Source organism: Ictidomys tridecemlineatus, unplaced genomic scaffold, assembly GCF_052094955.1.
Source record: "Ictidomys tridecemlineatus isolate mIctTri1 unplaced genomic scaffold, mIctTri1.hap1 Scaffold_45, whole genome shotgun sequence".
Lineage (NCBI taxonomy): Eukaryota > Metazoa > Chordata > Mammalia > Rodentia > Sciuridae > Ictidomys > Ictidomys tridecemlineatus.
The window spans coordinates 1,248,366-1,536,723 of NW_027522913.1; the positions used below are offsets into that span (position 1 = coordinate 1,248,366).

Consider the following 288,358-nt stretch of genomic DNA (forward strand, 5'->3'; position numbering starts at 1 on the left):
ACTATTACAGGCTACAAACTTGTGCATACAATGAACAGAGTTCTCTTAGTCTGTAAGTTATTTCTTTAATAAAGAACTTTGTTTCCTAAAAGTGCATTCCTGAAAGTGGGAAAGTGTGCCGGCATTGAGGTAGCATTCATGATGTTGCTATGTGGACACACCTGGCACACACAGTCAAGCTGAGCAAGAATAAAGAGAGAACTGCCACAGAGCAAACTGGAGGGTTAGTGTGGGTGAGTGGCATGAAAGGCACAGCATTCAAAGTGCTGAGTGTGTTTTAGAAGCTCCTCAGGTGGTGTTGGGGAGGGAGGTGATGGGCAGATGTCTGGAGGCGGAAATGCAGGAAATGTGAGCCTGGATCGGCCAGGGATCCTCTGCTCCCAGCACCAATGTGACATCTCCTCACACAATCCCTGCTGAGGGTTGAAGGCAGCGCTGCTTTTACATTCTTAGCAGACCTAAGAAAAAGCTGCAAAGGAAATGCATATTTTCTACTTACCATAGACCAACTAATTACATTTGTCCCCTGTCATCTGCACCAGATATGTCCCAAGATCCCCTGAAACCTGGAAAGTACCTGACTCATTATGTATACTTTATGTATTTACTACACATTCTCCTAGACATACACATTTACCATACAGTTTAATTTATAAAGTAGACACAGAGATCAACAATTTTGAAAATTAGAATGACTATATAATTTTCTGTAATAAAAGTTATTTAAAACTTAGGAATTATGTATTTCTAGAGTATCCATTTAGCCTTTTGGGGGGCTGCAAGTAACTGAACTGCAGAAAGTGAGCCTGTAACAAAGGGAAGGCTATTGACTGTGCTTGAGGCAGTAACCAAACTCTGGCTTCTGCATTTCCACATGAACCTTCACTGGGAGGACTCCTTGGAGGAGCACTTTCAGAGCCACAGGAGCCACAGACTTCTACAGACCTGGCTTTTGGGTAGGAGCTCAGGGAAGTGTTCTTCCCATCTTAGCACAGGTGAGGCCATCCACAGGTGGGTCTTCTTGAGATCCAGGGGCTACTGCCCTTTTGGAATGTCCCTGAACATATGGGCTCACCAAAACTCACAGCCCAGGGGTCCCTCGGGGTTACAGATAGCACCATTTGCAAAGGCTGCCCAATCTGAGTTCTGAGGCCAGGCATTGTGGCATGCTGACTCCAATATGCTTGACACATGTCCACAGGTGCATGCATACTGTCATGAATGCTATAATAACAGCAGATCAATAAGTGAAAATGCAAGAGAAAGGAAAAATAACACAAGGAGCACACAAAGTTGGGGGAAATCATAACATGATAAACACTTATTACCATTAAAACGGGGCCATGTTTACCCTGAGGCTTCTAGAGGTCAAGTTCAAACAGGAAACTCCCAACCAGTGAATTGAGGAGGAGAATGGAGAACAGAAAAGCTGAACTTAAGTTGAGTGTTCAGGCCCCTCCCACTCAGTGTGGACCCCTCCTAGCCCAGGAGTTCAGGCATATAGATGCATAGTGCTGGGTTCAGGTGGAGTTCTTTATCCATTCACAGACGTCTCCTGTGCCACCCAGCTTTAGTGATTCCTATTGCCCTTGCTTAGTCGGACCATGGACTACTTTCTTACCACTCTGTAGAGCCAGGTGACCACTCAGTAGCTTACACCCACTCTGAGGTGCAGAGCAGTTAGGAGGTTTGTGGAGAGCAGGCTGTGCTGGCTCCAAGCCATTCCACACTATGCAGAAGAACACTGCCCATACCTGAGCTACCTTGTTTTATAAAGCAGCAGATTTTCCTGGGCTACACACTTCTGAGTGCAAGTGATGAGGCAGAATGACTCATGCCTTGACAGACCAAGTGGATAACCACCAGATGCTGGACATACAGAACTTACTGGAAAGAATTAACCCAACTGGGCACAATGGTGCATGTCTGTAATCCTAGCCTCACAGGAAGCTGAGATAGAAGGATCACTGATGTCAGACCAGCCTAGGCAACTTAGTGAGTTCCCATCTCAAAATAAAAAATAAAACTCTGACAGGTAGCTCAGTGGAAACATGCCATGCTATGAGGTTCAATCCCCATAACAACATCATGGGAAAAAGATGAGCAACTGAATAAGAAAAATATTTAGAAAGGTCATACCTGACATATGATTTGTATCTGGAATGTATAAATGCATATAGAGATGTATACACAATTAAAATTATTGAGGTGTACGTGTGGTGTGTGTGTGTGTGTGTGAGTTTATGGATAAAATTTTATTTTCAAAATTAACCTTTAAATTATGTTTTTTTTAATATTTATTTTTTAGTTGTAGTTGGACACAACACCTTTATTTTATTCATATATTTTTATGTGGTGCTGAGGACCGAACCCAGGGTCTCGCACATGCAAGGCGAGCACTCTACCGCTGAGCTACAACCCCAGCCCAACCTTTAAATTATGTTTAATTGCAGGTGAATATTTATATTGTTTGAAACTTTTTTATTGTTTTGTTGTCCTGGTAGTTGTACACAGGGACATGTGTGTTCTTGGCAAGAACAACAGCACTTACATCACATCCCAAGCCTTTTCATGTTTGAGACAGGATGTGTATATATTCCCTGGCTACATGGAAAATGACATCAGCCTGCCTCAGCATCTCAAAGATCTGCAAATACAAATGTGGCCCTCTTCAGCCAGGGCATATTGAGTCATTTAGGGAGTAATTGGACGGAACCAATACTCCAGAGACACTAGAAGTTATCATGGACAATGCATATGGAAATTTTTCTGCTGAATGAAATATTAAAATTACAATGGAAACAAGGAACTTCACACAGTGTACTATGTCATGTTGTAATAGTAATTTTCCAAGGAACACTGCACATCATTTTTTGTGTTCACACACACACACACACACACACACACACACAAACACACACACACACACAAGAAATCACACATATACTTTTACCAGTAAGCTCCACTCTCCTTTACTTTCCTTCCTCTTCATTTCTTGTATTGGGATGCACACTGTTTTTTTGAAGCCTCCTTCCTTGTGCCTATTATACCTGACATATATTGTCTTTGCTTCCCTGGTGCTACCTCAGATATTGATCTGCTTTTGTACTGGGTAGTAACTTCTTTCCCTGTAACTTATGCCTTTCCCTCTCTAGTCCCTTAGGGTATAGACTTCAGAGGGCTGCTTTTCCATCACAATGCTGTCAACAGTTTATATATTTCCACCCAAAATTGGGTGTGAGGTAAGAGTCTGATCCAGTATCAGGTGCCATGGAGGGTGACTGTTCTAGACGTAGGGATGTACAGAGACTTGATGAGTGATGGGATCAGCCAGAGGCAGGGAATGTTGAAAGTGCAAAAGGCTCAATCATAACACAGAGACAAGGATTAACTCTATGTATTTGTCTGATGGTAATACAGGTATGATGTTGCTCATGGCTGGCCTGTTGAACCATGTCACCAGCCTTCCTTACCATGTAAACATTCTTGCAAGGAAACATGGACCATTTGGGGTCAGCACCTCATCTATCTTATGATTCCTTTAATGTTTTCTGGAACCTAGTCTGAAGCTTAATGCAGCTTTGTCTGAGCAGATATTAACAGTGGTCAAAGGGATTAGGGAACAAAAAAATACAAAAAAAAAAACAAAACAAGAATGTCCACGAATCACCCCACACTGACCTGATCACACTGGGCCATTATTCAATAATACAAAGAATGTATTTGTTCTTTAAGTCATTGTACTATTGGATTCCCTGCTATAAGAGCTTTGTTCTTACCCTAAAACATGCACTCCATATTCTATTCATAAAAGGAAGCTGTGTTTATTAGCATTCTGCTGAAAAAAAATGAGAGCAATAATGAAGTTTAACTGCATAATAAAGAACTAGGATGGCATAAAACTTAAAACAGAATATGTGCATGTTTGTGTGACATACACATCAGTTAATTATTCTTTTAATAATATCCTTTAACCAGAACTTCCATGGGGTACTTTTCATTGATATTCTTTACTTAGTCCACAGTCCCCTTAATAAATGATAACCTCCTTCCCAAGTTCAATACTGCATTGCTCATATTCTGTGTCTCATTATAGTGTGTGACCCAGTGTCAAACTTTCCTTTATGAGAAATTTCATTCTCAACTATCAGTTTGCCTTTTAAGTACATAACAGTTACTTTTCTTGCCTTTCTAGCTAGCTACCTTTTCAAAGAGAATCTTTCTTAGAGTCATTTTTTTTAATTTATCCTTTTTGTGTTACATAATTTCCTCAGTGGTTCATGTTTATTTTCCCATTCCTCAGATTATGAGTCATATGAGGATGGTTCTCATTTCTATGTCTAACTTTTATGTCTTGCATTTCCAACTGTGTAACATATATTTTCAAGTAAGTGTTCAGCCAGAAAAGCAAACATAGATATTCATATATTGGAAAGATTTTTACGTCACTTAGTAGCAGACACTGTGCTAGGCATTATAATGACCAGTAAAAAGCATAAGACCCCTGCCCCAAGAAGCTTATATGCTATGGGTCAGGAATTACCTAAAGGCCCTATGGGAAGGGGAACAGAAAGTCCAAGGATGTAAAGATCAGGATCTTTCTAGCTGAAGGGGGAAGTAATGGAACACAGAAGAAGCAGGCACAGGATAGATTTGCATGTCTTGTAAGCCAGAAATGTTTAAGCAAGCTTGGTCATCTTTGCCTTGAAAAGATTACTGTGGATCTGGGAATGTATCACATGTTTGGAGAGCAAAGGTGAGTTAAAGATAAAGGTTATTTGCAATTTTTGTAGGCAAAATGGACAGGATTGGTTTATAAGTGAATATAGAGTGGCAGGTAAGAGATGACATGAATCATTTCAAAGCTTCTTGGCATGGACCACTGGAAGGATTGTGGTACCATTCACTGAGGTGGGGACTGTTGGACAAGGACAAGGGGTAAAAGCTAAGATAGGTGCTAAATAGGCAGCTGGATATCTTGACTGATACTTTATAGTATCTGGTGTGGAGATATGATTTTTAAGTTTTCTATGATGATGATAACAAGGCTTGGGTGTGATTTCCTAGGAAAAGAGTATATAGTGAAAAGGAGCAAAGTCAAGACAAAAATTCCAGAAACAAAGCCCTAAGTGTTAGAGATTGTGCCAGAAGATATGGCTGAGTAGAAGGGGCCAGAGTAGCAGGAGAAAAACCAGTGGTGGAAGACAATGTTTTCAGAAGGAGGAAATACTCAACATTGTACATGCAGCTCAATGAATTAAGGAAGAATTCCAAAATAATCAAAGGACCTAGTGGAGTAGAGGCCTTGAGACATTAATACTACAGATGGAATGATGGGTGGAAGCCAGTTCAGAGATACCTGAAAAGGGAGGGAGAGAGAATAAAAAGAGAGGGCCAGCATATGTAGCTCTGGAAGGAAGATGAGATAGGAAAGACTCGAGGAGGAGACATGGGATCCATGGTGGTGTGTCTTAATGGGAGCTTCTGGGAAATGTTTAAATGTGCATTGTAAGGGTCCAGTTAGGAGGAAAATGGAGATTCATAAATTTTCTGAGAAGACTTTGCTTCGAATTCCCAACTCTCCACTCTTCCATAGTCCTCTCAGATTACCCCAAATGGAGATTTCTATTCCAGTACAAGTGTGAATAGAGTTGTAATCAATATTTTAATTTAATTCTTTCAGATTTACCCAAATAGAAATTAAAGGTGTTTACTGAGAGTGATAAAAATTCTGTGAATGTTTATGTGTGAATATGTGCACATTCAGGCATGTTTGGGAAGGGGTGTTTGTAAAAGTTTCAAGACTCTAGGGAAGTAGTGTAGTCATATGTCACTAATTTGAAGTTTTGAAAACAATTCCAAAATCAGCTTTATCATTCATTTATCTTTCACATAAAAAGTGCACACTTTGAAAACCTTAAATTGTTATCACAACTTGAAGCAAAACAATTTGCAGGGAAAAAAGGAACTCTTTTTCATTTAAATCAGTCTTGTTATTTGCAGGAAAGACAGCAGATGTCATAAAACTCGAATATCTAAACTATTGTTTATCAAATGTAAATACAAATATACTTAAGGAAAGCAGCTTACATCAAAGAAGAAGTCTATAGCATACTGTCACCCATACTTAATAGTCCACATGGAACTCCTTCTTAACAGGGACTTGGAAGAAGGTATGTGAAAGAATGCTAAGGAAAGCCATCTACCCTCAGGGGTAGATGGGGTTTAGTCATGGTCCACCATTCTGTCCTGCCACACCGAATTTTGTTTCCACAATGCTGACAGGTTGCCTCTAGAGCAAGCCTGGCACAGAGTCAAACAAAGAATTGCTGAGAAGACTGGATCATGAAGAAATTTTACTGTGACCAGAATCTGAAAAATTATATACAGTACCACTGGGAGCCAAAGGATGACCTGCATGAGAAATAAAACGACATAAGTTAGACATTCTAGGTTCACAACATCAGAATGAAGTCCACCAAATACAAGCAACAAAGAAAGTAGCCATGGATTATCATCATTGAAGTAGGGTTTCATTAACAAAGTGAATACAACATTAAAGTAAGTGTTTAATCTGATGGAGCTAAATCATGTAATTAAATGTTAAAAAGGGACACATACATCTGTATTTGTGTGTATGTGTGTGTGTGTGTGTGTGTGTGTGTATGTATACTGCCCTGAGTGTATTTATACTGTCATAAAGCTATGAAATGATGCAGAAACCACAGCATAACTTGAGTATTTTTAGCTCCCTTGGCTTTGAGTTACACTACTATTATAACCCATAAAGGGACACTGGGTCTGGGGGCAATTACACACACCTGAAATCCCAGCAGCTCTGAAAGCTGAAGCATGAGGATCATGAGTTCAAAGCCAGCCCCAGCAAAAGTGATGTGCTAAACCACTCAGTGAATCTCTAAATAAAATAGCACATAGTACTGTGGATGTGACTCAGTGGTTGAAATCCCCTGAGTTCAATCCACATCACCCTCCCTAACAAAAGTAGAAATTGGGCTGGAGACAATTTACAGTAGTGCTTGCCTAGCATATAACCATGGCCTCGGTTTGAATTCCAATATTGGGAAAAAATTAAAACAATTGAGTAGACCTGAAAGTGAGATTTTTTCCAAACTTCAAAGTCATTAATCTTGTTTTTAATTTTTAGAGTGATAAGTGCAGCAGAGAAAAATTCAACTGAAGATTGTCTTCAAAAAACAATAATAAATAACACCTGAAGAGTGTCTCTTTGGAATTTTGCTACTTATTTTTCAACATTAAGAATGTATTAGCAGGATGGGGTTGTGGCTCAGTGGTAGAGTGCTCACCTAGCACATGTTAGTCCCTGGGTTCGAGGCTCAGCACAAATAAAAATAAATAAATAAAAGAAATGTATTGTTTCCAATCACAACTAAATAAAGAAATACATAAATAAGTGAAGAATGTGTTAGCTGAATCACATAAAAAGTTAATTGTTTAGGATACAATGTATACTTTCCCCAAGACCATCATTGTAAAATGCCTCAACACATCTCCATTTCCTGTCCTAAACAGATCATATAACATTAATGCAGAAGAGCGCTTTGAAAATATAAAACATGCTGATACTCCAGATTTATTTTTTTCATTATATTAATATGAGTCTTGATTATCTTTTTGTTGTATTTTTAAAGAGACTACATTTTAGGCAATCAGAATCTTTTCCTTCTATGGATTCATTCTTATATTAAAAATAGTTAATATTCTTCCACATAATTCTCCAGGTTCACCATATCCTTAAATTTCCTTTGTTACTAAGATATTTCTGAAAATATCAAGGAAGAGGCTTGTCTTGATATGTTTAATAGAAAAGAAAAGCAAACCTTCTCAGGATTTACTTTTTTCTTTTCTATAATGTATTAAGGACACCACAGTAGATATATATCCTAAATATATTATTTTATGTATAAATATTTAGAATATATATGTATTGTAAGGGCTCCTAACTGAAGTATGTTTCCAACTATATAATAGTCAGGTACTTACTCATTTAGAGTTTACACCTGGGTTTAAAGATTTAACATATTCTTATATGAAATATCTTTTATAAACAAAAACTACAAATTCTAATAAGAAAGATTTAAATCCCTCCCTGAAATTTTGCTAAAAAAGCCCAAACCCAAACCCAAACCAAAAGCAAAACAAAAAACAATAAGAAAGAAAACACTGCTTAGAAAAATCATCACTCAGATGGAGCACCTGACATTGGAGGAATTCTCCCATTTCCTTCATCTATTGAGATGAAGCAAAACTGGGGTGAGAAAGAGAGGAATCATCCCATGGGTTAGTGGTGCCTTGGTTTTCTAATTACTGTTTTCACTCTCAAGAGAAGTTGAGGTACTGGTTAATACCCAGAGCCAGAACATCTTAGCTGACTTCCACTACCACCTAACAACCAGATGAGAAATGAATTGAGACATATCCACCATTTAACAAGGGCCTAGAACAGACAACCACACAAAATGCACAGATGCCTGAAATGTATACAAAAAGAGCAGCCATTTGTTGAGTGAGTGAAATCTAATAATTGATTAACCTTTTAGATCTTCCTTGAAAGAAAACTAATTCTTAGCTCTTTTACTAATGATTGACACCCACCCTTTTAATTAAAGGGCAGGAGGAGGAAGGAACTTGGAGAGTTATGGGGAAGAGAATTATCATCTATTTTAACATAAGAAAGTATCCATATAAGGAGAATATTTACATTGCCTAAAACACAAGACCCATATTAACACAGTGGAAATATAAATCAGGAACATCAGTATTTTGTTGTTTCCAAAGAGCTTTTTTTCTGTATTAATGTTTTTTGATCAAAATAAGTTATAAGGAATTTTCACATAAACAGTATCTTTTATACACAGGGCCAATATAAACCTTAAATTTTAGAATGATTTTATATTTATTAATTTAATTCTATGAAGTATAATAATAATATTAAAAAGAAATAAAAAAATTCCAAGTCTATTCACAGAGGGCAAAAACTCCATTGAACATCATAAAAGAGATAATTAAAAATTATTATAATATTAAAATTCTATAATATGATACAATATAGTAATTCAAGAATTTTCTAAAACTGAAAAGTATAGATTTTGATAAAGGAAAAGAACAACTCATTTTGTTCTACCTTTCCTTGGAGAACTCTGTGGGGAATTTGGAAGAGGAGACAGCTGAGAAGATGCTTTTGTATTTTATCATCAGCTGGATTCTTGTGACATTCCAAAGTTCCTTCCTCAGTTAGGGAAAGAATTTTCTTTAAAGTTTCTGGAGAGCCAATGCTTATAAAATAAAAAAATAACTTAGGTATGCATTTTGAAGACAAAAATAAATAGTAATGACTAAATACATTTTTGTGTTAAGATTTACTTTTACAGTCTGATTCATCTTACCTACAATCTAAATGTTCTTTGTGTTACTACTCATGGCACAAACAAATCACCAAAGGCACAAATACCTGGATTTTTTTCATAAACATGTATTTTTAGTTGTATGTGTACACAATATCTTTATTTCATTTTCATGTGGTGCTGAGGATTGAACCCATTGCCTCACGCACACCAGGTGAGTGTTCTACCTTTGAACCACAACCCCAGTCCTGAGATTTTAGTTTTGACTGGTATCTACGAGGCTACTACAGATTGTTTTTGATATTTTACTTTGTATTTCAAACCTAAAAGTTGTCACTTTTATTCAACAATGAAGAATAAACATACAATTATAAAACATCTGAATTTAGGATGACAATGTCACAGCCAATTTCAACTCCAGTTGTTTCAGCTTTAGGATGGAAACACATTGTGGTGTGGCTGGAAATGTTAGCTGTGGAGAAGTGGGAATGATGGAGAAAAGCAAAGGGGCAAGGGTTAAGAGGAACTTTCTCAAACAGTGAAGGAAAGAGCTGAAGGAATTCTGTGCCCTGATACTTAAACAAGCACATTAAAGAGGAGCAGGAGACACCATGTAAAAACACTGTGTCAGAGAGACAATGACAGGAGACCTCAGCAGAGGGGTAGGCCACTGCAGGATCCAGTAGCATGAGGATTTAAAGTGGCTCAACATTATTTTTCAGAAATAAAGAAGTCAAATTTTACTTTGAAATAAAATTATTTTATTAATTAGAATGGGGGAAATCTCTCTTATTACCTTTAAGTTACTATTTTATATAACATTGCTTTAAATATATTATACTAAACATAATAAGATGTCAAGTAATATTTAAAGCACATGTAATTTCATAAATCCAAAATGAGCTAAAATATATTGAGATATTCTGTATAGAAAATGGGAGAGAGCTTCATATGTAGGCACACATGCATTATATAAAATATGGCTAAAAAGCTGTTTTTAGCTAAAAGGAAGACTGATCATCTTCCAAATAAAAATGTCAGCACAGGAGACAGAAGTCAGCCTGCAGGGAAGTTAGGAATACATATCTGTTGAGAGCAACAGCAATCAAGACACGTGTAGTTTGATTTTTTCAGATAGGAAGAATGACACAAAATATTTAAAAGAGGACTGATGTCAAGTAAAGGTGTTCTTTTCTCACATTCCAATAAAACTCAACAAGACACTTGCTGGTCAAGAGGAACAGGGCAAGGATAGAGTCCGTGAGTGCTCCAACACATTAATAATGTCCAACTCACAGAATGCAGGAACTCCATTACTGCCAAATAAATTTATCTAAACAAACTCTTTGCTATCCATCCCCCTTTTAAAATTTCTTTAGTTTTATTAGCATTGTTTCCTTCTACCTATATGTAGAAAAATAGAGCCCATCCATTTCATAAAACTTACTTGTTTTACATTCCTATAAAGGGCCTAAGTTAGTAGATAAGTTATTTTTTAACATTTTTTTAGTTTTAGGTGAACACAATATCTTTATTTTATTTATGTGGTGCTCAGGATTGAACCTAGCACCCAAACATGCTAGGTGAGTGCTCTACCCATGAGCCACAACCCCAGCCTTAGATGAGTTATTTTCAAAGGAAAAATTAAAAATGTTTTTTGCTGTTTAACATTCAGGCATTAGATGTATTCTCACTGCTCCCAAGTTTCAGAATCAGTGATTTAATAAAAAGAAGTCACCTTCATGCCTACCATGCACAAGGCCCAGAGTTCCATACCCAGTACCATAGTAGAATAAAAAAGAAACATAATCACTTCCACAAAGATCACATAGCTGAAAATATTGCGACTATATTTCTACAATTCATTGATTATAAGGCAAAACTAGTTGAAAAATCATATATGAACATAAACTCATTACTAGAAAAATTAAGTTACTAAATGTGTAACTTGTACATTTATTTTCTTATTTTGCCAAGACCAAAAAATGTTTTTTAATAATATATTATGTTTAGAAACTGTCTGATTACTGGTAAAAATAAAGTGTACCTTGCTGAGTATTTGTTTAGTTTGGAGATAATAGTCACAAAGAAATTCAAGCATGATAGACAAGTTAGTCCAGATAAACATTTTTTTTTAACTAATCTGAAAATCACAGCAAAACATAATACCAAAAAATAAAACAAAGTTGGAATGAACCCAACTACAGGGTGTAAGTATAAAAAAAACCCCAAATTTTCAGAAACAATAATAAAACTCACTTTAAAGAAAATAAAGGGGGGGAAATGAGTTTCATCACTTACCAAAAGGTGAGAGATCCTTGTCAGACACCTTGTTCCTTAAAGTATCGGGGACCACAGTGGGAACCTGCAGTCTGTGGTTGACCTTATGTGGTTGGGGATGTCCCTTCTGCTGTGACTATGTCCTAAGAGCCACTTGTGAGGTCTTGGATACCACAGGATTTTTGTTACCAGGATTCTTAGGCACTGGAAATTGTTTGTGTTTGAAATTATTACAAAAAATTTAAAATATTAGTAGCTATGTAGAAGATAATTGTAGAACTACAAGAGTCTTTTCTGATGTCAGAATACTAAAATACCCATCTTTCCCAGCTGTTACTCATAAAGGCCAGAAATTGAGAGAGGGGGCCCTAGTTACAGAAAATGCGAGAGCACTGGCAGGATAAAGGTATTCAATTAAGGAAATTAGTAATCTTGAGGAAGATGACATAGGAAAACACCAAGTAAAAAAATAGAAAGGTGTATGGTTTGTGTCCCCTGAATGGGGTAAAAACTGCAACAGGAAAATCACCAGGAATAATTTTGTAAAATGACATCCAAAACTATTGGACACATCTGACCTAACTTTTAATTTAATAAATTCTACAAACTATAACCTATTGACTATCAACTTCTTCTATAGAGAATCATATATGTAAGCAAATAATGAACAATTGCTTATGTATTACACTATGCAAAAAATTCCATGGTAGAAAAAAGGCAAACCAGTTTATTGGGACAATTAAATGTTGTGCATGTAGAATCTTAATATCTAAACAATTAAATGTCATGTTCTTCCCTCATGTGACACACTCAGAAGCTTGGGATAAGGAAAGAAAAGTAACTTTTCCAAGGTCACATTGTTAGTCAGTGTTGTAAGCAGGATTTGAAATCAGAGCGCTCTCCCTGAATAGAACAAGCTCTTCACCATGACATAAAGGTCCTAACTGTGAATCTTCTAAATTAATCTATTTAACATTTAAATTCTGTACAACATTATTTTTCACACGTTTACATACAAGGCACAAAATTGTTCTAAATGAAAAATGCCTTTGTTTAGTGTGAATTGATTGAGACTAGCCCAAGGAATTCTACATGCTAGTCAAGTGCTCTACCACTGAGCTATATTCTGAGGTCTTTCTTTTTTAAAAATATCTTTCTGAGGTCCTTATTTTTATTTTTAAGGAATGCATCTCTCTTTGTTATCCAGACTGGCTTAGAACTCCTGGGCTTATGATCTTCTCCCCTAGTCCTCCTGTGTAGCCAGGACTAACTACACATGTGATCTATCAAGCCTGGCTCATCATTAGGCCAACCTTTTAAAATGCTGAGACCTACACCTCAGGCTAAGTTGTGGCCCACTCGGTGGTAGAATTATTGTTTTAAATAACAGCTGAATATGTGTCTGGGAACCATATAGGCTGTGGATATACATGACAGTACAACATCCAGTCCTGTGCCCTCTGACCTGTGAGGCCCCAACCCCTCAGGTTGCACATTGCTTTGTGAGTATTTTGGTAAGAAAACAAGCAATGCAAATTTGAACTGCATCTGCCCATGTGTCCTGTAAATGAGTACTGGCTGCAGTGGAATGAAAAAAACAACATGAGTATGTCCATCGTCTTGTCCTCCATACACTAACTCAGCTGGACATAAAGGCTTCATCAAGGACAGGGGAAATGTTAGTGCACTTGAGAACTAGAAACCTACTTGTCTATACTGGGCCTTATCCTGTCACCATGCACGTCACTGCACAGGAAACAAACACACATGGCAGTCAGAGTCTGCAACCATTTCCAGAAAAACTCATGTGTGTTGGTTGCTGGCTCACACTGCAGAGACATCACGTGAAGACTCTCCTCATCCATCTCCAGCTCCAGATTGGACAGGTACTGCTTCACTTTTAGAACTATCTGCCTATCTTCATAAAGCATTTTGGTGTTGATTAAGGAACTTCAGCATGCCCACATTTTAGGACCACCTTCTGAGCCACCTCCAGCACTGTTGCATTTGTTCTACCCTGGCTGAGAGACCTGAAGGATGGAAAGGTCCTTATGCAACTCACTTGAGCATGGGGTGATTTTATCTATTTGAAACTTCCAGAAACTATATACGTATTCTACATTTGAAAGGTCACATGCCTCATTCCCTAAGCAAGCTGTTAAATGGATCAAAGAATACTGCAGATAATAAATCGTCTTTTTTGTTGTTTAAAAAGAATTACACACAATACATACAGAAAAATGTGTTTGGCACTCATTCTGATTCAATTAGGAAATTCTAATATTTTCCTCTACAGAGCATTCAAATGTTTATATAGAAGACAGTGAACAATTATATAATAAAGCTCATGCAAGAATTCAAGGCTATAATCATTAAGCCTTGTATTATCTTTACATCTCCTAAAAATGGTGTTTTAAAGATTCAAATAAAATTAGCTCCACTATTTTCAATTTTTTTCATATTCCTTGGGTTGAATGAGATGAGTTTTTATAATAATATAATAAATCAGTTAATATAACAATCATGCAAATGTGATAATCTACACACATAAACTGTTTAGCACATGAATTGTTAAAAATCATTTTTTAAAATATTGTTTTATATATAATGGAAACTGTATTTCATTAACCTGTAAACATATGATTTTAACTCTGTGGGCACCTGTTACTTTATTCATATGTACTAAAATATCTCTGCAGTAGTATTTAAATTGCACAATTTAAATATTTTCTAATATTCTTCTTCCCTTCCCCTCCTTTGGGCTCTCCTAATTTCAAGGCACAGATTATATTAGTTTTTTTTCTGAGAGCCTGGAAATATGTCTGGCCATAGTTCCCCAAATAATCATCAAACATTTCACAGATCTCATGGATCATGACTTCAAAAGCACAGGCCCCAACAGATTAAATTTGAAGTCAGTTTGACATCTAAAATTCTGTTAGGGAAAGAGATTTCAAACAATGCAAATTGTCAAAAAATATACCAGGTAGGAAAATAATGCAATGAACTGAGCAAGAATTATGTGTGGCTATGCAAGTCCTCCACCACTTATCCCAAACCCTTCTCCCATTTCTTCTTCCTTTATATGTGAGCCATGGAGATTGAAGCACAGGTTCAGAAATAGACAAGGAGATCACATGTTCAGAAATAAAGGTCTAAACTTCGGCATAAGCCCTTTTACAAGTCCACAAATATTAAACTGCATAATCGTCCCGCACACACCACCTTACTAGACACATTTTTTTCTGGTTGAAAAGACAAACATATATATTTTTGTTCTAGAAAAAGATTGACTTATTTTGTCTCCTAGTCATTTTTTACTAAGGTGACAACTAAATCTATCATGTGAATAAGGAGACAATACTGTTTGGGATATTTACATATTTACAAGAAAGTGTTCTAAAAATAAGGAATAAATATCTATGATTCATGTTCACTTAAAAATAGTTGAAAAACAAACTTTTTATGAATACTCAAAATTACACATGATGCCAAGTTAGACATCTACTCCAAATGAATTTTTGATGGTGATTCTTGGTACATCCTAATATAATGTCTGCAATTCTGCAGATATAAATATGTAAAATTTCTTCATTAGTATGAAAACTCTAAGCTTAAGCTCTCTAGTCCCATATGTGCCACTGGAGGTGAATCTCTCACTGAGTCCTGAACATGAGACCTGGGTCAACGTTAACTGAAGCCATTCAGCCAACTTGCCAGATCTCTTTTGCAATCATCCTTAGCTTCTCAAAGCTGACCAGCCTATTTAGGTTTGAATTGCTTCCTGTAATTGGCAAAGAAGAAAATGGAAATCACATGGCATCTATTATATACTGCTACAAGTGAAGGTGGAACTCCCCTACCTTGCATTTACCTTCAGGAAGAAATGTGAGATCCTTCTTGATAACTGGGAATAGGGAAATTATGGGAGGTTGCAGGATTTGACTTTTGAGGTCATCACATTATTTTGCCATGTTCCTGGAAGGGTCAAATAGGTCTTGGAGATCCTGAAATAGCTTTTCATATTTATTGGGAAGTTTTTCCCAGGTTGATCCCAGTCTTGCCAGTGGTTCAAGGTTTAGGCCACTGAGAGAGGAAGAAAAAAAAGAGAGATGCATGCAAATGTTCTCTTCTGAAATGGATGAAGTAAAACACTGCACTGCTTATTTACTGAAAAATACATCTGCATGGATGCTTTTCATGGCTGGCAATGTATAGAGTCATGCAGAGCAAACTTGGGTAATCCTGGGTGATGAGAATGCCAGATAGAAGCAGAGTCAGGGCCAAGACTGTGGGTTGGATTCTTCTTCCCTTTATACTCTCCTGATCTGTTTATTATCTGCTAGAGTGTAGGTCCCACAAGTCCTCAAAGGGCTGTGAGTATGAGCTCAGCCCCTCCTCCATAGTGCTATTGGAAGTTGATAGAGGGTGTCTTTAAGAGGAGGGATTAGAGAGATGTCTTAGGTCACTGAAATATATCTAAAAGTTGATGCTGGGACCCTGAATTATTTATCTCCTTTTCCTGTCTAAGGCATGAGGTAAGTAGCTTTATTCCACCACATGCACCTGTTTTCCCAACACAGGCTAAAAGGCAACAGAGGCAAATGACCACCACCTGAAACCTCCGAAACTGTGAGGCAATATAAACCTTTCCTCTGTATAAAAAGCTTCTTAGCAACATTGTTACAACAATGAAAGCTGAGTAGCAGACCATCAGCAAAACCTCTAGAATACAAGTTTTGTTGCTTTTCCTCCAATTAGAACAGTGTTTGGCTCACAGCAAGCACATTTAATAAAACAGAGTAGGAAAATGTTCTCCAGTAAGAAGTTAAAACAAAATACACAATAGTCATGACACCATGATCAAACTCCCATCAGATAAAAATGATTAACTTTACAGTCACATTTAATATTAAAATAACTATTTTTTTCATTTGAAATTTCTACTAGGTTTGATCTAAGCACTTAAAGGGGAGGAAAATTAACATTTATTGTCATGCAGCTCCATGCTCTCCAGTGGAATTTCACATATATCATATCAAATAATCTTGATAATTCCTTGTGTTATTATAATTTTAAAAGGAGGTTAATTGATGTTCCCAGCAGCTCAAATAGTTTTCACACAGTCCAAGATAAAAAAAATAAAATGTGATCGATTTCAAATGTTCAATCTCCAAATCAACATATGGGAGGTTCTTGAAGGTAAGGATTAAGAATCAGATAAAATAACTGTTCACTGAGAGTCAATGACAATCTAGCAAGATTACCAGAATGGTATTAAAAACCTCAGTCATTTATAAACTACCATGTCTTATAAAATCATATGATATCCCTAGAGGGAGATGATTTCTAAACTGTTACATAAACGGAATCTGAAGACTGATATGTGCTCTTACTTGATGATTGCAAACATTGAGTTAAAATTCTTGCATTTCCTAAAGTGCAATGCTATCTTGATAAAATTCTTAATGAGCTTCATCCTCTTCAGCTGGTTTGTCTCTCAAAGAATTTCAGATGCCACCCAAAATGTCTCCTGGTTAATGACTTCTACAAATTTCTTCAGGTTGTGACAGCTGGATTGTGACTTAAGTTTAAATAAGTCCTCTATATATTCAGTAGGCTCAATGTTGCAGAAGAGTTCAAAACTCCACATGGAGAGCTGGGTGGCAACTTCCACAGTACTGAGCTGAAGAAAGAAAACTTGACCCTCTAGGAACAATTCCTGAGCATCTTCATCTGAACAAAGCACTTCTGTCTCCATGTTGTTTTTCAGATAATACCTGTGAAAGCAGAGTGTGTTAGATGTTGTCCAGCCTAAGCAGAAGCCTCATGATATCTGTAAAATGTAATCCTACTTTCTAGGGGAAGCTTGACAGAATACAGAATTGAAACCTGGAAGAGCTCTGTTTACCCATGATGGATAGTGCAGTTGCTGAATCCATTGGTAGAAAACAGAACCCATAATTCAGAAAAGGAAAAGAACAAATTACTTGGGATTTCATTATTACTGACTGAGATACTTTTTCAACATTCCTTTTCTGCTTTCTAAACCATTACATCCTTTCTTCTATGGATGAGAGAAAATAGTTATTTCTAAGTTTAACAAAAAGTACAGGCTCTATGTGTGAGCAGAAAAAGTCATATCAGGGACATTACTCCATTTTGCAAGAATAAAAAGAAAATCTGACCATTGAGGGGCCCAAATTAGATCAGTTCAAGATCATTTAATTTAAAAAAATCCCCAAGAAACCTAACAGCTATTCCTTCATGTGATCTTGTGACAACAACCCTAAAGCAGAACTCAGAGCTAGTCCATCTCATTTTAAGCAACTTATTGAAAACAGCGTTTAGTTATTTGCTATTTCCTATTTTATCCCTTCATCCCAGCCTACTTCCTTCCTTCATTCTTGGGAGGGCAGATGTTTTCTCTAATTAAAATTCTATAAATGAAGAAAGAGTGGAAGTCCCATTAAGCTGGACTTGTGCAAATTTCACAGAATATCTATGGCAGATAACAATGCATACTGGGCTTTTGACATTCACAGATAGAATGCTCTCCATTTTGATTACACATTAAGCCCATGACAGAGATCCACACATATATTTTTTGAATAATGAATGTGAATCATGAACTTGCAGCTCGATAGTGATCTGAAGAATTCCACCATGATTACAAATATATTAGTGTACATTCAAATGATAATTGAGAAAAACCAACTTCCTAAAATAAAGCTATTTACTACTGTTGAGGTTGGAAATAAAACTGAAGGTTACGAACATTATAGTTGATAGTTATAAAACAAATTTTGGGCAACGTCAATGGTAGTTTAGATCTATAACAAGGAAAATTTGAGCACAACAGAACCCTCCAGAAGAAAAATGGAATAGTGTTATTTTTGTGAAAACTCAATTTTCAATCTGTATTGGATCTAGTAATTATTTGAGATCCAAAACCTAACTACTTCTTTCCAACTTCTAGTTAGTTGTGGTTTGAAAGTAAAATTACATATCCCCAATAACAGAAATGTCACTGAAAAGAATGACAAAATCAGCACTGCCTTCTTCCATGTACCATGGGGTACAGGCACTTATACAGCAAGCAACCAAGCTGTGTAGCAACTGGAATTTGGTTCCAGCATTCAGGGGTTTCTGTAGTGTAAAGCACAATGACTGACTGGACAGAGTTATTCTGCCAAATACACTGTCATAGGTATCTCAGCCTAAAATAACTAAGTTCCTTGAAAATCAGGTCTGGGGGAGCATGATGATTGAAAATGATTAGAAGCACTGTTTGTGAATGCACACATATAAATAGGAGGAAGCAGCGGGCTCTACTCTGCGACTGCACCTCAAGCTCCTTCTGTTTTATCAGCAGGTATTCTAGAGGGCAAGCCATGGGGGAGGTTACAAAATCACTCTCAGGAACAGACACCAGAGGCTCTGGGGCAGTTTTCCGAAGATGGAGGTGACACCTCAAGGAAGCCACTGCCACACATGTAGGGCCTCTGTGCTGCTGCTGCTGCTGCTGTTGCTGCTGGTGCTGCTGCTATGGCATCTGCTGCACCAGAGCTGCTCCCTGTGGGCCTCCCTAAATGTACCAGGGCACATACCAGGGCTGGTGGGCAGGCACAGAGGGTTTGCTTGCTGTGCCCTTGTTGGTTCTGCTCTTGGTGAAGGCACTGAGCTCTTGTCACTGTCTCATAGCGACCCTGATGTGGGCAAGGTGGGCTGCAGCAGAGAGAGTCCCCTCCCTGCCCACATCAAGCTGTGGGACTCCTCTGAAAGGCAGCGAGGACCAGCCCTGGGCCTTCCACCGCATGAGTCCATCCAGCATCCAAGCACCCTGTACACCCCGAACTCAGGCCATCCTTCCCACTTCACTTCATTCCCTGTTTGCCTAATTCCTTCCAGGAAGTTCACCACGCTGGATGATACTTCCTGTTAGAATTATAAACAAATAATTCTATTCCCAGAGAGACCACTCCAAGGTCCTACTCAGCCAACACCTGTCAGGGTGCCAGTGGGTTCTGAGAGTACAAGGCCAGAGGGCAGGGTTATTGAAGTTGCTCAATGACCAAAGTCCCCCAGCCAAGACAGTAAACATCACATATTATATCTGTCAATGTTACAAAGTTAACAATTTCCATAACTGTCACACAACTTTGTTTGTCAATGAGGATGATAGAATAAATAAGAAAAAAATATTTTTAGAGTCATTATATTGAACTCCTTATTCACCATTGGAGGTTCTCCTCATCTGCTCCTGTGGATGTGAGATTCGATCTGATGGGGTTTCTTACTCCTACAACAGCTTCGCTACTGCATGCTCCCTTTGTGCTGTCGAATAATTTTTTTCCTTCTTTTTTTTCTTTTTGGCATCCTGGGGATTGAACCCAGGGGTGCTCTACCACTGAGCAACATCTCAGACCTTTCTATTTTTTTTTTGAGAAAGGGTCTCCACTATGCTGCCAGGCCTGGCCTGGAATTTGCCATCCCACCTCAGTCTCCCAAATTGTTGTGATGATGGGCGTGCACAACCTCACCCTGCTAATTACATTTTCGTATGTTGTAGGTTCAACAATACAATTATATATTGTTCTATGCAATTGCTTTTTTAAATAAATTAAGAGAAGAAAGGAAAATACACTTTTAGAGTGTCTTTTCTAATTACATAATTGCCTTTGTCAGATTCTTTCTTTTTTTTGTGGACTTGAATTGCTGTGTGGGGTCACTTGCTTTCAGCTGGAGGGAATTTCTTTAGCAGCTCTTGTCAGGCAGGTCTGCCAGCCACACAACCTCTGGGTCTAGGATATTTGTGGACGGCCCACCTTCATTTGGCTGTGTCTCAGATGTAAAGCTGACCATGTTTCTCTTTGAGCATGTCATTCACTGCCTCCTGGGAGCGAGAGCTTCTAGTTCTGGTGAATATGAGCAGCTTTTCTCCTGTTGGTTTCTGCTCTCTTCTTTGTTTTTCAGTGGTTTAATTCTGATGGGTCTGCTGGGGCTCTCTTTGCACAGGTCCTACTGGGTGTCATTGAGATGAATGGTTTTCCTCAAATCTGGGAAGTTTTCTGCCATTATTTCTTCCAATATTTTTCCAGCTTCTTTCCCATTCTCCTTTCAGGCCCTCTCATCACGTAGTGCACTTAATGGTGTCCCCATTCTCTGACACTATTTCTTCTCTCTCTGGGAGATTATGTGAACTGTCAATTTGTGTTCAGACTCACAGATTCTTTCTTGTGCAAGTTCAAATCTACCATTGTGTCCCTACAATGATTTTTTTTTATTTTAGTTATTGTACTTCTTCCAAATTTTCATTGGATTCATTTTTCCCCTTCCTGTCTCTGTTGGTATTCTCTCTTCAATGACACATTTTCTTCATCCCTTCCCTTACTTCCTTAAGTGGAGTTTGCTTTAGTTACACATGTATAACACTGCTTCAGTCTTTGCTAATTTGACATCTGGGCCGTCTCATGAGCAGTTCTGTCACCTGCTTCTAATACTGCTATGCATGGATGACACTCTCCTGCTTCTTTGACCCTCTTCTATGGTAGTTTCTTGTTAAAAATTGATCATGTTTGTTTATGTATCACAGTAACTCTAGATGCTGAGTCCCTTCATTCATCCTTCTCTGGGCCTTGATTTCCTGTTTATTTATTTTATGATTTAGCTGGACCATGGTAGTGGAAACAGTTTCTCTTAGTGTGCGGCCTCTGATGTTGATGCTCAGTAATTACAGCCTGGGGCACACAAACCACGCCTAGGGAAGACAGCAGGGCAGATCTCCAAACCCTGGCTCAAGCAATCCCCTGGGCTGAGCTTCCTCTGGACTCTCCTTGCTGAGTCTCTCTGCAGTTCTCACTTCCAACTGTTAATTCCTACTAACGGCCAGATGACTGCTCATCTATTTTTGGCAATGCCCTGGAGCAATTAAATTCATGTGCCTTTGCAGGGTGGTTTTGAGACAAGTTTTTCAGGTGTGACACTGAGATGACCCTTTTGCTCTGGCTCTCCTGGTGAATACCTAGCTGGACTGTGGTCTAGCCTGTTCTTGTGAAGTGATGAGTGTCCTCTCAATTGCTGGACACCCAAATCTCCAAGCCTTCTCAGTGCCTGCAGACTTGACTCTCACCACACTCTGTCCTGATGAAGTCAGTTCCCTTGGGCAGAGCTTCAGAGACTTTGTTTTCCTGGCTGCTCTCCCCCTGGCCAGAATTCAGCATCACTACTGCCTGGGCTGGGCTGTGGTCCAGGTGGGGAGAAATGCTGTGGCCTGCCCCTACCCTGGGGAATGCAGCAGTCCTCAGCTGGAAGTCCAGGAAGGGATCTCTGTCTTGGCTGCACCCACCCAGAATGGAGCCCCTGTCACAATGCAGCAGGTGTCAGCAAGGAAGACAAAGGAGAATCAGACTGAGGATGAATGCCAGAGTCTCATTGTTCTTATTATGCCTTAGTAGATTTTCTTGATTCGATGGGTTTTTTCATTCATTGTACATCTGAGGACAATTTCCAGATATTTCAAGTGGTTGTTTTAAATAATTTGCCACAGTTGCAGTAGCTTCACTAGGGAGAGGGTCCACAGCCATCCTGGAGGCTATCTCAGGTACACATTGTTTTCAGAGTTGCATAATTTTACATCCTTCTTTTTTCACTTGGCTTAATGCTTTTCCACATTATTACAACCTCTACAAATGTCATTTCTGATTATCACACAAGAGTCTACCAATGTGGGATGGGCCATCCTTTCACAAACTTCAGTTTAGAAGAGTTTCATGTTTACAGCAAAGTTGAGGTAACAGTGCAGATTTTCAGTGTATCCTGCACCCAGTATTAGCTATTACTGACATCTTACATTAATCAACGGTTTGCTTTTACTTTTTTGCTTTGTTGGGTGATACTGTGATCATCTTGCTACATACATGGCTGTTTGTATTGTTGACTCTTGGACTAGATTTTTTTCAGAAATAAAATCACCCAATCAAAGCACTTTAGAATATATTTGACTATAACATCAAAGTCTCTTAACATAGGTCTATTGTCAAATTCTGCTAGTGTCTCAGTGGTCATTTAAGTTATAATTTCTAGCTGGATGCAGTACGCACACCTATGCATGGTCCCAGTTTCTCAGGAGGCTGAGTCTGGAGGAACATGGGTGAGAGGCCAGCCTGGACAACTTAGCAAGATCACCTCTCATAATAAAAAGATTTTTAAAGGGCTGTAAATGTAGTTCATTGGTAGTGTGCCCCTGGGCTCAATCCCAAGTACTTGAAAAACCAAAACAAAGCTGTGATTTCTAGATTTGCTCAGGTAAAAGGTGTGCCTCTTCAGAATGGCTTCTAGCAAAAGGACTGATTGTGGTCCTTGGTATGAGATGATCTTGACAGAACAGGCCAACCTGTTCATGCCTAATCATGCCAGTCACCCTCAGCAATGCAGCAATTCAGACTAAATATATTAAAGGGCATTTTCCAGTTCAACCACAGATAAAACATCAAACAATTTTTATTCCAGTTCAACTTTCTGTGGTAGAATGTTCATCTAAACCAATGAGTCTCAGGTATGATTCTCTGACCAGCAGAATTTCTGGCCTCAGGAGGTCAGAATGTCAGAGAGCAAGGGCTGATGCTAATGTGCAGGTGTGGAGGTCAAACCTCAAACCATAAAGCCTGACATGCTTAGGAGTCACATATAGCCCCAGAGCTTGTGTGTGTATGATGCCAACCTTTTACCTTTTCCCAATGGATAAGATAAAGAATGAAGAAAGGATGTGAGATTCACTTCATGATAATCATTTGGGAGTGATCTGATATAAGAAAAGGATGTAATACATCATTAATGTTACAAACCCACTTTTTGATATTCAGGTCCATATGCTTTTGACTGCAGGGGGATTGCTAGGGCTCAGAGCACAGAGCAGGCAAGCTCGATGTACTCTTTGAACTGGGATCTGAGAGCAAGGTCTTGGTACTGCCTCTTAATCTTCTGCCAGGACCAACTCCCATGAAGTAGAGACAGATATGCTGGAAAGTCCCTGCCATTCATGTCCTAAACTGGAGAGACCAGAGTAGCCACTGGCCACAGCCCACAGTGGGTGACACTGTGGTGACAGGGAACTGTGGTTACACATCTTTGAGATGGTGCCTTCCTCCACCCACCCCCAGCAGTGATAAGACTACAAGGGTAACAGCTTAGCTTGCAGGCCCTCTTATAAGTGCCTGGAGTGCAGTGTAACTCCATGTCTCTGTTACCTTCCATCTGGATGGCCAGTTCATTGCAGAAGGTAGGGTGTTGGAATCCACTGTTCTCATGTTGCCCTCTCTTTCCCTTTAGATGTGAGGGTTTGCTTTATATGTTTAGGTGCTCTGATGTTGGGTGCATGAGTACTTAAAATTTTCATATCTTGTGGCTGTACTGGCTCCTTTATGACTAGACAATGATGGTCTTTGTGTTTTTTTATAGCTGGTGAGTTAAAGTCTATTTTATCTGATGTGTGTTCCTCCCGCGCTTTCCTGGTTTTCATTTGCATGAAATATGCTTCAAAGTGTAAGGGACCAAGCCTAACCCTAGCACCTGGGAGCTTCCTTAGAGTTCAAAACCTCTGCCTTCTCCCTCAAAACAGTCCCTTGAGAGGAGGGATGATGGTTGACCTGGGGCAGGCAGAACACATAGGAGGCTGGGCCTGAGACCCCCAGGGAATCTTCCTCACCATCCTGAGCTAGAGGCTAAGGAGTGGGCAAGACAGGAGTTGGCCTGGATCTAAAGAGAGGAAATGGGAAGTGAGAAGGGACCATGACACTTGGAAGAGAAGCCTACAAGGCCAGAGAAGGACCAAGCACCCTTTCCTGAAATAAACTGGAGCCAAATTTCTGATCGGTGGCTAAGGTGAAAGAGGGAAGAATATAGATGTCTAGGAGAGCTTGTGCATGGGAACCCCACCTCTGAGTGAGGAGAAACCCCACTCCTGGGTTGGCAAAACGAACAGAATAGCTTTAACAGGTATAGCATCCACCCCTGCCCCAAAACTTAACAATTACTAGGAACCACCCAAAAAGGGCTTGAAATTCTTATTGTAATCCAAAGTGCCTTCTGGTGCTTGCCAATCTGGGATAAAAAGGGTGCTTCATCAGCAGGTGATCTAGTGCCAAATCCCCCCTGTGTAGCCATCAGACTCCTGACCCAACAGTGATCCTCTTCCCACTATGATTACCTGGAGGGATCAGAAAGTCTTCCAGAGTGCCCTTCAAGGGAGCCTGACGCACTACCTGAGCCCTCTTCCAAACTGAGTGCTCAGTCTTCCCTGCAAGCCAGAGAGAACAGTCTTCACAGAGGGCCATCCATAAGCAAAACTCTTCTGGGACACCCTGTGGCTCCGGTAGAAGAAGCCAGTAGCCCTCTGTCATTGTTTTGCTTGATCTGAAGACCAGAAGAAATTAAGATATTAAGGCAAAAGAGCACTCTGGAGTTCAGAGACCAGACAGGTCAGAATGTACTATGATCTTATAGACACAAATACGCACCATGCAAACTGGCATTCCTAATAATGGCCTTTGGTAAACAGCAGTGTGCTATGGTGCTCGAGCGGTTCATCGTGGCTTTAAAATTAAGACACATAATATAACTTGCACATGCAATTTTTCTATTTTTCCCCTTAGAGCTAATCTTCACAGATTGTCAGAAATGATAATGATTATTGTTCACTCTGGAAGCTTTTGCCTGGGAGAAGGAAACTGTGGAACATAACATTGGCCCAGCACATGGATTCAGGAAGTGCTACCTATGACCTAGCTGGATCATGGTGCAGTGAAGGAAGGGGCTGGTGAAGGAGAGGGTTAGTGAGAAATCATTATTGAAGGGTTATGAGCAGGGCTAGGGAGCTATTCACATTCCTGGAAGATCAAGATGGATAAAGTCCCATGATGACATCACTCTACATGGGTAGAGGAGGAGTCACTGGGAATTTAAACCAGGGGAGCTTTACTATATAGCTATATCCCAGCCCTTTTTATACATTTCTTTTTTTTTGGCGGGAATGGGTGCTACTGGGGATTGAACTCAGGGGCACTCTACCACTGAGCCATAACCTCAGCCCTATTTTGTATTTTATTTAGAGACGGGGTCTTACTGGGTTATTTAGTGCCTCATTGTTGCTGAGGCTGGCTTTGAACTTTCAATCCTCCTGCCTCAGCCTTATGAGCCGCTGAGATTACAGGTGTGCATCACTGTGCCAGGTTCCTTTTTTTACTTTTTATTTTGAGACAGGATCTCACTAAGTTGCTTATGGCCTTGTTGGGTTGCTGAGGCTGACCCTGAACTTGCAGTCCTTCTGTCTCAGCCTTTTGAGCCACTGGGATTACAGATGTGTACCACAGACACCTGAATTACTTTACATTTTTTAAACTTTATTGAAATTTATTTTTTGCTTAAAAAATAAATGTTTAACAGGGCATGGTTGTGCACTCCTGTAATCTCAGTGACTCTGGAGGCTGAGGCAGGAGGATCTCAAGTTCAAAGCCAACCTCAGCAACTTAGCAAGGCCTTAAGAAACTCAGCAAGACCCTGTCTCTAACAAAATATTTAAAAAGGGGCAGGGACTATGTCTCAGTGGTTAAGTGCCCCTGGATTCAATCTCTGGTACAAAAAATACATAAATAAATAAGTATTTAAGCAAGTCAAATAATGCAGGGGCATATCACAGTCATTCATTTTTTTCCTTCCATATTGTCAGTGTTCTCCAGAGAAACAGAACCATTAGGATGTATGTAGAGATGTATGGAAGAGGGCTGGGATGTAGCTCCAGGGTAGAGTGCTTGCCTGGCATGCTGGAGGCCTTGGGTTCAGTCCCTAGCACCTCAACAACAACAAAAACACATACATAAATAAAAGCTGCTATGGAAACTGACTGCACAAACACAGAGGCTGAAAAGTCCCACCATGCTCCAGCCACACTCGAGAGAACCAGAAGTGAGCAGTGTGATCCAGAGCCCAAATGCCTGTGAGTCAGAGCTGGGACCCAAGGCCTGAGGACCAGGATGTCTGAGACAAGAGCAGATGGACATCCCAGCTCAAGAAGCGAGAGTGAATTTGTCCTCCTCTGCTCTGTGGGGGTGGGGGTAGGGGCCCTCTGTGGATCATATGATGCCCAGCCACGTGGGTGAAGGCAGATCTACTGAGTGAGCTGCTAATCTCTTCTAGCAATATCCTCACAGACATACCCTAAAATAATGGTTTATCAACTATCTGGATATCTCTTGGCCTCATCAAGTACATGTACAATTAACCATTTTGAGTTGGCATTTTCTCTGTTTTTATTTAAACATACTGAATAATATTCAGATAAATTGGAGTTTGTCTAAAAGACAGTTATGATTACTGGATACTGATATTTGTATCTCCAGGGCCAGGAAAGCAAACATACACCAGTCCTCAGGGCTGTGGCCAATCACAAAAGCTCTCATGTCATGCAATCCACTGTTCTCAGCAGCTTAACTGTTGCCTCATCCTTTCTGTGAGCAAACCCATGAGACTGGCATTATTATCATTCCCACTTTACAAAAGAGAAGACTAAGGTTGATAGCAGTTTAGTGGTTTGCCCTTTAACCATGAGATCTGGGAGGACAGAAACCCCGATGTTTTGTTCATCACAATATCCTCAGTGCCCAACACAGTGTCAGGCACAAGTTGATCTCAATAGATAAATTTTGGTCCACATGGGGAGCAATCGTCAGGTCAGGCTGGAACCATGTTCTTCTGACCCTTTAGCTAACACACTGCATTGGCAGTGATAGAGATTTTTGCATTGTGGGGGCTCCCCTTAGCCCATGGGAACCACACTGAAGTTGCTCTCTCTGAGCTTGTTCAGACAGGAGGCTGGTGTCTCCTAGGCAAGGCAGGTAGCCTTAGACCCAGGGTAGAGCTCCATCCTGGCAGAACTGCCACAGTTTTGTTCCCTCTAACATCCTTGTGAAAATGACTTTGTATTCAGCAAGTTTACAACGGAAGACAGGCAGGAAGGCTTCCAGGAGCCTGGTCAAGGGTTGGTGCTTCATCTTGGCTGATTGAACAAATGGATGGAGGAGTGTTCCAAACACCCATGGCCAGGACATTCACTGCAGCTCTCAGTTTACTCCCTGAACAATGGCAGGGTGACTGTAGGAGAGGACACTGAGGTTCAGAGGCACAGAGACTGTCCAGGGCCAAGCCTGTGTAGTCTGAATGCCAGACCAGAGCCTCTCCCTAGTCATCACTCCATGAAATTCCTTCCCTCCTATTTGCCTACCCCAGCATGTGAGCCCACAGGGTCCCCAGGGCCATCTGTTTGCTGCTAATTTCAGCCCCCACCTCTTTACATCTCAACCTGAAGCAAAGGCAACCTAAAAAGATAGGAAAGATGCATGCAGGAGCTGGTTTCCCAGAATGAGGTTGCTAACAATGACCCCCAAGTACACATCTATCGGTATAATTTTTTGTAGCAAAAGTTTTGAGCAATATTGAAGTCACTGAGCTTAAAGGAGAAAAAAAGGCCTTGGCTGGGAGAAGGAGGAGCAGGTACACAGAAGAGCTCCGTGACTGAGAACAAGGAGTAGAGACAGCTGAACACTGAAGGAAGAAAAAAAAGCTGTGTTCAGATGGGCTGGGGGCATGGAGGAAGAGTCCTCCCTGGAGGAGAAACTTAGGCACCGGAGGCTGCTCCACATGCAGAAATCTGCAGAGGCTCAACAGGAAGAGTATCTCGCTGAAAATGCAGGCAGCTCAGAATGTAAGACGCAGGCAGTGCAGCCATGCAGGTGGCTCTCTGAGAAGTGGGTCAGGAGTGTAAGGTGGGCAGGTGACCATCTGAAACATTCTGAGTAGCAAGATCAGTTAGGAACTTCAGCAAGGGCAGTTATGGGGAAGGTGGCCTTTCCTGAGACAGGTTGGACAACAACAGTTTTACTATGTTCACATTGACTCATGCTCAGCTATTGCTGCAGGCAGAGGAGCCCAGCCAGGAGGGAAAAAAACACCTTGTGCTGTGGGGTTCTTTTGTTTGTGTGCTTGTGTTCATTGTAAGTGCTTCCTGAAACCCACTCATTAAAAACAACCAACTTCTTTATAGCTGGATTTAACTGAGGGGCCATATTCACTTCTGAGATGAGTGACTTTTTGAGACTTACTGAACTTTTGGAAGCCAGACCTCTGACAGCTTCCTTCTTGCCCTTCCCCCACGCCTGCCTGCCCCTCTGGAGTGCACACTGGAACAAGCCTGCACCTTCGCCCCAGGGTTGCATTGTCTCTTCAAGGCGCTTCTGTGGGCCCAGTCCACATCGAGGGAACCCAGCCAGTCCTGCAGATGCTCCTCTGCTGCTCCTCCTCAGCAGAAATTAGGCTGCTGATTCTCAGGAGGCTTGCCTCTGAAAGCATGTGTCACATCCCTGGTATTGTGATGCCATTCTACGATTCTCCTGCTGCTGCTCTGAATAATCAGTATTAAAAAAGAAAAACAAAATGGTTAACCTCTTCACTGGTCTTCTGTGCAGTGGCTCCAGTGAGCTGTCACAAATAGAGTCCCATAGCAAATGAGATTGTATCTCTCTTCATTATCCACCTTTTTCATCCACATACAGTAACAATATTGAGTCTTTCAGGGATCACACCAAGCAAATCCCAAGTTAGAGATGTTTAAATTCAAAAATCCACATTCAGTTGCACCTGTTCTTTTCCAGCTACCATGGTGAATTTGGGATTTGGATATAACTCCTGGAAAGTGCATTTTTAAAGTAATTGGGAGGCTTGTTTTGAGACTGAAAAGTTATTTCAACATGTATCCCAGACAGCATTGCTGTGGATGGAGTCTAAACACAACAGGGACCCAACTTGAGATCTGTGTCTCTGCGCCACGTTTTCAAAGCCATGATCTACGCTGAGCCTTGCCAAGTGGTGAGTCACTATGCTAGGAAGATTAAAGGATTATTTTTTAATCCACTGGAAATCAAGCCACAGCCCCTATATCAGTAACATTAATAACTATAATGGACTGAATTCTCCTACCTCTTTTCTTCAAGATTCTCCAAATGTTTTTGCCAAATGGAACGAACCAAATCACAGATTAATTTCTAGAGCTGGAAAAGGACTTAGAGATCAAACAGGCAAACTCCTTATTCAAATATGAATCTTGAAGACCAGAGAAGTTCAGTGATTTGGTCCAGGCCTCACAGCCACATACTGGCAAAGTAGAACTTGAACCCAGACCTCCACATTCTTAGCTTTGCACCCTCGTGCACAGCCGGGGAGCTTCCTGTCAAGGCACACCTGCAGCATCAGACCTTGAATTTGAACAGAACCCTCAGTGTCCTTGTGGCCCTGAAAGCCCAAGAGGCCCTGATTTTCCCCTTACCATTGTCTTACAGTTCTGTGACCCTTGCGCCCCACACAGTAGCATTTCTGAACATGCCCAAGAAAATCTCACAAAGTAGGTACAATGATGGTATAGGGGGCTGGGATGCAGCTTGGTAGCACACAATTTTCATAAAGAAAAGAATAAAAAAATAAGTAAATTAAACATTAATAGTGTGAAAAGAACACTCTCTTCTGAAAGAAAAATGCTATAGTACATCTGACTGTGGTTACCAAGGGCAAAGACACAAAGAGGGTACTATCTGCGGCTTTCATGATGAACGGACACCATACATTTGAAAAAACAGAGCCTTTCCCCTGATTAAGCTTATACTCAGGTAGGAAAGAGAAATCTGGTAATCAGGGAACAAAAATAAATCATAAATTATAGACTGGGCCAGTTGTGGTGACATGTGCCTGTCATCACAGCAGCTCCGAGGCTGAGGCAGGAGGATCATGAATTCAAAGCCAGCCTCAGCAACTTAGCAAGGCCCTAAGCAACTGGGTGAGCCCCTGTCTCAAAATAGAAAATAAAAAGAGCTGGATGTGGCTCAGTGGTCAAGCACCCTGGGGTCAATTTCCTGTTCCACATGCACATACATAAAAAGATTAGAACAGAGACACTTGCAGAGAGAAGGCCACAGGAAGGTGTGGGGAGAAGGCAGCCACCTCAAGCTAAGAAAGAGGCTCCTGAAGAAACAAACCCTATGACACTTGGATTTCTAGACTTCTCACGCTGAGAATTGTGAGAAAATACATTTCTGTTGTTCGAGGCACCAACCTAGCACCCTAATACACACACCATGAAAGCACCCTCCAGATCCAGGTTAAAAACACTTCCCTCCAGCACCCTGGCAGAGGGGAGTCTGACTGCAGTGAAAGCTGGAAGCCCTCTTGGCCCCCGAACAGGAGAGTGGGCAGGCAAGGCAGAGCCTGGAAAGACTGGCAAGGGGCCACATGGAGCAGCTGAGCAGGAGATGACAGCCTTGGAGTGTGTTGTGTGAACAGAGAAGCAACCTCATGGTTCAGAAGCTCTTGCCAAAATTGAGGTCAGGTAGTGGTGAGAGCATGGTGGTGAAGGGGGCTGAAAACGTATTTAGGAGGGAATAGAAAAGCAACAGGGTGAACAAAGTGAAGAAAAGCAAAGCTGACTCAAAGTTTTTATCCAGGGGATGGGTATCTTTGGAACATGGATTGCTCCTCCAAAACTCATGGTGAACTTCAATTCCCAGCATAAGGGTGCTGATGGGCAGTGGGGCCTCTGAGAGGGGATTTGGTCCTGAAGAAGGGTTGAATCGGGGAAGTTCTCAGGAGCAGGGTTAATTCCCTTGAGGGGAGGGAAGCTAACTCACTGAGTTTGGACTCACAAAGAGAGCAGGTGGTATAAAGCATGGCCACCTCACAAGCTTTCTCCTAGCTTACTCCTGCTTACATGTCCCCTTTCTGCCCTGTGCTGAAGGAGCACAAGGCCTTCACCAATCTGCAGCCACCCAATGTTAGACTTTCCCAAAATCATGAGCCAAAATAAAACTTATTTCTTTATAAATTACTTAGTCTCATGCATTCTGTTATAGCATCAGAAAATGGACAATGATAGGGACCAAACTGACTTAAGGGTTGATAATGAATATTGAGTTATCTGAGGAAAAGAGTCAGTAGGGGTGGGACATGGTGAATGCCATTTGAGACATGATAGGTTTGAGGGGATGACATCATGTTCAAGTGCATATGACATGACCAGAAGATGGGAATTGAGTCATGCACCACATAATAAATTTGGTCAAGGACAAACCACAGATACAACAGTGATTCTATAAAACTATATTTGCCTAGCAACAAAATCATCTTGGTTTTTGTATATACACTCTATGATGTTTACTCAATGACAAAATAGCCTAACATGGCAGAATTTATCCCTGTTGTTAAATGACGTATGACCAGCTAGTGTACTGTGGTGCACACCTATAATCCCAGCTACTCAAGAGGCTGGGACAGGAGGATCCCACCCTGGAGGCCAGCCTGGGCAGCTTAGTGAGATCCTGTCTCAAAAAAATAATGATAAAAATTTAAAAGGCTGGGGATGTACCTTGGTGGTAGTGTGCCCAGCATTTAACCCCTGTACCTCTCCACCAGACGTGCACAAAATAATGTGTAACCATTTGACTGGAGCCCAAGGCAAAAGAGGGCAGGATAGGTGGCAAAAAAGTGCATGTGGAGGGGAGGGAAGGAGCCAAGAATGGATGGAAACACAGTAACAAAACAGTAACAGCCGTCAACCTGCATCCAGTGCTCCCCACCTTGCATGGGCTCTCTCACCTGGTCCCCACAACAGTCCTGGATGGCACACTGAGTCATTATCATCTCTGCCTTACTGAAAAGGAAACAGGCTCACAGAGATTAAGTAGTTTTTCGAAGGATACACAGCCAATATGTGGTAGATAAGTTTCAAACCCTGACACTCAAGTTGGTGAGCTCAGAAGAAAGAGGAGTCAGTTTGACAGGAGACTGGTTCAAGTGATCAAGCCTGGCATAGTCTGCTGAGTTTTCAGTCCTCAAGCTCTGGGGCTGATGTTTTCAGAACAGAACGAGCCCTCACCAGCAGTAAGTTCCTCCAGTGCCTATTATTAACAGAATTGCAAACAGCCCATAATTATGTGTGCCACACTTCTCTCTGACCAACAGCGCAGTAGGTTTGCTTACCCCAGCCTCAGTAGAACACGTGAGTACCATGTACACCATGATCTGACCACATCAGCGAGGCCACTGGGCAATGGGAATTCTCCAGCTCCACTATAGTCTTATGGGACGCCCATCATGTGTGCAATCCGTAATTCAAATATTGCTGGATGCCCATGACTGGACTTCAACATTGAGAGTCTTAGGCTTTTCTTTCATTGCTGGCTTTCAATTCATGCTTCTCCTTCTCCAGGGTCACATTTCTGTCTGACAACTCAGGTTTCTTCGTGTTTCTGGCATGAGGAGCCCCAGCACAGTTCATGGCAGCCTCTGGTACTCCGTGTCCCACAGGTCAAGGGGAAGACAAAATAACTTTTCCATGAGTGTGCTTCCATGCATATTTTGCAATTTCAGAGCTATCTGTATGCCTGAAGAAATTTCTAACACTGAGACAAATAAAAGACATTGACAGATGCAAAACTGCACCACCAGAATTTAGCCACAGGGTCCAAGACCTTTCTCTCCAGCCTTTTTCTCCCCCTTGTGTGCTCCAGATTTAACTCTTATTATTTTTTTTATTTTTTCTCTAATTGTACATTTATAAAATAGCTCCTCATGCACACCAGAAAATGTGCCAACTGTTTCATAACTAAAAGATTCCTATTCTCCTATTCTCTAAAACTGGCATGTGTGGCTGAAACACATGATGCACTTAGTGTTTTAATGCAAGTGTGGCTAAAGGGCTGCGCCCTACTCTGAATCACCAGCTACAGCAATGCCCAGAGTGTATGCCCATGAGACTTTAAGTTCCCACTGCAACACCAACTTATTATGTTTGTTTGTGACCAAGAAACCCCATTCTATTGAGTGTACCGAAAGATTATTTGGAAAGTCAGAAAACAGACATTTGGAGAAAATAAAATACTAAATCCAGAAACATTCTGGGTTCCTGATGGTTGTCCCACCCCCACCCCATGTCATCTGAGAAACACTTCTTATTCCATAATAGCAGGTGTCTGGCCATGAACATCACAGCCTAATTAATCACCATGACTGTTTATAGGTCTGTCTTGCATGTAGAACACTAGTAATCATAACAATCACTATTAACAAGAAGGAACTGCCCATTTCTTGAGCTTTATGAGGAAAATTGAGTTTCCAAATAATCCATAGTTGGAAGGATAGAGCCATGCAGACCACATTTGCTTAAATATTGGCAGGAGAATGATATAATCTCAAGAGTTATGATTCATCTACAACTATCTACATGGCTGAAGTACTTAACACTGTCTATCTACTGTGAGTATTTACAAAGTCTAGTGGACCATCTCCAGGATTAACTCTTTCCTATCTTAAAGATGGACTCAATTGGGAAACTATCCATCACACATGCTACCTGAAGAATACAAACTGATCCATTCATTGATTAGAGACAACTTGTCTAGTAAGGTTCAATTCTGAAGCTAAAATCCTTCAACTTTCAGAACATAATAGCAAAATATTTTCTCCTGATTTAGTAATGGTTTAAAATGGTCTTAATATATTCCTTCTGTGATAAATGTGGATGACCCAGTGCCTTCATTAGTATCAGCAATTCACATTAACATTTGTACAGCACCTTAGTTTGTCAAAGCATATTCACTTATAATGTTTGATTCTGTCATAATCCCTCTGAGCCAAGTTAGGTGCATGGTAATATTACCATTTTTCAGATGAGGAAACCAAGGTATAGCTAATGAGAAAATATTCAAGGACTTACTGCATACCCAGTGGTAAGTAGCAGGTCCTATTCCAAGGGCTAAGGAATAGTAGTTTTCCAAAGTAGGACTATAATCTTCTTGGTCCATTTTTATTAATCAATGAAGTGCTCCTTTCTTAGACATTTTCTTGACAGGCAAATTTGAAATTTGCGTATACTTTGCCCATAACCAAATAAGGTGGAAATACTCAAAATAAAATTTTTATTTTTCTAGATAGTTTTTACGTTTCAAGTTTAGAAATTATGCAACACATAGAAGCTTAACATATTAAGCTATATTTCTTTAACTCCAAAAATTCCCACTATAATTTGAATCTTAAAATATACTCATCTCACTATAGTTTCAGGTTGATATAAAATGCTTAAACTTTGCATTGAAGAATTATGCACATAATTATGAACATAATTCTACTCAAAAGATGAAAATCAAATGAGATACTGAAAAATTCTAAGTGTGAATTACCAACACCATGTAGACCTTTACACCAGAGTTTCCACAATCTTCCATAAAAGACCACAGAGAAACGGGCCAAACAAAGTTCAGATAGAAACTTGTAAACTAGTAAGGAATTATACAACGCACTTAATTTTCCTTCCTGTTTCCCCTTCCCTTGCTAGATTCCATTTCTGAAGATTATGTACAATTTTCAGCACATGGTGAGCAAGTAAGTTAAAGAAATATGATAGTCCCCATGTTGGTGATCATCTTCCCCAATATCAGTTAACTCTGGCCTGAGAGTGATTCTTTACTCCTGCTCTGAGCCCCTTGGATACATAAGACTCTCTCTCTGGTCCAGTCCTCTTCTCCAGCTGCACTGCTGTGCTCTTGTTGGAGCCCTCATCTCTCTTTCACCTAGCTAATGTGACAGCCATCTAATGGCCACTCTGCTTTTAGCCTCCTTCAGTCTTTCTGCACACTGCTGTCTGAGTGAGCTTTCTAGAATGCTAATGATTCCATACTTCTGCTTAAACATCCTTTGATGGCTTCTCAGAGTTGAAGCTTTGGTAATAGTTGTACATCATCCCATAAGTCCCTGCTGTCATATGAGCCAATTATTTAGAATAAATTAATCTCAATCTCTCTCTCTCTCTCTCTCTCTCTCTCTCTCTCTCTCTCTCTCTCATATGTCTCTCTCTCTCATATGTCTCTCTCTCTCTCTCTCTCTCTCTCTCTCTCTCACACACACACACACACACATACATCCCCTATTAGCTGAACAACCGCCTTACCCCATACCATTTTTAAAAGCCTGATCCTGACTAGGTTAAGCAGGCATTTATTTTTTTTTTAATTTTTAATATTTATTTTTTAGTTTTCAGCAGACACAACATCTTTGTTGGTATGTGGTGCTGAGGATCGAACCCGGGCCGCACGCATGCCAGGCAAGCGCGCTACGGCTTGAGCCACATCCCCAGCCCTAAGCAGGCATTTATATCTCAATAGGAAGAATAAGCAATATGAGTGGGTCTATGTTTCCCCTCAAACCCTAGGTCAGGTCGCATAACTGTACCGATGCAACTAAATCTTTGCTTTCTTTTCAAAGTTATGTGAATCAGTCATCCCGTAGGCAGATTCTCAGGGGAAGGCAAAGTTTAGTTCATTCTCCTTAACATCTTGTCCTACCATCCCAGATGTGGAGCACCTTTAAAACCTTAAATATGGTATATAATATAATTATATAGAAATAGTAATAAGTTTTTTAAATAATTTTTAAAGTTTGTTTTAATTAGTTATACATGACAGTAGAATGCATTTATGCGCTTTGATATATCATAATAGGTGGGGCATAATTTCTCATTTTTCTGATTGTGCATGTTGTAGAATCACATTGATCACACAGTCATATATACACATAATGTAATAATGTCTGTTTTGTTCAATTATAATACAATATTAGCTATATGAATATGAATATGACAATATAAGCTCTAGATTCTGATTTTCAGTTTATTTTAATATCTGTGTCAATTTAGTTGTAATATTCTCAGAACTGAGAATTTGGGCCTTTATTGGTTAAAAAGGAATTTAGTAAGGATTTCAACAATGATTATTGAAAGAGATTTCTGATTAGTTAAATTGATCAGAATTTGTCATTCCAGACAATCTATCTCTAAATATATTTTGAGAAATATTCTTAAGAGATTTTGAAAATAGATTCTCCTTTTGGAAGCACAAGAGCTAAGTAACAAAGTAACAAACATGAGTTTTCCATTATGATCATGTTTAATGCAATCTTTTAAAATCCTGGCCAATTTCTTCTATTTCAGATTTGAATCTAAAGCACTTAATGTGTCCCATTTATTTTTGTTTTTTTTTATATTTAGTTTTTATATTATTTTTGGTACCAGGGATTGAACCCAGAGAGGCTTAACAACTGAGCCACATCTCCAGCCCTTCTTACTTTTTGTTTTGAGACAGGGTCTTGCTAAGTTGCTTAAGGGCTTCTCTAAATTGCCAAGGCTGGCTTTGAATTCACAATCCTCCTGCCTCGGCCTCCCATGCAACTGGGATTACAGTGTATCCCATGTGTGTGTGTGTGTGTGTGTGTGTGTGTGTGTGTTTTAAAGAGAGAGAGAATTTTTTAATATTTATTTTTTAGTTTTTGGTGGACGAAACATCTTTATTTATTTATTTATTTATTTATATTTTTATGTGGTGCTGTGGATTGAACCCAGCGCCCCGCATATGCCAGGCGAGCACACTACCGCTTGAGCCCCATCCCCAGCCCAATCCCTTGTGTTTAAGACTAATTTTCCAACTGACTTAAATGACATTGGAATGGCTTGCTTTTCACTGTGTGTGTAAAATTATTTAATATTTTATTCGGAGGCAACATTTGTGCTTGGTTTGGCTTGTTGCACTTTTACATGTTAATAATCCAGTACCCGTTTATTTGGGTCTCACACCGTGAACTTATGAGTTTCCCTAATGGGGGAGAAAACTTCCAGGGAGAGGAGAGAGGTTCCCAGTATATAAGATGGGAAGCTGTCAACATGCACAGGGTCTGTGCACAGCAGACTAGGGAGCCTCCCTACCCGAGACCCAGATAAACCTCCCATGGAATCTGGACTTGGGTGAGGCAGAGGAATGGCTCCAAACTCAGGTACTCAGCTAAACAATATTTTCATGCAGTCTTTTCAAAGTTCAAACTGAATGCCAAAAAGCTCTTGCTAAATAAAATAATCAACGTTTTAAAGTCGAAATCCATCTCTCTATTTGCATGACTCTCGCTCACTTATGTGATGCTGGTCCTGGTTCCAATAAAACTTTATTGAGGGCTGGGATTGTGGCTCTGTGGCAGAGCACTTGCCTCACAAGTATGGGGCACTGGGTTTGATCCTTAGCACCACATAAAAACAAATAAATAAAATACAGGTATTGTGTCCATGTACAACTAAAAAAATGTTTTAAAAAATTTATTGGCCAAAAAGAATGTTTCCATAGATCATCATGTTGATTTTATAAAAAAAAATACATTGCCCGAAAATATGATTTATCTGAATTTTTGAGTGTTTTTCTATTAAAATTCTTAATAATTTTTAATAATTTTAAAATAATTAAAATTTTGATTTAATAATGTATTTCAATTCATTTTAGACTTGTAGAACACAATTTTACATGTCTCTGATTGTACACCATTCATGACATGAGTCACACCATTCATATCTTGATCCATGTATGCATGTACTTAGGGTAGTGATGTCCATCTCATTCTACCATCTTTCCTACCCTCAGACCCCTTCCTTTCCCCTCGATCCCCTTTGCTCTATCTAAAGTTCATCTATTCCTCCCATGTTCCCCCTCACTCTATTAAATTTTAACCTTTTTTCAAAAAATCTCATCATAGTGCTTGCTCTAGTCCTAGTATTATCTCCATCTAACAGATGAAGAAGCTGAGACTGAGACACATGACACAGATTGCTGTAGATAACATGGTAACATGGTGACTCCACAGTGAGCACTGTCAACTACCAGTGCAGACCTGTCTCCCAGGTACTGGTCTTTGAGTGGCTTTGTCAAGAAAGTGTTTGTATTAGTCAGGGCTCTTCAGAGAAATAGAATCATTGGAGGGTCGGGGAAGAATCGGGGACTGTTATGGTTTAGAAATGGGGGTCCTCCCAAAAGCTTTTGTGTTCATGCAGGAATGTTCAGCCATGAAATGATTAGATTATGAGAGCTGTAACCGAATCAGTCCATCCTAATTGGAAATGACTGACTGGGTGGCAACTGTGATCAGGTGGCTGGAGGAAGTGGGTCACTGAGAGTGTACCTGGAAGGGTGCATCTTCTCTGTGATGCTTGATTTCTGTGAGCAAAGCAGCTTCCCTCTGCCATGCCTTTCCTCCATTATGGTCTGCCTCACACTGAGTTCAGAGTAATGGAGTTGGCTGGTCATGGACTGCATCTCTGAAACCATTAAACAAAAGAAACTTTTCCACCTCTGAGTTGTTCTCATCAGTTGTATATCGGTCATAGTAACAAAAAAACTGACTAACCTAGGCACTTATTAGGGGAATTGACTCACATGATAATGGAGACTGAGAGGTCCCACTCTATGACATATGGAAGCTAGAAAAGCAAGAATGATAGTGGACCGACTCAGTCCAAGTTCAAAAGCCTCAGAAACAGACCCAATGGTGTTATCTATGTCAGAGGCTGAAGGCCTGAGAAGCTGGGGGACCCTTGAAACTAGTTCCAGAGTCCAAAGGATCAAGAACTTGAGTTCTAGCCATGTACAGTGGTGTACGCTGTAATCCCAGCAGCTCTGGAGGCTGAGGAAAGAGGATCATGATTTGAAAGGCAGCTTCAGCAAAAAGGAGGCACTAAGCAACTCACTGCAACCCTGTCTCTGAATAAAAAAAAAATACAAAATAGGGCTGGGGATGTGGCTCAGTGGTTGAGTGCGCCTGAGTTCAGTCCCTGGGTACCATCACAACCACCACCACCACCACCTCAAAAAAAAAAAAAGAAGGAGAACCTGAGTTCTAAGGTCCAAGGGCAGGAGAGAAGAGGTGTCCCAGCTTGTACACAGGAGAGAGAAATCACAAATTTGGCTTTCCTCTTCTTTTGTGTTCTGATTATATGCTGCTTGTCCACATTGGGTAAGAGTGGATCTTCCTTACTCTGTTCACTACTTCAAATGTCAGTCTCTTCCAGAAAGATCCTCATAGGTATACACAGAAATAATGCTTCCCAGATATCTAGGTACCCCTTAAGCTAGTCAAGTTGATGCCTAAAATTAAACATCATAGAGTAGGAGTGCACAGTCCCTCACCTCTACCCATCCTCCTAAGCTTTCACCTACTTTGGGTAAACTTTTGAGTAGCAGGCATACATACAGCTTTGCTCAGAGAGTCAGGGCAGAACCGTAATGATAAAGAAGTTGAACCTGTGGCTGTCAAACTACACATAAATGTAACAAACTGAAAACTTGCCACTTAAACAGACATTTATTGACATATTGCGGCTGCATGTGTTTATTTTACACCTGTTGAGTAAAACCTGGGAGAATGGGTGTGTTATAAGAAGAAAAGTTCGACATTTTCTAATTTTTCAATATCTAATAATTGCACATGAATGTACCTGATTTTCCATTAGCTAAATGGAAGTTGCCCAAAAGAACTAATGAATATTGCATGGTTGAGCTCTGCCACTTTTTAAAGGAGGGACAGGACATGAAATCATTTCTTTTAATACAGAGACAAAGACAAGTGACTTTGGAATTTAATGCAAGGTACCAGATTAGAAAGCTTGCTACTGCACACTCGCCTCCCCTTCACATGGATTTGCAGAAGGCTCTCAATAAGGGTCTTATTGATTGATTGACAACCTAAATGACACAAAGGAACAATGCCTAAAAGGCTCAATACTTTAGGCTATAAAGTAGGTAAACTGCAGATTGGCACAAAGTGCTTCAGAGCACATCCAACTCTTTTGTTTTGGGTCCTCACAAGTGGTAAAAATTCTGACCAGGATTTTCCCTATAGAAAATGTCAATGATGTTGCTGTAAAATTTCAGCAGTCTTGGAAAGCACTTTTCCAGAATTTCTGTCTTGGCTGATTTCATGGCAACTTACTATGGCCTGTCTTCTTCATTATCAACCCTACCAGGTCTTTGCTTTCCTGAAAATATTTCATTTTTCCTATTCATGCAGTGATATTTCTATGCTGCTCATTTGGATAGACATTTATTTATCCCTTTACTTAAAATGATTCCGAAGTCTCCCACAACAGCTGCCGAAGATCCCAAGGTGTACAGATGTCCATCCGATGACTACAGGTTTGGTTTTAGATGCAGATACTTAGAAATGGGATAGATTACAGTCATTACTGAGTTTCTAAAATTAATTTGAAATGTTGGCCATTAAAGGGACAGAGTACAAATGAATCCTAATGCCTTTTAGGAACATAAAATTAGAATAGGGTGGCTTGATTGACAGCAGTCTAATGTTATTAGCAATTATCTGGTTACAAAAAGGGGGGGCATGTTTCTTCGAAGGCACAGTCTTCATTTTTGTACTTGGTAAATTATTAACCATTCTATTAGAAAAATAATGAGACACTGCAGATTAAATGGCAAAGGCATAATTAGTAAAAAAAATGCTTTTTGATAATTTTGACCTTGGGAATGTGATGGGTATGGATTAGAAATAGATTGGTTGGTCCCTCATCTCAGCTCTTGTCACAGCAACATAAGGTAGGCCTACCTCTAAACTTAACACAAGACCAGTAAGACTATACAGTACCCTAGAATTAAAGATATTATGAATGCATGGGAAGTATCAGAATGAATTTAATTAAATCCCAAGAGTTTCTGCTGAAAGACTACTGTAGGTAGAATGTTATGCTAGGACCTTGAGAACAAAGAGACTGTAAGAGCTGGTCATGGCCAATGGGGGGTTTCGTGTCAGGCAGGTTAAACAGAAGTATGTAGGAGGTGCATAATTCTCTATGGATGCAAATACAAGGGGAAAATGAAGTGCTAAATTGTATGTTAGAGATAAGTTGAGAATAATGGTTTTTTTTTAAAGGTGCAAATTGTGATGATCATTAACGAACGGTGTTTAAATGGAAAGAGTCATTGTAGCTAATCAAGAAAAATGGTGAGTGCTTACAACGAGTAGCCCACGTGCTGGTTATTACCAGAAGGATAGGAGGAGTGGGGAAAGGCTCCTGCCCCAGTTAATCTACAGCCTACTCCCTCCTACCAAGTCTTTCTTCATCCTCCTCTCCAATTTCTTTTCTCTGTCATTAATTAAGACTCAGTCCCAAGCCATCTCTTATCATCGTTTAGTTTTCTATCTGGAAAAATCTCAACCATTCCCATGGCTGCAATGGCCAGATGTTTCACAAGGTTACATTTTTCAGCTCAGATTGCTTCTCTAGCTCCAGATCCAAATGCCCATCTGCCTCATTGATTCCACTTCTTGGATATTTCAAAGTAATTTTTTAAAATGCGTGCACAAAACTGGAATTATCATTTAAGTTTCCTTTTATACTTTGTCTCCTTCCAAAGTTTCCTAGCCTGAGCTACTGCCCCAACTCTCATCTAATTCCAGGCTAGCCAGAAAATGGTGGTCACCTCTGATGCTGCCATTCTTTTCTCTGTGCCGTTCAATTCATCCTCCAGTCTTGGCCATCTCACTTCCTAAATGTCTCAGAAAGGGGTCAGCGTGTTGGAATGTGTGTGTGATTCTAGAGATTTCGGAGGCAGGGACAGGAGGATTGCAAGTTCAAGGGCAGCCTCAGCAACTTAATGAGATCCTCGGCAATTTAGCAAAACGCAATCTCACAATAAAAAAGTAAAAAGGATTGGGGATATATCTCAGTGGTAAAATGCCCCTGGGTTCAATCTCTAGTCCCCATCCCACACCCTACACACACACACAAAAAAAAAAAAGTCACAAATGGGACCACTCCTCTGCTGTCCTGCAGTCTCTGAACCATTCTTTTGTTATACTGTCATGGAATCAGGTTCTTCTCTCCCTAGCTTCCAAATGGTAGTTGCACCAGTCTCAGATGGTTGCCTATTTTTCACTTATTTATACCTTTTTCCTTAGTTACAAAAACTGAATTTTGTTTAGGTATCCTCCACTCTCTCTGTGGCTCAGAGGAAGATGACTTTATTTCCACCTTAAAGTAAATTCTCTTGCTAATGATTGGTTACAAGATGGCACATATTCAATTTGGGCCATTGAAATAAGGGATATGTGCTAGGTGCTTCTGGAGGTAGTTTTTTTTTGCTATTAAGATGATTTAGAAGGAAACAGTCCATTTTTTGCTGCTTTTGCTGACCAACATGAGCTATCAGGAGCAGCTGTAGTACCCTGGAGCCAGCCTGAGGATGGAGCCCACCGAAAGCAGAGGCCAGCTTGGAGATACCTCCAAGCAAGTAGAGCCACCTTACTGCCAAACTTCCTATAAAAGATGGCCCATATCCATACCAGTTTTGCCAATTTGGGGTAAACATTTCCTATTATTGAAACTAGAGATATCTTAGTGGACAAAATAACTTCACTCCTGACACAATGCTTACCAGAATAACAAACATCCACCTCCCGACCAAACTATATGTCCCTGATTTGCTCACTGTTGGACTCTGCACATAAGACCATGTGTGCGTATGGTAGGAAGTGAGAGGACATTTGATGGATGAATAAAGGCCCTAGCCAGCGACATGGTAGCTGAATATATAACAAGAAAAGTAACAACCCAAGATTATGTTTGATCAATAACTGGCACATATGTGAGTTTAGGAGGAGTTTGGAAGAGGAAAAATCCTGGGTGATTTTTGTAGAGGAAGGGTCTTTGTAGAGAAGATAAATACTGAGGGGACTTGTAAGTACTAACTAAGTTTGGACAGATGGACAGACAGTACTGGTAACAATGGGGAATTTTCACCAAGAAGGGATCCAAGGGCAAAGGAGTTAAGAGGATTGAGCATATTTTGTTCAAATTCAAATCTGAATGATGTTGTACATTGATGAGTGATGTCCTTGAAATCTCCATTAAAAGAGTGGACTTGTCCTGAGACAAATGGAGAATCCAGGAGACCCAAAGAGATCTTATGTCTCTAGTTGGTACTGAACTCCTGAGTGAGGGTATTCCTTACTTTACCATTCCCAATTACTGGGAAAAAAAGTAGAGCCCTATATCCATGATTGTACAATTATACATATAATGGGCATTGTAATAATAATAATAATAATAATAATAATAATAATAATAATAATAATAATAATAATCCCTTTCATTTTAAGCTTTTAAAAGCATGTTTCCCTAGTTGAAATTGAAAGAATAATTGCATACATGGTGTCTTACCTGTGGGCAGATTTCATAGTCATTCATTTTCAAATATCTGATGTCAGTAATTTAAGTGAGACTTCCAGAACATTATTCCTCTGTGTTATAACATTGGCCACTCAATAATTTCAAATTGATTCATTGCTGTACCTAATGGAAAAAATCATTTTAAGTACTCTACCCATTTTCCCTTGGGGAAAATGCTTGGGGAGCCTACCGTTCAATAGTTCTCTTGATGTCATGACTTGATTTTACGTGCCTCTTCAATTCGTTTTTAAGGGATTTTGGAGTGGAGTTTTTAAATCTTTCAATGCTAATTGGGGAAACTCAATATTTTTGGAATTAAATTGCTTTGTGTCTTAAAAACAGAAATTTCACAAATAGTTTTTTGAGTGGTTCATCTGAAGTAGTTATAAGTGCTTGCTAATTTTTTTTTTTGCCAATGTTAGGACTTCTAATATTTGTAATTCTGTACATATTATTTTAGAAAAAATATGAATCTGATTACCCCTAGCCATACTTATTAATCAAAAACTACTGTGATACATGGAAATTATGTCCTTCTTATTTTTACTTTGAGATCTAGTATGTACATATATTTTTTATTTTGTTTGAGTTTTTGTTTTGTCTGTTGCAGTGTGGGGAATTGAACCCAGGGCCTCATGCATGCCAGGCAAGCATTCTACCACTGAACTACATCCCTGGCCCCTGCCCTGCTTATTTTAACTCCTATTTCTCAGACCTTTATTAGTTTTTCTGTAGTTGCAAGTAACAGAATGGAAATTTGACTAAATCAGGCCAAAAGAAAGTGGAGGGGCGTTCTTAGACTCTAAGAAAGAAACTGAGGCCTCAGGAAGGACAAGAAGGGAGTTTAAAGGATGGAGGTGGCAGAAAACAGTGGTAAAGTGGCTCCATGATTTTACAATCTGCTTGTCCTTTGGCTCATGATTCAAATTCCAGGAAGAAAAGAAGCATGGTTAAGATTAGCCTGGCTTAGGTCTCCTGCCCATATCTTCCCACCAAGGATGCAGTCTGTGGAATCCATGTACTCTTTCCAAAGGAAGGGTTCTCTGTTTTTTTTTGCCTAGGCAAATATATCTGATGTCACTTACAGTACCCTGTTTCTTTTTTTAATACTAGGGATTGAGTCCTGGGGCACGTAACCACTGAGCCATATCCCCACCCTTTTTTATTTTTTATTTAGAAACAGGGTCTTATTAAGTTGCTTAGGTCCTCGCTAAATTGCTGAGCCTGGTTTTTGAACTCATGATATTCCTCAGCCTCCCAAATTGCTGGGATTACAGGCATGCGCCACCGCGCCTTGCGTAGCACCCTGTTTCTTATGTGCCATTTTTTCCAAATTTGTACACCTCAAATTCAGCCTCCACACTTGGCTGCTAGAGTGATTCTCATAATACTCCAAACTGACTCTTATCCTCCCTGCCTTAACACTCTTCAGTGACTCCTCAAGGACCTGGTGAGTGTGTGTGAGTGTGTGTGTGTGTGTGTGTGTGAGAGAGAGAGAGAGAGAGAGAGAGAGAGAGAGAGAGAGAGAGAGCTCTCACCTCTTTCAGTCTAGACCTCATGCTCTAGTTCACAAACTGCTTGGAGCACCTCTCACCTTAGCTTTGCATAGTCCTCCTTACTTAGGATTAGAGTTCTCATCCTCTTTCATTGGATTTGCTACTACACTAGGTCATAAGGATCAGCTGAAGGGTCAGTCTCCCAGGAGAATTATATCTTATTCATTTTTGTACCTCTAAACATTGCACAAGGATGCCTTATTATTATTCATATAATATAAATTCTCAATAAATACATATATAAAATATAACATATATAATATCATTTATCAATAAATTGTTGCTAAATCAGTTAATGAATCAATGCAGTGTTTTTATTTGATGTTCCTTTACAGATAACTACTGTCTATGATAACAGTGCCGTATTATTGTTCACTCCAATTCCTTAAAGGACAATTTTTATTTGGAAAGAGTCCTTTTGATTTCTATTCTCTCTGGCTCATTTCTTGTGTTCCTTGCTATTTCAGAAGTACAAATATGGAGGTGTCCTTTTTCATAGTGAGAGATATATTGCTAGATATTTTCCTGAAGCAGAAATTAGGAAATCATGTGGTGACTTGGAATAATTTAGATTACTACATGTATTAACTGGCTTTTGCAGTAGTGGTACTTTCACATTGCTTCTCTTTTAAAATATTTACCACTCTTGCTTTTTTTAAAAAATATTACTAACAACACATTGTAAGCTCTTGTGAATTTGTTGTCGACTATCACCCCCAAAACCTCTTTAGCCTTTTTGTTCCTCAGAAGAATTCTCAGTTTATGTCTATGCCTTCTAGTATTTTTCCCAAAGTGTATTGTTTTATGTTCTTGTAAATTGAACTCATCACACTTAAACTGGTGTGCCTCTCCAAGGTCTCTGGATTATTTGGTCCTCTTGATCTATTTTTCACTGTTTATGATTTTTTGCAAGTAAGAATAATGTACAATTCATTTGGTGCTTCAGATCATTAATAAAGATATTAAATAGCATGTGCTTCAGTTTTTGCCTTCTAGCATACTTCTTTTCCCAATTTGACTCTGACCTGTTAACAGTTATTTTTTATTCTGTCAGGTTTTTTTTTCCCCAGTCTTGTTAAAATATTGTTGTAATATTTTTTAACAGAAAGTAGCTTGTAACTTTTCTTCATTTCAGCCTGTGGAGCAGATAACAAAGATAAATTATGTCAAAAGACATCATTTTATTTTCCCCTGGAATATGCGTTTTGGGGGCAGTGTCAACTCATTATTATCATGTTTATTGGGAATATACTGTATTAATAATATTAACTAAGACATAATACTTGCTATGTTCTAAAACATATTCCTATGGAGAATCTCATTTAATATTCACAACAGCCGTATAAGGGAGGTATAATCCTTCATCTTCCAAAATTAAGAAACTGAGGCACAAGGGGATTTAGTAAAATGCCAAAGTGGCAGAGCTAGTCAGTGTCAGGACTGATTGGCTTTGGAATCCGGGCTCTTAACCACCACACAATGTTAAATTCAAACAAAGCCTCTTTAAGTAAGATACTGACATGAGCCAGATATGGGTCCTACCCCAAGATGTTTGCAACCTAACATGGTATTTGCAAATAGGTAGCCCATATCTCCTTCCCTCCTCTTGCTCATCTCCTGAGTAAACCAGCAATCACCTTCTACCTTTAGAACTGTTTTTTTTTTAATTCATTTATTGGTTCTTTTTAGTTATACATTTAGAATCCATCTTGATATAATTATATAAGCATGAAATATATCTTATTCTAGTTAGGATCTTATTCTTACGAATGGACATGATGGGATTCACTGTGATGTTTTCTTATATGTATATAGGAAAATTACGTCAGATTCATTCCACTATCTTTCCTTTTCCTATCCCTCCTCCTTTCTCTTCATTCCCCTTTGTCTAATCTAGTGAACTTTTATTCTTTCCCTTACTTCCCCACTTTTTGTGGGTTAGCTTCCACATATCAAAGAGAACCTTCAACCTTGGGTTTGGGGCGGGGGTGTTGGCTTATTTAATTTAGCATGATAGTCTCCAATTCCATCCATTTACTGACAAATATCATAAAGTCATTTTTCTTTATGGCTGAATAATACTCCATTGTGTATATATACCACATTGTCTATCCATTCATCTGTTGAAGGGCACCTAGGTTGATTTCATAGCTTAGCTATTATGAATTGAGCTGCTATAAACATTGATGTGTTTGCATCACTATAGTATGCTGATTTTAAATCCTTTGAATATGTACCAATACTATTTCCATACACTGATTCAGGAACAACTATTACATGTGGAGATTTCTACAACACTTTCCTCAACTGGTATCTCTGATTCCATCTTGGGCCCATCTTCAAACTCATTATTCACAATGCAAGCCGTGTTACCCTGAGAAAATGCAAAAATGCTCTCATATCTCTCCTACTTGAAGCCCACAGATGTCTCCCAGGGAAATTCCTCCAAAAGCATCCAAGGGTTTATATCTCTCACCTCTTTCCACTCTGTCTTCTGAATTCACATGCTATGGAATTCATTTTGTGTTCACCTATTCTTAGCTCTTTGAATAAACTATCTTTTATGGTTTCGATGTGAGGTGTCCCCCAAAGCTCACATGTGAGACAATGCAAGAAGGTCTGGAGGAGAAATGATTAGGCCACACCCTTAACCTAATCAATGAACTGATCTCTGATGGGATTAACTGATAACTGGAGGCAGGTGAGTGTGGCTGGAGAAAGTGGTTCATTGCAGGTGTGGCTTTGGGGTCTATATTTGTACCTGATGAATGGAGTCTCTCTCTGCTTTCTGATCATCATATGAGCCGCTTCCCTCTGCCACACACTCTGCCATGATGTTCAGCCTCACCTTGAGCTCCGAGGAATGTGGCCAGCCTTCTATGGATTGAGACCTCTGAAACTGTGAGTCCCTAAATAAACCTTTCCTCCTCCAGTTGTTCTGGTCAGGTCTTTTAGCACAGCTACAAAATCGTTGACTAAAACACCATTTATTCAAAACCAACCATTTATGGTTCCCTAATCCTGTTCCTTAAGTGATCCAATTGGTAAGACCTGGATCATATGCTCACACATGAAATGGGGAGGTGGGGGTGAGATCTACCCTACACAAAATGTTGGGTCCAAGGAGCCAGGTGTGGGGGCAGTGACTTTCAGAGACTGAAATAGAATTGCAAGTTCAAGGCCAGCTCAGAAATTTAGTGATATCCTAAGCAACTTACCAAGATTCTATCTCAAAGTAAAAATCAAGAAAAACTAGGAGTGAAGCTCAGTGGTGAAGTACCCCTGGGTTAAATCTTGGGTATACCACACATGCTCACACACACACACACACACACACACAAGAAAGGCCTGAGGATGAAAAGGGTCAACTGCCCAAAAGAAAATAAGAGTTTTATTTCCAGAATAAGTGCTAGGCAGGAAATTGCAGTAAATGACTATCTTATATTAACCATTCAGAGGTTATGGAGCATGTAACTGATATTACGTAGGACCCTTTATTTGAAAGTCTCCAATTATCAAAACCAATTTATAATTTTGACTAACTTCTTCTTTTGAATTATTTTGATGGAACTCATAACCAGCTACTTGAATTTCACTTGATATACAGAGAAAGTGATATAGGAAGAGGTTAGGTGATTGAGAATCATTAAAAAGTCTGTAAGGAAGAAATTTGAATTTTCTTTGCAACAGAACATCTTTGACGCAGTGCATTATTCATATAGAATATTACAACTCAGGGAAGATTCTGAAAATCACTCCTTAGCCAAAGTGCAGGCATGGTTCCCCTGCTTATCTGCCTGAGAATTTATCATTCTGATGAGACGAGTGTCATGACTGAAGTAGAAGTAGACTCAGAGCTGTGACATCCAGGCAGGCTGTTCTGCCTGAGTTCATCCTGACGCCATGTGGAGGTTATCTAAATGGATGTGGTTAAGGTTCTTTGTCATTTATCATTTGGAAATGCTCACCCATTTCAGGAAGTCCTTAGCTTCATTGGCAAATCAAGTGAGAACTGAAGCTCATTGAATTCCTCTAATCATCACACTTTGGGGCAGGATAGGAACTTCAAATGTCCTGCAATAGTCACTGATGTGGATGAATTGTAGACCGTTCACTAAGTTTTATCATAAACTCTGCCGTCTGCAGGTATGTCCTGTGTTGTTAGCCATGGCTGTGCTTAGGGACCAATATCAAAGGAAACACAAACCAAAAATACCTTTATTCTGACCTTGAATAATATAAATAAACAATGTTTATTTAGGAACAAGAGAAGGCATGAATATGTTTGTGCTCAGGTGAAGTATTTCTATGTAGTCAATATTCTCAGACTCTTAGCAGGTCCCAAGCACTGGCTTTCTCTGGCTGACTTCTAGCTTAAGTAGCATTTGTTCAGCTTTCAGGAATAATCCATTGTATTGGCTGGCAAATGAAACCCACATTTTTTTTCCCCTTGAAGTTATTGGCATTTCAGTCCCATCTTTTTTAGTCTGGTCTGCAGTCTAGATTTGAGTATCAGTGGAATATTGAGAAACCAGAAGTATCAGAACAGGTTGGAAAAATACCAAATACTTTTTAAGGCATGGAGGGTGTGGTGGGAGCTCACCCCCCCCCCCACACACACACATATCCAGGTTAGAGGGGTCTCCCTGGAGGAAGGTAGCTAATCCTATATTTTCAGACACAAAAAGGCTGAAGCATTATCTATTACCATGATTTGCATATAGAGATGTTTTGATTATTATTGCAATGTAAAATATTACCCCAAGCCTGAGTATCTTAAATTAACCAATTTATTTTGTTCACTCTATAATGAGTCAGGATTCAGGAGGGACTTAGTTGAGCAGCTCTCACTGGGGGTTTCTGACTGGTTGTGGTTGTGGGTCAGGCAAGGCTGAAGTCAACAGGAGGCTTGACTGGGCAGGAAGGATATCCAAGATGGCTCACTCACATTACCACAGTTCAGTCTGGCTCTGGGCTGGGAGCTCAGCCAGGGTGTCCACCAAGAGCCTACACATGGTGTCTCCAGCAGAGTGGTCTTAGACATCAGATTTTTCACATGTGAGCATGCCAAGGGTGTAAAGCAGAAGCTGACTGGCCTTTTCCGATCTAGTTTCAGGATTATGAGGCATCACCTCCAATGCCTTCTTTTGGTTACAAACAAGTCACTGTGGTCAGTCCAGATTAAGGGGAGGGCAGGAAACGAACCCCATCTCTCATCAGAGCCGTCTCATAGAAGTTATATATATACTTATTTAAAATCATCACCAGGAGTTTGCAGTGGGCTTTGGAGATATCTTTCTCTTATCACCCAAAATAATTTCTAGGAGTATTTATGGTCCTGTTACTTCAGTACTTTTTATAATGCTGGGCATTTTAGAGACATGATTTTGCCTCAGTGTTCCTCAGCGAATCCCAGTATAAAATACTCAGGTATTATTTGGCTCTTCTAAAGCAGAGCCAAGAATGTTATCCCAACTGCTATAGGCAGAGAAGAATGAGCACTGAGAAGCATTTGGATCCCAACTCAAAGAACTGGAATGTTAAATCCACCTGTAATGCAAAACCAATCTACGGCTCTGTAAATTCTCTGCTGAGTTTGACAAGATTTTATTTTTAACCTAGCAAATGAAAAACCCATTTGAACTACCTCGTACTTGAATAGCCACACATTAAAGATAAATATGAGGCTATGAATGATATGTTGTCTGCTTTGTAAAATCAAGAGAATACAAATTGTGCAGCCTTTTTTTTTAAATAAGCAATTTCTTTCTATAGACCTTTAATACTACCAAATCTGTGAAGGTCTATTGCTGACCTAGATTATCCTATGGAAAAAAATGAAATCTTTTCAAAGTCAACATTAAAATTCACATTATTCAGGGCTTTCTTTCTTCATGGTTTATCTTAGAGCATGCCTATGGGAACTGTGTTGCTTCATGTACAATGGTATCACTCCTGGCTCCAGCTCAGTTGGCCCTATGGTGTTATCCATTATACAGAGAAGTTTCTAGTTCACTAATGAACTGAAAAGGGCTCAAATACCTGCCCTCAATTTTATTTCTTCCCTCTGAGAGGCAGTCTTTCAGATATAATACAGTTTGTTAATGATATTCTACATAGAAAAGTTAGGCACCTGCTTCTTTACAATCATAATATGAACTATTACTAGCTCTGTGAGGACTGAATCTCAGAGTAGACACAGGCAGACTTTATTTTAGTGGCATTCCAATGAATAATTGATTTTATATTTCAAGCTAATGAATTGAAATAGGTTGTTGCATTTGTATCTGTTGAAAGAAAATAATTCTCCTTAACTTAGTACATGAAAGTTAAGATAACCATGAAAATTATTTAATATTGCTTTGAATGGAAGATTCTCTCTTACATCCTTCTATTAACATCCTTCTTGCCATGTAGGTTAGAAAGCAAAGCAAAAAATGAAACAATTCTTTCCTTTTTGTCTCTATATTTCTATTTTTAAAACATTTTTTTAAAATCCAGTGATTTTTCCAGTTGCAAGGGTAATACTTTAATCATAAAAGAGATAAGAATGAAAAATGACTTCTTTCACTGCCCTAAGATTTTGCTTATACCATTTCAATTAATTTCTATAATATATGTATACACATACACACCAATTAATTTTTGAATGAGGAATGCAGTCTCATGGTTCAAAATTCAAAAGGCAAAAAGGTTATAAAATGAACAAATTTTCCTCCTTCAGAACCTCAGCTGTCCAGTTCCTTTCCAAAGAGACCCCAAAGAGCTGTTTTTTACAGAGGTATTTTAAGTAGATTCAAATAAGATTAAGATTCATTTAAGTTTAACTATCTAAGTTGGATATGTTTCTATTATAATATCAAAAGATTCCTTTTAAAAAATATCTAGACCTACAAATCTTCCTAATCTCCTACCTTTATAAACTCAATCTATTTTTCACTGATATGATTATGAGGACTTGTCTTCATGGTTTTCAGAGACTGGCCAAAATATTAATTGCTTTTGTGCTAATTGTTTACAAAAAAAGTAATGCTTTGCTGTCTTGTTTATTGTTGTCTTAGCATGATCCCTGCCGTATGTATGTCCAGTCACCTGTCATGGACCTCTGGATTGCTCTGATGCTGAATGCTATTAACTGTCCATGCCCCACCTGATGGAGAACAAGGCTTCACCCCTTTCAACAGGAAGCAGCTTGGAGATTCATTGCCGATTTTTCCACGGAAATGGATTGTAGAAATTAACGGTGAGGAAATGTAACCGTGGTCCACTTTATGCTTTGAATATAGCCCTTGCCATTCTGCCACTGCAACCTAATTTTAGAACAGATATGTTTCTTTGTCTTCCTTTCTCTCTGCTCCTTCCTCATCTCTTCTCCTCCCTAATCTCAGGGGAAACAGGATTACTTTTTCCCCCCATTTTAGGCAAATTTATCTGTCCTTGAGTACACACTCACCATAAGAACAAAGTAATCCAGACTTCAGGGATGGTAACAGAAGATCTCAGAAATGACTATCTCCCAAATTAACAAGTGAATTACAACTCCAACAGAGAACATATGGAATGTAGCCTTTGAACCACCTCCTTAAAAGCTCCCTGTTCCTGCTGATGGGTAGAATCACAGCTTCTGGGACAGGATTCTCCTGTGTTTCTCCTTTGCTAGCAAAGCAATAAAGTATCTATTTCCTTTTTTCCCAACAACAACAACAACAAAATTAGAACCTGGAGTGATGGTGCACAGCTGTAATACTGCAGCAGGAGAATGGAAATCTGAGGCCCTCCCAGGCAACTTAGTGAGACCCTGACTTAAAAAAAGAAAAAAAAAAAGATGGGAATGCAGGGGTAGGTGCTGGGGATGTGGTTCAGTGGTGGAGCAGACTGGTTTCAATCCCCAGTGGGGGGGGGAAGATATCAATCTGCAGTATTCAAAATACAAACATATGTTGTTCTTATATACTATGTAAATTCATTATACCTTAATTTAATTAACTAGTTCTATACTGATGGTTGTTTCCAATCTTACTTCTGTGATGAGTAATCTTATTAGTTTTCTGTAACAAAGCACCACACATAAATTGTTTAAACAGCAAACATTTATTTTTTCAGTTCTGATGGGGGAAGTTAAAAGCAAGGTAGCAACAAAATTGATTCCTTCTGAAGACTGTGAGGAAGGATCTGTTCCAGGCCTCTCTCATTGACTCCTAGGTAATCATCTTTTTACTGTCTCCTCATGTCACCTCTCAATGACTCTATGTCTAATTTCCCCTTTTTGCAAGAATACCAGTCATATTGATGAGGGTACACCTGAATGATCTCATTCATCTCCATAACAACTTATTTCCAAATAAGGTCACATTCTGATGTATTGGGGACTAGGGTTTCAACATACAAATTTGGGGAAAGGCACAAACACTTTGTTTGATGTTATATTGCACATAATAAAGTGTATCTTGGAGGGCTGAGGCTGTAGCTCAGTGGTCAAGCACCTGCTTTGCATGTGTGAGGCACTGGGTTCGATCCTCAGCACCACATAGAAATAAATAAAGATACTGTATGTTCATCTACAACTAAAAAAAAAAAAATTAAAATAAATAAATAAAATATATCTTGGGATACAAGTCTAGAATCTGAGATTTAAAATTTCTAGAATTTGAATTTAGGATTGCTTAGTAAAAAAAGCATGTATGGAATTTCAATAAATGTTGCAAAATTATCATGCATACAAGTTATATTACAGCTCTCATGAGCAATGAGTAAGCATCTCTTCTCCCTCAACTCCTCAATACACAATATAATTGACCTTTGAGTCTTTGACAATCTCATAAAAGAAATAGTTCTTAATGTAGTTTTTCATATCATCAAGCATGTTTTTTCTTTTTAATAAAGAAATGGGGTCAAAATACAAAGACTATTTTATAACTCCCCCCCCATTCAAGCTACATCTAATGGGCATTGTTCCTTATTATGCAATATTTTTCTAGCTTCATTCTATCCCATCTGCATGAAAATTTATTTAATTAATCCCCTATTATACATTATGTTGTTTTCAATATTTTTGCTTCTAAATGCTGAGATAACTATAGCAATAATCTTTGTGCACAGCTGGGATACAAATGAACCCTGGAATTTGCAGATAGACATTTGAAGCTGAATTAATAATTAAATACAGTCATATTAACACTCTACCTTTTAACCTGCCAATTTCCCCTCAAAACATGCTTGCCTATGATTTCAAGAAATCTACTTCTGCTGGGCACAGTGGTTCCTGCCTATAATTTCAGGACACTGAGGCAGGAGAATTGCAGTTCAGGGCCAGCCTGGACAATTTAGTGAGACCCTGTCTCAAAATAAAGATAAAAAGGGATGGGAATGCAGTTCAGTAGTAGAGTACCCCCTGGGTTCAATCCCTAGTACAAAAAGAAAAAAGGAAAAGAAAGAAACCTAGTTCTTGTGATGAAGAGCAGAAATATAAGAGGCAGACCAAACTGTGCATTTAAGGCCTCCATTAACATTTTATTGGCCAAAGCAAGTTTGTCAGAGACCTAATCTGATATCAACAAGACAGAAGGATAACATTCACTTATAAAGAGAGAGAAGTGTAAAATTCCATATATAAATCTATCACAGGAGATAAAAAATTGGAATTAACAATCTAATATATCATAAATACCTTTGAAAAATTGATAAATGGCAAATTTCAAACAGAGACCAAAGCCAATTTTTTTTAACACTGTCTGATGTCCTAAAAGTTCCATAAGAGATATTTTTAATTGGAGAGATATTTTAATCTGAAAGATTCAGTTAGGACCTAAAGAAAATTCAAACACTTGAAAGAACAAGACTGCTTATACATTGATTATAATCTACTAGGGAAGAAAATAATGTATTTATACAAACAACTTCATAGAGAGATATAAGATAGTAAGTGTCCAAAAACCAATTGCAAATAATATGATAGAGTGATTAACTAATAACTGGGTTTTCTTGGTTTGGGCTCCCAGTTACTAAGTTCTTTGGTAATGAAAACTGCAGAAGAAATGTCCTCATAGCTAAATTGAGAAAAACTTTATTTCCCAGATATACTACAGATGTACTTTTTATTATTCAGATTTTAGGAGGAGACTATAGAATTGCCACAGTTTTGAAAAACAGATTAATGTGCTTCTTAAGCCTTCTGTCTTTCAACAAATTGAACAATCTGGAGTGTCAAATTGAAAATGTGAAAGAAAAAAATTCTACTTCAGTGAAGAATCATACCCATGAAAATTTCAGACAATGAAACCTGTTATTGAGAAATTTAAAAATTCATTTAGCCTTTGAATTAAGAAAATGTGAAGGTAGAGACACAAACATAATAATATAGCTTTTGAAAGTAATTTGTTTTGGGTCATTTATTTTATAAGGTGGAGAAAATCATTCACCTGTGAATGTAGGAAACCATTGCTAATTGTCACTTTTGATAAGGAAAAAAAAACTGCTTTAGAGAAAAAAAATGTTAACAATCATCTCACTGCTTATTGTATTATTTTGACCTAAATTATCTGCAAGATCATTTTGATGGTGAGAAAAAAAGTCTGTTGAGCCTGAAATTGAGCACATTTCCTCATAACTTATTTGAGACACAGAGACAGATTTTTATAGAAATATTATTTTACCTCTAATGATGTAGATGTTTGTATTAATTTTCCCCACAACTTGCTAAGATTTTTATAGCCTATGTGAGAGTAATAGAGAATGAAATGGGTAAGGAATGGTACCAGTAAGCTCATTATAATGTAAAAGAATTTTGCCACTGGAAGAAAATTCAAGGCACAGCTGAGATTAACAGTTTTCACATCAGTTTGATAGGTTCTAACGTGTTAATACTGATGCAAAAACAACCTAAATGGATTAAGACAATAATATAATAATTTAGGCTCTTGGTTAGTGTTATGAAAAGACTGCCAGACATCTTGTCCAACAAGATACATGTTTGGGGGCTGGGGTGGTAGCTCAGCAGTAGATGGCTCGCCTAGCACATGCAAGACACTGGGTTTGATCCTCAGCACCACATAAAAATAAATAAAAGTAAAGGTATTGTGTTCAACTACAACTAAAAAAATATTTTAAAAAAAGATGCATATTTGAAGTTCACATGGGTTTATTGGATCATTTTTTTTAGTGGGAAGTTTTTGAAAATGAATTTTTGTGGTCATGCCAAAAGAGTATAAAATTTAGTCTCCCAAGACATAGATTTTTTAACTTTGCTGTTTATTAATGAGTTGCTCAATTTCTCTGAGATTTACTTTTCTACTCTATGTGATACTAATATTAACAACAAAAGTTGTGGTAAGGATGAAATGAAATAGTTTGATGATATAGCATAATAAATATGATTATACAATATACAATATATAAATATAGTATAATTTATAACATGTAAGTTACAAATATATAAATGTAATATAATAATTTTCATACACAGGTATTCAACAAATAATAATATTATACCTATTTCCCATTCGAGAGATAACACTTTAAGAAATATTTTTCTTATTTGAAAAATGTATAGACATGGGCTAAGGGTATAGCCCAGCAGTTCTATTTATGTTTCATGATCAAACAGTAGTGCCCCAAACAAACAAACAAACAAACAAACAAAAAACAAAAGCAAAAAATGGAAAAGCACAAGATATTTTTGAGTTAGTTAAATGTTATACCATTTTACAAATGTTCTGTGCAATAATCAACTGTCACGATTACAGGGGCATACGGAAATTTAAGTGTAAGATATAGTGACCAATGGAAGATCAAACTGAGCAGAATGTAAAACATATGTGGAATAATGGGTGCATTAGTCATCTATTGCAGCATAACATAAAATGTATCAGTTTAGAACAACAAAGATTTATTATCTCAGTTTCTGTGGGAAAGAGATTAAAGAGCAACTTAACTAAGTGGATCTGGTTCAGGGTTTCTTATGATGCTATGATCAAGACATTGGCCAGGGCTGTAATCATTCAAAATCTTTACCAGGGCAGGAAGATCTACTTCCAAGATGGTTCATTTGCACGGTTGTCAGCAAGTGGTCTTAATTCCTGGTCCTGTGAAACTTTTCCAAAATCTACTTGAGTATTTTCATGATATGACTTCCTCCTATAGGGAAAAAAATAGCCCACATAGGTCCATAAATGGGACATATTACTGTTACAAAAGCAAAACACAACAAAACAAACCCCCCCAACACACACAAGAAAAACAAACAACTGTTTATTAAATAAACAGCTTATCAAACAAATAACAATTTATTAGCATGTACATTTTATATATACATGGGAGATACCCAGAAAATGAGTTGTTCTCAAAGAGATGGATTTGAATTTCAGCTTATATAGAATTTTCAACCAAGAACAGTAAATTTTTAGAGAATGACAAGACAAAGGGAAAGGACATTGAGTTTCTATGGGTTGCAACTTGGGAGGAACGCAAACCTGCGGCAGATAAAGGTTAGTTAGTGCTGGGGCTCAGAACTCAATACGCCAAGGTGTAGCACCTTGGCAGTTTGAGTACTTTGATCTAAAGGACACTGGGAGGCCTCAGAGGGAACGTGTTTCTGACCTTTTCCTGCCTTCTATTTCCTGCCTCCCTCTTTCTTCCCAAGGTGATTAGTAGAAACCAGAATTCTTCTCCTGCAAGGCAGATCATAGAAACCAGAACTCCTCTCCCCCAAAAGCAAGCAACAAAATCCAGAAAGGTCACTCTCTTTCTTTTCCCTTCACCTTTGATGACCCTCACTCTACAGGAGTCCTGCCCTTGAGTAGGTTCTTCATTTCTGCAGGCACCCATGTCATGTTAAACATTTTTTTACAAAAATTTGTTATGCTTTTCTCTTGTTAGCCTGTCTTTTGTTATAAGAGTGTCAGCCCTCATCCTTATGATGGGAATGGAAAGGTATCACACCTTTCCACCCTTACATTAGTAGAGCTTGTTAATATAAATTCCTCTGATATTATCCCCAGGTGGCTGAGTGTCTAAAGTTGTCTTCAGTAGTTAATGTTTATTAACGTGGTAGGGGGGTTGGGCAGGGTGCCTCTTGCCTTTGTAAATTTATGCCCTACTTTCAGGAATACAGAGAGGGGAGAGAGCACTCCTGCATCTGCTTCTTCTTGCTTGTCTTCAGCTGAGCAAACCTCCATATTTTAGGGAAGTATCTTCCAGTCTCATCTACCCCAGAAAAAGTATCCCAAGAGAGAGTGCAGCAGAAATAGCAGTGAATCTTCTGACTCGCTCCTGAAAGTCACAAACAGAAACTTCATATTTTATTTTTATTAACATGTAACCATTGTACATATTTATGGTGTACAATGTGATATATCTACACACATATACAGCATATACTGATCAAATCAGAGCAATTAGCACTTCCATCTGCATATTTTATTTGTTGGAACCGAGTCAGTAAGTCCAGTCTACACTCAAAGAAGGAACATAAAAAACTTGCAGACATTCTTTAAAACTACAACAGTCTGTGGAAAGCGTGATTTAATTTTGACTGTTTTCCCTTCCAGTTTACTATTATCTCGACATATGACTGAAAAGTAAAGTGATACTTAGGGCATAAAGGACAGTGAGAGTGTAGGAGATTTAAGTGTAAGTCCCTCTTAGGTAGCAGGAAAATAAAAAAAGAGGGAGAGATCTGGAGTTCCCAATCTGTTAAATCACCCACGTCTTCAGTCTCTGACATTAGAGAATCGACAAAAAAATCAGTGTGTTATTTATTCTATCACAAATATCAGATCAACCAGTTTTAATGAGACAAGGTGTTCCTTTCTTTATCAATGACCTAAAAATAAACCCCCAAATAGTTAAGTGAGGACTAGTCAAGCCCTAGAGAAAAGAGGTAGCCTGTCACATTCACAAGAGAAATTTTGAATCAGTTTCAGTCACACACAGAATGCTTTTACCCAAGTGGTGTTTGGGGGGAAAATCTATAGTTTAAATGTCTCAAAGAAATAGAGATCAAATATTGATTAGTTGTGCTAAACAAGGGTACTTGTGTTCTCCAATGTTTTTCCATTTGGCCCCCGATGTTATGATTTAGAAAATTCACAATTCACGGTTTCTTGCTGTAAGCGTGTACTGGAATAAATAGCAGGTGATTGCTTTCCCTGGTTTTCATTGAGTTAGGGAGCTCGGTGTGTTATGCATTGTAAAGGGAAGCCCACCTGTCCTTAGTATTCACTTCCGGTTTGCACTTGTCATCTCTATTCTCTTAGCTGGGTTTGGTGGGGAAGGGTAGTGATATGCAAAAGGTCTGTTATGGTTTGGATGTGAGGTGCCCCCCAAAAGCTCATGTGTGAGACAATTCGGAAAGGTTCAGAGAGGTGAGTGGATTGTGAGTATCAACCCAAGCTGTGGCTGAATCCCCTGGATGGGATTAACTGAATGGTACCTGGAGGCAGGTGGGTGTGGCTGGAGGAAGTGGGCATTGGGGGGCGTGGCTTTGGGGTACATATTTGTCTCTGGAGAGTGGAGTCTCTCTCTGCTTCCTGATCACCATGTGAGGTGCTTCCCTCCTCCACACTCTTCCTCCATGATGTTCAGCCTCACCTTGAGCCCCTGGAAATGGAGCTGACTGTGGACTGAGACTTCTGAAACCGTGAGCTCCCAAATAAACTTTTCCTCTTCTACAATTGTGCTGGTTGGGTCTCTTAGTCACAGCCATGAAAAACTGACTGAAACAAGGTCCATGTCACAAAATCATTTGATATTAAGAAAAAAAAACATTCCATGACTACATTGAATAATAAATAAATACTAAGGGGGAAACCTAGAAAGGGAAAAATAGACATTCCCAGGGGAAAGGATTAATTGTATGGGTTTGGAAACAAATGTAATTTCAAACCTTCTTTATCCCCCAACTTGAGTTAAATATGAAATATAAAGGGAAGGGGGAAAGAGTAAGAAAATGCCTGTTGGATCAATTGAGATTGGTTTTTTATGAAATTACATACATGTATACTTTATTATGTAAATGCAGGGAGCTTATGGTAGAATGAGGAAGAAAAGCAAATGGACCAAGGTTTCCAAGAATGAAAATGTAGGCCCATCCTACTCTGGTAGGGCTAATTCCCATCCATTGACTTTTCCTACAACCGTCTTCATTTGCAGGCAGGAGAACCCTGCCTGGGATTTTGTTAGTGGGTCTGTTAGCCACAAATTTCGTGCATAAAGGCATCCAGTGGGAGGTAAGATCTATTTCTGTGGTGGTAAAGCATTTATGTTGGCATGCCCTAATTGTGTTTGCAGTAAAATTGAACTCTATTATAAGAGTGGGAAATCAGCTAAACAATCATGAATAATTGGTCAAATGAGCGGCAGTACTGCCCAGTCAACAACATCATTTCTGTGGTCATTGGTGTTCAGGGAGTGTCCACTGGGTGCCTGGCAGAAATGAAGCAAAGACCACAATTCTGAGGGAATTACCCAGCCTGAGTGCCTCAGGGCTCCATTGTGCTTTGCTCTGGGAGTGCCTGATTCCTCTGTGCCACTGCGATTGCACAAATAACCTTCAAAAAGCTCCTGACCCAACCCCTGCTTCCTTCTTCTCTCTTCATCTGAGAAGCTTAATCGCCCCCCTGCTAGTTCAACTTCTGTATGTGGCACTACCTGGTTCTACCCTGGGTCTGTGAGGACTGGAGGAGTTCAAGGTCACTGCTGGGTGTGTCTCAAACTTTATGCTTTGACCCTGAGTTTCTTGGGGGAGAGTAAGAATCACTGCACTTCAGGGTCTCTAGCTTTGTGGTGCCTTGTGGTGCCGAGTAGTGCAAAACAGAGCCTCCAGCCTAAAAGTCATTCTCTGTAACCTTCTTTCTTTCACACCCCACATCTAATCCACATCAGGATTGGTTGGTCTTCCCAAAAAGAGTACAAATGTGACTACTTCTCCTCATGTCTAAGGTCACGCTTCTGCTTAGGCTATTGTCACCTTTTCCTGGATCCCTGTAGTAACTTATGCTCTCATTCTTATCCTCTTGTAATATTTGTTCTTCACACCAAGTCAAAAGGAGCTTTTAAATACTATCATTGACATATATATATATATATATAAAATGCTGTTTTAAAATACCTTGAATCAAATTCAGGTTCATGGGCTGGGAATCTGGCTCAGTGATTGAGTGCCCCTGAGTTCAATCCCTGGTACAAAAAACAACAACAACAACAAAAAAAATTCAGGTTCTTTTTCTTGACCTCCAATTTCTATTGGTGGGCTCTGACTGATCTTTATTCTCCAGCCACACGTGTTTATTGCTGTACTATGAGTAAGTCAAGCGTATTCCACTACAGATCTTTACTTGGGTAACTCCCTTTGCCTAGAATGCTCTTTTCTCAGCTCTTGCATAGCTGGATCATCTAAACACGGAGGTATCTGTTCCCATGTGCCTCCTCAGAAAAGAACACTATGTTAATAGCATCTGCATGCTGCATTTTTTTTATATCTTTATATTTTAATTTCTTCCCAGCATGTGTCACTACACAGTAGTATAGTATATTTGTTTTAGACTCTGTCTTCCCCATGAGAATACAATTATGATGAAGACAGGGACTTCGTTTTGTTCACTACTTTGTCCCTAGAAATTGGAATGGTGCATAGTATACACCCATAAAATATTTTTTGAAAGTACAATGGGCATTACTACTAACATAAAGTTGCTATAACGGTCACAGGCCAATGATCTCAGGTTGTATTTTCCAGAAATGACACCTACAATCTTCCATCCCATATGATTTTTCACACTGTGACTTTGACACTCCATCCATTGAGAGAGGGTTTACCAATCTTCTCTTGAATAGAGTTTGTGAGCAGCAGAGTGATGCTATTTGACTTCTGAGGGTAGGCCATTAAACAGCAATGCAGCCTTCATTTGGTTCTGTTTGGGTGACTCTCTCTTAGACTGTAGCCATCCAACAGAAAGCCCAAGTCGCCACATGGAGAGGCTCAGGTGTTCTGGCTAACAGCCTCAGCTGAGTGCCAATTTGAAGCCATCAATCTTCAGGCATGGAAGCCTAGTGATTCCTAGAGGCTAACCATGGATTAACTCCCAACCCTCAAGTCTTCCCAAATGAGGTCCCTTCACATTGTGAAGCAGAAACAAGCCATCTTAGTTGTGCCTTTTCCAAATGCCATTCCCACAGAAATCATTGGGAATGATTAATTGCTGTTTTATGTCACTACATTTTTTGTTATGCAAAAGTTTCCAGAAAAGTAAACAAATAACTACCTTCCCTCTTTCTGTCTTCCCATTGCTGTGTGTGGATAAGATGGCAGAAGTTGAAGCAGCCATCTTGGATTTGAAGATGGAAGCTTTCAGTTAATTATGTCAAAGCAATAAGATAAAAGAAACCTGAGCCCTTTAGAACCATCATATTGGTTCTGAGGGAGGAGAAATAAAATTGTGCTCTGTTGAAGTTTTTGTTATACTGACTATTCGTAGTTCACTGTAACGGCTGGAACCCGTCTGATACAAGAACCATCAACCACACTGGAAGTGCCTGCCTACTAGTGCTAGAAACTGTGTTTTACACATGAGATCTCATTTAATCCCTGTTATAACAAAGACTCTCATTATTTGTTGAAGGGTAAATTGGACTTGGAGGAGGTAAGGTAGCTATAGTTTCACAGATAGGAAGTAATAGGTTTTGGATTTGAAAGCAAATCCAAAAGCCTGAGCTCTGAATTCACTCTTCTACCTCCCATGAATTTAGCTCAAGCTTTCTTTCCAGGAAGTGGGAAGGAAGCCCATGAAAAGAAGAGGGAGAGTAATAACTGCTTTGGCAGGAGAAGGAGCAGCTCAGAGGTGCTGAGGTGTATCGTGTTTTTTTTTTTTTTCTAGTGAAGGTTGCATATATAAATTACCAGGTCTTCATCACAAAAGAACACTAAAACACACATATACAAGTAATAATGCCTCAACATAGATATCTCTGCCAATTTTCCTCCTTTTGTTTTTTTGTTTGTTTATTATTTATTTATTTATTTTTTTGTGGTACTGTGAGGTTGAACCCAGGGCCTTGTGGATGCTAGGCAAGTACTCCACCCCTTTTTATTTTTTGAGACTGGGTCTCATTAAATTGCCCAGGATGGCTTCAAACTTGAAATCTCTTGCCTCCCAAGTCACTGAGCTTACAGGTATGTGCCACCATGCCCATCCTCTGCAACTTTTAACACATATTTTATTAGAGTTTTCCATATATGCAAATGTAGATATATAAATACATAGGTACACATACACACATAGTCACACGTATCTACACATGTGTGTGCCTGCATACTACTTATCATAGCATTATATCTAAGGATACTGCAACTCAATAGCTAATTCTAATTCAAAATTTAAAACCAATGCAACAAAACCCTTTTATTATGCTTGTTTTAGATTATAAGGCACCAACTGAATAAGAAATACAAAACTTTTTGAAAATACTAAGTCCAGAGGTTTCTAGAAAATATTACAAATAATACCATCTGTCATGAGAGAGTCATATAACATAATGTGAGTTAATCCTAAATTAATTCCAGTTAATCCTAAAGGTAGGAACTCTTAGTCTAGTATAGAATAGGAAACTAAGGCACAGAAAGGTTCAATGTTTTTCTAAAGGTCACATAATAGGAAGTCCTTCTAATTGACTATAACATAAGGACAGGAAATACCCCATTATTCACTTTTCAGTATGAATAAATTTGTTATATTGATTCATATTTTATTTATTGTATTTCTACGGGAAAAATAGAAGGTTGAACATGTTCTTGACATTTCTTTTTTAAAGGAGGTAAAAGTTATCTGACTATGATTTAGTTAAATGAAATCTGCATGGCAAGGCTGTCTTCCAATATTTTAAAGTTGCAAATTATGTGGAAAAGGTACAAGGAGTATCAAAGTGAATTATCAAAAGAGATATTTTTAAAAAGAGGAAGAACCAGACACCTTTTGGTAGGGAAACTGTTATTTGCTGTACTTAATTAATTAGGAGTCTCTGAAGCAAGATATGTTAGAATTTGGTGGCTGAGAGAATGTCAGAGAACATTAGACTCTATGGTAAGTAAGAAAGAGAGTCCAGTCCTTCCTGGGAAGAGCGATGGAATAATGGATTAACTCCTTAGGCTTCCTGCCTCTTCTTTCTCAGTTTTTGTGAGTCTATTCCTAGATGTAAATATTTCATGTGAAGTTTGCTTACATTTGGCTAGCCTGTGAGATTTCCCTCTATTACTTTTTAATAAGAACTCTAAAGAGTACCACAGACTTTTCTGATTTCACTCTCAGCCAGCATACAGTGTTATTTCCAGACACTTGCAAATTCCCTCTATTTTTCATGTGCTCACTGTGATGAAAAGAGTTAGGAGTTGATTTTGTAAAACCTGGGGTGTGTGTCTCTGTGTTTATTTCGACAAGGAACTACTTAGAGACCAGGCATCTTTGCCAGTACATTCAGATTTAAATGAACTGAACCTCTTTATTTTATTTATTTATATTTTTTTAAAGAGAGAGTGAGAGAGGGAGAGAGAGAGAGAGAGAGAGAGAGAGAGAGAGAGAGAGAGAGAACTTTTCAATATTTATTTTTTAATTCTCGGCGGACACAACATCTTTGTTGGTATGTGGTGCTGAGGATCGAACCAGGGCCGCACGCATGCCAGGCGAGCGCACTACCGCTTGAGCCACATCCCCAGCCCGAACCTCTTTATTGTATGTTCTGTTCTTCTGGGTTCTAGAATGTGTCCACGGATTAATGAGATTCAATTGGTTGTTGATAGAACAACAAAGAACAGGTATGGATGAAATTCAAAAGATAGCATTTTTTTTGGATTGAGTACTGCATATAATTGGCAAAATGTCCTATAAAAATTTGAATTTCACCAACTCTAGTTTTTAAATCAAGGTCAATGAGAGTTCAGAGAATAAAAGGAAAGCTAGTAGGAAATTGCTATCTACAAATTATGTAAGGGACTGAAATGAATTTGGAGAAAAATCACTTGCTAAAGCTTTCTGTAGTTAAAAATGTTTAGGTACACACTTTTCCAAAGTTTGTTCTATAAAAGAAAATAAGTTGCAGCTTTAGAACTCTACAATTTGGAGTATTTGGGGATTTATGGGCTTCTAAAGCACAAAAGATTCTTAAAGTGCACTTACAAGCACTATACATCCCTAAAGTAGGAGCAAACACAAAAATCATTCACCACATTACTTTTCAAACAAAACTTTATCCTGAACAAGTTATACCTTGAGATCTTTTAATGGGTGCCCACCAGGGATTATCAACTACTTTCCCAGGTTTCCTAGTCTCTTTGCTACATTTTCAGCTTGCCATATATATTTATTGAATATAGATCATATGCCAAATACAGCAAGAGGCCTTACATATTAAGATATTACTTCTGCTTTCAAGGAATAGTCAATTCTTTAGAATAGCAAAGTAATCAAAACTGGTTGTATTAATTATACATTGCATCCAGTTACTCCCCAAATTAGCAGCATAAAACAAACATTTCTCTCACTGTTGTTGTAGAACAGGAACTGGGATACCACTGAGCTTCATGGTGTGGGAATCAGGTGACATTCAGTATCAGCTGGGGTTGTCCCATCCACGGAAAGCTTGACTGGGTCCTGAGGCTCTGTTTCTAGTCTCTCTTATAAGGTTGCGTTCAGACCTTTCTTCTTTGCTGGCTCTTGGATAATGTGTTAGCTTTATGTTGCCGTGACCAAAAGACATGGTGAGAACAACTTAGAGGAGGAAGACTTTATTTTGGCTCACAGTTTTAGAGGTTCAGTCCGTAGTCGGCTTACTCCATAATTCTGGGCCTGAGGTGAGGCAGAACATCATGACAGAAGGGTGTGGTGAAGGAAAGCTGCTGTATTCATTGGTATCAGAAAGCAGGGAGCTTGAGTGCAAAGAGCCAGGGATAATGTAAACCCAAGATTACATCCCCAGTGACGTTCTTCCTCTAGCCATGCCTTACCTGCCTACAATTACCACCAATTAATTAATCCATGAAATGGACTGATTGGGTTACAGCTCTCAAAATTTAATCAGTTCACCTCTGAACATTCCTGCATTGTCTCACACCTGAACTTTTGGGGGATACCTCATATCCAAACTATAATAGCTGGGCATCTTGGTTCCTCAACACATGGGCCTGTCCATGGGCTGAGTGTCCTTACAATGTAGTAGTGGTCATTGGCTTTCCCCAGAGAATGCTCATCTCTGAAGTAGTGCACTATCACTTCTGCAGTAGGAAGGTAGGGTACAGAAGTTCCTTGACTAATCATGGGGCTAAGTCCCAGGAAACCCATTATAAGCTGAAAGCATTGTTAACTTGAAAATGCATTTAATATACCAACCCTACCAAATAGTAGAGGTTAGACTAGTCTATCTTAAAAATACTCAGAACACTAACATTAACCTAGAGTTGGGAAGAATCACTTAACTCTAAGTCTATTTTATAGTGAATGTTTCTTATAATTTAATTAAATGTCATTTATACCCCAGAAATACAAGCAACACCGTATACTGTAGAGCATCAGTTGTTTATCTCCATGATCACCTGGCTAACTGGGAAATTTGGCTCACAGCCAAACCTAGAGATACTACATGTTAATAGCCTGAGAAAAGATCAAAATTCAAAATCTGAAGTATATTTTCTACTGAGTACTTATGATTTTTATATCATTGTAAAGTTGGAAAGTTAAAAAATCATAAAATCCTAAATTGAACAATGTCAGGGACCAATGTACTGATTCACTTGTACATGAGAAAAGGAAGTTGCCCAGGGTATGATGCCAGGAGGTGGGAATTATTAGAGGTCACCTTAGAGGCTAGCTACCAAACAGGTTTTTGTGAATATTCCTTGTCCTGAATATGTCCCCTTCCCCAATTTATGACTTTGAAAGTTTTGGACTTATTTTCTAGATGCCTTCTCTCTCTTCTTTTTCTTCTTTCAACTGGCATGTGTGAGGCACTGAGTTCGATCCTCAGCACCACATATAAATAAATAAATAATAAAGGTACATCAACAACTAAAATATATTTTAAAAAAATTTTAAGAATTTGTTTTAGATACAGATACCTGCTCTTAAGCACCAATACTACCATATCAATCCTACCTACTGTCAAGCTACATAATCTGCCATCTTAATAACCTTTGCATCTTTCTTTAAAAAATTATTTTTAGTTGTAGTTAGATGCCGCAGTCTGGCTGGGCACAAAATCACTAGCCACTCACAGCTTTGTAGATTCAAACAGCAATTCTTTATTCCTGAACTCACACCAGCCCTCTACAAACACGTTCTGGGGAAAATTCACGTTCTGGGCAAAATCCACGCTTCCCCCAGGCTCTAATCAGCAGGATATGCCCTATTCCCAGCAGGGTGTACTTTAAACCTGGAACCGCCCTAAAACCAAGGAGCGGGATATTCCCTAAAACCAGCAGGATACACCCTAAACCTGGATCTGCCCTAATCCAGTAGGATCCTCCCTAAACCCGGATCCACCCTGGTCCTTGAGCAGGGTCACCTTTCTTAAACATACATGCAATGTCACTGCGAGTGTCCAAGGCAAGTCCATTTCCACGAGTCCTTCCTCTAAGCAACATGGGGTATGCTGGCAAGGAAATTGTCATACCTACTTGCTAATGGCTCTCAGCAGTTAGACACAACAGTTTCATTTTATTTATTTATTTATTTTAAATGTGGTGCTGAAGATGGAACCCAGTGCCTCCCACATGCTAGGCAAGTGCTCTACTACTGAGCTACAACCCTAGCCCCTATCCTTTGCATCTTTGTTCTTATTATCTTACTGTTATTGCTTAGGATTAATTGCAAAAGAATTTTTGATGAATGTCTCTCATTTTATTTTATTTCTCTTATATATTGGATCATATGTAATTGCCATTTTTACAATCAATTTCAGTAGTGTCTTAGTTAGCTTTGGACCATTGTCCAATAAATACCATGGGATGGGCTAGCTTAGACAACAGAGGTTTATTTCCCCTTAATTCTGGAGGCTAGAAGACAATGATCAGAGTTCCAGCATGATTAGGTTCTGATGAAGAGGTGAAGAGTACTTTTCCTGGCTTGTGAATAGCCACCATCTCACCTTGTGCTCATGTGACCTCTTCTTCATGTGGAAAGAAAGAGAGAAACAGAAAGAAAGGGGGCGCTCTCCTGTTTCTTCTTCTTCTTACAAAAATACTAATCCCATCATGAGGGTCCTATCCTGGTGACCTCACTTAAACGTGATTATCTCTTAAAGGTTCATCTCCAAATCTAATCATATGAGGAGTTAAGACTTTCATGTATGCATAGGGGTGGAGAGTGCAGGAGATGTAATTCAGTCCATAGCAGGCAATTCAAAATGGTTCAGCCGAATGCTTGTCTGCAAAATTAGTACATATTTATACAATGAATAAAAAAAAACACAAAAAGATGAAAATGAAAATCACCCACAATTTCACCATCTGGAGATAAACAGCCATTACATTTTTATGTGTTTTTATGGGAATGTATATACCTTTCCGAAGACTGGGATCATACTGAATGTTTAATGTTGTATTCTGCTTTTTCATTTAACACTAATCCTGGGGCAATTTTCCATGTCACTGAATGTTTTGGAAATGTTTTAAATGACAGTGACATATTTCATTTGTTTAACCATTACTCTTTGAATTGGACATAAAAATGGTTTTTAATTTTTCAGGAAGAAGGAAGACTGGTGAGCACATGCTTTTGTCTTCATCTCTATTTTCTTACTACAGATTCCTAGAAATAGAATTCATAAGCCAAAGGTCATGAACTTCTTCAATTAGCATTTTAAAACTTCTGACTACATTTGGTTATCACAAACAGCTTTTAGGTATTTATGATTTATCTCTTACCACTGGGTTATTTTTATTTTTAGTAATTTGATAGGCAAAATAATTTGTCTAATTGCTAACAGTGACCTCCTCACTGATCTCCTTTCTGTAGCGACATCCCACTCCAATCAAGCCTCCACAGTGCTTCAGGAATTTTTTTTCTAAAATTTAAACTTGATCCTATTGCTTGCCTGCTAAAACCAAACATTTGCTCCCCACTGTTTATCACATCAAGCCCTAGGTCTGGAGAATGTTTCATCAGCTCTTTCATAGTCTGGCTTTTGCATATAGTTTCACTCTCATTTTTAATCTCTCTCCTCTCCAGTAACATTAAACCACTTACAGTTTCTAAACTGCCTGTTTGACACTTTTCCTTTTTGCATGCTGTTTCCTCTGTCTTGAAACGTTTCCCTAACTTGGTCTGCAGCACTCACAGAGTTGGCTTCCAGAGAAGGCAGGAGGTGGATGGGATGTTCAGCTCCTGGAAATCGGAGTGTTGTCATGATCAGCATCACCCCAGGTCTTCCTAACACTGTCCATGGAGATGTGTCTTACTACTTCACATGGCAACCACACTTTCACTCTCTTTAAAACCCCTTCAGTAATCACATCTCTGACAATAATTTCTTCTAAGTAGCATTCATACAATTTTTGTTTATTTTCCTTGGCTGCAGTGGTGTTTATGCTGCCCTTTATAATGCCAAGGGATATCTATCAGTCCCTAAGTGCCCAATTTTATCTTCTCAAACATTTCTTGAAGGCACCCTGAACCTCTGTAAAACTTGCATTTCAATGTCTAGCATGAGGTTGTCATGTTATTATGACAGATCTACTATGTGAATTTTATTTGCATACCTTTTGTTCAATATTGTAGGTCAAAAAGTGATTTTTGAGGACACAAAATATTTTGGCAGTACATAAAATAGTGGTAGAAAGTGTAGCCAAAACATGTATTATAGAACACTCCTAACTCTGGGTTAAATAGTAAAGTGTGATAGCTGGGGACCCGCATTCATTGACTGACAATATCTGGTAAACCCTGCTTTAAGACTTGGGAGAGTTTTTACTTATTTATAGCATACTTTAATAGGTTGTTATTCTGCATATGTACATATATTTTTAAAGAAAATATTACAGAGACAAATGCTTCTTTAAAAAATCAGAATTGAATGAAGTATGAATCAATATGGTATGTTTGATATAAGCCAAGACATTTTTGTAATCAAAACTGTTCAAATGCCTGGCATGATGGCACATGCTTGTAATCCCAGAGGCCTGGGAGGCTGAGACAGGAGGATTGCAAGTTCAAGGTCAGCCTTGGCAACTTATCGAAGTCCTAAGCAACTTTGTGAGACCCTGTCTCAAAATAAAAAATAAAAGTGGGGGAGGGGTTGGGGTTGTGGCTCAGCAGCAGAGCGTTCACCTAGCACGATCGAGGCCCTGGGTTCCATCCTCAGCACCACATAAAAACGAATAAATAAAATAAAGATATTTTAAAAAATGAAAAAATAAAAAGGGGTTCGGATGTGACTCAGTGGTTAAGCACCCATGGGTACAGTCCCCGGTACCAAAAAAACCCAAACAACAACAACAACAAACTATTCCTAGTATCATCCCACTTAGGAAACCTTTGCTAATACTTCCCTTCCTCTCTGTCTTCTTTTATATGATTGATTGATGATGTGCTGAAAGGTTGAGGTGACATTATGATACATTGCAAATGTAGTCAATATGACCAAACTTGGCTTGAATCAAGGAATCAGAATTGAATGGCATCTTAGAAGTTGTTTTGTCTAACTTCTCAATCAGCAGAGAAAGTGGTAGAAAGTTACCTAGAGGCTAGGATGGTTTCCATTGTTAGAAAAGTTATCCCTCATGTTGTATAGACTATTTCCTTCAAGGGTGAGTGTTCATCGTCTAAGTTTTACCTCCACAGAATGAATCCAACCTGTTTGCCACAAAACAGACAGACCCCCTACACAATTGAGCTCAGTGCACATCATGTCTTCTCTTTCTCAGGCTTATCATCTCTAGTTCCTTAGACAACTGCGGTGTGCCTCATGTATTATTTTGTGGCTAGTGGAGGAGAGGCTGGTGTGGTTCCAGGTCTGGAGAATTCCCAAATGACAATACAATGGGAGAGGATTATCCCTTTCATTTCACTTTTCTATTCTGGGCAGCTTGAGAGTTGAACTTGAGGATTAGTCAGAATTCCTTTGGCTCCAAGCAACAAAAACCTATTTCAAACCGACTGAAACAAGAAAAGACTCCTATAACTGGCAAATCAAAGGGGTAGCTTCAGGCGCAATTGGATTCTGGGATGCAGTGCCAGCTGGGCTGTATTCCTCTCTTCATCTCATCTCTCAGCTCTGCCCTGTTTGACTTAATTCCTGGGTGGGCAAGATAGCCAGCAGCCCCACACTTGTCCTTACAGCTCATAATTGCAGACAAAGGGCCACTGTCTTTTTTTTTTAATTTTTAAAAAATCTCTCAGACAAAACATTGGAGGAGGATTGGCTCAGCTTGGGTTATGTGCCCTCCCTGAACCAATCAATATGGCCAAGGAGTCCTTTGGTGAAGGTTGTTTTTTTGTGACCATCCCTCCCCGTGCCAGGAACAAATGTGGTCAGCCCCAAGCAGAGACACTTGGATTGGGAAGGATTATGGGTTGGAATGGGGTCAGGATTGGTTATTCAGCATGAGATGATCCTGGGAAGATGAGCATATGTCTACCAATATACTTAACGGGCTATTCTGGGAAGGACATGGCTTAAACACTCAAAGTCTAAAATGCAGATGATGAGACTGGATGAAAATAGAAACAATGGCCAGATGGAATAACTTTTTATAATATGCAGGGCCATTTTCAACTCAAAGTTGCCTTACCAACACATTACATGGTAGAGGACTCCAACGGTATTTTATTGAGAAGGCTGCCTACAATGTGCTTGGGTTAATATTTGCCTTTAATTCTTCTTTTTTTCCCCCTTGAGATGAGGTCTTGATGTATTACCCAGTTTGGCCTCAAACTCATAATACTCCCACCTCACTCTCTGAGTAGCTGGGATTATAGGTGTGCATCACCAGCAAGGTTAATATTTTTTAGAAGTCATTGTTTCTTCAGACATATAATATATTGGCTTATAGTCATAATGCTCACTGGCTTACATGTTTGAGCTATATATATACTTCATTGTTTGAAGCCAGGTCATACATTCTATAATATTTCTAAACCTATTCTGATTTGAAAGATTTCCTGTTGTAAGACTCTTCTTTATGATATTTTAAAAAAAATACATGGAGAGATGGAGGCTGAGCTAGATTAACGTTGTACAAATCTGATTAACATCATCTGCTCTGTTCCAAAGGTCAGGTGCACTCAACGAATTTACTTTGAAATTATTTTGTTTATTTTGTGGGCATATACATCATGAGCTTTTTAAAGGTCAAAAGTAGAGTTTGTTCTTGGATTCTAAACCAATCTGATTTCCATTTACAGTATGCTTTGGTGACCCTAAATGCAGAAGCAGGCCCAGTTAAGTCATACTTCCAGTTTGTGTTTAGTTTAATTTTCTCATGAAGAAAATCCCTGCTAGATGAAGGCAGTGCTGAAATATCATTTTCCCTAAATTACTTTTATTTTCAACTGGGTTCATAAGAGAATGCTACTCATAAATGACATCTGAGCTTTGGTTTCATGACCATTTTGTTTTTGAAGATATGGAAGCATCTTACCTGGAAACTGGAGCAAAGGTCAAAAGAGCTAGGAGTCCTGAGTTTTATTAATATTTACTTGGTAAGGGTCCTGAAGCTGTATCAGTCAATGCTTGCAAAATTACCATATGCTTCAGAGAGAAGAGGCTGTAATAAATTATACAGTCTTCTTTACTATTCAAACAAGTCAAGGGGCTACTTATATCCACGTAGTATTTTTTTCATTAATTATTTTAAATGTTTTTTCCCCTTACCATATGTACTTTACCAAGATAAAAAGAAAATCTCTTAGAGTATTTTGTATTCATGTTCATTAACATTCCAGTGGAATAATAAACCTCCAAACGATTCATGTATGAATCAGTGAAGCATGGCTAATTACAGTTTTCAGCCACACAGACAATAACATTCACCATGAAATGCAGCGTCTGTTAAATACATCTTTCTGAATTTTTGTTGAGGGAGAGTGCTAGGAAATAGTGAGGTTGTAAATTGCAATTTTAAAATGTCTAAATATTTTAGGGGTTTGTACATTATAAATATCTTTCAGGCAATTATTTATCACAAGCATGACATCCTGTTATCAAAACAGAAAAAACCCCACAGATTTGCCTTAAAAACAAAACAAAACAGAATCATCACAACTCCTGAGAATGGACCATGTTCTATCAGGAAAAGAAGGAAACTTCTTGGAACGTTAGGAAGCATGATCTATCATAAATTTTTAAAATATATTTTATTTTGAATTTAGAAATGAATTTCCTACCCCTTATAAACTCATTTTATTCTATGACTCCCTCCAGTCCACAGACATATTTATAATACAAAAAAAAAATCTGAAAAGTAAATGGAGAACCTGTTAAAAGTTGAATGTCATGACTAAAATACTTAAATTTAGAAGCAATTTTGTAATGCATATTCAAAATCTTTTCTATTGCTTCTTTTGTTGAACATATTTTTCCTTAATACCACCCATATTGTTGCATACCCAAAGACTACATTAATAAAAATGTTGATATCCACCTTAAATTTTTTTTTTAAGTTTGTATTATTGTAATAACATAAGTAATTCTTAGCTAAAAATGTTCAGAGCTTTGGAAGGTATTTTAAAGTAGAAGAAAAGACACTCCTGTCACCGCCACCATCTCACTCCTCCAAACACTGTTCACAATCACTTGGGATTTTCTGGAAAGTTTTCCATACAAGTGCAAGCACAGGTCCACAGTCCCTTAGCTACAGTTCCGAAATCCATAAAAAAAAAAATCTCTGAAAACTAAGGAGGCTACTTACACAAAGATCAAAAGTAGATTCTAACGCAAACTGATTTTCATTTATGGCATGCTTCAATGACTTGTTTATCCCATAGACTTTGTGGCAGACACAGAAATATGTTTGTTGACAGGGTGCTGTTCCAGGACTGCACGAGGGATGTTATGGACTAGGTAGAATAGGCATGTACCTTTCTAAAAATACAAAATAACTAATTTCCAAAACATATCTATCCCAAAAGTTTTAGATAGGCAATCATGTAATCCATGTTTACATACTGTTTGCCAACTACATTTATGGGGTAATTTAACATTTTCCTGAAAGATCCTACCAGGGCCTACGAAGCCTCTGTGTACCTTGGACCTCACCTTCCATTTTCTTCCCTTTCACTGGCTCTTCTCTGGTCACAGGGCCTCTTTCCTGTTTTCCCATCAAGCCAAGCTTCTTTTTTACTTAAGGATTTTGTACTTCCCATTCCCTGTGTCGGGAACATTTTTACATCAGTTTCCTCCTGGCTGGGTCCCTCAGTTCATTTTACCCTTTCAAAGAGGTCTTTGTTTAAATGGAGGGCTTCCCTGACCACCCTCTGTAAAAGAAGACCACCTATCACTTTCTAGTCCCTCACTCTGCTTCCTTTCTCTGGCATTTATATGTCAATATTTATCATATATTTATAAATGTATATATTAGTGTTTCTTTTCTCTATAATAAATCCCATGAAGGCTGAGAATTTTTTACAACTCATTTATTACCATATACCTAGCACCTAGCACCCAGAACAATGCTTGGCATATAGTAGGTGCTCAATAAATACTTTTTTTTTGGCTAACATTACATGTTTTATTTTTAACCAAGTAATTTTTTAGCCTCAAAATGTCCATGTTGAAAGAATAAGACATTAAGCATGAAATGAGAATATAAACCCATGTCTACAGAAAGACAAACAGTGCTTTAGTCCATTGAGGTGGTTGACTACGTGAGAAGTGCCATTCCAAATTTCAACTCCTTTTTTTTTTGTCCTTTAGAAACAGTTCAAGTGTTTTCTTTCTTATTTTCACTTGTAAACAACATGAGCCCAAATGGACAATGAGGTAACATTAATACTACACAGGAAAATTTCAAAACACTAGATAAAACACCTTATTAGAGACATACAGAAATCAGGGTTCACTTTGGTCTCTAGTAGAGTTAGAGTTGTTAATACCAAAAAAGCAACACACAGGGGCTGGGGTTGTAGCTCAGTGGCAGAGTGCTGGTCTTGCATGTGTGAGTCACTTTTTAAATTTAAAAAGTAAATTTAAAAATTTTAATAAAGCATCAGGTGTGGTGGCACATGTCTGTAATTCCAGTGACTCCAGAGGCTGAGATAGGAGGATTGTGAGTTCAAAGCCAGTCTCAGCAACTTAAGAGAGGCACTTACAACTCAGTGAGACCCTGTCTCTAAATAAAATATAAAAAAGGGCTGGGGATGTGACTCAGTGGTTAAGCACCTCTGAGTTCAATTCTCAGTACCAAAAAAAAAAAAAAAAAAAAGAAAAGAAAAAGCAACACACAATAATTAAAGCCAGCTTGGTGGCGGGTACCACTGTCTAAAAGCTGTAGGTGATTCAACAGGTAATCAGTAGGGGTTGGAGTTGTGACTCAGTGGTAGAGTGTCCACTTAGCATGTGAGAGGCACTGGGTTTGATCCTCAGCACCACATAAAAATAAATAAAGTTATATAAAAAAAGTCATCTTTAAAAAAAAGAGGTAGTCAACAATGTTATGTTCAATAAATACTTCTTGAATGACTTTTTACCTTTTTTGTCTTCAAATGAAGTGATTTATATTATGGTTATCAGACTCCCAAATTATTGTATAGCAAACTAAGGAATATACTAAGAAAAGACTCATGAACTGACCCTTGGGACTCTTCTGGTCTCTTTCGCTCCAACTCCACTTGCCCTCTTTGTTGCAGATGGATGAATCTATATTGAGCTCTGCAGCTTGCCTATTACCTGTAGCTGGAATACCCTTTCCCCTCCACCACTGGTAGCAAAATTGATTCATTCCGACATGGACTCCTAGACAGCATCACAATTATTTGTTCATCTGTTCACAACTTAGAACAGTGCTGCATTCACTATAGTACAATTCCAGATGTATACCTCATTTGTTGGTGAATCTCAAACTGTAGCACAGTGTCTGGCACAAAGGAACCTTTAATTACTGAATTAAAAATGCATGTCATTCTGTCCTATGTCCTCTACTAAAGAACTAGATTTTTTTTTTGTATTTTGAGGAAAGGCTTTTACTGTGTTTTATCTTTCAGAATGATGAAATGTCTTTAAAGCCGCCATGAAACCAGGGCAGTGTGTTTAGAGAAATAATTTCATGAAAGAGAAAGATGAAAAATCATGGCTTATCTGCGAGCCACCCTAGTGAGATCACAGCTTGGACACTGAGTTTAGTTTTATGCACCTTATGTTCTAGGTAACTGGAAGATGATTGCAAAAGATGGCAGTGAGAAGGATTAAGTGTGATTATTTATGAGGCATGGTTAAAAGGAGACAGCATGCATATGTTCACTAAATATAGGGAATAGACTGATCTCTATATATCTGATGAACAAATCTACCCAAGGAATACATTTAACATGGAGCAACAAAGGGAAAATAAGACGAGAGAATAAAAAAAGTAGTAGGCAGAAATGCTGAGAATTTTAGCATATCATAAGATGGCTCTTACTCTTACTAGCATCTAGAATATTCCATGTCCAAACAACTAAACGATTATGTGCTAAGAAATCTGGGTTGGCGACTGGAGCAATGTGGAAACAGCTGAGTTTCCCAACCTTTCTACACTTTGTGTTGTAAAAACAATGTATTGCTTTTCCTTTTTCCAATATAGCATTTTCATATTAGATATCATGTTTTCCCAAATAAGTCCCCCCAAGATTCTTGACTGAAAGTCTACTTTATGACCTGTAACATATGGCTAAGATGAATTATGCAGAGGGTTGAACTCTTTGATTGTTAAGGCCTTTCTTGTTTTGAAATTGTTTCCATAGTAAAGATTTCCTGGTGGGTCCTGTGGGTTTGAAGAGGCTGCTGTTGGGGTTGTTTCACTAAAGTTGAACAGTATGTGACCACCAGGCTTTCCACAAATAGGGATAGTCCTGTGCTTTGGGATAATGGCAGGTTATTGCAAGGTTACTGTGCCTCTTTATGACTTAGTTAAATGTTACAAGAGGGCTGGGATTGTGGCTCAAGTGGTAGAGTGCTTGCCTAACACACATGAGGTATTGGGTTCAATTCTCAGCACCACATAAAAATAAAATAAAGATATCATGTCCTCCTAAAACTAAGAAATAAATATTAAAATAGAAATGTTACAAGAGCCCAAATGCCAGACTCTTCTGTTTTGTCTGTGGCCATAATATAGGCATTCATTGAAGTATATTTATTAAGTGCTTATTTTTATTTTATTTTATTTTTTGAAGTCCTGGGGATTGAATCCAGGGGTTTTGTACCACTAAGCTACAACTATAAGGCATTTTATTTTTTATTTTAAGACAGTCTGTCTAAGTTGCCCAGCAGGGCCTTCTGCGTAAGTCTCTGGGATTGCAGGCATGCACCACTGTACCCAGACAAGTGATTATTATTGAATAAGATAAAAACAAAGTTCTTGCCTTCATGAAGCTTACATTTTATTTGGAGGAGACAGATGGTAAACAAAAAGACAACTATATAGTGACTATAATTTCAAGTAATGCTATTTACTTGTGGTGCTACAGAAAAGGTCTTTCACAAAATTGTCTTTTAGGCCCAAAGACTGACTATATCTTTGTACTACTTTCTCAAAATATTTGAGCCCTTTACTTGAGCTTCTGCAAGATCATGAAATAAATAAAAACACATTGTCTTCAACAATAGTTTCCTTAAATTCCTCTTTCTGGGGCTGGGATTGTGGCTCGTCTAGCATGTGTGAGGCCTTGGTTCAAACCTCAGCACCACATAAAAATAAATAAACAAAATAAAGGTATGTTGTCCAACTACTTCTAAAAAAATAATTAAAAAAAAAATTCCCCTTTCCTCTTTTCTTTCTTTTTTTTGGGGGGGGGCAGTGGATGGGTACTGGGGATTGAACTTAGTAGCAAGACCACTAAACCACCTCCCCAGACCTATTTTGTATTTTATTTAGAGACAGGGTCTAACTGAGTTGCTTAGTGCCTCGCCATTGCTGAGTCTGGCCTTGAACCCGAGATCCTCCTGTCTCAGCCTCCGCAGCTGCTGGGATTACAGCCGTGCACCACTGCACCATGCCGCTCTTTTCTTGACCTTCCTCCTCCCTGCCCTATCTCACCCCAATCCCCCAATGCCTCCTCCTGTCCTCAAAGAGTTCCTATTTCTCTGCACAAATGTGGTTTTTGTTTTTGTATGTCTTTTTAAAATTTTTGTTGTTGTTGTCAATGAACCTTTATTTTTTATTCATTTATTTGTTTATATGTGGTGCTGAGAATCAAACCCAGTGCCTCACACATGCTAGGCAAAAGCTCTACCACCAAGCCACAACCCCAGCCCTGTTTATACATCTTAATGAAGATTTACAAATATGATCTCACACATGATGATGATACAAGGTGGTAGCCATCTTGGGTTCTTTATTTTTGTATATATCTACTTAATTTTTGGATTATCAGTGATGTGAGCTTGTGGTGAATCAAAGCCATCTGTACTAGATAGTGGTGCCTGTCAATACCCTTTTCTTACCATTTAAGTGCATGCCAGCCTGATTTCCAATGGCAGTAATTCTAATTCTGCCTATGTTTGGCCACTGAGGTATCTTCACCTACTTATCCATCGCAGACAACTCAGGAATTTAATAGTCCCTGAAAATAGCCCTCGTTGACTGATTGGGAATTTATGTTTAAACAACTAACTTGTCTTTTTTCCTTGGTGAGATAACTCATTTCCAGAATAAGACATGTATGTGTTCCGTATTGCTTCCCAGAATTCCCTAGAATTATTAAGCTATAATTGTTCCTGCTAGTATAAACTGGATTGGCCTTTTTTTTCTTTTTTGGCCTATTTTCCTTTGCTACTCTCTTATTGGTTATTTCCTGCACTTACCTCTGAAATAAACTATTTGTACTTGATTATCTGTCTCAGGATCTGCTTCTGGGAAAACCCAAAGTAATATGATTATTCACTCAAGTTGTAAATTAGATTGTTTTGATACTTGGAGTCTGGTTCAAGGGAAGTTCTATGTCTTTAAAATTTTTTTTTAGTTGTAGATGGACACATACCTTTATTTAATTTATTTTTTCTTATGTGGTGCTGAGGATTGAACCCAGTGCTAGGTGAGCGCTCTACCACTGAGCCACAACCACAGCCCAAGTTCCATGTCTTAATGTTCTTTGTAAATGGATGTGTTGCTGAAGACCACAGTTGACATTCAGCTCAGCAGTTAGCAACATCCACAGCCAAGTAATACCTATGTGCTCATTATAGGGTCTGACAATGTTGTAACAATCTTTGGATAGCATTGTTTCTGAGTACTGTGATGATATTTGCCTTTTAACCATGAAGTAGAAGATATTATGATATAAGCTGGTAAATTTCCTCAGGAGGAGAGTCTAGTTGTTGAGCTTTCCAGTTTCAAATGGTTCAGCGATTTTCTTCCATGTTTAGTCTGGCTGCTGACACAAGTGTTGGAATCTCACATGCCGATAAGCTTGAGAAAAGCTGGGACTGCTGAGCTAAGTCTGTGCTTGTAAAAGCAAGAAAGAATTGCTGTATTGAGGAAAGAACCCCAAATTGACAGAAGATTAAGCTAGGAAGCCTGAAGGGGGTGGATGTTTTAATCTCTAGGCACAAAATTAGTCTGCATATATATATTGATCACATTCCTGCTGTTTTAACCATAATTGTTTTCAGTTTCACCTTATTATTCACAATTCTCTAATATTTTATGTGCCCAGAGTGTCTGTGTGTTATATGCACAATCTGACTATAATCCAGTGTGACATTCTCTGAGAGTCAAGCTTCCAAGGACATCAGTATTTCACACCATGATGCTTTGTAGGACACCTTGCTACTCTCTGTGGGGTTCAAATATCAGAAAGGAAGAGAGATCTAAGACTTGGTGTAATCATCTGAATGTAATGAATCAGGTCAAAGAAAAAAAGTAAGAGAAAAAAAAAAAGAATAAAATGGATATTGTACTAGGGAAATTAGGGACACATGTCAGTGTTTGTCCAGTATAATTGCGCTTTGTTTTCCCCTTTTAAAATGGAAAAGATGACTGGCAAATGTCTCTTCTTCCTTATAAATAGGATTGGCAAGAGGGGAGGGGAGAAAAGAAAGGGGTGTCTTTAAGAAGTGATGGCTAGTAGTGGGAAAGAGTCTGAAGGCCAGATTCCAGTCCCTGCTGTGACAGTTATTTACCTGCTCTGCAATTTGCAATTGCATTTACTGCAAAATTAAGTTTACTTCTCATACACCACCAGACCCAGAAAATGTTGAGGTTAGGAATTGGTATTGAATCAGTGATTTCTCCCACATCCACATGACATCAGGTACAGAATATACTGAAAAAATTTTTTTTTTAAATTAAAAAACAGAGCAAGTACTAGGGATCCATGGTGGTCAGAGATGAATTTAATTGATCTGCATCAGAGGAGAAAGGTCACCTCTAGATTTCAATTATTCAAAACATATTTACTGTGTGTCAGGCACTTTTTTTAGGTACTGGAAATACCTTACAGAAACAAAATCCACATCTACATAGATCTTGCATTTTGGGGGACAAGTAAGGCAATAAAAGATATAAGTAAACAAACTTCAATGTGCTTGGTAGTGACAAGTGCTAAGGAGAAAAAAAATCACACGAAAAAGGGGGGAAGGAAGAGAAGTAGGGAGACTGTGGTGCAAATTTGATGGGATGTCAGGGAGGGAAAAGTGTAGTCCTAAACTGGATCAGCGTAAGGAACTCTGGGCTTGTATTTTGATAGAAATAAAAGAGAGGAAGGCTTCAGGAATCAGGAAGGATAAAAGCAATTCCGGAAGCTGAGGTAGGAGGATCGCAAGTTCCAGGCCAGCCTGGGCAACTCAGGGAGACCCTGTCTCAAAAATATGAAGGGCTAGGGGTGTGCCCCTCTGGGATCAATTCCCAACACCGGGAAGAAAAGCAAAGAAAGGAAAGAAAAGAAAGGATGCAAAGTGGGGAGTGGGGAAAGGCAGTGAAAGGCTATCCAGTCAGAAGGGAGTTGTGAGGGAGCAAGAAAACGCGTTTTAGGAGGAAAGAGAAAAGCAAAAGTACAGCGCGGGCTTTCATTTCACAGGAAAAGAGTCATGTTTATTATTTCATTTGGAAAAGGCCAAGGATTGTACGATTTGTGACAAAAAATCCCGTTCTGAGATTCTCACTCAATGGCTCTTTCGTGAAAGAATAATTAGGGTTCCTACCTCATGGCTTCCGATTGGCCCAGTGTAGGCGCGTGCTGTGCGCCTATTGGTCGCTGTACCTGTCTCCAGATGAGCGGCCATCTTGGGTCCCGCCCCTACCGTGAGGCCGTTTGGGAATTGCAGTCCCGGCCCGGCTGTGTCCCTGTCAGAGAGTTTTGGCACTCAGACCCCCAAGTCCCGCTGGAGGCCATCCCAGTGGGCACACATTCGGGCAGCGCTCCAGCCCCGCGCTCCTTCCCTCTTTCATTCCCAGCTGCCAAGACCTTGGAAGGTAGGGGTGTGGGGCGAGCCTGAGTGGAACAGTGTACCTGGGATGCGGTTCTGGATTTCCACGTGCGTCGAGTCACGACCCCCCCGAGGCCCAGTGGGGCGGGGACTGGGCTAGCGCTAGCGGTAGGCTCTGTCCGAAGGACCCTCACACCCGCTGAGACATCTCGGGTTTGGGACTCAGGCCCCTCAGTTCTTCAGCACCCTCTGCCTTTTATAAATGGGGAAACTAAGGTATGGGGTCGCTGCAGCCGACATACTTTGCCACTTGTGCTGTAGTCGGTTCTGGCCTCTCTGTTGGATCCAGTGTTTGAAGGTGTCATAGATAAGTAGCAGGAATCCCTGCCCCTACAGTTCTGTGTTAAACTCTAGGGTCCCCAAAGAAGGTCTGAAGAGGTGCCCAGACAGGAGCAAAGCAGGGCATGTAGAAGGCAGTATTTGGGGGAGAAAAATGCACATTTGATATTTAAAAGACTCCCCCCCCCCAAAAAAAAGTATCTTCTTAGTTGTGTGAGAACTCATCAGTACTTATATTTTATGTTTGCGGTTTTGATTTTTAGATTAATATATGGGAATTTCAAAGGTATATCCATATGTGGGGGGCTGTGGAAGGGACTCCCGCAACTTAGTGGAACTTGAGCTGTATTTGCAGCTTCCTCTGGTATGTTCAGATTCTGCCTCTGCTGTGTCACCTTGGACCTACCTCTCACAGTGCTAATCTGGGGGGGGGGGCGGGCTTAGTGCTCAAGTGGCCCAAGGATGCTGTCTGAAGCCGAAATTTAAGTTGAGGTCTTGTTGGTGAAAGTTTGCCATTTGCAAGCTAACTGGTATTATTATTCTGGATTTCTCAGAAATGTGCTGCGGGCCAGTGGAAAATACATCGTCCCTCACCCGTTTTTTTTTTTTTTTTTTTTTAATAAAGGCTCTGACCCCAGCTGGGCCGGGACTAGATTACAGAGAACGGTGGGAACTCTCACCTGTGGTTAAGCCAGGTGTGCCTAAAAGTTCCTCTTCCGCTCCATGTTATGACCTGAAGTGTGTGCAGCGAAGGCTTCTGGGAATTGGAGTCCTGCCTTTTGTGTCCAAACTATCTGGTACTTCACCTCCCTACGTGCCTTTTGGCTTGGCGAGGTGTCTCCTGGGAGTTGGAGTCTTTTTCAGCCGCTCGGTGTAGCAGCCCTGTCGTTCAGAACTACAACTCCCAAGTGTTCCTGCATTCTTGGTTCCCTAGGTCTGAGTCCAGTCGGCTTGAGCTGGGACTAGAGAGAAATGTTTAGTAAAGATTTTTGTTCTTTGTTTTTCTTACTGTTGGTTATCTATACTTTTATGCGTATGAGATATAGGATTGTATAATGTGTTCCATGTATTAGAGAATCTGCATTTTTTTTCAAAAACAGCGAACAATAATTTACAGAGCGTGTTCACATGATCTCTTTTTAGTAACACTGCATCTCCCATTTGTATATGAGAAAATGCAGAAGATGGTTTGCCCATGGTTACACAGCTAATAATAAAAAGTAATATGTATTTTACTAAGTATATATTACATTTATTATAACAGTCCTTTAAAAAGCTATATGAAAGAAAGAACGAACTATTTTACACATTAGAAAATAAAGTCAGGAAGGTTAAGCAACTCATTCAGAATGTTAACCCAGCCAGTGAATAGAAGTACTGGAATTGTAGCCACTTGTGCTTCACAATCTCTGCTTAGAAAAAGATCCCACCTTTCAGAGCTGAGAGCGAGCCCAACCTTTTTACTTCTGTAGTTAGACAGTAAACATTAGTGCTTTTAAAACCTTTGAGATCATTTAAGTCTAAGGCAAAGATCTTGGAACAGTTCCTGGCATATAGTAAAGGTTCCACGAAAGTTAGCTATATATAGCCTCATAATACCTTTATTTTAGAGATGGGGAAACTGGCCCAGGTGGTAATGCAGTTTGCCCAAGGTCACACAGTTGGTTTGTTTCAGAGACTAGACCACGCATCTTATTTCCAAGCCCAGGGTTATTTTCCTCTTGCCAGCAGTCAGCAAACAGGAGCATCACATGTGCAGTTGTTTAGATAATTGTTTTCCCACTAATTTGCTCTTTCTATGCCACAGACTGGGCCAATTTTGTAAAGTCCCTTTTCTTAGTATTGGTAAGGTTGTAATAATTCATTAACTCAACAAATGTCTTTTGAGCATCTTTATATACTCATGTCTCTTGAGGTGTAAGGGCCACAGAGGTGAAAACTATTTACTGGGTTAGAGCTGAAAGGAACTTATAAATCATCTATCTCTTTCATTTTATAAATTAGGGGAGTGATATACAGTCTTTCTCTCATGCTCTTGTGTCAAAAGCATCCTGTTTCAAAGGAGGCAGGTTTCTGGAGGCTTCACAGAATGGTGTGTGACCTTTCCAGGGTCATACTGTCTTCTACTTGATATCCTTGTCTGAGCCTCATTCTGTAAATATTTTGTGGACTGCTTTAGGACATGTTTTTATATCCTTATCTTTAATTGTATGTACATGCAGCTTCAATATGTTCCATTTCTGTTTTGGCTGTCCATATTTTTCCATTTTGTTCTTTCAGATACTTGATAACACAATCTGATACTGTATTTGCATTCACAGATATTAAAATCTAACCCTTTGATATAAGGTATCAGAAATGTACAAGAGGTATTTGAATCATACAAAACTTTGATTTTAAAAGATACATATGTCCTTCAATTATGTATTCACAGATAATAAGCTAGTAACTCTCACTTTTCCTTTATGAATGATAATTTCTACATAATTAGATAATAACATAACAGTTGTGTAAATTGTTGACTGAACATTCCTGAAAGATTCACTATGCAAGAATTCTCCCCCATCAAGCTGTGTCACCCAGCATTCTACTAAGTGACAATGATAACTCAGCTTCCAGCCCACTGCCTGACCACTAGAAGATACTTAAAATGTATTTGTGGAATTGCATTCATAAGCACCCTTGAACTCTCTTCCCACACCTTTTCCTTGAATTTCAGTTTTCTCTTTTAATGTAGAAATGCAGCTTTGAAATATAAGATGTAGGAGGTTACTTTTATTTCAACGTCTACATTGCTGAAGAAAATCTCAGCCTTTGAGGTCCTCCTCCAAGGGTCTGTCTCTCTGGACATGTCCATGTCTCTGACTTCTTAGATGAAAAAGCTCTCTAAATAGCAAAACATAACAGAAAAGCACTAGGGGTTGGTCATGTGGAGGCTTGTGATTTTAGATCTTAGCTTTCTCTTAGACTTATTTTAGGCTTGGTTTCCTCTCTGTGGAATGGGGATAATAACCATTCACGCCTCATGGAATGATGGTAAAGAAGAAAGCATTTGAACTTTGAGCATGTTGTTGGACTTGCAATAGATTTCAGTAAATAGATAAATAATAGCTCTTGTTTTTCATTATTAATGTCATTTTGTATATGAAAATTTGTATTTACTCAAGATTAAAACTTAAGCCAGATATCTATTTTATAGAATAATTTGCCATTTGTTTTCTTAGTAGCAAGTTTAGTCATCACATTTAATATATGAAGTTTGTCACAACTCTTGCTAACCCATCTTGTTAGCATAGTGATGTTTTCCTTTGTGGGCAGGGTGATTGTGAAGTTTTCGGCTAGATTCTGTCTGTTGAGAGGTCCCTGATGTTGAAAGATATTGAATCTTGGGTTGAAAAGAAGCCTACTTCTGTCAGTGAGATATTCTCTCTACCTCTAGGAAGGACTTGGGCCCATTCCAGGATCCTCAGGATGAAGGGAAACAGTTGTCACCCTGCTGGTGAATAATTTAGGGGATATACTCGTATGGACGCATTTGTGCTTCTTTCTGAAGCTGACAACTTCAGTAGCTATGAGGTTGTAGATAGGAGGTGAGTTTCTGTAAAGGGGTGTGTTAGAGTCATTGCTGTGACCAAAATACCTGACATAAACAAATTAAAGAATGAAAGATTTATTTTGGTTCCTGGTTTCAGAGATCCCAGTGAATGGTTGGCTGATTCTGTTGCTTTGGGCCTGAGGTAAGGCAGAACGTCATGGTGGAAGGGTGTGGCAGAGGAAAGTGCTTAGCTCATGATAATCAGGAATTGGAGAGAGAGAGAGAGAGAGAGAGAGAGAGAGAGAGAGAGAGAGAGAAAACAAGGGGCCAGCGACAAGATATAGTCCCTGATGGTACATTCCCAGTAACCTTCTTCCTCCAACTATGCCCCACCTGCCTATAGTTTCCATTACCTTCCAGTAGTCCATTCAGCTATCAATGGGTTAATCCACTCATGAGGTCAGTGCCCTTGTGATCCAATTACTTCCTCAAGCACCACTTCTTGGAATTGTTGCAGTGGAGATCAAGCTTTCAACCCACGAGCTTTTGGGGGACATGCCAGATCCAAATCACAGCAAAAGGTGATGGAAAGGACAAGGGACAGAGGAGGAACAACAATGAGGATCATGGCAGAAACAAAGAGCACATGGGCAAAGGAAACAGCAGAGGCCCTCGGCATCCTAAATGTGCTTGTATCCAGCACATTCTTCTTGCTTCTGGCTCTGCCAGATACCACCATATGTGCTGGTGATAGATCAATGAATGTAGCTAACAGGGAAGTGATAATGGTGGTGAGTGCTGGTATGTTCTAGCTGTGGAAGAAGTAAGGAAAGAAAGGAGATGTTGGGATTTGATGAGCAGAAAGAGGTTTGGGTGCTTGCCGTATAAAAATCAATGGCTGGAGGAAGTGGTGAGATGAGGCTGCAGAGGCAAGCATGGGTGATAATATGCACAGTTGGTTACTTGTATTTTGTGTGTGTGTGTGTGGGAAGGGAGGTACTGGGAATACAATCCGAGGGCACTCTGCCATTGAGCTATATCCCCAGCACTATTTATTTTATTTTTTATTTTAAGACAGGATCTCCCTACCTTGCCCAGATTGGTCTTAAACTGTGGTCCTCCTTACTCAGCCTCCAGAGTTACTGGAATTATAAGCACGTGCCACCATGCCCAAGCTAGTTATTTACATCTTAAAAGAATTTTGGATTTTGTTCCAAGGACATTTAGGAAATCATTTATCAGTCTTAAGTGGGGAAATGAAATGTTTGAATTTTTTTTTTGAAGGTAGATGAGGTATGGATAGTAAATTTGTGAAAGTTAATGGTTGATGTGGAAATACCAGGTAGGACAGTACTTGAACATTAATGTGCATATGAATCTCTTGCTGCTTTTAAAATGTAGATTCTAATTCAATAGATATGAAATGGAACAAAGAGTATTTCTATTTCTAATAGGATTATGCTGCTAGTTCATGTACTTTATTTTGAGTAGCAAGTATTTAGGAGATGCTTGAGTTGCCTAGGTGAGAGATAATAGTGGTTAAGAGAATGGACTCTTGGCCTTATGAGTTATTATCTGTGTGACTCTAGGGAAAGTGTCCTAATCTTGCCTCAATTTTCTCATGTATGAAATGGAAGTAATAATTCTAACTGCTGAGGAGTATTTTAAGTTTTCAATGAGGTAACCCTCATTGGAAAGTACTTAACACAGTAGCTGGCATTCAATAAATGGTAGCTTTTGATTTTACTGTTATTATTGTTAATAAAATCACAACTTTATGCATATGCTTTATATTTCTTTATCATATTTTGACTGTTGAGTGTAATATATTAATACTTTTAATTCTACTATTTTTGTTTACCTCCCATATATCATTTCTGGAACTTTTTTTTTCTTCCTTTGTAAATGCTTTGGTATTACGGATACAAGGGAGGAGAACTATTTTTTTCTCACTCATCCTGTAAGGGACTAGCGAAACGTCGGAAGAAGAGACCACAAGAGACTGGCTTTATGCAATAAGCATAAGGGGATTTTTATTGAGGATCCTGATTCAGCGCGCTGAGGCTCCAGGCTCACTCAGGAAGGGAAAGCAGCCCAGAGCCCAGAGCAGGGGTTGAAAAATGCTTAAGTACACTTTTTGGAGAGGGCAGGGGCTTTGCATACATCGTAGTCTCCTTTAACAAATCACCATACACCGTGGGAAAATCAAACAACAATTCTTAGACTTGATTAGTACATTCATTGGCGGGAACAGGGCTGGCTGGAGTGATAGGTCATTCCTAACGAGGGGGTTACATTTAAACTGATTGGTTTGGGCCTTGAATGCCTACGTGCCGGGCTACACAGAGTCCTAAGTTACAACCAAATGGCCAGTAGGGCATTGTCTTAACTGCCTCAGGAATTTAACCCAGGCTTTGCAGTTTAGAAGCAGGTTTACAATGCCTGGTCCTCTACATTTTAACTCAGGCTTTGCAGCTTAGAAACTTTACCCTTTCAATCCTAGACTTATGACAAAAGACAGATTAGTACGAGAAAATAATATGAATTTATTTCATAAAATTTTTGTGAAACATGGGAGTCTTCATGAGGAAATGAAGACCTGAATAAATTGGTAAACCTGTGTATTTTTCATGCTCACTTTGATAAAAATGAGATAATTATGAAGAAGTCTGATTAGATTTTTAAAGTCTGATCTAATGTTAATAAACTGGAGGAAATATAACATGGGCTCTTTGTTTAGATTCTTTGCTATCACCCTTGTCTCCAGAGATCAAGATGTTTTTTTTCTCTAGGTATAGGGAGGACACTTCGTATGAGAGGTCTTATGCCGTGTTTCATGGGAAGGTCAGAAAATCCTTCCAGGGTTTTATGACCTGCTTGCAGGAAAGGGAGGGAGGAAGAACCTTCTTGCTTCTGTAACTTTTTCAAATTCCTTTGCTTTAAATATTTTGGGGTATAATGTAATGAGCCCTGTCATGGGAAAATAGATGTATCATACCATGCAGTTGAGTCTCTCTAAATTCAAGGAAGAATCTATGATCCTTAAAGTAACATGTTATATCTGATTATTAAGGTAGGAGTTTAAGTTATCGTCCCTTCTTATGGAAATTCATTTTTTATGTAATATTAATCTGTTTGGATTACTTACCAACCAGTGCTGGCTACAATTAGATCACCTGGGGCTAGTCTTATCCAAATAGATCAAATTAGACGGGGTGAGGGGAGGTAGATGCTGGCATTTTCCTTTTTAAGTCTCTCAGGTGATTTCAAAGTACATTTAGAACTGAGAGTCACCAATGCTAACAAAGGAATATTGTGAAATGAATCAGGTATAAATAGGTAAAGGCCTCAGAAGGAAATGAAATATCTAGAAAGTGGCAATTTGAAGGCTTTGGGAGTGAAAGAGGTGAAATGGCCCCTCACAGAGCTCTTGTGCAATTTGATGAACTAACAACAGGTTGTGCCCTGAGTTATGTTTGAGGGTGGGGAAGCTCTTGTATCTCTGGCTTTGCTTACCTGTATCAGGATTTTCCTTATATCAACTTTCAGTTTGTTTCTCTCTTTCTTGTATTTAGTTTGTTTCATTCTTCATAGCTGGAGGGGAAAGGATAAACCCATTAAAGCTGTGTTCAAAAGAAACTTTCATGGCCCATGACAGTATTATGGAAAAGGTTTAAAGGATTGTTCCGGTAAAATGCAACCCACTTTTACTAATACTATTCTTACATTCTAAGGCAATAGTTTGAAATGAACTACTTAAGCTGCCTGTTATAAAGTTTGGTTTCTTTCTTTTTAAAAAATAGTTATCCCACTCTCCATTTCAGGGCAGAATAATTAGGATAATTTGATTAAACACCTTTAATTTTCTGGATTATTCATAATATATTGGAGACTGTAGGGGAGGAAAAATATCTTTTCTTTATCCTCCTAGGTTCTGCTCCCGGGCCCTGGAGATGAATCTGACAAAAGCCAGATTAAGAGGAGAAACTGTTATGTATTTACATGGAGGCCTTCATAGGAAAGAAGACTCCAAACCCATGGGCAGACCTTGGAGCTTCTGTGCTCAGTGGAGAGAAACTAGACAAAGAAAAAAGTGGTGTGGCATAGCTGGGAGAAGATGGCTAGGAACAAAAGGTTGTTTCTAGTAAGGTTCTCTATGTAGATAAGACTCCTTTCTGGTCTCTGGGAGGGAGCCAGGACCACCTTTACAAATATGTCTCCTTTGCTGAGGGAAATTTATGCCCTGTTTTTAGCTAGATGGGGGAGGGCAGAGTTGTTTTATTTATTTATTTTTCCCTGTATCTGGCTCAGAACAACCCTGATGCTAAAGTGGCATATTTTGGGAGTGGCAGATTCTGATCCCCTTTAGTTCCTCTTTTTTTTTTAAGATTTTTTTCCTTCACAGAAAATGAGTGCACTTATATTTGTATGTAAAACCTAATGTCAAAGGTCCAGGAGCTTTCTTAGCCTGAATTTATATTACCCCATACCATAATCTCATTTTCTAAGCCTCTCTACTTACCACAAGGTTATTTCACAATGTGGTAGATTTATTTTTCTAGTTGTTGACTCCACAGAGAGCAAAAGAGAGAGGGGAAAAGAATGTTGTTGCTAAAGGGTTTAATACAGTTAAAAATTACATATATTAGGGACATTTTGTAGGTATGCCAGTGTTTTCTTGTAATGAATAAGTATGGGTGGAAGAGAAAATTGACGAGGTGTTCAAGTTCACAAAAGGTTCATTGACAGTTTTCTGGAAATTAAAGACTCAGTCTTTTATGTGTTTATTAGCATCCTTGTTATGGATTTTCCTCTTTCTATTAACAATTAGAATTCTATTAAAATTCAGTATATTTTCCAGTTTCTCACACTTACAGTTACTGGAGTTAAAAACCATCATAGATAATGTTGAAGTATCAGTACTCCCTCATGAGGCTTAATGCATGCATATTTCAGTTGAAGGGAGACTACAGTCTATAGTTACTTAATCAGTGGAGTTTGTGGTGTGTGGGAACAACAAAATTTTCATTTTCTAAAAGTCTTGAAGTCTTCTGGTATGTTCAGTTTTAAAAACAAAAACAAAGCCCTCTGCTACTTTCTTTACACTGTATTACCTAAAGGACACTTATCTGCTTGCATGAGCCAGGGGATGTTCAACCAGTGCCAGGCAGTTTATGTATGGAGTCAGAGCCTGAGGACAGATGGAGGGAGGGGTGGGAACTTGCTAGAATAAGGTTGTTTTTAACCCTGAAGCACTGATAACTCCTGTTAACCTCTCCCAGGAATGAGCCTGGTGAAAGAAAAGGCAGTAATCCAGGAGAAAACAGGGACCAGAGAGAGGAGAAATGCAGAGGGTATGGAAGAGGAACATAGCAACAAAAAGCTGGCTGGTGGAAGAGGAGGGAAAGTTTGTGTTTTTACAATCATCTGTGTAATTAAAATTAAGTCTCTGTCACTATATCATATGAAAGCGGTAGGTCTTATTTTTACTGACTTTTGTATACCAATTTGGAACTCCCTTGAGGTACAGACTATAAGTTATTCAAAAATCATAGGTGGATATTTTAGAGAAATAGGTGATCACACTCCAGTATAGTTGAAATTGAGGTATTAAGGCCTGCACCAACTCCCCAAGCGCCCAATTTGATCTAAATGGGACCCATTCTGGGTGATTTCACCTTTTAGCCATGGCCACAAATAACTGGTTAGAAAGATATCCATACAGATCAAATTTATGTAAAGAATTGGGCACTATAATTGGGGTAAATAAATTTCTTCTAGGAGGCAAAGGAGCCTCATTCTAATCTTTTTTAAAAATATTTTTTAGTTGTTGATGGACCTTTATTTTCTTTATTTGTATGTGGTGCTTAGAATCGCACCCAGTGCCTCATGCATGATAGGCAAGTGCACTACCACTCAGGCACAACCCCAGCCCCTCATTTTATTCTTAATATGAGATATAGCAGATGTAATATATTATTTTAAGTCACCAGGGTTCTTCTCTCACCAAATTTAGACAGACTCAATTTTATGGGCTGAAATACACCCATAATATCCCAATATTTAAAAAGGGTTAAAGGACTTCCTCATGTCATATGCCAACCTCTTGGAATTATTTCTGCACCCAGTGGGAGGGGATTCTGTGACTGGCCAGTCTTGGGGAATATGCCCACCCCTGGAGAGGAGAGGTTCATCTTAAGGAAATAGGCAGGGATGCCTCATTGCTCAGCAACAAAGGTACCGTTCATATGTACTTTGATGTATATGGAATTGCATATCTGGCATGGATATACAGAGAGATGCCTGTTTTAGTTAGCTTTGTATTGCTGTGAGCAATCTACCTTTCAAGGACAACTTGGAGGAGCAAAAGTATTTGGCTCCTAGTTTCAGGGGTTCAATCCATGGTCAGCTGACTCCATTGCTCTGGGACAAAGATGAGGCAGAGAATAGCAGCCCAGGATACAACCACTAGGAGAGAGAGAGGGAGAGAGAGAGAGAGAGAGAGAGAGAGAGAGAGAGAGAGAGAGAGCGCACCCGAGCACAGGGAGGGAGATGTGTTTATGGGAGGTGGCAGGGACAAAATATAAACCCCAAAGGCATGCTCCCAGTGACCTACTTCCTCCAGCCACACCCTACTTGCCTGTAGTTACCACCCAGTGAATCCATTCAAGTGTATTAATCCACCAATCAGATTATAGTTCTCATAATTGAACATTTCATCGGAATTCTTGCATTATCTCACACATGAGCTTTTGAGGAACACCTCATACCCAAACCATAGTGATACCCTATTCAAATGGAGGTATTGATAATTTCAGAAGAGGGGAAATGATACTCAGGGTATAAAAACAACAGGTGAGTACTGCAGTTTGAAATCCCTGCTGGCTTAGTGGGTAGAAACAAGGTCAGGAAGCTTCAGTAGCCAGTGGCCACAGATAAATTTTGATGCGTCATTCCTACTTGGTAATGGCCCTCAGCATCTTTGGAGAGTCATTCTGTTATTTATCATTTATTTTCTCAGCAAGCATGTACTGAGGCCTCCTGTAGGTCAGACACTAAGCTAAGTGTGGGTATTTATCAATAAACAAGTCAGGCACAGTGCCTGCCCTTATGGGGTATAATGGAAGAGATGGGAAACATGCAAGCAGACACTTGTTTTTATAGAATGCCAAGTTCAAGAAGGATGACTGTGAAGTAGTGTGATAGTGAAAGAGGTGGGTAACCTATTTAGACAAAATGGCCAGTGATTTGAGCAGAGACCTAATAAAAGGATAAGAGAGGGTGCTGATATTTAAGCATAGGCCTGAGTAATGGATGAGAGGGAGCCAGCCATGTGAAGAGCTGGTACATAGGAAGGAGCTTGCCTACTCAAAGGGATGAAAGAAGATCTCTGTGGCTGGACTGTAGGGATTAAAGTGGGGACTGGCACCAATGAGATTGGCCATATAGGCAATGCCCAAGTTACTTAGGGCCTTGGAGTGAAGGTATGGAGTTGGGGTTTAATTATCGAGGTAATGGTCCTATTCCTGAATTTTGGTACTGTGGTTGAAGGCTTGTTCTTTGATGTCCAGAACTTCTTTCCTGGCTTACTTCTTTACTGAGAATCTGCTCTTAGACTTCTTTGTCATTCCATATTGCCAGAACATCAGTTACAGTCTTGGATGATTCCTCTCTAAGGTAGTATTTTTATAGGCTGCTTCAGAGGCCTATTAACCTGCTCATCAGACACCAGGTTCCATGTGTCTAACAGTTCCTTCTTATTTTCTTTATCTGGCTTCTGTTCAGTGTTTGTTATATCTGCTATGGATGTGATGTCAGGTGCATATCCTTCCTTATCTGATTTTTCAGCCTTGTGGCAATGATAATCAAGAGCAAAGCCCTTGCTGGAGGGTGTAGATGGACAGAATGAAAAGGACTGAGGAAGAACAGTTTGGGATCTATTGATTAGTGGAAAGAAGAGGTAATATACAGTTTTACATGTTAGAATTATGACATTTTATATGTTAGACATGTGGAGTGTAGAGGCAAGTGAATCTACACAAGTCCTAGACTTCAACCTTTCTTAAGATTTCTCTGAGCTTGCTTAGCCTCTCATTTCCTCCTCATATTGGGTTTATTACCTCATTTATTGTATTAATATTGTCTGTCTTCCCTCTATAGAAAGTTAGCTCCAGGAGGACAGGGACATTGCTGGTCTTTTTCATGGCTCTGTGTCTGTACATAGAAAAATGCATGGCCTCTGATAGAACAAATTTTATCTCATTGTTGTCATCAAGATCTGAAAGTTGATCTCCTGGTTTTATCCTGAAGGCTGATACTCTATGCAGATTGGCTATTTGTACTGTGCAAATAATAGGAATTTTCAAATGCTGGAGAGTCAAGGAGAGACTCTTAAGGGGAAGGCACAACGGGGAGCTTATTATCTGGCTCTGAGGTCTGACTGCTGGCTTTGCTTTTCATTTACTGTGTTATCTTGAGTGAAGTGTTCAACTTCTGTGTACCTCACTTTCTGGAAAATGGAGATGACAATACTACCAAGCTCTTAGAGTTATTGTAAAGATAAGTAAATCATTGATATAAATAATGCCCTACATAGTGCCTAGCACATAGTGAGCCCTCAACAAATATTATCTGAAATTGGTGTTGTTAAATCTGCCTATCTCTTATTGCAGGTAATTCTTATATGTATATGCTAGTTTTCACTTTGAAAATCAAAACTAGCCTTTTATCTGTACAATGTTACGTGGGGAAGTCTCATATTCACTTTGGTCATCAAATAAACATAGAGAATGTCAGTTTTGAGTATGTAAAATATATTAAAAATGTTGATGAACAACAACCCAGAATTCAGCAAAAAATAAAAAATAAATAAATGCTGGTTGATGTAAAAGACTGGAATATAAATCAGAAAACAAATACATCCACAGTACTGTAATATTTAAATGCCTTCTCATAAACACTTAAGATTCTCATTAGTCCAACATCAGAAAAATGATAAATATTAATATTTGTCATCAAAGAGAAAGCTTAGAAATCAAAGCAGAGTAAATAACTGTTGTATTTCAAGGATTACATAATGTTAGGTACATTTTAAATTCAGTTTCCCCAAAACTGTATTAAAAAAAATCTGTATGAGACAGTTTATTTTTATCCAATATATAAACTAAGAAAAATATGCATTAAATAAAAAAAAATCAGGTGATTTGCTGATTCAGATCATGTTTTCAAAGACTTGGGTTTTGTTGTGTCTTATCTCAACAAAAGAGACACACATGTATCCAAGCAAGCCCTCCTTGTCCCTTGATCTTGAATTCTATTTCAGGAGAGTCACAATGGAAATGGACCACTGGAAGATCATGAAAGCACATGGGTGCTTCCTGTCGTCCTTGGGGGCTCTCTCCCCAGGCTTCTCAGCTCTTCTCAGTTCATGGTGCTGCAGCTCTGAATGTTCCAGGAAGCACATGCTAGAGTCTCCAGGGTCAGGAGGGAGTGCAGGGAGAGAGGACAGGCTGCTGCCATCATTCTGATGTGGATGGGCTCTGTTTCTGTTTTCACAGGACATGAAGTAACCGGCTCAACATGAGAAAGACTCACTGTGTTGCCAAAAAAGCATACTTCTGACAATCAGGAGACCTAGAGTTTATTTCTGGCTCTCCCAATGCCTTGCACAAATCTCTTCCTCTTGCTGGTCCTCCCTTTCTACATATGAAGCCAGGGCTTGGGTCTGATCATTCTGAATTCCTGTTCTTCTCCAATATCATGTGATAAGAGTGAAGATCTGGGCTCTGATGAGCACTTCCCTTGGTTTCTGCAGAGGGTAATTCTGCCATAGCTGACTCTGGGACCCTGTGTTATCATAGGTAATTCACTTAAGTCCTTGGCTTCCTCATCCATTAAGTAGGAATAGTGCAGGGTTGTTTTAAACATAAGAGAGGATGTTTAGAGAGTATCTGATATTGCATCTGTCATATCACAGGAATTAAATGATGATGCTGTGATATTGTTATTTCTGGTATTATATCATAATATTGTATAGTGTGTTATTGGTTTAGTCTGCTTTTTCACTGCTGTGACTAAAAGACTTGACAAGAACAATTAGAGGAGGAAAGGTTTATTTTGGTGCTCATGGTTTCGGAGGTCTCAGTCTATTCAGTCCATTCAGAAAGTCAGCTCCATTCCTCAGGACTTAGGTGGGCAGAACATCATGGTGGAAGAGTGTGGTGGAAGAAAGTGGCCCAGGACATGATCAGAAAGTGTCGGGGGGAGGGAGGGTAGGACATGACACACAGATACTTCACTCACCAGATGAAAATGTATACCCCAAAGGCATGCCCCCAATAACCCGCATATTCTAGCCACACCCTACTTGCCTTTAGTTATCACTCAGTTAATCCTATGGGGGGGCTGTTAATATACTGATTGGGTTAAGGCTCTAATAACCCAATCATTACACTTCTAAGCTTTCTTGCATTCTCTCACACATGAGCATTTGGGGGATAACTAATGTATAAACTATAACAGTTATTTTCTATATTTATATATATATAATATATATAATATCTTGACTTAGTACTTTTCTGTCTCTTTGTCCTCAGTTTCCTCATTTGGAAACTAGGGATGGCAAAAAAACCTACCTCATTGGTTAGTTGGAGGAATAAATGAGATAATACATGAAAACTGGTATACATAGGCAGTAAATACATGTTAGCAATAATCTATTATTTAAAAAAATTTTTTTTAATATTTATTTTTTAGGTTTAGATGGACACATACAATGCTTTCATTTTTATGTGGTGCTGAGTATCGAACCCGGGTCCCGCCTGTGTTAAGTAAGCACTCTACCGCTAAGCCACAATCCCAGCCCAAATCTATCATTTAAAAAAAATACCTTTGTTTTGTTTGTTTATGTTTATGTGGTGCTGAGGAGTGAACCCAGTGCTTCACACATGCGAGGCAAGTGCTCCAACACTGAGCTACAATCCCAGCCCCTATCTATCATTTTTATAATCGCTCACAATACCTTGAATATAATAGTGCTTTTTTATGAAAGAACTAGATAATATGAGGTGTATAGTATAGTAACCTTCTCAAATACATATGCTGAATATTTCTGATAGTTCAAAAGACCCAACACTTCCTTAAACATCTCATTTATTATAGGAAATGCTAAGTAAATGATGTTAAATCTGTACTTAAAAGTTAAATATCCAACATTTTTTCTCAAACCAGGATTTTGAGGCTTCCTTAAAATCTGCTTTTTCAGGTTCATGATCAGGAGTTGAAAGCAAGTTAGGAGATACCTTACATTTTATTGGATTAGTATGGGCCAAGCATGAAACCAAGGGCTTTGCATGAATTCTCTCATTTTATTCACATAGCAACTCTCTGAAGTAGAGACTGTTATTATCCCTGTTTTGTAGTGGAGAAAACTGAAGCTCCAAGAAGTTAAGTAAATTTTCAAGGGCACCCGGCTGGTAAGCGGTAGGGCAAAGACATGAATCCAAGCCATCCATTCAGGGAGTTTGTACTCTGTCAGCTGATTTCTTTAGATGGTATATCTGCTTAGTAGTTGCTTCCTCTGTATAATGAAGTCTAATGGACAAAGACAATATAAATGGACTTGCTTTTTTATCAATGGCAGCAAATTAACATTTGTTTTTATTGTTTTTGAGATCATTCAATTCCAAGTAAGTTGATGAATTTCAATATAGAATAGATTTATTTAAGGAAACATCAATATTTTTCTCAAATTGGCAATATCAAAACTATATTTATGGAATTAAAGAAAATATACTGCATTTACATAATGCAAATTCACTTAGAAACATGAAACTTTTAAAATCATTTTCTGTAGACTAGTTTGCAGCTTTTAGCATCAGTCTATTTTGAAAACACACAAATAAATTGTTTCTCATTAACTCCATTGAATCTACAGGAAGATATTAAACAAATATCTGGTGTCAAATGAGTCCAACATCTTGATCAGAGAGCTCAGAATAATCTATGAGAAGGTGCTATTAAAAAAAATAGGGCTGGGATGTGGCTCAGTATAGAATGCTTGCCTTGCATTCATGAGGCCCTGGGTTCTATCCCCAGCACCACCAAACAAACAAAACATCTTGGTAGCTGCATAAGAAATTTTAGATTTAAAAGATATAGAATTAATCTCTTTGCCATTACACTCTTAGTTGATAGCACTGTTTATGTCTCAGGATAGGTCCTTTCTAGCCTTTTTAAAAATTACATGTATGTATTTGTTTTCTTAGTTTTCTAAACTGGGATCATGCTTTATAAATAGTTTTGTTACCTGTTGTCACTCATATGCATTTTCTCAGGTCATCACTGTTTCCATGGTTTATCCCTGTTAGAACATGGATGTTCTGTTGTAACATTTCCCAATTGATTTAACATTTAGTTTTCCCCATCATTTTTTCCTGACATATATTAATAGCGAATATTTGTATATGTGTGTAATCACATCCATGATTCTTTTTTTTAGGATACATTCTCATAAGTGGCAGTGCTGGGCCACACTGTCTGCTATGGTAGCATCTGCCTGGTTTTCCTTTGCTGCAGGCAGGGATCCCCTGTAGACATGGAATCCTCACTAACTGCTTCCACTGGGCTCTGCTTCCCTGGAGCTTCAGAGAAGAGACTATAAAGCTGGAAACTTGTGGGACAGTTAACTCTCTGTCTTCAGGTTCTGCTGGTTGATCAAAACAAATGAGTTGAATTGCTTGTGCCAGCCTTGACCTGCCATGTATTATTTAGTATGTTAGTATGTTGCCATGTTTTATTTATTATATTGGTAAATACTATTACTTAATATGTTTCCATAATACATGTTATGTATTATTAAGTATGCCAGAATGTCTTTAGCTGCAAGTAGCAGAAAATCTGATTTAGGATGGCTTAAAAAAAAGAGGATTTTTTTTTCTTTTCCTTCTGTATAATAACAACAACAACAACAAAAAAAAATCAGAAACAGGTGGCTATTCAGCAGGTCAGAGATGTGGAAAGCATTTCTGCAGTGCTCTGGGCTTTTCCCTCATGGTCATGGAATGGCTGTGGCTGAAGCAAGCATTATCCTTCCAAGAAGGAATGATAGACAAGAGAGATTAGTGAGATATATTCTTGATCCTGGGAGTTGTTAGCCTGATCCATTAAAGTTGTTCCTGTTTCTTTTATTGTGATTTAAGACAACATAAATAAATATATGTTCCTTATCAAAAATATATTTAATTTGTAATCTCACAGGTAATTATTGCTCTCATTTCTATATCTATGCATATAATCTAGTTATAAATGCACAGAAAAGTGGGATTATCCTTTTTTGTACTGCCTGTTCTATCCTTTGGTGTACTGGACTTTATTTTTGTGGTGCTGGAGATGGAACCTAGGTCTTTGCACAAGCTGGGCAAATTCTCTACCACTGTTATAAACCCCAGCCTGTAACTGACCTTGTTAACCAGCATCCAGATTTGTGCCTAGAACCTGATAGATGCTTAAAAGGTTTACTGAAAAGAATTCTTTTTTTTTTCTGGTATTGGGGATTGAATCCAGGGACGCTTAACCACTGAAGCACATCCCAAGCCCTTTAAAAAAATTTTTTTTGTAGTTGTAAATGGACAGAATGCCTTTATTTCATCTGTTTATTCTTATGTAGTGCTGAGGATCATGCATGCTAGGCAAATGCTCTGCTGCTGAGCTACAGCCCCAGCCCCCTAGACCATTTTTATATTTTATTTAGAGGCAGGGTTTCACTAAGTTGTTTAGTCCTTACTAAGTTGCTGAGGCTGGCTTTGAACTTGTGATCCTCCTGCCTCAGTCTTCCGAAATGCTGGGATTACAGGTGTGCACCGCCTTGCCTGGCTGAAAAATTAATGAATTTTTTTTTTTAAAACAGAGTCTAAATACATTTCTGTATCACTGAATACTTTTCTACAGTATGTATTTTACAGCACAGTTTTTAATAGGTGCATATTGCTCAGATTTGGATGTTTCATAATTTCCTTCAATCATTTCCTATGATTTTACATGTAGATTTTTCCAGAATTTTAAATATAACAATTCTGCAGTGAACCATCTTCTTATGATTGTGTATAAGTGTGTGTGTGTGTACGAATATCTTATTTCCTTAGATGAATTTCTTTTAAAAGTGGAATCACTGGGTCTAGGAATGGCTGTTCTTGAGGGCCTTGGAGAATTTCACCAAATAGCCCTCTTCAAATGTGCTACTTTCTTTCTTTTTAAAATAATTTTTTTTAGTTGTTGATAGAGCTTTATTTTTATTTATTTTTATGTGCTGCTGAGAATTGAACCCAGTGCCTCACACATGCCAGGCACAACCCCAGCCTCAAATGAGCCGCAACCCCAGCCTCAAATGAGCCGCAACCCCATCCTCAAATGTGTTACTTTCTACTACTACCAGCAATGAGAGAGTTCTTATAGCCTTTTTAGCTCTTTGTTTTTAACAGAATTAAGTGTGTGTGTGTGTGTGTGTGTGTGTGTGTGTGTGCGTGCGCGCGCGCGCGTGCTCGCGCGCACGTGCGTGCATGCCCACGTGCGTGCATGCCTGCATGCACATACAGGCACCCTGTTCATCTGGTTCAAATTTCCCAACAACACAAAAAGGTATAAAGTGCCCTAATATCCAGAGTATACAAATAACTCAAAAAATGAAACAATAAGATAACAAATAACCCAATCAACAAATGGGCCCAGGACCTGAACAGACACTTCTCAGAGGAGGACATACAAACAATCAACAGGTACATGAAAAAATGCTCACCATCTCTAACAGTCAGAGTAATGCAAATCAAAACCACCCTAAGATACCATCTCACTCCAGTAAGATTGGCAGCCATTATGAAGTCAAACAACAACAAGTGCTGGCGAGGATGTGGGGAAAAGGGTGCTCTTGTACATTGCTGGTGGGACTGCAAATTGGTGTGGCCAATTTGGAAAGCAGTATGGAGATTCCTAGGAAAGCTGGGAATGGAACCACCATTTGACCCAGCTATTGCCCTTCTGGGACTATTCCCTAAAGACCTTAAAAGAGCGCACTACAGGGATACTGCCACATTGATGTTCATAGCAGCACAATTCACAATAGCTAGACTGTGGAACCAACCCAGATGCCCTTCAATAGATGAATGGATAAAAAAAATGTGGCATTTATACACAATGGAGTATTACGCAGCACTAAAAAATGACAAAATCATGGAGTTTGCAGGGAAATGGATGGCATTAGAGCAGATTATGCTAAGTGAAGCTAGCCAATCCCTAAAAAAACAAATGCTAAATGTTTTCTTTGATATAATGAGAGCAACTAAGAACAGAGCAGGGAGGAAGAGCAGGAGGAAAAGATTAACATTAAACAGAGACATGAGGTGGGAGGTAAAGGAGAGAAAAGGGAAATTGCATGGAAATGGAAGGAGACCCTCATTGTTATACAAAATTACATATAAGAGGTTGTGAGGGGAATGGGAAAAAAAACAAGGAGAGAAATGAATTACAGTAGATGGGGTAGAGAGAGAAGATGGGAGGGGAGGGAAGGGGAGATAGTAGAGGATAGGAAAGGTAGCAGAATACAACAGTTACTAATATAGCATTATGTAAAAATGTAATGGATGTGTAACCGATGTGATTCTGCAATCTGTATTTGGGGTAAAAATGGGAGTTCATAACCCACTTGAATCTAATGTATGAAATATGATATGTCAAGAGCTTTGTGATTTTTTGAACAACCAATTAAAAAAACCCAAAAAGGTATAAAGTGAACTTTTTCTCCTCTTCTTCTTCCCATTCTCTCATCTCTGTCCTCATCTCCCCTAGAGTAGCTACTATCGCTAATTCCTTTTACCTCTCTTCTGTGTTTTTTAGTGCACACAGGAAAAAAATACATATACATTATTTTTCTTTCTTATATAAAAAGTAGTGTACAATATACATTGCTCTGCACCTTACTTTATTTGGTTTGACTGATGTATAATGTTCCATTATGTGAATATTCCATACTTTTATTTATTTATTCTCTTCTCTAGCTTTATTTGAGACCTGTTTCTTTTAGCCAAACCAGGCCCAAACAAACCATAATATTCTGGCCCTGCAGTATGTCACTAATACGAGTAGGCAGCTGTGTCTTAATTTCCTAACTTACTGCCTGGCCTACTGCACATTTTAACTTTGCCTTCCAATGTGTAGTTGACAGTATCTAAAATATTCTGAATTTTCCAAGAAGAGAGAATTTCAAAGTAGGCTTATGCTTTTGAAGGTCATGTTTTGTCCTTCTCCCCCACCTTTTTTTGAATATTTTTTTAGTTGTCAATGAACTTTATTTATTTATATGTGGTGCTGAAAATCGAACCCAGTGCCTCATACATGCTAGGTAAGTGCTCTACCACCGAGCTACCACCCCAGGCCTCTCCCCTAGCTTTGATCATGAAATATTTTCATGTTCTAATTTGGATAAAGAACCAAGTTCTTCATTCTCATTTCAGGGATAGTGCATTCTTATAGAAAGTTATATTCTTTAAGGAATTTATATGTTTTAAGGAATTTAATCTTAACAGAGTGCCGAGTTCATTGTATGATTAATTTGACATCTGGAAAATCTTATATTACCTTTGTTAAAGGCAGTCTTGTCTTTTCTTCTCTTTTTTTTATTGGTGTGGAGGAGTGGTGGCTCACTCTAAGAACATACTAAACCATGTTCTTCCAGTATTTGGAATTTATAGCAGGTTAAGAATACAGGAATATAAGAGGTAAGGGCCTAAATGGTAACTTAATTTTCCATTTCTGTGATCCATTAGTTTCCTGGAGCTACAATTACGTGTCCAATATGTGCCCTTTATAAAAGGCTTGGTGGCCAACTCTTCAGTGAGCCTTCCCTGATCATCCTAAGCAACCCCTCTCTGTTTTCTACCTCACCTCCTTCTTCTTTTCATAATACTTGTTACAAAGTGAAGTTATTTGATTGTTTATTTGCTGCCTTTCTCTCTGAATAGAGTGTAACCTCTGTGAGGGAAAGGATTGGGTTAGCCGATGGACTCCAGGGCCTAGCAAAGTGCCTGGCACATAAGAAGATGCTTAGGAAATTTGCCAAACTAGTGCTTCATAATAATCTCTGTTATTATGCTGTATATAAAAGATGGTTGCTTACATTCATTTGAATTTGACTAAATTAATAAATGGAAACCAGGACATTCAGAGTTCAGTGAGCATATTTTCACTGAGATGTCTATTCACATGGTTTTAGATTCACATGCAGCTGTACAGTAGTTTAGAGAGATTCTTGTGTGCATTTTACTTGGTTTCCTCCAATGATAACGTTTTTCAAAACTAGTTTTACATCTAGTTTAACATCCCTAATCAGGATATTGACATTAATGTAATCTAATTGTCTCACTGATATCTCTCCAGGTTTACTTTGGTTTATTTTAGTTCTGCATAATTGTAAGTATTTTTTGAATTTTGAAAGGATGACTTCTTAATCTTGAATACTCCCTTGATGGCTAAACTCCATAGTTTTTAAATTTCTTTAAAAACCATAGCATATTAGCACTGGAATAGAACTTCAATGGGCTACTTTGTGTTGTAGAAGTTCCCAAACTTTAGAATTTCAGAAACTATAAATCTTATTTTTTTATTTTCATCTGTTTTTTTTGTGTTTTGTTTTTGTGGTACTGGTTATTGAACTGAGGACCTCACATAAGCTAGGTAAGTGCTCTGCAACTGAGCTACATCCCTAGCCCCTACACATTGTTTTTTGGGGTTGGGGTATTGTGATTGAACTCAGGGGCACTCAACCACTGAGCTACATCCCCAGTTTTATTTTCTTGTATTTTATTTAGAGAGGGTCTCACTCACTTGCTTAGTGCCTGGCTGTTGCTAAGGCTAGCTTTGAACTTGCGATCCTCTTGCCTCAGCTTTCTGAGCTTCTAGGATTATAGGTGTGCACCATTGCACCTGGATTATATTATTTTTTAATTGGAAGATAAAATAGGGTGGGAACTGATATATAATTGCTAACTTTTAATTCTCCCAAGCAAAGACATTGGAAAAACTTACATATGTTTTATGTTTTTCTCATTTTCCAAGGAACTTATTAAAAACTTTGTGATAGTCTGATCCTGGTTGGCCAACTGGTTCTTGGGAAGCCAGATTCTAGTCTAATTGCTTTAGTCTGAGGATCAGAACATTTAAGTGTGCAATCTAAGTCATTGTCATTGTATCATTGCATTCTCAAGGCATAAATACCTGAGAGATGATTAAAGCATGTTTCTTACTTTATATCTGAAGATAACATGGCCTAGAGAGAGGAGGGGCTCTACAAGGTGACAGAAAAAACCTTATTTACATTCCCCATGTTTTACTACTGAATTACTTGATCTATGGATCTTGACTTTATGAACCAAGGAGAAATGATTGTGGGGTTGATCCAGAAGGAAGTGTAGAAGATGTTTAGTCCGGCTTCCCACATAATATAAACATTCCTTCTCCAGGGTTTCTGGAAACATTATTTATTTTGTCTCTATTGGCATATGTTTAATAGTAGGGACATTTCTATTTTATAAATTAATCTTTACACCTGTTATGTATCCTTATAAAGTCTACAGCTGTTTTCCTGTCACTCTGAACTCATTGCTAGCAACAATAATGTGTACTGAGAACTTTGTCCCAGGTCCAATGCTGTATATTACATACTGTCACCTTAATCTCTGACCTGTGAGATAGGCACTCTTATTGTTTCCAATTTCCTAAGGATGGCCTTATTCTCAAAGGGTTAGAATTAAAAGCACTAGGTAACACAGTTAGAAAGGGGCATGGTCTGTCTATTAGTTTCCTATGGCTGCTGTAACCAGTTAGCACAAACTTTGGGCCTTAAAACAACATAAATTAATATTCTCACAATTTTTGAGGCCAGAAGTTAAAAATAAGGTCTTGGCAGGGTCATGATTACTCATAAGGCCTCAGGTGAGAAATTTTCCTTGCCTCTTCCAGTGCCTAGTGGCATTCTTTGGCTTATAACTGCCTATTTATTTCTCTTGGCTTTCTCTTCAATCTTTCTCAAATCTCCATCTGCTTTGTCTCATAAGGACATTGGTCATTGTATTTGGAACCCACCCAGATAATTCAGTTTGATCTCAAGAGTCTTAATTACATCTGCAAAGATGCCTTTTCTTATTAAAGTAGCATTTGCAGGCTCCAGGGATTTGAGGCAGACATATTTTTTTTAATTTTTATTTATTTTTTTATTCATACATGACAGTAGAATGTATTTTGATATATAATACATACATGGAATGTACATACATCAATCATATTGTCTATTCTATTCTGCTGCCCCTCCTATCTCCCCTGCTCCTCCCCTCCTCTCCCATCCTTTCTCTCTCTCCAGTCTAATGTGATACAATTTTTTTTTCTTTTTCTCATCACAACATCATACATGTATTCTGTATAATGATGAGGTTCTTCTTCCATCTTCTGTGCAACTCCCCTTCTCCCTCTTTTTCCCTCCCACCTCTTTTCCCTATTTAGTGGTAGTCTTCTTCTCATGCTCTTCCTCCCTATCCCATTTTGAGTCACCCCCCTTATATCAGAAAAGACATTCAGCATTTGTTTTTTAGGGATTGGCTAACTTCACTTAGCATAATCTGCTCTAATGCCATCCATTTGCCTTCAAACGCCATGATTTTATTATTTTTTAGTGCTGAGTAATATTCCATTGTGTATAAATGCCACATTTTAAAAATCCATTCATCTATTGAAGGGCATCTAGGTTGGTTCCACATTCTAGCTATTGTGAATTGTGCTTCTATAAACATTGATGTGGCTGTGTCCCTGTAGTATGTTCTTTTTAGATCTTTTGGGTATAGTCCGAGAAGGGGAATAGCTGGGTCAAATGGTGGTTCCATTCCCAACTTTCCAAGGAATCTCCATACTGCTTTCCAAATTGGCTGCACCAATTTGCAGTCCCACCAGCAATGTATGAGTGTACCTTTTTCCCGCATCCTGGCCAGCACTTATTGTTGTTTGACTTCATATGGCTGCCATTCTTATTGCAGTGAGATGGTATCTTAGAGTGGTTTTAATTTGAATTTCTCTGATTGCTAGAGATGGTGAGCATTTTTTCATGTATTTGTTGATTGATTGTATATCCTCTTCTGAGAAGTTTCTGTTCAAGTCCTTGGCCCATTTGTTGATTGGGTTATTTGCTTTTTTTGTTGTTTAACTTTTTGAGTTCTTTGTATACTCTAGAGATTAGAGCTCTATCTGATGTTTGAGGGGTAAAAATTTGTTCCCAGGATAGAGGCTCCCTATTCACCTTGCATATTATTTCTCTTGCTGAGAAAAAACTTTTTAGTTTGAATTCATTTCATTTGTTGATTCTTGGTTTTAATTCTGTACTATAGGTGTCTTATTAAGAAATTTGGGGCTGAGGCAGACATATTTTGAGAGGGTCTGCCATTCAACCTGCTGCAAGCTGATTCCAGAATCTCTGCTTTTCTCTGCTATGCCATATTCTGTGGAATGCCACAGATACAGTGTCTTTTGTCTTCCATGTGGTAAGGAAGTCTCATATCTCCATTGCTTTGTCTAAAGGAAGTGCTCAATGATGGTTTTAGCAATGAATAACCCATGGAATACATAAAGGCACATTTCCTGTCTTCCATTATTTTTCTCCAGGCAGAATATCCCTAGGTTCTTTCTGTGAAGTTTGGGAACTGCCCCATTCTTAGTTGCCCTCCAATAGGTGATTTCTAATTTGGCCAACACTCCTCCTCAAATATGCCTTCCAGATTGAACCCTACTTAAGATCTAACTACAGATGTAGGGGAAACAAAATTCTACCTTTACCTTTTTACGGATTTGACTAGTTTTGAGAATTAAATTGACATATGATAGATTCATAGGGAAAAAAGCACTTGCATTTAATTAATATAAATTTTTGTGGCATAGGAGCCCTCTAAGGAAACAGGTGCCCACAGATGAAATTAGGGTTGAGTACTTATATGCTGAATTAGAGAGAGAGAGAGAGAGAGAGAGAGAGAGAGAGAGAGAGAGAGAGCAGTAGATTGTGAAAATGTGACAATGCACAGGGGCTTGGGTTAAGGAAGTTAATTGGGTGAAGAAGTGACTAGGAAGATAAAGGTTAGCGTAACAAGGTTTGTTCATTCAGTATTCTATTGGTTCAATTTCTGGTCCTTACAAGAATGTTAGTTTCCTTTTCCTATAGGGAGGACAGTTTTTCCATTGAGAGTTTTAGCTCTTGCTTTCAAGAGGAAAAGGGGGAGGGTCAGACCATTCTTCTTGTGCTTGCTATTTTTTAAAGTGCTTTGTTTTATGCCAAATAGGCATATTTGGGGATGGCATATTCTGCTACCCTTCACACTATAGAAGTAAACTTAATTCTCATGGTTCATACAGTCTGTTTCTTTACTATAGCTATGAATTGTTTTCATTTTAAAGTAGTCACCTAAGTCATTGCTGATGTTAACAGCTAAACACATTAAGAAAAAACAACTCTCTATATTAGTTGCCGTACACAGTCATTGAGTTTTTAGGACCAAATTCAACCATCAGTTATGCCAATGCAATTTTTATTATTTTTGGATTCTGGAGATGGACTTTGAGTTGGGAAAGAAAATAATCCAAATGGCATACTCTGGGGTTTAGTAGAAAGGGCAAACATATTTATAAATACGTCTGGCTTTCCCTCTCTTTTCCAATTTTTTGATCCCATGGAAAAAAATTGTGTACTGTGAGAGATGAATAATAATCCAAACAATTTTATGCAGAAAAAAATAGGATTTTTATGACCAAATGTGGGAGAAGGGACTACTTTTCTTCTTCATTTCTTCCCATTGTGGCATTAATTGGTGGTCTTTTTATTAATTTATTAATTCTTTAAGCAGGCACATACTTGTACACAATTATCAGGTACAGTGTGATGTTTCAGTAAATATATATTCAAATCAGGATAAGCAATCTTTTTACTTTTTTTCTAAATTAAATTTACCAACTGCTTCTGTTAATTTCCATGTACTTGTACCCTGAGCAAATTCATGCTATCAGTATTGTATGTGCTACAAGTTTCACTGCTGTCAAAACATATTTTTAAAAATAACCCATGGGTTTTAGTCAGTACAGTCAAGATAAATTAGATTTTTAAAAATAAGATCTACCTTAATATGTAGATCAGCAAGAAATTGTGATTATGATTAACTTTTGCCCTTAAGTGGCAAGATAGGACAGAGTTACACTAATGTTTAAAATTTTTAAAAATTAATTAAATTTTTAAATGAGGGGTTAAAATAGAGAATAGATAATTACTCCCAGTGGTAGATTCTATGGCTTTCTTTAGTCCATTAGGCTTTCTACTGCATCTTGCTGCTTTTATCAGAATGGTTTCTTTGAAAAGAGACATTTTAAAGAGAAAAGCCCTGTGCTTGGCCCTCTTCCCCTCATCCTCCATTGCTATCTCCAATTACACTTGAAACCTGGACTTGACCAGCTCTTCCACAGGGAAACCTTTTCTAACCCATAAGACTGGATTACTTTTTTTATTGCAAGCTCCCTTAGTACCTTGTATTTAATTTTTTTGCAACCTTTATTACTTTAATCTCAATTGCATGTTAATGTTTGTCCTTTACTCTTGACTGTGAATGCTACGAGGGCAAGGGGCTGTGTCTGCTTTCAGCGTTCTACCAACCGTACCTACTTCAGTGTCTGGCTCCTACTAGATGCTTAATAAACGTTTCTTGGCTAATTGGCTGGAGGCTGAAAAAGTCACTTAAGAGCATGCGGAACAATCATCTTAGCAATGTTTGCATTTGTGTTGTGTGTGTGTGGACACTAAGATAATGATAGGGAACTCTTCTTTCTTTTTCTTTCTCTGTGTGTATTGTATATGTATGTGTGTTTTGAATACCACTGCATCAAATTACTGAAGTAGAAAGAATAGTTGACATTCTGTTTTAAAGTGACCATGTATTTGACCCACTTCTTCTCTAGTAATGTCATCACAATTGTATCTCATCGCAGTGGGTTCTTGGAGGCTGACAGGCGGAACAAGTAGCTTCAGCACACAGTCCTCATCTGTCATACAGAACAGCTTGCAGATTCTTATTATGTGAATGAAATATGGAGAGAAGGATATTTTACTTCCTGGGCTATCAGGGTAATTGAAAGTAACCATATCAGGGCACGAGGGGAAAATGCAGGAAAATAGACTGCCTTTGTGAAGGGCAACTCTTGGCTCTTAGCTGAAGGTGTTGAACCTCATCTCCAATTGCAGAGGCTCAGCATGTGTTTCCTGTTATGAAAAGACCCAAGATTGAATCAGCACCTCATTTCAGTAAGGACAATGCCTTGGTTCCTTGGTTCATATTACTGCCCCTCAGCTGCCTGATGAGATGCCACCACGATCGTCTTTGGAGCTTCATCCCATGGGACCCTGGGCATAGGCTTTGTGTTCTTTAGCCAGGGAGGAAAACCATTTTAGTATTCCAGATCAATAAACTGTAGTAGAAAATTGGAAATGTGCTATGAAAAAATCATTAGGCAGAGAAAGTCTACTGTTCCCGAGTTTAGGATCAGAAGAAATAAATAACACTTGACTGCTCTTATAGTTGAAATTTTACAAGCTCAGCCCTGGTGAAATGGAATATCAGATAATACTGTATCAATGACACTTTGCCTTCTAAATGGTTTGGTTCTGAAGATAGAAATGTGCTTTATAGAATTGTTTTAGTTCAACGGAAGCTTTTTACTTAACACTGGTGAAAGTTCTAATGTGGTGACAGAAAGCAAGGTACAATTCAGCAGTCATTCAAGTCATGACTTGGTTATATTTTGAGATAGCTTTAAAATCACTTAGTCGAATAAAACTCTAAAGTACTGTAACTGCCAGGTTGCTTTATCTAATTTATGAAACAGAGGCAAAGGAATCAACAATAACTTTCCATTTACCATTATTAGATTAGCTATTACTGAAACCACAGAAAGTATATAACCCTTTACTTTGTGTTCACTTGAATTCACTTATTAAGCTTTGATGGGACTTTCATTTAACCAAATGCCTTTGTTTACAACAATAAGCATGTTAAATCTTTTGTGTTTAGAATTTGATATGACCATTTGTGCCGCAACAAAGGCATGTTGAAGTTACAGATTCTATTTATTTGTGTACTGTCAAACATTTTTCATTCACTCTGGTTAGGGTTTTATTTTCCCCCCTGGTTTTCAGAAAGACATTTTTAGATCTACAGGCTTCTACTTTTTCAAGAATATAACCAGCCACTCACAAACATGTAACTACTCATAGCATCTCCATAAAATTGATTTTTCAAAAACTAAATAAGCATCTGGTGGTCTGAAAATGTTTTATACCTGATATTTAAAAGATATTTTGACTATTGCCAAAAGGAATCGATTCCTTCTTGCCTTCTCTGTGGTGGATGCCATCATATGCCACTGTGTTGTGTAGAGCACAGACTCTGGAGGGAGATAGTGTTGGATTTGTACCTCAGCTCTGCCACTTACATGCCTACAACCTTGGACTTCACCTTTTAGGAAGGTTAGTTAACTGTAATCACCCTTTCTTTAGTTTATAACAGACTTCTTAATGTAACTTATGGTGTTATACATGAGTGGATGCATGTAAAGCCATGAACTGTGATGGTTATTATAATTGGTGTGTGTCTGTCCACATGTGATTTCACATAAGTGAAGTCTTACTGATTCTAAATTGAGATCAATAGCAGAAATGCTATCATCATGCCAGTACTTGAAAAAAATTGTTTTTTTTTGTTTGTTGATGGATCTTTTGTTTATTTATATACAGTGCTAAGAATTATACCCAGTGCCTCATGCATGCTAGGCAAGCACTCTACCACTGAGCCACAATCCCAGCTCATCCTATTGGTGCTTAATGTTCTGGTATTGTGGCCATATCTGAAATAACATAGTTACCATTTAGGATGTAGAGACGCAATTTAAAGACAAATCTCTTGAAGGTAGCTGTTTCATTTGTTGAGATTGTAACCCTGAAGCCAAATCCATACTCTAAGAATATTACTTTTAAAATGGAACTTTATTTCAGTCCTTTTGAATTGACATAAAAACTGGGAGATAAGGCATGTTTTAGGCATGTGAACTAGACTTGTATGGCTCTTACAATAAGAAGGGGTCTTCTCAACAATTCATTGTTAGGGTTTCACTTTGTTTCCTGCATCTGTTAAGCTTGTATCTGCCTTGTAATGTATGGTTTGCTTTTTTGTCTTCATTTCGATCCTTCACTTCTGTGTTTCTAGGGTAGTAGAGATGGGTTTGGAAATATCCACACTATTTCACCTAGTGTCCTTTAGACCAGTAGCCCCTGAGGAGGAGTCAGGTTGGGAGATCTGCTTCCTAACATTGGTCACTAGCAAATGCACATGGTTCTTATGGGTGTGGAATTTTCTCATCATCTGTATCATCTTCGGTTAGCTTGAATAATGAGTCATAGAAGAATGAAACTTCTTTAGCTGTGAAAGTTTCAGCAAGAATAAATGTTATGCCCATGGTGTTAGTATAATGCAAAATAAGATAGCATTTAAAGACAGTCTCAGCTTTAGCATTGGATTGACAATGCCCCTCACTTGAGTCAGGGAATGGGGACTTACTGAGATACACCATCTGGCAAAATAAGGAAGGCCAGTCCTGTGCCAACGGAAAAAGCTGCATCAGTTCCAACTCTTGTGTACTTTGCACATTATTGGATGCCTTGCAAAACATTTATCACTTTTTAATTAGGAAGGACTAAGGGATTTTAGTACCCCCCAAAAATGTCAGCAGCCCAAAGATAGAAAAATTATCCAGTGGATCATAAGGGACAGTAAGTGTTTAATTGTGAGCTTGCATAACAAGAACAGTTTCATCCTAGGATCTTTGGAAAGGGACATGGGCTGGTATGCCCTTGGTCTGTTTGGGTAGAACTAGGGATCAGGTCTCTCTGATATTCTGACAGTCTCCCAGCCTATTTCTCCTGCAGCATGGCCAGTCCTTGAAAGCACATGCCAGGAGATCAACTCTGTTCTGCTTCTTGGCCTATCATGTAAACTGTGGCCTGTCATGTTCATTAAAATGAAAATTTGTCGAATGGAATTTGCCCGACTGGCAGAATAGTTTAAATGTCAGATGTTGTTAGGCCTGGATATAAATATTATGTTTCTATTGTTAATTAATTGCAGCACCTCAGTACCAGTGATCCAAAATCCAATTTAGTCTGCAATAGGCCTGTGAAAAAGGGCCAGTGATAATGAATGCAGAGGGGAAAAATGTATTCAGAGTTTCCATTGTATCTGTCAATGTCCTCTTAGAAAAATAGCAAATTTTGGTGTGTCACTATAATTCAAGAGGTGCAAAACAGGACAGAATTAAGACTCATTGTTTTCTGGAACTTCTCAAATGTTACTGTCGAATCTATTCCATGCTAGCCGTGTGTCTTTCAGCAACAAAATTCTAAACAGATGCTGCCCTGTTCCTTTTCCTTGATTTCCCCCTCATTGTTCCCATCCCTGAATCTGTTATGCTCCCAGCTCAGTTCAGAGTTGTAGAATTGAGTTATCTAGTGCTATACCCTTCTCATTTCTCTATGCCGCGTTCATTTCCTGTCTTTCTTTTGCCATAAACCCTTCCTTTCTTTTGCTTCACATCCTTTGTTTTGGTCCCTAGGCTCAGCAGCCTGTCTGTCAAGTCTGCCATTGTTTGTTAAGATCATTTTGCTTCCAAATTGAGCTCTGTGGCTGAATATCACTCAGAATAACGCTAGTAGAACTCTGCTTTAGAAAGGGAAGCAGAAATCTTGCTGCTGGTGCCCAGACCTCGAAACTGTTTTTGCAAAGCCATGTGCCAGCAGGCATTGTGACCGCCATCCTCAACCAATATTTTGTTGAATCCTTGCTGTGAGCACAGCATCTTACCCTGTCACCTCTGTGGGTTCCAGAGACAAGTGGGTATGCCAGGCGGAGGAGGACTAATTAAGACTTTGGAAGGCAGGACTAATGTGGTCCAGTGGTCAGGGACCCTCATTTAATTTCTGGCATCCTGGTCCATGCCAACCTTGTTCTGCCCCTGTGATTATACCAGCCGAGAAGCGGGGAAGGGAAGATGAACTTTGGGCTGCTCTGAGTTTCCCTGTCCAGCAGTGTCTGTCAGATTAAAAATGAGAGGGAAGGAGGCCAGAGAATCTTCCAGATGGAGAGTTCAGAGGAGGGCACAACTAGACTCCCTCTCCACAGTGACGTAGCTGGGCCATTTGAGCACTGGGCCAGGAGCCAGTAGGGGCACAGACTGTTGCCTGACCTGCAGTGGAGCGGGGGCCAGGCTGAACAGTCACCCTCGGCTTAGGGTGGGGGGATGCACATCCAGCTGGCACACACAGGCCACGTGGTAGAGGCAGGGCATTTACCCCCAGTCTGGTAGGAGGTTTGACCACTCATCTTGGACTCCTTCTTTAGGGTGCTTTCCTCAAGTTGTGGGTGGTAGAAATGGCAACTGCAGAAACGAAATGGGAGTTGGCATTCATTCTCCAACCTCTCTGTTTCCTTCCTTTAGAAAGAGGAGGCAGTCATGCAAGAAAGGTGACCTTAGATAGGCTGGAGGCAGTGGTAACAGCGGTGGCCGTGTGTCCTTGGACTAACTAGCATGTGGACAGCAGTTCCAGGCAGCAGGGGTTTGGTGAGGCCACAGGGCACTGACAGTCACTCTCCATGCCTCTCAGTAGCACAACTTTTGAACTGGTTTCAGCATGCATTGAAAAGTACCCATTGAGGATGCTCCAGGATTAGGAGTTTGCTTGAATGAGTAGATTTTCAGACTAAGGCTATCTGCAGTCTATGTAATGATGGAGAGGTAAAGAATGAAGTTAAACACTGAATAACTGGTTTGGCCTCTTTTAGAAATGGATTATTTTAACACTGTATCTGCATAATCTTAGTTTCTCCCTAAAATGAACCTCCTTTTCTTAAATTCAGGCTAGTAGAGCTTGGGGAGGGCCTGTGCTATTGGGAACAGAGCTGTTTAACTTAAAATGTCATTTCATTCTGAGAAAACATACTGGGGCCATGTTAGGGCATCCCTGTGCAAATGTCACATTGTCATGGTGTCTCCCCCCTGGGGTTAGTCTAGTACTTTCTAGTCCTGTCTGGTGGTCAGATGATTCATTGACCCCCCCACCACCACCATTGTCAGGGCACCAAACCAACTCAGGTCATGCTCCTCGAGATTTCATGGAATTTGATTTGTCTGTAATTCTATGAATTTTCAGATGCTAATTATTGGCTGATTGGTATTCTGTTCCACAGATGTCACTTAATGATTTTCTAGATCTTGGGCTACCTGGTAAATTTACTTTTCCAATACTTGGCAAATATGACAGTATTGAACAGGTGTGACAGGATGTGGGGTGTTTGTGTGTACATGTGCATGCATGTGTGAGGCTACTGAAAGGCAGGCTTCTGTGGAGATAGGTCTTTTAATTTTATGGAAGTCTCAAGTCCAAAATAAGAGATGGGAAAAAAAAAGAAAAACAAGAACAAAGCACAAAACTAGCTTTAGAATTCCTAATCATTGTGCACATTTAATAATAATGAAAACTAAATTCTTTTTTCTCCACATTAATAAAGCAAATTTTATTGAGTGTATCTTACATGCTAGTCACTGTCCTAGAGGATGTAGATTAAGCATAGAACAAGTGAGACATGGTCCCTATTATTCTTGAACTTATGGTCTAGTGGAAAACCTTATATATACTTATTTTGACAATATTGACTCATTTTCCAGGCTTATCACAAAATTAAAAATTATTCCGGTTACCCCCTCTGAACTCTAAATGTATCTAAATTTTCAAAGAATTCAATAAGAAATATGTATAAATGGATATAAAACTTCTAAGAATATATCCAAGAAGTGTCAGGTTTTTGAGTCTTTCCTGCTATATCTTGTGAAGTCACTATGCAGATTCTCAAATAATCCCATGTGCTTAAAATAGTCATTTATCATCAGGTAGTTTAACCAGGGCTATGTTTTCCAACTGCCTGGTTCTCACTGATATGTAGAAAAAGGTTTTAGAAAGAGGTTTAAGAATCTTCTCGTAGTTGGAAATTGGCTATCATTTGAAAGAATGTTGCAATAATTTGTCTGCAGTAACAGCTCACTGAATGTCGCATAAAAATGAAAATCAGGGCTGAATTTATTCAGTGTCTTCATTCTTGTACCTGAATGCACAGACTCTTTCCTAGGTATGTAGATAATTGTTAAAGACTTAAAGGTCAATAACCAATCCTTCAACGTGGCATTTAAGTCAGGTGAGGTCTGCAGAACTTAACAATGGAGGCAAATCCCTCAGTTCCAGGCAATCTTCCCTTAGGCAAGGTGCGGTTGGATGGTTTCCAGTAATAGTTTTCAAATGGGAGAAGATGAGTCACAATCAAAGCAGGTTTCTATATTTGGGAAAGATGTTTCTTTAAATTCATATCAGTTTTTAAGGGAGCTGGGTGCTGGACCATGGATGGAAGGGTTTGGGATTTGTAAGATCTGAAAACCAGGATAAATCAGTGTGCTATTGGCCTGTTCTGCTCTGCTTCCATGTTGATTTCTTTTAGGAGCAGCAGAAGCCCAAACCTATTTGGATTCATTTAAATCTAATTTATGTTTTGCAGAAGGTCATATGAAGGACATAGAGATTGTCTGCCCTAGAACAAAATGTGGGGGAGTTGGGCATGAGGAGTGTAAGAAGTAGTGTTAACATTGGAGCTATAGGTGATTTTTTTTTTTTTGGTGGCCTGTAGTTTGGATTCTTGAATTTTGGAGTCAAGAAAAACATGGTAAAGAGAGGGAGGCTTGAGCGGCTTTCCTGATTTTTGGCTGGAGCATGTACTTTGGCACAGGAACAAAAACTTTTGGGATTTGCTCCCACTTCGAATAATTAGAGCAAACATATGTGCGCTCACCATGCATACACACCTACACACACATTTTCAGGCACCAGAGATGCACACAAAGACTGTAAAATCCACATGGACTTGTTTATTCAACAAGTATTTATTGAATGGGGGATGTGGATATAACTCAGTTGTAGAAGGCTCTTATGCTCAAGCCCCTGAGTTCAAGTTCTAGTACTGCCAAACCCCAACAACCATAATAATTGCTTCATGTATATCAAGAATGCAATAAAAAAGAACAAAAGTATTTATTTATTGAATGACTATGGGTGGTGGCATAGAATCAGGGGCTTGAAGTGTGTAAATAAGGTAGGTTGGTTTGAATAATAAAGCCCACAGGTTTTAAAGAGCTTAGATTCTATTTGAGGAGAGAAAACAAACACCTGAGAAAGTAATACTTTAAGGTGACAGCATGAATGTTTATTAGAAGGCATTAAATGCTTAACTTTAGACCAAAGCTTTATTTAAAACCAGTCTCCCTAGCTGACTTTTCCAACCTTCTTGGGAACCTTCAGGATTAGTTACCTTTTTCTCTTTTTCTCAAGAATCAGCTGTAGGTTCCTTTCTCTTTCTGCTGGATACCATCTCCCTGGACACCTATATCCATATTTACAACTGTCATTACTTCCTGCTTTTAGAGAGCTCCTCACTCTCTGGTCCCCTCTCTAAACTACAGACCAGAATATTTAATTGCTTACCTGGATGTTGTCTTTTAGATGTATCAAGTACACTTCAAATTCAGTTTATCCCCAACCAGACTAGTGATTTTCTAGGACTCCAGATATGGACCATAATGCAGTGGGATTTAGTCAATGGATTTGGGACTTGTTCAGCCCCAGTTAAGAAAGGGAAACTAACTAATTTTTAAACGTATTTTTAAAATCTCATTTTGTAATTGCTTTCCATCTTTAGTGCAGTCTGATAAGAAAAGTTTTTGTATTTTTTGAGACCACCCTCATAGCCTAATAGTCATGTTTTTGCTTATGTTTCACAGATGCTTGTAAAGAAAGTTGAGGCGAATTGTGGTTTCCAAACATGATGACACCGTCACATTTACCTAGTCCCATGTGCTCTTCTTACAGTGTGATTGGCTGTGCTTTCACCTGGAGATGTGTGTATCTTTCTTCTCTTCATTTGAGCTAGGGGAGGGGTTTGTGGCTATGCTTGCTGACCAGTGAGTGCAGTGTAAATAGTGTTATGTGATTTTTAAGCCTGAGGCTTAAACAATACAGCATCTTCCTGTCTTTCTTGGAACTCTTGTCTTTGGAATTTAGTGCCATGTTTTGAAGATACCCAAGACATATGGGGAGGCTATGTGTGGGTATTCTAGCTGGTAGTCCAGCTATGGTCTTGGCTAACCCTCAACAATAGCTGGCAGATATGGGAAGGAATTAGCCTTCAGATGATTCTAGTCCCTAACTTTTAAGTCTTCCAGCTAAGGCCATGGGCATTGTAGCATGAAGAAAAATGGTCTTTCAGATTCTTGATCCATAGAAGCCTTGAGAGATAATAAATTATTTATTTAAGTTACTAATTTTTGAGCAGTTAGTTATGTAGCAATAGCTAACTTCAATTTTACCTAATATAAGTTTATTTCCATTAGGACTCTCATGATTCCAATTTGCGTGGTGTATGGTTTTTCATACTTTTCCTTTAAAGCCTTCTTCATGTTTAGATGTATTTCTTAAAACATCACATAGAAAGATATTTTTTAAAAAACCTGAGCTGGCATATTTTTAATTTTTAAAGATATTTAATCTGTTTGTTCTGTTTACTGATGTATTTAAACTTATTTGAAATACTTTTTTTTTTTTTTTTTACTTTATACTCACCTTGTTTTTCTTTGCTTCTTTCCCCCTTCCATTCTAGTATTCTCTGGAGAATTCACTTTATTTCATTTTATTTCCATCATTGATTTGGAAATTTCTATTCTTTTTTTTCTACTCTTGGTGATAACTCTTATGTGTTTTTAAATTAAAATAGAGAATACATACAAAATAATTTTTTTCTATTTCTTCAATCTTTTTCTCCACATTTTTATTGGTGCATCATATTTGTATAAGGGTGGGATTTGTTGTTACATATTTGTACAAAATAATTTTTGAAAATGTACATACATGCTTTAAAGAAAATGATAAACTGATCATCCCAATACCTTTTTCTAAGCCAAGAAAATAAAGCGTCATCATATTCCAAAATGCCCCCAGTGCTTCTCACCTATTACATCTCCTTTCAAGATTGCCTGAATTCTGTGTAAATAATTTCTTTGCTTTTTTTTCTTGCCATTCATGTTGAATTCTAAACTATATGGTATTTGTTTTTGCTTTTTTTTGAACGTTGTATACATAGAATAACATTATGTATGGCCCTCTATAATTTTTTTCTCTTACACCATTGATGCAGGTAATGGTTTCACTGATTTTTCAAATTTGTATAATATTCCATTGTATGAATCTTTAAAAATGTGTTTGTTGTACTGTTGACAGATCTTGAGTTGTTTTCAGCACTGTTTGCCATTCCAGCAAGACTTCTGTGAACATTCTTGTATGAATCTCTGTGAGCATTTGTGCTAGGGTTTTTGGCTTCACAGAGAAAGAAATGCTGGTTATCTTTAATAAGTGAATTAGCAGAGTAGCCAGTATCTTTAGCAACTTAATCATATCTCTCTTCCTCCTATTTATTCCCCCTTTCTTTGTTCCATATGATTGTGGCAAACCACACAGTTTCACTTTATTTGCAAACCCTAAATATTAGTTGTTATTATCATTGACTTCCCCCTTATTTACAACCAGGGATTAATAATTATTCAGCAATAATCATTATTTATTATTAAATTCACTAGATTTACCACCATGTTTGCCAGTTTCTCCGTTTTTCAATGGCTTCTATTCCCCACTCCTTCTGTGTGGGATCAGTTCCTTATTCATTTATGTCTTTTAGTATTTCTTTTAGCAAAGTAAACTATGTGAATGGTAACACTCCCCCCTCCACATAATATCCTTATGCCTGTGCCCTTTTGGAATGGTAAGTTTACCATGGGTATAGAATATTGGTTGAGCTTTTTTTCCCTTAGCACTTTGAACATGCTATTCCTTTGCTGCCCAGCTCTTACTTTTATGAATGCCATGATCTTTTGCAAGAAATCGTTTTTTTTTTCCCCTGTCTGGCTCTTCTATCTTTTATCTTTGGTATTTCTTGGCTTCATTCTGATGTATCTGAAGTGTGACATGCTTGTATTTATCTCATGGAGATCTTACTCTGCTTTTTTTAAAAAAAATTTTGTAGTTGTAGATGGACAACATTTGTTTATTTATTTTTGTATGCAGTGCTAAGTAAGGAACCCAGTGCCTCACACATGCTAGGCAAGTGCTCTGCCACTGGGCCCCAGCCCCAGCCCTTGGTATGTTTTTAAAGAGAAACCCTGTCTTCCATCCTCTCTGTTTATTTATTCATCACTAAATTTTGCTTAGCATATCTATGTGTTTGAAGTGGAAAGGGATTCAGCCTAATCTCCATGTTTCAGACAAAAACCATTTCTGATTTCACAAAGTATAATATCTTGCTATTTTATCTATTCTTTCACAAATTATTGCATCCCATGTACTAAGGGTGGAGAAATTTTTGATGCTTTTCCATGGAGAGGCCTTTTGTTCTGCATTAGTATTCTAAGATTTATATCATAGCCCATAAGTCTTACCTGTTCTTTGGTGGTCATGAATCAGGGATAATGAGTTCTTTGTTAGGATAGAGGAATATGGAGGGAAATAGCCCCATAAGAGCTAAAGCAGTCATTCAGGATATCGAAGGTATGTGTTGAGGGGGAAGAACCTTGGGAATAGAAAGGAGTATTTGGTCATTCTCAACTACTAATCCTTTAGGAGATGTTAGAATCTAGCTCAGAATGAGGTAAAGGGCATGTTCCAATTCTTCTCATAGAACTACCATATGAGTAATGTTGAGTCCCTATAGAATCTGCTTCTTCAAAGCTTAAGTTATTACTATTGCTTAACAGTATCATTTCACAGTTCATGTTGATATGTGAGTGGTCAGTTCATATAGCATATTTTGGTCAGGGAGCTGAAATTAACAAGGAGATATTTGATTGGAAATGTGAAGTAGCTTTCTGCTTTGCAAGTTTCTTTTGAGAGAAGACTGCACCCTACCTCGTGAAAGTATATTGTGCCTGCAAGCAGAGAGACCAGTGGCGAAGTCTAGACTGAAGGATCAGGCACCTCATATAAACTAAATAGGCTCCCCCAAATAAAACTTTTTCAGGGAAGTGGAAATGGAACATGTGAGGCGGATGCAAAATGAATAAGAAAATAAATGCTTGGTCAGATTACATGTACCATACTAATGTCTAGTTTGATTTTCATGTCTACACTTTGTAAACCATTCCTCTGTTGAGGTGTTCATGTCCTAAAAGATGTGACTGTAGATTTGTCTAGGTTTGTGTGACTCTGTTCTGGATAGAAGTGTGTACCCTCTTAACACCTCAGAGTGAGAATTAAACTTCAATACATGAAGCCTTAGAAGATACCATACCATATCCAAGCCATGAATAACTGTGTACCAGCCTATTTTCTATTACTAATAACATAATATCACAGACCAGACAAGTTATATAAAAATGTTTATTTTTCTCCCATATTTTGTATTGGTACATTATAGTCGTACATAATGGTGGGATTTGTTGTTACGTATTCATGCATGCACATGATATAATTTGGCCAATATCTTTCCCTAGTATTTCCTCTCCTCCCTCCCCTGGACCCTTTCTTCTACTCTACTTATCTCCCTTTGATATTTAAGCACAAGGTCAAAGGGCCACATCTGGCGATGGGCCTTTTTGCTGGCAGAGTTTGGAAGTTGTGTACAGCATCATATGGCAAGAGACAAGCAGTGCAAGTGTCTATGTATGTCTCTCTGGTCTCTCTTCCTCTTCTTATAAAACTATCAGATTCAGTCATGGAGTTTCTGCCCTAATAACCTTGTCTTACCCTAATGACTTTCCAAAGCTCCCACCTCTAAATACTATAAACAGTTTAAGTTTCCACCCTTTTAACACCTCAGAGTGGGGAATTAAACTTCAATACATGAAGCCTTAGAGGATTCTCATACCAAATCCAAGCCATAGCAGACTGTCTCTTATTGGTCTCTTGGGCAGGGGATATGAGGCAATATGGTTTATTTGATTAATGATTTTATCAATGGTTTATTTGATGGTTATTTGATACTACATACCATGAAACATGGAAATTCTATTTAGAAACATGGAAAGAAAACATTTTGTGTTTTACTTGTGAACTCCTCAGTTTTTTGTTTCTGTCTTTTTGTAGCTTTGAAACTCAGCAAAGAAGGGAAATCTATCCAGAACGGTCTGTAAAGGTAAGAGTATTTATTATATGGCCTTGACAAACATTGCCTTTACAACATTGATTTTTCTTTTATTCAGAGATTTAAACACTTGGATTAAAGATATAGCTGACAGGACAACTTCCTTAACCACCTGCTTGTCCTCCCTAATAGGCAAAAGTGCTGAGCAATAGTTAGCAGAGAACGAACGGGAGGAAATGAAATGATGTGCTGAGGGTAGCCAAATGCAGTGGTATGCTTGCTGACTTTGGCTTTCTTCTCAGCAGTTAAGACGTTCCGATGGAGCTAAGTTTACTAAGATTAATGCTAGATGGAAAAAGAATGCACTTGTTCCATTTCTGGTCAATAGTTAAATAAAACCAGCTGGCCAGATAAAGCATTTAAAATAAAATGCAGAGTGGCATTTCAATTGGGTTGGATGAAATTTATCATGAAAGTCAGTTGTGTAGTTGCCTGGTGGAGCTAGTATTGTAGAAAAGAGAAAGCCAGCCAGGTTGGTGTAGCTAATTGCATTCTACCCAGTCACTCTGGATCTTAAGTGAATTACAGGAAATGAACTTCCAAGTTTGAGCAATGGGAAAAATACCTATTCAGCCTTCTGTGAAACATTACCATTGAGTTGGTTTTTACATGGAAAATGTAATTGTTTCCTCTTTGCTAGGTGTATTTATAAGCACACCTCGGTACAGCAATGTTCTTTGATTCATTGTTTAATTTCTGTTCTGCATGAAGTATTTTAATTTAGAGAATTCATTGTGGGGAATTATAGGGCTGCCGTTTCATCAAGAGTCTTTGGTGGCCAGGGTGAAATATGCCATAATTTTACATTTGTCTTCATCATCAATTATGTTTTTGACAATTTTAGGTTTTTTTTCTGTCATTTTTATTACAGCAATCATGACCATGACCACTTTAGTTAAAAATGAAAAAAGCCATTTTGATTTACCTTATATTTTAAGTTTTTCCTAACTTTATGACAAATCTACTTCTGTTTGAGAGTAAAGAAGAATTTTATAGAGATATTGGAGAAACCCCCTTTTGAATAATCAAACTGTGAGTCACACAAACTCTCATTTTAAGAGTTTACTTTGGGAGGGCCAAAATCTGGTGCATAATAGTTGGTTCGTTTTGAATTTTTCTATAATTAGTAACTGGCTATTAATGTAGAAAATACTATCTTAAGAGGTAGATACTTATTTCTAACCATTTAGATTATGTATCTCTGGAAAATTGCACCACTTCTTGGAATAAAGCAGTACTTGGTAACTCCTAGAAATAAGTGCTCATGACATATTGGAGTTAATGGTGATGTAGACATCTTGAAAACTTTGTGGTCTTTATGAATAGCTATGGTACTCAAATTCCTCTTGGAGAGTGTTTTCACATTGACACATCTGTTTTCCCTACTTCAATGAAAATCCTTTGTTACCTTGGTACTCTTAAATCAGCCATGAGTTTAGTCTCCAGTTGGATATTAGACCACGGACAAATTATTCTCTCTCTTTGTATATCAGTTTCCTAATCTGTGAAATGGAGATAATAATGTTGTCTGCTACATGATTGTGTTAATTAAATGAGTTATTATGTGTCAAGGGCTTATAACATGATAAGTGGTTAGTAGATGTTAGCTGATGCTGCTCTTGTTAATATTACTATCATCATCATCATCATCATTATTAGCAGTAGCAGACCCAGAAGCATCCTTATGAATTTATTCAATAGATATTTTGAGAATTTTATTCTTTGTAGAAGCTTCAGGATAATGTTTCCAAAATGAGTTTTTTATTACCAAACAAGAGCAAATTCTACTTTATCTTTAGGAATCAAATGGAAAGGAACTTTCAGGTAATATGGGAAGTAAGACTTGTAGAGATGAAGAGTTCTCAGTTTGAAATTTTGTAGGCATCAAAGAAAACACCTTCTTTGGTTGTGTGAGGTCAACTATTAATGTAATTTTAGGAAATTATAGTCTTAAGAAATCCATGATCTGCTGCTAGTTAGATTCTTAAGAAAATTTTGAGGAAAGGCCTACCCTATATTTGTTTTCCCTTTATAGCACTTTTATTTCTTTTAGAGATGGTTAGTTTAGTGGAACTGTAATCAGAAGCTTAAACTTAGCCTAAAGGTTGGTGTATGACCTCAAGCTTGGTTAAGTGGATGTTCCTTCTTTGAATTTGGATCTTTAGCTAAAGGTTTCTTCTTTGTCCCAGATGGATACTCTGATCTGATAATATCCGCTATGAGATCCCTGTTTCCTGGCCTTTATGTCCATATTGGTTGTTAATGGTTTCCAAACTTATTTTCTAGTCTGCCATGGATTTGCCCTTTAACAGTCCTTTTTAAAATTAGCAAATCCGTTCCTGTTGCTTGCAACCACAGAACCATAGCTGAGAGAGTAGTTTATACACTAGTGAACTAGATTTAGAATAAATGGATATATTTGGAGGTTACTTTCTTCTGTTGTAAGTAGCTTAATTTTTTGCAATAGATTACTAAGAATGGAGAGTTCTCAATTAGACTTTTAAAAATGAGCTGTTTTGCTGTACTCCCTACTACTCCTGTATTTGGGACATAGAAATCACCCTTTACTGCTTCTCAAATTCTCAAAGAATATGTAACTATACAGGAGTGTGGCTGAAAGAGAGAAGCAAAACAGAGAAGATATACCTGTCAATTTTGGTGAACTTGGTCTTTTTGTGGCATGGGGATTATGAAGGGGCTGTGATTTTCTTATATTTGCTCCAGCATCCCCCAAACAATTATATTCTTTAAATAGTGTCCTAATTTCCCCCAAATTTTTATTTCTTTTGAATGTTTTTTCCTCCACTGAACACTTTATTTTTATGCTTTTATTAGTGCATTATAGTTGCATGTATAGTTGTGTTCATTTTGACATAATCTTCTTTGCATGGAATTTAATTTACTCCATTTCAGTCCTGGTGCTCCTACTACCTTCCCCCACGTCCCTGACCTGTTCCCCTTCTTCTATTCTACTAATTTTCTTCCACTCGTTTATTTATTTTTAATTGTGATCACCTTCTTTTTTTAAAAAATAATTTAAAATTATTTATTTTATCGATTCTTCTTAGTTATACATGATAGTAGAATCCATTTTGATAGTATTATACAAGCATAAGATGTATCTTATTTTAATCAGAACCCCATTCTTGTAAGTGGGCATAATTGTGGGGTTCACTTAGGTAATTTCATATGTGTACATAGGGAAATCATATTAGATTCATTCTATTGTCTTCATTTTATCTTTTTTTTTATTCTAATTTGTTATGTAAAACAGCAGAATGCATTACAATTCATATTACACCCAGAGAGCATAAATTTTCATATCTCTGATTGTACTCCAAGTAGAGTCACATTCCTTCCACTCTTTCCCGGTTGCTCTATCTAGAGTTCATCTAATCCATCTATGCTCCTCCCCACCAACCCTATTATGAATCAGCATCCTTATATAAGAGAAAACATTCGGCATTTGGTTTTGTGAAATTGGCTAACTTCACTTAGCATTATATTCTCCAGCTCCATACATTTACCTGCAAATGCCATGATTTTATTCTCTTTTAATGCTGAATAGTATTCCATTGTATATATATACCACAGTTTTTTTTTTAACCATTCATCAACTGAAGGGCATCTAGGTTGGTTCCACAGTTTAGCTATTGTGAATTGTGCTGCTATAAACATTGATGTGGTTGTGTCCCTATAGTTATGCTGTTTTTAAGTCCTTTTGGTATAGACCAAGGAGTGGGATAGCTGGGTCAAATGGTGGTTTCATTCCCAGTTTTCTGAGTATTCTCCAAACTGCTTTCCATATTGGCTGCACCAATTTTAAGTCCCACCAGCAATGTATGAGTGTGCCATTTCTCCCACATCCTCGCGCACACTTATTGTTGTTTGTGTTCTTAATAGCTGCCATTCTTACTGGAGTGAGATGAAACCTTAGAGTAGTTTTGATTTGCATTTCTATAATTGCTAGAGATGTTGAACATTATTCATATATCTGTTGATTGATTTTATAACATCTTCTGAGAGGTGTCTGTTCAGTTCCTTGGCCCATTTATTGATTGGGTTATTTGGTTTTGTGTGTGTGAGTGTGTGTAAAGTTTTTTGAGTTCTTTATATATCCTAGAGATTAGTACTCTATCTGATGTGCAAGTGGTAAAAATTTGCTCCCAAAATGTAGGCTCTCTATTCACCTCACTGATTATTTCCTTTGCTGAGAATCTTTTTAGTTTGAATCCATCCCATTTATTGATTCTTGATTTTAATTCTTGTGATATAGAAGTCTTACTACGGAGGTTGAGGCCTAATATGACATGTTGGAAAATTTGGGCCTACTTTTTCTTCTATTAGACGCAGGGTTTCTGGTTTAATTCCTAGGTCCTTGATCACTATGAATTGAGTTTTATTCATGGTGAGAGATAGGGGTTGAATTTCATTTTGTTGCAAATGGATTTCTAGTTTTCCCAGCACCATTGGTTAAAGAGGCTATCTTTTCTCCAATGTATGTTTTTGGTGACTTTGTCTAATACAAGACAACTATAGTTATGTGGGTTTGTCTCTATGTCCTCTATTCTGTACCATTGGTCTACCAGTCTATTTTGGTGCCAATACCATGCTGTTTTTATTACTATTTCTCTGAAGTATAGTTTAAGGTCTGGTATAGTGATGCCACTTGCTTCACTCTTGCTAAGGATTGCTTTAGCTATACTGGGTCTCTTATTTTTCCAGGTGAATTTCATGATTTCTTTTTCTATGATGAATGTCATTAGGATTTTGATTGGAATTGTATTAAATCTGTATAGTGCATTTGGTAGTATGGTTATTTTGATAATATTAATTCTACCTATCCAAGAACAAAGTAGATCTTTCCAACTTCTAAGGTCTTCTTTAATTTCTTTCTTTACTTTTCTATAGTTTTGTTGTAGAAGTCTTTTACCTCTTTCGTTAAGTTGATTCCCAAGTATTTTATTTTTTTGAGGCTACTCTAAGTGGGGTAGTTTTCCTCATATCCCTTTCAGAGGATTTTTTTACTGATATATAGAAATATAATTTATGGGTGTTGATTTTCTATCCTGCTACTTTGCTGAATGCATTGATTAGTTATAGAAGTTTTCTAGTGGAATTTTTTTGGTCTTTTAGATATAGAATCACATCACCAGCAAATATGCTAATTTGAGTTCTTCTTTTCCTATCTGTATCCATTTAATTTTTTTGTCTGTCTAATTGCTCTGGTGAGTGTTTCAAGAGCCATGTTAAATAGAAGTGGTGAAAGAGGGCATCCCTGTCTTGTTCCAGTTTTTAGAGGGAATGCTTTCAATTTTTCTCCATTTAGAATGATGTTGGTCAGTTTTAGCATATATAGCTTTTACAATGTTGAGATATGTTCCTATTATCCCTACTTTTTCTAGTGTTTTGAACATGAAGAGGTGCTTTTTCTGCATCTATTGAGATGATAATGATTCTTATCTTTAAGTCTATTGATGTGATGAATTACATTTATTGATTTCCTTATGTTGAATCAACCTTGCATCCCTGGGATGAACCCCACTTGATTGTGGTGCATTATCTTTTTGATATGCTTTTGTATTTGATTTGCCAGAATTTTATTGAGAATTTTTGCATCTATGTTCAGTAGAAATATTGGTCTGAAGTTTTCTTTCTTTGATGTGTCTTTGCCTGGTTTTGGAATATAGGCATCATAGAATGAGTCTAGAAGTGCTCCCTCTTTTTCTATTTCATAAAATAATTTGAGGAGTATTGGTATTAGTTCCTCATTAAAGGTTGAACTCAACTGTGTATCTGTCTGGTCCTGGGCTTTTCTTGATTGGTAGGCTTCTGATGGTGTCTTCTATTTCATTGCTTGAAATTGATCTGTCTAAATTGCATATATCATCCTGATTCAATTTGGGCAAATCATATGACTTTAGAAAGTTTTTGATGCCTTTCATATTTTCTTTTTTATTGGAGTACATTTTTTCAAAATAATTTCTGATTATCTTCTGTATTTCTATAGTGTCTGTTGTGGTATTTCCTTTTTCATCATGTATGTTAGTAATTTGAGTTTTATCTGTCCTTCTCTTCATTAGCATGGCTAAGGGTTTGCCAATTTTATTTATTTTTTCAAAGAACCAACTTTTTAATTGTTTTTTTTGTTTCAATTTCATTGATTTCAGCTCTGGTTTTAATTATTTCCTGTCTTCTACTGCTTTTTAAAAAATATATATTTTTTGGTTTTAGGTGGACACAATATTTTTTATTTTATATTTATGTGGTGCTGAGGATCGAACCCAGTGCCCTGTGCATGCCAGGCGAGCGCTCTACCACTGAGCCACAACCCCAGCCCTTCTAGTGCTTTTGGTGTTGATTTGTTTTTCTTTTTCTAGGGCTTTGAGATGTAATGTTAGGTCAATTATTGACTTTTTCTTCTTTTAAGGAATGAACTCCATGCAATGAACTTTCCTCTTAGTATTGCCTTCATAGTGTCCCAGAGGTTTTGATATGTTGTATCAGTGTTCTCATTTACCTCTGAGAACTTTTTAATTTCCTCCTTGATGTCTTTTGCAACCCATTGTTCATTCAGTAGCATATTGTTTAGTCTCCAGGTGTTGGAGTAGTTTCATTTATTTTATCATTGTTTTCTAGTTTCATTCCATTATGCAGGGTAGTATCTCTACTTTTTTGTATTTGGTAAGAGTTGCTTTGTAGTATAAGGTCTATTTTAGAGAATGATCCATGTACTTCTGAGAAGAATGTGTATTTGCTCATTGAAGGATGAAATATTCTATATGTATATATCAGTTATTGATTATATGTATTATGGAGTTCTATAGTTTCTTTGTTCAGCTTTTGTTTAGAAGTTCTATCCAATGGTGAAATACATGTGTTAAAATCAACTAGAATTATTGTGTTGTAGTCTATTTGATTCTTGAACTTGAGAAGAGTTGTTTGATGAACACTGATGCTGCATTGTTTGGAGTATATATATATTTATAATTGTTATGTCTTTTTGGTGTATGATTCCCTTGAGCAGTATGTAGTGTCCTTTTATATTCCTTTTGATTAACTTTAGCTTGAAGTCTACTTTGTTTGATATTTGGTGGAAAACCCTTCTTGCTTTCTTAGTCCATGTGAGTGTATGATTTTTCCCAACCTTTTACCTTCAGTCTGTGGATGTCTTTTTCTATGAGATGAATCTCTTGGAGGCAGTATATTGTTGGGTCTTTTCTTTTCTTTTTTTTTTTTTTTTGATCCAATCTGCTAGCCTATGTCTTTTGATTTATGAGTTTAGGCTATTAACATTCAGGGTTATTATTGAGACATGATTTGTATTCCCAGCCATTTTTATTTATTTGACTTGACTTGGTTTCTCCTTTGATTAGTTTTTCCTTAAGTGTAATACCTCCCTCTGCTCATTTATATCATTGTTTTCATTTCCTCTTCATGAACTATTTTGCCAAGGATGTTCTGTATGCAGGCTTTCTAGTTGTAAATTCTTTTAACTTTTGCTTATCATGAAAGATTTTTATTTCACCATCAAATCTAAAGCTTAATTTTGCTAGATATAAGATTCTTGGTTGGCATTCATTATCTTTCATAACTTGGTATATGTTGTTTAATGATCTCCTGGCTTTGAGGGCCTGGTTTGAAAAATCTGCTGAGATATGAATTGATCTCTCCCTCTATGTTGTCTGATTTCTCTCTCTTGTGGCCTTTAATATTCTATCCTTATTCTGTATCCTAGGCATTTTCATTATAATGTGCTTTGGTGTAGATCTGTTGTAATTTTGTACATTTGGCATCCTGTAAGCCTTTTGAATTTGATTTTCCAATTCATTCTTCATGCTTGGGAAATTTTCTGATATTATCTCAGTGAAGAGATTGTGCATTCCTTTGGTTTGAAACTCTGTGCTTTCTCCTATCCCAATAACTCTTAGATTTGGTTTTTCTTTTCTTTTTTTTTGAGAGAGAGAGAGAGAATTTTTTAATACTTATTTTTTAGTTTTTGGTGGACACAACATCTTTATTTTTTATTTTTATGTGGTACTGAGGATCGAACCCAGTGCCCTGCGCATGCCAGGCAAGCACGCTACCGCTTGAGCCACATCCTCAGCCCTCAGATTTGGTCTTTTGATGCTATTCCATAATTCTTGTATGTTTTGTTCATGGTTTCTTACTATCTTCACTATGTGGTCAACTTTATTTTCCAGATTATATACTTTGTCTTCATTATCTGATGTTCTGTCTTCCAAGTGATCTAGTTTGTTGGTGATGCTTTCTACTGAGTTTTTTATTTGTTTTGAAAATCCATTTCAAGGATTTCTGATTTTTTTCAGAGTTTCTATCTCTTTCTTGCTCTCCTATCTCTTTGTTGGAGTGATCAATTTTTGCTTGTATTTGCTCATTTAGGTCATTCTTTAATTCACAATCATTTTAATTATGAAAATTCTGAACTCCTTCTGACATTTCATCAATTTTGCTGTCCATGGGTTCTTTTATTGTAGTACCCTGGTTTGTTTGGGGCACTTTCCTGCCTTGTTTTTTCATGTTGTATTTGTGTCTTCCTTTTTGCTGTATGGATCTGAGATATTACAGTTTCTACACTGTAATCTTGTAGTATCCATGCAGATTATCTGTACCTCACGTTTATGTTGGGCTTCCAGACACTGCAGGTGTCCCTAGATGAATGCTACTTCAACTAAAGGTGGTGGCGGCAACAGTGGACTATAACTTGAGATAGCAGTGGAGGTGCCCCAAGATGGGTGCAAAGTCAGAGATGGGGCTGAAAGGATGGGCCTTACACTGTCTTTGGGATTCCTGCTCTGAGATGCAGCTGCTGCCAGGCCCTGTCTGTTGTCAAATGTTAAAGGCAACTGTGTGGGGAGGGCTATGGTGTTAGCTGCAGTGTCCCAAGTTGGAAGTGGGTTAGGCTTGGGCTCCCAGGTGTGGGGAGGGGGTGGCGGATGAGGACCTACTCTGGGGCTGGGTCCCATGCAGGTGTGCAGAAGCAATCCTGTGCTGGAGCCTGAGTACCTGCAGCTGTCTGCTGGTGGTGGGATGGGCCCAGGCCTTCCCTGGTCCTGGGTCTGGGGTGTGCCTGAGCTTTGGAGTGGGTCTTCTGGTCCGAAGATGTGGTCCTGTGCAGGAGCCTGAGCTCTGGTGAGTGTCTACTGGCAGTGGGATGGACCAGGCCTTCCCTGGGCCTGGGTACCATGAAGATTGATGGAGACGGATCTAGAAACACCTTCTTTTTGACGATATATAAAATGTGATTTACTAAAAACTCCATTCTTTTGTCCCTGACATTATTTGTGATTTTTTGAGAATGGAATGGGCAACTGTTCTCTATTTTCCTTTTTGTCTTGTTTGTTGACTACTTCTGGGTTCTGTGCAAAGCCTGGAAAAAAAGCTGGTTAATGATTTTTTTTCACAGGGACGTCAATTTTATTCTTCTACTGTGAATAAGTAGCAAGACAGCATTCAATGGTGGAAAGAACTGGAGTATTAGGAAGCATACCTTCTGGTTTTGGTTCTGCCACTCTCTGGCTTTGCGACTCTGGGCAAGGTTCCTTTTTCCTTAAGGTCTCAGATTCCTCATCTGTAAAGTCAGGATAATGCCTGCCCTGTGTACTTCATAGGACTGTTTTGAGGATCACATAAATATAATATATATACAAGTGCTTATCAAATTATCAAGTGTTACATGATATCAGGTATGATTGACTATTTCATACTTATTTTCTAAACAGATGAAAAACTGGGGAGCTTATTTTATGAGACTGAGTACAAGAAAGAGGTAAATTAACAACAACTCTGCATAGTGCTTGTGTTTGATATTCTTTGTTCCCTGTGCTTTTCTCTATATAGAGCTGTGTGTCCTAGGAGGCTAAGCTCTGTTCTAGCATCTCCTGGGCTCCATTGATCACTAGTTTTTCATTACAGTTCCAGTAGGAAATACTGGATGACGATGTGGGAATGCAAAATTGGAATTATTTCCTGACTATGGGTTGGCAATGGCTATGCTTCTCTAAAGGAAGGCCACAGTACCTGCCCAGGGCCCCTCTTCTGCAGGTGCAGCCCTTTCTGCTATCTGGTATTTGCTTCCCCCCTTTGCACATTTACAGTTCACAGTTACAATTTTTGCTAATTTCAGGGTACTAGACCAATTTTTAATGGTTTCTCTTAACCCTGTAATTATGGTCTCCTCTGGGTGACCTTAAGTTACACTGGATGAAGGTACCATCTCCTTCCTGCTGCAACCTTGATTTTACAATGGAGGTTCTCTCTTTATCTTCTTTTTTGCCATCCTTAATTCAATTCTACAGATATTTTAAGGAGATATATATAGTGTGTTAGGGACAAAGGATGTGTTTATTGGACACTTTTAAGAATTGGACATTTTGTGGGCATAGTTGGAAGAATTAGATCAGTCTGTTTTCAAAAAAGCAAATTTTCGTGAATTGAAAAATTTTGAATCAACTCCAGTATATAAGAAATACAAGACTGTACTTTTAAACACTATGAATTATCCTTTAAAATTCATTTTTATTTTGATAAAAACAATGTATCTACATTAAGTAAAATAATATTTTGAAATAATGCAACATTTATCCCCTTTTTCTACCTCCCTCCCTCTGTTCAGACCTTTTTCTTAGAATTGGCAACTTTTAATTTTGACACTTCTGGTGTTTATCTCTCTACTTATAATAATGTGCTTACATTATTTTTTCCTAATCTATCAATTTTAGTAATGACTCTCTGGCACACATTCTACCACTTCTGGTCCCAACAGCCTCCAAATACATCAAAATTTTTGTTTAAATAGATAGTATTGGTATTTTTTCCTACTGCTTAGTCAAGGTATCTGGTTGGTTGTGTTTCATATAAACTTTTATCTATTTTGTTATTAAAGATGGAGAGCCTGAAAAGCACCATTTAACACAGGTGATAATCCATCTGCCTGCTCTGTATTCCACCTTCCAAGAGAATCTCTTTTAAGCCTGCCAAGTATGTTTAAGTAGAATTAAGTAGGCAACCAGCCAGGTGGACCCTGGGCCCTGGGCCACAGCTAACTCTATCAAGGGTGGGCACTTGACCTACTTCAAGCCATTGGGGTTCTTTCCCCCAAGAAAGAGGAATTGGAGTGCAGGAATTCCACTTAGTTCTACTGGCCTCTTGAATGGGGCAATGAAAGCTGCAGGGGTAACCATGCTGGACCAGATGTGCATAGACAAGCAGAGGAGCCAGTCTGGAGAGAGAAGGGATGAAACTGTTGACTGTTAGTTAGGATAAAGACACTAAGAGATAGTATGTAGCACATGTTTATCCACTGACCTGTCTTACTCCTGTTACTTTTTGAGCATCAATCACTTCCTGTCCCCTGTCTCAGGAAGCTTGCTGTCCAACTCACCTTCAAATCAGTAAGCTATCTAGTGGCCTCACAGCAAAAGCCACATCTTTTGTGTTTTCTGTTGTTGTTTTTGTTAATCCTAAGATACATTTGCAAGGGTTCATACAAAATGATGAACCCTCTTTCACTGATTACAAGTTGATTCCCTCCTCCTGTCCTATTTTTCAGTTCTCCACTCCAATGTCATTAACACAGAGAAGCCATCTCTGAGCACTCCAAATAAGGCCTACCTTATTTTACCTCCCCATGTTTGCTAAATAGTGCTTAACATCACCTTCTACTGTGCATTTTTTTAATCTACTAATTATGACTTGTGTCCCTCCCTGGGGTATAAAATCATCAGCAGGGCCCATTTCCTTCATACCCCATGCAGCACATTCCTGGCACATTACAGGAGGTCAATGGTCTTGAATGATGAGTCAAGTGAGTACACATTCATTCACTCAGTCTACTCACATAGTTATTCACTTAAAAATGTGCAAGAGTTAGTCCTCTCTTAGTAAGGAACCAATGATTCAAAGAGAGGGATTAGGTACATGTGCAAAAACAAGAAACAGACACATGGCAGACACTTGCAAGGGCCTAACAGCAATTCTCCTCTTCTGCCTAGTAGGTAAAGGTCTGGGATGGGAAATTTTGTGTCAAGTTTGACCAGGTCATGGGTATCCAGATTAAACATTATTTGGAAGATGTTTCTGAATGAGATGAACATGTGAATTTGTAGCCTGGGCAAAATAAATCCATCTCCCCAATGCACTATGCATCAATCAATCCATAGAGGTCCTGAATATAACAAAACAGGAAGAAAGAGAAATTTTCTCCTTTTACTGCCTCAGTGTTTGAGCTGAAAAACATTTCATCCTCTCCTGACCTCAGACTGGGATCTATACTTCTGGATTCCCTGCTTCTCAGGCCTTTAGGCTTGGACTGAATTATATCACCAGCTTTCCTGGGTCTACAGCTGGCAGATGACAGATCATGGGACATCTCATCCTCCATAATTAAGTGAGCCAGCTCCACATAAAAAAATAAATAAGTAACATATTGATTCTGTTTTTCTGAAGAATCCTAATACAAGCCCCCATTTTATTGGAGTGTCCTCCCTCCACAAACCTTTGTGCCCAAGGAAGGTGAGATTATCCTAGATCAGGGTAAATCCTTACTATTTAAAATAGAAAGTGTGGCAGTGCTTGTATATCTGTCTCTGCAGTTCCTGGTGCAGCTTGGCAGGGCCAGGTAGAGATCTATCCCCATACTCAACACACACACACACACACACACACACACACACACACAGCCACCTCCAGGCATGGGCAGCCTCTTCTCTTTACTTAATTTACCAACCAAATTTTATTTTCTATGTGTGCCATGATCAAGTTGGGACGCACCATGGAAGCCTTTTGAGATAATCCCAAATTGCATGCCATTGTCCAATTTGGGTAGGAATATGTAGCTGTGATGGGCCAAATAAAATCTGGAGGGGATTCTGCTAGGGGTTTATAGGAAAGGTTCCTTGCTTTTAAACAAGAATACATGAGAACAGTCTCTTTTGCCAGTGGACATTGCTATGTCTGCTTGTGGCTTCCTTAGCTGAAGCAGCCATCTTAGAACAGTGAAGGCAGCCAGCCTAAGAACAAAGCCAACACACTGAAGATGGCAGAAGAAAAACAGCAAGCCATGGGGACCTTCATGACAATGGTGAGCCACTGAACCAACCTCTAGCTGCACATAACCCAGAAGTTCTTTTTCCTTAAGATAATTAATTTTTCTTATTCCAATGGGTTTTATTTTGTGGATTTTCAAATATAAATTGGAAGAGCAATTCACAAAATAATTGACAGTGCTTAGCAATCTGTCACCAGCTTAGTGCTCAAAATCCTCTCCCTGCTGCACAGTGACAACCATCAAAAGCACCCTGGTGGGTCCCCAGTTGCTTGACACCAGGGAAAAGTGGATTTCAGTTGGATTCCAGACATTCAGAGCCAGGATTTTGTAGTGGCTTCTCACCAATCATGACATCCAAGGGGCTCAGCAGGTAGATATGGAGAGGGTGGGAAGCTTTTTTCTTTTAATTCCCTTGTTTTTCAAACCATTTTGAGTTGACTTTTTGATTATTTGCAGCCAAAAGCATCTTCAGTGATAAATCTATCTTCAGATAATTAGCAGTAAATTTATGTGGCCTCCTTTGAGCAAAGACTCAGGAGAAAATGGTGCAGCAATTCATAATTCTGCCAACATTCCCCCAAATCTTAGGATGATGGATCTTAAGTGAATTTTTCCCAAAAAGAAAGACAAGTGAGATGCCAGAAAAGGATTAATCATGTGATCATCTGACACTCATCAGGAGAGTCAAAAAGCACCCTTGAATGGTGAAACTTCACCTTGTCTCAGTGTTGAATTAGGGACAGCATAATTTCAAAATTCCAATCCATACTTTATGTTAGTCCTCTTGTGTATAGTTTTCCCTTTCTCTTTTAGAGAACTTCAACAGACTTGCCTTGTTTTGTCTTAGGAGCATGTCCAAAAACAGAGGTTCTAAAAAGTAATCTCCAACTCCCCCAAAATCCCATTCCCATTAAGGATTTTTGCTCCCAGACCTTAAATTCAGTGAAAAGAATGTGCTGGATACTAGCAGAAAGGACAGGAACAAAGTTCAGGTTGGTTTGCTTTGCTTAAGCTGTTCTGTTTCCTCTGATCTTGTTTAGATAGACAGTTGCAGTAGAGTGTGCAATGGGTTTTCCTGATATGGAGGGAAAAGCTGGAGATTTTGTAGTACTGAGGCTGGCACCTGTTTCCTAGTAGAGCTCTCAGGCAATGACAGGATTCTGGATTGTGACAGTGACAAGATGCTGGGAAAATGAATACTGGGGCCTTGAAACCACAGTATAAAGATTCCAACCTCCTTTGTATAGATACAACAAAGCTATGCAGCACTGCATGAATAAGGGGCTTGCAGGGTGACAGTGTGGCCTAAAGATCAGAGGGTCATTTCCTGAATGTTCAGTGCTAAAGCAAACTTGCAGCACTTTTGTATCAATAACCCTAACTGAGTAGAAACCTCAAACAAGATGGAACTTTGCAACATTCAGAGGGGAAAAAATATATATAATCATGTATGCACATATGAATGATTAAAATTCATGCCTGCAACACTCAAAATGTCCTTTTCAAAATTAAATCAGAATGCAAACTCAATTTTTAAATTTTTAATTGGTTTGACATGTCCTGAGCTCCCAGCAGACATCACAATCCCAGGCCAAGTTCCTTTTAGGTATTCAATATGTTCACTGCTATAAATTGTGTTACCTTGAAAAAGAAAAACTAACTGTAAAACAGAAAGTTCTATAGTTGATGAACACTATTAAATATTCTTAAAACATTCAAATAAAAGGCAATCACAGACTACTTTTAATTCCCTCTACATAATGTCACACCCACTTATGAGAAACTACTTCATTTCCCCTCATGTGCTGGAAATTAATGAACATTGAATATAAAGAAAAGAAATGCCCAGTATGCATGGCACTTTAAATAGTTGAGATTCCCAAATAATACAAAAGCATTCTCAAGTCACACATGGGATATGAAGTGAAAATGTTCTTGGAGGAAATATTCTCTAATAATACTTACCTACTTCAGAGGGTGCTGCAAAGCTCTATTAACACCAAGGAACACTTTGAGATCTTCAAATAAAATCACCATAGAAATGCAAAGTATTATTATTATATTTTTGAAATAATTTCACACCTAGGCATGAGAAAACCCCAGGCCAAATTTTACTGCTTTTCTCCTGCCTGATAAACAAGAAATGCCACAAGCATGGAGGATAGGGATGGAAATCAAACAGAACAAAGACATCAAAGTTTTGCTTTTACTAAAGTTTTCTATTCCCCTATATGTCATTTCAGGGAACTGGGGTGGGGGTGGGGAGTGTCCTTAAAGGTCAGGGTTAAGAACAGAGTTAAATACAGTGACAAAATTCTTTGTAGCTTTTGTACCAGATAAAGCAGCAGCTAGCTGATATGAAACTTGGTCCTCTTCTATGGGACACATTTCCTACCCAAGCACCTGTCAAACTTAAAAAACGGCCATACAAATCATTACCCGAATCATCCACCACTATGACCTCACCTATGAGGTCAAAAAACTGCTGCTTCAACATAAGGATTTCTATTCTGCTACTGAGAACACTGAGAAAGATAGTCATGTGTTATGCTAATTGTGATGGTGATTATTATGATGTGATGATAGTGGTGGTGATGGTAATCACTCTGGTGTTGATGATAATTAAGGTAAGGGAAGAACAGAAGTCCTCAAAATACAAATTCTTGGTCCCCATCTCAGGCCTTGAAGATAGAACCCAGCTACTTCTCTTAACTATAGACATTAGGATAACAACTGAAATATTTTTAAAAAACACATCTAGATTAAAGAATATAGACTCTGCAGACAAACTAGCTGGTGCCTTATCCCAATTCTAACACTTCCTATCCATGGGCTGAACAAACTACTTATCTTTTACCCTCAATTTCCACATCAATAAAATGGAAATTTTAGTTATCACCCAGCTATACAAATGAGATGCTATTGTCACTTACTTCATAAGGGAGTTGAGTAGGAAAGTAAACAATAATGTCAAGTTGCAGCCTGGGTTACTTAGTTGAGTACTGATGCCTACTGCAGGGCATTGCCTGCAGCATGTGCTTAAGATGTAGTGATAGTAATAATAGCAAAGCTGAATGTGAGGTATGATGTAGTTCTTTGTCAACAGTGCAGGTCAATTATTTTGTTTTAATGGAAATGCATCTTTGTTTTGCAAATGGAAAACCTTTTTGTAAATACCATTCTGTATCTTTAAATCTCTTTGTAATTACTTTATTCCTACTACAATGCATTTGCATTTTAGAATATTTGGAAACTAAATTATCAAAAGAGAAGAAAATATAAATTGCTCCTCATCCTGTTGCCCAGAGATGATCAACTGTGGCATTTGGGGGTATTTTTTTTCTACTGTTTTCCCTGTAGCTAATGTAGGCCCTCCGCCCCCCAAAGGAATGGTACATACTGCTTTCTCCATTTGATGTTATATTGTGAACATGAAGAATTGTCATCACTGAGGCCTGTAGTGACTGTAGCATACAGAAGTAGATGTACAGATTGGAGAAGCACATATGTACTTAAAGTGATCCTTAGGTTGGGGTGGCATGAAATGCTGACCTTGAGGTGTGTGTAGCAGTGTAGATAGACACTGCCAGACCGACTTCCAGAACAGCAGGGTGATTATAGAGGTTGGTCAGAAATTGAATGTGTACAATAATAATCACTCTTGTCTGTTTGGCCACCATTTTCGTGAGGATAATTTGAATGAAACTCATTTACAGTTTTTCAAGAAAGATGGCTCAGCTTGAGCATCCCTGTAAGGAAAACAATTGCAGCCTCCCTAGGGGTTCTGGGAAGCTTTTTTGCAGGCTCAGGTCAGGGTGGCCCCTGCAGTCTGTGCTTGCTTCTCCTGATAAAGCAAATGCAAGCATGCCAATTTGCTTTGCTCCAGCTTACCCTACTCCAGAATGAATCCACAGATGCTACAAAAGGAACGCTTATGAACATATGCTACACAGAACTGCTAAAATGTCCTGCTTACTTAATCCTTTTTCTACTTCAGGGGGGAGTATGTTTATACTTAAACTGAGAATTGAAGGATCATGACAATGAAGATTGCATGCCATGCTAGAAATTTCTAGTTATGTTTTCTTGTTTCCCTTAGAGCCTTGGATTGATTTTCCAATACTTCTCTGTCAGTGGGTAAATGTGGTCCTCTTTCTAGGGTTCTCAGATTCACTTCCAATTGTGTGACTTTGGCTAACTGCCTTTTGAGGAAATGCAAGTTTCTTTTGTTTTAACCAGGATGTTCATTTTAGGGGACTCCAAGGCCCAGATACCACCTCTTGAGAACATTATGTCTCTACTTCCCCATGATTCTACATTCAGATGATCCAGAAGGAGAAGCACATTTTCTCCATTTTTGTGGTTTTGGACAGATTTTTCCAGTGAGATGTGTGTGGAATCACAATAGATGTGTGGTAGCCCAGAGGGTCAGAAACTTGCCCTGGCACTTAGAATGCATACTAGTCCTTGTGGTTCAAGAATATTCCCCCTGCAAAATAGTCAATCTTTTTCATTACTGACATACTGGCTCATGGACACCCATAGGAGCTATTCTGGAGAACTTTTTGACCCTGAAGCATCTTAGATTTTGGATCCTGCTCCCCTTATTGGGAGCCTTTCCATACTGGAGCTCTGGAGAGCTCTTTAGCAGGTCGGCTTCAGCCTCTGCATCTCAAGGAAGACACTGCAATTTTTCTGTCCATGTCTTATTTAATGTGCGTATCTTCCAGCTGTATTGGACTAGGGGTCTATTGGGCCATTCCGTTTAACACCAAGGCTCTGTCTGTGGATAGCCAGTCATGATAAATAACTGTAAACAGAGTAGATGCCTGCCTGGAGGGGGTGTTATCCAAGAGCTACGTGAATCTGCTTGGAGGGGCAACAGCTGAGATGTCAGAGTAGTTTACCATCTCCTAGGTAGACGCATGGGGGTAGCATTTTCTGTCTGAAAAATATTGCAGGAATCAGGTACCAAATTTCCCCTCCTGTGGCTGCAGGTGTTCATCCTTCTGATTTAGCAATGAGCAATATTCTGTGGGTATTAGAAATATAGGAGGCACAGAGAGAGAAAGAAGTGAAAAATGTCGGGGTCTTTAAAATGGTAATGGATTGTGGTCTGATGGCCAGACCAGGATACATTTGTCAAGGTACATTTACGAACATACTTGGATGTGTTCATGCCACTCAGACTTGCTGATCTGCTCCATTCTGTCTGTAAAAGCAGAAAAACTTGATGTTGGCCAAAGGGATGTATAAAGACAGCAAAATGAAAGTTGTGGCTGTTACAATGTAACAATATGGGTCATTTTCCTCTTGATATTTACCAAGGTAATATTATGATCTGCTTCAAAAACGTAGCCAGCATCTTTGGCTTTTGAATTACTTTTCTTGAGCTCACCTCCTTTAATCTTAATCATAACTCATAGGGTAGATCCTGTTTTTAGTATTTAATAGATAAAGTAATGGAGGTTCAGAGAGCTTAGGTAAGTTGACCAAGATTGCACAGCTTGTTAAGAAGGAGCCACTTTGAGAGAGAAAGAGAGAGTACAGTAGATCTTTGTCCACACAGGACAAATGGAGCACAATCTGTAATTTCTTTGAAAAAGAATAGGGATATGGTAGACCCAATGGCTTCATGCGGTGTTCTTGATGACTTTGAATGTGGTTGGGATAATTTGGAGGTATGCATTTTTCATGCAAGTGCTTCTTTCTGCAAAGCTGATTTATCCTTTCATTTATTCATTCATTCACTATGTTGATTCCTTCTGATTTACTCATTTTTTTTTCTATAAACTAGGCATCAGTTTTGTTGAGAGCTAGGTGTTGAGAGCAATAGAAAGTCAATCAGAGAATTGAGATTCTGACTGGAAAGAAGGATGTCCGTAAAGAGCCAGGACTCTCTGTGGTGAGTGGGGCAAGAAGCAATGGAATTCAGGAGCTCATTCCAAGAGTTTTGGGGTGACCTCGAGGTAATGTGTCATCTCCCATTGGGGACCACAGTTAGTATTCCAGGAATTTGGTCTCAGCACAGATGCTGGCATTTGTTCTGCACTGTCAGCCACAAAGGAGAGACCTATTAGCAGCATGCCATTTCTTTGTGATGGGTAATTTGTAAGCTCAGACATGTGCAGAGAAGTAGATTAAAGACCTTCAAATCAAGCAGTTCAGAGGACTTCCTCTATGACACAGTCTTAGGGAAAGCCCAGATATAAATAATTATGAAGTGGACCATAGCCTGCTCTTTTGAAACCTTGTCTCTGGCTTGTAGCATCCAGCCCTCCCCAGCGTACTTGGCCCCCAGCACTCACCTTAACACATGCTCCTTGCGCTTCTCATTGTCCTCCCTACCTCTTTGGTGCCTCTCATCCTTTAACCTTGTTAAGGGGGGATGGAGGGAGGGGTATCAAGAATTCATGTGTACATGTACAATTAATTGACACAAATTTATGGGGTCTCATTGAGGTTTCAATACATGTAAGATGTCACTCATTTACTCTTTAGTATGAATTCAAACCAACATGTTCTTACAGTAGTCCATGTGGCACATGGGATGAAATGAATGAACGTGGTTTTAGTTGATCACATTAATTTTTTGTATGCTTCTACAAAATGATATAGGCTACATGCATATATCTACAAGTGACATTGGAAATTTATAGTGGTCATATAAAGTTGTCTCCTTCAAAGAATTAATTTAGATGGGCAAAATTGAGTTGATTTAAAGAAAAATATTAATTTTAGAACTGTTTCAGAGATATTATAAAAATCTCAAAAGGGTCATGTGCATAAAGTTCTGGAGCAACTGTATTATTTTATCTGGGCATGTAGGCATTTCAAGCTTTGTATTTAATTGTGAAACACTGCTTTGTCTTAGAAGTAGAGCTTCAATTGAACAGCATTGGGAGAGCACCCCTGAAATCTTAGCCATTGGTGGTCACCTCCTTCCCCATTGGGACTGTGATTCACTTGTGCTCCTGACACACCAGGCTTTTCTCTTTCCTTTTAAAAAAAATTTTTTTTTCGTAGTTCTAGATGGACAGAATGCCTTTATTTTATATGTTTACTTTTATGTAGTGCTGAGGCTCGAACCCTGTGCTTTACACATTCTAGGCAAACTGAGCTATAGCCCCAGCACATCTTTTCTCTTTCCTTAATGGTTACATTTCAGGAAAAAATGATTCCTCCTTCATAGTTTCCTGTTGGGCGTAACCATGAGGCAAGTAGCTACAAGGTGATTCTTCATTAAATGTTTACGTGAGCATAGACTATGGAAAGTAGACATGGCATCTACAGTAACCACAGTGAATAGGAACAACTGTTGTTACAGAAGAGAGATGTAATAGGATAAATAGAATATTTATTTCATGTACCAAAATATCACCTGAATCTATTCCTGAACCATTTTTCTAAAGAATCAGAAAAATCGTCAAAACAAAGATATTTTTCTCTGTGAGTAGTAATTAAGAGAGGCAAAAGAAAAGTGACTGCAATTTTAGGTTGGCCGGATGTGGCAGGATTTGGGGGCTTGCTTGCATTAAACTGTTTGAACTATTTGTTAGAGTTTTATGGTCTTTGAGTGGGTTTTTTGTCAGGCACAGCCAGGAGAAAGAACCCAGGGAATATAAGAGCAGCCCTTTGATGGTAGAATTAAATGAAACCTGTTGGCAGTTGGCACAAGACAGGCAGGTGGTGTCCTGGGTTCCCCTCAGCCCTGTAATACTAGATGATATCCCCCCGCCGCCAAGTCTCACAATGTATTTTTTGGTTGGGTGCTTCCTGCAAGTACCATAAGGAACATCTATTCCTTAAGATCTGTTGCCACATCTTTTCCCAGAAAGGTTATTTTTACAAAAGTGATTTTTTACCCCTCTTTCTAGAGACAGACATTGGCATTTCCACAGTATGCATTTGTTTATTTATTTGCTGTAGCCTCCTGATGGTTGATAAAGAAGAGACAGAAAATTAAAAGTAAAAAAATAAATAATGTACTATTATAACCATTCCTGGTCACTACTTGTTGAGATTCTATTTAATATGGGAGCCAAATTCTTTTTGTTACAAAGAACAATTAATTTTTTTTCAGATAAGTTAAGCTACTGGGTCACCAGTAGGTGATTTGTTAAGCTAAAAATATTGGTTTAACTTAAGAATATTTACTTTTCTCATTTATCACGAGTGAGGCAAAGTAATTCAAAAATTTGAATTCCTTGTTTTTGTTTTTTTAAGCAGAGAAAATGGTGGGGATAAACTTTCTCGAAAGTCACCTATTTTGTAAAATTAATAGATTGGTGATTTGAAGGAACCAAGGCTAAAATGTAACTATCATTAAGTATCCCCCTCTGCACATTAAGGTTGATTCAGGTAGCAAATCATTCAATAAGCAATTCCCATTGCTTGGTGCTGGGCAATAGCTGTTAGTGTCATTGATAAGTTCTCTGCACCAAAGTTCCTAGGTCTAATAAATAAAATCTGGGCAGTTTAATCAACTAATACATTGTTTGGTATTTTTGTGACCAAATCAACTTCATGAAATAGTATGAGTTGTACGTAGTAATGTGTCAGGCAACTTTTTATCAGTGTGACAAAATTACCTGAGATAATCTATATAAAAGGAGGAAATGTTGATTTTTGCTTATGATTTCAGAAATTTCAGTCTGTGGTTACCTTTGGGCCTGTTGTAGTGAAGTGGTTTCTCATGGTGGGGAGAGCATGGTGGAGTAGGCTGCTCACCTCATGGTGGCCAGAGAATGTGGGGAGGGGTGGGAGGCTGGGTTCCCAGTAGCCCCTTCAAGGACATGCCCCCGATGAACTGACTTCCCTCTCCTAGGCTCCACTTCCTAATGATTTTTCAGCCTCCCAAGAGTGCCATTAGTTAGTGGCCAGCCTTCAACCCATGGCATTTGGAACATTTAAGATCCAAACCACAACATACAGTTATAATATCAGTATTTAGTCTTGGCATACATGCAAAACACAATTCAGGCTGGTGCTTCCAAAACATGGAAACTGACCAGATAAGAGAAAATGAAGTAGGACTTCAATTGCCTTCACATTTCTCATTTGTGGAAATTGAAATCAAATATAGGTTTAACCTACTATTTAATGTATTGATGGTTCAGAAGGAAAAACTGTAAATCTATTTAACATAATGTCTTCTGACTTTTAGGACAGCAAAATGAACCTTATCACTCTGCTGTTTCTTAAAAAAAAAAAAAGTGTGGACATCTTAAGTGGAATTGTTAATGAGCTGTTACTCTGAAAGTTCTCCACATTGCTTACTGAGACATCATAGCCCTACCTCCCAGCAAACATGTTCTGGAATTTGTAGAGCACAATTATGATTGACCACAAGCCTCACACTTTCATTACAGGAGTTAATATAGTGAATTGCTATATAAATTGTTTGATGCTGTAAGGGAAAGGAATGCTAAGAGATCCTAATAAGACTCTCAGCGGCTCAATAGTTTGCATAGTAAAACTTTGAAGTATTTTCAGGCTGTCTACCCTCCTGCCTCAAGTGTGTATTTTGTTCCTGATCTAGCTGACAAACCATTGATAGGAGAGAATAATTGTTTTCTGTCAACTGTAGAACTATAATGTACTTACAAGGTATGTATACTTGCAAATCCAAAGTATTTATCTTGATGAATTTTCACAAAGTAATCATGCCCAAGGATACAGTATGTGACCTTCTCCTGCTATCTTCCAGCTACTACCATACACTGGCTCAAGCTGCCACTACACCGACTCCAGATTGCAGATTTGTTTTTCATGGTTTTGAATTTTTCTTATATATGAATATCCTTTACATTATCTTTTGTCTTGTACTTTTAGAAACATTTTTTAAAAATAACTGATTTAAATACAAAAGCGTGCACACTTTATTCAAATATGTTTCCAGAATGTCAAAACTGGGAAGAACAGACTTATAAAATGCTAAGACACGTACATAACCTATGAGGCTTATATTTTTGTGCCATATCATATTTTTTGACCACTAAAAATAATAATAATACTGGCTTACAATATCACATCTCACCATGTTTTCAATATAAATCAGAAGGACTTCCATTTCCAAATTTCTTTTGAAAAAAACTTACTAATGTAATGCAAATCAGAATATCCAGTTAATACAATTAACAACAAACCGATTTTGTTATCTAAATTAGCCCGTTTATTAAAGTCTAGTAATGTATCAGATGGTGGAGCTTCTACTGATCCTTTAATTCTTTCATAGTTCTCAATGTGGACTTGACCTTGATGGCAGAAATGGTATTGTGGGGTCCAGGTACCATCAGTAGCTGTTTTTATGCAGAAACAACAGTGCTGGATCTCTATAGCCTTTTTTTTTTCAGCTTGGTTTTATCACAGAAGGACCAAGTGTGTCTGGCCTGTGGTTGATTTCAGTTTTTTTTTCCTATTTTCTGGAGGGAGGCACCATAGCAGATCCCATAATTACCCATATTCCATCCTTCTTGGTATATTTTAACCATGTTACGGAAACCTAGATCTGAGCCCAGAGAAGGCACACTCATACATTGCTGGTGGGACTGAAAATTGGTGCAGCCAATGTGGAAAGCAGTATGGAGATTCCTTGGAAATCTGGGAATGGAACCACCATTTGACCCAGTTATCCCTCTCCTCGGACTATACCCAAAGGACTTAAAAGTAGTATACTACAGGGACACAGCCATATCAATGTTTACAGCAGCACAATTCACGAGAGCTAAACTGTGGAACCAACATAGATACCCTTCAGTATATGAATGGATAAAAAAAATGTGGCATATATACACAATGGAATTTTACTCAGTAATAAAAGAGAATAAAATCATGGCATTTGCAGGTAAATAGATGGCATTGAAGAAGATGATGCTAAGTGAAGTTAGCCAATCCCAAAAAAATAAATGCCGAATGTTTTCTCTGATGTAAGGAGGCTGACTCATAGTGGGGTAGGGAGGGGGAGCCTGGGAGGATTAGATGAATTATAGATAGGGAAGGGAGTGGGAGGAAAAGGGAGGGGGCAGGGGATTAGCAAGGATGGTGGAATGCAACAGACATCATTATCCAAAGTACATGTTTGAAGACATGAATTGATGTGAACATACTTTATATACAAACGGAGGTATAAAAATTGTTTTATATGTGTAATAAGAATTGTGATGTATCCACTGTCATCTATTTATAAAACAAAACCAATTTAAAAAGCCAACCTCAAAAAAAATCAATCAATCAATCAATCAATATAGTTCATAAAATTTCAAAAAAAAAAGAATATGTTTTTGAATTAAATATAGCCACACAGTTTGGGCTCCTCTATATGTGTCATCTTTTTTTCAAAATTATGTTTGTGACATTTGGAATGATTTTTTTTTTGGTGTGTGTGTTAATTAACACACATATGGCTCAGTGGCAAAGTGCTTGCCTTGAACATATGAGGCACTGGGTTCTATCCTCAGCACCACATAAAAATAAGTAAATTAAATAAAGGTATTATGTCCATATACAACTAAAAAAAATATAAAAACTCCCAACAATGTGTATTTATGGGTATCAAATGGAATCATAGAATGAGAAAGTGCTTGGGGAATTTAAAATGTCTTTCAGATATAAGGAAGGATTGGTTGACTGGGCATTTAAGTTGTCTGGGATATTTCCATATGATTCAGGAAAAAAAATCTCCCCAAAGTTTTATGTCACGTAATTATTACTGACTAGTTCAGCCACCCAATTTGCATGTGCAAATTTGACAGTGATTTACATTGGATAACTCATTTATATCCTAATAGATAAAACTGTAAGATTTTTAAATATTAGCATTCTAAAGGTCAACTTAGAAATGTACACCCTGAGGTTTATTCTTGCACAGGTTAGTGGATACTTTTTTATAATTGACTAATTAAATGGAAGCTAGAGTAATTTTAAACTAAAGCTATATTTTAATGTTTCTTTTTCTATTTAATTGTACAACTGTATGAATAATGTAAACCAATAACATTTTTTTCTTTCAATGTGATAGTAAGCATAGAATTCGACTTACAGGTCAGTCCACACTGGATTTACTGTCATTTAAGGTTAAATAAGTAATGGTTCTCTTGCAAAGAACATTACGTACCCTATCCCATCCAAACCAACTGAAACCCCCATCTTTCAGCAATACATTGCAGTGGCTGAGAACTGTCTGTTAGATACACAGGTGGATTCCCTGGATAAGCTATCTTCTCATCTCTGGAAATGAGGATACCAATAGCACCCCTTTCTGACGGTTGTTGAGAATCCATAACACAGAAGATTGAATTTGGTGCCAAGTATACTCTAGATGTTCAACAAATATCAGTGTGCATTATTATTAGCATCCCCTTTTAACACAACAGGGGTTTAGTGATTAAAATCAAGCAGAATTCTTTCTTAAACTTTAAATCAAAATGACTTCTCTTCAGTTTCATGGTATGCACTCAAACACCATCCAGACCACCAGGATACATCCCTGATAGATTTAAAATTCTTTTCCACAGAAAAAAAAATGTGATGGTATTTTAATGCTGGAATAAACACAGTACCATTTTTCAATGTCTTTCTGATGACAATCTGGTTATTAGGTTGTCAGAGTTTTTGATAAAATGTAGTGTTGGACTACCTAATTACATTGCTTCAGAGTCCAGTGGGGCTGCTGATGTGTTTCCTAATAATTTTTAGCTGGGATCATTTTGTTAAAGGCAAATATATCAGTCATGTGAGAAATGTTTGCTTTTTATATTCACTAGCCTAAACAAGAAAAATCCACTTAGGACTGCTATTGTGGGGAGCAGTAATAATATACTCTTCTCAGAATTCAGATGTCCTATCCATCTGAAAGTTATAACTTATTGGAGAAAATGTCAAAGAGCTTAAAAGTTCTGAAGGTTTTATTTTATTTTCTGTTTTGGTATTGGAAAATACATAATGAAATCAGTAATTTAAAGATATTTACTTAAAAATCACTTTTTATTACCTAGCCCCAGTAGTGATTTTTAAAAATGGGGAGTTTCCCTCTAGATTGGAAACTTAAGCAGCGGGGAGTATAAACCAAAACAGTACTTTTATAAACCTTTTTCTGTGTATCAGGGCAGATTTGGGATTTTGGGGGGTCACAGCTCATACAATATGGTGGGGGGGTCTTCCTTAAGAGAAAGTATAAGAAAATGTGAGTATGGAATGCAAACGTAGTATTTGTATCAGTGATTTAATTTCCTTTTTTTGAAATCTCTTTACCAGAAATGCCTACAGAGAAGTGCTTCTTTGGTCCCCTTCCACAGAGAACACAAACTGCCTATGCCTCTCAGCATTCCTAGGGCCATGCTCTAGGGCCCTGACATTTAAGCTTTGTCAGCATCATGTCAGTTTTTCTCTGTTTATTTTAACATGCTGCCGAGTTAGTGAGAATCTACCTGGCTGGATGATATCTACAAAGCTGAAGAAAGCATGTAGTTGGAATAAAGCTGGGAAATCTAGGTTCAAATTAGCTTTGGAATGGATATCACAGATTTTTAAGTGCATGGGGAAAAAAAAGCTTTATAAGTAAAAAGAGTTAAAGATTCTTGAAAAGTAGAATTGTTTCAGGAAATGTTGTTCTTGTGATTAAGTCATTGTGTAAATGATGCATGAGAAAATGTGGTAATAAGGAAAGGGAAGATGGATGATGGGTAGCAAAATACAGTTAGGATGGACAAGTTCTTGTATCCTGTAGCACAGTACAGTGACTATAGTTCACAACAATTTATTATCATTTTTTTTCAGTTTTTAATTGTTCCATTATAGTTGTACATAATGTTGGGATTTGTTGTTACATATTTGTACATGCACACAATGTAACAGTATAATTTGGCTTATATAATTTTCCAACAATTTATGATATTTTATAAAGAACTAGAAGAGAGGAGTTTGATGGTAACATCACCAAGAAATGGTAAATGTTGAAGGTGATGCAAGTGCTAATTGCCCCAATTTCATCACTATACATTACCTTCACTTATCAAATTACCATATCATAGCCCATGAAAATACAATTATTATATATTAATGAAAATAAATTATGAAATAGAGATCTAGGAATGATTTATTCTGGAAAAAAATGTTAATAAAAGAAAAGGTGTTGATATTTTCCAGAAAATTGTATTTCCTCAGTTGTTGATTTCCTTATACAACTTACACTATGCTCCCTGGTGGCCAAAAACATCTGGACTTGACATCTCATGTATATCTGTGTGCTATTTTTGGAATGAGACGATTGCAGCACTTGCCTACTATCAGTGGGGCATGAGTTGCTGACCTGTTGGATAGATGATTTGATGGATCCAAGCATACCAGTTGCCTGTCACCAGTGGGTTTCAATGGCTCAAGCTCTGGAGATAGCCTTTCAGTTAAGAGTTTTAGTTCTTAGCATGAGATGCCTCATACATTCAGAGACATCTAAAACCCAGGTCAGCCTTTCAATTTTGTATATTCATTACCAGTTAGTTTGGTGTCCATTCTGAGATACTGGTATTTGTTAAACATAATTTGCTTATATGAAGATAACATCTTGGATACTGCTCTATGTAGTTTCAAGGGATGTCAAAAGCCTACTGGTTTGTGAACTTAGACTAACTACCTATTTTATGGGCTGATTTGAAAATTAAGTCAGGCTGATCCCATTCTGCTTGGACATCTCACGGACCGCCTTTCTGCATGAGCCCAGTCACATAGAAGCTGACATCTTCACCCTCACCCACTTGCACCCTGACCACAGTGTCTTTAAACTATGGAGCAGACGTTAGTTTACTTCCTGAGTATGTACAAAAGGTGCAAATTTCTGAGAAATGTGTCTTATGATTGTATTTGCCTCTCCCGCTCCCCCTCCTTTGTGGTTTTTCTGTTTTTAAGTAGCCCCCTCACCTGCATACAGTATTGTAGTGACAGAACTGTCTGTTTTCTGCTTCCTGGGCCCTGGCCAGAATAAATCCTTTGTCTTTTGCTTCAATAAGACCCAGAGTTTTTTTTTTTTTTAAAGACCCGAAATTTTACTTGGGATCTAGGAATCTCACCTTAACACCTATGTTCTCAGACTATTTATGCTGCTGTAACAAAATCATAGAGTCCTCATGATTTATAAACAATACAAATGTGACTATAATATTCTGGAGTCTGGGAAGACCAAGAGCAAAGTATTGTCACTTTCTTGTCCGGTGAGCTGCCCTCTGCTTCCATGATGACTTCTTGTTATTGCATCACCCAGAAGGGATGGATACCAAGTCCTAACATGGTGGAAGGAAGAGAAGACAAGAAAGTACTCCTTTCAACCTGAAACTCTTTTCAAAGGGTGCTGATCCCCTTCATGATGGCTCTGCTCTACTGCCTTAATCACCTCTCAAAGGCCATACCTCTTTATATGGTTGCATTGGGATATTAGTTTCACATGAATTTTGGAGTTGATACTGTCATTCAAACCATAGTACCTATGTCATGAGAGAGAGCTGAATTGATAGTACCTGGTGTTCATTCCTTAATGAAAACTTTGCTAGAGCTCTCTTTGGTGACTTTGAAGGAAGGGGTAGGATGCCATTTGAGTGAAGGATGGATAACGAGAATGGTACAGAAGCATAAAGGGATTTTACAAGATTTTGTGTTGGCTTATCAATGGATTTCACCCATCAGGTATTTCTCCAAGAGAAAATTCAAGTTGAAATTATTTGAACCAGTTGTGATTATTACTCTTGCTTATTTTTGGCTTTCAGTTTTAATATGACAGACTCTAAGATTTTTACATGTATTACTGCTATGATTTTTTCTTCCTGCAACCACATATCAGTATGTAAAGCCTTAGTTTTGTCATGTTCCTTTTTCTTTTCTCTACCTTTCATGTGGGCTTCACAATAGCCTTGTTAGAATCCAAGACTTTTCTTCATTTAATGGATGAGGAAATACAAACATAGGGAAAAACATTTCTGCAGTGCCCCTAAGATCCCACAGTGTTTTTCAGAAAGAAAACTTGGAACCCAAGTGCCTGAGTCCTACCTGTAATGTTCAAGAAGTTCTGATTTGGAAAATGGTGCCCTCATGAGCATCCATTGCAAGTAGACACATAGACCTGCTTGGTGACATCTAAATTGCTAATTTAATTTAGGTAGGCACAACATTTTCAAGGTTTTAGAACATTTCAGAATAGTCTGAGAAATATGTGCAAATAATCTCCTGAAATTAATGGGTAGAAAAGATTTAAAGATATATCAGTGTCTTAACTGAAAACACAATTTGGCATGGCTATACCTTGTGAAAACTTCATTTCCTACAGACAATACCTGCCAGATCAAGTGCTGTGTTTTTCTTTGGAAGTTGTTAAAGATAGAATCGTGAGATTTTTCCCCCAGAGTAAACTTTGAATAGATCAAATTTGCCAATGTAGATGAATCATACAAGTTTGGAAATCCTTTCCTGATGCTTTTTATTCAATGATATGCCTATTTATTTAGAAATTTAAAATGATTATATGTGCTCACATAAATTATGTCTGTAATTAAGTGTCTCTTTCCTTAGCATGGCAGCATAATTGTTTTATCATGGTAGCTCTTGGTTTTGAGATCTGTAAGAGTTGTCAGTTGTACTTACTTTAGAGTTACCATAATCAGTGGTTGTCTGTTTTGCATTTGTCACAAGATCTTGAGTTTTCTAATCTGTTTTTAATGTTACTTAAGTGGAATAGAAAGCATAAAGAGATGTAAAGATCCAAGAGATAAGTTGGAAGCTTTTCTAGCACCTGCAGTTTCCTCCAGCTGCTCTTAAGCATCCAGTCTTTAGTAGTGGGACCCTCCCTGACAACCCCATCAACCTTGTGTGAGTACCGTGGGGTTCTCATGTAAGTTCTCAACTACTGCGGGTCATGATTCAGTCAGAAGAGTTAGTTGCTTTTTGCTTAAATAAAGTGACAGCCCAGTTAGAGTCCAGAGTACTACAGATGGCTCTGAGTGGTGACAAACAGGATGACAAGTTAGAAGGGACATGCTGGCTGTGATGACTCAGTGGGTACTGGGCTTTGAATGAGGAGGAGTGAAGAAGGAGATTAAGGCAGCTGTTAAGATGTGGGTATTAAGCTACTTCTCCTTAACCTGGCTGGATGCCCAAACCTCCTGCTAAAAGAGTCACTTTTAAGTGTTAAATTTATCTCTCAATTTCCTTTTATATGGCCTAATAGTCTCTTTAGATTCTCACAGGGTAGAGTGGTAGGAAATTTGTATTTTTTTTTCTATGAAACTTTGTTCTCCTGAAATCTTGTTGGAAAATTAGAACTCTGCTTTGCAAATAAACCCTAGAGGTATAATGAACTATGTATATGTACATATATATTGAAATATAGGGAATTACCACCATTGTAGATACTTTGCAGTTTCTCCCAGCAAAGACATCGGAGACATCATACCAATAATATCACAATTTTTTTAGAAAACAGGCACACACACACATTGTTATGTGAACACAGTTATTAGCAAATAATTATCAAGCTCCATTTAGGGTGCTAGAATAGTAAATTGTCAAAGCAAGTCAAAATAAAACTGATTGAGGATTTTAAAAAGAGATTTTTTTTTCTTTTTAGCAGCTCCAAACAGAAAGAGAGAGAGAGAGAGAGAGAGAGAGAGAGAGAGAGAGAGAGAAATCTTCATGGTTTCCTAGAAGAACGATGGTGGGACACATTATAAACTGGTGGCCTATAGACCAGCCACTTGCATATATTTTGTTTGGTCTGTGCTGTTTTTTATTAATTTAATTTTAAAATCCAGGTATTTGAAACATATTTCTCAGTTTCTGGCATCCTTGGGAAGATAGGGCAACATTTGGCCCTGTTTCGTCCTTGGCAGTAATTTGCTGCCTCCCTGCACAGGATGTGGAGGGCTGAATACACTGCTCCTTCTGTCCTGGCTAGGCAGCCTTTACTCACTTACATTACCTGCCTGTCCCTGCTGACTTTGGTTGGTGACTCTAAAGAAGACCCAGGAACTTTCTGCAGCTGTTTTCCAGTCTGGAAGAGGAGGAGGCTCACTCTGTATTGCAGAGAAAAGACCTGGCATCAGTGGGGATTGTGGGGGAGATGTGGGGTGATGGAGCCTTTTAGGAAAATGGACTTTAATTCCAGTGTCATAATGGATTTTAGACACTTGGCTTCTCAACCTTGAAACTGTCACAGAAATGTTTGGATGAAATTAGATGAATATGTGTCAGGAAAAAAGAAGAAGGGTTCCTCCATTACCTTGGGACCTAGACTCTAGCCCTTTAAGGGAATTCTTAAATGTTTACATTTCAGAATCTTTCAAATTAGATAATATCACATAATTCAAAAGTGCTAAAAGAGCACAGTGGGAAGTCCTTCTCCCTGCACTTCTGTCTTCCTGCATTGGCTCTAGTCTGGGAGGAAACCATTGCATGTCTTTCTTGTGTGTCGTATTAGGGAAGCTCTAGAGATATATACCATTTAGTATTTTTCCTTACCTAAATAATAACTTGCTATATATCCTGTGCTGCCTTGCATTTTTCTCTCTCACATTTTAAGCCAAGTTTACCATTGCATGTTGGTGCATGAGAGATGAACTTCTTTTTAATTCCTTCATTGTATTTTCTTGTATAGTTATGTCTTTGTTTAATTTAATTGTTATTGTATTAGGTACATATACTGTAAGTATAATTGTTTTCAGTCTTCTGGCAGTAAAATCCTTCGGCTCTATAGCCATTTAGTTTCTTCATGCTCTCCCAGCCCAAGACTTTGATTTTACTCGGAAAACCTAATTGTCAAGAGGATAAAAATGTAGGCTACTTGAGTGACAGTATAATTTATTTCCCCCGCTGTATTAATTCTCCCAGAAGAAGTCAGTATGTTTAGTTCTACAAAAAAGGGCAATTGAGGGAATTTACTAACAATTCCAAAGGTAGTTATCTCACACCTATAGAACAGTGTATCTCACAAACTTTATTATGTATAAAAATTAGCAGGGATTCTTGTTACATATAATGTAGATTCTGAGTCAGCCAGTGGGGTCTGAGAGTCTACATCATTAATAATGTAGGTTGTTGGTGCCAGGTTGCTGGTCAGCAGACCACATTTTGAGTTACAAGATTTGTAGAAATTTGTTGCCATTTTATTTTACCATAGTTGATGGTGGTGGTTAGATTTCACAGATGCCAGTTCTCACCCTGTCCTAGAGGTGAGGGATGGTAAATTTGGTGGCTAACAGTGTTAACTTTTGCCTGTATAAAAACAGAATAAATAATGTTTGCTTTGTTTCTGCTTCAGTACAGTTTTTAAAATCTTTTAAGTTTGTATTGCCCTTCAGTTGGTATATTGCCAAATTATTATTTTAATTTAAAAAATAGAAATCAAAACATTTTTTGTTATTTTTTTTCTTTGAAGAGGTTATGTACATATGAATCCTCTGGGAATATGATTTTAATTGCAAATTCAACCCAAGGCAGTTGAACCAAATTGTGGTTGCTTAATTTTATGTCTTCTCACTAAACTGTAAATTCTTTGAGGACAAGAATGATTGAATTGAATTGTTTGTCTTATAATTTTTCTATTGCCTATCACAAATACTCTCTCTTGAACCAAAGTTAAATTAAGCTCCTTAAATCCTCTTCTGCACTAGGTATCCACCTTCACCCTGGCACCCCTACTCCAGTTTTTGACCTACCTAGCCCAATTTTAGCAAGAATCCTTTTAAGTGATATTTGATCACCTCTGATAGCTGATCAAGTTCTTCACCACATCCTGATTGTTTATTTCTTGGCCTACTTTTAGCAAGAATCCTATTAGAATCTAATTCCACAAGGTTTCCCCCATTCCCCTGAGTGATTTTCTATATACTTATCCCCTTCTCTGCTTTAACATTGGCTGGAAATTCTGAATATCTCTGTTGTATTTGAGCTATCTCCCCTGTCACCATCCCCCTTTTGGAAAATTGCACTAGGCAGGCCAAAAACTAGAGTAAGGTACTGGGATGAAGGTGGATACCTAGCAGAACCTAATAACCTTCATAAGAGGACAAACAATTCAACAATTCTTATACTCAGATTTGAGTAGATATACTATAGCAGGGTGAGTCTTCCTTACCATTTGTCAACAAGTGTCAGAATAAATTTTTTTAACATCTATTTCTTGCTCCTTTGTACATTTACTCTCTTCTGTCATTTTAATAGCATTAAAACAGGTCAAAAATGTTTGTCATCACATTTTGGGGGGGTATAATTTAAACTAATTTAATATTATAGCTAAATTCATATTAAAGAGTACCTTCCCACAATTTAAAGTTTTTAAAAGTAGCATTAACAATAAATCTGGATTCTTACAAAACTTTTAGGTCATTAAAAGATAATTTGTAGAAAGAGGTGAAGTCATGACTCATAAAGGTGTTCATAAAAATGAACATATGCTGAAGATTTTATTTTAGTTGTATGACTTGAAAGAACTAAGCAGATGTTATAACTGGCTCAAAGGAAAAGTCAAGCAGCATAAATTTATGTGGAGTAAAAGAATGTTGAGATGAGTTGCAAATTGAGATTAAACTGGTGTTTCCACAGTGGGAAATAAGTCAATTAAAATTACCACCCGTCAGGACAGAAGTATGTGTTTCTATCAGTTACCTACAACTCACAGGTAGTGCAAAATAGCTCAACCACAGTGATAAGGGCTAAAATCATCCTGCTGGGAAGGGTGTGCTATGCTGATGTGTAACTTGTACAGACTCCATTGAAATGAGATGCATATTTTTTCTTACAAGGTGAAAGGTATACTCTGACTTATTGGCTTGTTAATTATCACCTTTGAAACTACAAAATAACCCAATAATTGAAAAGACATAGCTATCAACATACTATGTATTGCCATAAAACACTAGAAAGACTAGAGATATTTTATAGCATATAGACTCTAACCTTCAACCTTACTGCCAGAAGACTGGAAAGAAAAAAGTGTGTTTTTTCCCTGTACTGGAAAACTTGAACCTCATGGTGTGAGTCAGCTATCCTTTCAGATCAGGCTCTTTACAAGAATTCATTTTCATAATTAAGCATACTCATTTGAACCTTCTGGTTTAGAGAGAACAGTATAGTTGGAAATCAACAGACCCAGTCTGAAGTCAAGCATAGAACTAAATCCCTATTATTCTGGAACCAAGTTGAAAGTCCATGAATGCAGGAGGGGTGGAGGGAGACATTGGGTTGCTTCCATTCTGAGAATACCAGTTAGAACACAGCGTTGCTCAAGTTGGAACATGATAAATTCCTGTTACAGAATTGACTTAGGTCTTCCTCCTTAGAAGATTAGGCCAGAAAAATGAAACATCCAGGTGAAAGAAGGAAAGTAGTGCCTCAGGCAAATTCCATTGATTAAATTCTTGGGCATTTTACAGGAATTCTTTGCCTGAGTTTCTCCCCACCCCCCATACTTGAAGTAATATTTCTAAGAGTGTTCTTTACTTTTATTTCTGTAGATTGTTTTCTCAATGTCAGGGCTTAGCAAACTTTCTGAAAAGAACAAGAAGATAAATATTTTAGGCTTTGGGACCCTATGGATTCTTTGACAGTTGCTTAACTCTGCCTTGGAAAGAGAAAGCAGCTATTGACAATAGGTAAATGTGGCTATGTCCCAAGGACATTTAATCTATAGATATTGAAATTATATAACTTTCACATGTCATAAAACAATATTCCTCTTCTGAATTTTTCTGAACCTTTAAAAGTATCGCCATCATTCTTAGTATGTGGCTTTACAAAATGGCAGCTGTCCAAATTTGGCCCATCAATTATGATGCTAACTGTTGCTTCACAGAATGGGAAAATTCTGTGAAGCAACAGTTAGCATCATAATTGGATATAGATTTGATTGAATATAGATTGGATATAGATGAGATTTTTATGTTGTGGTCTGTCAATTTCCAACTGAGAGATCTTGGGCAAACAAGTTCAACTTACTGAAGCTCCGTTTTCTTTGTTGTAAAACGTGGGCAATATCTAAATATGGAGTTGTTTTGTGAACTAAACAAATTATGCTAATATAGTAGCTCCACACTAAAAAGCACCGAGTAACTGTTTTATTTTTCCTTTCTGTTCCTTTAGATCTGCTGGTACCTTATTTCTTTAAATTTCTGTATAGCAGATTTGGGTGGTAGCAGCAATATTTTGTTATGAATTGAATTTTTGTAAGTGGCACCCAACTTTTATATTTAAATTTAATATACATTATATTTAATAGAATAGGAATATAAGACATATTTGTATTTAGAATGTGCAAGAAAAACTCTGTATTGAATCCACATATTAGTGCAGATAATCAACTCCTAACTTACCCACGGTCAAGTGATATTTCCATGTATTGGATATTCACATCAGACTTTGTGTCTCAAGGTTTTCTTTCAGGAATTTTTGCTGAAGAGAAAGAGGTATAATCTTACTACCACATCTGGAGTGGCTCCACAGAGTGATAGGCCACCACTTTTTTGCCATTTTACCCTTTGATGCTCTACAATGGCAGCTATTTCCTTTTATTTGTTTGTATTTTGTTTATCATTGTCTGATGACTCCAGTCCTTCAGCGTGGAAAACACCACATGTATTTTATTCGATGCCTCACATAGCATCTAGCAAGTAGTAAGTGCTTTATGAATTCTCGGTGCCAGAATGAATGGATAACATTTATGAAAGTGGCAATATTGTAGAAGCAGAAAAGAGCGGATTTTGGAAAATTGGTTTTCAAAAGGGTTGGTGTCAAACAGATTCGATCAGCATGAGTTAAGTGTCTGGATTAAAAACCAAACAAAGGGCTGGGGATGTGGCTCAAGCAGTAGCGCACTCGCCTGCCATGCGTGTGGCCCGGGTTCGATCCTCAGCACCACATACCAACAATGATGTTGTGTCCGCCGAGAACTAAAAAATAAATATTAAAAAAAATTCTCTCTCTCTCTCTCTCTCTCTCTCTCTCTCTCTCTCTCTCTCTCTCTCTCTCTCTCTCCTCTCTCACTCTCTCTTTAAAAAAAAAGAAAAACCAAACAAAGATACAGCAGTGGGAGGGAAAATTATTGCTAATAGAGAGTTAAAAAACATGGCCTGATTATTTATTTATCTGATTATTTACTCATTGTTATTTTTTAGTGGTACTGGGAATTGATCCCAGGACTGCACACATGATATGAATGCACTCTACAACAGAGTTGCACCCCTAGCATGACCTGCTCCTTTAAATGTGAGATTTATAAGTAAAGACAATCAAAAGAACCATATACCTGGTTCCAGGAAGCACTCCACATAATAGCAGGCTTCTTTTACGATACAAATGCATTCAGTGAGTGTCTTTTTCAGTGGGAAAGTAATATAAGTGTAAACACGGCACAGACAGAGAAGGGTAGAATGAAAAGCATTGCATTTGAAATAAAAATGCTTGAGTTTAAGTTCTTGATCTTCACATGATCAGAAAGTCTGGGAGTAAAACTTTAGGTAACTCCTCTAACTTGTCTGAATAAACTTCTCTCAGGTTGTTTGTGAGGATCAAATAGTATGTGCTAAGTGGTCGTGTAATCTCTTAAGCAGAGTACTCATCTAAATTAATATGCTTTATTAGAAATCACTGACCAAAATGTGGTGGAATCATCTGAATACCAATAATGACCCATGATTTTGAATCCTTCCTGTCCTATTCCTAAGAACTGCATACTAGTTCTGTTAATAGTACCAGGACTGCACTTCATCCTTGGGTTTCCAGGTTTTAAGAGTTTGGACAAAATGGTGATGATGATGGTAGTGGTGATAATGATAAAATGATAGATACAGTAGCAGCTATTAGTTTATTAGTGGCCATTCTTTGTTGAATTTTTAACAACATAGATACATTCCTTAAAAAATTTCTTAGCACTTGTCCTGTTATTATTATTCCTATTTTCCTGATGAGTAAACTCTTAGGCTTAGCAAGTTTAAGTCACATGTTCAGGGTCTCACGACTATGTATTGCAGAGTCTGGGTGACTTTGCAACTCTCTTTGTTCTATGCTGGTTGTTCTTTACCAGATTCACCTTGGGACCTGTTAGTACCTAGGTAACAGGGCCCTCCTCCAGAGTTTCATGGAGAGAGGCCTGAGAATTCCAAGTGATACTGCTGGTCTGGGACCCACAGTATGTTTGAGAACATTACTCTATACCATGCTGCTTTAGTTACATACAGGGCTCAATTGGTTCCTTTTGTACTTTGTCTTTGTTCTGAATCAAAATATCTAGGAATTCCAGATTCTCTTGTATTTTAGAATGCTTTGGAGGAAGAGAGAAGAATTTCAGAAAGTTTCCATTTTGATCTATGCCCTTTCTAAAATCTGAAGGAATATGATTAGACCCTTTAATAGGTGATCACCATGATCTTCCAAATCATTAATACTTACACTAAAATAGTTTCTCCTTTTCCTTCTCTTTGGTCAACTTTGTTCAAGATCTTTTCTTTTCTTTTGTGGCAGATGTATTTAGAGCCCACTGATGTGTGCGAAGATAGAGTAAAAGAAACCATGTTTCTTCCCTTTGATGAGGTTCATGGCTAAGGTCCCTATCAAAAAAAGATAGATTAACAAGAAAAATAGTATACACACTTTTTTTTTTTTTTTTTTTTTTTTTTTTTTGGTACCAGGGATTGAATCTAAGGGCGCTTAACTGCTGAGCCATATCCCCAGTCCTTTTTTTTTAAAAAATATTTTATTAGAGACAGAGTTACTTAGGGCTTCACTAATTTGCTGAGACTGGCTTTAAACTCACAGTCCTCCTCCCTTAGGCTCCTGAGCTGCTGGGATTATAGGTGTGTGCCTGTACCATTTTTTTTAAATTATTTTTTAATTGTAGTTGGACATAATACCTTTACTTATTTATTTTTATGTAGTTTTGAGGATCAAACCCAAGCCCTCACATGTGCTAGGTGAGCACTCCCCTGATGAGACACAACCCCAGTCCCTGTGCCTGTACCATTTAAAAAATGTGTTTGATGTGCTGGGCATGGTGGCCCATGCCTGTAATTCCAGGGACTCAGGAGGCTGAATCAGGAGGCTGGCAAGTTTGAGGCCAGTCTTGGCATCTTAATGCGACATTATCTCAAAATACAAAGGGTCTCAATAAATTGCTGAGGCTGGCTTTGAACTTGAGATCCTTCTACTTCAGCCTCCTGAGTTGCTGGGATTACAGGCATGTTCCTCCAAACATGGGTGCCTGTGTGTTTTTATGCTAAGTTTGATGGAGAGTAGATAGATGTGCAGAAACATGATCAGGTAAAGGGATCTTTACTAAACTGGTGGGACTTTAGCAAGCCCTGTTCACATGCTCCTTTTATCTCTGTATCTTCTGAGATAAGAATTTTCCTTTTTACCAGGCTTAGGGAGGGTACATCTTGAATTAGGTCTTATTACTTATTTTAGAGGAAGAAGTTCTGAGAATTCTCTTATGTGTGGCTTCAGGGAGAAGATGAGAAAGAGTTTCCAGCTTCTGCTGTTTCCTTGAATGCTAAGGTGCCATATTAGGGGAGAGCATGTCCTTCTCCTCATGATAGCAAGTATTATTTAAGGCTTCTCTGTTCTAGCATCTGACCTCATTGTGGCTAGGGGTACAATGGAATGCACAACCAGATATGGTCTGTGTCATGAGGGAACATTTATTCTGGTAAGGAAAATAGACAGTATTTAGAAAACTCAGATAAGTAAATGTCAGTGGTGTGTCAAGTGCTACAAAGGAGAGTGGTTTATGGTGTAGTGAGAATTTGTTACCGGGAGTTTTGAACCTGTTGGTGGAGAGGAGGGAACTGTCCGGGAGAGCTTTTTATGGAATTTATGATTGATCCAAAAACAGAAGGCAGATTAGGAATTCAGTAGGCTCAGTAGCTGAAGTGGGAGGAGAGAACATTCTAGGCTGGGGAAAGATAGGTACAGAGGTTGTGAGAGGAGGGGAGTATAGTTCTACAGCTTAATACTATAATTTGGATTGTTAGTCTAAGATCTACACACATATTAAGGGGTAATCACAAGAAATAAAAAAGGTAACATCATCACTTTCACACTGACGAAACTATGTTTATTATATCAACTGATTGTGAGAGAACCAGCAAATATTAAAACCAGTATAAAGAGAATTCAAAGAAAATATATGTCTATAGATAAGGAATATGGAAAATAATGTTACAAATGAAGGCAAGCTAGTTTCTGGGGGTGTGGAGTGTGAAGTGAATCTCCAATAGGACAGAATTTTCTTGTCTATAAACATAAACATCTCACATTACTATCAGTTATCTATAATTTACACAGTCAAAACAGCCCTCATAGAATCTGGATCTGATAACCTCATAACCAGGAGATGGTCTCCTCTACAGACAAGGCATAGTTTTTCATTGAAGCACATGTTTTTTTTCCTATAGGAACGTTAGTCATATATTTTTGTAGCTTAGAGATAGTTGAATTTGATTTCATGTAGCCCGTAATTTAGATGATGGACACGACAAATAAGTGTACAGTAGAATAGACTGCTGGACAATTATATTCCTACATATATTCCTACAATTATGTCCAGTGACTAGCTTATTTTTGCTTAGGGCAGAAAGCCGAAAAAATAATCTTTGAGAAAAGGTTGTCAGAAAGCAAAAGAGTACAACTGGGCATCCACTTAGGGGCTCCTCTGAGAACAAAGGGACACGCCTTTTCAGTGGACCTGAAAACCAAAGTAGTTGTGCCAATATGAGGTTTGGCACAGCTTCTGATTGGTTTGCAAGGAGGAAAAAAAATTTTCTTGAGTGTGTCCATTAGACTCTAAGTAGGAGAAGAATAATCATTTGGTCAATTAACAGGATGACTGTTGCTGATGAGTTTTAATTGATGATTTGCTTTGTTGAAATGTTAAACCCGTGTTGACAGGTACTATAACTCTTTAATTGGCACTCCCACTCAGGAGCCATGTGTTAAAAAACTTTCCAACTGTTAAAGAGAAGGTGAGAATCACCTCTAGACCTTTTTCCATTGTAAACTGAGTGTGTTCAGTGCAGGCGCCCTGTTTTCTGTATCAGTGCCATATTGTAATGTGGAGACAGATTTAGAACAGTACCTTTTAATTCAATTTGTAGGAGATCAAGAGTTCAAAACTGCAATTTCACAAATGTTTGATAAAAAAATGTCACTGGTTTTGATTGAGTTGTGTTATTAACCCTCCAGCTAGAGATTTATTTATTTATTTATTTGAATTAGTGTAAATGTGTCCAACTTCTCATGCATGCTGTCTGGTTTTGTTTCTGCTGGAAAACTCTGATGGAATAATGCATTTCATTGGCTGGTTTAGCACAAAGACTTTACATAAAAAATGGCAAGATAAGTAAGTTACCTACAGGAGAAAGCAAGTGCTGATGTTTTTCCCCTATTCCAAATATAGTAAAATATATTAAAACTGTCTCTTAAAAATAGCAACTTGTTCCTTCTGTTCTAATCATGGGTAAAAGTGCTATGAAATCTGTATCCTTTTTTTTAAAAAAAACTATGAGTGATTTATTTAAAAGAAAAAGGTAAAATAATCCCCAGCCTAGCAAAAGCAGGTTTACTGTTTGCTAAATCAGGCCTCTAATAGTCAACAGCTCAAAAAGCCTTTCATAATATTTATGAACAATTTTTCAGTTTTATACCCAGATATTTCTGTTACATTCGGTGAAGGAGATAATCCTGGCTGAACAAAAGAAGAAAGCCTGTTTTAGATTGAATAGACTGGACAATTCAGTATCGAAGTGCACGATTACCAATCTTTCAAGCAAAGCACTTATGTAAGGCAACTTTATAACTTCATCCATTCCAAAGAGAAAAGCATTAAAGACCATGGGGAAAATAAAAGGCAAAAGAGAAACGTAGAGAAAAATCTCATCCTTCACATCTGTATAGCCACTTCTTTTATGTCTGTTTTTGCTGAGTTAACCCAATTTAAAGCCATAGAGTAAGTTTTAAAAAGCCATTTCACTGTTCCCCATGGTAGTCAGGCTACGCAAATAATGAGAGAACGTGACTACAATTATTTTTCTTTCCTCTATTATTTAAAAACATACTTATTTCTTCCACTATTTCTTGTGTTTTATTGCACAGGAAAAGGAAATGAGAGTCTATAGTAACAGCTATATTAATATGCTGCAGGAACTGACAAGTAACAGTGATTACCGTGAAAAAAAAATTGTACATATAAATAAATAAAATAAAAGAACTAGTTTCCATGTGACTCACAAAGTAATCTAAGTCAAATGTTCACAGTTCTAGCCTTACAAGGAACTGAGTACACTTCTTTGTTTAATTTGTTTAATTCATGAATTCATGTGGAGATTCCCGCTTGATGCTGGATCATGGCACATTTCTCAAACTTGGGTCTATGATTGTCTGCCTAAGAATCATATGAGGCACTGGGAAAAGGTACAGATTGGGGTCTACCCTTGAAATCTGTAGCTTGGAACAGGGTGGAGGTGAGGAAAGGAATGTGCAGTTTTCTCAAATTCTTTGAGTGAATCATTATTTATTTATTTTTTTGGGGTGGTACTTGGGGGTTAGAATACCCAGGTACTCTATCACTGAGATACATCCCCAAGACAGGTTCTAGATAAGTTGCCAAATCTGGCCTCTAGCTTTCAGTCTTCCTGTCTCAGCCTCCTGAGTGGCTGGGATTTTGAGCTTGTGCCACTGTGCCCAGCTCATTAGCATACTTAAAGTCTGGACATTGTTTTATGGGAATAAAAGTCCTGGTGAGTGGGATAAACTATTGAATGTAATTTAGGAATAAAATATGCAGTAGTTGTGGCCGATGCATTTTATCTTATTTCTTCCTATATTCTGTGATGTTAAATGCCCATTTAAACTTGCATCAATGTTCTCCAGAACTTCTCACAGAAGTGAGCACATGCACCTAGACATCACATTTTGCACATAATTTCAAGAGCTTGGGAGGAAAAATACTTTCAGAGACATTGATAAATGCTCCATGCTTTCCAGAAACCCTTCCTCTGATGGGATTATTTTAATGGAAAAGGGGAAGTGAAAACATCAAGTGAATAAGAACAAAAGAGAGACACAAATATCTTCTGGTCATATTGTGTGCCCTGTAGTGGGGACTTTGTCTCTCCAGGGAAGAAAACTTTTTTATAATTTTACTTCTCTGTATAGATCTCCTCAAATGCAAGTGTAACATATTCCTCCTGTTCTTTGTCAGTCAAGCAGGCTACCTTCTTCAGTGTTCCCTCAGTGGATCAAAAACCCCATAAAGACCACATAAAAAATGTCAGTCTTATTGATCTCAAAAAGCATTACCTCAGATCACTTGAGAAGAGACACAATTATTATTTCTTTTAAAAATATTTTTTAGTTGTTGATGGACCTTTATTTTATTCACTTATTTATACATGGTGCTGAGAATTGAACCCAGTACCTCTACTCCTGAGCTACAACCCCAGCCCCAAGACACAATTATTTTTATATAGGTATTACTCTTTTTTTTGTGGTGCTGGGGATGTAACCCAGAGCCTTATGCAAATTAGACAATTGTTATACCACTGAGTTACACCCCCAACCCGAGACACAATTATTTTTGAATTATTTATTACTTTAAACTACAACTTGGGATTGGGCCAAAGCCAGAGAGAAATTAAGAATTTGTTAGGGGAACTTACATGAACCCAACCCCCATTTTAATGATAATAATACCGGGCAATTGTCCTTGGGCCAAAAAAAGTATTGTAGCATCAATACTAGATCTCAGTCTAGTGTCATGGGACTCCTCCCCATCTACTTGTCGTAAATCATGCAGCCTGCATTGCAACTACTGAGAACGACTTGTCCCTGGGTTGTCTAATGGACTGCTAGACTTTAATTATACAGTGTTTTATGGTGTCTGGCAGTGTGATTCTCCTCCTTGACAGTTTATAGGGCTTTTTACAAATAATCTTCATCTGACTTTGTGTTCTCATTTGCTGAAAAGCATTCATTCCTTAGGTTCTTGTAGGCCTGGTTGCTGCAGCAAACTTGGGCCTTACAGTGTTATTCTGTAAAAACATTCTCAAATCCAAATGTCATTGAATATAAAGTTGCTTCTAAAGGAGCTAATGATATGGGAAAGGACAGCATGTGAGGACTGTGCCAGGTGTTCTAGCCTTTACTGTTAGAGGTGAAGCCATATTCATAGTGTGAGCAGGTGGTAAGGACTACCATCATTAAAGAGCAAGAAACAAAATGCCCTTTTGAGTAGAGCACTAGGCATTAGTTAGATATCATCCATTAATTTACGGTTTCTTGAAAAGACCTGTGTTCTTCTCCCGACTGCCTGTGGTTTTATTTGGTTACCAATTATGGAAACTAGTTGTGTTTCAGGAAACCCTCTGAAAGGTGCATAGATAATAAATCCTGTGCCTTGCTTGACATATTCATGGTTCTGTTGATGGGAGGTTGCACAAAGTCAATAGTTGATTCTACTTCATGGTGACATTTGCGTTTAATAAAAAGTCATGTTTATTGTAGCTTCTGGATAAACACAATTGGCACCTACTGTGTCATAGCTGAAAATGGTAAGTGGGGAAGAGAATGTACAGCTGAGAAGGAAGTATGGGTAATTCATTCTTATTGAACCAAGGTTCTTCTGGAATGCCTTCTCTTTTGCTACAGTAAACACAGTCACTTTATTTGCTCTGCCAGTGTTTCTGGTGACCTTTCACTGGTGGACTTTGACACACATGCTCAAGTTTTTCTTGGATATTAATGTATACCTCGGAGTGAATTTGCTGGATAATAGGATACTCAAGCTTATAACCTTTAAAAATTTTGCTAGTTCCCATTCCAGTATATTCCATCACATTTTATTTTCATCCACCATGAAAAAATAGTCTACTTGACCCATTTCTGTATACAAATTAAATGCACATGACAGTCTGTGTATATATAGACATATCCATTACAGCATATGGACAGCTCACTTCTTTTCTTTAAAGGAATATATGTTTGTTCTATCTGTTGTCATATGGTGTTTCAATAATTGAATGTGTTTAGCATAATTTATTTTACATTTTAGCCTCTAAAATTCAGCGGAAGAGTCACATCGATGCAATTTTCTTACTTACAATTGTCTTTATACTTTTGTGTGACCCAAAACAGTGGTTAAGAAGCTCTAGAGGGCAAATAAAAGTCATCTCAAGAGTCTGTACTTGCAGGAGAAATTACTGAAGATAGTAATGTGGGAAGAGGGTCCCACAATGAGTTTCAATAGATCTATTAGTAACTAATGTCCAAAGGAAAGTCCCCATGCAGTTTCCTGCCTTGTTTTCTGGAAAATGAAACATTGACATGTCATTGCTAATTATAAAATGATGTCATTAAAGCAGATATTCAACCAAACTGGGACATAGTAAGGATTACACAGTAAGCATGTAGTATTTGGCGAATGAATGAGTAAAATGCAAGGGAAAACTATATAAACTGTACCTCTTAAATAACAGAAGGAGGGGTATGATTTTCTTGGATATTTTTAAAATTCATGTCTTCAGTGCTCATTGCCAGGAGTGCATGGTAATCCAAACAGATGCCATTCCTGTCTCAGCTAGCTTAGATTCTCAGGAAAGAGAGATGGATTATAAACATAACTTTGGAACTTTTTGATGCATGATATGAAGAAGTTCAGGGTGCTATGAGAGCCGGTAATAGGAGCCTTTTGTAGTATGGCATCTCCCCAGGGTCAATGATATTTCCATAAAAAAGTGAAAGTAACATAGATTTAAAGACTGGTAATGGGCTGGGATTGTGGCTCAGTGGCAAAGCACTTGCCTCGCACATATGAGGCACTGGGTTTGATCTTCAGCACCACATAGAAATAAATAAATAAAATAAAGGTATTGTGTCCATCTACAACTAAAATATGTATATATTTATATTCTATAACTAAATATATATATACACACACATATGTGTTTGTGTATAAAAGAATGGTAGAAGCTGAGGATATGGCTCAGTGGTAATGTACTTGTTTGGCGTATGCAAAGTCTTGCGTTTAATCTCCAGTACCACCACCACCACCAAAAAAAAAAAAAAAAAAAAAAAAAGGAAAGGGGGAAAAATGGGTAGGAATATGGCTTAGAGTCCCAAGATAATCCCCAAGGTTTAAGGCTCTTTGATATGTAAGAAGTACTCACAGAACTCAGCATATAGTTGTACTATGGCACAATTTATTGTGACTAAATGAAAAGGAGCAAATGGAAACTGTGTATTGGGGTGAAGTTCTGAGGAAACCAGGTACAAAGTTCCAGGAGTATTTTCCCAGTGGAATTACATAGTATTCACCCAGTTTCTTTAGCACTGAGTTGTTACAACACATGTGAATTGTGGCCTAATGGGGAAACTCAACCAACATTTTGGTTGGGTGCTATCTAGTATGTTCCAAGATTCCAGTCTCCCAGAAGTAAGTTAAGTATTTAGCACAAACCACACTATTTGAACAAATAGTTTAGGCCCAGAGAGTCACTCTTACCAGTTCTGGGAATGTGGGAGCCCTCCTACATTTCAAGCACCCAGTTGCCATTCAAGAGTCAACTTTGCAAACAGACTCTTCTAAGGATAGCAGCCTGAGACCTCCTACGCTAACTCTTCAGTTTAGCTTAATGACTAAGAAAGTAGAGATGAGATGGCATGATGTCTTGGCCTTGCTTTTTAAAAGCAATGCAACAAAGAAAAAAGGAAAGAATAAATGAAGCAAATATGATCATTGTTGAACTTGGGTGGGTGGATGCTTGGAGGTTCATTATACTTGTCTCTCATTGTTTTGAAAATGTTCTTAATAAACAGAAAGAGGAAGAATAAGAGGGGGAGAAGAAGAAAAAAATGGTGTTGACCAGGCATGGAGAGGGATAGATTTACTTAGCTCAGCTCAATTTGATTCAGCTTAAATAACAAAAATTAGTTTACTACTTACTTCAGAATAATTCACTCAATTGAAGAAGTCTTTTATTTAATAGCTATTATTTACTATGGGTATAGCCAAGTCCTGTGAAAGATACAAAGATAAACAGTACACAGAATATTTGCATTTGTGGCCTCTTCTATGAAATGGGTGTGCCCTCAAGTACCCCCTCACTTGAGTATTGCAAAGAATTGTTGGAAAGTGAAAGAAACCAGGTGCTGCAATTTTCATTAGCAGCCTTCTAATAAATGCAGATTGCTACCTTGAGGAGACTTCTACTGGCTTAGAAGAATATTCAACGAGGCAGAATCTTCCAGAAGGGAACAGAAATGATTACGAAGACCCTGCCTGGGAATATTGCCTTTGGCATTGGCTTGGCAGGGGAAGAGGGCCTGTTGGGTTCTCCCTTTGAGATCTGGATGTGGAAGGTGAGATGATGTGTACTAGCTACTATTTAAGAGGAAATAGATAAGCTACTGAATTGGAACACAGGAGAGGTGACTTTATTTGAAAATGCCTTCAAAAGCTGTTTTGACAAGAATGGGGAGGAGGCAGTGGTACCATTAAATAAGCTGGCAACTTTTGTAACCAGCTTTTTGGTTTTCCACCTCAAGGGACAGTCAATAAACTTTGATTCCCAGCATTAATGTAAATATTTTGATTTTTCTGGCTCATTTTAGGGAAGGTTGCAAAGCTGCAATATCAGATGGCCGCAAGCAATTCAGAAATCCTATGTCCAAACTTGTTGAATTATGGGAATAATAATAATGGACTTATTTTAGAAATCTTAAACCACTAAAATTTTAATTTTAAGAATAATAAGAAGCATTAGTTTCATTAGTAAATAATGAATTGATGACTTACTTCATTCAGCTATTGTGCAGGCTGAAATATAAATAAGTTCAGAAAGATTAGGTCAATTAATGAATGACTCTATGGTATTTGTCCATTGCTTTATTTGTACCAGAAGCCACAAGACTAATCAAACGTAGACATCTTAACCAACTGGCAACATACTCTAATTTCAAAATAAATGTTAAGCAGGGAAATTTTATTTTGTAAGTTTAAATTTAATTATCACAACATTAGAGGTCCATAGTAGTAGTATTCATCCAAGGATACTAAAAATGCCTGTAAAATCTTGCTCATTAAAATAACTGGGGTGTGTATGTTTGTGTGTATACTTACAAATGTATATCTTTGCCTTACATCCAACTCTATTCCCAGTTTCCTCTTGGAAATGGATTATATTCTCCTTGTCTTGATAGCATTTTTCTACTAGTGAGTTCAAAACTGTATACACAGTTTTGATAGCTGAGAATGTATTCTTGGCAGCAGAATTATGACTATAAGACATGTATTCACAATTCAAAATTAATGTTAAATATTAAAAACTGTTTTTATTTTCCTAGTTTACCAAAAATAACACTAGTTTCCTAAAAGTGAATGGAACAATTATGCTTTTTTTTTTAAAATTATCCATAAATATTGCATTAAAATATAGAACTAATATAATTTTATGGATTTCAGAGCTATGATCAGTTTTTCTAAATCTCTGATTTGATGTGACCATAAGCATAAACCAAAATAGAAAATACCAGATATGCTGGCCTCTAGTTAAAATATTTGATGTAAAATTTGCTCTTATTTTCATTTTAAATAGTCTGTTCCAGGGTTATATATCCATGTAATGAAATATCGAGTTTTAGGGAATAATATTTTTTCAAGTGGCAAAGTTAGGTTTACAATGGGAAAGAAACCTTTTGTGAATTGAACCTACACATTCTCAGTCTAAACATTGCATTGATGTGCTCCTTGTTATATGATTTCCTTTCTAACATCAACATTTTAAGACGTGAAATGCTCTAGAGACACTTGAGAAAATAGAATCCTAGACAATGATAAGACCCACGGCTTGTCTTCATTCTCAGATCTCCTATCACCACAATCTCTAAACTCTGTCTTTTACTCAGCATTAACATTTACTTTGCAAACAATTTACCCAAGTGAGGAAATGATTAAACATGTTTATGTGCTAAGGAGAAGGAACTGGTGGAGAAGGGGAGGCTCTGATACGGATGTAGGGGTAATTGATGGAAACAGATCCCTGAGGACAGAGGCCAAGGATGTATTCCAGAGCCTACCAAATGAATTGGCCTTGCATGGGAGGTGGGAATCTTCTTTCTCTGATACCGGAGAAGGGCCCATGTGGATTGGGGTTGATGAGTGACATGATGTCAAGGGAATTTACACCTGAATTCTCTTATTTTCTCTGCAAACCTGAAACAGAGAATTTTAAATAGAAGAATTAGAATGGGTAGGGAGAGTGACCACAGGTATGTAGATAGGAAGCTCATTAAAATTTTGGTGGGTTGGTTGAGGATATCAATAGGAATATATAAAAATGGTAGTAAATGGTGAACTTTCAATAACCTAAAGCTGATTATAGGAGGAAATTATTAGTCTTACTTGTAGGATTACAAAAGATCCATGAGGAACAGTTTCACCAATGTTCCTGAACATTGTGTATTTTTAATTTTAAATAATGATGCATGACTAGTTCTTCCTCTAATGACCACCCTAGTGTTTTATTTAATGTAACTGAGTATGAATATAAGATCCTAATTAATGGAAATGTCACACATTGAAAATAAGATTGCCATTAATTAAAGTGTATTGAGCAAAAGAACTTTTACATTAAATGATAATGTCTATAAATTCACTAAACCATACAAAAAAGTAAATATATTTTTGAAAGGACTGGAAGTATTTAATATTTTAATTTTAAAATAGACACAAAAAGTCAGAAATGTAGCTATATCTCCTTGTGTTCCTTTCCACTCTCCCAAAGCCATGCCTTGCTCTAAATAAAGCCAACAGAATCCCAACACTGACTTTGTGATTTTTAAACTGCTAAATCTCAAAACTGTCACATTTACATTTTCTGTGTAAATGTTCTCATTCATCTCACTAAACATTGTATCCCCCAACTCCCATTATAGACTAAGCAACAGTTGGCAGCATCTTTTTTTCGCTTTTCAGGTACAAACTGCGTACCACAGTTGACCTTGGCCTCCCCTAGTTTGTAAACAAGTTTTTGTGCAGGTCAATTGACCACATTTCCTCTGAGAAAGAATAGAACAAAGTATGTTTCTTTGTAAGCTATTTAATTATTTCCTTTGCAAATCTGCTTACTGAAGTTTTGCAGATGCAGAATTCACATAATGTCCATTAGTTGGGGAAATGCATTGCATTGTAACAGCTTCTAGCAACAATACCTGCAGCCCTCTAAATGAGATTGATATGATAGATCTGCAAGTATTAGAAGAAACAGAGTCACTGGAACAGCAAATGTTCTTTTTTTTCTTTCCCTGGAGAAACAATCAGAGCCCTATTGCATATGCTGAATGTTCTTCAAAAAAAAAATAAAATGGGAAAAAATACCCATCTGTACTTCCAACTGAAAATTTTCCTTGAGCATCACTGTATTTCAGTAGAGCAAAGAGAACCTACAGAATAGGACAGATTTAATTAGTCATCTAAGCTTGAATGGCTATAGTGTTATGTTGATTAAATTATATTTCTTTTTCAGGGTCCTCTGGGGCCTACAGGACAAAAGGTAGAGTATACAACAATGCTGTGGAAGTAATTATATTCCCATTGCCTAATGGCCTGCAAGAGAGATGGACAGAATTAGCTACTGTAAAGCCATGCTGAAGCAGTCTGGTTTGTACATTCTGTTTTCTAAAAATAATTCATACAGAGTAGCATTAGATTTCTAATCAACTCCATTGTAGAAAATTCTGAAAATCCACAGCAGACTGTTGTTAAGCTGTCTGCTGAAAGTGTCAGTTATTAAATTTTTAATTCAAATACTGTTTAAACAATGTGACAAAATTTAAAATGCAAAAGATCGAATGACATTGCAAATTGAATGCATGGTCTTGCTCTAATATGTAATAGCCAAAGAGCCACAGAACTGCCCAGGACGAAAAATGTGTTTGTTGCTGCATTTCAGGGGTCCACTAAGTATCCTCCTTTGCCAGGGTAACTGAAAAAGTGACTTCCTGATTGTCATTTCAGTGTCATCCACAGTCATCCAAATTGACCATTACATTCTCCTGGGGGAGAATCTAGGGTTTCTAAAATTACACCAGTACCACAGAGGTAAATATGTCACTAGCAGGAAGAAGGCTCTTTGCAAACAAAATAGAAGGAAGTCTCCCATTCCCCACTAACCTCCCCTCCTGCAGAGGGGAAAAAGGGATAGTTAACCTGCAGAAAACTAAAGAAAACCATTTTATTATAACAGGTGGAAAAGTGATTATTCTTTATCTTTGGAATCCATCAAAGATAGAGACTTTTTATCCCTCAAGCACTGTGCATGTGGCATCTGTTGAAACATAATCCTACAAACCAAGTAAAAGCCAATGAGTGGTGAGACAACTTGAGTATAGGAACACTTTATCTCTCTCAATAATGTCTCTATTAAGCATGGTGTGAAATTGTAAAGCTACCCTAATCCACATTCAACCAGGATAAAATTACTGCTTCAGCCTTCTGGAAGTACTTTAATGGCCCACCCCATATAATCATTGAATGAACCAAGGAATTTACCATCTTAATTTGTTTTGCATATAATTAGTTTTCTGAGGAGGAAAGGGTAGGCTGATTTTTAGAACAGGTTTTGGTGGGTCATTACTATTAAAAAAATTCCCATTATTATTAAAGAAATTTAATATACATCTACAAAGAAGAAAATCTGTTTTCTAGTTCTAGACAAAGAATAAGCACATTGTATTTTAAAATGATTTCTCCAGAGCCTAAAAGGGAGGTGTAAGGGAGGGAAATGACATCACTGTTTGCTAATGCTTCTGTGTCCACTTAAATGATTTAGATTTTCTTGAGTCAAATTAGCTTTCCTACTCTCAGTGCACCCCATCTATGCCCAACCATCCATACTCACCCAAGTATGAATGTGTGCACTTGCATGCACACATATCTTAAAATGTTTTGTGCAGAAGTTATTTTTTTCCTGATCAATGTATAACATTTATGATATTTTTTGAGTCCACTCAAAATTTGGGTGGCATAAACATACTACCTGAGTTCAACGGGAAAATACTCCAAATACAAAAATCTTGAGTTTACAACATGGGTCCTTTATTTAGGAGTAGAACAAACAGTTGTTATTTTAATATATTTTTGTGTTATTTACACTCTTGAAATTCAAGAATTACTGCTAGTGTAATGCTTTTTCCAGATGGAACAAAGGCTATTTATTTCTTAACAACAAAATTTAAAGCCATATAACTTTCTGATGGATATGGACCTCAATTTATGACATGAAATTCTTTAAAATCATATTAGGGTTAAGTGGATATTTGGAAACAAGTTTAAATTTTAACTTGAGTTTTTGAGAAAGCTTGAAGACTACCTATGTTATATATTTTCAGACAGTAAATACAATCTGAAAAAAACATAATCTTATAATTTTTTGCACATAAGTTCTGTGCTGTTTTACCAAGGTAAAGTTATGACTGACATAACTAACACAATATAAATTTAGAATTGAAATATTGTGTGATTATAAAACAATTTAATCATGAATCTTCTTAGGGTTCCATTGGTGCACCTGGAATCCCAGGAATGAATGGAAAAAAGGTGAGTTCCCTTGAATATATAATTTCTTTTATAAGTTTGAGAGCATTCAAATCACAAAATTATTCTAGTGAATGAGTTAACAATAAGTTTTTGGGCTTATAAAAGTATTACATATACTTCTGAAGTATGGAAAAGTATGGTAAAAATGATCAAATCTGTGTCATTTAAAAAAATGCACTAGTTAGAAACTGAAAAATTTCCATTGTAAGTATTTTGAATGCCAGTTTGATCAGTTATATGTATGATACAGCTATATCTTTTTCATAAATATAAATGGCTTAGGGAAATGCCAAATTTAACATTTTTCTTGAAGAACAAAATATGCTCTAGTTTATTCTAGTCATGGTTAAACTAGGTACTGTTTCTGGGTTAACAAAAGTTATTTTTACAGAGGGAACCTATAAAACCTTCTGAATCCAGAAGCAAGCTTTTTTAATTGTTGAACAGAATTAGGGTTAAATACACTTGCCATTCTCATATTAACACTTTTGTGGTACTGTTAATAGTGAGGGAGAATAATAAAGTAAAACCAGAACTTCACAACTCCACATACCCATATTTCCATGCCTCAGTGTATTTATTCCTTCCACATATTTACTGGTGGACAGAGCATCTAGCGTTATCCCATGGATAAGTCTGATATTCTGTGCTCCCCAGCAGTCCTGACTGGCTCTGCAATCTGGAACCTCTACAGAGACCAGGAAAGCCACTGTGAGAGCTGACAAAGCCCATGGCTGGGCTCGTCTACCAGAAGGCAGGATGCAGAGTTAGGGACTTTCCTGTCCCCCTCAGAGATCTGAGACTGGGCTTTAGAAATCCTGTGACTCATCTGCTTGTATTCCCAGAATATTTTAAATCCATGTGCTCTGGACCAAACTCTGAAAGTATAAGGAGGCCAGCCTTTGCAGAGAGACTAAGATGCCTCATAATCCTTTCCATCTTTTCTCCATCTTGGCTTCTCTATCAGAACCTGCAAAGTGGCTAAAAGCATGATTGTGCTACTTAGAGGCGATGTGAATTTGACTAAGTCCTTAAAGTTTCTGGCCTCAGTTTCTCTTCTGGAAGAGAGAGACAGTAGCAGTTCCTTCCCAATAAGGTCAATGTAAGGAATAGACATGAAGCCCTTACATTACTGTTTGCTAATACTAGTAAAATTTCCCTTCATTTTATTTTAGTGAAATTCTGGAAATTTGATGAATCTGTGTTTAGTAAAGACTCTCCTTCGGAATTACTCGCCTCTCGAGTGAAATTAATGTTCTTGACCAAGGCTTATGACACCCTTAGGCCATAAACCAAGCATGCAGCACTCATTCACGGCTAGCTAACTATGCCGCAGCTCCATTTTCTACTTCGTAAAATGCATGTCCCTTTGCTTTACAAATTCTGGTAAGGACAGAAGATTAACTTTCTGGGTGGAGCATTGCAGGTCATGAAGGAAAACAAACACAATTTGTAAGTTTGTCCTTTTTAGGATCAATTTGACAAATTATATAACTCGAAATGTTTTTTAACATTGGTGAAACCCAAAACTTGTGTGCCTAAGGTTAATGTTTTGCTTTGTCTTCTTTGTTTCTTTTTCTTTTCCAACAATCATGAAAATTTATAGAAACCTTTAACCTGAAACAAAACAACTTTAAAGCTGTCACATGTACTCTTTTGAAGACGGCATATTCTTTATTTTTGCAAGGAAATATGCAATTTCCTTAGCAAGAGAAAGGAGTGTGACATTTTCTTGTCCTAGTCACCAAGTTTAAATTATATTTCAAGGAATGAGACAGTTAATATTTGCAGTTTTATGTTTTGTTATATATCCTTGTGGCATTCGCAATGTGTTTTCTCTAAAACCTAGAGAAACCAAATGTTTTCACACTTTTATGAAGGTCTCAGCAAAATGTAGTTTGAGTTTGTTTTTTCTGCTTCATCAATCTCGACAGAAAACTCTGTATATGGAACTTCTGTTCATCCTACTTATTATTTAACAATGGAATAGCTGTTATGTTGTCTTTAGGAAAAGAAGGTGCAAACATGAGTTTCCTTCACTGAGATGGCTGGTCATTTAGACAGTGAAGACAAGGTTGGCAGTTCTATAATAATTCTTGAACTTCTAAAAGTGCTTTTCTAAAAGAGAGAGCTTATAATGACATAATAATTTTTAAAAAGCACTCCATGTCCTTAAACTGTCTTGAGAGAACATTTTCTTCCACATTATAGATTCACTTTTTCTGAAGAAATACTTTTGATGCCCAGAAAATCATTTTCAAACAATCCTTAAGAGAGGGTTATCATTTCTAAGCCATGAAATATGGCAAACAACAACCAGGAAATTTAAAAAAATGTTTTCTCTTGTGTTTGAAAAACAAAGAAAAAGTAAATTATTCTAATATAATATTTTGTTTTCTACAAGGCATTTTTTTTTATCCGTCATTCAGATTGACAAAATTGGTAATTAGCCTTGGTCACTAATTTGATGGTGATTTTTTTTTACACTTATTTTCCTCTATTAGTCACCTTACTTGCTAATCAGAATGTTAGTTCTTTGTAATGGTTTTCTAATTCTTTAGATTGTGCTAGGGAAAAAAAGACTTGCAGTAACCCAGCACTAAATTCTAATCTAGTTCCTTCTAGCATCCCAACCTACACTAGTTACTAAGCATCCTTCGGTGAAAAGCAGGAGGCTGGTGAGGTGTAGAGGAAAGAACATGGCCTCCCAGTCAAAGACAGGGTGCTTGTGTTTAAAAAAGTCCTTGCCTAGGCAAGATACAGACCTGTTTTAGTCTCCAGTATAAAATGTAGAGATGGACCTTGGTTTGCTAGACTAAGTGTCTAAAGTGAACCTTATATAAGAGATGCTCAGTAAATTTTGAAAAGCATTGATAGTAGAACCATCATGCTTTAAAATCTCTGCAGCCAGGTATGGTGGCCCTGCCTATAACACAGCTACTCAGGAGGCTGAGGCAGGAGGATCACAAATTTGAGGCCAGGCTGGGCAACTTAATGAGACCCTATCTCAAAATAAAATTTTAGAAAGTGGGTGGGGATGTAGTTCAGTGGCACAGTGCCCCTGGGTTCAGTCCCCAGTACAATGAGGAGGGGGTGGGGCAGAGGGGAGAAAGGTAAAGCTACATTCCCAGCCCATTTTATTATTTTTTATAATTCTCACAGTTAAAGATATATCAACATTTTATTTATGTTCATATACACAAATGTACACGTGGCAAGATGTGTCTATGTGTATGCGTATGTCAGAATATTATTTTTTATTAGCTACACATGACATTACAATGATCTTGGCAATTCATACATTTGAATCAATTGGGGTATAATTTCTCATTTTTCTGTCAGAATATTTTAAATCCTTCAGATAACATGGAGAAGCATGGACTGTTTAAAATGATGTTATGATAAACCATTTTTTTAATTAATTTTTTATTTTAAATGACAATAGAATGCATTACAGTTCTTATTACACATATAGAGCACAATTTTTCATATCTCTATAAAGTATATTCATACCATTTTGTGTCTTCATACATGTACTTTGGACAATAATATCTATCACATTCCACCAACATTTCTAACCTCATGCCCTCTCCTTTACCCTCCCACCCCTCTGCCCTATCTAAAGTTTGTCTATTCCTCCCATGATCCGCCTCCCTACCCCACTATGAATCAGCCTCCTTATATCAGAGAAAACATTCAGCATTTGTTTTAGGGGGGATTAGCTAACTTCATTTAGCATTATCTTCTCCAACTCCATTCATTTACCTGCAAATACCATGATTTTATTCTCTTTTACTGCGAGCAATATTCCATTGTGTATATATGCCACATTTTTTAAATCCATTCATCTACTGAAGGGCATCTAGGTTGGTTCCACAGTTTAGCTAGTGTGAATTGTGCTGCTGTAAACATTGATGTGACTGTGTCCCTGTAGTATGCTGTTTTTAATTCCTTTGGGTATATACCAAGGAGGGGGATAGCTGGGTCAAATGGTGGTTCTATTCCCTGTTTTCCAAGGAATCTCCATACTGCTTTCCATATAGGCTAGACCAATTTGCAGTCCCCCCATCAATGTATGAGTGTGCCTTTGTGCCCACATTCTTGCCAACATTTATTGTTGTTTGTCTTTAATAGCTACCATTCTGACTGGAGTGAAATGAAATCTTATAGTGGTTTTGATTTGCATTTCTCTAATTGCTAGTGATGATGAACAGTTTTTAATATATTTTTATATCGATTGGTTATATATCATCTTGTGAGAAATGTCTGTTCATGTCCTTCACCCATTTATTGATTGGGTTATTTGGGTTTTTTTTTTTTTTTTGGTGTTTAGCTTTTTGAGTTCTTTATATACCCTAGAGATTAGTGCTCTATCTGATGTGTGAGTGGTAAAAATTTGCTCCCAGGATGTAGGCTCTCTTTTCACCTCAGAGATTGTTTCTTTTGCTGAGAAGAAACTTTTTAGTTGGAGTCCATCCCATTTATTAATCCTTCATTTTAATTCTTGTGTCAAAGGAGTCTTATTAAGGAAGTTGAGGCCTAATCCCACATGATGGAGATTAGGGCCTACTTTTTCTTCTGTTAGACACAAGGTCTCTGGTTGCATTTCTAGGTCCTTGATCCATTTTAAGTTGATTTTTGTGCATGGTGAGAAATAGGGGTTTAATTTCATTTTGTTGCGTATGGATTTCCAGTTTTCCCAGCACCATTTGTTGAAGAGGCTCTTTTCTCCAATGCATATTTTTTGGTGCCTTTATCTAATATAAGATCATTGTAATTATGTGGGTTAGTCTTTGTGTCCTCTATTCTGTACCATTGCTCTACCAGTCTGTTTTGGTGCCAATACCGTGCTTTTTTGTTACTATTCCTCTGTAGTATAGTTTAAGGTCTGGTATAGTGATGCCCCCTGCTTCACCCTTCTTGCTGGGGATTGCTTTAGCTATTCTGGGTCTCTTATTTTTCCAGATGAATTTCATGACTGATTTTTCTATTTCTATGAGGAATGTCATTGGGATTTTGATCAAAATTGCATTAAATCTATATAGTACTTTTGGAAGTATGGTCATTTTGATAATATTAATTTTGCCTATTCAAGAGCTAGGGATAGATCTTCTTTCCCTTCTAAGGACTTCTTTTATTTCTTTCTTTAGGGCTCTGTAATTTTCATTATATAGATCCATCACCTATTTTAAGTTGATTCCCAGTATTTTTTTTTTTTTTTGGCTATTGTAAATGGGATAGTTTTTTTTTTTTTTTATCCCTTTCTGAGGATTTGTCACTGATAGACAGAAATGCCTTTGATTTATGGATGTTGATCTTATATCCTGCTACTTTGCTGAATTTATTTACTAGTTCTAGAAATTTTCTGGTAGAACTTTTAGGGTCTTCTAGGTATAGAATCATATTATCAGCAAATAATGCCAAATTGAGGGTTTTTTTGCCTCTGTGTATCCCTTTAATTTCTTTCATCTGTCTAATTGCTCTGGTCAGTGTTTCAAGAACTATGCTACATAGAAGTGGTGAAAGAGGGCATCCTTATCTTGTTCCAGTTTTTACCTTCAATTTTTCTCCATTTAGAATGAAATTGGCCTGGGAATTAGCATAGGTAGCCTTTATGATGTTGATATATGTTCCTATTATCCCTAATTTTTCTAGTGTTTTGAATATGAAGGGGTGCTACATTTTGTCAGATGCTTTTTTCTTTGTCTGTTGAGATGATTATATGATTCTTATCTTTAAGTCTATTAATGTGATGAATTACATCTATTGATTTTCATGTGTTGAACGAACCTTGCATCCCTAGGATGAATCCCACTTGATCATGGTGCACAATCTTTTTGATATGTTTTTATATTCAATTTGCCAGAATTTTATTGAGAATTTTTGCATTTATGTTCATTAGAGGTACTGGACTGAAGTTTTTGGGTTTTTTGATGTGTCTTTGCCTGGTTTTGGAATCAGGGTGATATTGGCCTCATAGAATGAGTTTGGAAGTGCTGCCTCTTTTTTTATTTCCTGAAATAAATTGAAGAGTATTGGTATTAGTTCTTCTTTAAAAGTCTTGTAGGACTCGGCTGTGTATCCATCTGGTACTGGGCTTTTCTTGGTTGGTAGACTTCTGATGGTATCTTCTATTTCGTCACTTGTTTAAATTATGTATATCATCCTGATTCAAATTGTTTTACTCTAGAAATCTGTTGATGCCTTCGATATTTTCTACTTTATTGGAGTACAAGTTTTCAAAATAATTTCTAATTATCTTCTGTATTTCTGTAGTGTCTGTCGTGATATTTCCTTTTTCATCACATATGTTAGTAATTTGAATTTCCTCTCTCCTTCTCTTCATTAGCATGGCTAAGAGGCTATCAATTTTATTTATTTTTTCAAAGAACCAACTTTTTGTTCTGTCAGTTTTTTCAATTGTTTCTTTTGTTTCAATTTCATTGATTTCAGCTCTGATTTTAATTATTTCTTGTCTTCTCTTCTTTTTGTGTTGATTTGTTCTTCTTTTTTTAGGGCTTTGAGATGTAAGTCATTTATTTGTTGACTTTTTCTTCTTTTAAGGAATTAACTCCATGCAATAAACTTTCCTCTTTGAACTGCTTTAATACTGCCCGAGAGATTTCGATATGTTGTATCTGTGTTCTGAGTCACCTCTAAAAATTTTTTAATCTCCCCACTTGATGTCTTCTGTAACCCATTGTCCATTCAGTAGCATATTATTTAGTCTCCAGGTGTTGGAGTGTATTTTATTTCTTATTTTATCATTGATTTCTAATTTCATTTCATTATGATCTGATAGAATTAAGGGTAGTATCTCTACTTTTTTATATTTGCTAAAAGTTTCTTTGTGGCATAGTATATGGTTTATTTTAGAGAAGGATCCATGTGCTGCTGAGAAGAAAGTGTATTCTCTCATTGGAGGTTGAAATATTCTATATATGTCAGTTAAGTCTAAGTTATTGATTGTATTATTGAATTCTATAGTTTCTTTGTTCAGCTTTTGTTTGGAAGATCTATATAGTGATAAAAGAGGTGTGTTAAAGTCACCCAAAATTATTGGGTTCTAGTCTATTTGACTCTTAAACTTGAGAAGAGTTTATTTGATGAACATAGATGCTCCATTGTTAAGGGAGTATATATTTATAATTGTTAAGTCTTATTGATGTATGTTTCCCTTGAGCAGTATGTAGTGTCCTTCTTTCTCCTTTTTTATTGACTTTAGCTTGAAGTCTACTTTATTTGATGTGAAGATGGAAATCCTTGCTTGCCTCTACCATCTATGTGAGTGGTTTGATTTTTCCCAACCCTTCACCTTCATTCTTTGGATGTCTTTTCCTATGAGATAAGTCTCTTGGAGGCAGCATATTGTTGGGTCTTTTTTTTTTTGGGGGGGTGGGGGATCCAATCTTCTTGTCTATGTCTATTGATTGGTGAGTTTAGGTCATTAACATTCAAGGTTGTTAATTGAGACATGATTTGTATTCCCAGCTATTTTTGTTTATTTTTGGTATTTAATGTGTGTTGGTTTCTCCTCTGATGAGATTTTCCTTAGTTTAATACCTCCTTCTGCTGATTTTCATTATTGTTTTTCATTTCCTCTCTGTGGAATATTTTGCTGAGGATGTTGTATGGTGCAGGCTTCCTAGTTGTAAATTCTTTTAACTTTTCTTTATCATGGAAAGTTTTTATTTCATCATCAAATCTAAAGCTTAGTTTTTCTAGATATAAGAATCTTGGTTGGCATCCATTTTCTTTCAGAGCTTGGTATATGTTGTTGCATGATCTCTTGGCTTTGAGGGTCTGGGTTGAAAAATCTGCTGAAATACAAATTGGCCTCCCCCATATATGTTCTGATTCCTCTTTCTTGCGTCTTTAAGATTCTATCCTTATTCTGTATGCTAGGCATTTTCATTATAATGTGCCTTGGTGTAGATCTGTGGTAATTTTGTACATTTGGTATCCTGTTTTTGGTTTTCCAATTCATTCTTTATGCTTGGGAAATTTTCTGATATTATCTCATTGAAGAGATTGTGCATTCCTTTGGTTTGAAACTCTGTGCCTTCCTCTATCCCAGTAACTCTTATATTTGGTCTTTTGATGCTGTCCCATAATTCTTGGATGTTCTGTTCATGGTTTCTTACTATGTTCACGTGTGATCAACTTTATTTTCCAGATTGTATACTTTGTCTTCATTATCTGACATTCCGTCTTCCAAGTGATCTAGTCTGTTGATTATGCTTTCTATTGAGTTTTTTTCTTTGATTTATTGTATCCTTCATATCAAGGATTTTTGACTATTTTTTTCAGAGTCTCTAGCTCCCTCTTGAAGTAATCTTTTGCTACCTGTATTTGCTCTCTTATCTCTTTGTTGGAGTGATCATTTTTGCTTGTATTTGCTCATTTAGGTCATTCTTTAATTCACAGATCATTTTAATTATGAACCATCTGAACTCCTTCTCTGACATTTCATCAACTTCACTGTCTGTAGGTTCAGTTATTATTGTATCCTTGTTTGTTTGGGAGCACTTTCCTCTCTTTTTTTTTCATGTTGTCCATGTGTCTTCCTTTCTTGTGGCATGGATCTGAGATAATACAGTTTCTTCCCTATATTCTTGTAATACTTGTGCAGATTGTCAGTACCTCACCTTGATGTTAGGTTTCCAGACTCTGCTGGTGTTCCTCAATGTATGCTACTGCAACTAAAGATGGTGGCTGCAATAGCCAAGGTAACTCTAGATAATAGTTAAAGTGCCCCAAGATGGAAACAATGGCTTACAGAGATGGGGCTGAAAGGATGAGCCTCATACTCTCTTTGGGATGCCTGATCTAAGATTCAGCTGCTTCTAGGCCCTGTTTGTTGTCAAAAGTTAGTGGCTACTGCATAGGGAAGGCTATGGTAGTGACTGCAGAGTCCCAAGATGGAAGTGGGTTAGGCTTAGGCTCCCAGGTAGAAAGTGTAGTGAACTCAGATCTATCCTGGACCTGGGTCCTGCACAAGTGGTTGTGGACGGATCTGGGCTGGGCCTAGGCTCCCGTGCTGGTCAGAAGAGGCGGTCCTGTGATAGAACCACTTTCAAACTGAAGAATCCTTTGGTGGAATTTAAAGAATTTTCTACAATTTTTTTGGTATATTTATATATCAATTCTTTATAAAAAAATCTAATCTCTGAATGGGTGTTATTTACAACCTTTAATTTTTCGACTCTTTTCTCATCTTAATCATTTTTTCATCTTAATCATCATAATGACAATTTATTTCAATAGCAATCAGTGACCAGCCTTGGTGCACGTGCCATGCAAGAAAAGAGGTAGAGACAGATAAACAGCCCATAAAAAGTCGAGCCCATGCTCCTCTGAGTTCATATCCTCATCTCCTTTTAAAGAGAAAAAATAATGAAGATAACATCAAAGATCTTCAGGATTAAAAATATATATTTTTTTTGCCTAAGCACACTAGAATTTTTTGAGGCCTGGGTCATAAGGGATATTTTTTTTCCAAAGCAAAATGATAAGTATTTCATAATCCTGTTTCAGAATTTATTATTGTCTTTAAAACTTCAAAATTCATTTAAATTAAAAATTGATATTAGTGTGTCACCTATGACTCTATCCTAGCTAGCTATGTGATTTTTAAGGAGCATTAAATTTTAATTAGCTTATAGTTGTGGTATTTGGAATTCCTTCCATCTCTTACACATGAGTATCACAGTTCTTCCCTGACATTAATCTTCACAGCATACTTCTAATGACACTTTTATTGTAAGTATATTTAGAGAGCCGATAAATTGAGCCTCTAAGACTTCCAAAGGTCAAACCATTGATTCAAGCTGCACAGTGAGATATACAGTGAACCCGATATCTTTTATTCCTGGTTCATTTGCTGTAACCACTAAACATATGGTTTTTTTCCTTTGCTACCTTGACTCCATCATTTTAAGAGTCTGAATTAAATTCCTGAAGGATTTCAATGTGTTGTGGTCTGTTTGTCTTCTGGCTAGTTCACCTAAAATTTTCCTGTAGCACAATTTACACATATTACCCCATATATTTATGACTTTCTGATGCTAAATCTTAAGAAAAGATATTAAGAGCAAAATAAGTGACTGATTTCTGATTACAGATTAGTTAATTGTTCAGGGAAAGAATCTTACAATAATTCAGTTCTTCTATGGGTTAGAGGTGGGAATTAGATTATATTTATTAAATTTCCTGCTGTCTACAATCAGCAATTATTTAGATTAGAATTCTGAGAATATGGGACTGCTCTTCTGCTAGTAGCTATAGTCATAGGACGCCTCCTTTTTACTTAAAGAACACCATCATTTTTCTTTTACAGAGCATTTTATAAAGTCAAATCACTTTAACCCTGAGTGTGGACCGGGTATTCTCAGGCTCGCCCTGCTCTCGAAGTGACTTTGCACTCCATTTCACTTGTTTCAATGGAATAAAAGATAGTTCTGTTCTTTAAGTAATAAATTTTAAGTTCCTTTAGAAGGGAATAAAAAGTTAATTGAAAGAAGTTTTTAATGCTGGCTGGAAATAAATCGATTATGGTCATATATTCTTCAAACCACTTCCCCCTTGGTTCACTTCAGCATATTTCAATGAAACTCAGAACTAGTTATCATTCTAGTAAATGAAAATATTGGGAGAGAGGAGAATAAAAATCAAAGGAATTGGGGTTGGGAAAAAGGAGTGTAAGAAGTGAAGCTCTTCACAAGCCATTGCAGGACAAAGAAGCCACCAAGTGGAAGTATTTGAATGAATCACATCATGAAGTTTATTTATTTGCCATTTTAATTTAAAAGCCACTATATTTTAATAGAAGAGCATACAGAAATATTCACTTATTAGTTCTTAGTAAATTACATCTGTAATTTGGAAAAACTTGTGCCCCTAGATTCCCTTACATATGTCCATTGGTTCACATATTGATGCTTCAGTCATTCATTCAACAGTGATTTATTCAAACTTTACAAAGTGCCAGGCACCAACTGAGTACCAAAGTTAAAGCTGTGTCCACTGTCATGGAATTTCCAGGCTAAGGGGAATAAGAACATTTATTAAACAATATGCTGAAAGTATGTTAAGTTGCAATGCTGTTAAGTAGTATGCAAGAGGAGCATAGGGCAGTCTGGCCTCTGAAAGACAAAGAGAGCTTCCTGGAATAGATGACTTTAAGTGAGAATTAAAATCTGACAAATGTTGTCAAGGGAAAGAATAACCATGACTATGTTGTAATACACACAAATTACAGAGAACCTTGGTCTTAGAATTCTGTTCTAAAACACCATAGTACTAATCACTATGGGGTTTTAAAATTTATCATGGATAACCAATACTCCAAATTTTATACCACTAAACTGTTAAATAATATAAGCCACAAAACCAGTTTTTGTATCATTAGATCTAATTTCTAATATCAATTTAGAATTTGAAATTTTATTAAAAATAAAACTGCATTGAGATAGTTTATTGTTATAATCATAACATAGTAACATCTACCAGGTTTCATTTATTTGACCTCTGGTCACAATGCCAAGGGGCCAACCATTATCTAACTGTAAAACAGCATGGATGCTAAACATGGTGGTTCTCACCTGTAACCCCAGCAATTTAGGAGGCTGATGTAGGATGTTCATAAGTTTGAGACCAGCTTGGCAAATTAGCAAAACCCTGTCTCTAAATAAAAAATAAAAAGGACTAGCATGTAGTCCAGTGGTAAAACTACTCTGGGTTCAATCCCCAGTGCCCCAAAGAAAACAAATAAAACAACACAGCATTGTTGAGGTTAATTTATAAGAAATTAAATTTTTTTCAGGATTATCTTCTGTTCCTTGCCTAGTGCAGAGAACAGAAGTTGTATAAAATAATTACTAGTGGGACACAGTTACACACCTATAATCCCAGAGGATCAGGAGCCTAGAGCAGAAGGATGACAAGTTCAAAGCCAGCCTCAGCAACTTAGGGAGACCTAAATAAAAAATAAAAAGGATTGCAGGGGCGGCAAGGGGAGGTATGTGGCTTAGTGGTTAAGCACCCCCAGGGTTCAATCCCTTGTACCAAAAAATAAAATAATTACTAAAATTCACTCAGCACTTACTAGCTGCCAGATTCTATTCTAAGGATTCTGTGCACACTAACTCACACAGTTCATAGCAATCCTATGGAGTAAATGCTGTGATTATTTCCATTTTATTAATGAGAAAATAGAGCTACAAAAGCACAAATTTTCTCCCCAGAGTCACCCAGGTGTTATGACTGAATAGCCTTCAAAGCCAGAAATTCTGCTTGTAATGCATAATAGTAGTTAAGAATGTAGATTTGTAAAATCACATTGATTGGTACAACTATAATATTTTTATTTTACATTATTGACACAACTATTATGTTACATAATTGATATATTATGTTATTTTATAGTTTTAGACATTTGTGATTCTTAAATATTGGTAGTTTTTAACAAAGCATGATGAAAGTCTGGTTACTAGGTTTAATGTGAATGTGAAAATCTGAGCACTGCATACCCAATGCCTGATTAGCATTGCTCCTAGGTATTTGTATGACCTTGGACAAATTGCCTTCTCTAAACCTTAGTTTCCTCATTTGTCAAATAGAGATTATAATATTTACCTCAGAGTTTAATCAGAAAAAATAATGGAAGTAAGTATAATTGTAAATATAATAAATATAATTTTCTATTAAAAGATGAAAACTTTTCTCTCTGCATTAGAGGCCTTAATACCTCCACGACACAAATCTCCTGGGTACCCAAGTGAGTATTAGTAAAGTATTATCTCATTCTACTCTCCACTGACCTTTAGAATTTTTCCAGTTGAACAAAGCCGGTTAAAACTTCCATTATAAATTAAGCACATTCTCTTTGTAAAAGAAAAAAAACATATATCATTCAAACTATTCATGGCAGGGATGAGGGGCCAGGTAGGGAGTTCATCAGTGGGATCCATGTGTACCACTACCTGGCCATCAAACGTTACAAGTGTGCTCAAAACAAATAGTTCCTGTTATTTATGTAAATTTCATCCAGATAAACTCAATTGGTCTATCTTCTGAGACCCCTAAATTCTTAGCTATCTCCCTGAATTTCATTTCCATTCTTCGACTTATCTGTCTATATTAGCAATATAGAAAATTAAAATTAAGTATTAGCCAGAAGACCTCTTTATTACATAGCTTATACTTCTTTACTAAATAGCTTTAATATATAGCTTATAATTGATACAACAATGTTTTCTTATTTTACATTTTTAGACATTTGTAATTCTTAAACATGGATTTTTTTAAAGAGCATAATGAAGATTTGGTTACTAAATTTTATTTAGATATTACTTTGATCAATTTAAGACCCATTTCAGCAAATTACCTGATATAGCATGTTTGCATTAAGTTTCTGGTTGATCTGTCTGTCTACTTTTCTACTCATTAAGATCGTATTACCAATGTGGACAGAAATTCTAATTTGGGGAAGGGAGTTTGCTGATTAGATAAACAAGACCAAACTTCCCTACAGGAATGGCAGTTCTCTGATGAATAACCAACTCTGTCTGTCTTTTCTTTCACCATGTTACAAAGCCTCCTTCACCTCCAGGAAAGGAAAAACAGAGAATCGGGCATGGGGCGGGCAAGTTGGAGCTAAAAACTGCTGGCTGCTCCTCACAGAGAGAAGTTGAATTGCCAGTATGGTCTGAGAGGGAGGATGGGGGAGAAAGGAGAAGCCAGGGACATGAAGACAAACTGTGTGCTCTGTGATGTGATGTCATCCCAAGAGCGCCACATAGTCAGTCTTGAATTCACAAGAAGCTGGGGCAGGATGAGCCTTTTGAGGCAATGGGTAAAGAACTGACTGACCCACCTGAATCCATCTGGGGCAAACCAGAGTTGACTCAGTTCATGAAGACAAGAACTTGAGCCTTGGTAATGGGAAAGCAGGTCTCGGGGATCTGAGGCCTGTAAAAGTGGGTCTGAAGCCAAATTTATTCAGATTTCTGAGGAATAAGGAACCACTCTTCCCTTCACAGAGTATGCAGGGTTTAGGTAACCAGGTAACATCTTTAATCCAACAACAACAAATAATGTTAACTGTTATTATACATCTTACTCCATTAGGGCTAACATTGAATCAGAGCCCTGCATACTTTACAGAAGACACATGGAGCCCATAGAAGTGCAAACCATTGGCCCTGCACCACTGGAAGCAGAAATTTTGGGATGCTTCCTAGAGCTACTTTGCTATTTCATGCTAAAAATTAAGCAGAAAGGAAACATGAGGAAATTGAATGAGTTTTTTTTTTAGACAGAAGCTGCTCAGAAGAATGAGAAAACCTGAGTTCTAATGTCATGCCTATCTCTTTGCTGCTTTTGTTCCTGGAAGACTTACTTGCCCTGTCTGAATGTGTTTGTCTATTAAAAGTCATTGAACCTGATCCCCTTGTACTAAACTATTTCATTGTAATCTAAGTGTTTTGTCTTAGGGAAAAGCAGATGTTAGAGTGAGTTCATGAGGTAAGTGGTAATGCTTGGGGACTTTAGGTGACATGATAAAGCGTCAGCTACTGCTTGACCTTCATCTCAGGGAAGAAGCAGAGGGAATAAGGGATTAAAACCACGTCTATATAAATGTTGTTAGGCCAAATGAATGGAGTCTTTTGAGGGGGATATACTGGGGACTTAGCCCGGGGACAATCCACCACTGAGATATATTTCTAGCCCTTTTTGTTTGTGTATTTGTTTTAGGTACCGGGAATTGAACTCAGGGGCACTCGACCACTGAACCACATCCCCAGCCCTATTTTGTATTTTATTTAGAGACAGGGACTCAGTGAGTTGCCTAGTGCCTTGCTTTTACTGGGGCTGGCTTTGAACTTGCGATTCTCCTGCCTCAACCTTCCAAGCTGCTGGTATTTCAGGCATGTGTCCCCGTGCCCTGTTTTTTGTTTTGTTTTGTTTTTCTACTTTGAGATAGGGTATCACTATTTTGAGATAGGTTTATGCTTAGGTGTTGGAGTCTTTAATCCTCTAAGGTAACCACTCTTCCCCTTGCAGAGTCTGCAGGGCTTAGGGTCTTTCTTGGAAGCTACAGAAGTTCTCATTCCTGGCTGTCCTTCACACACGACCCCACCCCTGCTTCTCCCCTTTGTCACTCTTACCTTCTGTCTTCAGTCCTCACATCACAGGTTGACCTGGACTTGGAGGGGACAACTGCTGGTTAACATCTCTCCTACCTTTTCCTGGGTCCCCTCTCTGCCCACCAAAGACAGCTTTGCTGGAGCTGAGACCAAAAGCCATCTCTGGCCATGAGATTTATTTTCCAGTCTCCCAGTAGGGCAGCCTGGCCATCTTAGTGTCTCAACCAGCCTACATTGCGCTCACATCCTCGAATGTACTTAACTCATTTGTGTAGAAATTAGTGTGAAAGTGTAGAGAAGAAGTATAATCAAGGATGAACAGTGCACAAATAAAATTTCAATGATTACTTATGCATGCATGTGCGCATGCACACTCACACACACACACACACACACACACACACACACGCACACACAAAACACGATGAATAGTGCACTTGGCCAGCCCACACAGACTTAATAAAGGGTAGTGGAGCTGCTACACAGGGTCATTAGTGTAAACTGAATCTCCCTTCTGTCAAATTTCTTAAGCTGAGGTGCATGTATCCTTGGGAGTTTACAGAAGTGTGCAGGGGTACAAAATCACAGAGGATCTAGGGCAGTAATAACACTTAGAATTTGGGCATAGGATTCTTATTTTATATTTTATTTGTCTGCTACATTTAGGTAGAGTTTGAGGTTAAGTATTTTGACCACTTTATACCTCCTATCTTCACCCAAGTTCATGTTTGCACCCATCTGCCATTAGAGAACTAGAATGGAAAACTAAACTCAAATAAAATATATATAGTGTGTGTATAGTTATAAGGAGAGAGAGAATGTGAATAAATATGAATGGAGAGCTAGACACCATTTTTCTGACTCTGCCCTGAAAAATATTTCTGGATGTTGCTGGTTGGTGCCTCATTGCATTCAAAGAACAATCCTGTACTGGTTGATATTTATCTAATTGTTGCCAAAGGCTCTGAGGCTCTGAAACCTATAAAGCATGTCTCTTCCTCACTGATGGCTGCTGCAGAAGAAAAATGGCTGTAGGCTGGTCTTGCTCACTGGTGAAGCCAGGGAGACCCTTCTGTGTGCTGAGTCACTGTCAGGAAGAAAGGCCCAGTGCACCCAGAGTTTCAGGGAGGTATCAGTGACCAACATTGGATGTTTTTAGTCTTTATTTCATTCTACATACTCACCCCACGATCACCAGCTCCAGGGGCAGAGCATCCTAACCTCTGATGCCACATTGTGTTCTATGTCACCCTTTCCATCTAGTGCCAAGCCTGTGCTTGGCATGAATAACATGAAGTTATTTTCATCTTCTGTTTGGATGATTTTTCCTGAAAATGCACTGCTGAATAGAAATCATTCTATTTTTAAATTACATTATGCTAAAAATGTAAAGCTCAATTCATTTTAAATTTCCAATGACAGAATGGAAAGCTATTGTGATTGAAGTGATGGTGAGTGATATTACTGCTGAATGACTTGTTTCCCTTTAGCACTCAGTCTGTGTGAGAAAACCACATTCCTTTCTGTCATTAAGTGCTCTTTTCAAGTGGACCTTGAGTAGTAGTACCTGAAATAATTGCAAAAGCCTTAAGCGATGTTTTATGTTTTGTTAGAGTTCCAAAGAGTATTTGGTATACATAAATGTATATAAAATAAAAACAGCCAACTATCTTTCTTAAAAGTCACTCCAACTTACTTTCAGCTTAAATTTGGAAAAGGTCATTTTGGAGTAATGTACTGGGAATGGCCTTAAAATTTAAACTATGCTAGAGAAAACCCCATCAATCTACCTGTCGTTAAGATGTTACCTGCTTTGTTACCATTGATTAAATGTCCTCGGTGTTTATAAATGTGGAAGGCATTCAGAAGTAGATGGATAGGTTGTCCAACAAACATGAGACTAGCTGTACACACACACACTGCTACACACACACACACACACATACACACACACACACACAAAGCCTAGTTCCTGTTTTTGTATCTTTCTGATATGTGTATGTTTCTGTTATATCTACATGTTTTACTATTATATAATAGTATAATATCATTAGAACTTTATTTGAAGGGGACTCATGATAATTTTGTCTTCATATATTGGAACAAATTAATACACTACAGGACATAGTTCATTCCTCATTAAGACTATGCTTTGATTTCTGTTTATTATGCCTCTTTATGAGCTGAAAGAAAACTTTGCTCAAGAAAAGAAAAACAAAACAAAACAAGAACAAATAACCACAAACTCAATTAGATGTCTCCTTCAGTTATTATGATATATATTTTTTTCTCACTCAAAAATAAGCTTTGAGTATAGGCACCTGTCATGTCTCATCTTTTATAGTCCATGAAACTCTGAGACCACAGTAGAACATACAGTGGATTTTCTCTAGCTCTTAGAAAAATGAATTCCTGCCTTTCAGGATCGCATAGCTTAGCTTTGGTCCTCAGAGTTGAACAGGACTTCAGCTTGAACATTTCTTTCACACTTCTTAGGAGACATAGAATGCTCTAAGGCCCCCTCATATGACTTGGGATGTATTTTTCTTGATGCTCTTTATTAAAGGTAAAATGCTATTGGTCACATTTTCTTCTTATCATCTCCCTTTGATTCATTCAAGTAACAGTATTCTTCAGTGTCCAGATTTAAAGTCCTATGAATCTATTTATAGTATAAACTCAGGAGAAAATATTTAACTTGAAAGTGAAAAAGAAATGTCAAATTGAATAGCAGTGTTCTCTTATTTAGGCTTATTAAGCAGCCACAAAGAGAATTAAAATTGTGATATCCAATGTTAATGAAGTTATGAAAAACTAATACAGAATGGATGCCTATCAAAGCAAATAAAACTCAGAATGCTCTTAGAAGGCAATTTAGAAACATGCAGTTAGGGCCATAATGTTTCCAGTGACTAAAACATAAATCCAGGGCATTTATCATAATTAAAAATTTGACAGAAAAATATGAGCATGTTTACAAAGGTATTTACTTTAGTTTGACAATAAAAATTTGGATAGAATATTCAACCTGAGTATTCAACAATGTGGGACTGATGAAACAAATGATCACACTTGGCTTTGATAGAGGATAATCAACCTATTCACAAGACAATAATGAATATCATGTGAAAACACATGTGTGATGAACAAAAAATCATAACATTAAACTATGTAATGTACTTTCAATTGGTTGGAAATATGTAAGTTAAAAAAAAAAACTACCGAAACAGGACAAAATGAAAATAGTCATAAAGGTGATGAGATTACTGGTGCAATTTTTTATTTCATCTTAGGTTAAAGGTTATTTTAGAAATATGTAAAATCAAAGAGAAAATGGGATCAAATTTTAGTCCCTTGATGTTCATATATTAAGGAGAATGTTAGGCAGATAACATTCTCCTTAATATATGAATGTTATAAGCAACATTTCTCTTCCTTGCTTGAAATCTCAGCATGAATTTTGTCTGGTTCCAAGGGGCTTAACCCTTTTTTTAAAGTAACTCTGGCTACCATGGTTATTCTTTGAAAGTCTAAACAAAGTTTTCATTGTTCTCTGGCAGCATCTCTTATTTGCATTAAAACATGAGTTAAGATATTAGTGCATCCTGTTGTGGATTCTTTGAAGAAAGCAGACTCAATAGCTCTTTTTCTAGTTCCACAGTAAATGATAGTCCTCTTTCAGGGTGTATTCTGTTTCCAAGTTCTTATCCTTTTGTTACATACAAATGGCATATCAAAATTTTCCCATAATGGCCATCATTATTCTAAGTCAACAATTTTGTCCTTTTACCAAGGAAAGTGCAAGAGTTGCCATCACAGTGTGATTTTAGAGAGGAAGTCGAATTTCTTCCAGAAGGTTAAGACCTCAGCATTTATAATAATCCAGCACAATAGTAAGATATTTTTCACTCTTCTAGAAAGAGACCACAAGCTTCACATGGCTTAGATTAATCTGGTAGAAATGCCTGAATTATCTTTAGGTAAATTATATTTAATTTAGGCTTCTGTACATTCTAGAAAGTCATTTGTAAATGGGACATATAAACCAAATACAATGAAGATAGAAATATTCATTATCCTCTCTCTCTCAGTTTCTAGATACTTTCATTCATCAGTGTTAAAAGCCCCACCTTTTAAGCCAGATCATGAGTTCAAATGCTGATTATATTTATGTAAATCTGGACAAATTACTTTTTAATTCCTTAGTTTCTTCACGTATAAAATAGACAGCAATAGTACTACATAGAAGCTTCTGAGAACTAATTGAATTAATGAATGTAAAGATCTTGGCACATTTAAAAAAATGTTACTTTATTATTAATGTACATATTTTTGAGGCTGAGAACACAAATATAAAAATCACCCAATTCCTGCCCTTTAGATGATTTATAAAGTGTTCTTTAAAATCACTTAACTCTGTAACTTAAACCTAAAACTGCTCTAAAAATCAATCTGTCAAAAAAAATTCAACTAAAAAACAACTTTATCACCCTCAGTGGAAGGAAGTTGTCCACTAGTTGGAGCACACAGGAAAGGGCTTTGCAGGTGTTTTAAAATGAGATTCTCATGGATCTAAGTTGGAACTAACTAGCAGCAGAAATGCACAAGGTCGGTGGGTTTCTTTTGATTCTGGGTACTTTATGGGACTCTCTTTTTCTCTTCTTTGGAAAATCATTGCTGGTTGAAAATCCAGAAAGACTAGTAGACATCATCACCTTTCTTAGATGGATAATTTTACTAGATTAATAGCCATCATCTCCCTCCCACCCCACCCCCCGCCAGAAGTCTCCCTTTCAGTATGAGAATGAGAGCCCTTAAGTCCAAATATGTTATTCGAATTATTTTTACAATGATATTGGAAAAATAAATCAAAGCCATTTTTACTTTTAACTTTTGTATCAAATGTGTCTAAATACATTAAGTGGGTATTCAAAGATGTGTCTTCTTCAAGATTTAGATTTACAAATGTTCATTTGATTAAATCTAATATGAAAATATTATGATTTAATCTTTATTTTTCTGAGTTAATCTTTTAAAAATTCTCCATCTTAAGTGTCTTATATTTTCAAGGATCTTTTATTCATTCAACCAGTACTTATATGATATATAGGCTGTACCTAGTACCATGGTAGATATTAACTCCATGAGTCAGTCCCTTCATCTTTCTTACTGATAAAAATAATAAATTAATTAATCCTGTTATATACCTTGCTCTCTATCACATAAAATTTTGGATTGTATAAGCTAACTTGTGATTACAGTAATAGTCATTTTTCTCTTTTTCTACAGCATTATTGAATGGTTAAATCCTCTAACTACCTCATGTGCTGATTTTGTCTGTTTTACTTAGTGATGATATCTGTTTTTCATTTTGAGGGTGAGCCTCGGTTGCCTGGAACAGTAGGACAGAATGGAATCCCAGGGCCAAAGGTTAGTACAAATAAAGCCAAAAAGAATCATTCAACTCATGGATTTCCATCAGATTGTAGCTATCACAATTTTTTTTTATATCCTTTTGATGGCACTCGGGTGGAATTTTTTTGTCAATAGTATAATATGCTACAGTATAGGACTTTGTGACTAATAAATAAATTATATTTGTGATTTTTATTACTGTTAAGTTAAAAGGCAGAAAAACAAATAGGATATGATTGTCTAAAATCTTAATTCTGGGATAATTAACATAAGAAAAACCTCATTTCAATAAGACTGTTGTCATTTTACCATTTTATAAGCATATAAAAACATGAGTCCCCTACATACTGCCTAACATATACATATTTACAAACCTTCCTAAAGATAATGTTCACATGCCTCTGTGGCTTTTCCTCAAGATCTGGCCACCTTAAGCCTCTCCTAACACAACCAGTTAATCAGATGAAGAGCAGAATTAAGATGTGGCATATATAAAATTTAAAAATGAATGTAGCTCTGAATTACTAAATAGGGAAAAAATGTAATGAAGATCTTTTTTTTTGGATCACATGTTTTCTTTGTTTCTTAAAGAACAAATGAATCTGTTAAATATAAAAAGATTGGTGACAATTTAGTTTAAACCAAACAGGTAGACAAATCCCAAATCCTTTGATGAGTGAACATCCCTTGAAGTACAAAACTAATGCCTAATCCCATCAGCTGTGCTGGTGCATATCCCTACCCACAGATGCCTGTCAGCTGATTTTACAGATCACATTGCTATTGACAGGCACCTCAGACAGATCTAAAATGTATAGACCTGTCCTTTGTCCTGCAGGGGAGGAAAGAAAATGTGCCCTCTGGGACTATAGTCGTTTTCCTGTCTTTTTCCCTCTCTTGCTCCATGTTAAAAAGCCAAATGATGGGAGTTAATGCTTAATGCATATTCACTGTGCTATTCTTGTGTTGCCTAGCGACCCGACATCAGGAAGGATGTTTAGAAGTAAAGGTGGCCAGAGATTCAGAGAGCCAAAGGGTCAGGTTGAGTTCCGGAGAATGAAAAGGGTCTTGCCTTCAAACTGACTTCTAGAGTAGGTTATATTTTCATTTAAAAAAAACTCACAATAATTGCCTTATGCCATTTTTTAAAAAGCAGTCTCATCTCATGACAACCCTCAATCTTTTCAGCTGGAAATATTATCATAATGTGTGTGATGGACTTTAGAACTTTCCCACCCCGTCTCCTGTCCTTTCCTGGGTAAAGTGAAAATGAAATTCTTTTCAGAGCATTGTAGTTTTCGTGTCTTTGGGGTCATCATTTCAGTTAAGATGTCTCTTCAAAACTCACTGAAATTCTGCCCCTTTCTTATGTCTTCCTTGAAAGAATTCGTACCTCCTAAAATATACCTCACCTGGAACACGCTAGTTATCAACAGTTAGAGGGAGTATGTGACATTGTGAAGGGGTCTGAGTTCAGCATCTCAGGTTTATGATCCTATTAGGAAAAGACAACACTGGAACTCCAGTCCCAGGAAATAATCCTCACACCTGGAGATGCTTTGTGTGAAGGGTTTTGTGGAAGGACATGCCAGAGTTTGGACAGAATAAAAAACAGCAGATTAAGAAGTCTCTCCAGATACTGAACCCTCCTCTGCTCCTCAGTGGCCCAGCCTGTGCCTGGATCATCTTGAAACACTGCACATGTCTTTATTCCTGTAAAAGCCAAGAATTAAGAGTACATATGGTATTGATATACATACCCAGTTCTGCAGGAAACTCATCATACCTTTTTTTTCCTATAGAAACTATATATAACAAAAAGAAAGTACCATACATAATTCACCTAATGTGTTCAATATCTGGTTTGTTCAATGTTACTTAATTAGGTGTTTTGTCACTTAACATTACTCAATCTTTGTTATTTTGCTCAGGGAGAGCCTGGAGAACAAGGAGAAAAGGTATGATTCTACCTGTGTTTATCTTTTTTCCTTCCAAGAAGTACCCAGATGAACTGGATGAATGGATGGAGGGATGATAGATGGATGGACATACAGACAGATACGATAGTCGGGGGTGGGGGACAGTTAATAACTATATTCATTTGTCTGTTTTTAAACTGATAATTAGGGAAAGAAGAAAATAGTGTTATTCTTGTGTACAGCAAAAATTTGAGTAAAATATTTAAAGAAATGGAGAAAAGGGAAACAAATTGAAACTCCTATGACAGACTTTAAATGGCTTTCAGAACTCCCTAGGCCTACAAAATCACTCTTATGCTCACTTGCTAATGCCAGGCCAGTACTCTTCTAAGCATCTATATCTCTCTCTACGGCTTCTTGGGTCATGAGGTTAAAGGGATACAGATGGTTTACCTGCAACAATTATCTGAATGTTGTCCCACAAACAATTCTTATAAAACCAGAAAGAGAAACAAAAGGAGAAGCAGGATGCTGCATGTTCAATTTCTGTTAGCCTCCTTTCCTTACTACCTTTGGGCCCACCCTGATGACTTCGACTCTCAGTGAATATGGTGGTGCTTATTTTCCTGGTTGTCATGCTATTTATTAGTGCTTAAGAATGTGCTGAGTGGGAAAAAACCAACACTTTACATTATACTCTTCCTAAGTGTTAGGATATTTCTGATAAGTTAGTATTGTAACCCCTAAGCTCAAAATAAATTCATCTAAAGTTAAAAAATACACACACACACACACACACACACACACACACACACACACATTTTTAATGCAACTGTATGTTTAAGCATTGTAAAGAAAAAAGGGAAAACATATTAAAATGAAAGAACAACAAAATAGAGGTGTATAAAAGCAATTTCATGAAGGGACAGCTCAGTCACACCCTTATCTTAACAACCACTCAAACCTAGTGAGGTTTGTTTTTTTTAATAAAAGGATTTTCTACAAATTTTTTAAAAGCATACAAATAAACTGCCTGTCAAACTCTCCTAGTAATAGATTACATTTATTTGGCATCAAATAGTTCATGGTAATTAACTTGAAATTGATTAGTCCTCAGGTGATTGTTCTGTGTTGAAATTCAGGAGGGAGAGGGAATAATGGCAGCATCCTTCTGGAGTCTCATCAGATGGTGTCACCAGCTCGCACAGTCCACTGTAGAGTATCTGTCACCATAAATTTTTTTTTAAAGAGAGAGTGAGAGAGGAGAGAGAGAGAGAGAGAGAGAGAGAGAGAGAGAGAGAGAGAGAGAAAACTTTTTAATATTTATTTTTTAGTTCTTGGCGGACACAACATCTTTGTTGGTATGTGGTGCTGAGGATCGAACATGGGCCGCACGCATGCCAGGCGAGCGCGCTACCGCTTGAGCCAAATCCCCAGCCCCATAAATTTCATGCTTATTTGAAACAATAAAAGAAAATATGAAGGGAAAAATGGAATCTCCCTCTTCTACTTCCTCTGTCCTGAGAAACCATCCTCTTATCTTGAGGAACTCTTTAAATGATGAAAAGGTGAACCTCTTACAAAACTGGAGAGGAGGGGATTCTACCCCGTGGAACACATGAGCAATTGTGCATTATTATCATAGCAGCTCCCACTAATGGCCCAGGATATGCCAGATATGCCCTAGTTGCTCTATACACAGGATATCACTTATTTATTAAAGTTGCACAAAGTGTTCTTATCCTCACATTACACAAGAGACTCTGGATGCAAAGAGAATTTCATCTGCCCAGTAATGCCAAATTACTGGCTCCAAATTAATGACATTTCACCTTGTACATGCTATGCTGTAAAGCTTAGATTCAAGAATTCAGAATTTAAGGAGGCAAAGCGTACAGCGTAAATGAATTTTTTCCCCCAGTGGCATTGCATTGTGGATGGAAAGGAGATACCATGAAATAAGCATCAGAAGACTTAAAAATATCAAATCTTAAATTCCTCAAACTCATTGTGATTTATAAAAATAGTTTTCTAATAGATTATGTAAACTTTCATTTCACAAGTGCAACTCTTTTGTGTTTGTACAAAAGATCTAGAGTATGATGTAGTGCCAAATAAATAAATGCTCAGTCCACAAGCTTTGAAAGCCCCGTCATGCATTTTGAGGCCCTGGAGAGCTAAATGGATTTGAAGAGAGGGTAGAATTTATACTAACAAAAGGGAAAAAGATGACGAGAGTCCAGCGGGCAAGTGTGGCACAGAGAAGAATACTGAGGTGGCAGGACATGGGTAGCATGACTTACTAAGAGAACTGTCAGGGAAATAACCTTCATTAAAGAGGAGCTTTTAGCACAGGAGAAAAGAAGCAGACGGAAGAGGCTTAAATGTCCAAATATGCTATTAAAAGGCAGACAGATAAATTAGTGCTTCCTTGTTAATCTTAAGAGTTTAAAATTGTTCAGCCATTTCATTGTAATAAAATTAATTGTATTGAAATCAGGCAGCTGGTCAGGTAAAAGTACATTACCTCTGTAAAACATTTGCAACAGATTTCTTTCTATGGTGTGTTTGAATGAGAACTGCTCTTTGTTTTGTGGCACCAATATGTCTTACATGTCTCACTTTTTTTCCCTCCTCAGGGAGATACCGGAGAAAGTGGCCCCAAAGGTGACACAGGAAAAAGGTACAGTTTAATGAGATATGAAAGGGCATTCATAGGAGCAAAATTGTTATTTTGTGTGTATGAAAATGGGAGGTTTTTTAAGATCAGAGATAGTTCTCCAAGATTAGAAGACATTTAAATATTTGGTTAAAAGACATTTAAATACGTGATTTATAAAAAGTGATTAATTTGAATCCTTTCCACAAATTTAAATATTCTGAAAGCAAAACAATGTATCCCGAATGCTAGAAAATGCATAGCTAAGTTCCAATAATGTGGCCTTCAAGGAAGAAAAACACTTGTCCTGAATGCTCCCTTTATACACAGGGATATAACATAGAGTTCCTAAGGTGACTTAGTTTGTCCCAATTTAAGGAGAGAACATATCAGGTGATTGGTATGAAATTTTAAAGTTTGATTATAAATGAATATCCCCTGATTAGATCCTTTAAATCAATCTTGAAAATTTGCCTCGACGTGAAACCCACTAAATCTGTGTATTTTATCTCTCTGTTGTCTCTCTCCTCCACTTGCCTTTTAAACCATGATCTGCAGGCATAGTGCAGTGGTCCATGGCCTGTTTTCTTGCCTCCCTTTTTTTTGCCTCCACTCCATCATTGTAGCATTTGCTTGGATTCATCCTTTGACATCTGACATCAGAACATTCTGACATTGATATTTCACTTCACCTTGACCATGTTAAAATCAAGAAAATCTTTCAAGAAGCCAAATCTAAAATAGAATCAGGCAGATTTTTAGCATAAATCAGGCTAAATAAATTGAGTGATTAAAAGCATTATTTACTTAGACTTATAGTTGAGAATGAAACATTCAACTTTAGAAGTTATTATAGTACAGATGGGTAATGGTTAGTCATAAAAACATATTCATAAAACAAAAAACAATTATCTTTCTTTTCATAAATATTAATGTAAATATGGCATGGAGTGGGATTGAATCTATGTCACCACAATTGTGTTTGTATTTGAGGAACAGTCTAGAGGTTAGAGAGGACTTTTAGTTTCCTACAAGAAACTACAGGTTAGGGTCTCTTGGCCCCTGCACACTATTGACATTCTGAGCCAGGTAATTCTCTATTGTAGGAGTTGGCTGATGTTCAGTCACTCTTGGCTTCTACCTGCTAGATGCCAGTGGCACCCCTGAGTTGCAACAAAGACACATGTCCACACATTTCCAGATGTTCCCTGCAGTACAAATTCACCCTACATCAGTTCTACTGATGCAGACCCATTCTATTGATCTGCCAAATTTTAAATACCATGATGCCATCAGATGACATGAAACTTTTTGATGCATTTTAGACCAAGGTTAGAAGCCGACTACTCTCAAAATCAAAATTTGAAACCCTAAATGTATAAAATTAGGTGATGTTATGTTTAATTTTCTTGCTTCTTCTTAAAAGCAGAGGTCAGCCAACTTCTTCAGTAAAGGGCCAGAAAATAAATATTTTAAGTCTTTGTGGGCCATATGGTCTCTGTCATAAGCTCTTCAGCTCTGCTGTAGCGTGAACACAGCCACGGACAACATGTCAACAATGAGTGTGGCTGTGTTCCAATAAAACTTTATTCCTGGACACAGAACTTTTATTATTATATAATTTTCATGTGTCATGAAATATTGGTTATTTTCACCCATTTAAAAATGTAAAACTGTTCTTGGCTCAAGGGCCTTACAGGTGGCCAACTGGATTTGGCCACTGTTGCCAACCTCTGCCTGAAAGAAAGGAAATATTCTAAACAGAGCAATTTCTTCAAGTGAAAAAGTGTATACCAAGTCTGAACTCTGCCTATTTGGATTTATACAGAGGATTTTATGCTTTAGAAGATGTATTTTTAAAGCTGCATTTTTGGAACATAGGTCAATATTTGTTTCTTTAATCACACGTTTTGAAATTTAATTTTACAATAGGGTGGCAACTTTTTTTATTTGAAAAGACCAAGTTATCTCAAAGGAATACTGTTCTTACTTTATATATTAATCGTTTACCATACTGACTCACACATCATAAACTTTCAATAAATATTAGCTTTTCTTACCACATGGAACTAGAAATCAACAAGATTGGTCATTTTTCTTTTTTTTAATATAAAAAAAAATTTTACTAGTCAGCTGAAATTAAGTACAAGAAATGCCTCAGTTAGAATGGAAATCATTTCTATAAACGTTCAATGGGTCTAAACAGGATTGTAAATAGGAATCTGTAACACGTATAATATGTAATCTGACCTGTAGCATTCATCCCAAGAATGCTGTAATTGGAATACAATTTTTGATGTGTTTTTTAAACATTTCCTGCTTCTGTCATATAATTTGTTTCCAGCATGTTGGAAACACTCTCCTTGTGGCCTCTGTGTTCACTATGTAAAACTCATTCATCATTTACCAAGTTTGAGATGTAAAATTTTAAAAATACTCCTTTTCTGTTATTGATGTAGTAAATTACGTCATTAACTGATTCACTTTAATAGGATATTTTTTTCTTTATGATCCAACTCAGTGCCTTTGGATGGTAAAGCAATCTAAGCCTTTCCAGACTGGTCATCTGGAAATGTTGTGGAACTATAATATAAAAGCCACTGGGCTGGGTTTTCTCTGTGGCCAGCAACTAGGGTATACTCCAGGTTTAGGAGCAACTTGACAAAGACTGGTTTTAATCATGTGTGGAGTTACTATGGGAAGGTTTACTGTGGTGGTGTTCAACTCTTTTGAGTGTTAATCCCACAACCAAATGTACAAATGGATTTCTTATCTATTTTCACCCACTTGAAAGTAGATGTCTGTGCAGCCCAGTGAACAGTTTGACCATGTCACACAATTCTTCACCCTTTTATTTGCTGGTAAAGATCTCCACATGCATTTTCTTGGCACTGACTATCTGTTTTTTCATTCTCCGGTTCCTACTATGAACACATTGTATTCTTATTTTACATTCACTTCCCATCTTTGATTTGCATCCTCTGAGCCTTTGCAGAAGCAACGTCATTTTGGAGCTACCAACCAAATTATTGTCTCTTCCTAAAATCCCACCTGAAGTTCTATCTCTGTGGATATTCCCACAACAATCAGTTCTGGTTTTGTTTTGTTTTGTTTTGTTTTTTTCTAATTTAGCTCATGTTATTCTTTGCCACTGTTGCCAACATTTGCTCTCTGACCTCCTCCCCCCAAATCCTCAACTCCATTTTTTCATTTTCTAATCTTAGTCATTCTTCAATCCAGTGAAAACTGAATTTAGAAATCATTTCACTGGGGCAACCTTTCATCCTCCTCTGGATTGGTTAGGTCATCTACTCTTTGCTCCAGCAGAGCTCCTTGGAATTCATTTCACAATCCTTTTTGTGGTTTACTAAAATTTCCAATTTTTTATTAGACATACAGCTCATGTAAAAAGAAAAAACAAAACAAAAACAGCTAGACTGTTTTATTCCCATCATCAGTACAAGGTCCTAGCATATAGTTAGAAGGTAATAAATATTGAATTTATTCCTTTAGTAAATGAAGAATCTAAGTATTTTTTTACTCTTGAACTGTTTCATATTCTCATTGAATGAATAAAATTCTTCGTGTATTGTGCATTTGCTTATCACATTTTCTGTATGTACACAGTGAAATGGAATCTCCCTAACAAGGCAGTTTTTTCCTGTCCTGGATTTTTTTCTTTTTCTTTCTTTCTTTTTTCTTTTTTTTTTTTTTAGTTGTATATGGACTCAATGCCTTTATTTGTTTTTATGTGGTGCTAGGATAAAACCCAGTGCCTCACATTCGCAAGACAAGTCCTCAACCCCTGAGCTACAACTCCAGACCCTCCTGTCCTGGATTTTAAAATAGAATAAGAAAATGTTTTTCAATAAATAATTTTTTAATCATATATACAGTATAACAACGTCAGGGATTGTAATCACATTGTTCTGTGTTGTCTCCTCGGCTCCCTAAATCCCTGATTCCAGAACATGCCTGATCCATATTTGGTGCTCAATTAAGTTTCTATGGAATAAGTGAATGAATGATATCAATAAATCATCACATTCATTTTGTATCTCTACATATGCTTTATTAGCACATCTATTACAATTAGTTACCCAGCATATTTGAAATAATCACAAACAAAGCATATTTATATCTGATATCTTCCCAATATTTCCCCATCTGTGACTTATCCTATAGAATTTTTTCTCTGTGAATCAGTCAATTTATGAAGCTAGGAGTATACTTAAGACATAGTTGGGGGCAGAGGCACACACCTGTAATCCCAGGGGCTTGGGAGGCTGATACAGGAGGATTGCAAGTTCAAAGCCAGCCTCAGCAAAAGGGAGGCACTAAGCAACTCAGTGAGACCCTCCTGTCTCTACATAAAATACAAAATAGGACTTAGGATGTGTTTCAGTGGTCAAGTGCCCCTGAGTTCAATCCCAGGTACCCCACCCCCACAAAAAAAAGACATAGTTGGAGGGTTTTTTCCTACTTTAATCCCATATTTATTTTCACTTTGGGAGAGGAGGATTATAAACACATATTATTTCCATGACTTGCAGCATTACCCTTTAAAATGTTGAACTTACGAATGTCTTCCAGCAGTTGCCTTGCTATTTAAAAGTTATTAAAATTCCAGGAGATTTCACAGTTCTAAATCTTTAAAAAGAGAAAAAAATATATCACTTTTAGTTGTCCATCAAATGAAACTTCTCAGATTTCCCAAGGAAACCAGCCCTTCAGAAAGTTGCCCTTTTCTCTCAAGCCACTTTCTTTGAGAACTAAATCTAGTCTTTTTTGTCATATAGTGGATTATCTAACCACTTTTCATTAAAACACTGGTAAAAAAAAAACTACAATTAAAACAAGCAACTTCCTATTATTTACAAATTTACTCTATGACCTGTTGTCAAAATGAAATGAGCCAATAATTCCTTTCTTATTCTAACAAAAAGAACATGGCAGTAGAATTGAGGAAGCCCCAAATTCACTTCCCGTCTACTTGCTTCAGCATTCTCACCTACCAAACGGAAATAATAATATTTGCCCATGCCAGTAATATTTGCCTATAGTTTTTTAAGGCAAAAACAAGATGAGAGAAGGAACTTTGTGAAGCCAAAATTGCTTTTATGCATTCAAAGGTCTTATTACACAAAATGTTGCAAACCTACTTTGTTAGTGTTGATGGCTTTCAGACTCTGTTCTGTAGAAATAGAAATAAGTTTTGTTTTATTAGCCACATTTATTTCACTTCCCCTTTAGAACTCAATTGGATGTTAATGCTTGGGAAGAAAAGGAGTATCATTGTACAGAAAGACAGGATTCAGAGTCTTCGCCCTCTTCTTCTTTTTTTTTAACTCAAACAACCCTAAAGAGAGAAGTAGAAGAAGAGTATACCCTGTTCATGGATAGGCAGAACTAACATTATCAAAATGGCGATATTACCAAAAGTTCTCTATAGGTTTAATGCAATGCCAATCAAAATCCCAACGGCATTTCTTGTAGAAATAGATAAAGCAATCATGAAATTCATATGGAAAAATAAAAGACCCAGAATAGCAAAAGCAATTCTAAGCAGGAAGTGTGAATCAGGCGGTATAGCGATTTCAGATTTCAAACTATATTACAGAGCAATAGTGACAAAAACAGCATGGTACTGGTACAAAAACAGGCGGGTGGACCAATGGTATAGAATAGAGGACACAGAGACTAATCCACACAGTTACAACTAACTATCTTATATTTGATAAAGGGGCTAAAAGCATGCAATGGAGGAAGGATAGCATCTTCAACAAATGGTGTTGGGAAAACTGGAAATCCATATGCAACAAAATGAAACTGAATCTCTTTCTCTCACCATGCACAAAAGTTAACTCAAAATGGATCAAGGAGCTTGATATCAAATCAGAGACTCTGCGTCTGATAGAAGAAAAAGTTGGCTCCGATCTACATATTGTGGGGTTGGGCTCCAAATTCCTTAATAGGACACCCATAGCACAAGAGTTAATAACAAGAATCAACAAATGGGACTTACTTAAACTAAAAAGTTTTTTCTCAGCAAGAGAAACAATAAGAGAGGTAAATAGGGAGCCTACATCCTGGGAACAAATTTTTACTCCTCACACTTCAGATAGAGCCCTAATATCCAGAGTATACAAAGAACTCAAAAAATTAGACAATAAGATAACAAATAACCCAATCAACAAATGGGCCAAGGACCTGAACAGACACTTCTCAGAGGAGGATATACAATCAATCAACAAGTACATGAAAAAATGCTCACAATCTCTAGATATCTTCGCCTACTTTGTTTAGCCACATTTTAATTTTTTCCTTAGGTAATAGCAATTACAGATGTCCAAGAAACTCATATATATTCTTTCCTCAACAAGCTAATTTACTGTTTTATTCTCCTTCCTAAGTTTTCCTTTTTTCCTTCCTAGAAGTTTTTTTTCTTCATTTTGATCCTTGACTGCTGATCTGTTTAAAAAAAAAAATCTTTTTAAGATTTGTTCATCATTTCCCCCAAATATGTATTGAGCACATCCTATGGCCAGGTACTGAATAAAAGCACAGAATCTGCTCATATGCAGCTGGCTGTCTAAAGGAAGGGTAGACACTGAATACACAAAAACCATAAGCAGGCAGCTACAAAGTAAGCTGGGCTGACGTGAACAGAGAGTGACCCTACACAGTCAAATGTGTGTGTGAGGGGCGTCTGCCTAGGCTGGTCAGTGAAGGGTTCTTTGAGGCAAAGCCATTTAAGCCCCGATCTGAAGTCTTTGGAATAACAAGTTCCTAATAATCATTTTCTCTTTTCTGGTTTAATCTCATTTTAGTCTTATTCATAATGCAAACTTTTATTTATGTAGTTTTGGACTGAATAGTTTTTCTTTTGCATTCCTGAAAAACCTTAAACCCAAACCATAAAGAAAATCATTGTCTTTTTTTTTTTTTTTGGTCTAAATCCCACAGTTTAATAAACAGTATCTGAAATCATTTCATAATAAGACTAGAGAAAATTATGTCTCTTCATAACTTGAAAGTATTAATATTCAAAATGGAAAATCTGGTTGTGCTTGTTAGAGTTATCTTGAAATGAGTATTCTTAAAGGAATGAGATACTCATTCTCCCACTTTATTGATGTTCCTCTGTAATTTTGAATGATTTTTGTCCCACTGACTGGCTGTTATGTAATGGATTCTTTTATCTTCAGATGTTATTTCCACAAATCATAGTTATCATTCCCAACTCAGGGCAGACTTTTTATTTGTTCCTGTCGTTCCTTTATGCTTCTTTATTGGAATTCAGGAGATTTTCTAAGCAATGTAATCTCTTGCCACTATACTTTGTGCTTACAATAATGTAGACAATTCTGTGAAAATGAGAAGGTTTAGCCTGACTCCAGTATGCTCACGCAATATGTACCACTTAATCTCAGACCTGTATTCAGGAACAGCTGCATGGTACCATTAGCCCTTAGCTGCTAAGCACGGTTTCCCCAACTCAACAATTGTCAGAACTACAGACCAGAGTTAAGTACAATCTCAACCATTTATTTATCCTCTCATCATTCAGGAATGGAAAGGAAATATTACAATACTTTTAAGTGAGAAATACTTTTAATGTATATTACTGTGATGTGACCATGTGTTCATACAGCCAACTCTTGATTATCTGAGGTGAGAGTCCTGGAATAGGAGGCATTATTTAAGTGCATGCATAATCGCCATTTCTGCAAACAGCTCCAGCAAACCGTTTACCAAAGAGTGAAACATATAGCTGTTCCTCTTCCTTTTACTCCTCATTCTTACCTTCTGATAGAGATGCTAAATAGCAGTAAACTACATGAAGAGGGGAAAATCCTGAAAAATCTGCAAAGGGATCACCCAATCCTTGAATCAAGAGTTGAATGAACTACACCATCTCATTAGACTTCTTGAACCTAAACAGGTTTTTTTTAAAATACATATTTATATATGCCAAAAGTATGCAGCTGGGAACGTTTGCCATGTTTTTCTCCATATACTGTGACTGAGCAAATATAATTCTATAATGATGTATGATTTTCCTGTGTAGGCTGAACCAGGGCTTCCTGGGCTTCCTGGACTTCCAGGGATAAAGGTAAATACTGCACTGATAGTCTTGATTTCATAGAACTGTAATTATCAGAGTCCCCCAAATAGGGGGGAAATGAACACTAAAAAGTATAATGCTGTTCTTTACTCCACAACCATCTCAACCAATTAAGTTTTTTAAATTAAGAATTGAGCACGGGGATTTAAAGTTTGCCATTGCTCTCTGAACTATGTTTTTCACTATTTAACCTATCATTCCCCTTACATAATTGTAAATGCCACTTTACTTGAAAACATAAATTCTATAAAGTCTAGAATGCCTCTTTACCTTCACATTTTAAGTTCATTCTTAAGATCCTATCAGATTTTGACCAGAATTGAAGTCTTAACATCCCTATAAATCAAACATTTAGGCAGCTGTTTTTATGATTCACCCACTATAATAATCCCTCTAAAATGTTTGGACTCCTACTTCCTGTCAATAATTCTCTGTGCAAAGTACAAATCAAATTGTTTAAAAGTTTTCATGTAGCAATTGACAAGATGTAAAGCTCTGCTCCCTTAGTTGTAGTGACTCCTTTAAAATCAGCTTATTAAAAAAAATCTATTTTAGAACTATTTGATAGGGGAGCATGATAATATATGTACAGCTCTGAAAGTATCACCAAGCACATAGTGAATGCAATATAAATGTTGGCTATTGTTATTTTTCTTGGGGAAATGGGGAACAATGACTGTGTATCTATCTGTTCTATATGATATTTTGTCGTGTGAATAATATTAACCTATAGAATATACAGCCATTTATATTCTATGCTAATAGATGTAAACTGAAAACTCCTTTGCAGTGATAGGTTAACATGACCTTCAGAGCAGTAAGACACACAATTTCTACTGACACATGATGTCATACCACTACCCTTTCTTATTAGTGAAGTGTATTCTAGAAATAAGGAACAAAAGGGCACAGGACTCAAGAGATAAGACATGACACTATCAAAGTTCCCTCCTGACACTGTTCACAGGTAGAGCAAATGTAAAACTTGACACATACTGTAATGATGAAAATACTTCAGTGATGCTCAACCCAAGGTATTGTTCACAAATACTGATTTTCGATGCTTACTTTTTTCCTTTCAGCATATACTACCAGTTTATCTCACCCAGGAAGTCAATTATGGGGGAAAATTATATATATATATATATATATATATATATATATATACATATACATATACATATATATGGCAAGGGAGATATAATACATTTTTAAAAATGGCATCAAATCAGAAAAACAAATCATTTAGTGGCAATGAAATTTTTACAGTGTATCAGCCCTCTAAGCTTGATGGTTTTACTCTGGCTTCCACATCAGTGACAATTTGACATTTAGATCAAGACCTTGAGGACTGGGGGCGGGGGGGGGGGTCTGAGACAGTCACTAACTCTTTATACCATGTCATATGAAATCAACTTTGACATGAAAGCATATGAAATCTAACTTTGACAGGTGGCAGAAACATTCACTTTGGCATTCTTAAGTATAGTGCTCAGTAATCTAAACAGAAATGTATTTTCTAAATCCACTGAAGGCAAGGATCCTTCCTTTAAAACATTAAAAAATAGCAGAGGAAAAGTTTGGAAGTTCTATAGGATATGGAGTGAATTCCTAGAAGAGAAAAAAAAAAGAAAAAGAATACTAGTTAAAATAATAACATTGAGTTATTGCTACTTACAATTACTTTCTGCTTGCACAAAGTTCATCTGAGAAGTTGAGTAATTTAGAGTCCAATTAGGAAACTCATACAACCAGAAATCAGAGATTTTTAGCAGCATAATAAAACCTTCACTAAACACACTGAATGTGCTTTCATGATGTAATCCTGTTTTAAGAAACAAAAAGTTATATTTTCTGGGTTTTAAATAAATATGCTATTATAGTTCATTTCTGACAAAGCCACCAGGATGTTTTAATTTATACTCAAATTTGATCCTTAAGGGAAATAAGTATTTTAAGGACAGATTCTACTTCCTCATTCTTTTTTTTCTCAATAAATTTATAAATCAATCATTACTCCAACTGGATGCCTAGAGGTTCTTATTACAACAAATGTTATTGCTGTAATCCTCACAAGCAGGTATCATGCTGACTTGAATTCTAATTAGCCTTTAAGCAAGAAGACTATTGTTTGGTTAATGCATTCAGTGTCAAGACACATTAATCAAAATTATTGGCGATGCTTTTAGCACCCAGGCAACTCAGTACATATATGTCAAGCCCCGTTGGACTATTTTTTGGGCAATGAAAATAAAGTTGGATCTGCTTGGGAATAATAAATATCATGGAAAATATGACTTGATTTAAGCTGGTATATTACAGAATTTTTCAGACAGGTTAAAAAATAATATTTTTTGATGGATATGGTAAATTCTTCTTGTAGCTTTCTATGTGTACATATTATCAACTAATAAAAGAAAAGGGAGACAGAAACAGAGATATACCGTAATGAAATACCCTAACTCACAATGAAACTATTTTTTGGTATGGACATAGAATGATTTTTAAAATACGGTACATATTAGTTACTGTGACTTACATTCACTGAGTTTAATACTACAAGGTGAAAGTCATGGCTGCCCAGTTGGTTAGCTGTAGTTGATAAGACCAGTGTGAAACCAATAGGCCTTCCATGATTGGTCACATGAAGAGGCATCTCTAATTTCACTAATGTTTTAGGTTGTTGTTTTGTTTTGTTTTGTTTTTTAGACTTTGTTTGGTATTTTTACACATCTTGGCTGTTAAAATTAGACTTGATTCAAATTAACACCCTGTGTCAAATCATCCTATTTCTTGCTGCTACTCCCAACAGTTGACTATCAGGCCTCTGTTGTGCATCAGCCTAAGTTAAGAGCATTTCCTCTGCTCTACCTGAACACCAGTTTAGATGCCAAAATCATAGCTACCTCATTATTCATCTTTTCTACCTGCTCAGCCCAAGGAAGTATGCTAATCTTGGTACTGAGACCTAATTTTTTTAAGTGATTGATAGATAAAAACTCATGAAATAACTCGAGAAGAAATTAGGTGCAATATCCAGAACAAGACAGAAATTTAGACCAAATTTTCTTTCATTTGGAATTTCCTGCCATATTAGTCCCATTGCACTAAAACCAGCAGAACTGAGATTTCTGATTCTCTGAGAGTCACTTAGTTATCTGTTAACATGTGGCTGAAGTAGCAGAACAGAGTATCATCTGTTCATTGTGGCTTAGGAATTAAAATTTTAGTTGTGTTAATGGTTCTGATAAATAATGTATATCTTTTATTCCCAGTTTGGTTAAATCAGTTCTCTGCTTACTTAGAGTTAGATAATATATTGTTTATATTTTTGTTTGCTCCAAGAATAAGTTCAACTGGACTTTTCCTGGACCATAAAACAGCAACATAAAAAGGAAGCAGATTAAATCTGGATTCCATGGTTATGGTAATGGAGAGAGGAACAGGAATCCTTAAGATGGAGAAGTTCCTTTCCACTTCTTCTCCCCCCTCTTCTCCTCTTTCACCTCCCTTCCCTACATTCTTCCACTGCTCCTTCTCCTCTTCCTTCTCCCCTCTTTTTTTCTATTCTCTCCCCTTTTAGTTGGATGTGAAGTTTGCAAGCAAAGACTTTGAATTCGGTTTCCTTCACTCTTCCATTCCCCTCCACACACAGTCAGCATCACCAGTCTAAGAATAGACCTCGTCCTCTTGTTAATCTCACTAGTAGCAAAAGTAAAAACCTCCAATGCTGCCTAATGTGAGAGGATGAGTTTATAGAAAGATGGAAAAAGTGCAACAAATATGATGTCTGTAATCATATTTCTATTTATAAACACATATACCTCTCTGTGTTAAGCTAGAGGGAAATAGATTAAAGAGGCTCTGAAAAAATTGGTACCCTGCTTATTCTGATGCTGTTTATTGTAACCCTGGTATGCATAACAGGCCAGATGTTTAAAACCTCTGCCTTTCCCCCATTTATCTTGAACATTTTTGTTATTTTCTTTTTAAAAAGAAAAAGCACTAAGAGATCATTAACTTAAAAAATTAATTATTTTAGAAAATATCATGTTTAGTTGTTTTATTTTAATGGTCGAGCTGTTGTGCTTACTGTTTGCTGTTTAAGTCTATACTTCCCTAATTAAGATTGCCAGCCCCTGTCCTCTTCAGAGGATCTTCACTTTAAGGTCCTATGTTATTCCTAAAATGATTAAGTGAAATTAGAAATTGAATTTTCTAATTCAGCAATTGCCTAGTTTGAAAAACCCTCTAATTATATTTTTCTTCATTAAAAGTAATGTCAGAGTTTAATTCCATTATAGTTCGGATTTCCTCTGTTGTATTCTCCCCAATTTGTCTACTCAGATGAATACATGTGAATAAGTTTCAATTTAGCATTCTTCTATTTTGTGTTCATTCAATGAGATTAAATATGCAAAACAGCTTTTAGAATCATTATATATTCTAGTATAAATTGTTATTTTTCCTGTTTGTTGCTCTGCAGACATGTATGTAATATTGTTCTGGTATATTCTGATTTTTCTCTAAATATGATTATTCCAAAGCGCTATGACTTTGAATCATTTCAGCTTCTTATTTTTTCCCCTGACCTTCTCCTTTGTCTATCCTGCAAATTAGGAATTGTGACTAGAGCAGAAGAGCCATTTGCTTAATTTTTATATCACAAGAAAGTATTTACATAATTTTAGATTGTCATTGTCCTTCTCTAGAGAGTTTAGGAAATTCTAGAACATTTACACTATACATCACTCCTCCACAAAGGAACAAGATTTGTTTGAAAGGATTACATTTATTTAGGTAAATTCAATGGGTATGATTCTTATCCTCCTGTATTAAAAGAAAGACAACTCACTCTTAGTAAACCTGTCTCTTCTACCTTACATGGTTCTGATATGTTTTAAACTTCTTTTGGTTTTGCAATCTTAAATGCCTTGGCAGGTGGGTTCTGTCTCATAAAATGGTATGTTCACATGAGAAAATTTAGGATTACTTCTTGAAAGAAATTGAAGAGGTATTGAGCATGTTCCTAGTATGGTTGAAGGTGTTAAGAGATTACTTTTAGGTGATGCACCAGTTAGGATATATAAATGTTGGAATATTAGCTAATATTAATGATAACTAACATATTTGAGCCCATAAAGAAAAAAATAATAGGTATATGATGTGCACTTTATTCTGGGGAGGATGCTGTGTTGTGCTCATATTATCCTACAGTAAGTCTTGACTAAGCACCCTTTAGTGAAGCCAGAATCTTCCATTTCTTGGCTTCAAAGACTCCAGTTTGCAAACGTCAGACTTCATCTCCACACTCCACTTCTGCACCTACAGTTCTCAAACACTCAGTCTGAGAACCCCTGTACTCTGCTAAAGAGTTTTTGTTTAGGTAGGTTTTATTTATTGAATTTCTGTTAGAAAATTTTATTATATTAAATAACATTTTATTAAATATAGCAGAATTTTTCAAAATGAGACTGAAAAATGTTTCTTAAGGAGAATAATGTTGGTATGCTTTTTTTTGAGGGGGACTGTCTGGCTTAATGGAATCTCACATCTGCTTCTACAGTCAGTCTGTTCAGTTAGCTGTTCTGGCTGATGTATATGAAGAAAAAACAGCCTCATAGTGATATGTAATTGGACACAAGAAGGTTATTTCAATAGCCTATTAGATTACTGTTGATATTCTTTGCTACTCCCAAACTCCATAGTGACAGTTTCTTAAACATTAAGTGCAGTATAAAATATAAAACCATATCATGAAATATTCATAATTTGCATTCATAAGGGAATGAAAATAGAAAAGCAAATAATGTCTTTGTACTATTATGAAAATAGTTTGACCTTTAGGATTCCCTGAAAAAGTCCAGAGCATACTTTGAGAACCTCTGCTATAAGTTTAGGGAGGTAAGAAATAGTCCAAATGTCTCAAGATCACAAGTAGACATACTCATGCCATATTTACATTAATAACTGGTTTTGAAGCCTGAGAGAGAAAAAGATACCAATAATTAGCTCCTTCCTGTCCCCCCAAGACACAGAGAAAATGGAGGGAATGTCCTTAAAGTGACTTAAAGCTCTGGAAATAACTGAACTTAAAAGTGAGATCCTAAAAGTATGCTATTTGACTCCTTGAATAAAGTAATATAAGAATATGAATCTCAGAATATATCAATATGGAATGATCAGATAAAAATGGTCATAATCAAAGCCTATAAAATTAGCAAATATTAATAGTGCTAAAATCATCAGTACTATCAAATGCATTCTAATTTTATATCTTGAAATAAAAATTTACTCCTGAACATTCTATTTATAGGAATTTTTTATATTCTAAGAAAAATTTAATATATGTTCTGTTTCCAAAAATGATGAAAAAACACTTGTCTCAGAACACTGAGGTCACAAAGCCTTACTTATTTGTGAATTATGTAACTGCATGCTTCATCTTTTTATAAACTAAACACTAACCTAAATGAGAAATATGTTTCCACAGCATTTACTTTTCTTCTTCTTTTCTATTAGTATGTGTTAAGGGGGCTACAACTATTTGATATGCTAAACAGATCATTTTATTTCTCCTTGAAGATATGTAAGGTTCCCTTCTAATCTGAAATTTTCAACCTATTAGAGTGTATAATTTTCAACCTATTAGATTGTATCACATGTTCATGACAGTAAGTCTTTATTAATGAATTTATTGTCGACTTCAGTGAGCATTTTTTTAGAAAACGAGGGAATATTTATTTGTATATATCATTTTATTAGAAATATTTTACTTTTTAACGCATGTATTGTTTTTTGTTTGTGAAATAAGTTAAACTCTCTTAATAGAAGTATAATGGTAATCATTTATTTTTTTCTGAATAGAGTTTATATTTTTATTTTGAACTATGAAGAGATCCACCCAAAATGATTTGTTCTAGTTCTCCATTCCATTAGATGGAAGACAATGGGATACGTAGAGTAGTTGTAAAAGGTTTGTAGGCAATAAACCTAAAACATTAGTGTTCCACCTAATTTTCTTAGATTAGTACCAGGAGCACCTAGGTCAGAATAAATCTGTTTGAGCTGTGTATCAACATGCATTTTGTGGCATGATAGCCTTTGTTCCCCACCTAGTACCCCACATTTTGCACAGTAGATTTTAAAATTTACTTGTTTGAAATATATTACATAACATTTTAACATGTCTTCTAGAACATCCTCTCAGTACTTTTATGCTTAGCTCCAAGTATCATAAGATCAAGGTTGAAATATTGCTGCATTAGGAAAACATCAAGTGTATCAAACAACATGAACAACTATTCCAGAACTAATCCAAGGGGCAGGGAGTAAATATGGGAACAAAGCCATTATAGGTTTGCTTGAAATTTTTGGTATAGGTTTTAGGTAGTTGGACCTTGAGCTTTCATAGTTAAAAAGAAAATAAAACTTAATATTTATTCAAGACAATGTGAATACTGGTTCAGGTTTTTGTTATTCTTCTTCTTCTCATTTTTGACACCAAATATGTGGTGTCTTTTCCAACACCAGTTTTCCAGCTTTCTGACATAAACAATTTGATCCTATTTTGACACTACTCTAATTAGTACCAGACCCCACACATCTAAGGACTCAGTCCCACAAGAGTGACCTCATTTCCCTTTGCCAGTAACAGGTATGAAATTCCCAGGTTACTGGCACTTACATCTGACTTACTGCAAACTTACAGGTTCTCACAATACCCCATTCAGTTTTGCTAATTTGCTAGAATGACTCACAGAACTGGGTAAAATGCTATACTTACTATTTCAGTTTATTATAAAGGGTAAAAGGAATAGCCAGGTGAATAGTACAGAAGCAAGATCTAGAAGAGTCCTGAGCTCAAAAAGCCTCTTCCCTGTGGAGTTGGAATGGTCTACCCTCCTGGCATTAAATGTGTTCACCAGCTTGGAAGCTCTTAGGTCCCTGCTGTTTGGGGGTTTTAATGAGGTTCCATTAAATGGGCATGATCTATGAAGTCACTGGACTTTGGTGATTAAACTCAATCTCCAGACATCTGCCCCTGATGGAGATCAGGAGGTACAGCAGTAAGTTCCAACCCTCTAATCACAGGGTTGGTTCCTCTGGCAGTCAAATCTCCATCTTGAAGCTAATTAGGGGCCCAACAAGAGTCATCTCATTTGCATAAAATCAGGTATAGTTGGAAGAGACTGTTAAGAGTAACAAATGTCTTTTGCCTCTATCATTAAGAATATCCACAGAATATTCTTAAATATTCACAGAATATTTAAGAGATCTGTGCCAAGAGTTGGGGACCAGGACTAAATGTAGGTCCAATTACCCCACAACTGGACTTTCTACAGATGATGGAAATAATGATTCTGTAGCTATGACAAGGAAGATTTTTATCTTTCATGCTCTCCATTCCTGAGTCTCTTCCCTAGCTATATATATCATGACAATTATCTATTGCTGCCTACCTTCTTACCCTAAAATTTAGTACTTTAAAACAATGTATATTAATTATCTCACAGTTTCTGAGGGACTATAATTCAAGCACAGAATGGCTAGATGCCTTTGGCTCACTGTGAAGTTGCAGTGAAGTAGTCAGCAAGACTGTGTCTTACAGAATATTCTACAAGGCTGGGGCATCCTCGACCAAATTCGCATGTGTGGTTGTTGGCTGGTGTCATTCTATAGTGTGGGCCTCTCTAAAGGGCTGCTCACAATAAGGTAGCTTCCTTCCCCAAAGCAAGAGATCCAAGTGAGAAAAAACAAGAGAGGTTCCCCAAGTGGAAGCCACCTCTGTCTTTTTACAGCTTATACTATCCCATCACTTCTTCATGTTCATAGCTGTGAGTCAGTAAATCTGGTCATACTCAAGGGGAGGGAATTACACAAGGGCAGATACACAGGAGTGGGATCACTGAAGCCCATCTTAGAGGACACCTACCACATCCACCGAATCACAACAGGTCTTAATTTGGTAAGTGATTAAAAAAAAAAAAAAAAAACATTGGAAAACAGATGAGGGAAAATAAAAGGTGAAACAATTGATCTAATTTTCCAGAGTATTTCTCAAAGAGTTTTCATTAGATTAAAACCAGTTCTGATTAATTTTATAGACAATAACTTTATCTCAGCAAAACTGTGGTATACTTTCAAGGATACCAAAGGGAGGAAATGAATTTAGCTTTATTTACTGTCAAATTAACAATGATCTTGTATGCCCATCTTTTCAAAGGGAGAACCAGGTTTCATTGGTCCTCAGGGGGAACCAGGCTTACCAGGATTACCAGGAACAAAAGTAAGTGGAGTCTTTTCTTCTGCTGCTTTTTTTTAAAATTTTTGTCATACTTGTTGAAAGAGGTGACCAGATATTTCTGTCTTAAGAAATAAAGCAGTCTAATGTGCCATTAATGGCACTTCTAGAGAGATCACCATTACTAAATAGAGCAAAGGAAAGTTAATTCTAGAAACCCTTAAGCAAGACAACAGATTTGTGGATTGTATTGTTAACTTGTCCTCCAGATCCCTCCTAAATTGTTATGATGCTATTAACCTTCTGGCCTTATGGAACAGTAGAGGAACTGTGAAGAGGAGGGAGATAACTCATTAACTCCTGCTGCTTATCACCCACTTTAGGATACACTTGTAAATCAAACATTATTACTATTCCCATCACTCCCTAGATTTCAGAGACAAGTACAGATGTCATATAGATTTCTAAGTGCTTTTTTTCCAAAAGGCTCCACCCTGAATGATAACTGCAGAAATATTCTGTAATGAAAACCATCTCATGCTCCTTGACATGGCATCCATAGACAGGACTCTAAAAGCAAAAGGTTTATATGGTGCTGCAGAGACAGACCCAGGATTCTCTTTATCTACCCAGTAAGACATAAAAAAAAGTTCAGCTCTGATGATAGAACTGGACTCATGACAGACCCATGAATCAAAGGGGAGGTGGGAAATGACATCAAACTACATTCTTTTATTTTTATACCACTTTTATATAGTCTTTGCCTCAATGTATATTGTGTTCCCCAGAAGTAAGCCAGGGATGATTTCCAAGAGTTAAAGAAATATGTTCATGGTCTGTTCTGACAGGACTAGTCCTCATTTCCGCTGGTCAAGTAAAAATAACTCTAATCCTCATACATGGAAACTATATGTGGCCAAAGGGGGTCTGAAACTCAGTGGAATTATGCAAAATTGTTATTTTCTTAAGAAATTTTTTTTGCCATATAATGAGCTGTCAGGCTTATTAGTGAAGTATGAGGAATGCCTGTTTTAGCCTGAACAGATTCACACAAGAAAAGCCTTTCTGAAGAAAAAGAGAGAAAGCAAGAGAATAATAAGCATTCCCTTTTGATCTAAGAACTGCTGTGTGTTAGGGGAGGAAAGGAAGCAGACTTGAAGATGAGCAGGACACACACAGAGGAGGGCTGGTCACTGTAGGAGAAAACCAGAATGGACTGCATCTGTAAGTGCTGGTGCACTTTGTTTATATACATGAGAAAATTAAAGAAACCCAGGCAGTAGAGAGTGGAGTCGATCTCTAAGTATCTCTTCTTTACTTAACTGATCATAAATTACTCTACAGTTTCAAATTTAAAAAAAAAGATCCAGACATGAAGAACCTAGCATGATTCTATAGACCATATACTTCATGACAGATACTACTCTGAACCCCAAGTAAAAGAATGTGCTGTCCTTGTTTGGGTTCACAAGCAGAGCTGTGGATAGAAAATTTCTTTCATTAGAAATATTTTGAAGTTAATTGACAACTGAAATGCCTGTCTTGAGCTCAATATCAAGGGTAAGAGTCATGATTATGTTAAAATCTCAATCCAACAGTACTCTTTTCTACTCTTACAGCCAGTCTGGATTCAGACTTAAAAAATAAAATAAGATCGCATTTTTTACTCCAAACACCAGCAAAGAGAAATCATAGTGACTATTTTAGAATACTCTGAGTAAGATCGTGTATTTATTAAGTCAGTGAAGTTTTTCCAGAATTTTTTGTTTGTTTGTTTTTTTGGTATTGAGAAAGAGGAGTCAATACAACAAAAACATTCTCTCCCCTCCTAAAGCTTGCATCCACTGTGGGTGAGGAAGGGGGCAGAAGTAGAAAAAGAAATAAACAAACAAATAGTATTTCAGGCAATGATGGGAAACTAGTTAGGGGCATTGTGATTTAAAAAAGAAAAAAAAGAAAAAAAAAGTGATTCCATGTAAAGATATGTAGGCTTCGCTACCATAGGAAACTGCAAATGCATTGATTTTTTTTAGGTTTTTATTTTTCCCTAAGATAATCTTATAGTTAATTTTTAAAAGAGTTATTCTGTAATTTTTAAAGTAAAATATTGAGAAATATCAAATACTGTCATTTAAAAAAATAAAAATTCCATATGCTAAGAGAAGTCCTTCAGTCTCACTCTATTACAGAGGGATCAAAAAGAGAAAAACAGAAGGTAGTCCCTTGGCTTCTGGACCATCTTTGGTATCTTCTGTGTCCAGGAAAGCCCCCGGCCTTTTTCTCAGCCTCCCATCTTCACACCCTCCTCTGTTGCTGCTCAGACACCTACTGAGTCTTGCATTCCTGCCCCATATCACCTGCAAAACCACAAAGGCTTCCCAAAGTGGGCATGATGCAGAAAAGGATTTCTGAATTTGAAGCCCTGTGTTACTCATCCTGAATCCAATCCTTCTTTCTTATCCTTTCCAAAATGAATCAGTTTCTTCAGTGAGGAAGGCAACTCTTCCATAACACACCATCCACTCTCTGAATTCCAAGTCTGATTATTGAAATTCTACCCATCTTGTAGGAAACAAAACAGTCTCTAGCAAACATAAAATGGCACCATTTTTGGCAAGACTTAAAAACATTCATATTTTTAACCCAGGATTTCCCCAACTAGTAATTTATCTTATGAAAATGATTAGAGAATATACAAAAATTGGTATACAATTATGCAAAAATTGAAGATTGAGCGTAATCAGTTTTAAATTTCAGCTCTTCTTCTTTAAAAGCTTTATTACTTTGGGCAACAGCTCTCATTTTTTGTTTCTTTGTCTGTAGAATGTGAATATCTGTCTTGTTTGTCTTGAGAATTAAACAGGTTAATGCATGTAAAGTATTTTGTGCAGTTCCTGCCCTCATCAGTGGTTATAGAGTAAGCCCTATTGACCCTTTAGGATGTGATTTGAGTCTTACTTCCAGAGAGCCAGTCAACTAAGGTTCAGTGATGTTTCCTCTTCTGTCACATAGAGCCTTGTATTACTCCTTAATTATTAATGGGTTTGTTCTTGTGGATCTTGTCTAATTAGGTCACTGGCTCCTAGAGGACAATAAGCATCTTTAGACTTCACAGAGCTACTAATATTTGAAAAAGCTAAAATTCTTCTGTCTTACACCATTCTGAAATTTTGAGATCATGGTAACTGAGGCCTGAAGAATTTAACAACCTTGTCCCAGAACACCAAGTTGGCAAATGACAGAGAATTAAAATCTTGCATGTTACAAAGCCTGAGAAATAACCACTATGTCATGCTTCTTGACAATAATACTTAAAAAGTGACTGCAGAATGAGAATTAATGCCAATTCCTGTCTTGAGATAGATGATAGCTTTTATCAATTCCCTTTAAAGGGTTTTTTTTTAACAACATAGTCATCTGACAGGCATTTGCCTAGCCATTTGATTATGTAATGGAAATGCTGCATAATTGTATGTTAGTTTGGAGTTCTCCCGAGAGACAGAACCAAGATAGATGGAGGGATAGGAATTTATTAGGGGAATGGACTACTGTAATAAGGAGGCTAAGAAGTCCCACAATAGGCCATCAGCAGGCAGGAGGGAGTCCAGAAAGGCCAATTCTTGTGACCCAGTCCAAGTCCAAACGCTTTAGAACCAGGGCAGCTGACTGTTTGATTCTTTAAGGCTCCAGGCCTGAGAACACAGAGAATACTGGTACATACCCTGGAGTCTGAAGGCTGAACTCTGGAGTTCTGATGTCCAAGGGCAAGAAAAGAAGGGTGTCCTTGGTCTAGGAGGGGTAGCGGGAGATTTTGCCTTTTTGTTTTGCCTAGCCCCCAGCCAAGTTGATGATGGCCATCCACATGGAAGGTAGATCTTTCCCCCTCTGTCCACTGACTTATATGCCAATCTTCTCTGGAAACCTTCTCAGACTCACCCAGAAATAATGCTTTACCAGATCTCTAGGTATTCCTTAATCCAGACACTTAAATTAACCAGCACAGATTGTTTTTTGTTATTAAATGAGATAATTCAGTTAGGAGATGAGAACAGTGCTGAGTACATAGTTAAGTAAATGGTGACTCTCTGCTCATTTTTATTTTATTCAATTTATTTAGTATCCACACTGACCCACCTGGGCGTGTCATTTACCTGTCTTCTAATTTGTTACAGGGTGAACGTGGGGAGGCAGGGCCTCCTGGAAGAGGTGAGCGAGGGGGGTCCTGGAGCCCCTGGACCAAAGGTCAGTTATGCTTACATTGAAAGAGAATACTCTTTGATTTAGGAATGCCTGCCACTTGCCTGTAGAACATTTTGTAGAAAATTCCTCAACAGGTATTTAAACAGCTAAAATTAGAAATAACTTATTGAAATGTATACTGATTGCTTGTTTTCAAAAGGGATTTTATAATTCAACTTTCCCTGTTTACTCTGTTCAGTTCAGTGAACAAATTTAATGACACATTCAAGTGTAAAGTGAGAATACTGTCATATTAACCTGTTATCCCTTGATGTGTATTAAAACCTACTGAGAAAAATCTCTGTTGGTAAGTGCTGTGCTCATTTCCATGGTAACTTGATGGAGTGTAAAACCTTGAAAATATTAGAGCTAAGGATTTGTTTACCTGTTCAATCTTGATTCATCTAAACTTCCTGCAAACTAATGTGGCCACACTTTATTTTAATAACCTATATGAGAGCTATGGGAAACGATTTACTCTCTGATGAAAAGGAAATTTATGCAAACGAGCATTGTTGAGACTAATGAGAATTACTTACAGTACTCTTCCCATCCACTGATGGGGGAGGGCTGTTTTCAGAGTAATAATGGAATGAAGGCTGATGGAATAACCAGGGAGCGAACTAATGATACGGTGATAATATGTGTGCTTAGTATTGTATTCACCAGCCATATACATATTGAGGCTGTTAAAATAAAGTGTTTCCCTGTTTCCTCGTTATTCTGAGTCACTGCTAATTTCCTTTTCCTGTTCTTATCTCCTGTGTCATTTTCTCTTTTCATCTTCATCTTTTCCTGTCATAGGGGAAACAAGGTGAATCAGGAACTAGAGGCCCAAAGGGGTCCAAGGTCAGTAACTGGGTAACATTTTAATGTAACTTGAGGCCTCATGATCTGTCCTTTTTGCCTTTTCCATGGAGAATCATGTTTTAGATTAAAATATTTCACACACAGAGATTGCAATAATTTTGTCCCTATGATAATATCAAAAAATTATTTTCTTTTTGTTTTTGTATGTTCTTGTGCTGTAGGTCTTTCTTTGTTAAGTTATATTTTCTTTTATTTTTAGCACTTCTTTGGGGGGAAAAGTACTTAATCGTATAATCTTACTTTTCACTTCCTGCCTATATTTATGATAAATATTCAAGTTATAATTTGCCTTTAAATAAGGTGACTTCCTTCATTGCATTAAAATTTGCCCACCAATTAAATTGCTTTTCTTTGTCATGTTCTTTATCTTGTCTGCAAGAACATATGCGCTGTTGGCAGAGTCATTAACAGTTAATTAAAGTACCACTGGCTGATAACATGGAAAAATGGGTACAAAATGAAGAAAGCAGAGATTAGAGATTATTAATTCTCCATTCACGCAAATTACATTATTATGAATGATGTTATTAGCATTATGTGGATGGGTAAATTTATAATCCTTTTCCTTTCTTACCTTTCTTACCCATTTCATAGAGATAGGTAGAAAGACAAAAATGTTTTGAATTCCATGTAGGAAAAGGTCTCTAAATTTAAGCTGTTTTCAAGAACCTTCAAATCCATACAGTTTGAAATGTTTTCTCCAAAGTTACAGTTTGGACTAATTTTGAGGGCTTAGACTATTCATAGTGTCTTCCCAAGTGGAGTTCTGACATCATAAATAAAATTTCAGAGATTTTTATATTGGATTGAAGGGGGACGGGGAGAAAGCACTGCCCTGCCCCTGACCTTCATCCCTGCCAACCTGTTCCCACTGGCTGCTGTCCACTTTAGCACCAAGGGTTAAAATGCTTATACCTACAGATGAACTTTGCCTTAGATCTCCACCATCAAAAGGAGGTGTACTCTGTGACCCTACCTTGATAATTCTCCCTATAATGACCTCTCTGTTCCTCTCTGTCCCAATTATCTACATGTTTCTTCTCTGAAAACAGGCAACATAACTGTTTGACTTTTTTTCCCCTTTGCCCCAAATCCCGCTAACTAAAAAGAATATAACTCAGTTAGTATGACTTTGGGTGCTTTAGAAACCATTTGCTTTGTTTATGTAGATTCCATCTAGCAGAGTTACTATATAAACTATACTACTGTTCCAAGACAATAATTATCTGAAAGGGAAGTTGTGATTACCTGTAAGGAGCATGTTTTTATTTTTAAAATATTTTAAATTGTAGATGCACACAATATCTTTATTTATTTATTTTTATGTGGTGCTGAAGATTAGTTTGCCACTGAGCTACAACCCCAGCCCTGCAAGGTGCATCTTAAAAAAAAAAAAAAAGCATTTGCACTGGTGCATCGGTGGTGATTATTATTGTTTTCCACATCAGAAGTTTATATTTAAAGGGATGCACTATGGTATAAATACATCCTTAGACTTGAGAAATTTCTAGACCATTGGTCCTACTACTAATTAACTTTTTTTTTTTAATTGGGAAGGGGTGACTGTGGTGACAAAGGAGACTCTGGAGCTCTGGGACCAAGGGTAAGTGAACCCTCTCATATCAACTTTTTTGTCCCCTACAAACTCAGACTTGATGTAGTATGTGTGTATGTGACCTTATGAGTGCCATCTGGACTAATAATGCCCAATAATAGCATTGGAGAAGGGCCACTCTAAATATTCCTGCTGCCTTCCATGCCCCCTTCTCTTTATTTTTGACTTTTGTTTCCAGGAGCAATGAGTGTGGACATTCTAGCACAAGCAGTGAGTGTGGGCATTCTAGCATGTTGCAATAAGCTTTATTGAGAAGGTGGAAAACACTTTCCCTCTGCCAAAAGAGTAATAGCAAGCCCACAGCCATACAGCTAATAGAATTTCCCATGTTTCAATTAACCTGATCATAAAGAGAGCAATAGCCCATTTGTTTAGAGTATTTTTTAAAACAGGCAGGGAATTAGGACATGACTAATGGAAATTATGTAGCAGATATAATGAGTCAAGTAGAAATCTCTTTTTGTTCCTTATTTGGCTTCGTTTTCATTGGATTCTATTCCCACTAGGAAAGCCAAGCATTTCCTATAGAACATTATTCTATCTTCTTAAGGAATGAGAAGGTATAATCTATCAGGTATAGACGAGTGGAAAGCAGATAGGAGTTTTTTAAATAAATGTGAATAAAGCTAATAAAATTTTGTAAATCACATCAGATTAGCCTGTATTTTATAATGTTCAGAAAATGATTTCAGAGTTTAAATCATAGGTCTTTCAAAAATCTTTTACCTACCATAGACAAGAAGTTAGAAGTGGTTTGCACTTGGGTCCTGGCAAGGAAGCAATGGTCAGAGAGAGTCACAAGATATTGCTTCTGTGTTTTTTTTTAATATTTATTTTTTAGTTTTAGTTGGATGAAATACTTTTATTTTATTTATATTTATGTGGTGCTGAGGATCGAACCCAGGCCCTCATATGTGCTAGGCAAGCATTCTACCACTGAGCCACAACCCCAGCCTTGCTTCTGTGTTTTCTATACTCCTGTTATACACCAGCCTAACTCCCATGGTGTTTCCTCAATTCATTTTTGTTATAGGGTCCACCTGGGCAAAAAGGAGATCAAGGAGCCACTGAAATCATAGACTACAATGGCAACCTCCATGAAGCCTTACAGGCAAGTGACTGCTCCCTGCCCTGAGACACAAGGAGAACAATGATGGGTGCCATATAGCACACGCCAGCATGAGCTCCCATACCCCTTTAATCTCAGAGCACTCCATTCCTTGAAGAACACCTGCTCCCTGTCATCTTGAGCCCATTCCTGTATCTGGCCCCAGTAATCTTCACTTCATAGGAATTTGAAATCTCTCTCTCTCTTTTTTTTCCTTCTACCTTCAGACATTCCTAAGCCTTATCAAGTATAAAATTTGTGTTAATTTGGTTGACTTTTACTTCTTTGCTTAAAGAGGGCGCTCTGTGGCTCTTATTTACTAAATGCATGACCTAGAACAAGTTATTTCATTTCCCTGTGCCTTGGTTTTCCCATCTATAAAATGAGTTGATATCTGCTTCATAGGGTTCCTGAACAGAGCAAATGACCTACATAGCCTATGCTTAAAACAGTGCTTAGCACCGCATAACCCCCCTGTAAGTATTTCTTACAACTGCTACCATTCAATTCTTTTCCTTCCATTAAGTCAAAAATAAACTAGATGGCTCCACCACCTTTGCTTCTTACTCCTCCTCTTCAGATTTAGACTCTTGCACTTGAGTCCCTGTCATTCTGTTGCAACTTCTCTTACAAAGATCAATGGTGACCTCTAGATAAAGCCCATCATATTTGTCATTCTTGACTTTTCTGTGACATTTGTACCAAACCACCTTCCTTTTAAAATTCTTTTTCTTCAGACTCTACTTCCATTTTCCTTCATGGTGCTGTTCTGTGTTGGTGTGTCCAATTTCTCTGTCCACACCCCAGTTTTTGATATTCTGAAGTATCTGATATTTTCTTAATGACTCCCTCTGTGTTCCTCACATCAGGATTCCAATTCTGTCATTTTGGGATCTGATCTTGGTGTACTTGTAAGACCAGTTCCCTATAGGTGCACCATTGCCCATCGATTTCCACCAATGCCCATGATTGTGCTGGTTACTCTGCCCACCTACCAAATGATCCCCTTTCTTGACTAACCAGTTTCTGTTAATGAAACCATGAGTCTTTGTATTTCGTGGAGTAGAAGCTTTAGAGCCATTTTTACACTAGTCTTAGTCCTTCATCCATTCTGTTTTCCATCTTCTCCATTCCCAAGGAGGTCCACATCCTGTTTACTGCATACCTAAAACCATAACAAACCCTTGACCAATACATCTTCCTGCTAGTGCCTCCTTGCCCTTCTAATCCAAACTATTTCCCTCTATATGTAATCTGATTTTTTTCTCTTGTGGCTTTTAAAATTCTCTCCTTATTCTGTATGCTAGACATTTTCATTATAATGTGCCTTGGTGTGGATCTGTTGTGATTTTGTACATCTGGTGTCCTGTAAGTCTCTTATACTATTTGGTTTTCCAATTCATTCTTCGTGTTTGGAAAATTTTCTGCTATTATTTCATTGAATAGATTGTTCATACCTTTGGTTTGGAACTCTCTATGCCTTTATCACAATAACTCTTAAATTTGGTCTTTTTATGTTATCCCATATTTCTTGAATGTTCTGCTCATGGCTTCTTACCATATTCACTGTGTGATATACATTCTTTTTGAGATTATATATTTTGTCTTCATTGTCTGAGGTCCTGTCTTCCAAGTGGACTAATCTGTTGGTCATGTTTTCTATTGAGGTTTAGTGGTTAAATGAGTATGTGTACTTTTTATGTACAAGTTCCTTTTTTAGTTTGAAAGACAAACTAATTTTAAATATTTTTCCATTTCATACCTCTTTAAATCATTTTTTCAGCCTCACTAATGTGATCTAACTTTGGTAGATTTACACTTCTACGTGTCCTTTTTTACTACCACTATTTTTAACCAGTAAAGTATTTATTATTAATGTGTACAAAATCTGTCTTCAGCTCAGCCATTTTTTTTCTAGTTACCTCCTCCCCTCCCTTATTTTCTCCCCCTCCCTCCCTCCCTCCCTTTTTCTCCCTCCTCTCTCTCTCTCTCTCTCTCTCTCTCTCTCTCTCTTTCTCTCTCTCTCTATCTCTATCTCTCTATCTCTCTCTCTCTCTCCTCCTAAATGCAAAGAGAAGCATGTTTCTTGGCTGGAGAAACCTTGCTCAGACAGTGTATTCAGGCCACAATGTGACTGGTTTTCTCCAATATAAGTGGCTTACACATAAGCAGTGGCCTCAGTGTTATGGCTAAATTTTAGAACCAGTGGCCTCAGTGTTATGGTTAAGTTTTAGAACCAGAACTGTTCCCTTTTCCTCTTAAGCCAATAACTGCTTATGGATAGAAAGAGAATACACAAATTTCTAGTGTACCTACTATGTTTTCAAAATCTTAACTTATACATTAAAATATAGGGACACTTTTAAAACTTAATTTATCAGCAATGCTGTACATTTCTCTTAAACTAATTCCAAGGACAAGATAATTTCTACCTCCACATATAAGAAGTATCTGCCCTCATTGAGTGTGGTGGTGCACTCCTGTAATCCCAGTGGCTCGAGAGGCTGAGGCAGAAAGATTGTGATTTCAAAGCCAACCTCAGCAAAAGTGAAGTGCTAAGAAACTCAGTGAGACCCTGACTCTAAATAAAATACAAAATATGGCTGGGGATTTGGCTCAGTGATTGAGTGCCCCTGAGTTCAATTCCCAGTACCCGCCAAACCAAAAGGTATCTGCTCTCTTATTTTTCAACAAAATGTCCCAATGTAATTGATCATTTTCCACAAAATTGTGGAAGAATTTTTAAAGCATTCTTTGCAAGAACAGGGTCTGGCTTTTAGCTACTCTTAGCTTAAAGTGGAAATATTTGTTTCAGTCTTCCCTCTACTACTAATGAGCAGGGTCATTTGGGGGAAATCATTGTATCTGTGCTTCATTGATCTTATCTGAAAAATGAGGATATCTTTGGAATAGATACTTTGCTAGGAGTCCATGAAATATAATATTATCTCAGGTTGTTTTTAGAAGCTCCTGAACACTTTATTGATGTACCTAAAATCACTGTCCTTTTTTAAAAATCTGATACCTGCTCTTTATTCTTTTTTGTGCTCATTTTTTTTAAATTTTCATAAACAGTGCACTCCAGAGAAATGCAGGCTGAAACTGGACAATGTCTTCTGTTTCCCTTTGTCATGGATGTGAATATAAACTTCAGATTATTTTTTTTTAATTTTTTGGTCTTTTTAGTTATACATGACAGTAGAATGTATTTTGATGTACTATGCAAGCATGGAGTATAACTTCCAATTCTTGTGGTTGTACATGATATGGAATTATACTAGTCGTGTATTCTCATATGAACATAGGAAAGTTATGTTGGATTCATTCTACTGTCTTTCCTATTCCCAATTCCCCCTATTCCCTTCATTCTGCTTTGTCTAATCCAGTGAACTTCCATTCTTCCCTGCCCTGCTCCTAACATGAATTAGCATCCTTATACCAGAGAGAACAATCAGCCTTTGCTTTTGGGGGGATTGGCTTATTTCACTTAGCATGATAGTCTCCAGTTCCATTCATTTAACTGCAAATGCCATGATTTCATTCTTCTTTATGGCTAAATATTATTTCATTGTGAATATATACTACATTTTCTTTATCCATTCATCTGTTGAAGGGCACCTAGGTTGGTTCCATAGATTAGCTATTGTGAATTGAGCTGCTATAAACATTGATGTGGCTGTGTCACTTTAGTATGCTGATTTTAAATCCTTTGGATATAAACCAAGGAGTGGGATAACTGGGTCAAATAGTGATTTCATTCCAAGTTTTCTGAGGAATCTTCATACTGCTTTTCAGAGTGGTTGCACCAATTTGTAGTCCCACCAGAAATGTATGAGTGTGCTTTTTTACCCACATCCTCACCAACACTTATGGTTACATGTATTCTTGCTAACTGCCATTCTGCCTGGAGTGAGATGAACTCTCAGTGCATTTTTAATTTACATTTCTCTAACTGCTAGAGGTGTTGAACATTTTCCATATATTTGTTGGCCAATAGTATTTCTTCTTCTGTGAAGTGCCTATGCAGTGCCATTGCCCATTTATTGATTGGGTTGTCTGTGGGGTTTTTGTTGCTGTTGTTGTTGTTGTTGCAAGTTTTTTGAGTTCTTTATATATCCTGGAGATTAATGCTCTATCTGAGGCATGTGGCAAAGATTTTCTCTGATTCTACAGGCTCTCTCTTCATGTTCTTGATTGTTTCCTTTGCTGTGGAGAAGATTTTCAGTTTGATTCTATCCCATTTATTGATTCTTGATTTTACTTCTTGCAGTTTAGGAGTCTTGTTGAGGAATTGGTTCCTACGCTGACTAATGGAGTTTGGGGCCTACTTTCTCTTCTAGTAGGCGCAGACACCTGCTTTTTGATATAAAAGGTTATGTGCTCTGTTTCTTTTTCTTAACTCAAGTTCAGTGTGACTATAAGCATATGAATTCAATATTAACATGCTGAAGTTCAAACCTTAAGATTTATTATCCTTATGAGGTTGTTAGGGCAACCATGTGTTATGCTTGTAAATAGAATATAATTATTTTTTTTTCACTTCAAAACTATTTATTGGTTTTCCAAACATAGTACTCTGGTGGATTAAGAGCCCCTAATAAAATCAATTCAGTTAGACAGCTATTGGATTTAGAAGAGTTGGTAGACATTTATTCTTCTGATTTTTCTAACTAGTAATGGATGTTTATAGTTTTATAGATATAATTATTTCCTTCTACAAAATGTTTGCCAAAAATCTCTAGGATAATTAGATAAAGAGGACTATATTACAGTTATAATAATATCATGTGAGGAAATATAAAATTTTATATTGCTTCTATTGAAAAATATTCTATAAAATATCAGAATATGAAAAATTATCAAAAATAGTATAAACTTCTGTGGGTCCAGAACCCAATTTAAGAGAGACAACATTACCCAATATAGTTGAAACCCTATACATACAGTATGCCTGAGATATTTGGTGTTCTGGATTTGATGTTTATAATTCTCATGTTTATAATTCTCATTTATAGTCAAATGAAAAGCTTTCAACCCCTATAACAAAGTACTTCTGTATCATTTTAACTGGAACTGAAATTGTGGAGTGAAATAAAAACCTGAGAGATTTCATTATTTTTTCTTTTGACACAAGACAAAATCAAAAAGAGCCTATTTCTATTTTATTTTCCCCTTCTCTGCCCAGGACGACTCCAAATTTCTTTTTAGGGTGTTTTACTCTGTCCCTCTTCCTAGTACTGAACCTGTTCAGTACTGTTAATATTTTGTGCATTACTCTCTTATACCCTGTTAGAAAGACTATTAAATTGCATTGGTCTATGAAAAGAAAATTGTTATTTATATATAAACATTGATCTAAGTTCTTTATTTTTATTTAAGGTAGTTGAATTTTCACCATTTGCAATAAAACCTGTTTCCTGATTCAGGTTTTAACAAATTCTCATCATCTTCTAAAATAACCTTGTTCTTTAGTGTAAATCATGAGATATTTTAAGTTAGCATCATTATCATTATGAGAAATGAAAAAAATAGGGAGTTCATGGAAGCATCTCAGGAAATAAGCCACAATGCAGCCTGCTAGGCTTCCCCCATCTGCAGTTGCTCTAAGCCTCGCCTTCCTTGTTCTTCATGTGTCTCTGAAGAAAGTCATATCTTTCTCCACCACTGCCACAAATTCTGTTTTTTTTTGTTTTTTGTTTTTTGGGTTTTTTACATTATTACTGGAGTTTGAGAGAGACCCCTGCTAGGTTTATGTAGCTTTAACTTAGAGGATTCAGATATAAGACATCCAAAGCAAGCAACCATCTTTATGACTTTTCTGTGGGTGTACATGCTGGTACTTCCAAAAGGTGATCAATGTAAGGTGCTTGTGAAGTTAGCTGAGTTTTTAGGTCTTACAAGGAAATCATGTACATCCCATCTGTTAGTTCAATTACCATTAATAATGTCCTTTGTTACTTGTTCATTGTAAAACATGTTGTTATCCTTAATTTTTTTTTTTTAAAATGGACATATTAGCCTTGTGTTTATTTAGATGAAAAAGTGAATTCATACATGGCCCCATGTTGGAAAATCTGAGTTCACATTATAAACGTGCTTCCCTTTGTAAGTTTTTGGGACTCTGCTTTCCAGTTAAAAATATTGGAAGGCAATGATAAAGAAATTATTTCTGTTCTGTAATTTTCTAATAGCCTTGTTTAAATGACTCATCTTTATTGCTGCAGTCGGACTGCAGCACTATACAAGTGAAGAAGCTTTCTATAAATGTAAATCCAATTCTTGTTCTAGGTAAATCCCTTAAGTATAAAGTATGTTGGCTGGGTACTGTGGCACATGCCTGAAATTCCAGAAACTTCAGAAGATTGAGGCAGGAGGATCACAAGTTCTAGATCATCCTCAACAACTTAGTGAGACCCTAAGCAATGTAGTGAGATGCTGTCTCAAAAAAATTAAAGGGGCTAACGATGAGCTCAGTGGTAGATAAGGCGCCTGTGGTTTTAATCCCCAGTACCAAAGGGAAAAAAAAGGAAAGAAAGAAAGTATGTGTTACCTTACATTACACAGGTATGCTGTTATTAAATTCTGGACCCTTATTTATAAGGATATATATATACCCTACAGAAGACTGTCATATGACTGTCTTCAGAAGCTATTGAATGGCTTCACCTTGCTCCATCTCCTCCAAAATCTTTACTTTTTTTTAAATCAGTTTGTGTCCATTTTGTCTGTTGTCTGAGAATTGCTTAGTGTTTTTTTCCTACTTATTTCTCTGAAGTTATAATAACCATGATTACTTTTATCCTAGAATAAAAATTTTAACCAGGTGTACACATGTATAAACATTGTTTTCTAAGGAATGATAGTACCATGTCATGAAAGACTCAAGTGATTGAAGTAAGATTTACTTTTTAATTTTTTTTACAACAACAATAAAAACAACAACACCTTGAGTCAGAGATTGGAACAGAGTAATGGAAAACAAAGAGATGGTGTTAATCTGATAGCCACAAGTTTACATGTAATCAGATAGTTTCTCTATGACCAACGCCCTTAATGGAAAATGTTCTCCCCTCTCTGGTTTCATTAAAGTGGCTAATAGACCCTGCTGAACTTTTAGTACAAGATGTAAACTAGAAAATAGTTATATAAGAACATGATTCATAGATTAGGAATCATGTTTTTTGTTAAGGTGCTCTAGCACATTAAGAAATTAGATTAACTCACTATTAATTTCTTTACTTATGGCACATATAACAAAAACGTTAATTCTAGCTCAGCAAATGAGCTACAGACTAAAGGACAAAAGAAATGCAATTGGATATTTCAGTTTTCCTCCTAGAGAGAACACTTTGATCAATAGTAAATTTCTAATTTCACAACTATGCTGACAGGCCTGTAGTGTATATTACTTTACTATACATTATTTAATCAGATAAATAGAATTTTGACTCTTTTTTCATTTCTAGAGCTGAAACCCAGGTAGGGCCATGCACATTCTAGGCAAGCTCTGTACCACTGAGCTATATCCCTGGCCGGTTTTTTAGAGACAGGGTCTTGCTAATTTGCCCAGGTTGGCATCAAACTTGCAATTCTCCTGCTTCATCCTCCCCATTAGCTGGGATTACAGGCATATGCCACCACATCCAGTTACCCATGGATTTTTTTAAAAATACAATTATAAGGATTTTTTTTTAAAAAAATCTTAACAATTATACTCTATTGAAAATAGGATGTGTTCTAAGAATCTTGTCAGTTCCTTATAAGACATTAGATCTGTCAAAATGTTCAAAGTTGATATTTTGTCTTCTGAAATGTATTATTGTACAGGCACCTTGGCACAGACCTGTAATCCCAGCAGCTCCAGAGGCTGAGACAGGAGAATCTTGAGTTCAAACACAGCCTCAGCAACAGCAAGGTGCTAAGCAACTCAGCGAGACCCTGTCTCTAAATAAAATACAAAAATGGGCTGAGGATGTGGCTCAGTGTTCAAGTGCCTCTGAATTCAATCCTTGGCAAGTCATTCCCCCCGCCAAATAAAATCAGTCCCTATGAAATAAGTAGACTTCATTTCACTAATGGATCATGATATGTAAGTGGGGGGAAATGTGACTAGTGTCAGTGAGTGACTTTTGATATGGAGCACACAGGTAGCTTTTCTTTTAATTTATTTTTTTCTAATTTGTTATATAAGATGGCAGAATGCAATTCATTTTATATTACACATATAGAGCACAATTTTTCAAGTCTCTGATTGTACACAAATTATTTTCACACCATTCGTGTCTTCACAAATGAACTTAGGGTAATGATGTCTAACTCATTCCAGAGTCTTTCCTACCCCCATACCCACTTCCATCCTCTTCTTCCCCTTTGTCCTATCTAAAGTTCCTCCATTCCTCCCATGCTCCCCACCCATCACCACTATGAGTCAGTATCCTATATCAAAGAAAATACTTGGCCTTTGGTTTTTAGGGATTGGCTTACTTCACTTAACATTATATTCTCCAACTCCGTTTATTTGCCATGATTTTATTCCCTTTTATTGCTGAGTCATATTCCATTGTGCATATATACCAAAATTTCCCTACACATTCAACTACTGAAGGTCATCTGGGTCGGCTCCACAATTTAGCTATTGTGAATTGTGCTTAGATAGTTTGAAGAGCTTACTAAAGCTATGGAATGATGAGGGTATGATGAGGGGATTCCATTAGATTCTTTAATAGATTGATAACATCCCTTTGAAATAATAAAAGTTAAATGGTATAAAGCTATTTACAGTCAGAACACTATATAATACCTACTTATTATATTATCAACTTTATTTGTATTATCTCATTTAATCTTTACAACAGTGTTTTTAGATTGGTCAAATTATACCCCAGTATTATAGTTAAGGGAATTAATGTTCAGTGGGAGGAAATGCTTTTTTTTATTCACCAACATTATAACAATAAATAAAATCTTAATACAGAAAGTTTGACTACAAAATTAATTTTAAGCTTGCAAAATCCAGTAAGATAATTTATTTCTTTTCTTTGTTCCAACAAAAAGATTTCTTCATGACCTTCTCTGTGCCATGCACCATGAACATAAAAGTAACTGACTGCTCTGATAGCATTCATTGTAAAGAGAAGGATAAACAGAAGTCAGGGTTGAAGGGCATTCCAAAACTAACAGAAGAGGCAGAAAAACATACTCAGTTACACATTGACTATGAAAATAAGGTAATTCCTTTCTTCAGAATTTTTCTTACAGAAGAAATCTGTAAGTTTATCAATAGAAGAAAAAACCATGCTGGATTTGATGTCTTCCAACTCTACTCTAGGTATCAGCCACAGTTTTCCTACTGTGAAATATTTGGTTTGGAGTGGTACACTATCATCGGGTCACCTGGTAGGTCTCTGGCCTCACGTACATTCTCTTGAAAGTCAACATTTTAACTCTAGAGTTGCTGTTCATAGTAAGGAGATTAATAATTGCTCTTGGTTGTAGCCTATATGAAAATCTACACAGTCAGCTGCTGCTATAGTCATGTCCTGGTTATATGACAAGGACTCAGGTGATGAAGGGCTGTGATTCATTGCTACTAAACAATTTCAGTAAAGTTCAAGGTCTTTAGGTCTAAGTGTAACTCATGAAACTTACCTCTTACCTGTCAGCTTCTCTGACAATGTAAATAAAAATTTAGAATCATAGCAAATACAGAACTCTGCACAGAATCACCTTATTATAAAAGGCAATTACTTATTATAGTAGGCAACAGAACTCAACCTACAAGGTAAAAGCTTACTTTCCTTTTGTAATTTCACACAAATTTTGATAGAAACACCTTTGCAGCAGAATGGTGCCTAACACATTATCATTATTATTATTATTATTATTATTATTATTATTATTATTATTATTATTATTATTGTTATATGAATACAATGAATGTAGGTAAAGAAACTAAGAGTAACTGATTCAAGTTAGTGTTATCTGCTAAAATGTTTGATATGATATGAAAGTACTTAGATTTTAAGATAATGTCAAACTAATTATAAAAGCAAAGTTAATATGGGAAGTTACAACTGATTTCAACTATTCTAAATGTTCTTCTTGAGTTTTCTTTACAGTCAGTTAAAAGCCATATGGGAAATTATGTCTACTTGATTTCTAGTCCTTTCATAACCTTTGTCTAATTTTGAGCCCAAATTTATATACCATACTTTGCTTTTTGGAAATTTAGTTACTGCTGAAAATTAATTAATTAATCTTTAGAGAACAAGACGTGTCACCATTCAAAAATTTCCAATAAACTCTGAAAAGAATTCCAAAAGAAGGGCCTTGCAACATGACTACAAAGTGTTGGGTGCCTGAGGCAGATTCCCGGAGCCAGCCTATTGGGGGGGGGGGGGCCCATAGGGTTCATATACAACTCAATCAATCCAGCACCACAACTATTATATACAGCTTAACTCAAATCATCATCTCAATGGTTCGCTGGCAGCACCTTTCAACCATTCCCTCTGGCAATATGCTAGGCATCATTCTGACTTTGGCTGTGGCTCTCAATAGATTCCAAAAAAATTGTGCTGTTTTAAGTCACTACCTTTGTGCTAATTTGTTACATGGGGATTGAAAACTGACAGTTACTGGCATTCTTCATTAAATGTGGGGAAAATTGAATCCAATGGGGGAATTCCTGTACGTTAAGTCCCCTGGCCCAGGAAGATCCCACCTGGATTATCTCTGCCCTCTGGGAGCTTCACTGTGTCTTCTTGCTTCTGCATGGAAGGGAGCTCGTGTTAGTAGCTGCGTGGCTTGCCCAGCCCCCTCCTGCCAGAGATCGTGATAGTTCTGAGCATCTCTCCCTGTCCTGAGGTCTGTCCCTGTCCGTTCCCATGGGCCGCTGTCCTGCTGATGAGACAGCCCAGTTCCTTATGGGCCCCTGTGGATGCTTCATGAGACAGAACATGTGCTCACGTCTTGCTGAGGTCATTCTTTTTCCATTTTCAGCTTCTTCTGGGGTGGCTGAAGGATAATTCCAAGAAGCTCCCTGGTGGCTCTCTGAAAGGACTGAGAAGACCCATAGGCATAACTTGAACCCATGGTGTTGAGTGCTGGGACCTTTCCATCTTCCTGAGATTGCAGTAAAGGCCTGTACTGCTCCACCCCTTCAGCTCTTTGTGCTAACCTCCAGAGCAGCTATCTCTTATTTTTCGCACCTTTTGACATCTGTAGAGGATGAGGATTTCCCACATTGACAGCTCTTTCTTCAGTTTCTCCCTCTCTCTCCCCACCCCAAAATTTTACTATAAATATAAAGAAGAAAACAGTTTTCACTTCAATACTTTGCTTAGACATCTCCTCAACCCAACTTGTAAAGTCACCAGTGACAGGTCCTACCTCCTAAAGGACTGCAGGGAACCATTTTCCTAAGCTTCTGGCCATGGTGGAACAAGGGTCTCCCTTCGTGCTGTTCCAATAACATGAGGCTTTCTTTTTTCTGAGCACTCCCTTGCAGTCCTTTTAGGGTCCATAGTTATAGCAGTCTTTAAAGCAATCAAGGCTTTTAAAATTATTATTATTCTCCTCAAAATTCCAGCAGGCTTAGTTTACCACCAGATTCCAAAAGACTTTGCACATATTTGAGGTTTTGTTATGGTAGCATGGCTGGTACCAGAATTTATATCAGTGTTCTGTTGCTTCCATACCTATGATCACAAACTTAGAAACTTAAAAAAGGACCCACTCCTTACCTCCCAGTTTCTGTGCACCAGACGTCTAGCTGGACTCAACTGGGTTCCCAGCTCAAGGAGTTACAGCAGGAACAACTGAGGTCCCGCTGGCCTGTTTCCCTCAGGAACATCAGGCCCTCTTCCAGGCCCATTCTTGGGACTGGCGGAATATAGTTCCTTCAGTTGCAGACTAAGGTTCCTGTGTCCTCCTGGGTATTTGGGCAGCAGTCACTCTTGGCTCCTTGCAGCCATTCTCCAATCCCTACTTATGGTCCTCTCCATCTTCAAAGGCCAGCAACAGCAGGGCAAAATACAGTTGAACAAAGATTTTCCCAGACAGTCACCCCCAAGTTGGGTTTAGTTCTATAACCTTGCTTCAACTGGAACTTTATTTCATTTACTTTCGTGTGTGATAAATGAGTTCCTGATATAACCCCCTACCATGAACTTTACCATGACGGTCCCTGCTCCCATCTGAGCATACTTTGATTATGCTATTTCTCTCTACAGGTTCCCGTGTGGCATCCAATGGCAGCACCTTGATTCTCCTGAACTTCAGGAACTGTGCCAGGTTTTTTTTTATGTAACTTGTGTACATATCCAAAAGTCCTGTTTTTTTCTCATCCATCACAAATTGCAGACTGAAGTGCTAGGCACTTATGTAATTGGAATTTCTAAATTCTTCCAGAAGCAAATAATGAATGCACATAAAAATAAAAGTAATAAAATGTTCTTCATTGATTTCACTTTAAAGTTAGCCCAATTAAACTAACAACAGGGATTATGAAATCAGTTCACTACAAAAATTCTGTCAAATAAGAAATATATCTTGAGAAGATTTAACTGATGCCAATTATTAAGTTACAGTAATTATTAAATTATTTTTGCAAAATGCTCATATGCTTCAATATATTTTTAAAGCACATAAATTAAGCAAAAATAATATCTGCTTTCTTCTTTGAGGGAAGCTCCTTCTACTCATGATTGCAGAAGATTAAAAACTATTTGCTTTTAACCTCCTCAGATTAAAAGAATGTAATCAGAGACAGAATGACAAATTGATTAAAATAAAAAGCTTTTTATAAAACTTGAAAAGTACTATCATCTTGTTATGTATTCTTTCATATGAGTAATGTTCCATTTGAGGTCAAACAAAATATTTTCCAAAAGTTATAAGTTTCTGTTGAACTACTATATATCAAGTTTCTCAGCCTTAACTTCTGTAAAAATCATGTTATATTGAATAAAAATGCAATTTTTAATAAATACAGAATCTAACACTGAAAAAGGTACAGATGGACAATTGTTTTTATCTTGTGGTTTTCCTGTTTATTTATGTTAAACAGTATGTAGAATTAAATCCATAAAAATGGAAGCTGTTTGAATCAGACCATCCTGATTCTAAGGTAACACAGAAGATCAGCTTTCTTTAAAATGGACAGAGAACTGGTATATGTGTGCTTTTGATTTTTCTCTGGTGGGGAATTAATATGAAATGTCAAGTTTTCAAGGTTTCCATTCGTGGTCTTTAAAAAACATAGCTGTAATTTTGTGAACCTTATGCCAATAGCAGTGGGATTTGCCCCCACCTCTGATGCTGAGCTGTCCTGGTCAATTGCCTTGGCTTTTATAAGATGTGACAGGAAGCTATGTAGGGCAGTTTCAGAATCTAGACCTCACCAGCTTTCAGAGCTTTTCACAACCTCCTTCCCCACTGCCCCCAGCTCTTGAGGAACTCTGGACCCCCAGAAAAAGAAGAAGACCCAGTACCAAATTTTAGGGTCTCTCAGCTGCTAAACTACTCATGCAGTGACCTCCCCCCACCCAGGACAGCTGCATGAGGGAGCCCAATAGGCATCAGAGCAACCAGTTGGACACAGCATTGTGAGAAGTATAGGTAAGAGTTGTTTTCAGCCACTAGGCTTCAGGTTAAGGGATTCAGTGCAGCTACACAGTACAAAAATCTAATCCTCCACCAAAAGCTGGTACAAAAAATGAGTCCTCTTTCAAAAGCTCCACTTTACCATAGCCTTCTTTAGCAAACTGCTGTATATGAAGAGATTCTGTACCAACATTTTAATGATCTTTTTCTATTCAGTGAGTCAAAAGTAGGTAATATTATGTTCATCATTTTCAGAAAAATGCATTAGAGAATAATATAAATAGAAAAGATCATTTTTATACTTTGAAAATTTGTAATTTCTCCTATTCAAAAATTATACTCAGTGTATTTTTATCTTTAAGTGAATTGAAATTTACAGTATCGTTTTATCAGTGTAAGAGCTCGCAGGCTTCAACACATCTTCAATTTCTCAGGGACAGGCAGCCAATTCTGCAGGTAATATTTCCTCCATTGTACTCTCATTGATTTCTTCTTTTTTTTTTTTGAGAATATTTTTTTCTCCTTGGCTTAGAGGAGTGAGAAAATATATTGGGGTAAAATTCACCTAGACCAATATGAGAAATGGAGCCCACAAGTGGAAATCTAGGCTCCAGCTTGAGACACAAAAGCCTCCTGCCTCAGCAGAGCGCAAACCAGAGCGGGGCTGCTGCAGGGGCCCTACAGCTCTTCTGCTGCCGACTCTGTGGGCCTGGTTCTTATTTATTCCAGAGGGTTCCATCTCAGTGGAATGTCTTGGCCTTCCTTAGTCAAGTGTACAGAATCTTCAGGTTGGAGATATAAAAGCTCTCATGAGGAAGGATTCCCCCTCTGAGAAATGCATCATTTTATGTTCACCAGTTCTGGACTCAAACAATTATAAATCTGTATCCTCTACGCTAAACGGTGATCACCCACAGTGATGATGAAAGAAACAATTTCTATTTAATTTAATAGTATTAAATAAAATGAGGTCCACACATGGAACATCAAATTTCTGTTACTGGTTCCTAGAGCATTGTCTTATCTTCCACCACTGCAGCTGTGACGCTGGTCTGTAAGTGTGTTGAGTCATTTTTATTTTCTTATTTGTAATATCTGAATAACGACTGACTTGTTTTACCGATTCCTTAAAGTATATTTACATAAATAGCAGTAGTTCTGGATTTCATTTATTTAATCCCTTTTATTATTAGTAGGGGAAATTGAAATATGCAATAAATACTACTTCCCCTAGAGGGATTGTTATGGCTCTTGCTATCCCCAGTATGATAAGGGCATATATTCCTAAATTCAAAGACATACTCCTTCCTGAAGGACGTACAACCTAGTTCCTTTTTATTACTATTATTTCATGTGTTCTCTTACACAGAAGGATTGCTTCTTTCTTTCTTTCTTTCTTTCTTTCTTTCTTTCTTTCTTTCTTTCTTTCTTTCTTTCCTTCTTTCTTTTCAGAAAGGGCTTAGTCAAAATTAAATACAAAGAAAAAGACATTTTAACTCCCCAAAGGAAGGATTATGAATTAGGCCAACTGAGAGTGCTAAGAAATATGGGAACCTAGAAAAAATTGACGAGTAAAAAAATGTACACGTTACACTAGGGGGACATGTAATGTCCAGCCTTACTCAGACAAGGTGAAAGGAAACATTCAGAGAAACTGAGGACCATGCATGCGACTCTTGGTGCTGCTGGGTCCTAGGCCCCATCTGAGCCATCGCCACAGGGAAATGACAGTACCCTGTCACCTTTGTGGGATGGAAAACATGGTCTCCCAGGAGCCTCTGTGACCTTAGGAAAATGTCTCACCCCACAGACTCTGCCTTCCAGTTTATTTTTGCGTTTTCCAGAACATTTTAATAATTTCCAAATGAATCTGATTGACCTTCCTGAGGTCAACAGTGCTAAGGCATGCCTGTTGAACAAGTTATGGAGACTTGGGAAAAGGAAAGAAGGAGGTATGGTTTTAGAAGAGCAGAGACTGAGGACAAGAAATAATCCTTTTTATTTTCTTGGGAACTTTTCAAGTTAATAATAAATTATGCACAACAAGTGAGTAATTTATCTGATTCACAGAAATCTCATCAGAGAATGCATAGTGGACATAATAAATTATGAATGTTGGGGCTGGGGATGTGGCTCAAGTGGTAGCGAGCTTGCCTGGCATGCGTGCGGCCCGGGTTCGATCCTCAGCACCACATACAAACAAAGATGTTGTGTCCGCCGAAAACTAAAAAATAAATATTAAAAAATTCTCTTTCTCTCTCTCTCTCTGTCTCTCTCTTTAAAAAAATTATGAATGTCACCTTAACAAATGACATTTACCATTAGGTTCAAAGTAGTACAATTATATGCAATTATTGTTATTATTATATATGACCACATGACACGGGAGTCAGGAAAGCAACTTGTTACTAAGTACGTTTCTGCTAGTCTCAGATACTTCAAATATAGTTCAGGGAATACTCATGAGTGACATTTATCAGTATGAGGCACCTGATGACAGGCTGAGGGAGACGGCTGGCATTAAGAGGTCATTTAAGCTACACAGAAACCTGTAGTAGAAGAGGTAGGAAAATCAGTTCTGAGAATCCAGTGAATAGACATACATTAGAGGATTCTAATTTCCTTTTTAAAATTCCTTGCTGATTACAAGGAATGAACAAGAATGTGAATTCGTGTTATCATGTGTACTATAGATGTAATTTTGGGGTTTGACTAAGTTTTTGCACTATCTTAGGTGTCTAAGGAACACAGGTAAAGCGTTTTAATCAGCTATTTGATAATCATTGTTAGCAAGTCTTCATCTTGCTTAGCTGGTAATTCTGCAAAGTGAATCATATTTGGAGGTACTTTTAATTTTTTGAAAGAGAGGCTTTTTTCTTTCACATTTTATAAGTAAAGACTATTTTAAGACATGCTTTCAAGAACAGCACTGAATAAAGCTGACACCTATTTTTTTTAAATGTGAAATTTAAATAAGGGTTATTTTAAAAGAGTATTTAAGAGAGCAACACAGCTGGCTATCCCTATCAATATACTTATCATGCCAATCAAATCTTTTGATGGTCTAGGTCTTCCTCAAGACCAATCAACATAACTAACATAATGCACATGTTTGTGTAGATAAGGCTCTTATTAATATTAGCATTAAAATCATTTGGGATGAGTTTGATAGACCTTCCTTGTCTTAGTTCCAGCGTCTGCCATGTTTAATAGTGTGTGAGAGGACAGAATTTAAATTTATGGGAAAATATGAAAGATGTCCAGTGAGAAATTTTTTCCTGAACCTTTCCAGATTCAAAGTAACTAGAATACTGTGGGGGGTGCTATCTGAAAATAAGTAAGTACATATGGCTTGATATGGGAGGTGGTACATTTGCACCTCCAAGCAGTCCTGGGCCTGGTCATAATCAGAGAAACTTGGGAGGCCACTGATGCTGCTGGGACTCTGTGTGTCAGCCTAGTGCCTAGCATGCTGTGGACTGCTGCTGCCAGTCTCCACACACATGAGCCCCACCAGGCTGCTACTTCTGAGACCCACTGGTACATGTGGAAAATCTGATGAGGTTCGTCTGGAATATGTGAAATAGAGATAGTTTTGCCTAGAGCGGAGCGTGAAGCAAGTATGCTGAATGCTTTTGTACACTGTGGCCCAGTCGGAAAGCCTGCTGGGAAGGCTTTTATATTTTTTGGTAAGTTTCCCAATATTCAACTAAATTAAATATATTTTAAATTTTCCTCTGATTTTATCAGTGTGGATGCTATTACTCCCTCTCTCCTTTTTTCTTTTAAATATGGGAAGGCAAATTAGTCTCATTTGCAAATTTTCTGTCATGCTGCTCTGATCATATTATTTCCTTGCTCATAGACTTTCATTGGTTCTTTATTGCCTATTGAAGTAAGTCCAACTACCTAGCTTGTTAGGAATCTTGTATAAATTAAATATGAGATGTGATCTTTTTTGTGGTTCACAAGGGACCATCAGGTCTAGCAGCAATTATGATTTTATTGAGACTTCAATATACAATTTTCTTTTATGAGACATAATTATATAATTCTAAGATTTATAATCAGGAGAAATAGTTAATACAGACAACAAATACTTTTTTGGTGTTCAGCCAAAAAGTAATTTTGATCAACTTTGAAAAAATTCAGTAATTTGTCATTGCTAAAAACATGGATCCAACTTTTCATATCCATGATATATAAGGATAAGGATCTTTTCTTATATTTAATTGTTCTCTACTATTGATTTTGAAGTTATAAAACACTGGTCATATACTTTAGAATAATGATTTCTCCTGTCCTCTGTGTCAAAGCAAGACGTTTGCTGAGTTTTGAAATTTTCCTTCTCTTTTTATATTTGCCAGCTTGGTGTTGGTGCTGTTGATCTCCACAGCTTTTGGTGCTGTCATTGTTGTAGAGCTGGGTTATTTAAGGTTTTTATTTTGTTTCTGTTTTGATTTGGGATGGAAGGTTATTGTGTTCAATCTCTTAAGTGCCTGAGCAATAGGTAAGGGAACCCCCAATTTATTTTGTATTACTCTGCTAGAGAGAGCACCATCAACCTTGGTTGTGAGGGTATGGGTGGCATTGGTGTTCCTAAACTCAGGTCACACTCGAGGTTGATGTCACATTGCTTTCATTTGCTTGTCTCTCAAGGGTTGTTTCTTAGTGTAGAGTCAATTGATTATTTCTCTGAGAATATGTACATATGGCACTTAGGGTAAATGGAGTTAGATTAATATTACATGTGTTCAGTTTGCAGTTTTATCTGGATATTTGTATATTGTATGAATGACTTACTATTGCTACCTTTCTGCATAAAATCTGAGAATGTCTTTATTTCATCTTCATTCCTGAACGACTTTTATTCCTGGAATCCAGTTTGTGAGTTGTCAGTCTTTTCTTTCAGGCCTTGATAAATGCACTGCCACTTTTTTCGAGCCTTAATAGTTTCTAGGGAGAAACCCACCCCATTAAAGTTGTTGTTCTTTCATGTGTAATATGTTGTTTCTGTTGGGCTGCTTTTAAGATCCTTTCTTTGCCATCAGTTTCTAGAAGTTTATGTTTGATGTGCCTTATTATAGATTTCTTTGTGCTTACCCTGTTTGGTGTTTCCTCAGCTTCTGGAATCTATTGATTTTATCAGATTATTTTTCTGTGAATTTTTCTTTTGTCAGATTTGGGGAAGGTTGAGCCTTTATTTCTTGAATCCATCACCCTCTCTTCTTTCCTTACTGAACTTATTGACCAGACTATTAGATCTTTTAATGTTGTCCCACAAGATCGAGAGATTTCTTTTTTTCTCTGTTGTTCAGTTTGGAAAATTTCTATTGCTCTCTTTTTATTTTTCTATTATTTCTTGGTGGTGTTATTATTAATATTATTATTATTTTGTCTTTTGGAACTGCGGGTCAAACCCAGGGCTAAGCGAATGTGATGCAGACGCTTTGCCACTGAGCTACATTCAGCCCTCTATTAATCTCTTTTTTAGTTCATTGTTTCTTCTATTACCTACATTTTGCTCTTGAGCACTTCTAATGAGTTTTTAATTTAGGTTATTGAATTTTTCAACTCTAAACTTCAATTTTTTTTTAACATTTGTGTTTCTTTGATGAGACATTTTATTTTCTCATTTGTTTCAAGGGTGTTTGAAGGATCCTTGAAGACTTTTTATACCTTTTGTCTTTATACTTTAAAAGTCTTGTCATATTTTTCCAAAATCTTTGTCTCTCATGTTGATATCTACTGTGTGTTTCTTCTGAGTTGAGATTTTCCTGATTTTTGGTAAACATATTATTTTAAGTTGATTGTGGGATCTTTTCAGTAATAGTTTTATTATCAAGATCTAGTTTCTATTTAAATCTTATTACTTGTTACTACTTAGGTGAGACAGTGGTTAGGACTCTGTACCTATTCCTACCCCACAGTGCCAGTATCTGCACACAGTTGGGGAAGGACCACTGTTTTCTCTTATGTTTTTTGGCTCTTGTCACACAGATTGTGTTTATTGGGTTTGTCTTCTCTTTGCCTTTGTATACAGAGAGCAGTCTCATCTTGTTATTGTTGTTTTTCTATATTTTTTGTTTTGTTTCAGGAATGAGTACCACTTCATTGACATTCTGAGCTGTAAGCTGCTTTGCCAGTCTGGGGTATGTAGGCAGCAAAGAAAGCAAAGCCAATGCCAGTGAATTAAAATATTTATCAATTTGACTTTTTATAATTTGTTGTTATAAAATTAATCTTAATGTTTTTTTTAATCAAGTGACCTGTATTTTCATACATAGCACATTAGAAGCCAGCTTGTCCTCCAGTCCAAGTCTCTTTATGTCACATATTTTGTCACTAAATTTGCCATATTTCTGTATTGATTATACTTTGCTCTGGAATATATTACATTGTTTTATAGCTTACTTACATCTTTCTGGAGTCCTGAGATCTTCATGTAGTCCTACTTCATTTCCACTTTTTAGAGTTTTCTGATGTCCATTTCATCCATATTCTCTAGAGTTTTTAGATGTAATAAGCAAGAACAAGAGGAATTGTGCCAACTCCATCTGCTCTTGCCATACAGAATAATTGTAAGATAGTCAAATTCGTCAACTCCTTTATGGTTTGTACCTTTTTTGTTTTATTATGTTTTCTTGGAATTCCTAGTTTATACCAAGTTTATTAACTCCTGTATTTTTCTTCTGATAGATTTAAAGTTTGTTTTCTACATTTAAATCTTAAATCTTTCCCAATTTTTTTTTGTTGTTGTTGAGACCAGGAAGCAAAATTATGTAAAGTTTTGGGAACCTAGTAGGTAAATCAATAAGGATGGCAAAATAAACATAGAACCACAACATTTTAATATATTTCAAACTAAAATCTGGGAATTAAAATATTTATCAATTTGACTTTTTATAATTTGTTGTTATAAAATTAATCTTAATTTTTTTTAATCAAGTGACCTGTATTTTCATACATAGCAGATTAGAAGCCAGCTTGTCCTCCAGTCCAAGTCTCTTTATGTCACATATTTTGTCACTAAAGTTGCCATATTTTTGTATTGATTATACTTTGCTCTGGAATATATTACATTGTTTTATAGCTTACTTACATTTTTAACCCCTTCATCTCTTACCCAGTATTCTTTTTTGTTTTGAGGAATTATAAAGAAAAGAAATATAAATTGCTTGTGAACGTGTTGAATAAAAAACTAAGACATGAGAAAAATGATTCGTAGTGTATCTCTCTGTACAGTAAAATACATTTTAACTTATAGATTTTGTGAAAATCTCATCCTCTTCCATTATAACTTAAGTTTATCCAGGATAAAACCATTATCTTGCTCATTACAATATTATATACCTCTTTGATAAACCAGTTATGGATGATTTTTTTCGAAAGTTTATATTTCACCAAGGTGCTTAAGTGTAAATATAATTTTTAGGGATGAATCTTTTTTTTTGCCATGCTGGGGATTGAACCCAGGTTCTCACACACAATAGGCAAGTGCTCTGCCACTTAACTCCATCCCCAGTCTAGTGTAGATAGAGTTTTTAAAAACCAGTTGAAAAACCCAAAGTCTTAATGATGAAATATCTAAGTATTCTGAGGCATAAATTTAGTTTAGTAAGTGCCTCATTAACATATTTGTCAGGCATTAGGATTTGTTTTTAATATAGAAATTTCAGAATCATAATAAAAGACAGTAAGAATATTCTTTTGTATCTCAGTGGTGAGTCTTGACTTTAATTTTTTTTAAGTAACTGCATAAATATGAATTACTTCTAATATCAGTCATGATTTTCAGTTCTTTATTAATCTAATCATTTTGCCTTCTCTACTTTTTTTTCTTTTTACATTTCCAATTTTATGTAATTCAATAAGTAAAAACTATTGTGAAAGTTTTAAACCTTATTTTAATTTAGAGTTATCTAAAATTTTGGAATGGAAACTGTGTAAAACTTTTATCTCTAAGAAGAATGAATCATTTAGAACAGGTCTACTATGGATTTGTAAATAATGAATGAAAATCTACCAATTTTAATATTCCTGATGAAATGTAGATGTTACTTGTAAGAACAACTGTTTCCTGCCTTGAAGACATGCCATTAAGAAATAGTGAGAATTGTATTTTGAAGAATCTCTATTATTTTTATTAATAAGTAAGTTGCAAATCATATGAAATCATCCCCAAATTCTAAGTGTTAGTTATTGACTAATTTTAGTTTTGCAAGATATAATAGTTACTTATATATTAAAATAATTTCAATAGAGAAATAATGTCCTGTGTATAAATTATTTTTAACTCTTTGTTGTTCTTTGGCTTGGAGGGGGGAGAAAGAACTACTTACTATTTTTGATGTATAAAAAAAGCTGTCTAGTGATCAAATAAAAATCCCAATGGCTTTCCTCATAGAAATAGAAAAAGCAATAATGAAATTTGTTTGGAAAAAAAAGAGACCCAAACTAGCTAAACAATCCTTACCAGAAAGAGTGAAGCAGGTTGTATCACTATACCATACCTTAAATTATACTACAGAAGAATAGTAACAAAAACATAATGGTATTTGAACCAAAACAGACTGGTAGACCAATGGTACAGAATAGAGGCCACTGATACTAACCCACAAAATTACAGTTATCTTATATTAGACAAAGGTGCCAAAAACCTGCACTGGAGAAAAGATCGCCTCTTCAACAAATGGTGCTGGGAACATTGAAATCCATGTGCAACAAAATAAAATTAAACCCTTATTTCTTACCATGCACAAAACTCAACTCAAAGAAGATCAGAGACCTAGGAATTAAATCAGGGACCCTGCGTCTAATAGAAGAAAATGTAGGCCCTAATCTTCATCATGTTGCATTAGGCCCCAACTTCCTTAATAAGATTCCTATACTGCAAGAATTAAAATCTAGAATCAATGAATGGAATGGATTCAAACTAAAATGTTTCTTTTCAGCAAAAGAAACAATTAGTGAAGTGAATAGACAGCCTCCATCTTGGGAACAAATTTTTATCCCTCATACATCAGATAGAGCACTAATCTCTATGATATATAAAGAACTCAAAAAGCTAAACACCAAAAGAACAAATAACTTAATAAATGGGCCAAGGACCTTAACAGACTCTTCTCAGAAGAGGATATACAACCAATAAACATATATGAAAAAATGTTTATCATCTCTAGCAATTAGAAAAATATAAATCAAAACTACTTTAAGATTTCATCTCACTCTATTCATAATGGCAACTATTATAAATATAAACAACAATAAGTGTTGGCAAGGATGTGGGGAAAAAGGTACACTCATACATTGCTGGTGGGACTGCAAATTGGTGCAGCAATATGGAGATTTCTTGGAAAATTGGGAATGGAACCACCATTTGACCCAGCTATCTCGCTCCTCGGCCTATACCCAAAGGACTTAAAAAACAGCATACTACAGGGACAGAGCCACATCATGTTTATAGCAGCACAATTCACAATAGCTAAACTGTGGAACCAACCTAGATGTCCTTCAGTAGATGAATGGATAAAAAAATGTGACATATATACACAATGGAATATTACTCAGCAATTAAAAAAATAAAATCATGGCATTTGCAGGTAAATTGATGGCGTTGGAGAAAATAATACTAAGTGAAATTAGCCAATCCTAAAAAAAACAAATGCTGAGTGTTTTCTCTGATTTCAGGAGGCTGATACATAGTGGAGTAGGGAGAGGGAGCATGGGAGGAATAGATGAACTCTAGATAGAGTAGTGGGGTTGGAGGGGAAGGGAGTGGGCAGGAGGATAGAAAGGATGGTGGTATGTGATGGACATCATTATCCAAAGTACATGTATGAAGACACAAATTGGTGTGAATATACTTTGTATACATCCAGAGACTGTGCTCTGTGTGTGTAATATAAATTGTAATGCATTCTGCTGTCATATTTAAAAAATAATTTAAAAACAAATCAAATCACAAAAATGCTGTTCAGTGAATGCAAATTATATATTGTGTTAGACACCAAAGTTGACATGTTTCTTAGAATATAGTTTAAAGTTATTCAAGAATCTTAATTATTTTTTATTTTTTTAAAAAATAAAAAAGAAATATTGCTTATTCTGTGAGTATACCTTTGTAGGAAAATTTTTTACTTCACAATATTGGAGGATTGGAGGTAATAACCTATTAATGTTTTTTTTTTGTTTCATTTAACATGAACATTTAGTTTTTTATCATATGATTGTTTCATATTCTTATGGACTTTAAAAAAAGTAAAAAAGTAATTAGATAGTTTATTTTAAACAAGTTCAAGAATGTTGCTTACTGTGTTTATGGTGCTAACTTAATGAAAGCTTGTTACTTTTATCTTCTGAGTAATTATATATCTTTTATGATAGGACTGTTATACAATACACAGTGTTCTTAAGATTTATGCAATTTTCCTATAAAAAGTGAAGTAAAAATAAAAGTAAATGTCAAATATCTAGTAGTTCCATCCTAAGTCTCCTAGTTATTTATCAAGTTTCAGGAAAACCTTGCCACTAGTATATTATAAGACAGAAACTCACTAACCACACATAGTTTGATTTTGAAAAATTGCTTGTCTGTCTTAGGACTATAACATGTATTCAAAAGTAATAAGTAGGTTATTATCTCTGTTTTCTTTTATAATTATAGAATCTGTAAATATGTTGTTTTTTTGTATCTGTTAAATCCTCAAAAATATTTTAAATTTTTGAAAAGCTAATGATTGTTGCTTGGTAGTATATCTCAGCTTTAAGCATTTCTTTTATCTCTTTTTGGTTGTTTAATGTTATCCTATAGCTTTCAGTGTTGAACCAATAAAAAGATGTTTGGTATATAAGTGAGTGAATTGGCAGTGAATGACCTAGAATAGATGATGAATCTAAGCAACTTTAATTTTCTCTAGTTCTATTAGCAAGTCTAGTTAGAAAACTGGCCCAAGGGTAATTTGTAACGCGTATTTCTTAATGCTTCTTTTGTGATGTATCATTCTGAAGAGGGAGGTTAGTAAAGATAAGGAAAATGTCTGCCACCTTTCAGGATAAGAAAGGTTTTGGGGATTTATTTTAGTATGAAGAGTGAGGAAGGGATCGAACTGCTATTTTCCCACCTAAGTAGCCCTAGAAAAGACATTTCTTTTTTAAAATCAGATTGTTAATTAACATACTAATATAATGTGGTGTTTTGATACAGGTATATGTTGTGGAATGATTAAATCAGGCTAATTAGCATATCTCTCACTTCAAATACTTATCATTTATTTTTGATTAAAAATAACGTCCTATGTTTTAGCTATCTTGAGAGAATGGATCATTTCTCAGATGGTTTGAGCCTATTTCATAACCCCAGTGGCTGCTGGAAGCATGGGCATACCATTGGAATTTTTCACAGTTAGGCTAAGGGCAGGTTGTAGCACAGTTTCTCTTGAGCTTTAACCCTATATCAAGGAAGACTTTCAGAAAACAGTGTGGAAGGAAGATATAGTTCAGAACTCTGGAGAATTGCTCTTCTCAAGTTACATTGTAGGATTATGCCTTCTATTTCTTCTATAGATGCTACAAAAACAGCCTTATAGAACCAGTCTACTGGGTGCATTACCTGAAGGGCTACTTGTAGGGCATTGTTTAACTCAGTAGTCCTTTTTGTTTTTCTTTTACCCCAATCCTTTTCTTCATTCCCTTTTATGTAATCCAGTGAACTTCTCCCCCGCTCAACACCACCTTATTTTGTGTTAGCATCCACATATTAGAGAGAACCTTCAGCCTTTATTTTTGGGGGATTGGCTTATTTCACTTACGATGATATCTCCATATCCATCCATTTGACAGCAAATGCCATAATTCCATTCTTTTTATCACTGAATGATATTCCATTGTGTATTTATACCACATTTTATTTATCCATTTATTGGTTGTAGAGCACATAGGTTGGTTCTGTAACTGAACTATTGTTAATTGAGATGCTATAAACATTGATGTAACTGTGTCAATATAGTATGCTGATTTTAAGTCCTTTGAGTATATACTGACAGTGGAATAAGTGGGTGATAGGATGGTTCCATTCCAAGTTTTCTGAGGAATCTTCATACTGCTTTTCAGAATAGTTGCACCAATTCGCATTCCCACCAGAAATGTATGAATGTGCCTTTTTTCCCACATGCTCACCAATATTTATTGTTAGTTATATTCTTGATAATTGCCATTCTGACTGGAGTGAGATGCAATCTCAATGTAGTTTTAATTTGTATTTCTGTAATTAGTAGAGATGTTGAAATTTTTTTCACATATTGGTTGGCCATTTATTTTTCTTCTTCTGTGATGTGCCTGTTCAATTCTTTTGACCATTTACTGATTGGGTTATTTGGTTTTTTTGCTATTAAGTTTTTGAGTTTTTTATATATACTGGAGATTAATGCTATAGCATAAGTACAGGTGTCTTTGAGAGTTTCTCCCATTCTGTAGGCTCCCTCTTCAGGTTTTTTTATTGCCTCTTTTGCTAAAAAAGCTTTTTAGTTTGATATTTTCCTATTTATTGATTCTCAATTTTGCTTATTATGCTTCTGGAATCTTGTTGAGGAATTTGGTTCCTTAGCCAACACCATGGAGATTTGGGCTTAAAGTTTCTTGTAGTAGGCACAGGGTCTCTGGTCGTGTGCCAATGCCACACCATTTTTGTTACTTTGGCTCTGTAAAGTAGTGGAAGGTCTGGTTTTGTGATGCCTCCTGCTTCACTCTTCTTGCTAAGGATTGCTTTGGCTATTCTGGGTCTCTTATTTTACCAGGTGAATTTCATGATTGCTTTTTCTGTTTCTATGAAGAATGTCATTGGGAATTTAATAGGAATTGTATTCAATCTGTATAGAACTTTTGGTAGTATAGCTGTTTTGACAATATTAATTCTGCCTGTACAAGATCATGGGAGATTTTTACATCTTCTAACATTTTCTTTAATTTCTTTCTTTAGTGTTCTGAGGTTTTTATTTTACTTTATTTTATTTTTGAGAGAGAGAGAGAGAGAGAGAGAATTTTAATATTTATTTTTTAGTTTTTGGTGGACACAACATCTTTGTTTGTATGTGGGGCTGAGGATCGAACCCGGGCCGCACACATGCCAGGTGAGCACACTACTGCTTGGGCCACATCCCCAGCCCTGTAGTTTTTATTATAGAGGTCTTTCACCTGTTTTGATAGATTGATTCCCAAAGCGTTTCTTTTTTTTTTTTTTATTAACCTGTTGTGAATTAGGACAGTTTTTGTAATTTCTCTTTCAGCTGATTCATCATTGGTTTATAGAAATACAGTTAATTTATGCATGTTAATTTTATATCTTGCAACTTCACTGGACTTGTTCATGAGTTCTAAATGTTTTCTAGTGCAATTTTTTGGTGTTCTAAATATAGGATTATTCTTTTTGCAAATAGAGATAGTTTGAGCTCTTCTTTTCCTATTCATATCTATTGAATTTCTTTCTTTTCCATAATACCTCTGGCTATAGTTTTCAGCACTATGTTGAATAGAAGTGATAAAAGAGGGCAGCCTGTCTTATTTCAGTTTTTAGAAGGAATGTTTTCAATTTTTCACCATTTAGGATGATGTTGGCTATGAGTTTAATGTATATAGCTTTTACAGTGTTGAAGTATGTTCCTTCTATGCCTAATTCTTCTTGTGTTTTGAATATGAATAGATGCTTTATTTTGTCAAAAGCTTTTTCTGCATCTATTGATATAATCATGTGATTCTCTTCTTTTAAGTCTATTGATATGGTGAATTACATTTATTGATTTTCATGTGTTGAAACAACCTTGCTTCCATGGGATTAACCCCACTTGGTCTTGGTGCAATATCTTTTAAGTATATTTTTGTATATGGTTTGCTATTATTTATTGAAATTTTTACATCTATATTAATCAGGGATATTTGTCTGAACTTTTGTTTTCTTGATGTGTCCTTGTCTGGTTTTGGTATCAGGATGATACTAGTTTCATAGAATGAGTTTGAAAGGGTTTTCTGCTTCATGGAATATTTGAGGAGTTTTGGTGTGAGTTGTTCTTTGTGGGCCTGGTACAAATTGGGTAAGGACCCATTTCATTCTGGACTTTCCTTTGTTGGGAGGCTTCATTGCTTCATTGCTTGATATTGAGCTGTTTAAATTTTCTGTGTCATTCTGAATCAATTTGGATAGGTCATATGTCTCTAGAAATTTGTTTATGTCTTTAAGATTTTCTATTTTATTTGAGCATAAATTTCAAAATAATTTCTGATCATCCTCTATGATAAAATACTTACATAAGTATTTTTCATGATAATATTTTCTCTTTCATCATGGATTTTAGTATTTATATTTTTTACCTCTTTCTCATAGTTGGCTTTGCTAAGGTTTTATGAAATTTATTTTTTAAAGAACCAACTTGTCAGAGAGTATAATATGTTGTATTCCTATTCTCATTTACCTCTGAGCATTTTTTAACTTTCAACCTTGAATTTTTATGCTATACATTGGTCATTCATTAACATGGTATTTAGTCTCCAGGTGTTAGTGCAGCTTCTATTTTTTATTTTATCATTCATTTCTAATTTTATTACATTATGATCTGATAAAATATAAGTTATTATGTCTGCTTCTTTTTATTTGCTAAGACTTGCTTTGTGGCCTAAGATATGCTCTGTTTAGAAAATGACTCATGTGCTGCTGAGAAGAAAGTATAGTAAGTCATTGATGGATGAAATATTCTATATATGTTTCATAAGTTTAAATTATTAATTGTGTTTTTCAGTTCTGTAGCTTCTTTGTTTTGTTTCTGTATGGTAGACATATCTAGTGATGAGAGAGTTGTGTTAAAATCACCCTGTATTATTTTGTTGTCTATTTGATTCCTGAAATTGAGAAGGGTTTGTTTGATGTATTTAAGTGATCCATAGTTTGGAGCATAAATATTTATGATTGTTATGTCTTGTAGATGTATAATTCCCTCAAGCGGTCTGATGTCTACTATTTTGTCTTTCTGATTAACGTGGGCTTGAAATCCACTTTATCTGATATGAGGATAGAAACCCCTGCTCATTTACAAGATCCATGTGAGTGCTAAGTTTTTAATTAATTAATAAATTAATTTGTTCTAATTTGTTCTACATGACAACAGAATTCATTTCATAGTACACATATGGAGCACCATTTTTCATTTCTCTGGTTGTACACTAAGTAGAGTCACCCCAATTGTGTCTTCACACATATACCTAGGCCTCATTCCTTCTCCTCCCACCCTTATTTCTAGTTCCTCTGTTGCTTGCATGCTCCCTCCCCTACCCCCATTATGGAACAATATCCACTTATCAGAGACAAATTCAACCTTTGTTTTTTGGGGGATTGACTTACTTCATTTAGCATGATCTTCTTCGACTCATCCACTTACTTGCAAATGCCATGATTTTATTCTATTTTAATGCTGAGTAATATTCCATTGTGTATATATACCACAGTTGCTTTATCCAGTGATTGGTAAGTTTTTTTTTTTTCTTGTCCGTTTACCTTAAATCTGTGGATGTCCTGCTTATGAGGTCTCTTCAAGACAGCATATTTTTGGATCTTGTTTGCTAATCCAATCTGCCAGTGTGTACCTTATTTTTTAGCTGTTGATGGAACTTTATTATTTATTTATATGTGGTACTGAGAATGAAGTAGTGCTTAAAATTTCCCACTGTTACAGTGAAATATTCTGGTTGGTAGCCTCACACATGCCAGGCAAGCACTCTTCACACTGAGCCACCACCCCAGACCAACACTGTGTCTTTTAATTGATGAGTTTAGGCCATTTACATTCAGTTTTATTATTGAGAAATGATTGTTATTTCCTGTCATTTTGATTTATTTCTGGTTTATAATTTGAATTTGTTTCTCCTATGACTATTCTTCTAGTGTAGTCCCTTCATTTACTGGTTTTCACTTTTATCTTTTATTTCTCCTTGATGAAATATTTTATTTAGTATGTTTTGTAGAGCATAACTTCTAGTTGTGAATTCTTTTAACTTGGGTTTATCATGAAATGTTTTTATTTCATTGTCAATTCTGAAGCTTAATTTTGCTGGATATTGTGTTTTTGGTGGTATCCATTTTCTTTCAGAGTTTGGCCTTTATTATTACAAAACTTCCTATATTTGAGAGCCTGCATTGTGATCCAGAATGATTCTTCCTTAAATTTTACCTGTTATTTTTCTCAGATAGCCTTTAAAGGTTTATCCTAATTATGTTAGGCATTTTCTTTTTTTTTTTTTTGATGTTTTAATTGTATTCTTTAATATTTCTTGCTGATTAAAAATGACTATTTTATAAGGTTAGAGGAAGTTCTATTCTAATGTGTTATTGCACCAATAAAAATCTATAATTTTAAAAATTTTTTATTTATTTTTATTTGTTTTAATTAGTCACACATGACAGTACAATGAACTTGACATATCATACATTTGAATCAGATGGCATATAATGTCTCATTTTTCTGAGTGTACAGGTTGCAGAATCACATTGGTCATGCATTCACTATACACACAGTAATAATAGGCATTTTCATGATAATATGCTTTGTTGTGAGTCTGTCTTAATTTTGTATATTCGGGATCCTGTCAGCCTCCTATATTTTATTTTCCATTTGTTTCCTGAGGTTTGGAAAATATTCTGATTTTCTTTCATTGAAAATATTGTGCATTCCTTTGGTTTTATCTCTGAGCCTTCATCTATCCTCATATATCTTAAATTTGGTCTTTTTGTGTTATCCCATGTTTTTTAGAATTTCTGTTCATGGTCTTTTAACATCTTTTGTCTGTATTCAGCTGTATTTTCAAGGTTATATATATTTCTCTTCATTGTCTAAAACTCTATTTTCCAAGTGTTCTAGTCTGCTGGTGATACTTTCCATTGAATTTATAATTTGTTTTATTGATTCTTTTACTTCTAGAATTTCTGCTTGACTGCTTGATTTCCTTTTTCAGAATCTCCTCTATCACTTTATTGAAGTGATCTCTCACTTCCTATATTTTCTCTCTGACATCTCTTCTTTTGTCTTTCTGTACGCACAGATCAGTTTAACTGTGAGCATTTCTTCCACTGTGTTGTATGTGGGTCCTGTTATTGAATCATGTTAGTTGGTTAGTGCAGTTTGTTCCCTTGGTTTTTCATGTTGTTTGTGTGCCTACCTACTTAAAGATAGAAATCTGAGGCTGTAGAGTTTCTACCCTGTGGACTCATACTTTCCCTGAAGCTTTCCAGTATTTCATAGTTTTGGGGGAGACAGATAATAACAACAACCCATTCAAACAATATACAGCTTTAAACCAAATAGTTCCTGCTACATCTTCTTCTGTGTTCATTGGCCCAATGAACAGAAATGATGTTTTCAGTTATTGCCCATAAGAAAAAAAGTATGTTTTTAAAAGGTTTCATGATTTCAAAAATGGGGAGAATTTTGAGAGCTTGTTTGGAGGTTCTAGCAGGGGAGCGCAGCTACTCGTATACCCTTGACCGAAGACCGGTCCTCCTCTATCGGGGAAGGTCGTCCTCTTTGACCGCGCACAGCTTCGGGACGGACGCACATGGAGCGGTGAGGGAGGAAGGGGACACCCGCCTAGCCAGCCAGATCAGCCGAATCAACCCTGGCGATCAATGGGGTGACAGATGTCGCAGCCAGATTGCCCTCACATCCAAAAAAATGGGGAGAATTTTAAAAACTGAGAGAACAGAAAAGATATAGGATGTGAAGATTATGAGGAAGCAAGAGAGAAAATATACATAAAAAATTAAGCCAGGTATAGTGGTGTACGCCTGTAATCCTAGTGGTTTGGGAGGCTGTGGCAAAAGGATCGTGAGTTCAAAGTCAGCCTCAGCAATTTAGTCAGGTGCTAAGAAACTCAATGAATCCCTGTTTCTAAATAAAATACAATAAAGGATTGGGGATGTGACTCCGTGGTTAAGTGCCCCCTTAGTTCAATTCTGGTATATAAAAGGAAAAAATAAAATAAATAATAAGTAATAGAATATAAAACAAAACTGAAATATAGCAATCAAATATCGTAGCCCATAAAAGACTGAGCCATTGATGATAACTGCCTTCCAAAAATTCTAGAAGTAAAAAGAGACAAATATGTATAAGTGTCCATTAGTCATTCATTCACCGTTAATCAGAGAAATGGAGAAGAAGAAACAAAAGGTTCTCAATGGAAATATAAAGAATTGTTTCAGTTGGAGTTAAGAATTTCCTGGCTTCCCTTCTCAGCAGTGTTAGGTGGCATGGGGTGGTGTGTGATGTCTGCTCCTCTCTCGCAGTGGAGTTGCTGGAGTGAGAGGAGATCTTGTAGGCACAGCGCCTGGAGGTGGGATTCAGGCCTGGGTAGTCTCTGTGTTCTTCACTGAGTCTGAAGATTTTAAATCAGCTCTCCTCCAGGACCCCGCAATTGCCTGTACATGCTGGGAAACCCTGGGTTCCACTTTTGCAGGGAGGAACAAATCATTTATCCCTTTTGTCACCTACAAACTGGGATTCAGGCTCCAAAGTCAAATCACTCTTTCCCCCACCAGGCTGAGCTTGTCCCTCCCAGCTGGTCCTGCAAAGGCAGGACTGGAGGGGGTTGGGTCTGGGGTTGTCAGTGGTGTTTCAATGACCTGTACTCTCCCAGAAAACCCCTTTTTGCCTCTGACCTTCTAGTTATTTAAGCACCTTCTATGTTGTGTGATAAGGTTTCTCCAAGCCTGTACTTTGAACCCAGCTTAAAGTTGCCAGAAGCCAGTCCCCACAGCTGCTCCCCTCTGCCCATGGGCCCATGGTGCAGCTACAAAAATGGCTCCTTTCTCTGTCTGTGGACAGCCAATACATTCATGCTTCCTGTCCTGCACAACGGTAGTATACAGCATGGCATTGTCTTTGATCTCTGATCTCTGCATACCCAAATGTGCCACAGGCCTCCTGAGAATGTAGATTCCTTATCCCTCCACTTTGCTTACAGGAGGACTATTGTGGAGGTGCTAGCAGTGTTGCTGGGGATTTCCTCCTTATTTTCTTATATCCAACTTCCTGAGTCTCTGATCTGCTTTGAAAGTCCAGTATTAACTCCCTGTAAAGTCCCCCCCCCTCCCCTCTCCCAGCCTTGCTGAAAAGTTGCCTATCTGATTTCTTGATTTCATGCTAGGGAGCAGCCAGGAAAACAACCTCCTCTATTTTGCCATTTTGTACGGGGGAAGGTTTTCTTTTTTTAACTGTGTGTAAAGAAAGCTTAAAGCTTTTAAGTTTTATACTCAATCAGAGGTACGGTATTAGCTTATTCTTTCCCCTTAAAAAAAAAAAAACAGTTTTCTAGCCCCCATTTTGACTGTAAGTTTCTGATAATCCATTTAAAAACCAATAACAGATCATTGTTTTTTTCATCTCTTTTTCAGTATTCTAACTTTGTTAGATTGTAGGAAATGGAAGAGAATGTAGAGAAATGCAGGAAAATGTATGATTTCACTTGATGGTACACTGTCATCACTTTGTAAGTAGTGTAGACCTTGGGCTTGAAACAGAGGTAGTGGCAGTTGGCACAGGTCTCTTCTATTGTGGGGTTTCCAGCATCTTACCAGGGAATTCTTGCCTGCTCAGAGGGATAAGCCTCCTGAGAAACTGAAGTCTTGAATAATTAACGAAGAACAAGATAGAGTCAGAAGGATAGTTTTAAAGATTGAGTCCTGATAGGTTCAGTCCATAGAGGAGCTGCAGCTAGACAAAGAAAATGGCTTCCATGGTTTATTTAAAGGTGTACATCAAAGGCAGAGATAAGGTTTCAAGGATGGAGTCTTGCTTTCTGACCTCTTGCAAACAGCAGGTTGATTGGCATCTTGTTATATCATACTCATTTCAGAGGGGCTGTGTTACTACAGCAGGTCACCCTACTCCCGTGCTGTGTGGGACATGCAGAGCTGAATAGAAATTCACGATGTCTCTGGGCAGTCAACCAGAGGAAATGTCCACTTTGAGTTCCCAGACACAGTTTTATATTTTGGATACCGATATGTGTAATCATCCTGTTCACTAGGCATAATGTGCAACACAGTCCACACACAGCCCACAGAGGCTCTCAACACCTTCAACTATAGATGACTTTTGCATTTCATGATATTCTATGAAATACTTCGGAGAACATTTCCCTTGCTTTTCTTCCTAAAAGTATAAATCTCTAAAATTCTGGTTAGCTTTTATTTTTAAACTAATCATAGACACATACCTTAGAACATTTATTGAATTAGTCAAAACTTCCATCAGGAAGCTTTCTTTGGATTATGCTGAATTGTAATTTGATGGTATATATGTCCTGCCTTTGTTCTTTCCTTATGTTCAATAAAATTATTCAAATAACAAAAATAATGGATCAATAAGGAACCACAAAAACAGCTATTTCCTTAAGTTGCCTTCAATTTTATTAGCTTTTATCCTGCCATAATTTGTAAAGTTTGAGACTCCTCCCATTTTCTGTTTCTCTTTCCCAAAGGTAGACCCAAATTTTTGACTGATTGTTCTTGGGATAAATATATTGTTTTTGAATAAAGTCATTTAAGAGGAGTTTTCTGGGTTCTTTTCCCACTTTCAAAGAGTATATACACTCAAGGAAACCTGCTCTCTATAAACTATATCCTGATTGTACAGATTAAAAGTCTTTGGTAAAAGGACATGTTGCTACAAGTTAACTACCCCTCAGTGGCAACCTTTCTTTTTGAGTGTCAACAGGAAGCTTTGCAGGTTGGGAGATGCGTACTCTATGAAACTTGAATGGAATAAGATCCCGGGGTATTATAACCCAGCAGTTAGAATTGTGAAGGCAAGTCTTTGTGGATTGTACACACAGAAATGTAAACCATTTTGTAGTTTCCTTAGTTAAATCTAATTAATTCAGTTTTAGGGTAACCAGATGTTTTAGTCAGCTTTGCTTCACTGTGACCAAAAGACCTGATAAGAACAATTTAGAGGAGGAAATTTTATTTTGGCTTATGAGTTCAAAGGTTCAATTCATAGTCTGCTAACTCCATAACTCTAGGCGTACATCGAGGTACAACATCATGGTTCACAGGATATGGCAACCTGGAAAAAGAGAGCGAGCCCTACTCACCAGGGAAGAAACCCAAAAGGTACCTTCCCAGTGACCTCTCTCCTTTAGCCATACTCTACCTGATTAAGCTTGTCATTCAGTTAATCCATATCAGTGGATTAATGAACTCATAGATACACAGCTCATAATCTGTTTCACCTTTGCATTTACATGAGCTTTTGGGGAATGCTTCATCCCTAAAGCATAACACTGAGCATTATGTTCTTTACTCCCATATACTAATGAGGCGAGGCTTCACTATGCATTATCTGGCATTGTGGCTAAGTGTTTTTAAGCAACAAAAAGAACAACAAAGAATTGTATTCCAGATGCAAACCCACATTGTCTAGAAAGTACCAAATGTTCAGTTTGAAGGGAGTTTTCTCTCTCATTACCACAGAATTCCATGTTCTGCTTCTTCAAAATTTTCAGATTTTCATATTGAATTACATTTGATTTAATGTTACATATGAAATTTTACCTAAAGGTAATGTCATAGTTTTTTTTAATATCCAAATTTCATTTCAAATGCAGTTCTTTATACTTTAGTTTTTAAAAACCCATGCTTTGCAAAAACTAACAGAATAGTTTTCATGAGTCTGTTTAAATTAATTAACCAAATTAACAAACCATAAAATCAAGTATGTTTATAAAGACCCAAAACCTTGTAATGACTTCTATTGAAGCCTCTAGACAGAAAAATCATAAAAAGAAAAATAGGTTACTTTAATGGACAAGACATGATGGATTCTTTAATAAAAAGAAATGGCTACTTTAAGTTGTAACTAATATTTCTCTTGGCTACAGAAGAAAATAATTTGCAAAGTGATAAGTTGACAAGTCAGACTAAAATAACTAATGAAGATTTAGGGTCATATTTTACTTTTCCTTATGTTCACTGTATCTTTATTGCAAACGAATTTACACAATGTAGCATTTTCATTATGGAGAATAAAAATCTTGTCATATTATATTACCCTAGCTTATCTGGTAAATGATTTTGAGACTCTACTTGTTATATAAAATACCTTTAAAAACATCTTTATAGTGGTGGTTTTATTTTTCTTTCAAACTTCTTTGACTTTGGGGAGGATAAATATGTAGTGTACTTATTAAGTAATTTCACATAATAATTCAGTGATCTCTGTAGTTGTTAATAAATCAGTTTCTTGATCCCACCCCTCTTCTGACTCAGATGGTCTTAAAAGAGGGCTTACAAATCTGTTTAAATGAGCACCAACAGTGAATCTGATGAAGGAGTTCCTGGGTCTCAGTGTAAAAAAGGAAGAGAAAAATATTTCTTCAAGTTAACACCAAAGATACCAAAGTTAAATATTCCAAAAACTACTTTATCCCCTTTTACATACCCTGCTTCTACAGCCAGGCCATGCTGTGTATCCTATTTTTTTTAATTTCCTCCCAAAAATACATCCAGCTTGGAGTCTTGGAATATTGTATAACTATTCCTCAGTACAAGGTTTCGTATACAGTGGGTACTACATAAATACCTTAGGATGGGTGAATAAAGGAGACCCACCAGCTTAATGTTTAGAATTTCTACATTATGCTCATTCCATCCTTCCTTTGGTTCCACTGTCTAAATCATGTGTTGTTTTATTTTCTTTCTTATACAGATTTTCATGGAAGGTCCCATGTCTTGTCTAGACATTTTCATATTTCCCCTTTTAGCAGTATTTTACACATACATGGTCAGTAAATATTTATCAATTAAAAATATTTCGTGTTTCTTTAAACCATACTAGATTCTCACCTCAGTGAAGGTGGGGACTTTATCTCATTTTTTTAGCTTTCTTATGGCTTGAAAGTGACTATATGCTTAGAAACATTTAAATGAATAAATAGATAAACAAAATAAGAAGTAACTTTAATTTAAGTTACTGAGGACTTATAGATGATAAATTTTATTTTTATGCGGAAGAAAAGCATCTACCTTGTCAAACTTGCAGTTGAAATGTTCCTACCTTTTACAAGAGATAAAATGGTAGATTGTGACAGATTTAGAACTGGTGAAGCTTCATCTGAGCATTATGGTTAACAGACTTTTCCTTTTTACTTAGTCTTAAATAGATTATGTCAGTAATTACGAGAATATAATAACTTGAGCCTAAATGTTGTCTCTTAACATTCTGTGAGGTAAAGATATTTTCTCTATGCAAGCTAGAGAGCCCACCAAAATTAGTTTTCTTTAGTCAAAAGTAAGAAAACAGAAGACATTTTCAAGTAGAAGCAACACTTTCTGAAATAATTTCTATTAGTGTAGTCTTTAAAAATGTTCATATGGATCAGGGATGTAGTTCAGTGGTAGAGCATATGCCTTTTATGTTCAGAGCCCTGAGTATAGTCTGTAGCATCATAAAAAGAAAAAATCATTTGTGCTTGGGATGTAGCTTAGTGACAGAACACTCAGTGAGCACCTGCATGGCCCTGGGTTCAATCTCCAGTGCTGCAAAAACAAAACACACACAAACATACATACACATATATACTCACATTTACATATATGTATGTGTACATATATGTATGTGTATGTATCATGTTTGTTTTGAAAATACTATCAGCAACTGAGAGCTCTGATAAAGTGTGAAATCACAAACTTTTATACCTTTATTGTTAACTTCTGTTAATTTTTTCCAGTTGACTTAAATGCTTTTCTCTCCCATTTTTCTAAATGCTTTGGAGATTTTTTTCTTTGAAGAAATTCTGATTTTTTCCCAGATTATCTGTGTATCTTTATGTTGAATGGATGCTAAAAGAATATTAGTTATTTAAACATTCCAGTTTTGTGAATGATTATTAAGAGATTTTACTTCAATGTGAGTTTTAGCATCACATATGTGAGAACATTTTCTTTGATAATTTATAGATTGTATTAGCTTTCCATTGCTGTAATAAAATACTTAAGATAATCAACTTAAAAACAGTAAAGATTAATTTTGGCTCATGATTTCATAAATTTCTTTCCATGTTCACTAAGTCCCATTACTTTTGGTCTGTGGTGAGGCAGAACATTAAGTTGGAGACATGGTAGAATAAGCTGCTGACTTCATGGTGGCTGGAAAGAGAGAGGGTTAAAAGACCAGCTTTGACACATTTGAAATAATGAACCCAGTGACCTAAAATCCCCATTTATCCTCACCTCTTAAAGTTTCCACCACCTCCTAATATTGCCAATCTGGACTCTCAGCTTTAACACATGGGCATTTGGGGACATATAAGATCTAAATCATAGTATTCCACACATGGCCCCCAAGGGCTTATGTCCATCTCATTATGCAAAATGCATTCAGTCCATCTCCAAGAGTCCCCCAAATTTTAACCATTCTAGCATTGCTCCAAAGTCTAATTCCAAAGTCCTCAAGAGTCTCAAGGCAAACTCAAACCTTGAGTCCTTAATAAAAATAAAAATAGAAAAGGGTTACATACTTCTAAAATACAGTGGTGCAGGGTAAACATTCTCCTTCAAAGAGGACAGAATAGGAAAATAGTAAGGAGCAATCAGACCAAAGAATACTGAAATGCATCATGGCAAATGTTAAATCCTAGGTGCCCATTTCTGGCATCTGGTGCATACTGTGGCAAGATGTGGTCTCCCAGGAACTCAGGCAACCCAACCTCTTCAGCTTTGCTAATTACAGCTCATGTGGCAGCTCTTTCAAGCTGACACTGCAGGCTGCCTGCAGTTTCCCTAGCAGGGACACCTAGGGAGAGTGTGAATTCACCTGAAGAGAATAAACTAAGGAAACCATTAGCAGTCTGTATTGGCTGCCTGTGGCTATGTACCTCCTCTCTCCTGCGAGTCTTTTATGATCTCCACCTTCCCCACAATTACTTCATACTATGATAAAAATAATTTTGCTTTTTTATTTGGTCACATTATTTTTTTCAAATTTATAGTATGAATAAAAGCATTATGAATGATGAATTTGGAAGAGAAATGCACAAAATTAAACACATTTTATAGCAACCATCCATTAGATATCAACCAATTTATAGGCCAATAATAAGGCCATGTTAAGGATTTTTGTTTAACCTGCCTTTATTCTATATACACTTTGTTCAAAAACATGGCACTGTGGGAGAATTCATACACTGGAATTTGTTTTGAAAGATTTATCATTGGTTATATAAGATGATTTTGTATTGAGACATAATTTAATGAACTGGAATATTAAATAATCTATTTTCCTTTATTGTAGGTGATGGTGTTTGTACATGCTCGAAATGCCACTGTAAGAATAGCTATGTCTCTTATAGAAAGAGCAAAAAATTGTGGCCAGATATCCTTCTTTTTACCTACCCAAGGACCTGAATATAGACATGCAGAAAAATAGGTAGGATATGAATTACAGCAAGCAATAAGAAACTAAAGCAAATAATGTGCCACGAATACCTGGTATTTTACATATGGAATATCCATCATCTACAAATTCTAAAACATTAATTTTATAAATTTATTGACTTTTTTCTTGACTGAATGATGTTTTGAAAGGTCCCACTACTTGATGTATTCATTTATCACTTCTTTTAATATGACTTTAATGGAATATTTATTCCTGATTTTAAAATTGTAGTTAAAATGTGAAATGCAGTTAAATTTCAAAAAAATATGTTATCTACTGGGTTTTTTGTTCTTTTAAATAATTAATATTTTAAATTAATTTCTCAGTTTTAACTTCTGAGGTTAGTATTGACAGATATAACCTAAATAAACAAAAGGTCTTCAAAAAATGTACAGGAACCCTTAGGCCAAAAAGCTTGAAAATATTACCTTATTAATTGTTGTATGCTCAAATAACTAAAAAGCCACGGGATCACTTGCATTCTAGTTAGAAAATCAGATCCTCAGAATCTGAGGCTTACCAAATAAGAATCTACATTTCAACCTGCTTCCCAAGTGATTTCATGCACATTACATTTAAGAACTATTCTAGGTAACTTGTGTATTGGTACTCTCTTAAGATATATAGAAGATTTTATTTAATTATATCAATTTAATAATTTACATCAAGTTTGGACAAACTATGACAAAGGGCCTTGGGTGACCATCTATTTTTGTAATTAATGTTTTATTAGAAAACAGTCAAATTTATTCTTTTATTATCTATGACTGCTTTCTTAGACCCACAGAGGGAAGAATTGAGTAGTTGTGACAGAGACTGTAAGTTACTCTTTGTCCCTTTGCAGAAAAGGAATGCTGATTCTAATTTAAAACTATGAAAATAAATTTTAAATTTAAAAATTCTTTGACATAAATAATAGTAGTTTCAACATTTTTATATTCATAACAAAAGATTTAACTGATCATTTACAGTTGCCAGACATTGTCTTTATACTTCACATTTATTATCTTAATAAAACATAATTTTCATGATCATACTGTTTTATTTATTTACTTTAATTAGGTGTATATGACTGCAGAATGCATTTTCATTCATTGTATACAATTGCAGCACAATTTTTCATTTCTCTGGTTGTATACAATGTAGCATCACACCATAACTGCAGTCATACATGTACCTGTTGTAATTATTTCCATCTCATTCCACCATCTTTTCTGCCCCCATTATAAGTTTTGTTTTACAATTTCATTTTGACATTTTAAATTCTGAAGCTAATGCCAGTTGTTTTGAACATCAGATTCTCTCAATTTATAACTGTGAAATTTATTTATTTTTTCACTTTATAAAATATTTTAATCAATAAATTTATTATATAGCTTTGCATTCTTCTGATTGTTTGTTAATCATGAATTTATTAGTTTTTGAAAAGTCAACTTCGTATTTGCAAATTCTATTTTTTTAAAAAAAATAGAAAGCAGCCCTATTGTGTTTAAAAAGCCATGCTTTGAGAGCCACCTTGTGGATTTCTGGTTACTTCATACCTCTTAGTTCTGAGAGCTATTTGTATTCTGTATAATTTATGTTCTTTTTCTAATTGTTGTAATAATATTTAACTCTTATTGAATGTTTCTATTGCTTAATATAATTAATTCAGTCCTCACAACAACTGATGGTGGAGATTGGTTCTATTTTTCCTTGATTATGGCATATCTGATTCAAATATGCATGGAATTTATTCCGTGATATGTAGTTACAATTTATACAGAAACATTTTTACGTTGTGTTTATTTAAGGCAGTGTCACCAATCACAAATTCACAGATCACTATGCGGATAAAGAAATAATACAAGAAATGGAAAGATTTAATACAGTTGGGGTAGACTTGAAACTACCTTCTTATTATTATATCTTTTTAAAAAAACCTTTTTAAAAATATTATTTTCATTGTAGATGGACATGATACTCTTATTTTACTTATTTATTTTAATGTGATGCTGAGGATTGAACCCAGGGCCTCACTGGGTTATTAAATTGCTTTTCACTGAGTATGGAACCTCAGTGGCGAGGCAAGGGCTCTGCCACTGAGCCACAACCCTGGCCCAGGTTATTATACCTTTTGCATAATTTTATTATATTTTTTTATGCTGATTCAACTGTTACTGGATTTAAAAAAAAATAAGAATGAATTCTTAACACATCTGTTGTATATATGTTTTCAAGAAGCATTGTCTTGTTTACCACTATATTCCCATCCCTTCATGTAGTGTTTTTCTGACAGCAGGAACCCCCAAATTACTTTTTCCCTTGCTTTTATTATTCTAAGGCAGACATTTTAATAGCTGCTTTCATTTTTACTTTCTCATATGATCTGCACTATTATTCTGTCCTTTAATGATTTTTATACCCATTTTATATATAAACTAAAAGGGAGAGTAAATAATTTTCCCAGACACTTCTATCTAAATCATGATTTGAACCAATATGACTCCGAAGTCTACCCTTTTCACTGTAATGTGTTCTATTTATTCAAAAGAAAACAGATCGGATCCCATATGGGACTTCCTAAAGTCTTTAGGGTATTGAGTTGTGTTTTCTTTTCTTTTTTAATGAAATAGAAGAAAATTTCTTCAACCTAACTCTATCCCTTACTTTTCCTAAAGAGATTTGAAAAAGTGAACCTTTTCACAGTGTATATTATAACAAAAGATAAAATAGTTCTGCCAAGTGTAGTGGTGCACACTTGTAGTTCTAGCTACTTGGAAGGCTGAAACAGGATGATCCAAAGTTCCAAGGTTAGCCTGAGCAACTTAGGAAACCCTGTCCAAAAAGGGCTTTAGATTTAGTTAAGTGATAGAGCATTGCCTAGCATGTGCAAAACCCTCAGTTCATTCCTCCATATTGCAAAAGTGTGTGTGTGTGTGTGTGTGTGTGTGTGTGCGTGTGTGTGTGTGTGTGTGTGTGTGTGTGTGTGTGTGTGTGTGAGAGAGAGAGAGAGAGAGAGAGAGAGAGAGAGAGAGAGAGAGAGAGAGAGAAGGTATTTTCTGAATGTTTTCTCAGAGTCCCAGAATTTATTTTTTTAATTGGTAGTCATCTTAACTTTCTAACAATTCCAAGGAAGCTATTATTTCAGTGATAAGAGATATTTCTTCCTACATTTTGGAAAGTGGGAAATTAAGCACTCAAAATATTAAAATAAAATTACAAGGTACATCTGCAAGTATAGTACATAGAAATTTAGCCTCATGACTCCTGTTTTTGGAAATACAGTTTGATCCCTACTGTGCCATACTTACTCTACCTCAGAGTCTTTAACATACCATCTCAAATTCCTCTCTTAACAAAAAAGAATTTTAAAAGCACTTCTTTATAGTTTTATTTAATATGATATAACCTTGTTTGTTTAAATAATAAAACTCCACTAAGAACCTTCCATTTTCCCTTCTCACTGTCTCTCTCAAGATTCCACTAATCATTCCCTTCACTAATATAAAAAGTCACCCTCATAAGAAAATTCACCTCTATTTCTAAATCATCCACTGAACTAAGAGGACAGAGAGAGAAAAGTGAAAAGTGAAGGGCCCCAAAAGTAGCTTGCAAGATACAGATGGAACTCAAGGTTTCCTCTGGAAAGGGAGAATCTCATGAATTCCAAATGAGGCTAAAAACAAGAAGTTGATAAAAATCTGGTGTGATTTCAACTCTAGAGCCTATAAGACCTCAGGCATCTAAACATTTCTGAAACTTAATTTCTCTTCTATCAAATGGAATGATGATGGAGTATTTAATACCTATTTTAGTGGAGTTTTATGAGAAACAAGTGGAATGGCTTTGAAATCATTTTGGAAACTGGTTGAAACTGATATGACTTTAAATATCATATTGCAAAACTCTATTTAAAAACTTATATTGATAATGAAATTTTAAGGTGTTGAAAGGATAATGAGCAGTATGGATTCAATTTTCCTAATTTACCCTGCATAGTCATATTTTTTGTCTGTATGTTTGTTTGTTTTTGTGTTTGTACTATGGATTGAACTTGGGACACTTGACCACTGATCCACATCCCCAGCCCTATTTTGTATTTTAATTAGAGACAGGGTCTCACTGAGTTGCTTAGTACCATAGTTTTCCTGAGGCTGGCTTTAAACTCTCAATCCTCCTGCCTCAGTCTCCCAAGTTACTGGGATTATAGGCATGTGCCATGGCACCCAGCATAGTATTAGTTTTTTACCACCGCTCTAAGATACTGTCTCAAGCAACCTCTATGTAAAACACAATATACCTCAAGGAATAGTAGCAGCTTATATTTGTAAATGTGTCAATAGGATGTAGATATTTTTATTATTGAGCCATTGTTTTCAGTTATGATTTTCATCTTAAGTTAAATGGGTATTTCAGTTAGAATCTTCATATTCTGTTTCATTCAAGATATCAGTCAAATCCATATTGTTTCCCTCTTCAGGGACAAAATTGTACATAAGTCTTTAAGAATTCTGATATTGTATCTAGTATTCCCACCCATCTCTGTACTGAATTCTTTTGACTCATGGTCCCTGAGTCATATCATCGGCACTTTGATTCATGAGTACTGAGTATATATATATATATATATACATATATGTATATATATATATTAGTGATATATATATATATATATATATATATATTAGTGATATTGAGAGTTTTAGTTGAATATGATCTGTCATGCAATAAGCCTAATGAATGTAGTTACTGGGAGTATCTATTGAAAAAGTTAAAACAATAAATACCCTCAAGTTACTTTGAAATATAATTTTATGACTTTTTATTATCTAAATCTACAATAATCTTCTTAATTTCATAGATTCAGCATAGCTTTTGCCTAAGTTGATGGCAACTAAATTGGTGGGACTTTGCTTAATACTAATAACTTTTCTTTTTCTGCTTCAACAACTTAAGAATATCACTAAGACTAAATATAATTAGAATTTTCTCTTCCTGGAGTAGATGATTTCTGCTCACTAAAGACAGTAGTAAGGGTGTGTGATAGTTCACTATATTTTATTTTTTAACATTACATCCAAAATATTATCTTCTCAGAGTTTATTTTTTTTTTCTTAGCCATGTATCCCACCAGTTTCATCTACCTGTCCTACCTTATTTCATCTTGGAAGCTAATATAGTAATTCTGCTGTTTTAGCCACATAGAAAGGATATCAAAAGTTTGTTAATATTTTTTAAGTAAAGTAACAAAAAATTAGTCATAAATATCACTGAATGCTTAATTGGATTTTTGGAAATATGATTTCTGTTTTCAGTGGAATAAAACCTTAGCTTTAAGGAAACCTGAGTTTTAATTTTGACTAAAAAACTCTAATGTAGCTTTTTAACTCACTTAATCCACAGTTTCTTCACTAAAAAGTTAGTAGATACCTATATAATGAGATTTTTATAAAAAATAGGGTAAAATGTACCTCACCTGAAAAACAGAACGCATTATATAATATTATCTATGACCTTTGAAGAAATCAGAATATAAAAAGATAACAGCTTTAAAGACTATTGCTGTCACCACATTTAAATTTAAAGCTTTTCGGGGTTGGGTTGTGGCTCAGCGGTAGAGTGCTCACCTAGCAAGTGTGAGGCCCTAGGTTCGATCCTCGGCACCACATAAAAAAATGAATAAATACATAAATTTAAAGCTTTGGAGCAACAAAAAAAATAATGAGTTGTAAAAGGCAGCAAACAGGTTGGTAGAAATACTGGTTACAATTACAATAGATTAGTTAATATTAACATCTTAATATGTGCATTTATTAAATTTAATAACTAAGGAACACAGCTGCCAATAAATGAAAAGTAAGCTAATGAATGAAAAAGAAGAAATAAAATGAGTAAACAAAGTTTGAATGAAAATATCATTAGATGAAATACGTTAAAAAGATTATATTTTCTTAACCCAAATAAATTGTCAAAAACTAAACATTTTAATGTTCAATTCTGAAAATGATTTGAGGATTTAGCACACTCAGATTCTCTGTGGCATTTGATGAGTTCAATCCTGTTACAAAACATTTTGGTAATATATTTTAATAGCTAATCTTTTTCCAGCACCTTTAATCTTGGTGTCCTAAAATTGGGAATTTTTTTAAATGAAAAAAAAATTAATGAAAAATTAAATCTACACCAATATTTTTATTTTTATTTATAATTAAAAAAACATAGACATCAAACATATAACAGTAGGGGATTTTAAAGTATGGTCAGCAATTCGATTAAATAATGTAAATTAAGATATTATTTTAGACTATATAACAAGACATTTAGTTTTAAATTAACTTGTCAATACTAATTTAATTGATCATGTCTTGAGTGACACTCTAAATGATAAGTGATTAAACAAGGCAAAGCCTCTACCTCTGAGATACAGGCAACTCAACAGGATTTAGAAATGAATATGTACATACATATGTACTATGTAAATCAAGAAGTGTTATTGCTGAAGAAAAGGCAAATCAGTTCTGTGGGAACACAAAAGGGAAGCAGGTAAGTTGAAGCTAGTGGTCTCAGATTCCAATAGACATTCCAAGGAGAAAAGAAGAATACTACTAAAGGAAAATACTAGATATGTTCAGAGAATAATATCTAGTCATTGGACTGTAAGATGCACAGAGGGCTAGGCATGTAGGTTTCCTTCAGAGTACAGAGGACTTAACTTATATGCTTAGTTATGATGCTATGGAAGACTATTTTAGAACCAAGTTTGGTGATGTGAATTCAAGTGCTAAAAAAAGGGAATTCCTCACCAAACCCAGGTGTTCATGTCACATGGCTTACTTTGATTAAATGAGACACTTTTAAAGAAGGGAGTAACAGTGCAATTTTATCCTTATTTCTTCTATTACTTTTAAGTAAATTTCTGTTACAGCAACTTTTCTTCCTGTACTTTAAAATGAATTTTAGAAACACAGAATAGATTTGTTTTGAAAAATTTATACATCTTGTGGAGGAACCATGGTATTTTTTTGGTGGGGGAGCATGTTCATTGCAATATTTGAAAATACCTGAGTAGGGGAAGCACTATAAACACAAACAAATTAAATAAATAATGTTATAAATCCCTGGAGATACAGAAATTTGTAATGAGAAAATTTTAAGTTTAAAAATCACATTTCAGTTTGTTTTTTAATTATTATTTTGATATTTATTTAAGATAACGAGATGAATAAAGAGGATGAAAATTGTAGATGAGGTTTTTTTTTTTTTTTTTTTCTAACCAGGATGCTCTCTGGAATGCTAACTTGTTACTATATTATTGTACTGTACTGTAGTAATAATCAGGACAGACCGTGTGGGAACCAAGACCATCTTTCTAGGGATATATTATGGAACAGAACCTATAGTACTCCCTTTCTCCTAAATTAAAGTGAATAATTAGCACAGCAAGATTGATATATGGTAATTTGTTATGGGGATTAGGCTATCTGTGTCATTATAAATGACTTTATACACATAAACCTCAAACTGTTTTTGCTGGTGGTCACTCGGCAAATATTTACTGAGTATAAAGTAGTTACCAGATCAATAAGTGTCAAGATGAATAGACTTTGCTGACAACCTGCTTATGGTGGATTGAGGAAGACATGCAATCTGTCATTGAAAATTCAGTAAAATAAGCTGCTCTACATAAAGTTTAAATAAAAAAGAATTTTGTATTAGAAATTAGATACTTGCCAAAAATTCAAGACTACTACTAGAACTTTTGAATTTGAGAATTAGTCACCATGATGATGATCAGCAGTTAAAAAGCCACAGTTGTGACTACACACAACTTATAACATTCATAAACACGCAACATAATGGTATTCCATTAAAACTTTCAAATCGTGTATCTCTAAGATTTTGCTTGCTAGAAAATGACATAGCAGGGAGTTGATGATCTTTTCACTTCTATAGTCCAACTCTTGTATGGATACCTTTAAATTTTTTTATTTGTTCTAATTAGTTATATGTGACAGTAAAATGCACTTTGATACATCATATATAGATGGATTATAATTTTTCATTCTGGTTGTACATGAAGTAGAATCCTACCAGTCTTATATGTACATAGGATAAAAATGTCTGATTTAGTCTACTGTCCTTCTTATCCCTATATCCCCTTTCCTCCCTTTACTGCCCTCTACCTAATCTAAAGTAACTCCATTCTTCCCTAGCCCTCCCTATATCATTGTGAAATAGCATCAGCATATCAGACAAAATATTCTGCCTCTGGTTTTTTGAGTTTGGCCTATTTCACTTAGCATGATATTCACCAGCTCCATCCATTTACCTGCAAAAGCCATAATTTCATTCTTCTTTAAGGCTGAATAATATTTCATTTTCTTTATCCATTCATCTATTGAAGGGCATCTAGGATGGTTCCATAGTTTAGCTATTTTGAATTGAACTGTTATAAATATTGATATGACTGTGAAAATTTGGGCCTACTTTTCCTTCCTCTCCGTACAATACAGGAAGATTCACTGAGGAATGTGAGCGTACATTTTATGGGCTGTTTAACATTCTTTGCTTTAGAAATATTGCTTTGGTAATATTTTGAGGAAGAAATGTATCTGTCCATTTATACTTAAAGACTTAAATTAAAGGAATGCATTAAAGCCAAACATAAACATTACAGCAAAGGCCATTCTACCAGAAATGAGCAGTCCTGTGATTTCTTTATAGTAATTTTGTTCTCTAGAATCCTAAGTTTGGCCTATTTCACTTAGCATGATATGCACCAGCTCCATCCATTTACCTGCAAAAGCCATAATTTCATTCTTCTTTAAGGCTGAATAATATTCCATATTCTTCAAATGGTTGTCTTATTTTATAAGCAATTGGTTTGTTCTGTTATAAAATATAACTGCATTATAATCTGTGCTTTTATACATTTTTATATTTTTTAATTTTTAACTGGTACTCTATAGACACACATAAAGGTGGGATTCACTGTGGGTTATTCATACATGTGCATAGCATAATTTGGTCAGTTTCTTCACTCAGTTTCTCCCTTTTCCATCCCTTTTCCCTTCCGTCTGTAACCTTTATCTACTCTGCTGATATCCTTTCTATTTTCATGGGACATTGCCCACCCCCTTTCCCTATTTTTTTAGTTCCTTAGTTATCTCTTGCTTCTACATGAGATAAAACATAAGGCCTTGACTTTTTGAGTCTGGCTTATTTCACTTAGCATGATGTTCTCCAGTTCCATCCATTTGCCAACAAATGCCATAATTTCATTCTTCTTTATATCTGAATAAAACTCCATTTTGTACATATACTATATTTTCTTCATTCATTCATATGTTGATGGGTACCTGAACTGGTTACATAACTTGACTATTGTGATTTGTGCTGCTGTGACCCAGCAATCCCAAAAGACCTTGCACTTTTTAAATAATATATCTCTAAATTTTCTCATCCCAAATATGATCATTGTGAGAATAGTCAAACGTACAATGAAAATTTTCTGATGGATTAAAAATAAACAAGTACATGTATTTTCATAGGTTAAATATCCCTTGGAATAAGATAAACACATCAATTTATTTTTAAGTATTAGGTTAATATCAAAAGTTTTTTGCAGTATAATGAAAACTTTAACATCGTTTTCTGGTATTTAAAAAAGAGGAATTTTGTTTCATTCCAGGATTCATAGTTTTACTGCCTTTACAGGTCTATGTCTTAACTTTTTCTTTAACTTATATGTTTTGATTTTGTTACTCTGTAAATTTGTATCTATAGAATTCTTATAGACAAACACAAATCAAGTAGTTTGGACCTGATATATATAGTATCACTTATAGCAAATATTTGCTGATAATACTCTTGATGCTAGGTTACTTATCTGCAATTGGTTTCCTTATGCCTCATGTTTGATTTTTAAAACTCTTTAAGCTGCCATATAGATCTAAGTTAAAACAAATGGCAGAAGTATTAAATCATTAGATTTCTAAGGAGTTTTACTACTTCCCCAACACCCCATTAAAGGTCATATTTTACATTATTGCTCATAACAAGAGATTAATCTTCAAGACTTAGATGTGTATGGTTGTGCACTTGTACAGTATGGTTGTATATGTGTATACATAGCAACAAGAATATTTGTTAGTATTTTGTATTAAATATCAATTTATACTTAGAAAAAATTATAATAGTTTAAATACTATACAAAAGTTCACTGTCAACTTCATTTTATTCTTTACTTCTATTATTATTATAGACAAAATGGATTTTCCACCAACAGTTGTGAAAATTACTAAAACAATAGAATTGTATTTTTAAGGGGATAACCATGCATTTATTTTTGTGTATTTTATCTTTGACAGGGGAAAGCATTCTTGCCATCATATCTCCAAATGACTAATAAAATAGAAGTATGATTTGGTAATTTAAAGTGCCTATTTAAGTGTGGGAAGGAGAATATGATGTTTTTTTTCCTTATACCAGATTCCCTGTGTCTATAACCTTAAAGATTATAAGACCACAGAAGAATAATATTGGTATCTAAAGAAACTTTACAGATTGATAATTTTATTATCCAAAAAGACTATGCAGATTGATAATTTTAATGAATTTTAAAGCTTTATTTATTTAATCAAATAAAATCTTTTCTAGTTGTTTCTTAAATGTATAGAATGTACTTCAGAAATTATAATTGAAAAATCTCTGATTAGCAGCTTCAATACTGGGTATATACCCAAAGTAAATAAAATCAGTATGTTGAAGAACATCTGTACTCCTGAGTTCATTGCAGCACTATCCATATTTACAAAGAAATGGAAGCAGCCTACGTGTTCATCAGCTTGTGAATGGATAAAGAAAAATCTAATACCTATACACAAATGGTGCATTATTCAGCTATAAAAAAAGACTGATATATTGTCTTTGCAGTAACAGGGATGGAATTGGATATCGTTATGTTAGGTGAAATAAGCTAAGTACAAAAGTACCTGATTGCATTCATGTGTAGAATCTCAAAAAGTTGATCTTACAGAGGTTGAAAGTAGAATGGTGATTACCAGGGGCTGGAGAGAGGGATGGGGAGAGACTGATCAATGAGTACTAAGTTTTTACCATAAATAAATGATAAATGTTAGACTGATCAATGAGTACCAAGTTTTTACCATCAATAAATGGTAAATGTTTGAAAGACAGTTGTATTTAATCTGTTTTAAATATTGCACAATATATTTTTTTATTGAAAAATCACTTTACGTCATTGATACATATAATTTTATGCTTCAAAGCACCAGTTCAAAATTAAGTTTTTAAAAGTCTAATTAAAACATCAAGAAAAAAATTTAACTTCCATAAATGGGTATTTGTTTGCAGGTGAGAGTATTTTTTTTTAGAATTTAAGTATTTATATTTCTTTCTTGTAGATTGACCCAACATTAAGAAAGCATCGAGAACAGTTAGTCATTGAAGTTGGATGAAAACTAGACAAAGCTCAGATGATTTGTTGTGAAGAGTGAACTGGTTATTTTTCTTCACCAGATTTGGGTAGAACCGCCAACCACTATTACATTAAATACAATACCATTGAGGTAATATTCTAAGAGGAACAAATGCAAAAATGTTTGTTTTTACAGGCAAATACTTTCTAGACTTCAAAATATATTAATAATGTCAAATAACAAAAACAACTTATGAGAAAATACATTTAGTTTATATGAATTCAGCAATATATTTTTAGTAATGACAAGAAAAAAATGACTTTAGATAGCAATGGTGCTCTTCTGCCATCCTGTTTCATGAACATATCCTAAACACTACATACACCTGAAATAGTTGAAGCCTATTGGTGAGTCTTACCGAGTGAATGCCAGAATGATTTTAAGCTGGAGTTGATAGCTTAATGATTTCCTTGAATAAAAAGTTGAAAACTTAATTGCATGTTAGTAAGAAACACTAAAGAAGGGTTTAAGAAACTACTAAAATTACCAAGTTGGCCTGTTTGTACTAGATTTTTAATTTAAGGAACTTTTAAGGCCAATTTGACCATACAATTATAAGAGGATTTGTTGGTTTTTAACAACGTCCTGTTTAAGATGATGTGATACTGTAATATTTTTACTTTTAAAAAGCATATACATTTCTTTATGTGTTTTCATGTACATATATAAGTACATGTAAATACAATGATAACCCGTTGGGAGAATACTTAAATATGAAGAGATTGAGATAGGTCAAGTTGAATTTTTATACTTTTTTCAATAGATAGTCAGTGTTTTTTGGGTTTTTTCTTAAATTCATTTTTGCCTTTTGTACATAAAGTTGTTTTTAAAATAGAATAGAAATCATCAAAAAGAAAAACTCAGTTTATATGAAATCTCGGGTTTGTAGATTTAATATTTTGCTTATATATGAAATATGTTTCAGAAAAACACCTTTATGTACTTACTGGGTTTTCCTCATTTTTTCAGAAGAACCTATATATGTATGACACTAGATTTCTGCAAGACCTCTTCACATACTATCTCAGAGGTGTGGTTCCTCAATCCCAGACCTAGTCCTTCACTCCTTATATCACCTAATCTCATCTCTCATTGTCTCTATGAGACAGCCTTTCTCATTTGTCCTCTTGCTAGTAGACTGCTGCCAAACTACACCCTAACACTTTGTTTTTTGCAGTCCTTTTTCAGCAACTCTAGACCTGTAGTACCTTTGTTTTTTCTGTATGGCCTTTAACTAATTTTTCTGTGTATTCTCGCTATTCATGTTTTGAGACTCTTTGAATTGCATGTTGTCTAGTTATTTCCCTCTGAATTTTATATGATATATGTAAGGTTATACTTAGTAAATGGTGCAGATTTCCGTACGCCTATACTGAGGTCAAGACCAGAATGTTATATGTTGAACATTTTTAGACATTTAGTATAGATTTTATTAGATGATTTTACTGATCTCTTTTTGGTTCTAATGGTTTTCTTAACTATGTTTAGTAGTGTTTTTAATGTTTCATAAATTTGATAATATCTTTTGATCTTCTATTTTAATTAAATGTGACACTTACTTTGGTACACCTTTAATGAACTCTTCGATGCTCACAAAACAGAAGGTGACATATTTGCGATAGTCTCCAAAGCCAAAGAATTTGATCAGATCAAGGTAAGATTACTTGAAGTTTCAGTCAGATATGTACAACATAGGCACATTTATTCATTTATGAAAGTTTGAAATTAATTGTTATTCCTGATACAATATAAAAAAGCCATATGGCATATTTGGAGTATCAGCAGTGTTTTCTATTGTACAAGAAAACTCAGTGTTCTAGATAATAATATCATAGCATACCTAACATCATGCTTTGCTTTGTATCCCAAGTCAAGAAATTTAAAAAGGTTTTGTATTAATGAATTTATCAAAAAATATATTGTATATGTTTTGGTTTATTTACAATATAGTTCACTGAAGAAAATGTTAAGTAAATGCATGATTCAAACCAATACAGAAATGAATATTTCTTTACCCATATTATAATTTAATGTTATTAACAGTGAAAACTTTAATACTTTGAAAGAGTACTTCACAACTTTAAGCTATGAATGCATTATACCATATAAAAATGTATGACTATAATGAATGCATTTGAAGATAATCAAGTTTACCCTAATCAGTCTGGGCAGAGGTTTTACTCTGGTCAAATAAAAAATGAAACTTCATCAGTTGAAGGATGGTGAGCTCAGATGACTTAATTTTTGTGGCATATCAAATTTTTATGTGTCAATGACAACTTTAATATTTGTAATGAACAATAAAATATAATTGTACCTGCCTCAACATAATTTCATATTATATTTTATAATTTACCTATGGGAAAATTACTGGGTTTTATCTGTACAAGAGTAAAATATTACATTACACTAAAAGACAACCTTAAAAACATGCAATGTGGTTTTTCAATAAATTAGATCAACTATTACTGTAAAAATATTGACTATTCTAGGTCTAACTTTATTCTTTCTCAAGATTTCTTTGGTTTTTTGGTTCTTCATGGTTCCTTAATTATTTAGATTTTTTTCTATCTCTAAGAAAAATGCTATTGGCATTTGTTAGGGATTACATTGAATCTGTAGATTGTTCTAGGTAGTTAGTTTCTTACTTTTTTTTCGGTTAAACGTTTAATTTTATTTCATATGCTTATAAAACAGCATAATGTGTCTCAGATTGCAATAAAGTCTACTTTACTGGAAAGTGGAAGCTGGACAAAGGAGACTGTGATCCAGAATGGGTAGACACTTTTTCATACTTTATGATGGCAAGTTTCACAACTTCACTGGACCTTTATTCCTTGATGAAATAGATGAACTGTGATTACACACATTTATTCTGGTTTTCATGTTGAGGAATTTTTTCTGTTGTAGTCAGTACTCCTTGATTAAATGTCTGAACAGGGCAAACTTAACTAAATAAAACTCCAAAGGAAACAGAATTATTTCATTACATGAAATCAATCAGGGGCTTCCAAATTTTTCCAGTTTGTCAAAGAAGGAAAATCAGGTTTTTGTTCTACCCCAACTACCAATTTATTGTGTGACAGAAGGGAAGTCACAACTTCTCTGGAACTTTTTTTTAAAAAATTGTTTTAAATCATTTCTAAATTCCCCATCATTTCTGAAATTCTAGAATTCTTTGATTTCACCTATAACCTTATGAAAAAGAAAGGTTTTTTTTTCATTTTTATCATTATTATTTTTTACATGACAGTATATTTTGAAATATTATACATACACAGAATGAGTATAACTTGTTACAATTAGGATACTGTTATTGTGGTTGTACATGATGTAGTGTTACACTGGTCATTTGTTTATATATGAGGATAGTAATGATATTCCATATTCATTATACTGTCTTTCCTATTGCAGTCACCCCCTCTCTTTGCTTCATTTCCCTTTGTCTAATCCAGCAAATTTTGAATCTTCCCCTCCTTTGTTGTGACTTATCATCCACATATCAGAAAGAACATTCTGCCTTTGGATTTTTGTGACTGACTTATTTAATTTAGCGTGATATTCTTTAGTTCCATTTACTTACAAGCAAATGCTATAATTTCATTCTTCTTTATGACTAAGTAATATTCCATTGTGTATCTATACCACAATTTTTTCATCCATTCATCTCTTCAAGGGCACCTAGGTTGGTATCATTTGAATTGAGCTGCTATAAACATTGAAGTAGCTGTGTCACTGTAGTATGCTGATTTTAAGTCCTTTGGATATAAAGAAAGGAGTGGAATAACAGGGTCAAATGGTAGTTCCATTCCAAATTTTTTATTATTATTATTTCTTACATACATGACAATACTGGAGTGAAATACATTTATATTTTTTTGCATTATGATTCTTAATACACCTTTATATCACAATTTATCAAATTTTATAGTGTTGACTCTAGCTCAGCAGTTCCTTTGACACAGAATGTACAACCATTCCAAGTTTTCCAAGAAATCTCCAGACTGCTTTCTGAGTGTTTGCACCAATTTGCCCTCCCACCAACAATGTATAAATGAACCTCTGCCATTTTGTCTGGGGTGAGATGGAATTTCACTGTAGCTTTGATTTGTGTTTCTCTAATTGCTAGAGATGTTGAACATTTTTTCATATATTTTTTGACCATTCATATTTTTTCTTCTGAGAATTGCCTGTTTAGTTCCTTAACCCATTTGTCAATTGGGTTATTTGTTTTTGTTGTTGTTGTTGTTATTTACTTATTTATTTGGTTAAGTTTGTCAATTTCTGTATATATCCTGGAGATTAATGCTTGAGATGCTGGTGGCAAAGATTTTCTTCCATATTGTAGCCTCTCTGTTCACATTCTTGATTGTTTCCTTTGCTGCAAAGAAACTTTTTATTGATTTTTTATTGATTCTTTATTTTATTTCTTGTGATTTAGGAATCTTATTGAGGAAGTCCTTTCCTAAGCCAACATGGTGGAGCATTGTAATGCATTCTGCTGTCATATATTTAAAAAATCAAAAGGAAGAGTTAATACTCTAGTTTGAGACATTTTTTAAACAAGTGCTGTTTTAGTGAATAATGTATTTTATAAAATTGGAACAGATAAAAATATATGACTGGAAATTCTTAAGATCTCCATTAATCCCACTATTGGGATTTTCTATTTCTGTCATTCCTGAAATTGCACTATAAAGTTGCACATATTTATTTCACATTTATTTACTTTATTCAGTTATATAACTATAGAATCATAGTTGTTTGTTTTATCCTATTGGATAAAAGTTTAAATTGCCTTGCTGTCATTTTTATTTTGCTTCTCAAATTGTCTCAGATTTCAATTTTCTGTGAAGACTGGTTGGTAGTTCTTATTTTGTGCCTTTGTTCTCATTTAGATACATGGGTACTCTTAGGCACAGAAAGTATTGGCTCCACAGTTTTCCAAGATACCGCCCTCCTAGAGATTGAAAATTACACTATTGCGTTCATGGGACAGCAACCTGATCCTGTACTTTATGGATGGGGCTTGGACCACCACCTCTATTATTTTATTATTTCATTTTATTATGAAACCTTAGACAGATCACTTAAACCCTGATGTCTGAGTTAAAACAATATCTTACAAGCATGAAGCATTATTAATCGTCATAGAGTAAAACAATAACTTGGGAACTCAAGTAAATAAATCTTAGGATTTTAATGGTTAGTGGGTTTTCTATTTCCTTACTGTGTCATAGTGACTTAACATTAAAATTTTTTTATCCTCTTTATTTTATAGAGAGCCTTCTGAAATTTGCAAAATAGGTCTTTTAAAGTTTATCGGCAGGGATTTTTTAAGTCTAAATTTCAAAACAGTACTTTGACATTCTTATGCCTATAACAACATCTAATAAATTAAAAATATATTACATTTCACATAGCCAATATTATATTTTTCTGTACTCTCTATAATTATAGAGATGCATAAGATATCTGTGTGTGCACATGTATGTACACATATCAGAGTTTGAGAAGAGGAAAGTAAAGGATACAGAAACAGTTTTCCAGCCCTGGGTTTGGTCCCCAACAGCACCAAAACAACAACAGCAACAACAAAAAAGATGTGTAAACTAAAAAAAGGCCTTGAGGATACTATAAGATGGGTCTATGTCTCATTAACAAATGCTTCCCATGTATAGTAGATTAAGAAGCACAGAAATATCTGATGATGCCAGGAAGTGGAACTGCTATGGAGCAGGGCTCAGGTAACCTTTTAGGATTATTGACCTGTGTGTGCACTAAGCATAGGTCCAGTGGATTGGCAGTGTATTGAAGAATGTCAGTTTTAGAATTGCAGAGTCAAATGCATTTAGTAGTGAAAATAGTCCTAAGGTAGTATCAGATTTATCAAAAGAAGTACTTAGTCAAATCATTAATCCAATATTTGTAAGAAATGTTTTGATACAGCAAATGACAGGTAATCTTCAGTATTACTCTTAGTAAAATTCTTTGAAATTTTTAAATGTTTATAATTAAACCAAATGAAAACAAAGGTTAGTGTAGCACAACAGGCTTTAGAAAGCTTCTTCAAATCATTCTCCTAAAAAGACAGGTAGATTATCAGTCAATAACATGTCTATCATGACATGTTTCCAAGAATATCAATAGTGTGAACATATGTTTGGAGGTTTTGTGTCACCTAAGATATGCTAGAAACTTTTCAATACCTGTAGCATCACTATTAAGATGACTTTGGCACAGTGCTTGGCATATAATATATATCAGTATCAGAATGAAATAAATATTTCACTTTTTCCTTTCTAGTTTTTTCATAAGAAAAATTTGGAAAAGGTAGATTTATTCTATGTATGTAGATTCCCATTTATTTTAAGATTTTCTACCAAATCTGAATTGTCTACCAATAAATGTAGCCTCTGTTATAAATATTTGTGTAGTGTTATCAAATTCATAAAGAGCAGAGTGAACTCTAATCTGGCTGCTCTCATGGCCAGTTTTCTAGAAGCTAAGATCTTGCCATAAAAACCTGATGACGTTTTATTAATGGGTATTTCAAAGCAAATAGTTTTAAGAAATGAACTTACTCTTGAATGATTTACTCTTACAAAGATTCACACTGTGGTGGAGAAAAGTCATCCTGGATAGTCAAAGGTACAGTTTAACTCCAAAGGATAATGACCAGAACACCCCCCTAAAAGAAAGCACCATTCCCCACTAGGGAAGCAGCACTGAGCTGGTGTATTAAGCATGTCCGAAACTAACACAAATGTGTGTATTTTGCAGTGTTAAACACCTTTACTTACTCTTGTGGATTTACAAGCAATCTCCCTTCAAGGACTATAATATAATTTGGGAGGCTATTTTCCCATGGGTGACTTTACCTGTAAGCTTTTGTATGACCATTAGATGATGGTTTATTGATGATATGATGCTATTATGAAGGATCATTCTCCCTGAAGCTCCCCTCTGCATCCTCACATAACAACCCTTTTCCTGGGGGGGGGGGGCGGGCTGTAGGAAATGAGTAATGCATAACCCATTTGTGTGATCAATTCACTTAAGCAGCTACTGTGAAATGTTAATCACAAATTTAATTTGTACTGCATTAGCATTTTGATTAACTTGTAGGCTTGCTAGCACACTTGAAGTGCTGTTACTCATAGTTACAGCTTGGAAATGACTTTTTGATTAATTAAGTTTGTTAGACACCAGCTGAGCTTCCTGAATGCTAACCTTCTGGGGGTAAATGTTCAGGAGAAAGTTACTAAGAACAACTGTTGCGATTGGAAAAGATGCTTATAAATGTACTTACAGCATTTTAATTATTGACAAAATATTGTGTCATTACTTGCAACTGACCTGAATCTTTAAAAGAGTGTGCCTTTCTGTCAAGAAAGATTTTTTTAGGTCTTCCCAACACTGTAAAACTTTGGGGAGCTCTTGAGGTAAATAATGTGTTTGCTAGCAGATGTATGACAACTAATGTTTTAACAAGCTGCCTAGGATGAATTTCCATAGTTATGTTATTGATTTGTAATGAACTTTTAATTTGAGAATAGTTTTAGATTTCCAGGAAAGTGGCAAAAATATAGAGTTCCCGTATACCTTGAACCTGCTTTTCCTCTAGAGTTAATAGCTTATATACATTAATAAGCTATTTTTGCTATCAACAAAAGTACATATTCATTCATAACTCTCTAATTTTTATTTCATATCTTTTCTGTACTCAAGAATTTCATTTAGAATACCACATTACTTAACTGTACTCTTCATGTCTCCTTAGACTCCTCTTATCTTGACTGTGACAGTTTCTCATACTTTGTTGTTGTTCCATTAATAACCACTTGATTTTTATAAATCAATGCAATTTTCTTCTCATTATGGACTAACTAAATCTATATTTTAAATCTGATAACAGTATATTATCTTCATATAATTTAACCTGAATAGAATTAGCAACATCATCAGCCATTTTAACCATTCATCATGATATGATTTTCCTGTGCTGTTGCAGTGCCTGTACAATCACTGGTGACATCAAGATGACTCCAAGAGATACAGGGGCCAGGGGTCCCTGGAGGAGGAGGGAGGATCAAGAGAAAAGGAAAAGAGGGTACAAGTCTATAGAATGTGCCGACTATGTAGAAAAAGTCTGGAACATTATCTGTCCAGCTCCACTCATGCATCCTACAGCCAGAATCTTGACAACACTGATGTTTAAACTGACAGATTTCTCAAATTGAACTTTAGATTTTAGGAGAAATCTTTAATAATAAATCTTAGATCCAGATCTATTAATATACCACTTTATGGTATCATTTTTTTTCTAATGATATCATTTTTTCTTTTAATAGCCTAGGTCAGTGATTCAGTTATCTTACAAAGAAGCTGACTTAATTGATCACAGTACTCAATTTTCCTATTCTACCCTTAAATTATTTAACTTCAGAATTGAGGCGTGTCCAAAAGGTAAATGCTTAAAGATCAAATATTCAGATGTAGTTATAACCAATGGTAGATTAGAATTAATTTACAAATTTTATGTGTTTAAAACTTATAACATAAGTTTTAAATTCACTCACAGAGATAGTAATTAAATAAATACATAATTTTATCTGCAGTTTTTATTTTCAGCTATGTAAACAAAAGAGAATCAGATGAGAATCTGAGAGCAATCCTTAACTCCATCCCATTTTTTTTTACCAGGGGGATGACATAGTGAGTTTCAGTTTCCTGTCTGTGAAAAGCAAGTAATACTGATGCCTGCCTCATAGTTGGTATTGTTAAGGATTAAAGTATAGCCACTTGTGAAAGTGTTTTATACTATATATTACTGTACAAATATTTTCATTATATTATATATACATACTGTCTACACAGTCTGGACTTTATATGATTCACCATTTGAATCTTTTCACAATAATTGCATGAGATTCATAATACTTAATATAAAATAGAGAAATTGTCAAAGTGTTACCTGTTTAACGTATAATTGGCAATCTCAGGAGATAAGAAGAAAAATATCAGTGGATTTGAATAAATCTGACATTTGCAAAAGTAGTTCTAGCACTATAAAACTGTGGTTGATTTTAAATGCTAGGACCAAGATTGATGAGCTTAGAGAATTCTTGAAATGGATTCAAAATAAATGTTGAGGACATGAAATGTATCCAAGTCAAAAAGCACACCTTGACTTTAGGAGCCTCACACCCAAAACACATTTCCTTCTAGAGATTTTTCATTTTCTAAGTTCTCATTGTTTTAAGCCTTGTCTTCTTGTTTGTTTTTGCCATTGCTGTTTTGTTTTTCTTTACCCTTGTATATAACTAAATACTTCAGAAGCTCTTGGACTTCCCATTTTGGGAGGAGTTCTAGCAAGTGTATACTGTCTCTTTTTATTTTTTGCCTCCCTCCTTCTTTCACCTTATCCTTCTTTCTCTCCTCCCTTCTCTTGTTGTATTGCTGAAATAGAGGCAGATACACACACCATCTTCATTTCACCTTTCTCTCTGAATCTCTTGAGTTGGCTGATTCTTTTACTCCCCACAGTAAGCGTAGACCTCCCTGGGTCTCTCCAACCACTTCCTTCTCAGATTCCTGCTTCTTCCATCTATGCTGTTTTTAATTTTCATTGTACATAAGATTTGTTTTCAAGTGTCTCCCAATCTCTATATCTCTTTCCCCACCTTCCTTAAGCACCAGTTAATAGCCTTCAGCTCTCCATCTTCAGTTCCATCATAGTAGCTTAAACAAATAACCTTATGTATATCATAATGATATACATCCCAAACTCCTTTACTCTTATCGCTGTTATATCCAAACCACTTCAACCTCCACCTTTGTGATATCATCTTCCAAGTCACCTCTTTGGCTGCAGCATTTTTGTCAATCAACCTGACTAAACATTTATGATACTATTGTAAGGGTCCGGAGAATGTCGGAGTAAGAGACCACCAAGAGATCGGCTCATGCAACAGCAAAAGGGGATTTATTGAAGATCGGCTCACTCAACAAGGGAGAGTGGCCCAGAGCCCCAAGCAGAGGTTAAGTACACTTTTTGGGGAGGGCGGGGGCTTTGCATACATCAGAATAAATCATCATGAGGCACGGGAAAATCAAACAACAACTCTCAAACTTGATTAGCACATTCATTGGCGGGAACAGGTCAGGTGGGGGTGATAGTTTAGCTCTAAAGCGGGTACACATTCATACTGATTGGTTTAGGCCCTGAGATTCCTATGTGCCAAGCTGACTCCCGGGAATTGTTTTAACAGCTACAGGAATTTCAGGTTTTGGGGGTGTAGCATAGGAACTTAACAATACCTGGTCCTTTATATTTTAACTCAGGCTTTGTAGCTTAGAAACTTTACAATACCCGGTTTTCTTACACTTTAACTTCAATTTCTTTTACTCTTACACTATGACCTGGGATCTCTTCTCTCCTTCCTGATCCCTCAGTTTATTCTTCAGTCCCATTATAACCTCACTTGCCACCTAAATAGCATCAGTCCCAGAGTTAGCCATTTTAACAATAATGCTGGGATTCCCTAAAAGATCTTACCTCCTTGGGTAACACCTGAATTCTCTGCTTTCACACCAAAATTATTCATTATTGCTGTAAACAACCACAGGGAACTGCTAATTTCTGCTACTACAGAGTCATTGAAACTCACAGCAGCTCTAATATTGTTTTGTTGTTTTTCACATCTTTCATTCTACCAGTAATTATTCCCAACATTTTTCTTTCTCACAGCAGAAGATATCACCTCCAATTTACAGAGAGTACTGAAACCCTCTGGCATCAGTATCATCAGTTTCTGGACCTCAGAAACCCTCATCTTCTGAACTCAGGAGAGTTTTTTTTTCTCTATACAGCTTATTTTATATTTAGTATATTCTACCCCTGACTTTAAGGATATTATAGCCCACCTAAAATGATAGAAAGCACACTTCATAAAAACAAATAATCATATAGTATGAGTGTATTGGTATTTAATCACTGAAAGAGTAAAGCTTGGACAGAAGACAAACCTTAAAAAGTACTTAATCAAATTATATTTTTACGTTGAGGAAAATAAATACCAGGAGTTAAGGGATTTGCCCAAGGTTTCACAGTAAAATTAGAGGCACAGAACTCAAAACTGTCATTCTAAGTCTCTTTGAAGTGTACCACACACCACCTTCAAATCAGTGTCAGATATTCATGAATTATACTGTTGTTTACACTTTATCCAAACTTTAAAAAGTTGGCCTTCCATTTTCTTCAATTCCATATCTGCAGATTTAATCAATGGTACATTAAAAATGTAAAGGAAAGAAATTGTATCTGTACTGAATATGTACAGCATATTTTTCTCATCATATTTCCTAAACAATTCAGTATAACATCTAATTGCATACTGTTTACATTTTATTTGGTATTGTAAGTAATCTAGAGAGAATTTAAAGCATATAGGAAGATACATAAAAATTCTCTACTTTAAATAAGAGATTGATCATCTGTGAATTTTGGTATCTGCCAGGGTCCTACAACCAATCCCTCATATATACTAAGGGATGACTGACTATATTTACTTTAAATATACTGTGTTGTCAGGAAAACTTCTCAAAGCTTCATTGTTACAGCTATACCCATTTCTCATAAAATCTATAATTCTAGTTTATAACCCCATTTAAATTCTACACACCTTCCACATTACCCAGAATGTTGTTAAAGTAAATCCTTTGGATTGAATTTGAGTCCCACTTACCAGAATTATGCAGGCTTAGACATGTTTATTTACCTCTTTTAGCCACAATTTCTCCATCTGTGAAATAGGCTTAAATTCAGTATCTTACATAAAACATTTGACAGAATTATTGGCAAACAGTAGACACTTAGCAAATGTCTGTTCTTGGCTTTGAGAGTCCTTAGGTGTCCTCCTCCATTATTTTTTTCTGTTTTTCCAGATTTTCTGGTAACCTCAATTCTACTCTCTCTACCTCTGCCACAGACAGGGTGCTCATAGAACTCTTTGACAGGATTTCAGAGTCCAGAGCTCCAAACTGTACTTTCTCCACAGCTCATTTTCACCTGAACTTCTTACCTGGCTTCATAGTAGCACCCCAGTTAAAATGTGTTCAAGACCAAAGTCATCACCTCCTTTTCAACCCACCCCTCATCAGCAAATGACAATAGCCCCACTGTTTCTAGTAATAATGATAAGGGTTTTCTTTTGTTACATTGTAATTTTATAAATGCATAGTGTACTAGAAATCACATTTCCACTCTGCCATGACTGGATATGAGAAATTGTTTTGAATCACCAATCAATTGAAATTTGTTTCAATGTGGTAGAAGGTCTTATGCAGTCAGCCCCCATGTATTTTCCCCCTGTACTCAGAATTATTCTTTGTCTGATAGATAGTGTGCCAAGGAGAAAGTAGATAAAAAGTGAAAGAGGATTCAGTATCTACCTAATATTAATGTAAAGTTGCTAAAAAATGTTCAGGGTTCTTTCTCAATGTACTGAAGCAGCCTTTTATTGTTAAGCATTTCATCTCTGTAAAGGACTTCAATGTAACATGGAAACTAAACCATATTCTCCAGCTGTAGCCAAAGCCAGACTCTGGAGAGGAGCATATTAGACCTTATCTGCCAGACAGACTACTATAAAGATAAGGAGATAGAGTCAGTCCTTCCCAGGCTCAGTCATATAAAGGTACATACTACCAGGATACCTCAGCTTATTTACCTAGACCACCCCCATCCTTAGCTCTTATTAGTTAACGCACTTCTGAAGAGTGAAATGAACCTACCCACTGAATTGAGAAGGCCCCCACCTTCCAGTGTGACCTAAGTTGCAGGATGGGATTTTGACCTTCTCTCCTGGCTTTCTTATCACTGCACACCTCTTTTGATGGACCTGTACTTTCCATCCCATGCATCTCCTTTGCCCTTCTACTACTGCCCAGTGTAGAAATCAACACCAAAAAGATCAAAGAAAATTCCTGTTAGAAAGAATGGGTTGATTTATTATGTCTTCATCTTATCACAGAAGAACTTTAAAATAGGCCTTTGTCCATTAGTCTCCACTCTGTAGCCTACTATAGTAGGTACTAATATAGTAAGTAGGACATTTCATCTGACCCTCATAGATCACCTAAAAGGAAATATGATACCTTTGAGGGGTTGTTGTTGGAGAACTCAGGTCTATTATTCCAGCATACCAAGATGAGCTAGTGCTCTGAAATTCTGGGACCCGAGCTGAGGTTACGTGGAACTTTTGTAGGAAATTTGATATCATTTCTTTTAACCATTAAAACATTGGTGAGTATGAATTACTGACCTGTGTGACCAAAGATCATGCACAGGAATTCTTCAATAAGTAGTACACAGATGCAGAATGAATGCAGTGAAATACCTCTAAGAGACATCACAAAGTGACCTTCACCACAGGCAGCAGTTTCTCAAAAACTGTAAGCTTACATTTCTAAGAGCTAAATTAGAAAAAAAAAACTAGTATAGAAATGCTACAATTTACACAAGTACTTAAACTACACTCTTACAGGGACCAGTAATTAAGTAACACTCTTACAAAGACCAAAACTGTAAAGTAATATTTCTTCTTCATTTCCCCCTCTGATGCCTGTCTGTATCATATAAGGCATCAACCTTTATAAAGTTGGATATTTAAGGTCTTCCTATTCAGAAGTCAAGACCATCTTTATTTTTGTTGCTTTTAGGCATGACATAACAAACTGGACCAGGAAGTTTAAAATGTAAGGAGTGAATATCAGGCCTATGAGTGTCATAGCAAGGGGTCTTGCCAGGGGCAAGAGCCAGGCTTCCCGGCCAGGTTTACCTCTTGACTTTTTCAAGTTTCCATTGTCATGGTAACTCCAAGTCACCATTACCCATGCTGACTAATTCCAATTAGATTATAGATTTTATGGTTAGAAGGAACTTTTTTATCTTCCAAAGTTTCAGGATCTGGTCTCTGGCAGTTAACAGATAGTTTGCTTAAGAATGTGACATTCTGTCCACTTAGGCCAGGCAGGGCTGCAAGTATCTTGCTTCTTGGAAAATAAAGCATGTGGAGGTGAAATATGATACCCTTATATTAGTGAGAAGCTTAGGTTCAGTAGGGTAAATTGATCTTTCTGAGTTATAAATGGGACAGAATTAGGATTCAAGTCTGTTTGTGAGTGACATCAAAACTTGTGTTTTATCTTCTGTTTTGTACAGTAACTTAGGCAGAATTTATTATAATTCTTAAAATTTTTTAACCTATATTCTTTTGTTTGTTAGTTTGTTACTGGGGATTGAACCCAGGGGTGCTTACCACTGAGCCATATCCTCAGCACTTTTTGTTTTTTAAGACAGGGTCTTGCCGAGATGCTTAGGACCTTAACTACATTACTGAGGCTGGCTTTGAACTTAAAATCCTCCTGCCTCAGCCTCCTGAGCCACTGGGATTATAAGCATGTACCATGGGCTTTCCAGTGTTCTTTAGTAGAACAGGTATTTTTGAGTGTTCTTTGCTAGGGCTGGAGTTATAGAAAATAATTCCATATTCTTGCTGTCAAGGAGCCTATATGTCAAAGGACAGGTGTGTAAACAAAAAGTCATACTA

At 36.8% G+C, this 288,358-nt stretch overlaps 1 protein-coding gene across 1 annotated transcript; it reads left to right on the forward strand.

Annotated features, from left to right (window-relative positions):
• Window positions 1-28,301: 28,301 nt before the first annotated feature.
• Window positions 28,302-220,463, forward strand: LOC144373626 (uncharacterized). The gene is made up of 9 exons (XM_078036672.1): window positions 28,302-28,419; window positions 81,774-81,939; window positions 121,097-121,145; window positions 193,363-193,416; window positions 195,333-195,359; window positions 197,960-198,003; window positions 215,334-215,396; window positions 219,524-219,593; window positions 220,395-220,463. The coding sequence occupies exons 1-9, from the start codon at window positions 28,302-28,304 to the stop codon at window positions 220,461-220,463; spliced, it is 660 nt and encodes a 219-aa protein (XP_077892798.1).
• The last annotated feature ends 67,895 nt before the right edge of the window (window positions 220,464-288,358 follow it).

What these genes read in the sequence shown, in the direction of transcription:
- LOC144373626 (XM_078036672.1), top strand. Translation starts at nt 28,302, where the DNA reads ATGGAGGAAGAGTCCTCCCTGGAGGAGAAACTTAGGCACCGGAGGCTG. An exon ending in AAATGCAGGCAGCTCAGAAT is followed by an intron (nt 28,420 to 81,773) that starts GTAAGACGCAGG and finishes CCCTACCGTGAG; the next exon opens with GCCGTTTGGGAATTGCAGTC. An exon ending in CTGGAGAACAAGGAGAAAAG is followed by an intron (nt 195,360 to 197,959) that starts GTATGATTCTAC and finishes TTCCCTCCTCAG; the next exon opens with GGAGATACCGGAGAAAGTGG.